The sequence below is a fragment of the Achroia grisella genome, unplaced genomic scaffold (assembly GCF_030625045.1).
Source record: "Achroia grisella isolate CSIRO2021 unplaced genomic scaffold, CSIRO_AGI_Agris_v1 utg1245, whole genome shotgun sequence".
NCBI classification, from domain to species: Eukaryota; Metazoa; Arthropoda; class Insecta; order Lepidoptera; family Pyralidae; genus Achroia; species Achroia grisella.
The window spans coordinates 2,134,939-2,365,637 of NW_026712606.1; the positions used below are offsets into that span (position 1 = coordinate 2,134,939).

Consider the following 230,699-nt stretch of genomic DNA (forward strand, 5'->3'; position numbering starts at 1 on the left):
TTATTTTTTTGTAAATATAAACATAATAAATATTGGACACAATGCTATGTGTTGGTGGTATGATACACTCATTAATAAAAATATATTGTGTGTGCAGGGAACAACGCGCGATCATAGGAAGGTGATAGAGCATTAAACCCCTACATCACCAAGGTCAATTAAATGTACATCCAGATAAGATGATAAGTCACATTTATGATTACAATGCAAAATAAGAAAATGTACATAAATGTACAAAACAGCAAATATTAATTTCAAATGCAATACGTACATTTTTCTATCTTGACATCTTTTATCCAATATCTAATTAATACAATGATTAAAATGTTTACACAGATACATCACATATTTTAAATGGAAGATATTTAATATCGGCTTATGTACAATTGGCACATAATTTTCATTAATTGATTTGATAAAGACACTATGTTTATAGTGGTAAGTACAAAAATACAACAGACATTTGAAAATGGCGTCCCATTATAAGAGTTGCCTCAATAAGTCATATAAGTGCTGACGACTTACAAAGAATAATTTACATAAATGTTTATAAAATGTTAGTAAGTACTCGATATATTTGGTCACAAAAATCACACATTGAGAAGCGCACATCGCAGTATTAATTGATTAATACATCTATACAGATTTTTGGAAGACAAAAACATACATACATTGCTGATAGGTTGGTTACATAAATAATAAATATAGACCAACATTGTGATAAGAAATATGCAAATGTTAAAAAAACTTTAAATTGTTTTATTTAATGTCGTAATAAAACAAAACATATAAGTCTAACATATTACATATAAAAAAATACCGATAATCCTTCAGTTGCATTGATAATTACACATTAAATTTATAGGTACAACATTTTTCATTCCTATTCCTGCTTCTCACATACATATTTCCTATAACACGTTTGAATTATTATATTACTGAATAACCCTTACTAATAAATAATTAAATAATAAGTAGTACATAGACGACATTGTCACTTTCAAACACTATGGAATTGACTGAAAGGACGCAAATATATTACATTTTTTTTTGTATATTTATTAGTAAGGACTTCCTTGCAGGGGCAAGAATATTAATATTTAAGAGAGCAATGGCAGTATAGAAACTCTGAGACCTATTTTGACACATTTTTCAACTCGTCTGAGTCTGAATTAAGTTTCAATTTTGGGCCAGTATAAAGACTTGGTGTATAATGATAGAAATATAGTTTTGGTATATAGGCTTATTAAAAATATTCAATCCTGATCTAGTTATATGTGATGTTTTTACAAAAATGGCAATATCATAAAAGAACACTTTATATTTCATAACTCTATTCGGATATTTAGTATACTTACTATGTTTTCGTTCGTGACACTGTAACGAACGCGTCGTCAACACTCACCCTGAAGTACACTTTCGGCGGCATGCGAAAACATAAAATTTCCATACATAGTTATAAAATATTAGTACAAAATGGACAAGAATATTAAAAAGAATACTTCATAAATATGAGCGCCTGATAGAAGCCCACGTTCAATTATTTTAGTTGCCCAATTTATTTATGTTATTATTTAGTTATAGACATAACATGAATTTAAAATCTATGAACAATAAACTAAAGCTTCAGTTTTTTGTTTGTAGAATTTTTTTGAAACAACATTTCAGCAAATAAATACACGTTTACTAAGATCTATAGCTGTATACTATACACCATGTCTTTATATAGCCTACCAACTTTATAAAATATATATTTAAAGACGCGTTACGTTCTAAATAAAATTTATCTCTGCTTTGACAGATTAAGTATTAGCAAGAACAAATTACACAAAATTACTTTTATGTCAGTTTGAATATTAAATAATACATATTAAAAGAGGCTAACTAATGTTAAAATTGTTATAACTGGTTTAATTTTATAGCTAGTCTAAATATACCATTAATAATTTGTTTTTGAGTTTCCTATATCATTATTTTTAAAGGTAATTCAAATCACGAGCACATGCTTCATCCATTTTACTTCACCGTTATGTTCTCATATATTTCTTAAGAATAATAATATAATTAAATATAATGATAATATTTAGTTTTTTTATTAAGTGAATGAATGTTAATTCAGACATCACACGTAATTTTTCGAAACCAACTGATTTCAGTAGGTTTCATATAGTATAAAGTAATTCAAAACAAAAGATCCAAATAACATGGCATATAGCATAGTTACATTAACAGTACTAAAGTAATTCAAGGCTTCATAATGAGGAAGTCATTAAACGGTAGTAAATTGTGCCGGAAAGAACATATTGTTATACCAAAAGAGAGTCGACATCGTGAATTGAATTATCTATATAAATATTCACCATCCTACATTACCTACTAAATTTCATCACAAAATGACTAACTACATAAAACGTTTCAAAACTACAAACAGCCATCTAAAAATATTATTGTTAAAATCAATGTATCTAAAAGTTACCTACATATTATTTGAATGTCATAAAATTTGAAGATTCATTCAAAATCGTGATTCACTGGATATGGTTAATTTAGAGATACATTAAAATATTGAGAACATTGAGTTCAATAGCATTAAGTCATCTTTTCGTTACTACAATAATAGTACACAACTAACCTGATAGACTGCAACATTTAAAAAAAAATACAAATGAAATAATTCGGAAAAAATACGGATTATTCCGTTCACTGTGACGTCAGTTAGAAGTTACGTCATAATTATATAAATAGACGTGGTCGTTATAATAATATTAAGTCAAAAGTCTGTATAAAACTGTATGAATAGTATAGTTTACTAAAGATGTAAATAATTGTAATCTTGTTACTATATACGACAAACATCAATATGATTAATAATAGGGTCACATAACAATATAAACATTGTGTACCAAATAACACTGGCCAGTAGCCACTTTCCGCATGGTTACTAACCACATATTATTACAACGATTGAGATATGAAAGCGAAAGAGAGAGATAGAGAGAAAGATTCAATTTTTTTAACAGAATTCTGTTAAATGTAAAAATTTCTAAAATATACAAGATTAAGAAAAATAATAATAGCATATACCTACTATACATATTGTCAATCAATCGAAATCTTAGTTAAAGTAATTAACAGCCAACTTGTCCTTAACAATTTTTCTATTCCTCCGTCACAACATCTCAAATAATATTAAAACTAACATAAATTTGATTAATTTAAACATTAATTCCGTATGTCGTATACAGTAACGAGGATTTCGTCATGGTTTTAATAAGTCATGATAGATTTTGTGACTGAATAGTGCAAGTAGAATCCACCAATTTACTATTTTCCATCATAATTATATTATAACCTCCGAGGCATATAAATATTTTAGAAAAATAACATAAATATAATTTATATCTGCACCACTTTGCGGCGACGGGTGAATACTAACGCGTACTCGATCGCCCATACCACAACACACGACATGATCATTGCATTTTGAACTAAAATGCACATTGTAAAACTGTCTGTTGCATCCCTCACGTAACCTGTAAAGAAAAGTATTTTAAAATGAGTATGGTTTATACTAATTTATAACAAAACGAAAAAGTGAATCTGTATACTTAATTAGTAGCCAAGCAGCTTGCTTTGCTATCTGTATTTTCATTGTAGAGTGAGATAAAGTGAAAACGTGAAACTAGTGAATAAGAGGCATGACATATTCATTGTCTGGAAAAAACATGGTGATCACTGACTATATATTTTTTTATTTATTTATATAATTCGGATTATGTCCATATTGTATTAGTAAACAATTTATATACTATATACATATACATGTATAGAACTAAATACATCTCAATACAATCATATTGTGACATCAATGGTACTCACATATTGCCATTCTTAAGGACTATGTCTATACTGTAACTTAACTGCGATATCAACCCTTCAAATTAGAACACAGCTTGAAATGCAAGCCGCCACCAGCAGAAATGTAGTAATGATATGCTTAATATTGGAGCTCACCAATAAGGGGGCCGATGGCGACTACTAACACCCCCTTGCTGACCATATGAAGTCCGAAGGCGGCCGGTAGCTTCTCCAGAGGGCAGTACTCCGATATTGTAAGCGTGAAGTTACTTAAACACATGCCACGGAAAAAACCGCATATTGACAGCCAAATCATAAGAGGCACCCATTCAGATTGATGTGCTAACACTGAAAAAATAAAACTTTCTGTTTATAGATATGAATACATACGGTTTTTATACAGGTAGGTTGATCTCAATTACAAAATATCAAGACTGACATAACTAATATGTCTTTTCTTTTGAGCGTGAATGAACTGTATATATTTAATGTTTGATGTGTAATTTCAAATATTGCTTTCACAACGATACCGACAATTAATAGTGCATGTGTACTATATATGTATGTAGTTCATGCTTCATGATTCTCTATTTTTTTTTTGTTATTTCTGTCTAGCATCCTTAATATCGATTGTAATGGTGGAATATATTCATATAATCCATACATTCAGTCTAATATTCATACGTAAAACAAAATTTTTGTACTCCTTTTTACAAAAACTGCGAGGACGGAGTATAAAATTTCGCACACTTATAGTTTATATAAAGAAGGAAAGTAAAATGCTATATTTGAAAATTATGCATACAAATACATTAAATCCATAAAAAAAAACATACACACACACGCATATATACTCTATTATTTTTTGTTAAAGTCTGCGGTCAAATTGAGAATAGATTAACACTGTTTATCTTTAGTTTATTTGTCTATTGTCTTACTGAAAGTTAAATTAATTAATTAATAAGAATAAATATGAATTACTTACCAGAGCGAGTTACCGCTAAGAAGAAAGAGGATATGAAAAATATCATTTTCTTGGATATTGAAGTCCTGTCAAATATAGGTGGTAGCACCAAACGAACCAATATGTCGGTTATAGCTGTCATCGATAAACAAAACGCCGTGTCGTTCATGTTGTATCCGAGACTTCTAATAAAAAATGGCGTTAACATTCTAAATTGTAATTCCCCGCTCCAAAACAGAGAGAGACCAAGTAAAAGGTTCAAAAAAGACCAGTCTTTCAATAGATCTAGATCCATTAAAGCAATAAACCTTCTAATGAAGCCTTTCTTTTCTGTTTCCACTTCTGGCTCGACTTTCTTAATAGTTTTCATTTGTATGGCTTCATCGTCAGCTGTCTGAAATTAACATGTTATTTATACTCTATTTACAATACAAATAGCATTTAATAAAAAAAATTAAACAAAATGTTCATTAACCCGACCGTCATAGTCCAGTGGTTCCAAAAGTACCAATCAAAAATATATAATTTATTGAATTTTCAATTAATGTCACTATAATTGTTAAAAAATAAATTGTTTTTGGTTTAAATAAATTCTTTAATTCTTAATTTAATTCTAATTATACTTTATTACAAATACAGTATGCCTGACAAATCTTAATCTAAGTTTAATAGATTAAGTAAAATTGAAATAAAATATAATTTAATAAAACTTACTTATTAATGTTTTTCTTAGGATTATTTTTTTAGAATAATATTTTTATAAGAGTAGAGCAGTTGGATAATAATGGAGCAGAAAATATTTCTATTATTTCTATTTTCAAATACACCTTAGCTAAATAATAACTAAATTAGTGGCTTATTACTAGTAAAATATAAAAAAATATGTACCTACATCAAGATACAGTTGCAAGTAACTGCCAGTGAAGTCCATATTGGATATGTTCGATATCACAGACACCTTCCGTCTCCTGGCCGCTTCACTCATGCTGCCACTTGATGTCACCCGCGGCATCACAGCCACCGACGCCGCTGTCGTCAACATACCTAATTTAGAGTTCTTTTCAAAGTCTTGTAATGGTTTATCGCAAGTCTTCGCTCTTGGGAGACCAATGGTTCGAACTGATGGGTGGTTCATATTGCCATGTGACCGTTGTGTTGTGAACTTTGGTATATGATTAACGAGAGGATTTATCTCGAATTTATCCTCGTTTTCTTCGTCACTCTCAAATATGCACTCCATTTCCTGAAATACAATATGAGTTATGAATGTAATTTGTCGATTTTATGAAATTATTATAGTAATGTGTAATAATTTTATTAATTTAGATAACTTTACTAATCAAATAATAAAATATAATGCAAAAGTAGACTTAATACCACTAGTTTATTAGTCACTAGTTATAAAACCTTTGTAAAGTGTACTTCACAAATAATTTGAAGCATTTTGTTACAGTCAAAGTAAAATTTCAGGTATAACTTTACTCATACGACGTTTCAATCGCAGGAAATAATGTCCTCTTCAAATGAAAAATGGCAGATTCTGTACGGTGCGAGAATTATGTTCGCATTTAATCATTTACTACTTAATATTGTTACAAAAAAATGCAATGTAATAACTGAAAATGATTTTGAATTCCTGCAAATTGAATTATGGAGATCTTAAATTTTTAGATCAATTGTTTTCTTATTATCGTTAAACAAATAGGTATATTTATTTTTTCATCATTGAACTGTACAGCAGTTCCTTAATTACACCTCTTTAAATAGATGAGTCACACCATTTTATGTTGACTACATGTAAATACATTACTGAAGTACAGTTACTGTTATACTATGGTAAACTTTGTACAAAGGTATTTATTTATCTTCATTTTTCTAACACTTTTAACAGGTCTTAATCTAATACAATAGTGTAATTTACATATGTCTATTTCTAAGTATTTGTTGATATATATAGCTTTGATGTTCTGTGTTCCCTATTTCTGCTGACAAGCAGTAAACTCTGTTCGGTTGAATAGTCAGATATGGCAGTGAAATTAAAAGGTATGGAGGCATAATAACATTAGGAATGGTAACGCATAGAGATCATACAGGGGTCTCACGACCACGTGATATCTGTCGTGCAATTGACATATATGCGCGACGGTTACCACTAAACCAGGCTGTAGTAGCGTTTCCTCTTCTCTATTCCATTGATACTACATTTAAAAAAAACATTTTCACGAACCTTGACAGCTTGAAGCTCGCAATCAACTGGCTCATCAATTAAATGCCTTTTCACAGGTTGTAACAAACAGGAGCCGAGCACTGCGTGAAATGCCAACGCACCGAGTATGACGACCGTCCACCGGAACCCATACTCTGCTAGTAATAACTTGACTAGTTGAGGCATCACCATCAGTCCGAAACCCGTCCCCGCCATCGACAGCCCAACCGCTTGCCCTCGCTTTTTGGAGAAGTAATGGTTAAGTGAAACGAACGATGATGACGATGCGAGACCGACTCCAAAACCTGGAATACAGATGAAAGAAAACAATAGTACATTGCAAACAAAGAACACAGTGATTTTATCTATCTATTCATCTTAATGTCATTGCATTGCTAAGCCCTGCAAGATAAGCGAATGTCATAAAATATTTAAACTCATAAATGCTCTATGTGTGATAACGTGTTTGTTTTTGTTTGACTACATAAAGTCTAGTAAAATATAGTCTGCGGTCCTCAGTCTCACCTATTTTAACAGCTTGTTTTGCAAGATGTTACGATTGAAGAATGATTAAAATTTAATTACAGGATATAAAGGCACTGTATATTTGCTCATCAGAATAGCAACGCATGAACGGTATCACGGTAGTCACATGAATACGGGATGTTCGTAGTATTGTCCGTGTATACAGGCAACGATTATCTCTTACAAATACATAAATTAGTAAAAAAAACGTTACTGGACATAAAGTAGACAAAAACTTTACATTCGAAATGAGAATCGTCATAAATACGGTGGCAGCGGTATTAGATTTTATCACACATACATTTATTGATATTGTAGACAATAAAAAAATCATAATACTCGGTTATTGAATACATATTATGATTAAAAATCTAGATAAAAACTAATATCATCGAATATTAAACTCATATTCATATTAAGAGTACGTATTTTTTTTTATTTATCATTATATTTTTTACTTTACTTCCATTTTTAAGATTATAGCTTTGGTTTAAAAAGACACGTGTGTTTAAAATAATATATTAATATAGATTCACATTTAATGAAGTTATCGCATACACAAAAAACAATTGAAAAAATACAATACAATTGAGAGCCTCCTAAATAGTTAACAATAATTGTTAAATTGAAATGAAACACCTTTGCCATTTAGAGAACATTATTAATTTTATGTTTTGAAGGCCGCCACAAAATTTTCCGTCAAACTGAGAGCGGTTTTTTAGTCTCAGCAGGTTCGGTTATTGACTCAACTGAGTACTTAAAAATGGATGTAGAGTACATAATAGAATCACAGCATTCTATTTATGTACAGTTTTTTATGTAATGGACAATTAGCTAGCGACTTATAGTATTGGCAATCGACCATAATGTTTTCTCGTGACGCTGACTTTTGACGCGATTGAACCGAAACCATATTTAAAATATATAACATAGTATTCTTCATTACATAGTATAAAACAAAGTCGCTGTCGGTGTCTGTCTCTATGTATGCTTAAATCTTTAAAACTACCCAACGGATTTTGAAGCGGTTTTTTGAAACTCAAATGTTTTGGAAATAAATTAAATGTGTAATAAAAATCAAACTTTAAATGAGAACTAAGAGATGTAGATACAAAACGAACATTTTTTACGACTGCGGTTAATTTATTTATCGTATTAAATATAGCAATTAGTCACTAAACGGAAATTAGTGAATTACATTATTGATCTATATACTGTAAATAAATTTATAATATACCGTCATGGTTAATTCTAGAATAAATTTCAATGGAAAATCATGATTGACGTTGTGCATTATGAAAATTAGCCGTATTTTCTTCCTCTTATTGTGGTTCTTTCAAATTTATGCTACATTCATACAATAAAATAACAACAAGATACTGAAACAGTTTGAAAATACGCTACCAATCTGAAATTTATATAGGTACCAAAAACTTTAGAAAAGAGATGATTCTTAATTCAATTCGCAATATTTTTGATAATGAAGTTTCTACATAAAAAATATAGAGAAAGTTCTTTTAAATACAAATTTGTCTCAATATATTTTTGCAGAAAATAAATGAAATCATACTAATATTAAAAAACACAAAAGCAATGGATGTATGTATGTTTTCCCTTTCTTGCATAAGCCACCATGAAAGGATGGATGGATTTGAATATTCTTTTTTACATAAAGTCATAGATATATCTTATTTTAAATTAATTATTAACACATAGAATACAGCTGTAGGGTAAACTTAGTTTATAACAATGGCAACCGAAAGTCGACTATCTATAGAAAAATATACATGCTGATACTTAGTCGAAGATTAGGACAGGTATAATAGTAGTGTAGTATATATAATAGTATTATACACTTATTACACTTCATTCACATTGCGTCGCACAACATTTTCCCCGCTTTTGTTACATTTTTCATTGTAGCTTCGTTTATATAATAATATAAATATAGTATTATATTATATATATAGCGTAATGTTATATACTATAATTGTATAATAATGGTATATAACATCACGCTACGTGATGTTATATAGCCTATATAAATGGGTTATCTAAAAAAAGAATTTTCAAAATCGGTTCAGTAGTAGGAGGTCTACAAAAATTTTACCTCTTTATAATATTATTAGTATAGATTGTATTGAAAGCCTTACTCACCTCCTATAATACTGTATGTAGCTAATATATGCCCCATGCTGTTCGCTGGTGCTGTTAACAGGAGACCCAATGCGCATATCGCAGACCCCACCACACACACTTTCCGGTACGAGAAAGTCTTGATAACCGGCCCCACAAAGAAGCCAGAGAAGTTGACCACAGAATCTAACGTACTGGCGATGACTGATGCACCAGTGGTATGCACCCCGAGATCATCCAGCAGGTCTTTGAAGAGAAGACCGAATGATGGCTCCAGTGATCGCGTTGAAAACTGAAAATATATTACAATAAGGAATAATATAGGATTAAATGTTATTGTGATTTAGAATAACAATTTCCTTCCCATGTGGTCACATTAATTAACTAATTATTAGCAGTGGTCACCAAGTGCTCGAATTTAGACCATAATTAATTCAAATTATAAATATGAATAATCATTAAAATCAAATACATAGTAGTGGATGTAATGTTTTTTTTACTCTTTATAATACATACCTACATAAATGTATAATTTCAAAAAAATATCAGCGCTCTGCACTTCTTTCCCATATAAACTATAAGTAGTATGTAATTTCATATTCCTCCATACAGCGCGCAATTTTCGTAAAAATTGCGCGCTGGATGGAGTTAAATTTCGTAAAAAGGGGACTAAAGTACGAGTATATTTATATTTATATACTGGTATTATTAGTATTATGAGATACCATTTTTTAATTTGGTTTTAAACTCATTTTTATTTATACATGTATTGTATTTCGACTATTTTGGGCAGTTTCTACTACTAATTTTGTTTCGATTTACAGACGATTAAATGGGCAATTAGCAAGATACGCCATATCATAAACAACAAATATATGTTACATATAAAAATAAAACGAGTCGCAATAATTACAAAAGTAGTATGACCCACCACAGGAGTAAAACCTATTGATTGTAAAAAAATCAGTGAAGTGCGTTCGGAATTAGTCCAAATATCACAGAGTATAGAAATAATACAGTTCCATAAAGCTTGGATCACGAATAAACTGCGTACGTGACGCTATGGCAGGACGCATCAATTAGATATAATAAAGTCACTTTAATTGTCAATATTGATGTGACGCAATACAACCTATTTCCAGAAGAGAGCACTTTCTTTGATATCTTAATGGATATTGTTATTGATAACAAGAGATTTGATAGTACTTGAGATTCATCGGTGTTACTCTCATAAGTGTTTCAAGATATTTATTTGACACTTTTATTATGTGACTTAAAACTAATTCAAAAGGACTGTTATAATATATTTTAAATTATTTATACTATTATAAATTTTATAAATAATAAAATTAATTTAGAGTATATTAGCTAAGATGCAAATACAATAACAGTTTGATAATTGTTTCTAGGATACAATAAAATGATGTTTACGTTATGATGCTAACAACTGTACATAGTAATTTATCACATAGTAATGGTCCTTTGTTGCATTAAATACTTTTCTATTAAGTTCGTCACGTTGGAGTCGAGTTTTAACTCGGTATTTTACATAGAGAAAGAATTACCTGCTACTAAGTATTACAAAATATTTAATGAAACGTGGACAAGTCAAACTTACGTTCATGACTGTGCCAATCTCTGAATTTAATAAAATTATCTGCCTTACATCCTTATGTCAGCTTCCTTGGGAAGCAAACATAGAGATGTAAGTAAATATTCAGTGCCGTTAAACTCTATTCTTTTTTTCACACCTCATTTTGTACAAATAAATATTTCACAGCAAACAAGCAGACAGCCCACTTGAAGGTAAGTGGTAACCGACGCTTATATGCAGATGAACAATACTATCGACATCACGTTGTAATGTAACGCTCATAATACCGTTCATTTCGGATTCCTCTTATTCTGTAATTTCACTGGTTATGGTAATAATAGGCACAGGTAATAGGTATTAATTATTATCGATAAATAAGTAAACTTTAATAACGTTAAAATTCTTTTAATAAAAGTGAAATAGTCACGTCATGCGTGACTATTTCACAATAATCGTCGGGCTGAACGGCACCATGTGCCTTGTAGCACTATGTAATGATGCTCATCATAAACGTTTAGTATCACATTAAGTACATTAAAGTGACCTTTATTGAATGTTAAGCAGAACCCACATATGGCCTCACGTTTTGCTGATCCGGAAAATACCGTTACTATTGACATCTTGGTTGACATTTTATTGCTAAATGCGATTTATTACTATTTTATTGCCTATTAATAACCGTAACAGCATATTACACGCAGTTTAGGGAAAAGGGGATTGTTAGTAATGTAGACGACTAACTCCATTCTAGTACCATATCAATTTAACGTCCACGCGGTTCCACCTGGAAATCATAGAGATAAATTCCTGGTAAATTTGCCGCGATTGGCAGGTCGTTTAGATCTATGCTCATGGTCATCTTATCATCCTTCAGACTGATGTCCCGCCAGCGTAAACCGTTAGTATAGGCGTCTCCACCATTCAGTTATTATCAATTAAAAATATCACACAATCAGAAATTACATGCAGTTTTAAATAATTAAATGCTGCCAAAATATATATAATGCTCTAAAAAATTAAACCATTAAGAACTTAATAACTATACGTAACTATTTAGATCATAGTTATTTTATACTTTAAATTAATTTATAAAAAAATAAGCGAGGCTCCATTTCATATGTACAATCATTTTCAAGTGAAAGATATTGGTAGATTAAATACATACAGTGCATTTTGCAAAACGTTTATTTGACAGTTTACAATAATGCAATTAAAATTACATCCCACAGTGTATGAAATAAGTAAATTTTATTTATTTTCTGGATCCATTCTATTCATCATCGTAACTCTCTGTCATTTTCCTTTTGCGGATATTGGTCTCCTTTTGTTAGAAAGAGCCATTACAAAAATATCACTTCATGTACATTTATCTTGTACATATGTGTCTGCCTGTGTCTGTGAAATGTGTATTATTGACAGACAAAATTCTGTATAATATAATATAATGATGTGATATATATAATTGAAGTAAATGGAAATGTCCGTTAGCAATAGTTAAGGAAATATAATCTGTTTATAATAAGGATATGCTCGGACGTTGTTTTTGCACATTCTTAGAAGTCAAGTCTAACTTGCATATAATTTTGAAGATTGACATATTGTATGTCATTTCCGGTTACTAAATATAACATTGAAACTATAAAACAAAACAACGTCGTACGTTCAATCATGTGCAAACCTATTAATATATGACATTTATTGTGTATAGTTTTCAGAAAAACCTCTAAAATACTTACATTTACAATACTGACTCCTAAACACACCATCCATGCCCAGCCGCCGTCTGGAGCGACCTTTTTTGTGGTTGGCGGCATTTTGGGCAATGTCCCTTTAGTTTTCTCCACCGTCATTTTCAGCCTTTGTCACCTATGCACCTGTAAAATACGAAAACTATAAATTATCGAAAAATATCATACTTCTATCCATATAAAACTAAAACTCGTGTTCATGAAGTTGAAACTTACGCTCATTATAAATTAGCGGACTGTCTGCATTTATACTTAATTAGTAACGTGCACTTCTCGAAATCCTAAATACCGTAATCAAAATACAGTACAGAAAAGAGCCAGTCATAGCTACATGAATCTTATTTAGCGACAAACTGTATATAGGAAACCTTTAGTATAGTGAATCTTTTTTTTTTATTTTACATTTTAAGGCCACTTATTTATTTATTAAGTTTACATTGTTATGTTATTCTACGTAGGCAACACATTATATTGCAGTTTTTAAATTAATTGAAAAGGCAAAAAAGCTAAATACAAATGCCAAATGACTTCTTGACAATTTTCTGAAATATATTTTATAATTTTTGTAGATTTATTTTGAGGGGGCTTTACCCCTGCAATTACCTAATTTTCAAAAAAAGCTTTTTGATAGAGAATATATGAATTTTATTTCTCTTGGTTTGAAATTCGCGCTAAAACACTATGTCACGTGACATTTCCTGTGACGTCATATTTCAATAAACGAAACAAGGCTAATACGGCGCTCTAACTGTTTTGAGTGATAAGTATACAGATTTTATTAGAAGTGTGAAAGTGACAAGCTACAAAACGTATGCGGTGCTTATGTGTCAAATTACGACAATTAAATGTTCCAACAAATTGTTTATATACGTTCCTAAATGCCAAAAACGTCGAAAGCAATGGTTACAATTGGTACGCCGAGACCCACAGTTTATGTCTGATATGTCTGCGATATTCTTATGTGAGGATCACTTTGATGTAAGTATTTAGAAGATATCAATATGTTTTATTTTCCAGAAATAAACGAAATCTTACCTAACTTTTTGAACTATAGAATAAAGAAACCTAATTTCTACCTAATGACACTATGTTTTTCTTTATAACTTTTCTTATACTGTATTGGATGTAATTTTCCGTATCATTATGGTAGGTATGATACGGAAAATTATATCCAATACAGTATAATTGGTTTTATTGGTAAAATAAACATTAAATAATAAACTCGGCAGAACAAAAATCAGAATTACAGGCAAAGAGATTTGCGATCATAAACGAATCTATTCTATTCAGATTTGCATTATCCATTTTAATATCCTAACTCCATTTCGTGAAACTTTAGACAACACAAATTAATGTATTTGAGCGATTTTCTCAGCAATCTATAGAACAAATGACATGAGATTACTTAACAACGTTTTGTTTATTGAATTTTGACGTCATACGAAGATTAATCATGGCCGCTCCATGTCAACCACAGATAAAAAAACTCAGATTTATTTTCCAAAAATAAAATATGAATAATGTTTTGTAAATGCAAAAAACATATTGTATGATTACTGTTTACTAAGAAGCTACCATAAAAAATAGTTTTCATATTTTATTTCTACAACTGTCAAATAGCCAATTGTAATTACTTGAAATTTAGCGCTCTAGGTGAGGTGAGTGACCTCACTACAAGTTTATTCTTTCTTTGTCTATAATACCCGATAGCGATAAAATTAGAGAGGCAGAGTTCCCCCTCATCCCACATATATTCATACAAATGAACAAAAAATAGAAAAAGTAATATTTGCAAACAAATATAAGCAGGACCTCCTCTTTCACAGTAAACACTCATCCATGCCTAGGCATCCCTCATTTGTTGGCACTTTGAGAACCCCCACTCGCAGTGACCGTCATAACTTTGAATAAAGTACTTAAGAACCTACATTTCTTACAACTTCACATGTGAAATATGTTACCAGGCCAGATTAGACAACCTAGCTACAAACCCCAAGGTATTCCTTATGTTAACATTTTGTCAGAGTTACGGGAATGCGCGAGCAACCATCCGCATTAATTAAATGAGCACTGGTTATTACTTGCTGGTAACTAGGAACTTAGTATTTTGTATAATTATTTTTTTGCTGATTTACAATAATTTTCCTTCTATTATAATATTGGTTGACAACCCGCACTAACTCTATCATGACTAAATGAGTACAGATTATTACTCCCTGATTACTGCTGGTACCTAGGGACTTAGAATATTATATATTTATTTTTATGACCAAGACGAGATTTTATGAACAAGAGATGACCGGTTTATTATAATTTTCGTTCTATGATTATAGTGGTTGACAACCCATACCTAACTCTACTACGAGTAAAGTACAGTTTACCTATTACTAGCTGTTAATTAGAGATTCAGAATGTTATATAATTATTTTTTTTAAGCTTTATCATAATTTTAGTTGTATGTATAATGTTGTATAATGCTTGAGATATAAGCCTATGATTGTCGCAAACACCACACGCGTCTACCGTAAATAACTATAAATACAGACCAGGGTACATAAAAAAAAATATCACGCGAGTAGCACGTGCTTGTTCCATGCCCACACAACGTGTCGTCAGCCAGACGTGTTATTCAATATTGCATTCGCAATCAAAAATGCACAGCGACAAAAATGAATGGGCTATAAAAATTTCTATGTTAAAAACTGGAAACAGTGGTATAATTTTTTTAGGTTATATTTTTTGCTGTCGTATAACTTTTTTGTATAAGTAACAAAAAATGTATTACTTATTGTAAAAACATTCTCAGTAACAGTATTTAAACAGATACTAATAAGTGTCACGTTGTGTAAAATATCAATGTAATGTAATCTTACTACATCATACGCTATATTGTGTTAAATCACATTTCAACAGTTCTCCGTCTAAAAGAGCATCTAGTGAATCCATATCTAAGAAAATGACATACAAGTATAGACAAATAATTAATGTACTGAATACCATACAATGACCCTACGTAAATAATATACCTATAGGTTAGTAGTATGCCTGTCAACCAAGCGATTCTCGGTGCGCGGAATATGTTTTTATATTTATAAAGCAATAAATAACACCTACATTCAGAAAAAATATAATTTCATATGAAAATAAACTATTGCCTAACTACCTCAAACCTACATTTAGTCGATTAACTTGATTGTTTGTTTAAAACGATAACATTTTTTTATTGTTATTATAAGATTAAATCTTCGTAAACATAAACAGTAATTGATGTCAGGGTAGTTTTACTTAATAAATACTTTATATTTACATTTAACTATGTATATAATATATGCTAATGATCGATATATTGTTGTTCTTTCAGTGACATTGACATAAAATTTGTACTAAATAAATTCACTTAAAGAAAAACAGAAAATACATCAACCAAAGCTAATCTTCGGTTGCATTTAAAGAAATTTCACGCATAAATATAAATACTAAGCAATTGTATTAAAATAACATTTCCTGTTTCTAGTACGCTTATAATAGACTAAAACAGAGTACAGACCGACATCGCGATCTTATATAATCCGCTAGTGACCTTGTTTGTGTAGTAGATGTCTCCGTAATATTCAGTGCTATGAATATTAAATTGGACTCCCATTGTTTGTCGACTGGAAAAATATCATTGTCTTGTATTTGGAAAGATTCAAAATATTCGTGATACAGTTATTTCTTGAAACAAATCTGATATCAATATGAAATCATAGATTAATGGAAGTGACTTGATTTGAGAGTGCCCGTCGTTTTATGAGATGTCGAGTACTCATAATTAACTTTTTCTCGCCTTATTCCATAACTCTATGACATAAGCGTCAAGCCTAAAGACAGCTCTATTCTTACTCTAATATAATATTAATAGAACACGATAGTAAAATAAAATAATCAAGAAACCTGGCTTAAAAGCAGAATGATTTTAAGCAAACGCTCAACTTCAAACATAAAATAACAATATTTCTTTGTGTTGTATTTGAGGTTTTGTGACGTAGAATCCACTATATTTTTCTCTTTTTATAGACTGCACTTTGCTATGTGTAAGCAATTGCAGCTGCAGTTACTGAAGTTCAATGCAATTTATGAAACAAAATAAAAACTAACCCAATCTTGGAACTAAAGAAAATTATTCAAATAATTTGTAGAGACGATCACAAATAATTCCTTAAATTTTTTTACCAAATTTCTATGATCTGAACCTAATTTTTATTTTCTTCCTGCATGTACTCGCGTTTTACATTTTCATTATTGTATTTTGCTTTTTTGTTTTTCTTTTTTGCTACAAAATATTTATGCTTACAAGGAGATCCCAGCCCCGGCTTAAGGAAATATATAAATAAGAATATGTGATATGTAAAAAAAAAAATTGTAAAACATCTATGTTAATGAAATAAATTTATTATTATTATATGACATCAGATGAAATCTACAGGTTTTGCACTTGTCTACTTTTTATTTGTATACTGCGTTGTTGAGCCTACTTCTGTTTATATTTACAAGTATACCTGATCTTTCCAGATTAGGTATTTTAATATTACATAGGTATACAATTATCAGAAGAACAATTTATTGACAGCTATCACTGACAATCATGATAATTAAGATCTTTAATTAATCAACCTAAAAATATATAGAAATTGTCATAAATGCCACTATCATACTATCTACTTCTTTAAAAATATATCGAACCAAATGTTAGACTTTTATTGCCTTACATACAAGAGAGATGAAGGTCAAAATTTAACGAACAGGCAAGCAGAGGCCAATAACCTCGTTGATGTCAGACATTACAAAAAAAATGCAAGTATGTACTTGTATTTATAGTCTGCTTTATGGTTTACTGTACTTAATTAGAACAGTTTAACAAAATAATGGCTCTAAATAACTAAGTAGTGATGATACTACCAAAGTTAAGTTTAACACCTTTAATAATTATTTTCTTATCATATTCTAGTCTAAAGCATATACTTACGAAACGTCCCTTAGAAACAAGTATGTACATTGAAATCATCTTACGCTTATCATAAATAGGTATCTACAGACTTGCTCTCTAGAAGTAATAAATACTATCTACTTCAGCACTTTACCTACATTTTATAAATGGAACGATGGTTATCATGATATCGCATGATAAATATCATCTTAATGCACAAATAAGTAAACCGCAAGCTAAACGATAACAACAAACAAATGATAAAAAAAATATTTAAAATAAACTATGTTTATACTGATTAAGTTTGAAACAAATGGATTTAAAATGTCGGAATGATAGTGATTGATAATCATGGACATATATAAATAAGATTATACAGCTGATTAATCTGAATGAATCATCCACGTCGGGAAATATTTTTTTTAAATGTAGGAAAATGGAATACTGATTCTGTCTGCACTAACTGGGTCATCAGTGGGGCATGGTAAGATAAGCATGTAGACAGAACATAATTATAATACCATGAAACTCAACTGCTCAAGAGAGAATAACCGATGTTGGACTCATACTAAGATGCTAAGTAATCGATGAGCGCATGATGGGAGTTAGACAATTCTTCAAATATCATCTGCTTCTAAGACCTACCTGGTGAAAAGTACTATAAGATGAAAGATCAGATCTCCTTTCTAACTATATAGAGCATCGTGCTTAAATTCTCATGGGATTGCCCCAAGATAACTATATCCATTGGTGTTATCATATTAATTAACATCGTAAAATTTTATTTTATTGCAATAAAATTTATGGTTTTTGAGAATGGAATAGGGAGAATAAAATTGGATTAGATCGTTACGACGTTACACCCAGAGGCGTGCTCACTTAGCTTGCTTGACACTTGTTTTTACCGATACTAATCGCGAGATATATAATGCTAATCAAATTTGTATTATATTTTAGCCTTCGTGGTTTCAATTCTGTTCTTAAAAGAAAATAATTGAGTAATATGTGGCTACGCTAAGTTACATAGTTAACTGAACACATACATCAGATTACTTGATAACGTTACAAAGAGTACCTACCTAACAAAAGCATAGTATTGGAAGGCGAAACATTGAGATAAGAAAAGAAAGCCATTCATAAATGAAAGCGGGTTGGTAGGACAATTGAACTCAAAAACGAACAAACAAGCCCAGTAACAGTAAAACTGTAGAAATTTGCATAATACAGGAATGAATTGTTAATGATTCGCGTTCCTTAAACTCGGCAAAATTATTCCATAATATAACATTATCTACATGGATTTAAATATAATATAGATTTACTAAAATTAATACTCTTTCCTTTCGAACTGAATAATTACAAGATTCTACAAAAAAAACGCAATTTTTGTAATTTGGATTTAAGGAGTGTTGAAGATCTGTTCAAAATTTGCGAATATATCGTAGTAGTAGTATAATACACAAAACAGATAGTACAAATGAGAATATTTGAAATCAGTTAATAATACACAAATATTATCACTTTTTTACTCCTACCTACATCTTATCTACGTACAAAATACTACGAAAGTTTAATAAAAACATTTGTGAATTATAGGTAGGTATTTTGTAATATTACAATGCACGAATACAGGTATACGATTTCATTTCTTTTTATACGTAGCATTATAAAACACACAATTATATTAGATGTTATATTATTTATTGCACAATATCACGTGAAGTGTTGTTGGTCACTATCGACAGTTGACATACGGTTCGTGGAGATAGCTCAATATACGATACGTTAAGACGAGTATACTTATACACTTACAACACTTTATCACCAATTGCATACTTTTTACGAAACATGTTCGAATCCTAGAAATCTTTATTCAGTACTCAGTCTGTTAGTAACCTCGATAATGACTTGAATATAATCATCAGCATTAAGTTTATCGTACATTCTCTTTTAGCGCAGACTTCATAATCATAAGAATTAAAGGACTGTTAACGAAATTCCATAGTGGTGCTTACTAAAACACGATATGTAACTTATGGACACATATCCCTATAGACTATTGCTGACAAATATTATAAATTAAGATAAGCTCTGACTTACATTATCGCTGAACCAACACCACTGAAGTTACAAAACTTATTGACAACTGAGAATATCTAAAATCAAAATTTTACAACTTTCAAACTTTACGATTAATATGCACTTCTGGTCTAAAATTACGAATTCAGTTTGAGGTTTCATCAATTTATAAGACCCTGCTTCAAATTTTGTTTTTAGTCGCTTGATTATTCACGTGTATTAGCAATGATTTTTCATTGATAAAAAGCTATGCAATCTCAATTGAGAATGAGATCACGCTATCTGCGATAAAAAACTAATCATTACTAGGCACAGAATAGATAAAAAATACCTATCTGGTCCTTTCTAATAAAGAGTAATTTCCCAACAGAGTTAAGTGCGAATATAACAAATAAGTACCAATGATGATCGCAAAACACGTAGTAAACAACACAGAGAACACTAACACTAACACTAAAGCAATAAGGCCGCCTTATTGTAACGATACATGTGTCCTTTATTATGTTGTTTGTGCTTCTTCTTTACTGTATGTTGCAAATAAAGTGTATTCTATCTATCTATCTATCTAACACTTGTTGAGTCGACTCTGTAAACGAACCCAAGTTTGTGAAGATCATAAAGTATCTAATCTAGTCAAACTGCTTGACCAATAAGATCTTGGCTTAACAGTTTTGTTCAAGTACTAAACACTTATGAAAAATGAAATTACCGTCTTTTATCAATGGCTAGCTATATCAAATGAACTGAACCTTACTAGTCTCACGTAGGCACACCGCACACACTAATTTATTTAATGTCGCTCAATGGTTCTAAACTGGGCCCGATATAAAAGATTGATACAAACAAGAGTCCAACGTTCAAGAACTGAATCTAAATAAAAATTAGTATAAAAAACTATACAAACCGCGATGTGGTAAGAATTATCCGTGACAATGTGAACAAAGTAGGTAGTTGTAGTATTTACAGCATTGACTAGACCTTCATACACATAAGGCTGCACTTAATAAATGATGTAGTTAACATGAAACAGAAAACACCCATTGACCGACTAACTACGATTAGAGACACAAAATAAGTACCTAACAGTACTGTACACAATAGGTTTTGAAGTAAAGTGATATTCTATAAAAGAATCTCCACAAAGTAAATACATAATAAGAAGTGTTAACAAGTTCTGAAAGACACAAATTTCCTTTAAAGAACCTTTAAAAAAACAATCTTCTTATTTATAATCACCTGCCTTGCGCACTATGTACCTACCGTATAATATTATCTAGTAAAATGAAGGTTCGAAACATGCCAATAAATATTCAAGAAATACAAATATTAAGAAAACCATTCTTGCTTGAACACACTAAATGAAGATTATATTGCCCAGTATCAAGTCTTCAATTATTTTACTTTTATAACATTGCTCTAATTACCTACTTTCTACTATAATGAGATACATTGGTATTCAAATAATACGTCAATGTTTGTGTAGAAATTCTGTTTAAAATGATTTAATAATATAATACCATCATTCATCTACTAGATAGATAGATACTAGTATTTCAGTGATCTCATCTATCTGAATATCTGAATCTCTCTATCTCATATATCTCATATTCTGAAACACTTCATTATTCCCGAGTTCTATTATCGTGTCATGTCCTTCGTATTTGACAAGTTTTCACTTCCTAGAAAATGCCTAAATTTCACATAAACCGCTCGCTTTCTTTCATTTGAATTATTGTAATATTTTACTGTTCTTTATTACTTGCATTCTCTTGCTGCATTCATTAACTTAAGTACTGTAAATTATGTATCTGTAAATGGTTAATGCCTTAACAGAGCGTGCCGAGGTCGGATTCGGATGCCTTACAGTTGCAAGTTGACGTCACCTTAAATAGTGGAGTACTGGACTTCGTACGACACAGACGATAAACCACCCACGCCACTGTAAGCATTTAGAAACTATAGGGTGATAGAGTTGAGTGTCAAATGAAATAATTTTCCTGATAAACAATACAATCATTAATTATCTGTGCATGTAATTAATTAGGTACCAGTATTTATTCCAAACAAGTTATATGCCTATGGTCAGTTATGTATTTGTCACTTCGCTAAAGTCTAGATTAGCTATCTTGCTAACGCTACAATAGAATTGATAGGTTTCTACCCTAAAGATATGAAAGATGATACGATGCCGATTTTGGAATGAATTAAAAAAATATGAAAAACGGCTACAAGAAAACTTTAAAAACAAAATACGAAATAAGTTTTTATTTCATAAATACTACTTAAACTAACTGTGAAACGATTAGATCCAACTATTTTTTCGATTGCTGATACCACTACGTTCCGAGACCATGTAATATAGGAAGTTCTCATAGAGGATATTTTCGAAAATCTTTACGTAATTTTATATTTGCGCATGTTTTCCTCACTGTAAGGTATAATTACTATGTATTCTGTGATATAGAATAAGTGTTTCAATATATAATTTTTCCTTACAGTAGTACTTAGCAGTACTTAACTAGATAACACATATTGCTATTGGAAAATAATAAAATAACGGATTAAATCGATTTCTATTTCTTCATTACGAAAATCCAGAATTACAAAAATTAAATAAAATTAAACATAATGAAACCAAATCTAATATAATTTAGATTAGATGTGTTTTTTGTTAGGCATTTTTTTCACGTTAATTTATTGTTCATAATTTACAAAAAATATTTATATGAGCTATTGATATTACTCTTTATTTATTTTCGGAGAAACTGGCCAAATGCTTTTCAACTTAATTTATAATACTTTGTTGTTGAACCATAAAATGCTGTTTGATTATTACTTGACACATGCAGACTCCTTAAAGATGTAAATTATAGCTACTGCAAATGAAAGGTAACTAGTACTGTCCGTAATAAAGTAACTTATTGTTACTTTGGATTACTTTAACTTACTAGTTGAAGCCGTTAGGCAGTTAGGTACCCTACAAAAAAGACGTAACAATACTGTAGCAATGAGTTCTACATACTTGATAGGTCACTAATATGTATTGTGAATAATTTGGGAGTACTCCATATGTATATATGTACAGTTCTCATGTAATAATAATAGAAGTTCTAATTATAAACAGCCTAGAGATGAGGTCTTTACCTTTACTCCCACATTGCTTCAATTCTGTGAAATATGGTACATATGTTTAAATATGTAATTAATTTCAGCATTACTTTGTCTGGCCAAATTATCATCCATTAAAATATAGGATTCTGTTTAAAACAATTTAAATAATGATAAGTTAGTACCAACACTTGTAACTCTCACACATATTCTGGCAACAAAAAAAATACTAGTTTGCTATGGATTTTACTAATCATGCCATGGAGTTTGATGATCATCAATATGGTGACAGGATTAATATAATTTATCATGAGTTAAAAACACATTAAACTTAATAATATTAAATGAAAATCATTATTATGAATTGAAAAAAATAAGATGATTATTTTGTTTGAATTATCAAGTTTTAACAATAACAACTTACAGTCAAAAGAATAAAATTATTCTGCCGTCAATATGCTCAATGAGCATTTCCTTGTTAATAGATGCTAAGTGCTAAGCATAAAAATGTACCCATTAAGGTAATTAAAAATGACCAGACCAATAATTGTGACTTGCTGTGCTAATTATAACATTAAGTATATTTATATTACAATTAAATTTCCACAAACACATATTTTATCAAAAGTAGTTGTTATAGGAAAATCTGTCCTTACTAGGTACTTGACTCATCTGAGATTACTTCGGAACATTGTATATTTCAACCTCTACATATACTATCAAGACTTAATAATATTGGTCCAACTGTAATTTTATTATTTACTAGCTGTACCTGCGACTTCGTCTGCATGTAATTTAACTTTATTTTTCTAAAATAGATGTAGCACTAAGATACTCCTTATTACATCAGCTACCTCCCCGTAAAAGTCCCATCAAAATCAGTCCAGCCATTTCAGAGAGTAGCCGGAACAAACAGACAAAAATTGTAAAAAAAAGTTATTTTGGTGTACTTATGTATACAATATTAAATATATTAATACATATTAATATTCATTTATATATATATAAAAACGGTTATTTCAATATTCCAAACAGACATTCCAATTTGATTTATGATGACTATTCAAATACATCAGTAATAGATTGTATATGCAATTCTGTGACAGAATCATGCCATAAATTCACATTATAATTATAGCTCTATGGTTCAGAATTCTGAACATAATATTTGAATTTAGAACGGCCAACTATTTAAGTAGTTGTTAGTGAATATGAAATTGTACATGTGACTACTATTACTACTATTTTACCTTATTAAAATCTTATTTACAATTAAAAGAAATACTAAATTCTAGGCAATTCTATACCAACTTAGAACAAAGAATTTCTCTATATAGCTGTATTATACTTACTGTGCATACTTCATGAAAACTTCAACAATTGTCAATTGATATTAATGACAGTTTAGTTAGTTTAAATGTGTTATTTTTAGGATATATCAGGCTCTTGAAGCAAACACAATATGAGCTCATTTTATTCAATGCCTTGCCAATTTCTCTATAACAGTTAATTTTGAAATTAAATAAGTTATCACACTTATAATTACACTAACTTACAAACGCAAGTTTGTCTGCATTATTTTACACAATTGACATAATAACTTTTTAAATTATAGCTTACATGTTATTCTGATGTATAAGCTATATTATTGTAAAGTTTCATAAAAATCTGTTCAGTAATTTTTACCTGAAAGAGTAACAAACACCCATCCATACTCTTTCGCTTTTATAATATTAGTAAGATATTTAAAAACAAAATTATGTATACAGATAAGGAATTATTAAGGATAAAATAATTTCTCTGCTGAAGAAATATCAAGTCCCCTCCAGCTAGAGACTGTCTTATTTTTCATTTAAGTAAGTAATCTAAACCCAGTCAAGGATTTGTCAGGAGGTTTTCAAATAATATTTTGAAAATAAATAAAGACTGAAAATTCTAAGCAACTGTTTCTTTCACCTAATTTAGTAAAAATTAAACTTTACAAAAATAATCGAGGGCAATACAATACTTTTATATGTTTCCGGGAAAGAGACATGCATAATAATACTCTAGTAGTATGATTAATTCAGTATTATATTATTAATAAATTAAAAAAAAACACTAATATTTTTTCCTACCAAACAATGTGAAAACTTATTTTTTTAATATAATATTTATTTTAACTAGGTCACAAAACGGAAATATAAAATCTTCTAACTACAATGAAATTATCAAGTAAGAAAATATCGGTGACTTACCTTTTCAAATATTATTTCCCGTAAAAATACAATCATAAAAGTTGAAAAATCATAACACTTTCTACTGTAAGTTGTCAAATAAAACAAAGAAAGAAAACAGTTTCACTTGCTGAATAGACACAACAGAGTGTATAATATTGTTTAAGATTACGCTTGGATATTATTTGGGAGAATATAATTACTAATTTCAGTTACAGATTGTAAAAGAATTAAATAACAAGTAGTTAAAATAACCTTATCAATAACTTCTATTTTTTAAATTACCAAAACAAAAGGTAGCGATGTGACCACCACGAGAACTAAACTAATTTTTTTCTAACTTTTATAAAACACAGATTAAAAACAGCACAGTGTTGCCAGTACATTATAGTGTTTCTAACAAATTAAATTAAATTCCTTTAAATATACAGCTACATAGATTTTTCTTTGTTTTTTGATGATGTGAAACTTTTCTTTAATGTGACTTTTATATTTCGTAAATTGAAATTAAAATATAATATTAGGTTACAGTGAAACTTTTTACTTTAAGTAACTTTACTTTTTGGCTTTAAGACAACCTGATGGAGATAACACAGGGTAGAGAGAGTCTATGGTGTAAAACGTAATCTAGTAACCCGGGAATATTCAAATGTAACTAGTGACTTCTTAATTGTTGATCCTAGAATAGTCCGATTTATTTTTTTCAATAAGATTAACTTTTTTGTTTATGTGTAATTGAATTTAATCTTTTTTATGTTGTAACAATACATCATTGAAAACTATTACATTGGTGTTGACGTTGTTGTATATTGTATCGGCGACGCAGGCAACTGCCAGATTAGCAGCCAGCCGTCAATAAATGAAATGGACGTCTTTCCACATATACTTATCAATCTATCCATCCAATCAACCAATCCATCAATCGTGCATCTTCCTACTACGAAGACGCATTGGTCACCTGTTTTTGTTATAACTGCAAAGAGTTGCTGATTTATGACTCTCATTGATTTTGTCTGCGATGTTGATATCGTACAACTAATGTATTTTTTTTAATAAGTTTTAAATTATCCGAACGACTTGTATACAATGTTATTTCATACTAGCTGACCCGCGCGACTTCGTCTGCATTACACTTACTTAACATTTCTCATTATATGCCTAATTTAAATAATATCGTTTCAAATTATAGCCTATATATGATGAAACTTTACAGTAATATAGATTATTCATCAGAAAGTGTTATTCTGTAAAGTTATATCAAAATCGGTTTAGTAGTTTTTGCGTAAAAGAGAAACCATCAGATGAGGTAAGACCAAGCGCAAACCCATTATTAATATAAAAAAAAATCAAACATCCATCCATACTCACAAACTTTCTCGTTTATAATATTAGTAAGATATTAGGATTAAGATATAGGTATACAGGAGATATTATTAATAATTTTATTTCATATTTATATGTGTAAAGTGCAATAATAGAAAAATCACACACCACGATCATTTGCACATGTACCTATACTTCGAATAAGGGTAAGGTTATTTTTCAGTGCCCGTTATTAGTATAGAGTACTTGTAATAAGAAATATAGGTACTTCTTATAATTAAATATTACATTATTTAAAAATCTATTACCTCGTTTTATTTCATATCGAGCGATTTTTCACAATGACTATAAATATAATAATATATAGAATAATAAGTAATATACATAAATTTATAAATAACCCATTAGTTTGAAAGTGAATGAAAATACATTTTATGATTTTTTATTTTTCTTATTCATTATATTTGCACCGCCTTCAATTTTTAGAACAGAATAGAATATAATTTTATAATTATACAGCTACTGATGGGACTTATAACCAATACCTACTATAATGGCCTCGGTAGAAGACAATTTTTAGTAGATAATGGTACGATCTCTTATGCTATTGCAGACTATTGGCTCACTGGCTATCAATATAGGATAATTTTTTAGCAAAGGGGTCTTTAGGGCCAATTATATTAATATGCATGCAGACCTCCTACTAAAAAGGCTTAGGACGTATGGAAATCACGTTATCATGTGACAGCTGTGATGCCATTCACGGGTTACCATCTCAAGGTAAAACATGTATAATAATATAATATACTATAGCAATATTTATTAACTTTTTTACAATCATTTATAGGTCTTAACATCTGTGCTAGGGAGACGCCAAGTGTGCCAAGAGACAGAGTACCAAGATATTATGCCTCGTATCCTGTCATTTCAACAGAAACACAGCTTAAGCAGCAAGCTGCTTAGCGGCTTATATAAAATAGCAGACCCAATACTTTCCCTTATAGTTAGTATTGTTCTATTGAGTTGAAATAGTCATACTGAGTTTTGTAAATCTCCTATAAATAATAACTCCTATGACAGAGCAATAAAATCATGTCATATGTGTATGTTGGTTTTATAATTCACCCGAATACAAAGACTAATCCATCAGCCGTGCCCTTTTATGTATCTGTAATGACAAATAAGCTGTTTGGCCACCTGATGGAAAGACCGGCACAACATTGCGTGATACCTCTCAGGAGTTGCCATCTGCCTGTCTGCCTATCTGTTTGTTTCTTACTTTTTCGCATCTAAACGTCAGCTGTTTAGATTGATCTTAAAAAAAATTTAATATGAATACAGATTGTATTATTAGGACCAATATAGATTAATAATTACAATATTCCTGGACAATACATAAAACGCCATCTAATCCCAAGTTAAGCAATGCTTTTGTTATGGGTACTATACAACTGATGGAATACTTAGATACATTTTTTTTGTAAATACATACATAATATACATAAAACGATCAGAGAGATACAAACAGTCTTACTAATACAAAAGTTTGTGCCATGCGAAGAATCGAACACAAAACCATCGAAAGTAAAGCGGAATGCTATCACTAAACCAACAAGGCTGTGATTATCTTTTATATAAAAAAGGTAAACGAAGAAATAAAAATAAATGCCCTGTTTATATCATAGCCTTATCTTACCCTTCAAAAGTCAGAACACAACTTATAAAGCAAGCCGCTTAACGGCTGAAACAGATGAGACATTCGTCACCACGCAGATGATTTTATACAAACAAAAATTCGGTAAAATGTTATCTAAAAACTGCTAGCCCGACGATTGGCAACTAAATCTCATTATAGGTCGTATATATTGTACAATGTTGAACAATAAAGTGTGATAAAATAATTTCGCATTGGAAGCTCATTAGGCAAACAGACAGCGTGTATATGCGACGTGTCTGCGGAATCACGCTCGGCGGCCGTGTCCTACGACCTTCGTAGTAACAATATTTGTTTTGTACATCAATCAAAAAGGAGATAAGAGTATTTATTTTGTTATAATATACCTACTCCGGTTCTGCTAATTGTCACAACATCGGTTTTCATCTAAGGTGAGTAGTTTACATTTTATTACCTTCCTGTTCTATATATCTATGTTATACCTGCGTATCTTTTATCCATTACGTTTTAGTCGATTTGTTATAATATAAAAATATGTATACTTACATATATTTATGCTGGTTTTGCATTAGTATATATAATGATTGAGAATAATACCTACACAGTAAACTCATTTTTTTTTAAGATTTAATCGGTATGTCAAGAAGTTATCGCTGGGTATTGCATTGATAAAATAAGTACCTAATGAAGTAGTTACAAATTATTAAAATCTCAATAGAGATTAATAATATGTCGACGTGGAAATGGAAAATAGAATAATTATGTAAAGCCATTGGATTAAAGGGTAAAAAGCTACAAGTGAATATGTAGACTATTTTAACAACGGCTAGAAGTTAGCACTATTTTTTATTGTATCATCCATTTTAATCTGTGAAATTAAATCAATTAAGTATTGTTAGCTCTTATTTTACTTAATGAGTAGCAGACTGTGTGTACATGGAAACGGTACTTAAAGTAGTCATTGTAGTTATTGCAAATTTAATTATTCTAGGAAAAAAAAATGTACATTATGGAAGGCAAACAAAACTTTATAAGCTTCTGTGAGGAATGAGTTCAGATAGGTACCTACTAAGAAATCGCATCGCCGTTATTATCAAATTTTATGGTTGTTAGGGTTTCTTTAACAATTTTTTTAGCACATTGTTGACATTAAGATATACTTCCCAACGGTTATTTTAACCTAATAATGGCTGAAACACCACGAGTGCTACGTGTGCTCTACCGACCCTTAAATACCAAAAACATAAGGGTTTTAAATACCAAAAACATAAGGGTTTTTGGTATTTAAGGGTCGGTATATAAGTATAATATAAGTTTATGACTGCCCGATTAATTGATCGCTTATTCGTATATCACAGCATTATAATTGCTTTTTCGTTTTCCTGAAAATTTGCAGCAGTATGGAATTATTAAATATTCAAAATAACTTTACTCATAGATATGTGATTTACGTTATTGTGATACTTATATACTTAATTTAAGTAGACAAGAACTGATAAGAAACGTTGCTTTAACTCTTTCGAATTAGTTTGAGTTAGAGCAAAATTCCAAAACAGTTTATTTTTTGCTTAATGTATTAGAAAGATTAAAATGGATTATTACTTACGAAACCAATACTTACTACAGAAAACGAACAGGTCAATTTAACTTATTTTGATTTAGGTACAAAAAAAAACGAAATAAGATTATTCGAGACTTAATTTGCATATATAAAGTAGAGTTGTAGAGACTCAATCACCTTCTCCTTAATTTAAAATTAGTCCATATTTTGTACAGAACCTTATTCATGCGGGACTCACCGTTAGTAATTTTTTTCCTTATCAATCTTTTGTCATGTCAGGTAGAAGTGATGTGCCATATTTACAGACGTGCATAGTAAAGATAATTTACAAATATTTACTTTATTACATTTTATTACACCTACATAATCCACCGTACATATGTATCTACAATTAATAACTTCAGGTTTTTTATGTTGGAAGTACTACCGTCAATTTTAGTAAACAATTACACTACAATAAATAATATTTATAAAGAACTTAACTATTGCGCGCGGCTTTACATGCGTAGTACAAAAAATATAAATATTATTTCGTAGCAGACGCTTACCTTATAAAATAGTATTATGTGGCAAATATTAGATTTTTAAATTAGTAGTTTTGGCTGTAAGTTGATGATTATCAGTCCGGACAAACTATTTTATAGATATAGAATACTTAAAAATATGCAAAAGAAAATTGAAATAATTATGATACAATACGATATATTTCAACAAAGTTATGGAGTAAAAAGTCGTGTGCGTGGGTATGTCACAAGGTGTCACAGTATTTTAGCCTCCAAGCAGATTTAGAGGAAATAAGAATTAGAAACATAATATTAGAGTACCTACTGTGCAATGGCAATGATACCAACGTTATGATAACGTCATGTCCACTTGCTATCATCTCGTTTGCAATTCTAATTACATAAAAAAGTATGTTTCTCATTAAACCTGTCCCAAAAGCTTGAAAGTTTCATATATTGTAATTAGATTTACTTGCAACATGTTCTACTTAGTAAGATAAGAGCATCTTGTACTGGATCACTCCTCAAATTGTAGTAACCGATAAATAGTTAGTTGAAAATTGTTCCATTTATTTGAATATCGACATACATATAATACAGACGTCAACAAACTTTTGTAGGGAATGCCCTTAATAAACTCTACATAATGCATTGAATAACATAACAAATATAATACTTAAAAATATATTAAGGTTCCATTAACGGTTGTTGATTTTATTTTAATACTTTATACATATATTATACTATTACTTACACAAGGTTTATAAAAGCGAAATTTGTGCAAAGTAATCATGAAAATTGACTGCTTTCACCTAAGCAAGTGAAATATGGAATATAAAATTTTAACTATTCATACAAAAATCGTCAAAGATTCGTCAAAAAAGTCATGTGAGTATCAATTTATATATCTTAAAAAATATTAAGTTTCAAAAATACTGTCACTGGTTTGTTTGTACCTATGCCCTTTAAAAGCACCCCATATAGGTATTAATAGATTTACATGCATTGAATTTGTGATTATTATTAAGTTTAATTAATTTAGATTAAACGATGCTAAAGAATTCATGACGTCATATCTGAAAAAATAAATCTTGCTTATAAAATATATGATCGATATAGTAATTTATGATAAAACAAAACAATTATGACTTTATTGGTAAGCCAATTGTAGATTATATAGTTCTCACATATAAATGTTTATTTGGGCAATAATATTGAATATGGCGTTACTACCGTCGAATAAAGAATTTTATTTTTTCAATCTCTTCTACATTAAAGATACGATATCTTTTTACCCATAACTGTTCTAATATTGCCCATGATTATAAGTACCAACTGTTAGAAATAGGTATTTAAATATAAAAACTACAACGTTAAAATTGTATATACCTAGGTTATAAAAATAAAATGAGTGTCGTATTTTTTAATTATAATAACTTTGCCTTTATTTTATTCATTTGTATTTGAATGTTTTTATGTAAATTAAAATAAAATTTATTTATTGAAAGAGACATTAGGAATCAATCTAACTTATTCATAACGACATCTAACGTTTAATAAACCTTTTTTTACTATTGAACTCATATGGCTTTTTGTTTCAAGCTATATTCTCAAATTGACAATAGATTCAAATGCCTAAAAATATTTTTATGAGTTTTTAGTATTTACAAAAGAGGATAAGATATAAATATGTGTACATGTAAATTATTATGGTATTTATTAGTGTAATTGCTATACCTACGGTGGTACCTATATGCATAGAATATTTACATGTAACCTTCATCTAAGTATTTATCTAAATAGTTACATTACAAATGTACTTAATCACCACTATGTAAATAATTCATATATAGATACTCGTTCTTAATGGTGTAAATGATTATAGATTATATTCGATTACCTTAAAAGATAGCATTACTATAACGTCTTTTTCTACAATAATGTAATATTATACAAATGATTTTTTTTAAATGATACGCCAAAGAAATCCTTAGAACCTCATGAAAATACGTCCAATGGTTATTGAGATCATTAGGTAAAGATAATGAGGCACCATTGCAGGATATAGTGATAGGAATAGGATGTTCATGAAGTCTAAGTAGAAGTGAAGTTAACCCATCGTATTAAATTCACCCGGAATATACATCAGTAGTTTCAAAGCGGAACCAAGTAGTGGTCAACTTTACCTGATGCAAATTTTGATACTTAATCGTATGACATTTTAATCATATATCAATATGAATTAATTGTCACACAGGACATGTGTATTATAATAATAAAAAATGATTTACTAAATTACTTGAGGGTACAGGGTGTCACCCTGTGACCGATAAAATATTTGATTCCTAGGTTATCATGAGAATACGATACGATAACCTATCCCGAGGCAAGTACGATACCTTGAACCCATTCGTTTGTTTTATTTTTCTTATGTGTATTTTTTTAATAGTCATAATTAGAGATGAAGATTCAACGATGAATAGGCAATAGGTAACAAACAAACTGAATCATATGTGTATAATATTAGTACTTTGTAGAAATAAATTGGCTGCGCACCTGTAAATGGTGCGTGATCCATTTCTGTAATATGTTTAGTTATGTGAGTTATTATACTGTTGTTTTAGTATTAGATATACTAAGACAAATACAAACATTTTTTTATCATCATTGTAATGTTTGTACATATAATTAAACTGAGCCCGTAGCGTGTCACAAAATTGTCTAGTCAGTAGTACTTATAAGTATGTTGTTCCATAATTTTATCAGTGCCATTGGCATCGTTGTTAGAGATTGTAGTGGGCTAATTCGTATTGCCGAATTCTAGTGATTAACATAAACAATAATTTCCAGAACATGGCGAAAACTAAAAAGATTAAATCGAAGGTGAAAATGGATGGAGAGTTTGTGCCCCCTGACGGAGGATGGGGTTGGATGATTGTTGTCGCTGCTGGAATTTCTAACGTAAGTTGAATATTAATTATCTGCTACCTACTAATGAAATTTATGTTTAACTATTTTTAGAAGTAGAATATTTCCAATTCAATTTGATAAATTTTTACGAGATTATTATTAAATCCAATTCTTAGTTATATAAATACAACTAATAACTTCATTTAATAATTGTTACTTGTGATCTAAAAATATTAATGAAAAAAAATGGGCCAATTATTTGAAACATTTTAAGTGAATATTTTTTTTTCACTTTAGAACGTGTCATTCTTATATACTTAGTTAATTTTAATATTGTGGCCACAAAACCTGTTTTATCATTCTGGAGTAATTACAAGCAATCTATGTAACATGTTTAGATATGATATATCTGTATAATACAATCTGCTAGCACACTTACGACTAAGTCTGTAGAGTTTGATTGCACATTATTCCACGGAAATAGATTATTACGATAATAAACAAAAGATATTGTACCTTTCCTGTTTATTTTATGATATTAATGTTTGTATACCGAGTTAGAGATGACCCTGAACAATATTGTATTTACAAATAAAGGTAGACATGTCTGAAAATATATAGCTCTTTCCTATACCTACAGTTAGTTGTAAATGTTTAAAGAAAGCCGCTGTTTGCATCTGTCTATTACTTCGCTTCGACAATACTTTTTAACCACGCAATTGATTTTTAAATGTTTTTCTCTGATTTCCTGTGTAAAATTTCTTCGGAATGGTTAAAACCTATATGTATTATATAATACATGCAAATAGTTATACAATCTCTGTCACATGTAAGTCTACTGTACACATGTGTGAAGCCGAGTTAATAGCTCCTTAAAAAATATACAATGAATAAATAGACTAAATGTTTTATTGCTACAAATATCTCGTTTCTTATTTTAATTGATAATAATCAAATACTCGCTTGCGGTAACGGAATACGCTGATACGGAATAATATGATACAGAGCACGAGTGCGGATAAATGAGGATGAAGACAGATCAGTTAGTCCATTGTAATATATTCACCGTAAATTAACCCTAAGGTAGAGACCGCATGGAGAATAGATTGTTAGTAATAGTATGTAATATTATATTATCTGTGGTAATAGGTAAACATTACCAAGAATCCCTTTTCTCCCGATATCACTTTAGTTGCCTTTCGATAAATGCTAATGAAACTTGATTAGTAGATAAATTATAGGTAGGTATTTAATTTATCTATAGAAATTTGTAATGGACAATGAGGTCAATTGCACTTATTGATAATATACCTGCTTATTCCGATAAGATTTATATCATTTTCTACCGTAACTATGTACACTACTTAGCTGTATTATCGTAAATACTGATGTGAGCCCAAAACAGACTGGTTGCGGGTTATTTTAAGGTCGTAGTGTTATTAAAAAACCAATCCAGCTTCCCATCTGATGGTAAACGGTTACCGAAACCTAAGACGCCTGAAATACCAAAGGGGTCACGTACGCTTTGGCAATCCTTAAAAAACCATAATATATTATATATTTTCGATTCTTTTTTTGGATAGTCACCAGGTAATTTCCAAAATTAACTATTTTTATTGATTTGAAAGTTTGAGTTTAGAAATAAAATTCAGTTAGAGAAGTAGGCACTTGTCTGAAATATTATAACGAACATAGATTCGTTATGATATTGACAAGTCACTATTTTTTATTCTGGTGCACAACATTAAACTGATATTTTATTATAATAATAATTGCAATAGCTGAACAATATTACCAAACCTATCTAGGTCCTGAAATTTTGACATGAGTTATATTTTACGGAACTCTAAAATGACTCTGGGTATTTTTGACAACATAATTATGTATTCCCATGTTAACATTATGACATGTGTCCAGATATAATTACAGTCAACTGCGTTAATAGATTACTGAATGACCTTGGGTGCGACAAGTTTGGTATGATACTCATTAAGTCAGTATTATTCAGTACTGATATCATATTATAAGCTTTAGTTTCAATAGGAATTAAAAAAAAAAGACAAAAAGTTAATAATATAATACCTTAAATAATTTAATATTTACCTACCCAAAGTATTTTTAGTATGATGTATTAATTGACGAATGAAATCACGTTTAGTGTAATCTATTTGATCAATCGTGGTTGTTTATTCTATGATTTATTAGCAAACAGTCATTTATATAGGTGGTTTTTGTATAATATCAAAATGGAGAGTTGGAGCGAAAACACCGATTTTATACCAATTAGGAGAATACTTTCAATGCTAGATAATAGGATACAGCATAAACTTACGTGTTAAACTAGGCTTCATTTGTAACCACATCATGCTGTGTAATATGTATGTCATGAATTTGTTTAAAAACAAAGTCTACGTAATACCTACTTAATACATATTATTTGTTAGGTAGATAATAACATTTTGCCAAAAAAAAACTAAATATATATTTCTGAGAACTTGAGGTAAAGGAAATGTTTAGTTTGTTGTTATATGTTGGTTTTCAGCTGTCAGCACTGCCCATCCTCCAGCAGTTTGGCCTACTCTTCAGGGATAAGTTTACGCGACTAGGCATCACCAGTTCAGAGACCACAACAATTATCAACATGAACTCCGCGCTGACCTCTTGCGTCGGTGCGTGACGCGCCTCGCATGGTAACTCTCTAATACCATACTGGCCCATTCAATGAATAAGGCAGCACAACATTATGAAAGAAAAACTTAATTAATAGGACAGATAAAAAATATAAGATATATATGCTATCTTCTGCAATCACTTCATTAAATGAGTTACTAATGTTTAATGTTAATTTCACGCTTATTAAGAGATTACAACTATTGAGCAGTAGGTATTTCACTTTCATTCAGAAACAATATGAACGAAATCTTTAATTTAATATTCTTTACTGAAAATCGGTTACATTTTTGTAAAACACACTGATATAACGCATAATACTTTATGTGGAAGGTTTTAAATAAAAAAATCATTTTACATATTCTAATGAAATGATATTTGTTATCAACATTGCCAGAATCTTGATTGTTTTATTTTACAGGTCTCGCAAATGGTCCAATGTTCAAAACATTCACCTATAGAAAGGTTTCTGTAGCGGGAGCAATAATTGTGTTCATATCACTCATGTTAACAACATTTTCCTATAATTTTATTACGTATCTCATATCTTTCTCGATATTATACGGTAAGCTAAACAAATCCTATGATTACTTGTACCTTAACGTTACGATGATGATGTTAACATATAGTAAAATATATATATTTATATACAATTTCAGGTGCTGGATATGGAATCAGTAGTTCAGCTAATGCACTTGCATTAAATACCTATTGGAAAAATAGAAGAAGATTGGCAACTAGTTTATCATGGACTACAACTGGCCTTGGCCCTATGTTATGGCCACATATAATAACAGCTTTATTTGCTTTGTTTGGAGAAACAGGCACAATTCTTATTTTAGGTGGTATATCATTGCATGCCGTAGCATGTGCACTATTGTTGCAGCCAGTCGAATGGCATTCTGCAAAACCTAAGGAAGAAGAAACGCAGTTTCTGTCTAACTTAGGCGAAGAAAAAGTACAGAAAAATGATAAAACAGATTTAGATGGTAAAAAAATACAAGAAAGTGGTTATTTTAGTTCTAAGATAAAAAATTTAAGTGCATTTTCAAGTCAATATCTTTACAATGAGGACGATCCAGTTACTCCTGGTTATGAAATAATAGACCCTGGAATACCAATGATGGTACGTGCAAATGACGGGTATTATAGTCAAAGACAATCTAGAAGCAGACTTGCCTCTAGAGATGGTTCCACAAAGAATTCTCGTATGAATTCAAAAAAACCTTCCATGACAAATCTAGCCGAAAATCGATCTCGTAAATCGTCAACATTATACTTAAATGAATCAAAAAAAAATTCATCAGCAAATCTCGGAGCTCTTGCATATGAACGCGATAAGCAGCCAAATAAAGTGAAACGCAAGACCTCTATAACGTTAGATACACAGATTCCAGAATCAGAAATAGAAGATTGCCCAACATTAAAAGCGCCCCAAGATTTAAAAGCAGATGAAAAGGCCGCTGTTGAGAAAATCGATCCAGGTCAAGCAAAAGATATAGCAGATAGAGCAGAAAAGCATTTAGTGAGAAATAAAAGTATTAAATCTTTTAAAGTAGATATGCAGTATGAAGAAAAGTATTCGAGAGACAATCATAGTAACATATCATTTAGAAATCAAGATGAAAATGATGAGAAAAAGTATTTAAAAGATAACCATAGCAATCAGTCATATCGAACCAGACACAGAAAGAAATCAAACAATTTTAATTATGAAAGTGAGGTTTTGAAACAGGCATCGATGAAATTAGAGCAATATTTAAAAGATAATGAACATAAAAATAATGTGGATGAAATGAATTTGCTTTTAAATAATCACTGCGATGACGTAGACAATGATGTCTTTGAAGAAAAAGATGAGGCTACTGATGAACGGGAAATGACATTATGTGAGAAAATATATGTATTTTTCGACTTGGATCTACTAAAAGATTTTACATTTATTAATCTAATGTTGGGAATAACATTAGCTAATTTTAACGAATTGAATTTTTCCATATTGACACCATTTATTCTTGGTGACTATGGGCTCTCAAAATCTGAAGTAGCTTTCTTTATGTCACTGCTTGCTGGAGTCGATCTTTGTGTTAGATTTTGTATACCATTTGTTGCTGGTAAAATAGGATGGGATAACAACTTCTTTTTTCTTTTTGGAGTTATGTCTATGGCCATGGGAAGAGTAGGTAAATATTTTGTACATCACATTTTTTTTTTTATTTATTTAAATCATGCCATCGGCTATCACCACCACTGATGAATCAAATGTTACAGTTAATACGACGGTAATATCATTATTACATGGTATAAAACAAAGTCGCTGTCGCTGTCTGTCCCTATGTATGTTTAAATCTTTAAAACTACGCAACGGATTTTTAATAAACAGAGTGATTCAAGTGGTTGGTTTATATGTATAATACAAGTACACCGGTGCGAAGCCGGGGTGGGTAGCTTGTAATAGATAATAATGAAATATTGTGAAAAAATAGTGTATAGTAAAGTGATATTTTAATTCTCGTATATTAAACGTTACAGATTAATATTATTTTACTAATAGCATGACATGCTTGGCTTTAATACATTTCATACAACTCTACAGCTGTAGAGTTATAGGAAATGTATTAAGGTAATATACTTAATAATTTGTCTATCTAGACAATATTATTAAATACCTTTATCTCTTATTTTATTAGTTTTAGCCTACTCTCAGACCTACAGTATCGTACTGCTCGTTGCAGTTATGATTGGATTTGGTAAAGGATTGAGAACAGTGTTCATGGCTCTAGTTATACCAACTCATGTGCCTCTTCATAAGCTACCAGGAGCGACTGGCATCCAGCTATTGACTGCTGGAGTCGTATATCTTTCGTTGGGGCCAGTTGTAGGTAAGTATTGTGAAATATGTTTGAGTTTATTTTTTTCTGAGGTATCTGTATTAAGGGGGTCTTCCTATGTGATGGGTTGAAAAAATCGATTTTTTTTTTTTTCATAAATTGCTCCCTTAACATGTCTAGAATACGGTAGTAAAGCGATTTTAGAAAATTCGAAGTCGTTTTAAAGATACAGCAGGTAAAAGAAAGAGCGGTTCGGAGCGGTGAGTTGGCAGTTAGAGACCGGGCCTATTGTGTACCGTCGGCTTTATACCTGGCCTCCCTTTTATTAATATATTTGTTTATACAAGTTTAGACACGTTTCTACAGACTTAAACAGAAATTTCTATTGTTATAATATTTTACCGAAGTTATTTTAGTCTTGGTTGAACTTCGAAGAGAGCAACAGCTACAAATTATTTTTTTTTCATAATGAGTGGACGGAAAGGAAGTACGAGTGGAAATGTTCATCCTGGTCGTAGTAAAAAAAGAAAGTTTAGTGGAAACCCTCAGCATCAATTTTGTCCAGAAGGCGAAGACAGTTGGTGTAAATGGCGTAAGGCTGAAGCTAATAATGAACTGGACCAATTTCATCACGATAAACCACCTCTAATTCCGCAAGTCCAAGAAGCTATCAAACCGGTTTTCGAAGATTTATCGAAAGACGAATTATTAATTCGTTGTTTAGGAGCAGAGACACAAAACAATAACGAATCTTTGAATTCTTTGATTTGGACTTTCGCTCCTAAACATCTTCATTCTGGTCCCAAAGTTGTTGAAATTGCTAGCTACTTAGCAGTTATTATCTTTAATGAAGGTTTTCAAGGTATTTTAAAAGTTATGTCGATTATGGGATGCCCTGTTGGTCGTGAAGCCCAAGCGTATGTTGAGAAACGGGATGAAAAGCGAATCTTACGCTCTGAGCGGCGCGTAAGTGATGTCGTTAAACAAGCCAGGATTGACTCAAGAGCTGAACAATCTGCTTTAAAAGAGTTTCACGAGGAAGAGGAAGGAATACTCTATGGACCAGGCATCGCCGATTGAGAGTAAGTTGATATTTTAATAGTTTTTAACGGACTTGAAACTTTAAACGCGTTTTTCTCAAAACTGTGATTTTCAAACTTTCCTCCATTGTATCTCAGAAACGGCTGGACCGAATTACTTGAAATTTACAGGGCACACTCAATATATGTAAACGCATGGAATGAACTATTATCAATCGAAAATTTTCAAAACTTCGATTTTTTTATAGCAAAAAACAAAAAAAAAAACGCCTAATTTGCAACTTTTATTTCAAATGTCTATCAAAAATCCAATTTTTTTTATATTCATTTGATTATAGGTCATTCCGTGCTTTTAAGCCTACAAATTAAAACGCCGTTTTTTTTTTTTTTTCAGATAAGGCGATCAGCCGGAATCGTGGAGGAAGTGGGAGCTCTTTTTTTCGAGGCGGGGGTGTTCAGAGCGCTGTAACTCTAGTTTGACTGAATATTTTTAGCTGAAATTTTATATTTATACTGTCCAAATATGTGTTAATAAATGATAAAAAACTTGAAGCTCTAAATATTTACTGGTCGTAAAAAAAAATCCTAAAATATCCCTAAAAAACAGGCCGTCACATAGGAAGACCCCTTAAATGGTACAATGTTGTTTTTTTTATAACAAATACGACATACAATTATGTATTACAGACAGTAATGCATCTAATCGTATTATCGTTTCTGAATGTTTATATGTCATATAGCATATTATTAGGTTACGTACACACTTTGTTGCACTATTATGTCTGACTAGATTTTGTATACTTGAAAAAGAAAAGACACGATTTTAAAACAATAATTGTTACATTTTTTTATTATTAATTTTTAGGCTGGATCAAAGACAACGCGTCCACAGCTGTGACACTGCATTGCCTGAATATATTCACGTGGTTAACCGCTTTATCCTGGGGTTTAGAAAAATACTTCAGGACCAGAAAACAGAAAAAGAAGGATAATCAACAAGAATTAACAAAAGCTTAAATAAATTCAATATAAATACACTAACTGGTACTTGTGTACACTAACTAGAACTTGTTTAGAAATTGTTTTCTATTATCAATAATAAATTGGCAGCGAATAGCTTTAGTTACCGCAGTTCATAGACTGATAGTCATCACGTCTGTTTTTCAATCCCTACGCAGCCACAAATTCATAAAAAAAGATTATTATACGTACATGAGCAATAGTAGAAATTAATGGTGACTGAATAATCACGAATAAACACGAAAATATTCTATAAATAATCGTGTAGGTACCTACTTACATACATAAAGAAAATACAATTAGAAGATATGCTCTTTTAAAAGACAGTTAAAAATCGCCGTCGATAGTCATTATAATAATAAAAAAGTATGAGCAAAAACTCTGAATAAATCAGGATGAATATAATTAAGAACTTTAAGAAGAAATTTAAACTACATATTTGTATTGTAATCATAATGGTCATTTATAATGAGCTTCGCTCATTGTACCGGCGGTGTCTGTCATGACAATATGTATCTAGTCTATATTATTCAGTATACTTACTACAATAATTAATCAGATTCACAAACAAAATCTGAATTGACAAAGATACTTCGCAATATGTAGGTACCAATAATAAAATGTAGTCACAGTTAAACGTTTAATTTAAACAAGAGCCTAATTTAATAGTAACGCTACGTGAAAGGTGTAATTGTATCTAAGAGTATCTGCATTTTTGCATTTCAATTTAGTATGCTAAATGCTGTAATGTAATAAAATTAAACATACATAACAAATACAAATAACATTTATTTCTTCCGCTCTTATTATCCTATTCCTCATACAAAATTATTAAGTCAATAAATCTCTAAGAAAAAACACCAAAACCATACTTCAGAATACAACATGGCACAAATAATTTGCGTTCCCATGGAATTTTATTAATTTCCCATTTTATTATAATGCAAAACCTAACAATATTAGTATTCCTAGTAGAATTGTATATTATAGCAGGTATTGTATTTAGATGTTAGTTATAGCAGAGCTACCTATCTACCATGCCCGCATTGTGAACCCTGAAGAAACGATTTCGATAAAAAACCTACTGATAGTAGGAGTAAAAATTTCAAAATTAAGAATGAGCTTAATGTTGTCACAACTTTTTTCATTAATCATTAATTTATCCTTCAATACAAAAATCTAGAATCTGTGTTTTGTAACAGATTCTATATTGGGAGGTTTCTACGTTTAAATTACAAGAGCAAAGAATATACTACTCAAGAGTACAAGAGTGATGATACAAATACAGATATTTTTACTTGATTGTGTATACAGATAGGGGTAAATATGTTATTCATACCACTTGACCTGCCTGGTATAAATATTAAAATATACAAAAGTGATTACTACTTAATAATTGATAGAAACCTTAAGATATTTTATAAAATGGAAAACTTTCAAAGACCTATCTTGTAATCTCTAAATCATTATTTGTGTATGTAATAAAAATGAGTACCTTAATTAAATACACTTCTTGATTGCACGACCAACATGTAAACCAATATACATACATTCTCTGGTAGATATAACGCTTATTTTGATGTGATTATGAATATTCAACATTTTTAGATTTGGCAACCCTGCTACTAAATCAAAGAAACTCGAAGGAATCTGTGGAATATTGACATTCTGTGTCATACAGTTAGGTGAAGTTTCTCTCTAGTCTAGTTCTCTAGTTATCTATATATTATTATTTATTTTTAATATGAAAAAGTTACAAAAGTTCTTATCAGATTTGGTTACCGTAGTGTTAAATGTTTATTGTGTTGATTTTAATTTTAAGAAATACGCATTTTAGCACTAAAATTTTAAACTTTAATAGTTTACAGACCTCTTTGTGTTATGATTTATAAAATAAATATGAAAAATATTTTGTTTGTGTTTTATTAACTAGGTAGGTACAGGACACGATATTAAATCTATTTATAAAATTTCGTTTTTAAACTAATGGAATAACTATACAACTTTTGAGTAATTATTATTTGCTTCCACCAATAACAATATAGAAAACCTATAAATAAAAGCAAGTGATATTTATCGTATACCTTTGATTTGATTAATCATTGAAGTTAGTATGTAACTACATACATATATATCTATTCATAAGATACTTATCAATTGTCATTTAATATTTGAAATTAGAAAGTGAATGTGCCCCATTCACTTGCTAATTTCAAATATTAAATGCATATTTTTCTTATGGATATAACGGTATTCGCTGGCTGTGCACCAGTGGAAGACGATAAAATGGGCATGAGGTCAGGTCAGTTAGCGCTCGTAGTAAATTTACCATGAATTAATGGCGATGGTTTCCAGGGGAAACCACGTGAGTGTCAACCTGACATAAAACATCGCTAGCAATACAATCGATAGTTATTAATCCACATTACTAACAATCCTCTTCCCCCTTCGGAACATGTTTTCGATCTGTATACTTCAAACCTGGAAACAGTTACGTCATATTTTTAAGGGATTAATATAAATTGGTGCACCTGCACTAACAGTACTTATGATTATACAATGGCTTCCAGGAGAAACGGCTTGAAGATTGTTAGGGTAAATTGTTCGTAATGGGACTACTTTACCGCATTAATAATAATCCAGTCTTTCTCAGACTAGTCAATATGTTTACAAATGAGTTTATTATTATAACTGGCAACTTTGTTTCATATCAACATAACAACCATTTCGAAATTATAATAATATTTTTCTGTACTAATGTAAAGACTAGGTGTACATGTATTATATACATAAACCTTCCTCTAGAATCACTCTATGTATTAAAAAAACCGCTTCAAAATCCGTTGCGTTTTTAAAGATTTAAGCATATCTACTTAGGGACAGACAGCGACAGCGACTTTGTTTTGTACTATGTAATGATGAAGTACGTTGAATAATGTCACATATTCACCCCATTCGGAAGACTCATCACATCTATCCATTAACCAAAGTGGTTCATAGATTAAAAAATCATGTTGTTAAATCGTCTCTTGGTGATGGTAATGCCATAGACAGAACTGACTATATATAAAATAAATATGGCAATAAACTTTTAAAAATATATAATGTGAGAAATAATGTATTAGTGAAATTCGACCATAATTAATTTAAATTACAAGTTTAAACATTATCAAGGTTTCATTATTAAACATCTATGTGTGTATGTGTCAAATACATGGTAATGTGTATATCTAAAGTTTTATTTATTTAATGTATTATTTATGCATAATTTTTAAATATATTAAAATTCTGCACTTCTCTATACAAACTATATATACTATATATATGTCCGCGACTTCGTTCGCGTGGTTATCAAAAATACTATAGCGATTATGTTTTGATCTCTGCGTAATTTTCATAACAAGTGATACAAAGTTCTTGCTTCACGTATTAATATTGTAATTTATTAAAATACGTATTAAATGTACTATATATGTATACAAAGACAGGAGCATCTTAAATTCATTAATTTCTTACGATTCCACGATAATTACAAAATAAGACGGAAAATTACTTCATTAAAATCTATAGCTTTCAGCAGTATATCACTGCAAGAATTGTAAAATATGTCGTAATCGAGTATCATCTACAGTAAATAGTATATTAGGTCTTCCGTGAAATTTATCAGTCTCATTCATACATCGAGTCGTACTAGAACTGTGTTCTTATAAACGTGGGCAAAATCCTTTCGTTTTTATTAATTACAGAATATGATGAAGATGAAAGGAATTAAATCAAAACTGAAGAAGGATGGAGAATTTATCCCTCCAGATGGAGGATGGGGTTGGATAATTATATTTGCTGCCGGTATTTCTAACGTAAGTATTAATTGCTATTGACAGTTAATTAATTATATTGAAAATATATTAATTTTTTTATGTAGTATTTTAGATAAAAAATAGGGCCTAAGTCGGCGTAGTAAATCACTGGACATCGAATCTCTGTAAAATACATAGATATGTAAGTTTTAAATAATAACTGTTATTTTTTATTCCAGCTGTCGACATTACCAATCCTGCAGCAGTTTGGTCTGCTTTGCAGAGATAAGCTCGCCCGACTTGGCATTGCTAGCTCAGAGACAACAACTATTCTGAACATCAATTTCGCAATGGCCTCATGTGCTGGTGGGTGATTCGTTTCACAGTATCTCTGCAGCAGAAGTTCTCAACAAAAATCTAAAGTAGTCATAAGAAGTTCTTTATACTTGTAATATTTCCTTCCACATTTCGGTGTTAATATTACATTTTGTATTCAGTACAGATGTACCGAAAACTGAAATTATCTCAATGTCATTACCTGACGTATTTAGTTTTTTATTTCAGTTAATGATAAGACTCTTGTGTTTACGCAGCCTTATAAATCAGATCGGTACTGTATTTACTCTACACGAATTTTTGACGATTTTCGATTTTTTAGAGTCGTGTATTATACGACTCTAACAGCTCACAGCTCTTAAATGCTTATTTATAATATGTCTTTGTAAATACAACCATCAAGAAATTATTGTAAGATACTAATAAATAATAATTTAACTTCAACACTATCGAAACATTTTTTCAATGAGAAAAAGATTTCGAACTAGACCTACAAAAATTAGAAAATGTAACATCTACCACTATTTTTGGTATGCTATGTGTATATAAATTCTATTATATTTAACTCTTTGATTTTACAGGTCTCGTAAATGGCCCTATGTTTAAAACATTCAGCTATCGACAGGTATCGCTAGCTGGAGCGATAATTGTATTCATTTCGCTAATGTTTACAACATTTTCGTACAATTTTATCACATATCTTATATTTTTTTCTATATTATATGGTAAGTTAATTATATTTATTGGAAGTTAATATTACATATACTGTGATAAGAATAAATTAAATAATATTTTAATATTATATTTACAGGTTTTGGGTATGGCATTAGTAGTTCAGCTAACGCTCTTGCATTAAACACATACTGGAAAAATAGAAGAAGGTTAGCGACTGGACTATCATGGACTATAACTGGTTTAGGACCTGTGATATGGCCACACATAGTAACAGGCCTATTTACCATATACGGAGAAACAGGAACAATTCTCATTATAAGCGGATTATCATTACATGCAATAGCATGTGCTCTTTTTTTGCACCCCGTTGAATGGCATAGTAAAAAACCTGTCCCAAATGAAAAGGAAAATAAAAATTTTGAAATAGATGAAGAAAAATCACAACATAAATGTAAAACGGATTTAGACAGTAAAGATCTAAAAGAAAGTGGATACTATAGTACCTTTTTTAAAAATGAAGAGAATCCCAGTTCTGATGTTATACACTCAAAATCATTATGTGTTAGTAACAATTTGGAATTGAGAAATTCGACGAGTAGCTTATCTTCAATAAATACTTCCATAAAGAAATCAAAAAATTGTTCAATTACAAACATCGTAGAAAAATTGTCTCGCAAATCATCATTACATTTAAATGAATCAAAAAGTAATTCTTCAGTAAGTCTTGAAACTGGTTCTGATGAAAAGGATAAATACTCAAGTAAATTAAAGCGTAATGCATCTCTAAAATTAAAGATTCCAGAATCAGAAATAGAAGACTTAATAAGTCCACAGTATTCAAAAATATATACAGAGGTGATCATAGAAACCAAAGCAGATAAATCAAAAGGTATTGCAAATGGATCAGAGAAATATATAAATTCTTTCAAATTGAATAATCAGCATGAAGAACAGTATTCACAAGATGCTTATGATAAGAACTGTTTAAAAGAAACTCCTAGCAATCAATTATATGATACCGGCCATGGGGAAATCTCTAATACTTTTAATAAAGATAATGAAGTTTTAAATCAAGCCTCTACAAAATTGCAAAGTTTAAAGGATAATAAAAATAATGATGAGGAAGAAAATATCGATGACAGAGAATTCACATTTTGCGAGAAAATTTACGTTTATTTTGATTTGGATCTTTTGAAAGATTTTACTTATATAAATCTTATGTTAGGAATAACTTTGTCGAATTTTAATGAACTAAATTTCTCAGTACTAACGCCTTTCATTCTTGGTGATCATGGGTATTCAAAAGTTGAAGTAGCCTATTATATGTCTCTCCTAGCTGGAATTGACCTTTCTGTTAGATTTTGCATCCCATTTATTGCTGGTAAAATAGAATGGGATAACAATACATTTTACCTTATTGGGATCACATTTATGGCTATAGGAAGAATAGGTAATTATATTTATACATTAATATATTTTATCTAACCATTTTTAATACAAATCATTACAGATGGATCGATCTTACTGACAGTGTAGTGTATTGTATAACACTCGTAATCTACTTCATAAATTAAAGCCAGTAAAATGTAATATCCTAAAAGCGATTTTGCGGCGATTTCTTTCTTTTTCTTGTAGTGAGGATGCTCTCTTTCGGTCGTCATATCAGAACATACTTTTCATTTATTCATTATCATCTTTCACACAATCCATCCATATTTTATTATGTCTTACCCTCCCTTTACATACATCCACATTCATATTATACACTTTCCATAAACATTTGTATTCATGAGTGTTTGTATCGAAGTGTTTTCTATGTATATTATGTATGTATTTAAAAAAAAAAATCGAATATTGAAAATCATATTGTCTAGCTGACCCAAAACGCAAAATCGCTTTAGCTAGATTTTGATTCTAGATGGCGCTGTGTGAATTGTCCTGAGATTATTATTATTATTATTAATTGTAAATTTCGAATCAAATGCACCTTATAGAGGTAGTTAAAAATTTAACAAAATTCTATGAAGAGCTAATCTTATTATTAATCTAATTCTTAAATACCTGGTATCTACTGTTTAGGAAAAAAATAAAAAATACATACATATATTTTCACATAAATATAATAAGTTCACTTTCAGTTCAAATTATACTAATATCCTATTTGTACTATTAGAATTTGACTACATTTTTTTATATTTGCTTGCACCTACAGCGGTCTCAATCGATGTAGAGACGGATTAACTGTACTATTTAATCGTTCAGACAAACGAAATGGGCCATAGTTTTAATTAACTGGGCCATATTTAACGTTTACGTTTACGTATTCGATTCATTACGGGCGACGACGTTACTACTATGACGCAAACTCCATAAATAATTCTGTAGAGCTCTGTATATATGAACTATGTATAGGCTTCAACAAACATCTGCCGAAATTAACATTTGTATGGAACGACTTTAGAATGTTGACTGACTATCGCGTACAGGTTTCTCGATATAACTGGTATAACGAATGTCATATGATTAAGAAAAATAGTATAATCAAATAGGTATAACACAGTGAGTATCACAAGTCTATTTTTGTTTGACATAAACAATAGACTCCATTCGATACAAAATTACTAAGACAACAACACGAGATAAATTGCAGATAAATTATCACTTAAAGGTGGTATTGAATACATTCTCATCAATAATTTAATTCCTAGTAAATTTAATAGTTGACCTATAAATGCTTAACCTTAAAATATTCTGGAATACTATAATATAATTATGATAATATATACCTATTTACATTCAATTGTAAATGTTCTTAATAGATATCGTTGAAACATCTATATTTTTTAAATGTTTGTATGCCTATGTTAAATTTGATTTATTTAAAAACGTACAATTAAACACTACATATAACAGTATAACAGAATAATTTAAGAGAGTTGACCTATAAACTTGATATTCCGGTCCCGTTTTTAAATAATGATGATAATTACAGTCCCGGTGTCCCTATTTGCAAATCTGGGATGGAAAAGTTGTTAAATGTTCTTAAATTAATACAAAATCGTTGCCAAAATATAAACATGATCATATTATCTTCACCCGCTATATTAAAGCAAATTCGTTTCAATATAAATGTAACTAAACAAGTAACAATATTTCAGTTACATTTAAATTTATCGGGTATATTTTTAATCCGTAACTTTAAACCGACTTTTTCTAAACAAATAACTTTAATAAAGTGTTTTTTTTTTATTGACTGTCTGGTAATTGCATTAACGTTTTGAGTTAAATAATATGACATCTAATAATGATTAAAAAAAATATAAATATAAATGGAAAAAATTTTATAATGTCTAATCGAAAATAAATAATAATTATTAGATGGCATATTGCAATTGAATAATTATATAGTTGAAAAAAAACAACTTGATATTGAACAACTTAATTCTAATCGTAATGAATCTTCGTGATGTACAGGGAAACAAAATATTGGAATAGTGGACGGCAAACAGATTTTTAAATTTTTCGATAATATCTAATAATTTACCTTATGCCTATCTATAAAATATGTACCTATAACATCTAAAATCATACAAATCTAATGTATCATTGATATAATATTGAGTACGAATTGATAAGTATAACTGTTAATAAAACCTGAAACATTTTTTATGTCATTGGAATAGGAAACAAGTTGTACCATTGTCTCTATACATATATAGATATTACGACACTTCTTAAACATTGGCATTTATAAGATTGATTATTTCTGTGTAACTGATATAACAAATCTACTGAATATTCCTCCAACTAATTCAAACAATATACTACCTAATTATAACAGCAGTTAAAATTAAACAAAACTAAATGACATAGTGATGCAGTATAAAGTTTCAGATTTCCACATTGGGAGCCTTTGTTTTTAGACGAAATGCGTCTAAAGAGAAATTCACAAATCAAATAGCAATAAAAACTAGTTCTACATTACAGCTAGTTTTAAAAGCTATTTGAATTGAAGTGTACGATGAGATTGTAAAATTATAGGGTTACGATTAATTATACGATACGGATGAATAAGATCTACCAAAGTAGACTTTGTACAAAGTAGTACCACTCATCATTATAATTGTATGACTGTTTTTATTTTTGTTGTTAATATTACAGTGCCTTCTGTGTGTGTACCTTTAACTTGAATAAATATTTATCTATCATAAGATGAGTTGTTGTGGTTGTTCAATCTTATAAAAGCCAGTGTTTAAGAAGTGTCACAGTCGTAATAAATATCATATATATAAAGACAATGGTACGACTTGTTTTCGATTCCAATGACATAAAAAATGTTTCAGGTTTTATTAATTGACGGCCTCGGTGGTCTAGCGGTATAACAGACCGCTTTACTTCCGAAAGTCGCGGGTTGCATTTCTCGCACGGTGCAAACATTTGTATACATGAGTACTATTTGTATCGGTCTCGATGTGGGTGTATAATATTATATATATGTATTTTAGAAAAGTAAATATTTATATCAGTTATCCAGGACCCATAACACAAGCTCTGCTTACCGTGGGACTACTTGGCGCTATGTTAATTGTCCAGGGTTATTTATTTATTTATTAATAATAATTAGGTTCAAATATACGTCTATTGTAATTTTTAACCGGATCTATGAATTAAAGAGCACGTAAATTTTTTCAGTTTTGGCACACTTTGATTCCTACCACGCGGTACTGTTTGTAGCGGTTATAGTAGGATTTGGCAAAGGCATGAGAACAGTATTCATGGCGCTAGTCCTACCCACTCATGTACCCCTTCACAAATTACCAGGAGCGACTGGCCTTCAGCTATTGACCGCTGGAATCGTCTACCTTACATTAGGACCGGTTGTAGGTAATATAACATTTAATTTATTAACTCTCTTTGTTCATAAAAACTACAAACATAAAAACGACCTCTTAATCTGGTAATTCATAATTAAAAAAAAAATATTTAAATAGTTATTCCATGTTATGGACCTACACACATAAACAGAGGTTTAGTTACCTATAGAAAGTGTTGTCGTTATCATCGTCAAACGTCTGTGTAAAAACAACCAACAAATTTGAATAGATGCTGCAAGTAACTAACTCAGTCATAATGACAGATATTCATAATGCTTTTCCTACACACCAAGTAAAAAACTAATTTACACATTCTATTATTTTTAGGTTGGATCAAAGACAATACGTCCACCGCTGTGACTTTGCATTGCCTGAATATATTCACGTGGATGACAATCTTGTCTTGGAGTCTAGAAAAATACTTCCGGAAAAGAAAGCAAAGGGCTGATGCAACAACCGATTCCGGATCTACGTGACCAACGTCTTTTATATTAAACTAAAATCCAAAAAATCGTAATATAGTTACACGTACTTTTAAAAACTTCAAAGTCAGTGGTACCAGATTATCTTATTACTGCAGTTTGGAACACCAATAAAGATATATAATTATGAATATGTTTCAATTTTTCATTATACTGTTATATAGAGACGTGTTGTTCCTATAGATACATTAAGAATAGATAACAAACTTAGTAGTAATCTTTTATTAATTTAAACAAATTTATAACGACAAATATTTAATTTTCTGATTGTAATAAATATACTCTTGTAATATATATATATATATTTTTTTTAATTATACCAATGCTGTGAATTTTACCAACGTATAAACCTATATAGAATATGCATTATATAGTTACTTATGCCATATTTCACAGACGCAAAACCAGAAAATACTAGTGCTAACTGCTAGTGTATAATATAGATAGCATTCCTTTCGAATTATGGTAATCTATGGCACGTAACCCAATTGGCCGGAACAGTTAATCAAGGATCTCTATTAAATTTGAAGTCAAAGAGAGGGCACGGCACCTCTGTGTTATACCTCTGTTGGTACAGTCGCGAGAAATTTAAAATAGTGGTATAATTGTTGTGTTTAGCAATTGACTAAGGATATATAAATTATGTATATGTAGATATCAATGAAATAGTGCTAAATGTAAACACAGTTAAGTAGTTACGTACCTACAATGAATATTGCAGTTATAAAACTACCTATAAATTGCCTTTTCGGAATTTAAAGCGAGTGCAACTACGTGTCAAACGCAGTGAATTATCTATTTAATTAGTATATTGGTAAGTATTATCATGTTTATAATGAAAAATACTTATTTTATTTATTTAAAAAATATTCAAGCTAATGCGATAACGCCTGATATATCAATAATAGCTCACTCGCATCGCCTTAGCTATATTATACAAAAAGAAACAGGCGAAATGGTATGTTGATTATGACAATGTATAAAAATGGCAGTAATTTATGAAGTAAACATATATTTTGAACTGATATTTACATAATAATTATATTTTAAATCATAAAATTCGTGTTTGTTGTTATCGATTAAATTAATGATTTAAGCAACGCTACTTATTTATATTTTGTTAAAAATTATCCTAAGTTATGAATTTAGGCTAGGAAAAGTATATGATCCAGAAGTTTTTAAATGAAATACCAGCAGACATCCATCCACTATTGCTTACAAATTTTCACGTTTGCCTCTTCCCTATTCTCGTCACCAGGTTTCTCCCGGTTGCTCATATTATTATAAGTTTTATTATTAACAATAATAATTAATAGTATTAGTACTGGAGTAATTTAACTTTGACTAAAAAATACTGAAAAAATTCTACGCAGCGGTACAGTAGTTCAGGAGTTTACTTTCATCTTAACATAAAAGTACCAAGTTCTAACTTGATTAATTAATAATAGTGAGAGAGAGAGTAAACAGATTTAGCAATTAAAAAAATATTGCAGTCTTATGTTTTGTTAAGCAGAAGATACATATTCCAGCTTAATCTAATATATTACCTACCTTATTACAATATCGACCACTGCAATAAAAGTGACATATAAAGCACAATTATTATTATCTGTGTATTAAGATATTAGCCACTCTTATCACTACATGGTAATAGTCAAGAACCTAGATTCTAATATATAATTATGATTACACGTAAAATTATTATATTAGTAATATCTGAGTATTGAAATATCTTTACTAATAATAATATTTTAAGGTGCCAAAGTCGTCTATCTCCAGCGTATTACAGTATTCAATCTTACTTTGTAAACTGTTTTTCATTTCAATGGTAATATAAGGTAGTGAAATTATTGCATATGGAAGTATTACATCCCAGGTGTTTTGAATAGCAACGCATGTGTGCTATCACAGGCATGGCATGATAACGTGACGTACGTGGTGCCGTACATGTATAGTATATATATACTGGACGGCTGCCACTTACGTCGAAACGTCAGCTTGTTTGCCTTTACAGTTACTTAAAAAATCGATAATAGTAAATGAACACGATTCGATGTTATCAATAAATACGATTGTTGCTTCCGATATGCTATAATGCGCTGCGTGACCACTTTATCACTGATAGTTCATTTCATATTTTGTAATTAATAATATATTTACCAATTGAGTACTTAATATGATGATACGAATGAACTATAGCAACCTAATTCGTTATCATTATGTTGGCGTCGACTGTCCCGTCTTTGTTCAACGTCATTTTAGTCTAATAAAGGCGATTTTCTTCTCGCCATGACTCACTACAATTGTGACATTTTGTTAAAAATATGTATATTCTAAATAGTACCAAAATATTTCTATAGAGAAGACTTAAAAAGCATAAAAATTATAAATGACATAATTTTTTATTTAATACCAGCGCAACTTCGTCTGCATCACACTAACCTAACATTTATCATTATATTTCGCCCAATTTACATAATATCTTTTAAAATTATAGCCTTCGTATTATTCTATTGTATGAGCTATATTACTGTAAATCTGTCCAGTAGTTTTTACGTGAAAGAGTAACAAACATCTATCCGTATGGATACGTGAGTATTCACAAACTTTCGCATTTATAATATTATTAAGATAAGATTCGTTTTTTTTATTTAGCAACAGTATTAGCTTCTTATCTTAAAACAGAGGTTGCTATTATGTTTGTGGATTTTCTATCAAATAATTAGTTAACATTTACATTTTCACTTACATAACAATATTACACGTATAATATAGATTTAAAAACTAAGTAACTATAAAATTTTTAAATATTTTTAAAAATGTAATCTTAATAAAGTGCTTTCCCTTAATAACAAACTAAACCATATACGTATTACAATGTTCCTAATATTATTATTATATAATAGTTGAATTAAAAAATCTTATATTCAATTACAAATGACAATGTTAAAATGCAATTAAGAATCTATAGAAGATAACATATATTTAATTCTAACAATTGAAAGGTGTGTTTAAATTAAAATTAACCTTAATTACCTAACATATTTCAAAGTCATTGTGCTCCAAATTAGACAGTTCTGTACTGCCCTTATTGCTTTTAACCACATGTTAAACAAACATACCGATGTGTAAATACTCTAAAGTTGATAACAGAATACATTTATAAAAGTCAGGCCGATAAGGTGTCTGTAATTTTATTTGTCACTCATTTATTACTTAATGAGCGTAGAGTATTAACGTGATATTGTGCACAGACACTTTCAAGTAAATATTGTAAAAAAATAACAGTATTGTGATAAAAGTGGTTAACAGTTTCATGAATGTAACAGTGATTGGAATCTAATGATTGCAGATACAATTAATATGAATAATACACAAGACACAAATTTTAAGATGTGATTGTACAAAATTGTCAAAATGTTGAAGAAAGTGAACAAAGTACCACCAGACGGTGGTTACGGATGGGTTGTGACATTTGCATACGCACTTAATAATGTAAGTAACAGTGTTATGTAATGTAACAGATTCTAGTATTTAAATAGACCAATTATTTAAAGTCAATCATATATTAAAACACAAAGAATTTTTGTTCAAACGAATCATTAATTCATATATTTGTGAAACTATTTATTATTATTCTTTATACTTGTAGAAATAATATTTCTATTTTATTTATTATTATTATTATTTTAACAAAATAATAACTATATTATACTTATTTCCTATCAGAAGAGTATACTTCAGTACTTATTACTTAATCCAATCTGTGATTAGTTTTACATTTTATCTTATTTTATTATTATATTAGGCACGTAGTTTGATACTTTCGATTACAATGACTAAGTATAAGTCTATCTAATTTACATATCTACAATTTATATAGAATACAAAATAACTTTCAGCATATTAATGAAATGTAAAATTAATCGGCATTGTTATGATAATTACCCTTAGGACAGAGAATATTTTTCTCAAACAGTATCAATGTACCTAATATTTACAGTATATTTACTACAACTCTGCAAAATAAAACAATTATTATTTAGGTCATTTTCATCTACTTATTGCCTAATGATTTTTTATTTGCTGATGAAAGTAACAAATCCAAACTATTTTGAAAAAAATACGCTATATCTTAGTTCTCGCCATGGTTTCCTATCAGATGAGGTAAGACTAAGCGCAAACCTTTTTAATAATAATAAAAAAGAGCTATTTGTTTTTTTAGTAATCCATATAACATATTAATAAGTTCCAATTTAAGATAAATTTGAGATAAAAATATAAAAACCTGTCTTCAGTTTGCAGATACACATCTGCAATACTAAGTACAGGGTTTTATATTTTTAACCTAAATTTATCTTTTCAGTCCTATTTTTTCACTCCATATACGAGAGAATAATTTGCAACCGTCGTCACTACAATAAATAAAATATACCACGCAGCGGTTTAATCATAATAATCATAGCGGTCAGTAAACATTTATTTATTTAGTTAGGTTAGTAAACTATTATATTTTAAAGATCAATTGTTTTTTCGGCATGTTTAACATATAAGAGCGAACTGGTCACAAATCTATAATACTAAATACTAATACTATGTAATATTATATTATCTGTGCTAATACCTAACTGAAAGAGACATACTTACTGGATGGGAACAGTAATTCGGTAGATTTTTTAATAATAATTTTCCATATTTGCCGAAGTCGACTTCGTACAGACTTTTCTGCATAGCGTATACCTCTCTCCCAATTACCTATGTCATCTATTAAGCAGTTTGCTTTGTAAGTTTCGATTGAAGAGTAAAATAAAGGCTTGAAATTACAGGATACAGAAGCACGACATGGTAACGCATGAAAGGTTTAGGGCGGGCGTTGCCCGAAAACATTAGATATGTTCTTAGTACTGTTATATATAGACGACGATTGAAATTGACCGTCAGCTTATCTGCCATTTTCATTTCATTCATTATGTTACTAGTAATATTAATGAAATGAAAATAGCAATAAAGCTGACGGTTAATTAATACTTATTAAATGAAATTTGAAGCATTATTTGACTTTATTTTAAGGTTGTTGTTCTACCTCTCATTGCCGGTTTTGCATTAGTATTTCAAGAAGCATTTGCTGAAACTAATTTGACGCCTACTCAAGGATCTTTAGTAATAGTTCTAAATCATGGAATGGGTATGCTACTTTCATTTTTCGCTGGCCCTGTGTTACGACGCTTTGGATATAGAAAAGTTGCAGTCACAGGTGCCATTTTAGTATCTGCTGGACTGATGATGACCTCAGTGTCATCTAGTTTCTGGCTATTTGTGTTATCCTACAGTATTATTAATTGTAAGTATTAGCTGTTAAAAATAATACTATATAATTTTATATAATTAAAAAAAATCATCAATTTTTTTATTTTTTACAGCCATGGGTATCGCTGCAGTAATGGCAGCTTTTTCTTTAGCAATTAATTCATTTTTCAAAGAAAAAAGAGGAAGGGCAATAGGCGCCGGTATGTCAATTACAGGACTTGGGAGTATATTTATGCCTTTACTGATGAGCACCCTTGTTTATGCGTATGGATGGAGATACGCTGTACTTATACTGAGTGCAATTTGTTTGCACTCATTGGTAGGAGCGTGTTTACTTAGACCAGCCAAATGGTACCTAAAGGATCCACCTGCACCTGCAGAAGAAATGGTGCCATTGAATAAAGAAATCAGCATAGAACTTGTCAATGGCAGTATTACAACATCTTCGAAACTTACTGGTAAACATATTTTAGTTTTCTACCTTAAATCGGTGTAGTAGTAATGAGTAACTTAATATTCTATTTTATGGATAAAAAGCCATATCGTCCATTTCAATTATTTACTTCTATTCTATTCTATTTTATATTATTATTACTAAACTTCGTGTTTCGTTAATCTTATAATATTTATACATACAACTACTATAAATTATTTATTAGATAACCTCCTCTGTTTATTCTGAGTACATTCACTTCAGTATTGTCTCCAATCAACACCCGCTTGTTGACCATTGTTGTCGATTCATTTAACTTGACTTCTTTAAAATATCTCTATTTACAATTAAATACTAAATATTTATTGTTTATATTTTTCAGGGAGTAATACATTATTACCTCAATTAGAAGAATCCATAGAAAATAGTTTGCCGCCGCCTAAAAGTTTATCAATGAGATCTTTAAAAAGCAATACAAGTCTGGAAACAAGAAATGCTGTATCACATCCAGATATAAGCAAAAATTATACTGAACCACCATTAGCTGACTCTCGATATAAATGGTGGGAATCTCAAGAAATAAATTTAGGCAGTTCTGTAAATATTTTTAATGAAACAAAACCTGATAATAGAGTAAACGAATCTAATCTTAAACCAATAGATGAAGTAGAAGAACCTAAAACGTTATTCGAAAAGTTTGTGCAATTCTTTGATTTAACATTATTAAGAGATCCAGTGTTCGTAAACATTTTAATTGGTCTGTCGGTGGCCGGCTGTGTAGAAACAAACTTTTCTCTATTGCTACCAATAATTCTTAAAGATATGTTAGAGTTCAGCACAGGAGAGATTGCAAAGATTATGGCAGTCATTGGCTTCACTGACACTTTGTTTCGCTTTGTGTCACCGTTCATTGGGGAATGGTGTAATAAACCACCGAGGGTTATGTATATAGTTGGTTTATTACTAATCGTCTTCGTTAGAACGAGTAAGTATGTACGTATTTAGTATCCTTAGCATTAAGTTTTTATGTAACTGTATTATGTAGGTACAGTGTTATTATTTTTTGTGTACATTTTTTTCCTTTTTTATTTTTGCATCACTTTCTTATTAGTCGTCTAATAACCTACACAGAGATTTAAGATAATATAGCTATCTTGAACAATAATTACAATAGAAAGAAAGAAAGAAAGAAAGAAAGAAAGAAAGAAAGAAAGAAAGAAAGAAAGAAAGAAAGAAAGAAAGAAAGAAAGAAAGAAAGAAAGAAAGAAAGAAAGAAAGAAAGAAAGAAAGAAAGAAAGAAAGAAAGAAAGAAAGAAAGAAAGAAAGAAAGAAAGAAAGAAAGAAAGAAAGAAAGAAAGAAAGAAAGAAAGAAAGAAAGAAAGAAAGAAAGAAAGAAAGAAAGAAAGAAAGAAAGAAAGAAAGAAAGAAAGAAAGAAAGAAAGAAAGAAAGAAAGAAAGAAAGAAAGAAAGAAAGAAAGAAAGAAAGAAAGAAAGAAAGAAAGAAAGAAAGAAAGAAAGAAAGAAAGAAAGAAAGAAAGAAAGATAGAAAGAAAGAAAGAAAGAAAGAAAGAAAGAAAGAAAGAAAGTTTGATAAGTTAAGAAAGAAAGAAAGAAAGAAAGAAAGAAAGAAAGATTAGGCAGATAGTAACGACATTTGATAAGTTAATTTATAGGCTCAATTTATATTTACATAGCTACTTAATTATATACATGTTACGCAAATAAATCTAATTTAGAACTCGGCTGACATAGTAATTTCTCGTACATTAACTAACTTACAGCATTAACTAACTTACATTCTTCCGACTTTAATAAATTTGACGGTTGTGTATTAAGTACATACATATTCTATGTAACAGGAATAGCAAACAAGTTGACGGCCCACCTGATGGTAAGAAGTAACCATCGCCTATATACATGAACAGCACTACCGGCATCACGTTCACATGACGACTCCCGTGATACCACTCAATCGTTGCCATTCCAGAGAAGAGGACTAAAATGGCATGCCTTTTATGCCGTAATTTCATTAAAAATATTATGTATTAATAAATATTTAAGTATTTGTATCAGTTCTTTAGTACCCGTGGAACCCACTCTTCATTATTTGCGACTAGATGGCACTGTGTTATGGTTATCATTTAATTTTTTTTTATTATTATTTCCAGTAATGCTGTTCACAACATCCTTCATCGGAATGTTATTTGTGGCTTTAGGCATGGGCATTACTAAAGGCCTTCGCACAGTCTATATGAATATTGTGATACCGAGCTATGTGCCTTTAGAACGACTACCGTTTGCCTCCGGTATACAAATGTTCGTGAATGGGATTATTATCATTCTTCTTGGATCAATTCTAGGTAAAATAATTTATTTATCTAACTGAAATGACGAACAACTCGATGGCACACCTGAATTAGCAATCGTCGCCTGTATATACCACCAAGATATTGGTGGTACTGGTGGTACCTGTACTTGTAACCCTCATGCGTTGCCATTCCGAATAACAAGTCTTCATTCCTCCATACCCTGTAATTTTACTGCCATTCGTTTATCACACTCAATCGGTCATAACATATCTACTTGGCGGCTGAAATAGGTGATACAGAAGTCAATCTAAGCAGGCGATATTGCATAAGGTCCACCAGGGTAATAAATAAAGTCTACTCAGAATCTTACAATGGAAGAGGAGTTAAACAAAATATTTTTATCTTCTAATGATTTCTTTTAATTCGACTACGTGGCATATATTTTTTTTAATAAATTAAAATCTCACAATCTTACCTCTGAACGATGACGTCAATGATACAATTGGCAGCAGTCTATTCATATTTGGTTTAAAAAGATCGAAATCAGGAGTCCCGAAAAATACATGTACATAATTTTCTTTATGATATGCATAAAAGGAGAGTAATCTCAAATATGACTGCGGATAGGGATTAATGGAAAAAGATGAGGTAATCGGATGAAGGCAACCCAATGATGATGAAGTAAGGGCATGCAGCTCCTACTAGTATTTGTAGTCTCATTTACACAGATAGTGTTAAATTTAAGTAAATTTTATTTTATAGCAGTACCTATATAGAATTGTCTAGTAGATTCCACTTTTTCAAAATAAAACTTTAGTCAAGTAATTTTTTTTTTATGTATATTCGTGTAGAGTACACATGTTGTAAATAAGTGTAACCATTCAATGTTTTAGAGATACGTAGGTATTTATTAAAGAGTAATAAGCATATTAGTATCCTTTTTCCAGTACTGAAAACCTACATTGTTATCATTTTCTTATAGAGAATTATTTTCATTTCAGGTAAAGTACGCGAAACATCAGGATCCTACCAAATACCTATAATAGTGCTCAATCTTATCACATTAGTTACAGTATTCCTCTGGGTAGCTGAATTTCTTTACTTTCGAATGAAAAATAATTTAACATCAGAAACACAAATGAACTGAACACCTTTTTGTGGAATTCTATATAGGTAATTATGATAATATCAGTATGTTATCATAATTATTTAAAATCTGAACAAGCGTTCAGAGTTGTAGCTAGTCTTAAATCTTAGTAACTTTGCAATGTTATTTGTATACTGATGTTTTTTTTATTAAATCTTTATAATATAATAGGTAACTAATTAAAAACCAAAGATAAAACTGCACTACTGTTTCATTCTAATTAAAATTAAAACATGCAACCCTATTTCATTATTAGGCTGTTTTGAAACATTCTTATGTAGATAACTAAAATAGCTTATAACATATAAGTGAATAAATAAATAAATTGTTTATTCAACATTTTACTTTTTATGAATACAGGAGTTAAGATATTAATTTATATATATATATCCCGTATGATTATGTAACATAAAAAACTCTATTTTTTATGTAACATAAACTTAACATAAAGTTATATTTGATACAGGTTTTATTTAAAGAAAAAAATCATTACTGTCTCATTTCATTTACTTAAAGTAATAATATTTACAGATTTCAGGCAATAATTTAAAAAAATTACCAATTTTGACCAAGACAACAGGGTCTCAATTATATACCTAGAAATGGTATTTTCTGTCTTACCGTATTTTTTAAAAACAGTTTATTACAATTACGGGAGGCATATATACATAGATAATATTTGTACATATAAAAAAAATATAGGATCTAAGACTAATAAACCGGAAGAGTATAAAGAATGACTTAGTATATAGGTATATAAATTGTTTGAGATTCTCAAAGTATAATATATTACATTTAAATACATTTTATTAACAAATTGTAAGATTTTCACTATTAAAATTTAAGTATTTATCCAATATTAAAATTGAATGATATTTCTGATAATAATATTTGAAATACAATAATACTTAAATTTTGTATTATTATTTTAAAATTATAAAATTATTCTCGGTTCTCTGTTCTATATAAAAAAAAAATTATTCGAAATTTATCACAACAATTACAAACCAGACGAGAATAGACATGTACAAAAATATCAACCGACAATTAAAAAATCAATAACACATGGTATTTTCGTAAATAGGTGGTGATGCTGTTTCGAGCAATATGAAATATTTCTGAAGTAACTTTAAATACCGAAAAATAAGAAATGTATACATGTATTGAAAGAAGACATTTTATACAATAGGATGTGAATGGTATTTAGACAAAAAACACTACTACTACAATAATCAAATAATTCATAATATAAAGTACAAAACTAAAATCAGTTCATGCCTTACATATAGCATCACTTGTATACATATATATTATAATAATAAACAACGTTGTGGGCAACTTAGCATTTCCAGCATAAATATAAACCGTTTAATATTAAATCAATACTATTCTTATTATCAGTATCACCATCGCAAATTTAGTATGATACACTATAATAATATTTACATATCAGATATAACTTAAATTACAAAATTAGCTAGGTATATCTGATGACAATAAAACAAAGAACAATTAATAGAAGCAGCCTTAATCATGGTGTTCTTCCTAATTTGGTAGATAATCTTATTTTAATATAGTCACTTTAATTATTTAATCTACTTAGATACCAACATATATTCACTTCAAATAGTTCTCTATCACTTTCTGTCGATTATAGTTTATTTCTTTCCTAATAAAATTTACACTGTAGTTTTTCAACACATGTATATGAATGTTTTTATTTCTCTCCATTTGGCTATATATGAATGTTATGTATTATAATACATCTCTATTATGTCCTTCGGTCGTAGTACCGGTTGTATCCTGAAAGATTAATAAATTGTACATTAGCAATATAGTAGGTTATAAATATAATATAATATGTATAAATATAATATGTAGTAATACATTCAATCATACATTTACTTAGATTTATAGACAACTATACAGTATAAAGAGGACTATACAATACAGTACATAAACAATTATGTACTGTATTGTATAGTCTTCTAAAATTTATAATATTATTTCAATCTTCATATTTGAAATAGTAGTTTAATTAATTAGTATTTAGAATGGCATCTTTTATTATTGTGTAGGTACACATACACACAAATTTTGATATTTGGTGCTTATTTATAGAATATAGAATTCATATATTCAATATAGACTTCATTTATTTATATTATTATTGAATCTCATAAATATACAAGTAATATTTGTCATCATTAAGTGTGATTTAAAAATAATGAAAATTATGCGCATATAAGCAGGTCACAAGACCATTCTACAAAATTCTCCGTTAAGTAAATAGTAGATTTTTTACTCGAATCGAGCCACATAGCATTAATAATATACCTAGCATTAATCTTGACTTGAGCCCCAGTGTAACTAAATAATAGGTTATTAAGAAAATTAATAAAATCCATCTGAATTTGTAAAGTATAAAATAAAAAATGTCAATTGTTAATTAGAACATTTCATAAAATAACCACGTTCAATAATAATATTAAATAATATTTAGTTAATATCAATAAACCTCTTCGTCGCTAGTGTAATGTTTCTGTTGAAAACTTTCTGGTAACATTGTGTTGTTGCTATGACGTCGATTCCCCAAATCATTTACTGAAACAGTTAATAAAAGTATTATTATACAATAAATTCAATAATTTATTAAATCAATAATATAAGTGCGTTGAACTTACTGCTTTGGTGCCAGCTTTTTGAAAAACCATATAGTGAGTCTGATTTCACTGGATCAGGTTTTATAGGTGAAATGAGGCTAAATAATGGTCGGTTCGCAAATCTAGGTGACTTAAAGGGTAGATTATCTGATCCGGATGACTCATTATCTAAATTTGCCTTTGAGCTTTCAAAGGATTTTGCATTTAACCATCCTTTGGATATATTATATGTCCCCAACCATGGTTTTGAGGTAACAACGTAAATTTTTTCTTTAGTTAATGGAGATATAGATGTTTGGATTTTTTCCCATGGAGCGGGTGTAGTGGTCGTACTTCGAAAAGTCGACGCTGCTGTATATATGTGCAGTTTTTTAATTTCGTCTATTTCCCGATTTTTGCCAATACTGTATCTAGTTTTAGTTCTTTCAATAGTATTGTACTGTTTCCTAGGTTTACTATAAGTATTATTCCTTTCATCAGTCACTAAATGTTGCACACTACTGGAACCTTCGTGATCGTAGAACTCATAATTAACGTTATTTGTAGAAGTAACATAATTAGTAGGAACTGTTGTTGTGAAAAAATCGTCTGGAATCTGTTTAGCATATTTTTCTACACCACGAGTCCGCTGCGATGTTTTGTGACGTTTAGAATACGCTTGTTCTGTCCAATCGTCTATCGTATTTTGCAATTTAATAATATCAAAAGGTGGCTCTTTAACATCATACAGGTCATTTAGTATATCAGCGGTATTTAATTGATGTGAATCAAAATTTTCTGTAATTGGTAATTGTGGATCTTCCGTAGTTGTACTTATACTGTTATAATTTTCTGTTAAAGTACTAATATAAGGATTTTCTGTATTAGTTGGAATTTTTCTAGGTTGATATTCAGTTTCATCTTTGGTCTCCCATCCTTGAGAAATATATTCAAAGTCTGCATTATTTTTGTTTTCACCATTATTAGTGGTATATGGAACAATTATTTGAACTATTTTTGGCTTATTTGCATTTTCTTGTGTATTAGATGACTGGGGGAAACTTTGACTATAGTCTGCTCTACTCTCCTCCCAACCACTTGCATAATTAGATTGAGGAGCTGATGTTGTTTGAACATCATCATATATTTCATAATCGTTTCCATTAATTGGAGTTGAAACAACAAGTGCAAAATTTTCATAATCTTTATGCGGTGCACTTGGTTTTAGATATAATAATGGTGAATCAATATTCTGTAAATTACTTTCTGTTCTATATTTATCAACATCTTCATCTTTTATTCCTCTCAGATCTGCAAACTCTGGTTTGTGGTTATATGGTACATATCGATGTTTTAAATCTGATGGTATACCGGTGTCATATAACTCATTTCCTCCGTCCACACCTGTAGTTTCAAAACTTGAATCAGGAATTGACTTTGTAGCAGATACGTGATCTTCAGATGCTTGAGATGAAATATCCCGATTCCCGTCAATAATGTAACTGTTTGGTATATTCCTGTAACCTTTCGTTAGATTAAAGTTTTTACCTGTATCAATATCAATGACAGGAGACTGAATTATGGAAGCTGGATAATCGATAGAATGAGTAAATTCTACAATTGGAATACTAGGGGCTATATCAACATTGTTTGATGTCTGTTGCATGGAATTTACACCCTGTACAATGGTTGGTGAAAAGTTATTGGATGTTGGTTTAAAAGGTCTTGCATTAAAAATAGGCGGTAAAGGTGATACACTAAGATTGGGCAAAGCAACAGGTTGTAGGGTATGAATATTTCTTCCCCTATTTAAACTAAATGGAGCAGGATTTGAAAGAGCCAGAGAACTATTTTGGATAGGAAGTCTGGTTGCATCATTTGGTAACACTTCCGTTTTTATTTTTGTGGACTCAGCAGCAGTAGCTGATACAGAATACGGTATATTTAGTGCCTGAATGTTAGTAATTATTTCCCCATATGAATTTTTAAAACTCGCTGGATGTGTTACCTTTGGTAATTGTAAGTTATTTTCAGGTTCATTGGTTCTTAAGATCTCTACATCACCAAGTTGTGGCAACTCTCGGTTTAGAAGTTCGGGCTCATAGAGTGGAGTAACATGTGATTTATCTGTATTCGGAATTTCAAATGACAATGCAGATGTAGAAGTAGGTGTGCCATATGTGGAAGTCGGGACTCTGTTTGTTGGGTTGTAAGAATTAGATATGCCTTGCGAAGAACTAGAAAAGCTGTACGATGAATCAGGTTGATTATACGTTGTGCTTGGTACCCCATACGAGGGACTTGATATAGAATAAGATGGACTGGGCGCCGAATAAGTAGAACTTAATGGGCTTTGGGACGCAATAGAAATGGTATGAGTAGGACTAGGTGGTCCATATGTTGAACTAACTAATTGAATAGCATTACTATTATGAAGATGAGTAGTTGTTGGTGGGCCATAAACAGCATGCGGAATACCAGCGGGTGGTTGGGGTAATTTATGTTGTATATTTTGGAACGGTTGCGGTAAGTTAGGTATATTAGCATAAGCTGTGGGACTCGGCGGACCATATGTTGGATTGTGATTTTGATATATATTCTTAGTTCCTAAATTGTATCTAATTACTGGTATCCATGGCACTAAATTGCAAGGATTGCAATCTTTCTTTACTTGGTTTATACTATTGCTAAATACTTGAGAAGTTGTATCATGGTTGGTCTGCTGTGAAGAAAAAAGCCACCCCGAAACTTTTTGAAATAATGAAGGTGGTGGGGATGTGGTAAATGGTTGAGGAGGTGGTACAAAATTAAAATTATATTGCTTATAAAAAGGGGCTGGAAATTTAAATTCATTAGAATGAGACACAGGTAGAGAAGATGCTGGTGGAGGTGGTAAGTACTGGTATCCCGTATTCTGGCGTTGGAATCTCCCTGCTCCTCCATGGAATGGCACTGGTGGCAGTATCGCAGACTGAGGTGGAGGTGGTGGAGGTTTTAGAAGTTCGCCAAATTGAGAAGCACTGTTTGTGTTACCATATCCGTTAGTTGCGTCGCATTTGCACCTTATTACTAAGGCGAATAGTAGTACAGGGAATATCTGAAACAAATAAAGCGGTAATTAGTCATTAATATTAAAAATTTATTATTATAACACAATTTACAATTATCTACTTAGAAATTACAGTGAAACACCCGGTGTGACATATTCATAGTGTTGTAGATTTTTCCCACGAGCTGTCGTAGGTACACTGTACTTTTCTCTTTTCTCATAGTATTCGCTGGTAGCGATTGGAAGACGCCACTTTGTGAAATTAATTGTTCCACTTAGTTCAATTCATGTCAAAGACGCGTGCTTTACACATGGTATATACTGGATTATTATGTTAATAAAATTTATTAATATACATATATAAATCGGTGGGAGAAAATAAAAATGTTTAGTTACGCTATACAAATAAGTTATATGGTAATCTTTTTCTATTGTATAATTGTATCTATTACCTAATAAAGAAATGAAAAAGCTCCAACTAAATCATAGATTTGCTAGTATTAATTATTTACTTTAATAACATTATGGACGTACAGGACAACTTCTTCATAAGTAGTTTCAACCAAAAATTGAACTAAAATCAAAATTGATATCCATTGCAAGGTTCTACCTAAGTAATAACAATCCAAGACAATTCACATATCGCCATCTACTCCCAAACCGTGTAGACTGTTGATACTGAACTACTGATGTATATATTTAAATACATTTTTTCTGCAAATACATATCTACATTATATACATACGAAAACATCAGACTAATACATATAATATTTAAGAATATAAGTGTTCGTGTCGATCCCGTGACCATCGAGGTTAAGGAGATGCGATATATCGCAGACCACAGACGCCTACTTATTGGAAATTCGATCACGAACATTACATGATTCGGTACCAATGTTTCTCAAAAATATCAATGATCAATTCAATGCTCGTCGTGTTCGAATTTCGAAATTTAAGAATAAGCGCCCACTCCACGTTCGAGCATGTCATTTAAATAAATACGTGCATGAAAGTGAAATTGTCTCTTATTTGTTAAATAATTTCTACTATCATGATATGTGAAAGACATTAATTGTTCGTTATTTATTTTTTAATACAATTCCCGATTACGAAACGATTACAATTTTATTTTTGTTTACCCATTCACTTAGAAAATATAACCAACAGCCAATGCAACAGTGGATAGCTAATATTTATATTAATGTTTTTTACTAAAAACTTTAATACGCAAAAGATTCTTTATTCGTTTGGTACATTCTTAAAACTAATGTTGAAAGCAGGAAAAAATAAGCACCACTTACCATAAACCAGTATACATTAGATTTTTTTTTAACTCTATTGAAGATTACTTAACAAGCATATCTAGTAATAAATATTAAATTAAAGTGTTGCGTAAAAAACTATAAACATAATATGACAATAAAAAAATACGCGAGCCCTTAATGATTGTCATTGACCAAAGGTCAGCAAAGATCATCGGCCTTCCCGTTCACACGACTTACTACAAGAACTTTTACTTAATTGCCACGCAAAACGCAATGCTTTCTTGCTATGACATAAGGTTGGTGCTATTTTTTCTCACAACCTAAACAGGCGAAAGTGAAAACTGGGTGAAGAAGTTCATTATTTACTTGCAATAAACCATTATACATAATGGGGTGATAAAATACATTTCGTCGAGCTTCAAGTGTTTTTACCCGACTGACAGAGGGATGTCTTTCATTTCTCAAAATGTATAGTAATACAATATTATGTTATCTGTGGTAATACTATGTAATATTATGTTATTTGTGCATAACAACGGTTTACTTATTCTTTTTAAATAAACTCTGATATAGACATATGTAGTAGACATTCATATAAATAATAATATTATTATGTAAATTACAAAATTATTATATTTTCATATTGGGTCATTTAAATGAGGTCCAACAATAATTCAATAGTCCAATTTAATATCGGTCCGCAATCAGTAACTAACTCTGTCACATGAAAATAAAAGTTCCGATACAAAGTATTTGTATCGGATCGTAATATTATGTTATCTGTGGTTATACTAAAAATTATTTAATATCATTCCTAAAGTTAATTTATTATAAAGCTATAATTTCACTGTTACTGCAACGTGAATAAAATTTCCTATTTCTATATTTTTTTTAGTATCCAAGTAATATTTTTTGTTAAAAATAAGATTGAATCTACTAAAAGACAATGAAATACTTAGTGAATGGTTAGAAATCGGTTCTTGTTATTAATCACGAGAAACAAACTACCACCGAGGAATGATTGGCTTCTCAAAGGTATCCTGAATACGTAACTTTAAACAGAGGACAGTGGAGATCGTGACCTGTCACACAAAAGCTTAAGTTGAAGATATCTTTATACACTTTTTTATTGTTCTATTTTTTGTTTATTCTGACAAAGACTCTCTTTATTCAGATTCTTTTATTGTATTTCCTAAGTAGATATTATTTTGTAATACTTAGGTATACCTAAATTAATACAATTATCTCTACGTCGGTGGTCTATCGGTTTAGTACATCACTGATAACTAAATCGTATTGGTTTGGTTAATTTCTTTATTTATATTACGTTTGGGGCAGTATTTATACTTGGATTGTTGTGTATAAAGATAGTAAATTTAATAAGAAATTAGTTGCAGACATAAGTATGTATATTAATTATGTAGAATAGTGTAAAAGATTTAAGAATGAAGAGCACAAAAAATACATAGTTTTGTCTGCTGAAGATTTTTTATAGTCTTTTTTATTTTCCCGCGCTAAAACGTTATTTGCATCTGTAGTGGACAGATGTACAATGTTACGCGGCGCACAGCCGCAGTAGGATGACGAGCGCGTCATAGCAGTATGCGATGTTAATATGTATATTAACAATTATAATATATCGTATGGAGATAGTAAAAATGGACAAGTCTATTGTTTTTCCTGCCAATAATGAGCACGTGGTGAGAAGGGGCAAAATATAAAAGGTATGAGATATATTGTATTTCATACGGGTGTATAGTATCGTATATTATATACCCACACCAATTCGCGACGGCCACTAGTTTTATAATAAAGCTAATACGTGCTAATACGAATCAACAAATGAAGCCGGCATATGCTAATACAAAACTTTTAACGGCTTTATGACGGCTTAGTGAAAGTGTTTTAAGTTTTACATTGAGAAGTCTGCTACAATCGATTGATCAATCGATGTAACACACTTGAAGTATGGCCCACCTGTTGTACGTTTCCATTTGTTACGAGTTGTAATAATATTGAAGTAGTCATTCATTTTAGTATACTGTAAGAAACGAAAACCGAATGCATTTGCTAGCAAAATGTTTAAAATATTTATACTTTCTGTAATGTCTTTATGCATGACTTAAATATTTAAATTTTAATTGTAATATATTAGTTAAAAAAGGAATACGTGCTATAATTACCTATCATTATCGACGGCGTTGGTGGTCTATCGGTTTAGTACACTGTCTTTAGTTCCGATGCTCGCGGATTCGATTCCACGCACGGCACAGACATTTGTATTCATGAGTATGATTATTTGTCTGGGTGTTTACTCTGTATAATATGTATGTATTTAAGAAAAAAATCTATGTATTTATATCAGTTATCTAGTACCCACAACACAAGCTTTAGCTAGCTTAGCTTGGATCTAGAGGGTGCTGTGTGAATTGTCCTTATATGATTATTATTATTTTTAGACTAAATTTTATTTCTATAAATGAATACTAAATTACGAAGAAGACTTTTTTTACCAAACCAGACGACTTATTACAAAGTCTACCTAGACTTTGAGTGAATACCTTACCTCAACATACTTCACGCGCCGAGTAGCTTGCGTAGTAGTAGTTTCGATAGAAGGGCGAGATAAGACAATTAGCATGAGACCTTAGTCTTCCGGTATGTCATAAGTGTTTTCAAGGGCATCACATGACAACATTACATCAGTTGTTCATTTACATTGTCGACGGTTACCACTTGCCAAAAGGTGGAAAATGAGTTGGTTGTTCATTCCAATTATATTAAAATATATAGATAAATATTTTTCTCTCGATTTATATAAAAGTATTTCGAATTATATTATCAAATTATATATATATATATAAGAAAAGTTATACGACAAATCTTATTCATTATGTAATAACATGCACTAGATTATTTACTGTCTTTATAAATAATTCATTCTTAGGTAGCTAATCGTTTATGTAACAATAGAACTTGGATTGACTACATACCGATAATTACAATATTTCATTATTATATTCTCAATTCTATTATTTTATTCAAGATGCTATTCAACTCATAGTACTTCTATGTACTATGAGTTGAATAGCACTGTCGATAGATGCATTTAGAAAGGCTAAGTTGAGTTCCAGTTGAGTTTGTCCTATGGATCGACCGGTAACCAGTCTGTAGGGCAAAGGTCGATGCATACGATACCAACTACTACAAACATACTGTACTCACACATACACAAGTAAGTACTGAAATAACATTTAAAAGAAAAAGGTCAAATAAATTTATTTGTGTTTATACAGTTATATACTAGTTCTATATAAACGAAAACGATATATAATACTAGCTAAATTACAATGATTGAACAAAGGAGAAACAGTTTATAAAATATACATATATGTAATATAAGAATTTCTACATCGTGCTCAATAGTTAAAAACTAGGTTTTTTGATATTTGAGTTTTCATATAGAAATAAATGTAGATATACTCGTTTCTTCAATATTATATTCATTACTAGCACAAAATCGAATTCTGCTTGCAATATTCCTGCCTTCATGGCTTAGAGTAGGTATAGGGTCTCTATTAGGATCTAGGTTCCGTCGGACACTTATTATTTGAAATACATATTAAAGTAGGCGTAGGCGTTGTATTATATATACATCTTACCTACCAATTATGGTACTATTGTATTACTTATAGATATCTCATAGCACCGTATATATCATAGCAAATCGTACATTGATATTCTTCCGTTTCGTTCCAAACAACATTGACTCTCGTGTCAGTACTTGTATAAACTATACTGCTTACCATCAACTTTTTACTAAGTGTTAGGATTTACTAAGTGTTTTGTTATGATTGTAACTACACCGTTCAGTAGTTGTTAAATGCCATGTGTAATGTTTCCTTACGAATATTCATAAAAAGTTTACCATGTATAAATTATTCAATAGAATTATTTGTAATAACGTTTCATTTTATTCATATAATAATTAATGCTATAAGAATAATATTAAGAAATATATATTTAAATATCATCTAATTTAGAAAAGCAAATTATTTTCGATCACTTTCATCGCATAGTTTGATATGTCACGATTCGTCTTTCCAAAGAAAGACATTTATAAAACAAACAGCTATATGACAGACCATTACGTTCTATTGTCAAATAAACAGACAAAAAGTCAACAATGGCGAATCTTTAGTACAAATGTTTGGAACAAATGGGGTGGGAAATAGAGGAGAAAGCAATGGTCGTGACTAGACGACTATAACATTACTAGAGACTTGTCACACCTCTTCAATCACCAATCATTGTCAAAACACATCGAAAATTTGTCCGATAAAGCATTAAACCATATTAGCATTACAGATAATTATTTAAAAAACACGGTCTCGGTGGTCTAGCGAATGTGGCAGCGCGTCGTTTTACTTTCGATAATCGCTGGCTTGAAGCTCTCGGAAGATACAAACATTTGTATTCATCAATATGATTGTTTGTTTGTCTGGATGTGTTCTGTGTACATTATCTATGAATTTACAAAAAATTGTATTTAAGTATTTCTATTAGTTGTCCCGTAATACAAACTCTGCTTAGCTTGGGACTAGATGGCACCGTGTGAATTATCCTGCATTATTATTATTAATTTTATTTATTATTACCCAATTACCTGAAACCATACTAGGTCTTATTCGTATTCGTGTATTAAAACTCGTCTACTAATGAAACTAATATCAGTTAGTATAAAACGGTCTAGGAAGCGATCCATTACCCTCCTCCTTGATCTCTTAGTATGATTAGATCGGCTGTTGAGTAACGAGATCAGCACAATTTTTTTATAGTGACTCCGATTTACCACCATAACTGCTTGCCCTCGCTTTAGTTTAACAATTAAATTAGAGTTAAATTATATCTGGTGATTGATAATAATTTTCTTTTTGGTTTATAAACGACCAATCAAGCCCACAAACTATTAGATTACATCATATACCACAATTCATATTCGTTTTGTAATTTTGTAGATTGCTACTCAATTCAGTTTTTATGAGTCTCAATAAGAGAAATTTCGAGTTATGCATTTCCGAATAATAAAATTTGACTTCTATATTCTGTGATTCTAAGTACTGAGAATAAGTGTCTACCTGCAAAATTCCTTCATCAAGTAGAGAGTAGTAGACTCCATAGTCTAGTTTCCAGTTTTATCTCAAATATTTGTTAGGTTATGTGTTTATCGTGGGTAGATTAATTTAAAATGTACAATGAAAATATCTAGTAGGTTAGAAGTGATAATCTTACTCACAATTTTCGTTAAGTATATACCTTATTGCTAATAGAACTTGGTCGTATTAAATATTTACAAAGATGCGTAAATATACTACCATGTTCTTGCAAGTCCTAATATATATTGAATACATAATTTTTCACGCCCCTTTTCTCTCGGGGATCTCACTTTTTCTGTATTAGGTAGGTACTAACATTTTTGAAATACATATTTATTATGTATCCACAAAAATACGTAGGTATATTTTTTTTTATGTAACTGGAATGGAAAACAAGCTGACTACCTACCTTATGGTAAGCGGTAACCGTCGCCTTTATGTAAGTATATGAATAGCATGGACATCATGTTATTTGTGAGACCATTCTACTCATGCGTTGTTGTTCCAGAGGACTAAGATGTCATGACCGCTATTGTGATAATATGCTAATTTCTTCTTAATCGCATTCTTTAACCGTAATAATAGCTTACAAAACAAGTTGCTTGGCGAGTAAAATAAACGTAAAAACCTATATAAAAAGGTAATAAAAGAAGCAAAAGGTACAGTAAGTAGGTACCTAGTATACGAAGTATAGTATAGTAAGTAAACTATGTTTATCTCGTAATATTGTATAAAATGTAAATTGAGAAACTTTTGAAACATACCTAAAACAAAATTAATTACAATTCTTTTAAAGTTAAGAAAATATTTTATTTTTTATTCTCTATAACTAAAGATACTCTATTGAGGAAGTAATAATAAATAAACTTTATTGTTGTTTAATTATTGTCAATATTATTAACGCACTAAAGAATTTCAATTAAAACATTTTTCATTGCGTAAATACTATATTGATGGAAATCGAGAGTGAAATGATATAACGTCTATAGTGTACATAATAGGGCTGTCAACTCATTGCAATACAAATAACAGTCTGGTTACCTGTAACGAATCATTACAGTAAGCATATCACAGTTTGAGATCAAGTAAAAAACAAATCTCCACTGCTTTTGTTGAAATAAAATTTTAATTCAATTATATTTTTAATTATAAAATAATAGTTTCTAAATAATCTAACCAAAAGTATTAGTTCTAAGCAAAACTAATACAATAAAGAATATAATTTAGTTAACAAACAAACGAATGATTTTTATAAATAATTTTGTAAATAGTTTACATTATTTCAATAAAGAATTTATATTTTAATTTCTTATCGAAATACATATACAACCCTAATGCTTCGTGGGCGTTCTTTGAATGCAACAAGTCACCGGCACCGTGTAACCTGTTTTGATCAATATGGATAGTCAGCACTTGACTACGTCTCATGTCTGATTACATTTTGTGATTGTCTATACCTAGTATTGATTGGTCTATAAATCACACATATTTTTATTTATGGACAGACAAAATTAATAATTAAATTAAATTAAAATATAATTGTATAAAATTATAATACTCATAATTACAATTTTTACCTTAAATTCAAAGATTAAGAAGGTATCTTGATAACGATCAATATTAAAAAAAAAAGTACTGCAATAGTATTTTGAATAGAGAAGGATATAGGTGGATAAAGTCGCAACGAGACTGTATTCAAAATAGAATTTTCGTAACAATCGCAATATTTTATTATGATCAACATTTATTAATAAACGTGAGTACGGAAGTAATCTTACACTACCAAAATGTACGCACAGTGTGCGTACCAAAGTGTATTGCTGGTACATAAAACTAATGGATTGATGATAGAGTCGTGCTCGAAACATTATGAGAATGCTCTTCAGCTCAGGGTGAAAGGTCCACAATGCGTTTATAAATATAACATTACATTACTATGGCAATATTACACTTTTTACTTCGAAAGCGAAAAGCGCTTTTAGATTATGCAATTTCCTTATGATATTAATGTAAGATCAGTGACATTAGACTTATGAGTTTGTCCATAAAAACGATTTCATGAATGTAATCTAATTATACAGAAAATTAAATATAAACTTTTTATTACGTGTGTGTACGTAAAAGTAAAGTATCTTTTGATATGTATTATTCTTATATGTGCTTTTGTGCACAAAAAGTCAATCCAGGACTAGGAAGCTGATGATCAATTTTTTTCATGCTTAATATACCCATATATTTCTAAATTAATACATATGTCGCTACCTATCTTGATATAAATTGAAACTATATGTTATATTTTTAAAGAAGTAAAAAAGAGTCATTAAAATCTAACTCATTTATAAAAATGTTAAGCCTTCTACGTATCTACAATATTTGCAAGCATCGTCAATTACAATATCTACATTATATTTACATTATTACTAATAACCTATTTTTATTAACATTCAGAGCGATAAATAATCACATAACAAGATAGTCTATTGTCGGTCCATAACATAACACCGCCTATACTTTTGTTAGAAGAACTTCTATTGGTTTCTAAATCGAAAGAAAGATTTATGGTCACTCTGTCTAATCGATTACTAATTACGATGTATTTATTGTAAAACTTTTAATAATGGATATAATCAAATCTCGATTATTGTGTATAGCGTAATAGCTTAGATTTCATTAAAAAAAACAATTATCTGTCCAAATAACGTAGTATATAATAATCCTATTACTTAGAAATGCTTAATTTCTAAGTAAAAGCGTTATTGAAATGCAAAATTAAGATTAATGTACGTTTATTGGGTAGAAAAGAGAATATAAAGTAAAGTACATTCTCGTAGACATGACAAATCAAACAGGAACGGTGTAAGTGAGTCCTAATATTTATTATAAATCATTACCCCTCATATAACGTATACTCGTATTGTCCATATGGGTCTATACTCGTAAAAGAAGCAGAGAAAATCATAAAAATGTTGTTTGTAGTCGATGGATCATGCTGACTTAGGGACGCAATGTTAATATGGGTATGTAATGTTATATTATCTGTGATATGGGTAAGTTTCCATGACGACATGACGTCTCAATCTCTAAAATAACAATCTAATAATGAATATTCTAGTCATATTATTTTTAAATTTTCACTTAATATTATGAATATACATGCACTTTGTTCCAAATAAATATAAGGGATTATCGTTGTGCCTAGCAAAATACATACCAAAAACACGCAGAATTCTTCAAAATATATAGTAAAACTGTAATCTAAAAAACTATTAACTAATTGCACAGAAAAATACAGAATCAAGACATTCAGTATTGATATAGTTATTAATAAGCAAGAAAAAAATATTCTAAACAAACCCTACAAAATGTTATAAAAATGTACGTTTCATTTGTAAGAGATGAAGAACTAATAAAAATCTAGGACCGTATGTAAGTTTTTTACGAAGACTAAGTATATCACTGTCAATTCTACTTATAAATTGTATAATAACGCCAACAAAGACGCTAACGTATAATCAGTATGTAAAACACCATGTGATTGTAAGACATTGTAATATTTTTTCAAATGAACGCTCCAACATTGAGTGTCATATCGTTTACTATGCTCGGTATTATTGTGAGAACGCGCTTTCACGAGGCGCCTAAAGATTCCCAGACAGAACAATCGCGTAAACTACGTTCCGAGAGGTTCAAGAGCACCTGACATTAGATTATCTTTCCAACCTATTTGTCAGTAGCAATACGCAACGTGAGATGAAGCGAGATAATAATGGTCAATACGATTTTCAACGATAATAAAAAGAAGGAAACTTCTTTATAAGTAACGCGATACCTACTTAAATAATGTATTTTTTTTATTAATACTTTTTACAACCGTACTTGTTTGTAGCATTTATACTAACTTTCTGAAGAATACATTCAGATGTTTTCATATAAACAGAAATCGTAAATTATTATTTAATTCCTATTTATAACGTAGGTGACATAATATCTTCCGACGTTATTTTTTTGTATTTCTAAACCCCATCGTAAAAAAAATATTTTTACGATGGGGATTAGAAATGTTACTAATATACCCTTTACCTGTGTATTTAGCTATGGTATTGTAGCTTTAAAGCGGATGGACCGATTCCGTACGGTTTTTTTATTTATTTGATAACTGGTTTTGTTGGCACAGTTTAGTGAAAATCAGACCATCCTTAATAGCCGGTATCGAAGGCATCTGATTGAATATTTTATTCTAGAAAATTAAGTACGCATTAAAATATTCTGACACAAAAGTTTAATATTTAAAATATCGGAACCGATGTTGCAGGTAACATTCTCAAATATAGACACGATAAATATGTTATTAAATGAAATTGTGTTACTTATATTTATATCTGTGAATTCCAAGATAAACTTCATTATCATGTTACGATATCCTCCTGAGAGTTTAGATTTAAAAGTAAAAGGTAACGCTGAATATGAGAACAACAGGTCTTAAGGTCAATGCTGAGTATAATCTAGAAAGTAATGATTGAGATAATCATATAAAATGTAATACTTTTATATAACTAATACCTTTATAATGCTATCTTAATTCGTAAATAAATAATCTTGAACATAATTATTACATAGTGTTTGGCACTATGTAATAATTATGTTCAAGATTATATTATTGTATAAGTAATCTACATATACGCGCCCAACGGGCCAGTAATGATAGTCACCTCCTGTAAAGAAATATGTAGTAATACAATTAGAATGGTATAAACATACATAATTTTGTTTTATAGTTTTTGATTAGAGAAAACTAAAATAAACTTTAAATATACTAATATAAAGAGTCTCTCAACACATCTGTAATACAAAACAACTTACTTTGTAAAGTGAGGCAGTATATTACTCAGCTATATCGCCAAATTCGACAACTAATCATCAATTTAGCAGTACACTGGCTTTCTTCGACGTGGCATTGCTCATAGACGAACAGACAGACGTGACTACTTTTTATCAGATATCCCTCTCTATCTATCGGTGAAACAATATATGAGCAGGTAAAATTTAGTAATTATATTGAACATTTTCTCGCTTGAAAATTCTTTAATACTCATTTGAGAATTAATGGATTTTTGGGCATGTTTGTACCATTCATTAGATTATAGAATATCTGAGTACTATGTTAACTCCTTAGATTTTAAATAAAAAATAACTATACCTACACATAAATAACAATCGAAATGTGGTGTTCGTAATTACATCGTTCTTGATGTAATTTGAGTGCACCACATTTCGATCTCAGTGTTACCCGATACCGTATAAACTAATATAATTCACAGTAATAAGTAGTTCACACTAAAAATAATGCAAACATTTAGAACAAACGACTAAAACATAGAAAACGAAAGTGATCACACGCAAGCCGTTCACGCAGCGCGTACGCTCGTAAAAACTGTTGTGGAGTATATCGGATATGCGCGGGCGCAGTCCGGCACGCACCAACACTAGTTACTACCGACACACTATTGATTTGTTAATAATTACATAATTGCATTAGAAATATGCTATGCTAATATACCATATCAGACAAATAGATATTCATTGTTTGTCTGTTTAATAAAATATTGATTGATAAAATACAGAAACAGGAAAAAATATTTTCGTTCCTGTAAAATTTTCATATATTTTTCTTTATTTCTGTACATGTTATATAATATATCGATATAACAGTGGTATATTTAAAAAATAATAAAAGATTCAATAATAATATTAATGTAAAGATGTTTCAACAATAAAATAGTCTAAGTAGTTTCTATTACACAAATGCCATCACAAAACCACTGAAAATAAATGGTCGAGATAAAAGAATAAAGTTCAAAAACCACACAAACGAGTACGTGAATGTCGCCATCGCCTTTGTTTACTTTGAAAACTCAGTACTGTCAATAACAAAAGTGAATTATATATACATAATAATAATAATATACAATATATACACATTATGAGAACTCTTAAATACACCGTTGGAGTCCATTTTTAAAATATCTATACCATCCAATTTATATGCAAACCTAATTTAATATAAAATACATATAGTTATTTTATACAACCTAGCCAATTTACGAACGTGCACAAGTTACACCTACATATATATAAAAATACATGAAATAAATATTTCAGAATTATATTGCTATGATATACATACATAAAGTCATAAAATATTAGAACACTTTTTTTCATTATAAAGACTGTTGTCATTCTGACTGTACTACCATAAACTATTCCTTTGAACAATATTTGTAGTTCAAACCAAACTTATTCTCAAATTTCTCCCATCTAGCGTGAAAAAATCACATCATCTTATTTTTATTTAAATCTAAACAATGCAATGGTATACTCTCGAATTGCCTGTCAATATTATATGCTTATTTATGTTAAATACGATTACATGTATATATTTTCATTACCTGCATCTTATAAATCTCTAATTAATGTATAACAAAGTCTTTGTTTTCCTGTTATAAGAGAATGTATTGTGTCTATAAAGAAATATAGTTCTACCACATATTACATATGACATAATATTACATAGTTCTACCACAGATAAGTTCGACTAAATCACGCAACAGATTTTGATACGGTTTTCACTATGACTTAAAAATTTTCTTCCGGATAGTATATGTATAAGACATACAACCATATCACATACTAGTATACTCTACACCTATCTAAAATGATTATTGTTTTAATTCATAAACTCATTTATATAGACACCTATTCGAGAATTAGAGTACAACTCTACATAAAGACAAACGAAGTTAAGTATATATCGTATGCTTATAAAATATGTAAAATCCGATTTACTATCCCTTACCTAAAGAATGCTTTAAGTATAAATAGCTCTTCAAATCCCTTCATTTACACAAGCATAAAAACGCAGCCATTAAAAGCAAGACGTAAAATTCTTTCCCTGTTAGCTTTTGTAAAGATAAACTTGACGTTATCAGTTAATTTTCCTTAAAAAGTGTTCACTGTTTGCTGTAGGAAGTCTTTCGTTAGTCATAACGTTTGGTGACATAGTGCTATTTTTAACGAGTCATCAAAAGGCTTTCTAGATACACGAAGTAAAGAGTGAAGTGCCTGATGATGACGCTTACGTCAACTGGTATCGTAAAAAAACATAACAAATCCGAGTCGGACTAGTACTACAATGATTCCGTACAGATATTGTAATAATATTTTTTATTCTGTAAATGTAAATAAGAGACAGAAGTGAATGATATCAGATTATGTATGTGCTACACAGAATATACTTTGTTCACCTGTATTTATTCTCCACAGAAAATGTAATGTGTATAAATAAGATCAACTTAAGAGGATTATCCTAAAATTAATCCCATTTATGTATTTTTTATGGGTAATAGTACTGTATAAACAATACCTTAAACTATTTTAAATAAAATGCATTGTGCTTATGGTTACTGAATATGATATATGACTGCTGTGTGACAGACTGTTACAAAGACAATCGGGCGAAATAAGTTCCTTTTACGGCTTTTATGTACGGAACCCTAATAGAGACACAGCTGGGTAATTTTACGAGCTTTTAAGAAAAGAATTTGTTGACTACTGTAGATAAACACTGTTTATTACGAAAAGGACCATCCACAAACGTTCTACTAATTTCAAAAAGTCATAAGTAAGCATTTCAAATGGAACAGAGGTAAATAACGACGAAATAAAATATTAATCTAGTAGAATACTTATGATAGCATTCATTCATAATATACCGATCTATACATATAATCTAAAACGTAATAATATGATATGTAATAATCAAATACAATAATACCTGAGTATTTACCCTAAATACATGTATACCTATGTATGTAGAGTGAATATTCAAAATTAATAGAGTTCGAAATTTAAAGCTGTCTATCTATATCTCTAGTGCGGCCGTCGCAATCATAAGAAAAAATAATATTCATTCGTAATTTTCTTCAATGAACAGTATCGACATAACGATGGTAGGTAATGTCGTCCTCATCAAGATTGTAGACTTATCTATGAAATCTAATTACAAATGGAAACCATAAAATTTAAAAACACATCTATCTTTGTCATTACATGGCGCAATATAAAATTATAGATGCGTAGGCGCTGTGGTCGCTGACCAAATTCCGGGCATGTATTTTTTATGTAATTGGTTCCGAGATCGATTCTCAGTTGCGGTTATTTATCTTGGTACTACGTCAAATTTTTTATAAGTATAAATTAGTATTAACTTAATAATATTAATTTATCACTAGTACATTAAATATTAGGGTATCCTTTCAAAAATTATATATCCTTTATAAGATATGTGATAGATGTATTAGTACTAAAAATAAGTTATACTTAATTAATCTTACTAATACTACAAACGAGAAAGTGTGAATATAGATGAATGATGTTTACTCTTTCACGCAAATGATACTGAACGAATTTTGATGAAACTTTACAGCTTATACTTCAGAATAACACAAGTTATAAATTTTATGCAGATGAAACCGCGGGCTAACCACAGCTAATAAGCTATACAATCATTTCTAATTCAATTTAAATCGTTTATGTATACACAACAATACATATTTACCTATCTCACATAACATACAACTTATATAGCCATAAATATCCAAGAGCCGGCAGATTGACAGCGAAAGAAGATGATTAAACCGGCTTTTTTAAATGTTAATACTACCTTTATTTATTTATGTGAGTTATATTACCTATAATATTCTAAAATAAGCAACGTTGAAATAACGAACTAGGTATATCCAATCGAATTTATTTTGAATAAAACGGCGATGATATACTTATTAGCTAAACAGCCTCTTATATCAGAGAATGAAATAAAAAGCTTATATTCACTCATTATATTAATTAAAGATATGAATTACTCACCGACGAGACCATGATCTTTGCTTATCTTATACAATTCCTATCGTCTATTTGATCATCACTCAACTTTCACCAGAAAACCTAAGGGTCACTTTACATGCCGATAGTCCAAGATTCTCTTATCACTCGTCCCATAACTGATAACACAAGCTCGCACTTATAATAACATCGCAGCGTGCAATCGGTTCGAAAGATGCAGATCAATAGCTGCTCGAGTAAAGCACGAAAAAGTTAGTTCCCACGTGAGAGAAATGCGCGTGCGCGGACAATGGTGGAGGCTGCGCGCGAGTCGAAAGGTGGGCAAAAAGCGAATGAGCGCAGGCGTGATGCGCACACCACGCAGCCACGAGCGGGAGAGCCTGATAGACTCTATACCTACCTGCTGACCCATTTCAAAATACACAAATTCCGTGACGTCATTATGGAATTTTAAGCCCCTACTTTTGTGGCTCATTCTATTTGGACATTTCTTCATAGATACAAGTTTAAAAAAAATATCCTCATCGTGGGTACTGCATTAAAAAAGCACATAACTTTGTTTTAACTTTGGATTTTGATTATTATGAGCAGTGGGACGTTACTATGTTGCTTTGATTTTTCAGTATGATTCCGAGGAAGTGTGTGGATTGATTGACAATTCAGGAATTCTCAGTTAGATTCCAGCTCTGCAATTTTCATCCGTGTATATAGTATAAAATGCAACAGAAAAATGTAAACAATGTAAAGCTAAAGAATAATATTTTTTTATGGTAAACTCTGATACTATAATACAACCACAATATACCAAACGGGTATAGCCCTTGACTCTATGATTCTTTTGTAGATGCAATTACAATTTTTTTATCCTTTTTCGATGCCCACAAACCTGATCACAAACATGTCGTGACGTCAGATAAGATTTCAAGAATTCATTCTAGATCACTTTCTAATAGTATATTTTAGAATTAATGTTATGTAAGAAAGTAGATAAAATATTCTTCGAAATTATATTTACTTATTTTACATAACCAGCTCCAAACTAATAGATAGAAAAATATAATAAAATAGGTATAAATAGGTATTTTCCCTAGATACCATCTAATAACATTTTCATAATTTAATATACACACTGGACTCCTTAAAACCTGGTGGGCCTCTAACGGGTAAGTTTTTCTCTATTTTTAAACATTGTAATTATATTTTGTTTAAGTCAAGGTTTTCTATATTGCGTATCATCAATACAAATAAAAAAGATTGAAGTCTCTACTTGTAATTTCTAACCAACAGATTTTCGCAGAATGCATATGAAAATATATACATATTTTTGCATGTCTGTCTGTTTGGACGTTCACTTGCAAATAGCCAATGGCATTTATAAAAAAATATCTTTATATATGTGTGTATAATAGCTTTAAAGCAATTTTGGAAACTTCCATACAAAAACTCAAAGATCATAATTAAGATGCACTACAAGTTTGTTGCACGTAGAGGGTAAAATAAGAATAACGAATAATAGAACTGAAATATCCTCTTACTTACTATAAATTCCAGAGGAGTCAAGACACAACCTATAATAACGAGGAGACTGTTTGTTGTCTGATCATCATTTCAGCCCGGAAGACGTCCACTGCTGAAGGCCTCCCCCAAAAAACTCTACGATGATCGGTCCTGCGCTGCTCGCATCCAACGTCTTCCAGCGATCTTGACCAGATAGTCGGTGCACCTTGCTTGGAGGCTTTCTCACGCTGCTCTTTTGGGTGTTGTCGGATAGAGAAGTCATATGACTTCTCTATCTTCAGAATCTTCGATAAGAATGTGAATAAAGGAATCAAGTAGCACTCTGTTATTTCTGTGTAAACATACAGGATAGACAATAATACCAACCTATTAAATAAAACTATTTCTAAACAATACCTGTCATCAATCATTTAACACATACTTAGGTAATCCAATATATCAATGTATAAATCCAATTATGCACTAAATAATAATAATCTTCCGCAATTATTAACGGAAGAAATGATTGCGGCATAAAGTAATCGTGCGTATATTTTCAGTGTAGACATAAATTGTTAGTTTACATGCGATATTTATTTCTGAAATCTAACTAAATAAGTTAGTAAGTGAATAAACAAATAACTTATGGTAAAAGGTATAGATGCAAAATATTATATAACCGTTGATTATTAGATATTACAGTATCAAAAATTTGTAACTAATAAGTGGATAGTTATTATTCGGAATATTAACCATATTATGTCCTTTCTGTCCATCATCTGCGAGATTCTCTTTCTTCCTTTTCTGCCATACCTACAGTTTTGCAGGCAATATTTGTAAAATTTATAGACTAAGTTATTCTTAGTGCGTGTATAATAATATAGATACAATAGAATATTTTATGATGTAATATATAAAAATATCTCAAGAGAATTCACACAGCGCCATCTAGTCTCAAGCTAAGCAGAGCTTATATTATGGGTTAGACAACTGATATAAATACGTGGATAGTTTTTTGTAAATAAATACGCATTATACATAGAAAATACCCAGACTACAAACAATCACACTCATGAAAACAAACATTTGTATCATGCGAGGAATCGAACCCGCAAAAGTAAAGCGGTGTGCTAAATCGGATTGCCATCGTGGTGTGGTGTAATTATGACTATGGGCGATAGTCGATAGTTATTCGCTAGGAATTCAGCCATCCAATTATGTAGTATTCCAGTCACAGAAAATTGTAATTCAATAATTTATGTATAAAATTATAATTTAGTTTACTCTTATTTTCACTGACACCAATTTACTGAAAGTATTACTAATTTGCACCCAAAATACTACCAAGGTGAATCTAGGAAATATAAAATTTTAATCTGTTTCAGCCAAGAAATAAAATTATTTACGCAAAGGAATAATATAAATATATATGTATATATCTACATATATCGGAAGTTACCTAAATAGCAAATTCACCTAATTACCAATACATTACAATTGAGAATCAATAATATCATTGTCACATAATTAGGTCCCAGGTATCTGAAAGATTCTATATATGTACACAGTTACTTTTCTAAATAATACAACATTTGATTATTTTAATAGTTTTAAACAAAAATTACAGTTGCGTTCGAACTGCAACGTATTGCGAAACATTATGGTTTGGTATTCATGGATAATAACAATGTTATTCAGTGAAATTGTTAAATTTCAATGAGCACATACACGTCTTATTTACCAAGTAGATGCATAACAGACTTTCGTAAACTAAATATCATTCAGTACACGTTTATAAATGAAACAGAATCCACTTTAAGGAAAACGTTTGCATAGAGATTCGTGATCTTATTCCGTTATTACTTGTAAATTAATGTAAGTTATATAAACTTGTATTTAGTCTAAAAGGAACACTAACGGAAATCTGGTTTTGTTGCATATCCGTGTATATGATTTGCTGTCAAGGAACTTTATACCTATAGATAAAATTGCATAACGATAAAACGCAATTACTTATATAAATGGTAATAACACAGGTGATAGAGACTTGTCTAATAGCTTATAACAAGGAAAATAATTTTAAAAGAAAAGATCTATATTTTGTGATACTGTTTTATTATGGTAAATGATCCTTTAATCATAACAAATATCGTTTTATGTTCGTATGTTATGTATGTTCATATGTGTATGTAACAGGCAATAAACTACTCTTATTGCCTGTAACATACTCAATTAAAGAGTAGGTAACATCTATATTACGCTATACAACTTAACTTTCTAAAACGAATTTTGACATTTATTTTCACAATCGATAACATTGTTCTCATGGTTCTTATTTTTTGTTAATTAGCAATTCTTCTTATATACCTTATATCTACAAATACTAGTAGCATAAGTAGCTAATTACTGCAACATTAAATTGTTAAAATTACATATGATATGATAAATATGTTTAAAGTTTGTATCAAAATATTTTAGTTAGGTATAACATCGCTTTATTTATATTTGGATATAACTGACGCAAGTGAAACTGCGAACATTTGCTGTTTCATGAGACGTACAGAATATAACGTATTTAAACACCTACTTCCAAATCAAATCACGTAAATTGTGTCTTGTTTCTATTCAAGTTGCGTAAGGTGCACCCAGTTGCATTTACTCCCGTTGAATGCGAGACTAAGACGGTCGTATGTTGAATTGTCTAAAAAAATTTAATTAACTGAGCCTTACAAAATACCTGTTTCATAACATTTTTTTTTTATAAAATAATATTGTATCTGGTAGATTTTCTTCTATTTCATAAGGGAAATATCAATTGCAATTGACGCGAAGACGAGTGAAAGCGATTTTTAATAGATACACAATTACTCACATAAGTCACATGGTAACTAATGTTATGAACGAACAGAGAACTACATAGAGTAGTAACAATGTTATTTTTCTAACAATAGAATTACTGTATTGATATTGCATTAATTAAAGATAAACGTATATCGAGCGAATAATTTCGTATCGTGAGATTTCACAAGTTTGTTACTGAATACTACTATTACATATAAGCATGTACTTATACAAAATATCAAGTATCTACCACCAGCACTTTGTGATACTTATATTAGTATCTGATAGGGAATATAGATTTGCACGCAATTTTACTATGTCATGTAGCACTCCGTTATTAATTAAGTAACGTGAAAATAAGTAAGTTTAGACATTAGAAAATGAGATTAACTTTCAAACATTTTAGCTACATTTAAAAACGATCTACCTGCTTGATGGACCCTAATGAAACGATCTTATTAACATTTCTCAATTATAACTGATAAAAATCTACGATTATGCAGTTGTCGCTACTACTCTCAACTGGTTCGTACAAAACATATTAAATTGGGTGAAATTGACCGAATTTAATACATTACAATGAGAATTAATAGTAACGTCTTTACGTAATTAGGTCCCAGGTATCTAAAAGGTACTAATATATCCAGTTACTAATAATAATAACTAACTTTTTGACTAATACAAGATTTGAGTATTTTAATGATTTTAAAACATAAATACACGTTACTAAAATATTTAGTAATTTTTCAATTCAGTACAAAACTGCAAAAAGGAATATAGAATAGAATATTATTTTTATTCATTGTTTTCTTAATGTGTCAATATCAGAGATGTGGTCTGAGTGGAGACTGATCCCTCATGCTACTGTCTAAATTTAAACATAAAGTATTATTGTAATAATAAGAGATAACTATAAGAGCTATTCCATTCCATTGTTAATTTACGGAAGTAGCAATTAAGAAGCATGGCATTGAAACAATAATAACTCCGGGAACAGTCTCATACTGTTTTCCCTGATATCGGCGTAAGTGCTTTCTCTTAGCACCCATAAAAATACGTCTTTTACCATCTATGAGTAGAGCACAATTTGGTACAGCAAACTGTATTCAGAATCTGTGGGTATTTGGATGATTTGCCAGACAAATTTGACCTTGATTCCCAGCTATGAGATCTGACTCTCGACATCCATTGTCTGATTTCATTCACTTTTTACTAGCAGTTGCGATAACATCACCTTCTTGACGCCTTTGCCTTTGTTATAGTTACAACTTGTGATAGTTGTAATATATAAATGTATGTACTTTTGTTCATTACAATAGGATTTATGGTGTAATTTGTATATTTATGTATACGGAAGATGGGATATTATTGCATTGATAGTCCTAACATAAAGCCAAATCCACAGACAGACAAAATTATCTACTGTTCAGTAGTTAAACAGTAGATAATTTGATTGTGGGCCAACTTGATATATTATATATGTATGTAACTAACATTGCGCCCCAACTTCGCACGGATATTTAAATTAATTTTCACAAAACCTTAACACATTATCTTTCTCGGGAATCACTCTATTAATAGATGAGATGAAAACCTTTTCAATAGATTTTACAATGATCCCGAATATACAGATTCATGCGTCATGGGACTTTGTAAAAAATATAGTATCATGTGACATTTGATAAATAATACTATCGACCGCACAGGTACCACTATCATAGAAACTTTTAGTATGTTTATTCTATAGATATTTTTTTTAATTGCGTAATGTTTTTCGAGTTTATCATTTATAAACAAAATCCAAATAATTCCTCTTTACTACTTCAGTTTACAAAATAATACAGTGTCAAAGTAGCATGTCAACAGAATAAAATTTAATAACTATAAAATTTAATTCATATTCATGTCTGTTTACATTAACACAAATATTATATTTTCGCAATTTATATTTATTAATTATTTCACGTTTTCCTTTAGCGTTGAAACATATCAAGTACGTCGAGTGAACGAATCTTCTTTCTTAGTTACAAGCATTCCAGAATTCAATTATGAGAATTACAAACAACATTTTCTTAACGATCATAAGAGAACCATGAATATAAACAATCAGAAAATCCCTCCTTATGCAAGTATAAATGAAATTTTATACGCTACAGTAAGTACAATTGTTGGCGATAAACGTGAAAGAATAAAGATACCAGCATCATTTATAAATAAAGCTAGAGAAAACTATTTCAAGACATTTTATTCTACTATGAAAAAAACAGTGGCCAATCCGAGCTTAGTACCAGAAAATTTACAAACTTATACCAATATGACGAGAAATAATGTTAATGTTAAATATTCAGAATCCAAATTAAGTGACAATCTACAAAAAGCAAGAAAACTTGTGAGCCTCCTAAGTGCCCAATCACATTGGAATTACTCTACTAATGTTAACACCAGTTTACATAATTACATAGTGAGAAGTGCAAAAAATAAACACGACATAGGACATAAGAGTTCCGTTACATGAGTGTTGCTTTAGAAATTGACAACTTTTTATTAAAATATTATACAAATACCTAATCGCGGAGTTTTAACTTCAGCATTAGTAACGCTATAAATCTTTTTATTTCCTTAAAATAACCACTATTAAGATCTATAAAAAAATATAATAAACAGGAAACTGATTTCAGTTGGATTATATAAGCAAAAGTTACTTCATGAACAAATGCAATTTTTTATAAACCAAGTTAACTAAGTGTACCTATACTAAACTGTAATATTTTAATTTTTGTTTTCTGGTAGTACATATATATTTACACAAAACAGTCTGTGAGATAAAGCTGTGTGTGAAATTAAAAACACGGTTATACTCGCTTCAAATATTTATCTCTGTTTAAACAAATAACATAGATAAATGATCAAATATGGTCGGCTTTATCTTCAAAAGGTCTTGACATTCTTTACTGAGTTTTCTTCTTAATATTATATAGAACAATAATGATAATGAAGAAAATGTCAATATATGTATTTCAGTTTTAATCACTTATTCACAAATTACATTATTTAATCTGTTAAATCACTTGTTACACTATAATGATTCTACACAGTATTATTGTATTAGGTACACGTATATGTAGTACTACAAAATTGCTGTGTAGGACTAAATACTGACGGAGAAGGGCATGTGTAATTATATCCATAATATGTCCCATTGGATGCCTCTATACACAAGTAATATGTCTGACAAGTGGGGTCCGCTGAATCAGGAAATCTTCCAGTTGATGTGCAACTAAAGGGAACAGGACAATTGTAGTCAAATACGCAGAAAGTCGTATTTGGATCAAAATAAGTATTATCCGGGCAAGTTTCATTACTTTCGATAAAACTGTTACCGACTTCTATACATTGTATGTAGCTGGTGCAATTAGTAGAATCAGGATCGGCGATGAACCCGTTTTCTGTACAGAGGGAAGGAATGGCAGTAGTAGTAGGCGTAGTTGTAGGAGTAGTTGTAGGAGTAGTTGTAGGAGTAGTTGTGGGAGTTGTGGTAGGAGTCGTAGAAGGAGTCGTAGTAGGAGTTGTAGTAGGAGTCGTAGTAGGAGTCGTAGTCGGAGTCGTAGTAGGAGTAGGTGTAGTAGTGGGAGTAGTAGTAGTTGTAGGAGGTGGAGTAGTCGTTGTTGTTGTAGTTGTCGTCGTAGTAGTAGTAGTAGTGGTGGTGGTGGTATCAGCAATGGTTACGTTACAGACATAATTATCAGACGCAGTGCATTGAGAAGTTGAAGGGTCGAAAACGGAACTAGTAGGACATACGTAATTGTACGAGAGGTAAGTTCCCGAGGTACTATCGTAGACACAGAGAGTGTAGTTTTGACAGGTAGTATCGTCTGGATCAGGGTGTCGGCCGGCTCCACTTACTGTACAGTCGACTACAGCGTACGCTTGCCATGCTAAACAAAGAATCTATAAAGCAAAAAATAACAAAATTTCTCAATAGTTCTCCAAAGGATGCAAGAAGTCTAATGTTAATATGTGATTGTTTACATGCCTATACTGAAATAGATTAACTTTCTTGATATAATATTCATGATTTCGTCCAATCTCAAGTCACTGTTGAACATAGGAGTCCCTCTTGGACCAACATAAGGAACAGTCTAACGACACCACCCTCGTTATATCGATTCCGATTTAACTATATTTCATTAATATGTAAAGTAAATTATATGATCTTCAGTTAAATGTTTAATGAAGTTCACCTTATTTACCGCTTCAGTAGTTTAGTTGAACAAAAAAAACTAATGCTCACATTCACTGGCCTACACATCAATAATTTCATAGAATTTATATAAGGATCAATATCATAAATAAACGATCACTGAGGTATAAGAAATCACAACTTACAAGATATGCACGAATGACTAGGTTATGTGCCATTTTCTTTTCTACTTATGTAATATTTTGCAGACAATGTCCTTTATATAGCAAGAAAATTTAATATCCCTAATTAGATATTACTTGGATTTTATAGTTTAATTGTACATTATCACTGTTTGTATCAATATAATAATGTAATCATTTTGTGACATACTAAGAAAAGTTGTTTGGTTTGATGTCATAATTTTCTATTCTATTTAGAGGATTATGATATCGCACATCCCGTGTAAAAAGGCCGCAACTACACTTGCGTCAAAAATGTTTTATTACATAAATAAAGCGAGCTTCACGGTTTACACCTTCTGTCAAAATCTCATGAAGCTATCGACAAAAATGAAGAAATAAATGCAAAAATACTAAAATTTTGCGACTTTAGAAAACATAAAATTCCAGCATAAAATAGAGGTATGCGTATTTGCATTTATTCGCTTTACAATTATCCCGCTCATAAAGTCATAATTGTATTTACGTAAATTTTAAAAGAAGATTTACAAAAAAATGTTTAACGCAAATATACTTAAATACTTGTTCCTATATCTTACAATCTAGGACTATTGTGTAATTCTAATTACTTACTTCTTCTACGAAACTTTTAGCTGATAGTTTATGTGTGATTATTGTTACATACTTTTCCCCCAGCAAAACTTCACAATGCGTAAAGTGTAGTTGTAGTTACTTCTTTATTACACGTAGCATTTCATACCTGATGTTGGGTAATTTTAAATACAGCATGTATTTACAAGAAGAAAAAAAATAAGAATATGTTCATGTAATTAAAATTAAGTAAAAAATAAACTATTTTTAGCTAATTGTATAAGCTGACGGGCACCAATGATGGATGATAGGAGGAGCAGGAGATCAGATGCATTTGCCAGGAATAGTAATAATAAATGATAGAAAAATCGATCTGCTTTTAGACATTTACCATAGAAGAGCGAATTGATAGAAGTGTATATAAAAACAATAGATAAAAAGAATACTTCTATTTTAAATATGGATAAACGAATATACAATTGCCAGTGAATCTTATTGTAGGTCTAACAGGAATTAACTAACGATGGTTTCCAGGATGGACCGCGTGGAACTAAATGTACCTTATATTGCTAGCAATAATATTCAATATTAATTCCCACTGGTCATAATAGGTACACATACAATACTAGCTGGTCCCGCAAACGTTACTTTGTTATAAATTACTAGCTGTGTCCGCGTTAAATTTCAATAAAAAATATATCCTGTGTTATTCAGATGCATAAACTATATTAGTGTAAAGTTTCGTAAAAATCTATTCAGTAGTTTTTGCGTGAAAGAGCAACAAAGATCCATACTTACAAACTTTCACGTTTAGAATATTATATTAAGATTAAGATTTCTGAAAACTATTAAAGTACTAATCATCATAATTTCAACTTTTGTCTATCCACAGTTGGATATAGGCCTGTCCCAATTTGGCTTTGGTGGTCTAGCGGTTAAGCACACCGATTTACTTCCAGTGGTCGCGGGTTCGATTCCTCGGACGGTGCAGATATTTGTATTCATGAGTAAGATTGTTTGTGTGGGTCTGGGAGTTTTCTATGTATATTTAAATTTGATATTTTACTTCAAAATTGGATAACTTCTTGCAAGGGAAAAAATTCAAGTCCGATTTATATCCAATCAACCCGTCCTAATGGTTTTTTAGTAAAGGGATCAATAAAACTACCTATCAAATGGCAAAAGTGCATGAAGAGCAATGGACCATATTTTGATTAAATAAATATATTATATTTTGAAAAATCAACTGAAATTGGCGTTTTGTAAGGGAGTAATTAGGTTACTCCCTTACAAATTTCATATGTTAGGACCTAATATATTTACTACACGAGTTGGAGTAAAATTAAAGAGATTTCGGCAGATCCTCAATGTCCGGGGAAATTCCAAATAAAATACGCATTCGCTGATGAGACACCAAATAATAGACAAATAGAAGGGGAAGACTTATGAGAAAAAAAGAGCTGCACACAGCGAGCCTTCTGAAATCAAGCATTAGTATGATGCACCGCTACCGATACCTAAAATATATACAAAGACTTGATGAATCTATATAAAGATAAAAACATACCACCACACTATCAGACGTTTTATAAGAACTTAAGTACTAAATCTAAGACTAAACTAAACTAAACCACAGAGTCCGATTCCAAAGTTGAGGATAATGAACATTAATAAAAATAATAAAAATATCACTATTTTGAACATTTTTTGATTAAGTTGATTATGGAGGCAATAAACATTTCTTTAAAAATAATAATAAATTAATAATAACCCTGTTTGTTTTCATATTCTCTAAATAATTTTCGCCTCTATATTTATTCTTTTGACTTACATGCACGCACATAATAGACTATTTACTGTAAGAAGTAGGTATTACATGATACAAATTAAATATTCAGTTACTTTCCGCATTATAAAAGCTATTTTTATAAATACACTAACTAAACTAAAATAAATGGCTCCCTAGAAATACGTAACTCGATGTACAAAAAATTATATTTCGTTAAATAACAACGTAATTATACTTGCAATTCTGGATTTTAATGAAATATAGGAGAGTATAAAGACGTAAGTAAAGTTAAATTTGTTCATATATTTCAAAATACATAACAATAAAGCAATAATTGTAGTTACCCCTGCAAATGTTCTTTGTGTTTCGTGGAATACAGAAGTAACCGTGTTTTTTTAGATTATCTGGAAGTACATGAAGCTGTTCCTAAATTAAATGACACATGTAGTTGAAGGCAACTGTGACCTACGATTTTCTCTTTGAAACTTATTTCTAGAACTCATACAAAAAATATAGGACAGTTTTTTTAAGCTCCTGAAAAGTTGGTGAAAATCACTTACTTCCTTTTTCCACGAATGGTGCGATATACTGATTATAATGGTTTACTGTAATTCTAACTCGGCTCAAGAATGTTAAGCTTATCTGAGCGATAGGTACAAATCCAGAACCCGAAATGAAATGACAAAGTGTGAGTGAAAATTGTGTCTGAACATTCTGTACAATCTCAAATAATATACAACTTATTTTAACTAAAACAAATAAATTATTCCTAAGGTCATCTAATTTTCATAATACCATAGATAACATAATGTGATAATACAAAAAGGTTTTACTTAGTCCGTGACATGAAGTGGTATTTCCACGCCACGGAAATACGTCGTCCCCTCTATTTTAATTATTATGAAAAAGAATATTTTTGTTAATTAATTAAAAAAATATGTTCTATTGTGTTTATACACACAGTTGAATTCTTTACTTTAAGAAAAATCGTGAAGATTGTCCTTTTGGGGGCGGCATGCCCCTTCAGCACCCCCAACGCTACGTCTCTGCCCCTATCATCTTCTGACTTCTCTCCTGTATATGTTACCTGGAAGGGATTGCTTTAGCGATAAGACCACGTTTTATGCTTCATTTCTCTATACATTTCCTAGTAATCCATTTCTAAAGCAGTAATGATTTAATAAATAATTAAAGACACCAATAAATATTATAAAGTTGTAACAAAAGAAACCAGACAATATCAAATGTTCCTTACCTAAACTGACTTCATCTAAAATAGAGCAAATTATTTACCTAAAACAAGATTTATACATACATTGACATATATATAATCCGCTCTTTTATCATTGATATCGCATGTAAATATTACATAGAGAGGAAATTAAGTGCGAGAAATTAATTATTTCTTAAAATATTTTTCGAATTTTTTTTACGTGACTAGAATAATGAACTCATAATCGTAGTCATGAACGGCATCATAGATATAATAAAATATATAGAAATTCCTAATCTTAGCCAAGCTCAATATACTTCTATATTCATCATTATTCAGATCATAACTTCCTTTATGTGTATTAAAAATATATTGGAGTACATAGTCGCCAAAATATTCAATATCTACTAAAATTGACCCTATAAGATAAACAAAGATGTCATGCCTATGTGGACTGTTATTTTACTGCTAAGTATAAAATGGGCACATAATTCACAAACGCATGTTGCTTGGTGGCATAAATGTGTGACACAGAGAGGTATTTCGTACAAAGTCTCTCTCTGGTACAAAATTATAAAGAATAAGATATCACCTTTTTTTCACAGTATACTAATGCCGTTGCCCGTAGCTCTAGCGTTTACAGCATCACCGGACAAACTTATAACCCTAATTTAATTTTATAGATTTCTATATTATTATAAATATGTCATATGTTTCTGTTATTATATTCTTAACTCGATTTAGAACTATATTGTAGTCATCTATATCTGCAGTCTAGTATTAATTCTCTGACAACTTATAGAATGTCATGTATCTATATTATAATATATATATATATATATATATATATATATATATATATATATAAGTATCTAGGCATTAATCTACATGATATTCTTAAGCCGCAACGTAATGAATAGAGTGTTGTTAAATTTATCTTTATGTGGGATAACATTTTAGACTATAATGACCACCGTAAACAGATCTTAAAAGATATAGTAGGTATAGTTATTACCGTCTTCTTCATAAAAACGTCAAACGGCTTTATTATTGTCTATATAATTATGAATACAAAAGTATTGAAAGTTGTGGCGTCTATTTATAATAATAACAATTCAGAAGTTATGTTACCAATAATAATGAACCTTTACGAATGCTGCCAATTTAAGTTTCTATATAATGAACTAGTGTACTGTAAGTAATCTTAAGAAATATTATTATATATATTTCAGCCAGGAAGAAAAAAGGCCTCCCCAAACATCTCCACGATGATCGGTCCTGCGCTGCTCGCATCCAACGCCTTCCGTCTTCCTGGCGGACGTCATCTTGACTAGATCGTCGGTCACTGCATTTTCCGGTTCGCGGTCAGCACTCGAGGACTTTACTGCCACTTACTTAACTAATACCGGATAGTCTACAAGATATTAAAGCAAATGTAGTATTATAATTTAATATCGACCACATTCCATCTCAATTGACGCCCTCTTCAGAAGTAGAAATATTTATAGGTATTTTCAGTATACGGTACAGCATACGGACCAATGCTCATCGACAACATATGACATAACTTTATGTAATGTCGATGTTTTCTTCTCTGTTATCTCCAGTGCCTACATCTCTAAATAATGTAATATACTCAACGGAAATCCTCTGTTTCTTTACTTTGATAAGAATACGTAGGAAAGGTAAACTACTGTACGAGAAATAAGTAGCATTCATTTATGTATTCACAGTGTAACAGTACAATCGCTAGTAATATAATATCTCCATGTAGATAACAATGACTTTTGAAAAGTTACACCTTTGGATATTAATTCTACTTGCTGTAAGTTAATAATGGTTATTATTATTATATTATTATAGAGTATAGATGACAAAAAAATGTCTTCAGTATCTCCTAGTCTATTCCTGGTTATTCCTTACACCGAAAGGTGAACACATTGAATTGAAAAATATTACAGACAAATGCATACAACCTGATATAAATATATATTAATGTAATACAACTAACGTAATACATACATACATACAATTCAAATTGGAGTATCTGTTTGTAATATTGAAATAACCGTTTTTTACTACATGTGTATGAATATAAATACGGTTACCAAAATAACATTTTTTACAATTTTTGTCTGTCTGTTTGTTCTGGCTAATCTCTGAAATGGCTGGACCGATTTTGACGGGACTTTTATTGTCAGATAGCTGATGTAATAGGAGTAACTTAGGCTATTTTTATTTTAGAAAAATAAAGTAAATTTCACGCCGACCATATCGCGTGTACAACAAATATAAACATAAACTAATCAACCTATCTAAATTTCATTGCAGAGTCTGTGCCTTGCAAATTGTAAACTCTGCAGTACAAATGGAAAGTTTATGAGCAGTCACAACTGCTCAAGTTACCTTGTTTGCAATGGCTTTATCGAATACGAAATTCCGTGTCCATCAGGATTCATTGTCAACTATCAAGATATGATTTGCTCTAATTCCACAAATTTTCATTGTGAACCAAACTATACATGTACGAATACAGGAAATTTCACAAATCCATCTAATAATGCTTCCTACATAACTTGCATCAAAAGTGTGAACGAAATGATCATAGCGGTCTCTACAAATTGCCCTGATGGCCTTTTGTATGACAATGTCGAAGAAAAATGCACGGTTAAGCAATCTAAAACTGATGTTCAAGTGAGTACAAGTGCTACAGAGTTTCAGTGTACTACAAATGGAATATTTATCAACAGTTACAATTGCGACAACTTCATAAATTGCATTAATTGGGTGCCGTACAACATTAGTTGTCCCCCCAATTTTATTGTTGACTTAAAGCATAAGAATTGCTCTAGTACTACACCATACCACTGTGAACCCAATTACAAATGTACCAAAATAGGAAACTTCACAAAATTCGGTAGTGAACATTCTTACATTACGTGCATACAAGGATTAGGCAATCTCATCGTAGGAATATCATCAAAATGTCCAGATAAATTTGTGTTTAATGCCTTGAAAAACCAATGTATACAAAATTATACTATAATCAAACCAGCTAACAGTGCTTCTTGTATGTTTACTTACTTTTGGTTACTTACATTGACATTCCTCTATCCATTAAAAACTATTTATATATTTTAGTTTTAGTGGTATTTTATGAATCATAGTAAAGGTTTTCGTGCTAGTCTATTTTTTGTATACCTATTATTTGTTACCTAATCTATATTATAATTTGTAATTTGAAATGTGGTCATTAAACCAGAGTAGAGTAGTTGTCATAGTTTTTATACAGTATAGATACTGACTAATGATTCAATAATAAATTGAATAGTTTAATATTAAAAAAGATACTTTTATTTTTGCCTTTTGCGGTTGGGAGGAGTATGGTTAGCACTAAGCGGATCACAAGATCAGAGAGAGTCAAGAGAGAGAAAAGATAAGATATATGCTTAAATCTCCAAAGTAAAGTGACTAATCTAACTTCGCGCCCGTGCAATCAATCTCCACTAGTGTCTCTCTCGCTAGCCTATATCATTAGTACAGGCAGGTGCAACGTTCCATTAACAAGGAGAAGGAGAGTGTTAGTATTGAGGACCAATGACCCCATTGCTAGCCATTGCAATGTAGCTAGGTACATTTACCTACCATGTCAAGTTCTTTCCATGCTGTTCACTCTGGATATCATCATGATAAATATGTATTGAATTTGCCACGAAGGGCTGTTAGATCAGTTACTGACATGAGTTTATACTTATTTTGTCATCGTCCGTTAGCGCAGGCGAATCCATCATTACTTTGACTTCCATTAAAAAAATATAAAATTATCATACAAAAAAGTCTATGTTGTTTTATTAAATAGACTGCGTACATACTACCTATCTACCTACTGTCATACGAGTACATAATACTTGCCCTGTTTGATACCTACTTATTATACACTCTTTGCTACTTGTTTACCTATCTAAATGCGAATGAGCGTCTGTATGTTACTTGGATGTTTTGTAATGTTATAATTCCTTCTGTCGTCGTAAAGTAAATACAACAGAGACATATCGATAGAAATTATTTATGTTGCCGTCGTTCGACCTTACATTAGCGCATTTTATAAATCAAAATAATTTTGTATTGCATTACAACTTTAACAGAAACGATTTCATATAGTGTTACATAATTAGCCCAAAGATCGTTGGTATCAATAAGATGGACATAGACTACAATATTTTAATCGCAGGTGGCAGTCAATAATATTTTTTTTTAATTAAGCTCGTTTAGAATTCGACATCTTTGTTTTTTTTTGTTAAATGTTACTATAACAGTAATTTTAATTATTCAATAAATTTTTAATAGAGATAAAACAGTTCAAAATTGAAAATGCCGCCTGTGCTAAGACTTGAAAAAAAGGTTTTCGACTGACAATTGTCATTTTTTAGGTCTGTGTGATAATCTAATCTGTGAATTCTGTCATAACATAAAAGTATAGTTATTGAACATTTTATCAAATTCTTTTTCTTAATTTTTATATAGTACAATAATATGATAAATTAAATATTCTCTATAATTCGTAATATATTAAATCAATTTATTTTTAAATGTATTCCAACATAATTTTACCACGGTATATATTTCATTTTAGGTTATGTTTACCGAGTGTTGAATTTAAAAAATTTGAGCCTCTTTCGTACTTTATCTAAACATGTTTGTTGTTAAATAGGCAATGGTCCAGATTATCTTACATCTATCGGACAACATCAACCTTAGAAGGACAATCACTTCCTCAAACTGCTAAATCAAGTGACGGAATATCACCACCGCCCCGGATACCTAGAGGTCCTACTGATATTCTTCAAGCTTTGGCTGCTACTGTTGGACCTGATCCAACTGCCGCTCATTACAAGTAATATATGAGAACAACTTTTTTGAACACACTCTTATTTACTAAAGAATAATGAGTATTTTTTTATTTATATATCTAATAGGCGACTTGAACCTAATAGACTCTTGTGTTGCATTACACAGTTAATTCTGAACTAAACAATAAGACTATGACAGATGTATCTATAAATAATTACAAAAAATGTATAGGAATCTTAGACAGAAGATATGATTTTAATTTGTATCATAAATTATTAACAGTAATGTGTACTATTATGCAATTGTATAAGTTTCGCATGCATGGTATAAGGTACTAAGATTATATTAGGTATATTTTAATAACAGGTATCATGATGATCCATACTTGATACCATTATCAAACTTTCGCAAACGGTCCTATGCACTCTCTGCTGAAGCTGGCCGCAAGGCAGCGGCTTGGATTCGAGATGAAAATGCTGAATTATTTAACACCCGAGTGTGGGACCCTCCGGGTAGAAAAAAGACCCCATATTTTAATGCAGATCCTCAAATTCTTGCATTTTCACCAAAACCAATATACAATGATGAAAGCAAGGTAAAAAATTTAATTATTTATAAAAACTTACATTGTAATTATTATTATTTTTATTTAATTTTACAATTTGAAAGTGAAATAAGTAAGCCTAACAATTTTATTTTTATTAAAAATTTAGAATACAAATATTTATAGCAACTATACTTAGTTTCTAAATGATAAATGCTATACAGTATTTCTTTAATTTATTTAATATCTAAATAAATACAACATTACATGATGTTATTAAATACAAATATTTTGTTCTGAATATTTGTAATAAAAATCTTTGATCTGTGGTAAAAACTAATTATTGTACATAACCTTAATGATGCAACTGTACTAGTTATTTCATACTCAGCTGGTTATACAAGTAAAACCTATTAGGGTTTGTGTAAATTATATTTTTATGACTGTTTCAAGGTTACAGAAGAAGATTTAAAGTATACAATAAATAATGCATTATTAGAGGATTCACTAAAAATATTCCAACTCCTCGGAGGAACTAGTGGGGTCAGTGAGGAACTGAGAATTGAATTCTTGCAACTTTTATGTTTTTACAATGAGAAAGAACCAGATTCAATGGAATGGCTTGAGGAACGGTGGTTTTCTGCTAATGTTAGAGAGCGACAAGCAGCTACATGGAGGTAGTATCTTAATAATAATTGTAAAAAAAATATTTAAATAATTATATATATGCATGATATTGGCCTTGAATTATATTACATATTTTTTCTTTAAAAGGTTCCAATATAATTATTCTTATATAGGAACCTTTTAATAAAAAAATATGTCATAAATTAACAAAAAATACAATTTATATTAATTTAATAATCTTATTGATTTACATAAAAAGTTCAGTTCAAAAGATTATTTTTAAAATTGGTAAAGCCATAAATTATGTCCTGTCATTTGTTTCAATATATATATATATATATTGAAAGAAATGACAGGATATATAAAATTAAATTAAATCCCTAAATAATAAAAAACATTTAAAAATTGCAAGTTAGTACATCACAACAGTAGTGGATCAGTGTATGTCTAAGTGTCTAAATGATGAAAATACATAGCTATAATAATATAATATTTAATAATTAATGTGCAGTTGGGAACTATCAAAAGAACAATGAATCAATGTAGTGAAGTATATCAAATAACATGACCAATAAAAAAGAATCTTCTACAAATATAAATTTAAAAATAATAAGAATTTCAAAGGATTGGTCGATCGGTCGCCAACAACTACCAGTTTAATGGTTTACTAAAATTTGCTATTATTAATAACATAATGCATAATTTGTAAAAGGTTTTAGTCAAATTGGTAATTAAATACGAGTCAAATTGGTATTGTAATATGATTCAAATTGGTAATTTAGCTTTCAGTTGAAATGTACTGTTGCTGTTGGATTTCTAATAAATGAAGAAAATATGTTATTTTTATAATACTATATTGTATCACTACAGGATAGGTGGTCTAGCTGATAAAATATTTGAATCTCTTGATCCAAAGACACCTGAAGCATACTGTTGTATCATTCAGGGCATGGCAAAGTACTATCAGGTAAGTTTATAAAGAAATATCTCTTTGTGTGTGGAAATAAAGAAAACTAATTTACATTTAAATTTATTCTTCTATACCTACCAATGTGTTCTTCATAATATTTAAAAATAAAATTGTTATATGTTATTATAGATTGTAGAAAGTCTGTGTGATCATAAAAATTGTACATAATTATGTTATGATAAGTTTGTTTTCCTTATAATGACATATTTTTTGTACTTAAAAAACTGTTTTATTAATGCCAACATTCTTAACAGGCTGAAAGAGCATATGTACTAACTCAGGAAGCAAAAGATAATGGGATCAAACTTTCAACTAGTGCATACAATTCACTTCTGGGTTGTATAGGATATTTAAAAGAAGGTACTGCATTAAGAACAGAATCACTGAAAAGTTTATTAGTGGAAATGAATGAACAGGTAATATTACATATTAAGTTACAATTATGTTTAATTTATTATAACTCCTTAATTAAAATGCAACTTATAGTGTGACTAAGCTTTATACAATACATAAAAAAATTGCTTCAATGTACTTTATATGGAATTTAAAAATTTATACTGTTATCCAATTATTTTGTTGTACGAACAGTGACTAAAAATACTTGACGATTTTAAAAAGTTTTACTCTTGCAAAGGCTTCATTCCTTATAAGCAGCCCCAAGTTTTACAGTTGTTTTTTTATATACTGATGGTAATGTAATGATGTTTTAGGGCATATCCCCTAATAAAGAAACGCTGTCCGCATGTCTTCGATCCATATCGGCGTGGGGCGGCGGCAAAAATTTACAACAATTAGCGTTACAAATTGTAGCCGAGTTGAAACAGTTAGGAATCCACCCTGGACTTACCGCGTATTACTATCTCCTGTGCTTATTCTGTAAAGAACGTAAGTATACTAATGTATTGATTATTTAAGTGTCTATGTGAAATGGCAGATGAAGAGTAGTGTCAACTACCTATATTATAGCGTGAGAGGCAAATATGAAATCAAATCATAGTTTTCTAATGTAAGAAAAAAACCTCGAAATTAAACACAATACCAAACCGGATCGGTGATTATGACGGGCAAGCCCATCATAATCACCGACGTTTACACCGTTTTTTTGTGTATAAACACCCGGCATGCGTGAGTGATTCATTAATAAGTCATCTTATGGTAAATATTATTAAAAACAGTTAGAAGTATTGTTTTGCAGTTCCAGAAAACTAACATATAAATTAAAATAAAATTTCACTTTAATAATATTGGATATATATTTTAAATTCAATTATATGGTTAAATAAAATTATATTACAGGTGGGCCGCGCTTCGACATTTTGAGTGGAATTTTAAACGATTTAGAACAAAGAGATGAATTGGAGCCTAAAGAACCAACAGATACAAACTTCTTCATTACAGCCATGGGTGTATGCAGTGATCACTTACAGGTATGCTTTATATTTTATGAAAACAATTATAATACCAACCCATTTCATTCTTTTGATATTATTTAAAGCTATTCTAACTAGATTCAAAAACTGTGATAATATTAATTATTTTAAATGTAAAAAACACGTCATTTAACATTTCTACTCTACACCTATTATAAATGTTTGCATTCATAAATTTAACACTTCTCATAAATTTAAAAAGTAAGTTGTAGGTATATTATATAGTATACTTATAAGAAAGTCATAGGTATTCCTTAGTCTCACTTATTTCAGCCGCTAAACAACTTCTTTGTAGTATGTGTTGGTTGTAGAGTAAGATGATTCCGTTATGCTGTTGGCATCACAAGCATTACATGGTAATGTGATGTCCATAGTGCTATTCATATATATAGGTGACAGTAATCAGTTACCATTAGGTGAAACGTCAGCATGTGTGCAATTCCAATTACAAAATGAAACATTAACCTAGAGGTCTGTTTACAACTACGACAAGCCTACAACCTGCTACGAAAGTTGACGACCTCGGTGGTTTAGCGGTTGAGCACACCACTTCACTTCCGATGGGTTCGATTCCCTTGCACGGTGCAAACATTTGTAATCATTAATATGATTGTACCGGTCGGGGTGTTTTCTATGTATATTATGCACGTATTTACAAAAAAAATATCTAAGTATTTATTGATATAAATGTGCCATGTTGTCTAGTACCTATAACACAAGTTCTACTTACCGTAGAACTAGATGGTGCAGTGTTAATTATCCAGGGTTATTTGTTTATTTATTTATTTTTGATTTTCATTTTATTTTAGGATATCAACTTGGCAGAAAGATTGCATGCATTACTAATGAAAGGCGATAATTACAAATTAGTTGGTGACGCCTACAAAGAAAGCATTTACTACAGACATTTAGTTACAGTCGCCTGCAGGTAACACTTACTATCTACATAAAGTATAATGCAGATGCCGTGTTTTATACGCGCCGATTACCTTAACATCCAAACTATATTCAGTCGAAACAAAAAATAGATTAATCCCTCTCCTCCATCCTCTAGTTTTATCCCTCGACACATCAAATATAGGTCTTGTATCATGGTCATAATTTAATTATTGTAACTTTATTTAAAAAAATACACGTGTTGTGAAAAAATTGTAACTCCAAAATGTCTAGCCTTTTCTCGACTAAATATTATTGACTTAAAATTAATTTAAGAATAATATTACAATTGTTTCAACATAATTATTAATGTATATTTTAATATATTATTCTTATTGTTTATTAATACATAGACACGCGCCCCTTGAAAGGACGACTCAGCTGTTGGATATGTTAGTTCCAAATGTGTATGTCCCAGAGCCGACAGTAATGGAAGAGGTACTGTATATATCACACTACTCTTATAATATACATTTAAAACGAGATTATAAATTTGTAGCTTTAAGTATCCTAGTGGTTACCCTGTAGTCGATATTCGACCATAAAAAAACTATAGACGAGTAATATTAAAGACATACAATATTAATCTATTCTCAATTTGACCACAGACTTTAACAATAAATAAAAGAGTATATGTGGAGGTGAGTATCAAATACATGGTAGTGTTTGTAATGATTTTTATTGCTATATAGAGAGAAGTGGAGAATACTATTTTTTTCTAATTATGCATAAAAAATACTATATATTTTTTATGTATAATTAAAAAAAATAGTTTTCTGCACTTCTACGCTATATAAACTATAAGTGTGCGAAATTTCATACTCTTCCGTCCGCGCAATTCTTGTAAAAAGCGACTCACCTATATATATATATATATATATGTAAGGCTGTTACTGAAAAACGTCATATGTAATGTCAAATCTAAATGATTGCAATATCATAATAATAATTTGTTTGCATTGTTTACTTTTCTTACATATTGTTAATAATTGAAGTGCATACCACTATCTACCCGTTATCATAGATAATGAAACTCATCATATTATATTTAATTTATTATCTACTCATTCACACATTCATTAATCAATTTCCATGCCATATAAGTATGTGGGGAAACCCACAGATTTACTTGTAATTAGACGACGCAAATACTTCAATTTTTATGATAACTGTGTTAGTACTGATTAAGACAATTAAAACGCTTGATATGCTATGATGAACTTATAATTCTTATAATTAAAGGAAAAAGAGATTGAGAGAGGAAAATTAAAATATTGATTAAGAAAACAATTCGAGTCCAGGATACAATTAAACACTGTTTCTATCTCAACATCAAAAGAAATTGTGTTTTATATTATGTATTAAGATAGAAATTATGCTAAATTCGCGCTTAAAAAAACTATAAGCAGTTGGGTAATATAGTAATATTGTATCTGTGGAAAGAGTCGTACCTAACCTAACCTAAATTTCGAACATTAATGTTTTTTTAATAAATGATAATGGAATTAACACTGATCTACGTCAACGGTATACACTGTCGACGCGCTAATTAGCGATGAAAAGATGACCATGCGCTCAGGTCAATTAACCCATTGTAATAAACTCCCCAAGAACAAAGCGCGATGATCTATTGGCGGATAGTCTACGTGGATGTAAACCTGATGGTACATTTCCAGCAATAGGGTTACTACTTCTCATTGCTAACAACCCCATTTTCCCAACATTAATGAATTCTTATATGGTTGTTATCAGATTATTAAGACCCTGGAGGTGGGTGGTGATGGAGACCGACTTGCGCAGGCTTGGTCGCAGCTAGTTGTGTTCGGGATCGCAAAGCGAGCCAAGCTCGTTGAGAGATTGCTGACTGCTATGTGCAGCTGTTACCAATACCAAGGTCAGGGTACCTAGTACCTAGATACTGGCTGTCATCAGTCCTTTTATAAACATGAATTAGTCCATACTAATATTATAGTATACAGAGGTAGAGTTTGTGAGTTTCGATATTTGCGGTAATCTCCGGTCAATAAAACAACTTCTAGATCGGATCGGTAGTACACTACCGATCCGATCTAGAAGTTGTTTTATTGTTAGATAGTACATTTATAAGAGGGACCGGAAGACGCAGCGTGGGTAGGCCTCAAACAAGGTGGACCGACGATCTGGTCAAGATCGCTGGAAAGCGTTGGATGCAAGCGGCGCAGGACCGATTATTGGGGAGGATATAATTCGAATGAACAAATTAACGTCTTCCGGGCTAAAATGGTGATGAATGATGACATATATAAGAAGAAGACAATATTTCTTTTTTATGATAATGCAATAATGCACCCACCTGCACTAGTCTACGCTGGCGCAATTTATAAAATATTTTCCAGGTGCAACCACTTGGAGGTTATATTAATTAACTATTTGTTCACCCTGATATTTATAACTCTTTTTTTTTCATTAAATAATCTGTAATCTATTTTAGATGAGGAAGTAAAAGGTAAAATACGAGCAGCAGCTGCAGACATACTTAAATACAGTCAACTTGGCGAGGACAGAGAAGAAACACAGGACCTCAGATCACCAGTACAAAAGTAAGTTAAGGATATATTAAAAACAAGTAGTTTTCTCTATTTACAAATTCAAAACAAATAAGCAGCGATTTCCTCGTATATACATGAAATGAACAGACAAATATGACGTCATAATTTAATAGTAAAAGTAAAAATAATTAATGTTTTTTAAATCGTTGTCTAAATAGATTAATAAATAATCATAATAGTTTTCTTTTCGAAACTATTATTATGTTTTATTTGGCGGGCATGCTGTGACATTTATCGGTTTCATAATAATACTCGTCGTTTACAAATTCACGAGAGGAAAATGGGAGTGAGGCAGAGGGCACTCGAAGAATTAATGGAATGGCTGAAGACCAACACTTCTAACACACACGAGTTACGCTACTTACCCCATAAATATTTCTAGTCTCTTCCATGTGAATTTTTTTACAAACATTACGTTTAATTCTCAGATTGTCAGCCAACGCACTATCAAATATAATAGAGTTGTGTTCAGACACACAAGACAAATCTGACCCTAATTGGGAGACTGTGTCGGAGGCTTTACAAAAATTACAAAGGTCTGAAGCAGTTGGTGTACCGAACAAACCAGAGGTATTAGCGAGTGTAGCACAGAAGGCAGCCACTGTGGGAAAAGCCGGTATAGCTGCTGTGAGTATAATTTTTTTTGATGGATTATAGTCGAATGGTGTGTGTATAGAATTTTAGTATGTTCTGATTTAAAATCTATGGAATAGGCTATTTATAAATAAACAGATAGTGACTAACTCATAACAGTTTGAATAAATTCTTTAAATGTTGATTATGATATTGTGCTGCGTCTATATTTGCGCAAGTAGACGATAGTATAGACGCTGTCGGAGCAGTAGTGCTAAAGGCCAGGATAAACATGATTCAGATCATTCATCCGGTCGTTTCGAATTCACCTAGAATTAACCGCCAATAGTTAGTAGTTGTTGTAGGTCAGTAGTCAGTAGATAAGACTCAATGTCTGATCACTCCTCTACATCCATGGGTTGCCGGAAAAATCGCTATTTAATAATAATTGTTACCTCTCATTGTTACCTCTGTTGTATTTTTTTTTTATTTGGTATACATTTTAACGTATGTTGTTAACGTACATTGTAACGTATGTTTTTTCTTTCTTTCTGTGTATATTGCTGGTATTATGGCTACCAACAATTTCCTTTCCTCTATACTTCCGCTTACATTACAATGTGTAAAACATTGTAATGTGACAGAGTTTTACGTGAAATTAGTTTTTAACGTCAGCTGCTTCGGCGTGATCATGATAAACCGGAACAAAAAGTAATCTATGTCCTTATATCCCCAATGTAAAAAATATTTGATAATTATAACATAAATTTTAATGATGATTGGTTAAGTCACAAATACACTTGACTTTGGCATAGTATTAATTAAGATGAACACTAATAACACTGTTTAATGATAAAATAAACGAGTCTATTTATATGTATCAAAATTGCAAAGGGGAAAAATAATGTCATTAGAATCTAGATTATATAATTCAATTGATAACAATTCTATTTTTAAATAATAGGAAGTATACAGAGATTAATATATGGATATTTATATTTTAAAAAATTCGGCTACGATTAATGGGACTTGACTATGTAAGGATGTTTCGAACGTCTCTTACTTCAAAGAGATTTAAATAGATAATCGCTGGCCTTGTGCCACTGTGACAATTAAATGTTCTACAAGTAACCAAACATATATACACCGCTAGACCACCGAGGCCATGAACGCCGCTATGGGCTATGGTCTAGCGGTTTAGCATGCCGCTTTACTTCCGATGGTCACGGGTTAGATTTCACGCTCTGTTCAAACATGTATTTATGAGTGTGATTGTTTGTATCCATCTGGCTTTTTCTATGTATATATTTACAAAAAAAACGTATCTAGGTATTAATATCAGTTGTCTAATATTATGTTTGTACCTATACTACAAGCTCTATCTAGTCCCAAGCTAAGCAGTTTGTGACTAGATAGTGCTGTGTGAATCGTCCTGAGATATTATTGTTTTTATTATATATGAAAGTGAAGTTAACTGCACGGTGTCTATGATAGGTATGATACCTTAATTCTCTATATTAGCAACGCATGACCCCTTGGGCATCACACTATTACGTGACAATGCATTTTATACATGTCTATAGCAGACGATTGGCACTTTCACATGAGCCATCATATTGAGATTTAAGATTGTGCAATTTGTTATTCGTATTTGATTTAGTAGTTCTTGACTTTTTTGGCACCACCACCTAAAACAATTGTATAGATAGTGTTGAGTGGGTACTCAACATCACCTATGACTGGAAAAGATCTCTTCTAGGGATAAGTCCACCTTTGTTCACAATGTCTCTAAATTATATGTGCAATAAAAAATATATATTGTTTGCTATTGCAGTTCCATGAATATATATATAATGTAGCTTCTCTTTTTTTGAAGTAATTGAATTGGAATCATCAACTGCATTACATAATCTTGCCGCAATTCAGTCACAACGTATAAATGAATGTGATGTTTGATAAATTCTGACATTAACGTGATTCATACTAATATTATAAATTACTTAATTAATGTTAATGGAACTCAGTCGATTCAGGACCCGTAGGCAGTTGTTTACTCTGCTTAACTCCTTGAACTGACTGTAATAATTATAATAGTTTATTTGTTCAAAAGCACAGTACAAAAAATGATAATTATAAAAAAATAAGATCATGTGTTTTGCCGTAGCAATGGCATACAAAGTATTGTTTAAATATGTGTATGTAATGTATTAAATTTATTCATATTTTGTATGCCAGTGCTTTATGCCCGCTGTTTTGCAGATGGCTGTGACATATCTCTCGGAGTGTGGATTTGAAGAAGCAATGTCGGCCAGTACACAGGTGCTTGGTGTGATGCTGAACAGGTCACAGGAAGAAGTTCAGCAGTTGCTGCAGGAACGGCAAGGACTCGACTCACTACATCCATCTGCTTTGGCAATTGCAGACGCTTATCACCTGTAAGTTTTCTGGATCATCGAAATTAATGTTTAATTATATGAATTGAAATTCTGACAAGATGAATCAAACTTAAAATTTTAAAGAAAACAATGTTCTAGCAATTATAGTTCAAAATTCCAAAGTTTTTAGTAGGTTATGTTATAAGACAAAATAAGAATGATAGGAGGTTACTTTTGGAATATGCTATCATAAAAAAATATTTTTCAAATGAATATATACAATTATACCTACATAATGTAAATGCTGCTACATAATGTTAAGGTATTGTCAACTATACCCTTGATATGTTTATATTTCGCTCAGTATATTTAAATCCAACAAGACGACCAGCCTACTGCTGTTTCTTGGATTAGTTTGGTTTATTATGGGTGTTTCAGTTTTTTAATTATCGGTGAGTCAGTCATAAATATAAATCGACAAAAAGTTAGTTTATGTCGGCCTGATTTGAATTCACAACTTCCTCAAACATTTTTATATATATAAAAATAAAAGTCTTAAAGAATCATATCTAAAATAGAAATATTTATGTACAGAGCTAAAACCGGCGCGCCTGCACAAAGCTTGGATTCATCAACGAGCTCGGAAAGTGATAGTGAATCATCTTCTGAAGACGAGTAAACAAGCCATTCGTAATAAATGTCATCAAAGATAATAAAATAAGATTAGATATATCATTTATAACATGTTTCATTAAACTGACACAATCGTCCGCTGTTATCTTAACTAAGCAAGTAATCACTATATGTTTTAGAATGTTGTTAACACTATTCTATTCAACAATTGGAAAAAATAATTATCTACATATAATAAGTATACTTTCATGAAATATTTATTTAATTCAACCTTTAATAATATTAGGGGAGGGATCTGTTAGTAATGGTGTCTAGAGGCTCCATAGCAATATACTTATCAGGTTGACCTCCACATGATACCGCCTGGAAACAATAGAACGGCTAAAACATAGACAGTGCAAGTATGTTATTATTTACGTTATCCACATCGTTATAGCGCCGTGACCATACACTTGGCTGTAGTCCGTCAAGTTGTTAATGATTACGAAATAATCCTCATATGTTAGGCCACAGGTGGGCTACTCAAAAAATTGGCAGACTATAACAGATAATTAACATTCAGAGAAAGAATGAAATGAAACTATTGTTCCTCTCAAATAAAGTACTATTAAATATCTCGATAACACATCTTTTTACAGATTCAATTAATGCGATTGATTCTTCGTTTATTTTCTATTCATATCTTGCATGTGATCGGACTACCCTGACCGTACTGGACAAAGTACTCCATAAATACAAACAACAGAAGATAGAATAAAATTCGTCGTCCCGATGGGCTAATTGACCCGACCTCATGCTCATCTTATTCTCCACTCTCCCGCTGGTATAACGTTAGCGCAGACAGGAGAACTATCCATTAAAAAAAAGCCCTGTTCGACGATGGTTTATTGATAGCTTATGATTTTTTATAAAGTTGATTCCGTGTGAATTTAAAGAATTATGCGAGTATATAGAAAAATATGGAAATTTGAGAGTCTGTTTGTATGTGGAAATAGTTCCTAACTATTATTAGAAACTGTAGGTAAATACACGAAATGGGATACTTCGGTGACAGGACGTTCAATTTCTCAGTTTTCAATAAAAAGTACCAACCATTTTCCATCAAATATCCCGTTCGTTTGTAAGACATTTTTGGTAATATCCTTATATATGTATGCCTACTTTACATACATAACTGTTTTATCTTACGTGTCCATTCTTCGAAAGCAATATGGATCGTTAGTGTCGAAGTCACAATACAACTGTGACACATTGCGCCAGTGACACGAACTCATTTCTCTAAATATACCTACTCGTGAGGTGTTAAAAATGATAATTGGTCGTGAAGTGAATTTTTAAGAAAGTACTCACGTGCCCGTTAGTTGCTCTCCGGTCGTCTTCGAGTTAACCTTGGCTGAGTTTATAAAGCATGTCCTTCAAAGTGCTTCTAACTTCTTGTCTCGCGGTAAGTAAACAAATAAATTTAATTTTCCAGATTAAATAAATAAATATTGCAGTAATTACATATATTTACGACTATTATCCCAGATAGGGTAGCCAAAGGATTTTCTTCTGTAGACGTGGTGAACGTAATACTAGACATGTCCTGTAATGTCCACATTTCGCTCGGTATATTTGTAACCAACGTGAAAGAAGCGCTCTTACCACCGTCTCCTAAATTACTTGGTTTTGTATCGGTGTTTCAATCATCGGAGTATTTGTTAAAACTATAAATTGAAAACATTTTCTGTTTCTGTCGTGTGTTGACGACTAATCTAGTTGACACAACACTCTATAATTTTTAAAATTACTAAGTCAAAACACCAACTGCGCGTTACAACAGGAAACGAGTCCTCTACTGTTCGAACCGAATACGTTTCCAGTACAACCTGGAATCAAATGTTATTAGATTTCTTTTATTGTTGGCTTGTCTTTTAAAAATATTTCTGTTGAACCTCATATTGTTTAGATTTCGTTAATACACAGAAACTTTATTTCAAGCAGAAATCCATTTATATTACATATAGGCATACCATTGAATAACTGTTCTATTTGATTATTGTCAAAAATTTTACCTGTTTCTACTGCTATTTTCGTACAAAATTAAATGTACATAATTCTATTTTGTACACTTGTTATATCTATTTATTGCCATTTATTTCAGATACTAATAGGACATAGAAACGCAGTGACCGCATTCAAGCTGAAGAATTATGACTGTGGTCCATACGGTTTTATATGTGAAGGAGCAAATAAACTGAGAATCTGCGAAGGCATTAACTTATTAGGTCCTACATTTATCTGTCCACCTAATACACACTGCAATGAGGACTCTAGTGATGTTTGTCAGAACGCTGTTAATTATGTGGATCCTACCATAAGCAAAACCCTGTACTGTCACAAAAATGAGCGAATAATGGATCCCACAGTTCCGGGTTGTAAGGGTTATATTTTATGTATCCCGAATAAAAACAGATTTCAAGGTATTAAATTTAAATGTGGTGGTAATACAATTTTTAATAGTTACACTCGCACCTGCACTGCTCCAGATAAATTTAAGTGTCTTGTGGCTAACACTACAAAATCGTCAGTAGAACTATTTAGCGATGGAACTAAAAGAGTCCAATCTAATGCAGGTACGAGCGTGCGTCCTCAGATATCACCATACCGCTCTATTGAATGTAAAAACTATAAGTTTAGTGTAACAGATGACAATGAACCTGTACGCGCGATGTACTTCTGCCCACGAAGTCCTATTTGGGGAGAGACCTCAGTCCGGTGTACAGTGTTCTCGAGTAAATTCTGCATTACGTTGGAAAGGGACGACGGAGATCAAATCCTCAATAATGTCGGAACAGCGTATCGCAAACCACGAACATTACAAAATAAATAGACCCTATTTCAATGCGACTGAAAATCTACGTGAAATTTAAAGTATAAAATATTTATTACAATTCTAATAAAAGTGATCAAATTAAATTAATTTTGTGTTTATTAGATATTAAAAACACAGTAAAATTATAAGCGCTACTATTAAGACCTATTTTTAAGTAAATAAATATTACATTTAATTTCAGTAGTTTTAATTAAGTAAAATATAAATTATATAACAATAAAGTAAATAACTTAAACTATATAAATATTTATAACAATTTAATTTTCTACAGAAAAGACTGTTTAATTATAACATTTAGTGGTACCTTGACTGTCCACAGTTAGGTAGCATTTAATGTCATTTTATTCCCATATGTAAATGATAAACATAATTTTCCAACAGTAATTAATAATACAAATTACAGTAATGAATAACCCTAAAATTGAAGTGACATTTGTAAGCATTAAAACATTAATTTTATTTTTTATAGGCAATTTGTTTTTACATTATCAAATATCGCTAGCATTCATAACTCTCCTCATCTACACATCTTTTCTTATCCCTATTGAAAACCATGTCTTTTTTACACTGTTTCGATTTTCTACGAAATCGAGACTTCTTTTTTGAACAAATATAATATTTCCTACAATTGTTAGGATCGGCAAATTTGCCTTCTTCTTTGCATTCAAACTCATTACTATAGTTATTATTAGACTTTTTATCTGGAGAATTTATTTCAACTGTACTCTTTTCATTACTATTTTTACTAAAGCTATCCTCAGATTGTGAAACTTCTATATCTTTAATACATTTCACAGATGTCTTGTTCAAATGGAAACCATCTGCACATTGAAATTTATATCTGACAAAATAATTTTCAATATTCTTTATACATATATAATAAAAATTATCTTTAAAAACATCGCTATATCGTCCCACGGATGTACAACGAAAGGTATTATTTCTAACACAATGTGATAAATTATTTGTACATTGTTTTCTAATTTCACTGAACACTGTATTTATTGGACACATTCCATTAGTAGGATTCGGTCTTCCAATACAAATATAAAATTTCCTGCAATCATCGTTATCTCCGTATTTACCATTCTTTTTATTTCGGCAGTTAAAATGTATATCTGCTTTTTTTATAGGACTCTGCCTTGATGTAACTTTAGTTTCTTTATTGCTAGTTATATTAGCTCTGTTGCTTTTGAATTTTGAACGATTTTCTGTGGTTTCATTAACATTTTCAGATTTTTTTTTAAATGCAATGGCCATTTTATCTACTACATTGTTAACTGATGCGAGTACATTGGGTTCTGTAATAACGTCACTAATATTACTTTGTTGTATATTATATTGTGTCTTGGTTATATTCTGCTGCGATATGGAAGGATTGTCTACTGTTGCTGTAACTGTTGACACTGTCTTTGTTTCTACATGTGGCAAAGAACTTGGTAATAGTGAACTTAGATCATTGTTTTTATTAACATGATACTCGTCATACTGCGGAGTAAATGTTCCAAGTCCAATTTTCTTTGTGTCTGGAATTGAAATTTCTTGTTTATTATACGGCAAGGTGCAGTTATTAATATCCGAGCTAGTGTCTTTCATATACTCTGTTTGTAGTTTTGGCAAAAGAATTTTCACGTGTTCATTTTTTTCTTTAATTATTCTTACCTCAGTGGTACTTAAATCAATCTGTACTGTCACTTTTTCAGTAGTTGATGTGCGAAAATTACTGTGCGTCAGTTTTGTAAAGATATCATAAGGACTTTGCGTTGTACGTTCTTTATATGTTAAATCAAATTTATTCATGTTACTATTTGTGTGATTTTTTAAATCAATTGGTGACGCTTTTTTGTCGTAATTTATTTCTTCCTTCTTATTTGTATCTTGGATTGATGTATTTTGTAATAAGTTAGGTGCATTTGTGGTTCTCTCTTTTAACATATCAATCACGTAATTCTGCTCTTGTCCATATTCTTTAGTAAAAGATTTTGTTGTAACATTATTTAGTATCTGTTCTGAGTGCTGAATTGAAACATGTTGTACCGAATTACTTGGATTATCTCTTGAAATTCCGTCAATATCTCCAATTTGTGTTGGCTTCATATCGATGGTTATTGTTTGTATATTTGTTTTATTTATATTATGAAATCCAACATCTTCACTAACGTTTAATACAACTGTATCATGAAACGGTTCAGATATGTACTCATAGTCTGTTACAACATTTAATTTTGAGACAGGTAATGTATTAACTACTGAAGTAGTATTTACAGTATCAGATACATTAGTAAATAATTTAATTTCGTTCAATACTGGTTTTATGGGTAATCCCAAACTATTATTACTATTAATACTTTCTGTCATTTTTGGTTGAAATGGAGCAATTAATGTAGTAAGATATGAAAACGATTCGGTGTCTAAATTGACTGAAACTTTAGGCGTATTTTTGTCATCTGTTGTGGGTTCCGCTATAAAGTAATCAGTCGCTGGTTTTAATGTATTGGCAGTCATATTAATATTGGTAAAGAGATCTGCAAATTCATTCACATGTGTTACTTCATTATCTTTTTTTTCATATACATTTGCTTTTTCTTTTAAAATGTTTTTACTGTTGTGAATTAAACCAGATGTATTTTCAGGAAATTTCCTAACTTGTGCTGTATCTGTTGTATCTCTTATTTTGGAATCTTCTGTAACTTCATTTAATGATGATAGTAATTGAGTATTAAAGGATTCTGCATTTGATAGTGTAGTAAATGAATTGATACTATTTGTATGTTTATCGATAGTCGATGATGTAACAACATTAGCTATTGATTCAGTAGATTCTCGATTAAAAACTATTAATTCTGGTACAATCGTGGATGCCGCCGGATGTTGCATTGTTGTAAAATATTTTCTAATGTTTTGCTTAGTCGTTTCACTTATTATTTTGTCAAATGTGTTGTCCTTCGTAACTTGGTGTTTTAGTGATGGTGAGTGTATTATAGATGTTTGAATTGGCGTTTCTGTGGTTGTAAAATCCATGTATAAGCCAACATTTTCAATAGTCGAAGATAAAATAACGTCATCAGTGGATATTATGGCTAGATCGTGATTAGAGTATGAAGTAGTTTTCGCAGATATTGGCTCATTTTCATCTATACGTGTATCTGAGTATATAGTTAAAATTCCATTATGTACGGATTCTGTAGTTACGTCATGTGGTATATTTAGATCGTTTATTTTAATTTCCCAAGTGTCTTGATTTAAAGAAGTAGATAATGGTAACGATTTTGTAATTTCCTGTATACTCTCAGTCATGTAATCTACCATAGGTGGCAATTGTGTAGTATGAGTTCTAATATTTAGTGGAATTGTCGAATCTATTTCAAATATGTTTTTATCAAAAGTCGAAATTAAAGTAACATCTCGCATAGACTCAGTTGTCACATCATTTTCTGTATTTAATTTAGTAATTTTATTTACAGATCCATCTTCAGTTACAACAGTAGACGTAATCAAATTATTTGTAATTTCTGGTGTATCCCCTGTTGAGTAATCTTCCATGTCTTGGTTTAGTGTTGATGTTATGTATACTGTAGAAGTTTGTGTAGATGATCCTGCGCCTAATAAATCAATTTCCTCTATATTGTTTTCTACAATTGAATTTAAAATAGCGTCATGTCCGGATTTTGTAGTTTGATCATAGGGTATATTTAGATCGCTAATTTTAGTTACCCATGTGTCTGGACTTAGAGAAGTAGATAAAGTTAACGATTGTGTAATTTTCGGTATACTCTCAGTTACGAAATCTGTTGCAGATGGCAAGTATGTAGTACGAGTTTCAGTGTTTAGTGGAATTGTCGAATCTATTTCAAATATGGTTTTATCAAAAGTTGGAATTAAAGTAACATCACGCATGGACTCAGTTGTAACATCATTTTCTGTATTTAGTTTACTAACTTTATTTAAAGATCCATCTTCAGTTACAAAAGTAGACATAACCAAATTATTTATAATTTCCGGTGTAACGCCTGTTGGGTATTCTTTCGTATCCTGGTTTAGTGTTGATGTTATGTATGTTGTAGAAGTTTGTGCAGATGATCCTGCGGCTAATAAATCAGTTTCCTCTATATTGTTTTCTATAATTGAATTTACAATATCGTCATGTCCTGATTCAGTAGTTGCATCATTTAGATCGCTAACTTTATTTCCCCCTCTGTCTGGACTTAGAGAAGTAGATAACGACTGTGTAATTTTCGGTATACTCTCAGTTACGAAATCTGTTGCAGATGGCAAGTATGTAGTACGAGTTTCAGTGTTTAGTGGAATTTTCGAATCTATTTCAAATATGGTTTTATCAAAAGTTGGAATTAAAGTAACATCACGCATGGACTCAGTTGTAACATCATTTTCTGTATTTAGTTTACTAACTTTATTTAAAGATCCATCTTCAGTTACAAAAGTAGACATAACCAAATTATTTATAATTTCCGGTGTAACGCCTGTTGGGTATTCTTTCGTATCCTGGTTTAGTGTTGATGTTATGTATGTTGTAGAAGTTTGTGCAGATGATCCTGCGGCTAATAAATCAGTTTCCTCTATATTGTTTTCTATAATTGAATTTACAATATCGTCATGTCCTGATTCAGTAGTTGCATCATTTAGATCGCTAACTTTATTTCCCCCTCTGTCTGGACTTAGAGAAGTAGATAACGACTGTGTAATTTTCGGTATACTCTCAGTTACGAAATCTGTTGCAGATGGCAAGTATGTAGTACGAGTTTCAGTGTTTAGTGGAATTTTCGAATCTATTTCAAATATGGTTTTATCAAAAGTTGGAATTAAAGTAACATCACGCATGGACTCAGTTGTAACATCATTTTCTGTATTTAGTTTACTAACTTTATTTAAAGATCCATCTTCAGTTACAAAAGTAGACATAACCAAATTATTTATAATTTCCGGTGTAACGCCTGTTGGGTATTCTTTCGTATCCTGGTTTAGTGTTGATGTTATGTATGTTGTAGAAGTTTGTGCAGATGATCCTGCGGCTAATAAATCAGTTTCCTCTATATTGTTTTCTATAATTGAATTTACAATATCGTCATGTCCTGATTCAGTAGTTGCATCATTTAGATCGCTAACTTTATTTCCCCCTCTGTCTGGACTTAGAGAAGTAGATAACGACTGTGTAATTTTCGGTATACTCTCAGTTACGAAATCTGTTGCAGATGGCAAGTATGTAGTACGAGTTTCAGTGTTTAGTGGAATTTTCGAATCTATTTCAAATATGGTTTTATCAAAAGTTGGAATTAAAGTAACATCACGCATGGACTCAGTTGTAACATCATTTTCTGTATTTAGTTTACTAACTTTATTTAAAGATCCATCTTCAGTTACAAAAGTAGACATAACCAAATTATTTATAATTTCCGGTGTAACGCCTGTTGGGTATTCTTTCGTATCCTGGTTTAGTGTTGATGTTATGTATGTTGTAGAAGTTTGTGCAGATGATCCTGCGGCTAATAAATCAGTTTCCTCTATATTGTTTTCTATAATTGAATTTACAATATCGTCATGTCCTGATTCAGTAGTTGCATCATTTAGATCGCTAACTTTATTTCCCCCTCTGTCTGGACTTAGAGAAGTAGATAACGACTGTGTAATTTTCGGTATACTCTCAGTTACGAAATCTGTTGCAGATGGCAAGTATGTAGTACGAGTTTCAGTTTAGTGGAATTTTCGAATCTATTTCAAATATGGTTTTATCAAAAGTTGGAATTAAAGTAACATCACGCATGGACTCAGTTGTAACATCATTTTCTGTATTTAGTTTACTAACTTTATTTAAAGATCCATCTTCAGTTACAAAAGTAGACATAACCAAATTATTTATAATTTCCGGTGTAACGCCTGTTGGGTATTCTTTCGTATCCTGGTTTAGTGTTGATGTTATGTATGTTGTAGAAGTTTGTGCAGATGATCCTGCGGCTAATAAATCAGTTTCCTCTATATTGTTTTCTATAATTGAATTTACAATATCGTCATGTCCTGATTCAGTAGTTGCATCATTTAGATCGCTAACTTTATTTCCCCATGTGTTTGGACTCAAAGAAGTATATAAAGTTAACGATTGTGTAATTTTCGGTATGCTCTCAGTTACGAAATCTGTTGTAGATGGCAAGTGTGTTGTACGAGTTTCGGTATTCAGTGGAATTGTCGAATCTATTTCAAATATGTGTTTATCAAAAGTTGAAATTAATGTATCATCCCACATGGACTCAGTAGTCACGTCATTTCCTATATTTAGTTCGCTAATTTTATTTATAGATCCATCTTCAGTTACAAAAGTAGACAAAATCATATTATGTGTAAAATCCAGTGTAACCCCTGTTGGGTAATCTCCTATTACTTGGTTTTGTTGTGTTGCGAGGGTTTGTGCAGATTCTGTAGTCAATAAATCATTTTGTTCTGTGTTTTGTTCGTTCATTGTAGTTGAAGTAATTCCATTTAATGAATCTACAGTTATGCCATTTAAGATACTTATTTGGTTATACAAAATTCCCGATGTGTCTTGGCTATGAGAAGTGGATGTTGTCAATGATTCTGTAATTTCCGGTATACTGTCAGTTATAAAATCTACCGTAGATGGTAAATGTGTAGTATGAGTTTCAGTAGTTGCTTGAAGTTGAAGTTCTAATACTTGTTTGTCGTAAGATGAAATTAAAGTAACATCCTGCTTGGATTTTGTAGTAAGATCATTTTCTGTATTTATATAAATTATTTCATTAATAGATGGATCTTCAGTTACATAAGTAGACACTATTAAACTGTTTGGAAGTTCTGTTGAGTAAACTTGGTTTTGTTGTGTTGGTGGGGTTTGTACAGATGATTCTGTGGTTAATGAATCAATTTGTACTATATTTTTGTCGGTTGTTGAAGTCATAGTAATATAATTGATTGAATCTGCAGTTACATCATTTATTCCATTAAGTAAAGTACCTAATATATCTTGACTTTCAGAAGTATATGTTATTAACGATTCTGTAATTTTCGGTATAGGCTCTGTTGAGTAATCCTCTATATATTGAGTTAATGTTGAGGGTATACGTGTATAAGATGTTTGTATAGACGGTTCTGTAGTTGAAGTATTTATTTCAAGTATAACTTTATTGATAGTTGAAGTGAAAATAATGTTATTTATAGATTCCGTAGTTACTTCATTTTGAGTATTTACTTCACTTGTTTCTGTTATGCTGATATTTCTATTAGTGACGTTTATATTTTCATCATTTATAGTCGTAGTTTCATAGGTCTTATTAAAAAATACATTTTTTAAAATATCCGGTATAGTGTTAGTGTTATAAGTTTTTTCCTTTAATATGTTTTCTTCATGTATAAATTCTGTTATATTTTGTTTATGATCTTTATATGCAGTTTCATGCTTAACAGGTATACTTGGATTTACTATTGAATTACGTGTGGTTATATAAACATCTTCAGGACTATATTCCATAACTAATCTCACTTCTTTTATCTTTTCCAGTTCTGATAACGTCGTCATAACCACAGTATTGTAAGTTGAATCACCACTTATATCTTTCGAAAAAGTTGTAGTGGCCAGATTTAATGTTCCCGTAGATTTAGCTCCAAATACATCAATAAAATTCTTCACTTCACTAGTCCGTAACACAGGTGTTGTAGATGTTGGAAATTCACATTCATAAAAATTTGTTTTAAAACATACAGTTCCATCTGGGCACGGAATTATCACACTATCAATAGTTCTCAACGATCCTGTTCCTAAGTCTACACACACATTGAAATGAGTCGAATTGATGCAGTGGAAAGACTTGCCACGGCAGTCGACGTCCGCTGATGCCAATAGCAAAAAGCATGCTAGCATCTGAAACATAACATATAACCATATTAGCTAGGTAATGACAAAGAAACAAGTTTTGGTTGAAACTTCCTCCAAAATCTTTCAATCTTATAAGGTATTAACCTAACATACAACAACATAACATTTCGGCAAATTCGTATAACAGAAATTATCATAAAGTTAGTATGAAAGATAAAACCTTTCATATTTTATTATGTCGCAAACATACTAGAAGTGTGGCCAAATTAAAATTAAATAAGGATGTGAAAAAATAAACTTACCAGGAACAATATCCATTGTAGGTCGTTCATTTCGTTTTTTTATAGCGTGTAATAAACTTACATGTCTTACACACTTCGCTGCAGTTCCGTCGTTTATCTTGAACTATTTTCGTTGTAATGAAAATCTAATTTCCTCCGCAGACAATTTGTGGATATAAGCGCGTAATATTTTTGTTTGCTTTAGAGTTAAATACTTTACACGACTCAGTTGTGTGGCATTGAATAAACAACGTTGTCATAATTTATTTCCTCTGCTCTTATTTACTTCTAGTAATCTTATTACCCATATCCTTATATCTTTGTTTCTATAAAATTCGTATTACCAAAGATTAAATTTATATTAAAGTGGATGTAACCCGTGGCGATGTCCAGTGAATTAAAATATGGTGCGTAATCAAAATTGTGCTAATGAATTCAGAACGTCGCCAAGTAAACCGTAATTAAGTTTTTATTAACAAAATTAAAAGAACTTCTTGTGTCGAATACGTAAATTGATTGTTTATTACTTATTGTAGATACTACTACATACTTATAGGTACTAATTTCTAGAACGTTCCAAACAATCAATCCATTCTTTGAAAGACGTTAACCCTATAATACAACCATAGGGAGGTCTGTTGCTACTATGTGAGCCAGTGCTAGCAGGGAGTTGGTTTAATTCCTTGTGATCAGATATGTTGAAGCGTTTAGCAAACATATACATATATGGTAAAGCACGACTTCATCAAAAATCAGTATTGTGTAAAATGTTAAAGTTTTTATATGTTGTACATAAATTTATGATCGCCTACTTTTTGACCTATGAAAATATTTTAGGACTAGGTATTTCGGTAATATCTCTTTTAATAATATAAGATGTGAACAGAAACGAACTAACAAATACAAGTATCTCTACATACTTTCACTTTCATGTTTAGGTACTAGTAGGATAATTATAATCTTTCGCACACGTATCACGTTTCTACAATAGAATTTATTTGAAACCAATTGAAAAGTTTATTTTATTCTTAATGAGAATGGGACTCTCAACCTTATTTTTGAATTGAGTCTATTTACATTAAGCATTTTACTAATGCAACGTTTACAAAATCTTGTATTGATAGCCATGTACGCTAACATAGCAGCAGCGACAGAATCGTTGGTGCTACGGATATCCTACTGTCGAATACTATCACGCAGTGAAATTCTAAATATAGCAGGTAAGATGCGCATTTAAGGTGCTACCGGATCCAAAGTAGACACCTAGTTAAAGTTTGTGTCTATTGTTCGATATTAAGAATATTATCGGTAAAATCAGACAATTAAGAGGGCGTGAAGAGTCCTAACCAATCTACGGCTTTGCAAGTCATAATATACTTTGTTAATGGTATATTTTTATAGCATAGTTCTTCGAAATTCTCTGTAAATAAGTATAGTGTCTGGTGAAACACTAAATTTTAGCGATTATTAAGGACAATTACCATTCTTCGTCGCCGTCGCTTTGTAATTTCCTTTGCAATAATAGAAATAAAAAGCCCACAATTAGACAACAGTTTATTTAAATAAGGCTATTAAAACATACACCGGGTTCCGGGCCATAGAGATCGAACTTTTGTCATATACAGAGACACCGCAGCTAATATTGTCCAAATGACAGTAATTCCAGCCAAAACTACACTTAAAATTAATAAGGCACTCTTTGGTCCATTTTCTTGATCTACTAAAAACAATATGCATAGACAAAATACAAAAAGAAGGATGCCAGAAAGGGTTTCCATCGTACTATGAATTTTCGGCCATTTCCGCAACCCTACGAAGTCTTGAACAGTAGTTTCCCAACATGAAGTAATGGCGCCATATCCAAAACCACCGATGACGCATGCTATTGACAATAAATCGTGGTTGTCCGCTGCTGCTAGTACTGTAAACATTACAATATTCGATAGTTTATAAAAAAAATAACATCTACATAAAATTCAAGTACCTAAGGTGTTGTAATATACTTACAAAAGCATCCTCCGGTTGATATAATTAATCCAATTACTGTAACATATTTGAAATTTCTTTTTGGCGTTTGTGTTAGCCAAGGCGTGCATAACAGAAAACATATCCATGTGAAACCATGCAGAGAAAATAATAAGTTTATGTCTGTCATAGATATTTTTGGGTTTACTTGAGATGCAACCACTGGCATGAGCAGTAAGGCTATTGCTGATAAACTCAATTTGTAAAAACATAGAATAAGAGCTAGATAAAAACGCCAGCATGATAAAGATCTTGTCAATGGTTTAAAGAAAGTATCATTTATACTAGATGTGATATAGGCTAACCTACGTTTTAACCTATATATTCTATATGACGGCATTCGCATTCTTCTACGAAAACTAGTATACGCAGCCTGACATCGGAAATTAAAGGAATTAAATACTTTTTCTGTTTGTATATCTGTTACTGGTGATATATTGTCATATGTCACTTCTATTTCAGTATACTCTCTACTTATACTATCTCTATCAGCTTGTGAATCTCTTTTGGCTTGTTTCATTATATATTCATCAAAGCTATCACCTATAGTGCTCAGTCTTTTTATAACATTGCTAAATCGTTTTTTATTTAAATTGCTTTTATTTTTATCATTTACGTTCCCCTCGTTATCATCACTATCCTCACTTTCTTCTGGTATTTCTGGAAGAATTTCCACACCAAATATATTTCTTCTCTTTTCCTCGGGACTTGGAGGTGGTGTTATGGTGCTATTATTATCCTGATCATATTCAGAAGTATCAGCGCTTAGATCAGATATAGTAGCTTCTCGGTGTAGATTATCGTCAGAAGGACTTTTCCAACATTTTTTTCCTAAATCATGTAGTTGCAATTCATTTGTATAACCATTTACGATTACTTCGTTATTAAAAATAGCATAAGTTTTGTCAATATACGAAGCAGGTCTTTTTCTGATGGTTTCATCAATTTTCAACATCATGATAGCTGGTAATGTTTGAAGTATTATTCCACCCAGCACTATATATGAATATGAATATCCATAGCAGTCTATGAAAAATGTTACTATATGTGGAAATATTGATAGTCCAATCGCCTGTCCAGCGAAACATAGGCCTCGAATTGTTCCTAAGTTAATATCGTATGTATCAAAAATGACTGCGTCCACTTGAGCTGACAACAAGGATGATCCAAAACCTAAAAATTACAATTGCATAAAATTACAGTAGAATAGAATAGAATAGAAAATCATTTATTCAAATAAACTTACATTGAAGCACTTTTGAATAGTCATAACATTTTTTTTTTTTTTATATCTACCGCTCATTCGGAATGCTGTCTCATCACAAGAAGAACAATTCAAGAAAATTGTGTGATCTTTAAATAATTTATTCTTACTTACAATTTAAGTTTAAGTGTGTGAATACAAACCGTCATGAAATTTTTGCATGAATACATAACCAACTGGTTAAACAATTAATAAGAGGTCCAGTCCCTACACGCAGCACCCGTTCACGAGTATGACGGATGAGCCAGCCATCACATGCGCTCGACCATATTTTAGGGAGCCCAATGACCCGGCCCACCACGCCGCCACAAGTCTGGACATTTTAGTGAGCAACTTCAAAACATACCATTTAAATAGTACTCACAATTACACACAAAAGCAGTTTCATTATAAGAACACTTCTAATATTCTAGGTATCTATTCTGTGATCTCTGACGAACAACGTGATTTTTCGTGTGCATGCATACATAGAAAACACCCAGATCAATACAAACAATTATAGGTACTCATGATTTAAAATATTTTACACCGTGTGTGAAATTGAACCAACGAGCATAAAAAGTATGATGTAGTAAACTACTAAACCACCGAATCAAATTAGTCAAACGTTCTCATGATTTGTAGTTTAGCATATATCCAGTATATACGAAATTATAATATCTCAGGACAATTTACACAGTGCCATCTAAGTTAAGCTAAGCTTATGTTATGGGTACAAGGCAACTGTTATATAGGTAAATACATAGATTTTTTTTGTAAATACATATTATATATAATATACATAGAAAACACTCATATCGATAGAAACAATCATAATCATGAATATAATTGTTTGTCTTGTGCGAGTAATCAAACCGGTGACCATCGGAAGGAAGGCGTTGTGCTAAACCGCTAGACTACCGAGACCGTCAATATGTATGTTTAGCATCCAAATATTTGTCATATATCTTTAAATTATCTATGTAAGTAATCAATGTCATATGAAGTAGGATCTTAATGCCTGACAATATGGCGGAATCTTTACTTACCACCACATATTCCGTAGATGTAGGGGTGCAAGTTGTACGGTATGAAGGCACATATTAATAAGCTAAGTACTACCAACATCAACCCTATGGATGCCATGATACGGTACCCCACTGTACCACCCCAAGAGTCTGCGGCATCTCTGCACCAACATTCTGAAAACGAAAATATTAAATAATGTCATTTTATATATTAAAATAATTATTTAGTTACAAACCTACCATGATTCCAGTACGAAACTAATATTTTATATTATTTTAATATCTATTAGTCAATTGTTTATTATATGAGAAACCTACTCTGGCTACTGAGATAATATTAGAATTGAGCTTACTCAATTCAATTAGCTTAACAAATTTAAAGTAATTATAAAAAGCCCTAGGCAGTCCTCTTATACTACCTAGATCTTTTTATACTTACAATACTGAATTAGTTCAGCTGCCTAATAATTATCTGTAGTTATGATAAGTTTAGTATAAATGCATACATTGTTTAAAAAGGTAGTAGGTACTCAATTCTTATTATTATTATGACATGAACATTAAAACAATGTCATATGTATATTGCTATCAGACTAGCGGACCTAGGAGACGTCCAGTCCGGTTTGTCTTTTCACACCATCCAGGAGCTCTAATATACTTACACACAAATTTTTATTCAATTCGTTCCAGCCGTTTAGGACGAGTTAGTGACAAACACATACCTACCAATGAATTATATTCCTCTTGTCATTATTTAAGTTGGACGAAAACTGTGTTCACATTTTTAAGTCACGTAAATTAAGGTACATAAATATAAAAACCTTACGTGTTAAGCTATATGTTAATAATGAGATAGTGGGTGTTGAAAGTCCCATCCATATTGGAACCCCGAAATTTGCTGAGTTTACCAGTAGCACCCCATACGTGTATACAAGACTCGGTAGACAAACCTGAAATGTAAAATATACACACATGAAAATCCATTATTCTTATAGTAGGTATTGCTATACTTATTGGTACATACTTATAGGCTTTTGAAGGCTTGAATGGGCAGCGAACAAACAAACAAACTCACTTACTCATATAATATATATATGAATAAGTGAGTATTAATATTAATATACATGCTAATGGTGTATGATATGATAAACATGAAGACAGGTCAGTTAGAAAGACACCAGTCATTCACTGCGATGGTAGATGAAATGATTTCAAGGGAGACAGTGTGGAAGTCTCTGTCTATAGTCCGTACCTACATTGCCAGAAGTGGTGTCTATACTCCCCGTTACTAACAATCTTCTTCCCCATTTAGTAACTAGTTTTATAGCTGTATTATACCAATTATATTTATTTATATACATCTTTCACTTCATTATATCATTTTTGCCCTTGTCTGCATAGGTAATTAAATGTACGTTTGCATTCCATTATTATAATAAATAATTCGCTTTTTAGATAAGTCATTGCCCTAAACATAAATGATATTAAGATAACACTTTAATATTGAAAGAACGACGCAATAGCATAACAGATAGGTTTGTTTCTTGTCTTCGTAGCGGGCAAATGACGCATAAGTATCTATTAGATATCCTTAATACCAGCTGCAAATTATGCACCTACCTAAACTTAGTCAAAGTTCTTTATACATATAAAACTCTTTCGACTACTTATACAAATGATATTTTAACACTATCCCTGTACAAGTGTCTCTGTGTATAAATGTTGTCAGCTATAGGTACACAAGAAACTAATTAAGTACCAATCAATCATAGCGGCCATGCGGCAACGCGTAAATTTTGGTATTATCAAAATGATAGGTCTCGTGACTAGCATTACAGTTTTCATTTATGTATCTGTCTACGTATTCATATTATCTAATGTTACAGAATATATGAATACACATAATAGATAGTACACATACGGATAAGTACTGCATAATGTTATGCTGCAACATTCAGTAAATTTATGATTAATACTGCTGAGATTTAAGTAGTAGTTCAACAATTTTTCGCTGTAGGAATATTGCTATGTTTAAGTTATAATAAGGTTATATAAAATTATATCCATTTTTTGATATAATTTTATAGTGGTATAATATTATATATTATTAAATAATAAAATTATAATGACGCCACGGAATGTTCCAGAAGTGAAAACATGTACCTACCTAACAAAAGAACATAGATGTTCCATGCGTGACGTTCCAAATTTGAATTTTATTTTTAAATGTATTATATGGCTATTTGCGATCGCAAACAAATATATTAAAACCAAAGAATTTATTATTTAGTACTTAAAATGTATTATTTAATTACCTGTCATACTTTTCATTCAGGTCTTCTGATAACGAAAATAATGAGCTAAACATACTTTGTAGGATGTAGATTTATTTTGTAGGATGGCATAAGGAACGGTTCTAGACCCACTGCGAAGTGGAGAATAATTAACCACTGATGGGTGGGTACCTACCGGGGGAGACCGCGTTGAGGTCATTCTGATTAAACGTTTATTATAAACTATGTAATATTATGTTATCTGTGTTATAAACTAAGTGTAAATGGAACGCTAAAAGAACTAAGGACCAACTTCTAATATAAATCTAATCATACTGTGATCACATCTCTAAAACTACTCAATTAACAGCTACTAATAATATATCTATAAATATTGTAATTAGATTTGTTTCCGTAATCGATACCGGTGTTATAGTACAAAGAAAGTATTATCTACATTTACTTACATTGGATTAAGTATTTTATCGTAATTATGTACCCAATAATAATGTGTCTAGATGATTGGTACTAGTACTACTTATTATTATAATTATTGTTTATATAGTTATTCCTGCGACATATAACCTAACTTATAGAAATTATATATCATTATCCGAAATAATATCTCTCTTTGAGCGTTATACGTGATCTATAAACAATAGAAAAAAACTGGCACGATAGACAATTTTGAACGTTGCAAAGCAGGTCACGTGGTCTGCAGTGCGTGATACAGAAGGATCAAAATATATAGAAAAATATACAAAACCGAAAGCTTAACGCATCTTAGTGAAAATTTAAATGAACGAAGTAGAGCACCTTTTCATATTCATCAATAAAAATAAAATTTTGACTATAAATATTTTTGTTGGTCTGAGTATTTTCTATGTAGGTACATTATAAATGTGTTTACAAAAGAATAAATATTTTTGTAGATATATACCTATCAAATGACTAATACCCAGAACACAAGCTTTGATTAACTTGGAACAATATTGAAATAATAACGAGATACGATATAGTAATTACATCACCATCCCCGTATCCTAACAAAGAAACAAGACACTCTTGCCCTAGTGTAGGTATATGAGGTAATACACTATAGCAAGAATAGGAAAATCTATAATAAACCCTACGCACAAGTGCCAGATCGTCAGGACAGTATTTATACAGTGTCTGTTAAATTGGGAGATATACCGAGTGAAATGACTTAGATTTTAATAGATATTATTAATAAAATAGATATTATTAATCTATCAATATATTTTTTACAATAACAGAATTTATTAGTCAAATACAATTATGTATATGAACCTCTATGTTCATTCAACAGTGTCTACCACGATAATGAACTTTATGACGTCGTCGGAACAAACAAAAATATAGTAGGTAAATAAACTGAGCCTGAATTTTAAAAATATATATTCTTATCGTATATTAAAACATTAAAGACCATTGTATAACAAGTAATCGTATTTGTTTCGATAAAATATATCGTACTAATAAGGATACACTAATAAATTATAACAATTAGAGCTCTTTTTTATCGGCCTAATGCTGTTGGCAGCTGGCCTTTACAGATTGACCGGACGATGGGAGGTGAATCCAGATGGCACTCCTAACCCGCGGAAGGACTTATGGCACGGCTGAAGGCTAGCTCCCGCCTGACAGATAGGTATGAATTTAGTCTGAGGGTAGGAATAAGACTCCAGTAGGGGTTCAAACATCGACTCAGGCCGTCGTAATTTCGATCCCCGTTTGGATTGGACTGGGGATTGATCGTCTTTATCTAGTAACTTGAGCACCCATGCGATATATTCAGATTCAGTATTTATAATAATATAATTGAAATCTTAAACGTCTCAAAAGTTTCAGTATATTTACCTATACAATTGCCATTTCTAACTATAAAACGAATTAAATGTATAATAGAATATAGAATACGTACATTCAAGAAGACAACGGAAACCAAAAGCGGCAAATTCCACGTCGAAACCTCTATTCGTCTTTTAATATCCATTTTAATAATATTTCTGCCCGCATTTTCCTCTATGTATAATTGTCATCATGGAATATCCTTAATTAGAAATGCACTATATTTAACTGCACTTATACAAACACTGTTACAATACGGTCATTTTCACAACACTTTGCAAACAGTATCAGCAACATATGCCTATATATTCTGAACTATATGAACACTTAGGTATAACCGCATAAGAGAGCATGTCGTCCTCAAGTATTGACAGGAGTCAATTACGTCGAACGTGTTATCAGAAGGCCCAGCACATACCTAGTTACTTCGCTTTATCTTATCTTCATGACTAAATAACTCAATATAGCTAATTCAAATTATAGCATTTCAGTAGTATGAAAAATACTAATTGGAAGGACGTCGGTTAACAAGCAACTGTCTATTAATAGTCATCCTGACGAAATCATGAAATAGTTTGATAAACGATGTATTTACGTATTATCTATCTGTAAAACACTATCTCTGCAAAGGTCGTAGCCGTTGCCCATTTAATTACACTTACCAACTTGTTTACTCTTTGGAGTTATATATACCTACCTATCATTATTAACTTGTACTATATCTGTCTATATGTGTAGGAAGTTTGCAAAAGTTACTTACACAATTGATGTAATTTCTAACAGTATCCATCCAGTTCCAATATCTACTTGTACATAGGTACCTGCCTATTCTTATTCAAACATTTGTCAGAAGTTAGGTATTTAAACAGGGCAATCATCTAATTAGTTTTTTCAGCCAAGTCAAGCAACTTGTTTCAATACAATTTGCCGATAGCAGAGATATTGTAGTTAAATTAAGTACGACTTAATCGTCAAGAATTACAGATCACCTAGTAAATAATATTCACGTGTGTCGGGCACTACAATATATATGTGTAAAAAGACACCCGATACGCGACAGTGCCAATCAGAAAGTCGTACAGAAAAATCATAATCACATAACATTTATCATCGAAACAAGCGCAGTGTGATTTTTACATACATACAATTAGAATAGTAAACAATCTGCAAGCGCCCCACCTGGAAATGGTAATCATCGCCTACGTACAGTACGGTCATTACTTCGTAAGAGGTACCCTTTCTTTGACACGTGGAAAAATATTCACAAAAACAGTCTCCCGCCGGAGAGATCGGAGGCAATGCTCGAAGAAGTTTACTAGTAGTAGGTGGGGTCCCTTTGTGTCTACTTTTAGTTTCTTTGTTGTAATTTCTTTAACTATTTATATTAATGTGTTACAAACATTATTACAAACTTTTATATCTATAATATATAATAATTATTATAAATATATAAATAAATTTCGGATCTAGTACAAGTAGCCGAGTATATACTCTGTTACTTGTAGATATATATTTACAATGATGAAAATGCAGACTAGCAAAAATTATATATTTTTTTGTATTTTATTCCACAAACGCTGGTTAGACGGAAAAATATGTAATTGGAATATATTGTGTTTTAAAACCAAAAGATTTTCCAGTCACTTTTTACATTACTAATGACAAGTAATGACAGTTGTCAGAAACTCAGAAATATGACATTTTATATTTGACATATCAATCCAATTCCAGAGCAGAGCCTGTGTTTTTTAGTTTGATTTAAATTTACAATTAAAATTAATTAAATAAAATTTCCCACTCAATGTTATTTTTATAGCAATACAATGGTTAATGAAGAATTATTACAAGATTATTCAAATTCTATTCAAAGCCTAAAGAGACAATGTATAGAAAGAGGCATGTCAGAAGAAGAATTCAAAAACTTATATTATCATAGTCTTAATTCAATTGAAATACAAAACAATTCATTGATACGAAACCGAAGCCGACTGGCTAAAAAACATATACTTTTATTGGCAGTGTTAATTATTATTTGTTTTGTTTATAATTATAAATTTTTATACAGTTGTCTAGTATGTAATTTGCAAGAATATATATATCCTGGATTGAGATTATTGAGGAGAATATCCATTCCGTTTATATCACTCTTCCCTTCCTTAACTGGTAACGATACAAAACTATTATATTATTTTACTGCTATGTACCTAAGCCTTTTTTATTCTATACATTTTAATAGAAAATATATCATTTCAGATTACTACCATGAAACTTGTTTGATACAAAATCCTTTTTTTACGGTTGTGGATATGGATTGTTGGCCTTGCAGTACAATACATAATGTTGGAGAAGTCCAAAATCCAAAGCCAGTAACCCAACAACTGACTGCACCATTTATATATGAGGTCATTATCCCTAGTTTAATTAGTTTTATTGCATTTAGAACATAAGGGCTTATACTAATTCTAAAATTTATTAATATTTTCTATCTCATTGTTATTCTGAAAAATGCTATTATTTTTGTATATATTATTGTAACTGTATCAGTAACAATATTCACATTGTATATGCCAGGTATAAGACATCAGATTCATTAATTATATTAATATAAACCATATAACTTTAAAGCATTTCAAAAGAGAGCAAAAGGTGCTGATAGTTTTCTTCTTGTTTCAAATTGTGGGTCTAAAATTACTGCTTTATATTATGTAATTTTACTTTAATTACAGACTGATCAACAAGTGATAAATATGGAAGCATTAAAAGATATGTATGAGAAGAATAGAAATATTTTTGACAAAGAATCTTCAAAAATATTAGCTAATAACAAACATTACATTAGCCCATCCATAATGTTTTCATATGAAGAAGAAGCAAAAAGTTTATACACATGGTATGTGTGTGCAATCATTTTTATAAATCCACAACATTATTATGTAGGCAGACAGGGTTGTTAGTAATAGGTATTTGTTTGTATTGCTGACAATGTACCATTTCAGGTTGACAAATAAATTCTTCATTCTATTATCATCCATTAACAAAAATATTGCTGTATAAAGTATAATTTGGTGTAAGGTGTGAGAACTGAGGGAAGAGTATTGTTACCAATGGGCTGTTATAAATGACCCTATGCTAGCACCATTAGACTACATGCTCATAGTCCCTTCAAAACTGTAATAGTTAATTCCTAGTAAATTCATTACAATGGCCTGGCTGACCTGACTTCTATAAAATAACCACCTAAGAAAACATTATTTTACTATTTATGCTAGTTTTATTATCTATTTTAGGAAATTAAACACCATGAATGCAGCAAGAATATTAAGGCAAATAATTCCCAGGCCAAAAGTTGTACCCAAGTTTGGACAAAGTACAGAAAGATTTATTATAGTTGATGCAAAACAAGATACCTTTCAAATTCCTGACACAGAGTGTAACTTTTCTTTTTTGTTAATTTTAAGTGGAAGTAGAAAAGTACATTTAGTTCCTGCTGAAGAGTGTAAACATCAATGCAAAACCTTAAAAGTGGATTTAAAGGAAACTTATTTATGTAAGTACTAATTCAAATGTCATTTGTTAAAATCCTTATTCTATTTTAAAAATAATTATATTTTAGAAAAGAATTTAATAAACTATGATTGTGGATATGGTGAAAAAATTTAATGCAATTAAATTAGTTTATTGTGATGAATAATTAAATTAGATGATAGATATAATTATTATAAATAGAAATGTTAATTGTTTTCAGACTATAGTAAAATAGTATTATACCATATACTTAATATAATTTTTATAATTGTTACAGTATGGTATAATTGGTGGTACTGGAGACCTGTGTTACAACCTTCATTTGGAAATGAAACACTTATTGCACATGTTGGGTCTTATTGTTGATATTAATGTAAATAAAAAAATGAAATTGTTGGAATGTACAAAACACCAATTTAATAACATATTATATTAATATGAAATGCCATAAATAAATTTTACTAAAAAACAACATAAAATTTGTTTTAATCAAACTTCTTTCTTAACTTGTCCTTCATAAATACTGGCACCAGTGAGATTAAAGCAAAAATACTAAGAACTGTGACAGATGTCCATGACCATGCATCTCTTGTTGATGTCAAGGTGTGCAAGGTTTGACCAGCTTGTATTGCTACAAATGATGGTGGAGCCACACCTACAAAAATTACAGAAGATTAATAAAGTATTTAGTACAAGGTTCTAGTATTGGTACAAGAGTAATTAAAATATCTCATATATTTCAGTCACTAAGCAGGTTACTTCTTAAGGTGTGTTTGGGTTGAACAGAAAGATAAAGCAATGAAATTACAGGAAATTGAGATATGCCATCTTAATCCTCCGGAATAACTGAAGGCAATATAGGTGATAATTACCATTTATCATCAGGTTAAAAAAAAGACATCTCAACTCACCAATGAATGTTCCTAATGCAAATGGCACTAAAGGCACACCAATCACAGGAGCTGTCATGTTAATGAACCAGTTTGGCAAAAATGGCGTGACTCTCAAAAATATTATATAGTTCAATAGATTATTCTTGTGCTTCTCCACAGTCAATGACCATTGTGCAGCTTTCTCTGGGAAAAATTTCTTAACCAGTTTCTTCCCAAGAAGGTTTGACAAGAAAAAACATAAACTAGCTCCAAGAGCTGAACAACAACAAACCAAAAGTAAAGCTAAATAAAATGGGAATAAAAACCCTGAAAGTATACTTAAAAAAATAGATCCAGGTATTGCAAATGTTTGCAAACTGACATTATATTAAGGACTGACATAATATTACAAGTTATATAATTATTCTACTATATTATACTCTTACATTCATTTCTTCACCACTCTTATATTATTTTTTTCAATTCTACTCTTAATTTAACTGATATAAATACGTGTTTTTTAATCTCTTATCTAATATACATAAAATTCACCCAGAACAATACAATCAATCATAATCATAAATACAAATGTTTGTAGCATATGAGGAATTTAACCCGTGACCATAGGAAGTAGTGTGCTAAAACATTAGACTACCGTTTGACTGTCAAATTAGACTTATATGAAGTAGCTTCAATGGATCCATGTTAGTTGTGATATTTTACTCATTAACTAAGTAAGTGCTTACAGTACACAATCATCATTTCTGCCCGGAAGAAGTAAACAGTACACAATAGTTTCATTTAAATATTGCTCAAATGTAAATGCACTTAATAAAAAAACAACATCATTAATAGGAATTTCCCTTGCTTACAATTAATATATTTTTTATAAATCAATCGTTTCAAATATTATAATATTTGAAGCTTTAAATACTGATATACCAATTTAAGTTAAATAGTAGAAAAGGATACAATATATATACTAAAAATACTCCAAACATTACTTCATAGAAGTATTTGTCTTTATATCTGTCTAATACTAGACCCAACTGTTTTGCATCCTCCAAATCCCATGGCAATTTGATATGTTGCTTTTCATGGCTGAAATATTAAAAAAACATTTTAGAGTACTTTCAAACTCCTCAATAATAAAGCAATGAAATGTATATCATAAACTTACTCTTCTAATTCTGGAAATTGTCTATAAATGAATGCTAATGTACATAGTGAGGAAATAAATATTATTATGACTAGAACCAAGGCTTTAGACGTTGATAAACTATGTGGATGTGTTTTTACAACAGTATTTGACCCTGAAATAAAAATAATTACAGTCAAATTTAAAATTGCAAGTAATTAAAAAAAAGAAATTATACTATATAGACCATTATGTATATTATAGATCTTCTCAGTCCTGTTTCTTTATACTTCTAGTTAATAATGAGTATATAAACCTTATCTTGTTTTCTCTACCTTAAGTTAAATTATATTATATTATAGAAATGAGATAAGAAATATTTGCTTCTTATTAATATATGTAACATATATATTTTTTATTCATTTCAAATTCTAACACAGCCTTTTCTACACTAATATGTATTTATAAATTATACAAATGTGGAAACTCATAATGAAACTTGACAGATAAAAAAGAAGTGTACATGGGCAAAAAGGTTGTTCTGTTATGGAGACGGATAATAGGAGGGATATAGGTATTTTGAGAGGTTTATATTGGGGTTATTAAGAAATTGATGTAATGAATTTGTAATAAAAAGGACACACATTGGGAGTAGGTACTTGGGAGAGGATAGGACAGTCCAACACAGTCATTCCTTATATTATTTATTCTTGGCTTTATGATAGTTTGGTAAGTTTTGCGTGTCGTTGACGAAACAAGGGGGTCTTGAACATCACCTTGACCGTTTTTGTTTCGATTGTTTCCTATTCTTCTTTCAACTGTGTTCATGGTTGTGACCTATATAACAAATAGTAGTTTTCACTTATAAAATTATCACTTTTCCAAACTGAAACTATTTGTTTTATTTAATATATGAAATAAATAGTAAAATAAATATTACATAAAAGTAGTAACTTATCAGGAAACAACATGAGTTTACTTGATTTGATGAAATTGAAACAATGAAATAGAATTGTCATTAAATTCAATACTCATTTTTAGCCTGTAATAAGTGTTCATTCAAGCTGTCAGTGTCATAAGATGTTATGAGTATCACAGAGTAATTTTCATGACGCTGACAACTTGAATTAATAATGACTGACAGTTTAATGTTAGAATTTATGTTTTCTTCTGGTATGGCATGCACTCCGATTGTTGGGTATTTCGCCATGTTTGAGTTTAATAGCTGGCTGAAGTATATTTTACAAAAATATAATAGATGCATGGATTCGAAATGTCTATAATTCTATACGTAATAACGATTATAAAGTATCAAAAACATTCTTTACATACCGTTACCATTATACACCACACCGTATACATACCGCCGATGAATTGAAACCTATTAAATGAATACAAAATCTAAAACTCTTGTATCAATAACTTGACTGGACTAACCTATAGCTGGCTGGCTAATTCGTTATAGCCCTGAACTGACGGGTCAGCTTTAGTCTCCAACGCATATTTATTATATTCCGTGTATGTAATTATGATTTTGATATCAATTGTAAAATTATATAATTTGTTTCTAAAAAGTTACCTACAGCTAAATTTCTTGTGCTTATTCTGCGTTACATTTTTTTATAGAATAATACGAATAAAAAAATATTGAATACGTCAAAATTAGGCGCATGACGATAAATTTATGTGGTGAAGCTCCTCACTTTATCATTTTCAGCTTACAAGTAGGTACTTACATTTATACGTATTCATCATTACTTAGATTACATTATAAATAATAGGTGTGTATTTCAAATACATATAACGCACAAACAACACATGACACCAATCGACAAAAGTATACAAATATCGCCCTGTGTATTTTTATTTTAATAGTATTTATGGCCAGACTATTCTGGCCATAAATACGGTTACAATTAAAAATAAAAAATATGTTACATTTGAATTTCGAATCTATTATTTCTTATGGTTATAAATGTTTTCGCGAAAGGGCGGGAAACACAAAGTTTGGCGGTCGTATTTTTTGAGTAGTAAATTATTAATATTTGAATATTGATCAGATAAGTTGTAAATAGTGTATTTTTCATTACATTCATTTATCTATTATTCATTAGTTTATTACTAGCAGCAATATTAGGTAAGTCTCTGTATTTTATTATATATGGACCCACCGGAGGACCCCGGGGGTACCGCCCCCGAGGTCGCTCTACTCGTAACTATAAGTAATAATGAAGATTCCATGGACACAGACTGTTCATTTAATTTATCTGATCATTCGGGTACAAAACGTAAGCGTAAATCTGCAATAGCGAATATTTGTAAGCATTGCAATAAAAAACGTAGGAGGAATCGAGGTGCTGACACTAGTAAAAATAAATATTCATGTCTATGCGATGATTTTAATGAAAAAAAAGAAACTTCCAATACATATTTAGTAAATAATGAGGATAAACAAGAAACTTCTAACCCTGGTTTAATAAATAATCAGGATAATGATTCAACTCGCCCACAAACTTCTATTAGTAGAGTTTACTACCAGTCCCATGATGCTGCTCCATTCATAGTTCATATTCAAAAGATTCTGTCTTCACCGGATGATAAAACTACGCTTCACCCAATAGACTTTGGCCGTTATCTTAAAAAAAGCTTTTACAAAAATGTTGTTGTTGATGGTAGTCTTAAAAAAATTGGCAGGAACAGATTATCCATATCATTCTCACAATATAAGGATGCAAATTCCTTCATAGATAGTGCAGATTTAAAGAAATATAACTATAATGCTTTCATACCAGCTTTCAACTTAACTAGAATGGGATTAATAAGGGGTGTCCCTGTTAACTGGTCTGATGAGGAAATCATAGAGAATATTTCTGTACCATTAGGATGTGGTAAAATATTAAAAGTTAGACGTCTGAAGAGAAAAACATTTGTTAATGGGATATCTGAATTCATAGAGACAGAAACCATTGTCATAACTTTTGATGGACAGGTACTACCCAAACGAGTTTTTATATGTTATAATTCCATACCTGTTGATTTATATATTTACCCCACTATTCAGTGTTATAATTGCTGTCGATATGGACATGTTAAGAACCAATGTAGATCTGTACCACGTTGCTATAAATGTGGCAAGGGCCATACTGGTGAATCCTGTTCTGTTGAAGAAGATAACTTTTCTTGCTGTATATGCCAAGGTGGACACCAGGCAAATAGCAAACAATGTCCAGAACTGTCTAGACAAAAGGCTATTAAAGAGACAATGGCAAAAAGCTGTGTATCTTATGCTGAAGCCAGTAAATTACACCCTCCTACTATGAAACCATATGCTGATATAGTTCGATCTAATCCAGTAAATAAAAATAATTCTACTAGTTTTAACCAGGATAAAAATCACTATACAATTCCCACACTTATGCATAGATCATATAAAAAAACAGTTATAGAAAAGTCTCGTCAACCACCAAAACCAACATATGGTTTTAATCGTGAGGAATATGCTAATTTAATTAAAGACTACAGTCCACCTGCTCCAGCAGATGGATGTGGTTATAAACAGCAAAATGAATCGAAACAATCCATTTCTGAAATAATAATAGCTCTTTTAAATTTATTAACCCAGTGTAACTTCTTACAACCGTCCAACGTTGCTTCACTTACTAATGCATTTATTAATATCTTAAACAACAACAATAATGGACAAACAAGCCAAAGTTCTTCAGTGGAACTGCCGCAGTATAACTAGCAAAAAATCTGATTTGTTTTATTTAATTAATACTTATAAACCTTTTATCTGTGCTCTTCAAGAGACTTGGCTGAAGCCGGTATCTTTATTTAAGATACCTGGTTATGCCTGCCTCCGAGAAGATAGAGCTGATGGATATGGTGGGGTTGCCATATTAATCAGGCATCCCTCAACATTCACCCATATACCTATTTTAAATCACAGTAATAACTTCTCACTTATTGCTGTTAAAGTTGATAATACATGTTATGTTTCGGTATATATTCCACATCCATCCATATCAATATTCAATGAAATTAATTCTATAATTTCTACACTGCCTAAACCATTTTTAATTTTAGGCGATTTTAATGCGCAACATCAATATTGGGGTAGTTCAAACAATAACTGTTATGGTAATGAGGTTTTAGACATAGTAGACATTCACAATTTATGCATTTTAAACACTGGCACACCTACACGTCGTACAGCACCCAATGAAGGCACTAGTGCTCCAGATCTGTCAATATGCACACCTAATTTAGCATCAACTCTTATTTGGCAAACACTAAGCTTATCCTTTGGCAGTGATCATTTCCCTATATTGATTCATTTTCCATTTAATAGAACAATAACAAATTATTCTCCAAGAATGAAGTATAATTTAAGTAATGCTGATTGGGATATGTTCCTTAATTTTATCACACACAAAATATGTACACTTCCATTAATATCAGTAGGGAATGAAAATGAGTGTTCTGATGCCTTTGCAACACTATTATTAGAGGCAGCAGATGGTTTTTTTCCAAAAAAAGGCAATAGCAGGGGACGGATTCCATCACCACCTTGGTGGGATAATGAATGTACACTGGCAATTAAAAAAAGAAAAGAGGCAGAAAAAGCATACAACTTTTATTCTTCATGGGATAACTTTAACATTTATTCAGAAATTTTAAGAAATACTAAAAAACTGTTAAGAGAGAAAAAGATTGCTGGATGGAAACATTTCTGCTCATCCATTTCCCCCAACACTAATATATCTCAAGTTTGGAGTAACATAAGACGGTTTAGACATGCTTTTAATGTTTCTAGACCTAATTCTCTTATGCCCAGTCTTGTAGAATCATTTTTAGACAGGCTAGCCCCTGCATTTGTTTCAGAAGATCTATCTTTGGTTTACCCTGATCCACCTCAGTTAAGTAATATGACTCTTGAACCACTTGAAATACCCTTTAGCCTTGATGAATTGAAAAGTATACTATCTAAGGTTAGGGATTCCACTCCTGGTAATGATGGGATACCATATTCCTTTATTACACATCTTGATGATAGCTCTCTTAACTATTATCTAAAACTCATCAATACTGTAGTAGATACTGGTAACATTCCAAAGTCATGGAAATTACAGCAAATCATACCCATTCTTAAAACAGGGAAACCTTTATCTGATCCAGCATCTTACCGTCCAATAGCTCTGTCATCTGTCTTATTAAAACTGACAGAACATTTAGTAAAAAACCGATTAGAATGGTTTGTAGAGCATAACGATTTGCTATCTAATAGTCAATATGGTTTTAGAAAAGGAATGAGTACACTTGATAGTTTAAGTATATTTACAACAGATATCCGTTTGTCATTTACTGAAAATAAATCGACAATAGCAGCTTTTTTAGATATTAAAGCTGCCTACGATAATGTCTCTATAACAGTGCTTCAAAATAAACTCAATGCTTTAAATATTCCTCCTAGGTTAACAAAGTTCATTATAAATATGTTATCAGAACGGTCGATTAATCTTGAAAATAGTAATCCTAGTTGTAATTCAAACTTCAGAGTTCTTTGGAAGGGCCTTCCCCAAGGCTCTGTTTTAAGCCCTATTTTATATAACATATATACTTATGACTTAGAAAATTCAGTAACCGACCCAACTAACAAAATAAACATTTTGCAATATGCAGATGACATACTGTTTTATGTCATTGACAACTCTGTTCAGAAATCGTGTACAGTTTTAACTTCAGCATTAGAACGTTTAGGAATTTGGTTACAATTAAATGGTTTGGAGTTATCCGTTACAAAAAGTACTATTGTCCATTTTACAAGAATGCGGACACCGCCACCAATCTCTATTTATTATAAAAACATTTTAATTCCGGTAAAATCTCAAACAGTATTTTTAGGCTTATTATTAGACTCAAAACTTACTGGACTTCCGCATTTTGAACAAGTTTCTTTAAAGTGTGAAAAATCACTGAATATATTAAGATGTTTATCTGGAGTATGGTGGGGTGCCCATCCATATTCTTTGAAACTTGTATATAATGCTATTATTAGAAGCATTTTAGATTACGGTACTTTTCTTTTAGACCCAAGTAATGGAGCTGGATTACGTAAATTAGATGCTATACAATCTAAAGCTTTAAGAATAATTACTGGCGCCATGAAGTCCAGCCCAGTAAATGCCTTACAAGTTGAATGTTGTGATCCTCCTCTAAATCTCAGACGACAATTCCTCGCAGATAAATTTTTATTCCGTATCTCTCAATATTCTAAGCACCCACTTCTCCCTAAACTACAAATACTGGCTCAATATTGTATGAATGCACATTATTGGCGAAATAAATCTAGTCCTTGTTTAGTCGAAAGTTTTAAAAAGTTATCTTCTCTTGACTCACCCACCTGTAATTACAGAAGGTTTCCTCTCTTCTGTGTACCTTATGAAGCATTAACCCTTATACCTGATGTTCATTTAAATATAAATATTACTAAAAATGATCCTAATGCAAATGCGATGTTTAACTATTTTATGAATGTCAATAAAAAAGATTACCACCATGTGTTTTGTGATGCATCTAAGCATAACCCTTCTGGTGGTGTTGGCGTTGGAGTTTATCATAAGCAATTTGATATAGTTCAAAAAATTAAATTGCCCCCAGAATCTTCAATTTTTACAGGAGAATGTTTTGGCATCTTTAAAGCCTTAGATTACATTTTAACTATGAAACTTAAACAATCAGCAATATTTAGTGACTCCATTAGTGCTTTACAGGCTTTACAAAAAGCTCCGTTCAAATCTAATGAAGTGTATCCCGTCATTATTGATGCTAGAAAATTACTACAGATGTGTATTTCGAAAGGATATGTAGTCTCTTTCTTTTGGATACCTGGTCATTCAGGTATTCAAGGCAATGTGACTGCAGATAGATTGGCTAGTGAAGCTATTGGGTGCGGCGATGTTTTTCCTTATAAAAATTATAGTCATGATTTGGCGGCTCTGCCTGTCTCTTATCTCCGGGATGCCTGGAATGAGACTTGGCCTATTAGCTGCCAAACCAAGGCCCGACATTACTTTAATATTCAACCCAAAATTCCGGTCAAACCTTGGTTTTATTGTGTTAAGCTTAGCAAACGCGCAACGACATCTCTTATAAGGATGAGATTAGGCCACATGAGTTCACCTTCACATTTGGCTAAATTAAAAATAGTGGACACCAATGTGTGCGATTGTGGTATAGACGTGGGTGACTTGAATCATATTATTTTAAGTTGTCCTTTATATGATCATTCTATTCTTTTTCAATCCCTCATTTACCTCCAGATTCCTTTACCTACTTCCGTTCCAATATTACTGTTCATGGATAAATTTGAAATATATAATTTTATCTCCATTTTTCTGAGTAGCAACAATATTAAGCTCTAATCATAATATTATTATATTTTAAATATAAGCATTATCTCATTTGGTATCTATTTTCTTATATATAAAACATCATTATATGTATTCAATATTAGCATTAATATTCATTCATAAAACATATAATTTTCAAACATTTATTTCATATCTCTCCTTAACTTCTCTGATCCATATCCCAAAATCCAAAACTATCCTATTCCAAGTCCTATAGTTTCCCAAACTTTGATGTTGGCAAATGCACAATAGTGCCAAGCCATGAAAAGAAAAAAAAAAAAAAAAATGTTTTCGCGCCAATCGGTTGTCAAATATTTTTGTGTGCATTACACAGAAAATAGTGCTGACTTCTTCTATTTTTCTCCGTTTAGAGGACTATTATTGCAGCCTGTGGAGATGATTTCTAATAAGCTTTATATGTGTATATAAACTATAATAGCTACTAGCCCCGGCTTCGCCCGGATGTACATGTGTGTGGATTTTCTTTGTAACAATATTTACAAGCAAGACTAAGTATATGCCATGTTTTAGTCCGTTGAAATGGGAGCGATAGACAAATTACAGTTTTCTGTATAGGGAGCACATATATTTATGATTTGTTTTTAAAAATTTGCAATATTAATGAGTTAGGCGGAGGAATATTATTCAAACTGTTCTATTTCAATGATTACCAAACCTCTGCGGTGCCTTTGTAATTATTATTGATACACGAGCACGAGTCTTTCTGATCTGTGTACACGAGCTGTCAGAAGTCTTGTAAAGTTATTCTGTTGATGTTTGAGAAGCTAACACACGACTTGCCCACTATTTGTTAACGGTGTCTATCATCATCCGAAAGTTGGCCAATGGCTAGCTGTTAATGTCGTCCAAATATGATGTGCTGCTAAATACGACGCATTTGTATTTCTATTCTATGTAATTAATTGTATTTAAATTCTGTACAAATAGATGCTTGCTTTGTTTTCCCCCATATAGAAATACCTAACCTACTAATGACATTCCATTGGTAGGTTAGGCATTTCTAGGAATGAATAGGTACGTCTCTATTTTTAATAACAAGTAAATAAAAAAACTATATTTGTGTATTATATACATATACGTGTTTGCCTTTGACAAAGATTTTAACTGGACATCCTAAATATCTAACTCAGTGCGTACAGTAAGTTTTTCATAGAGTTGATTTTTCAAACTCCATCGGTTGCAATTTAGTAGTTGCAGCTTTAGGAGAGCTACAGGCGCATCCTGCGTGGGAGGAGAGGGATAGGGGCCGGGGGCTTGGCAGTTGAATGAGATGGCACGACGCCCGCGCAACACACCGCATGACCGCAGACTTATTCCACGTCGCATGCGAGACGACGCGCCGCGTCTCTACCCACTTTAAACTACAAACTCTACGGCAAATAACGCTATAATCCCCAACATTTTTTATCGACTTATGGATTTATCATGGATGTCCGGAAGTGAATAAAATACAAAGAATATAATGATAATGTGATTAGTGAAAGTGCACTTTCTAATTGATAATTTATTGAGATGTGGTCCTTCGTAAACACTTAACGATATACATGATTATAAGCAGTAAGGTAAGTCGACATTATTGTTATAAATAACTAAATAGACACAAGTATTATCCAGAATATATAGCGTTAGTTTTACCACCTTGAGTAGATACCAAAATCAACATTTCCAGTTAAGTAAATAAACATGAAGGTATATTAACTGAAAAGATAGTAAATCTACCTACGCAATGACTTGAGCCGTTTGACCAGTATTTCATGTAAAATTCTAAAGGTAGAGTATAAATATTAGATATCATTTTCAACACCTAATTTTCATTAGGCACTGAAATGTTAGCAACTTCCTCAGTCACAGTCGTATTACATAATATAAATAACATGGACATCAAAGAACGTTGAAAACTTTAAATATTCTTATAGGTAAATTAAATATGAAAAGAACACATTTACATGTATCATAACTCTGTGATAATATCTACCTAAATTATTTGCATAGAGGAAGACAATTAATATTTTAATAAATGTATCACCCACTACTACATATACACCCACTACCAATTAATTACTATAATAACATAATGCTGCTAAAGGTGCGTTACAGAACTTATGTATTCACAATATTTTTAATTATACCTTAGAATCACAATTAGTATTTACCTACTACCTGCTTTTATATTTGTCGCCATAACGAATAGCAGCCGAAGTAAAAGCCTACCTAATATATAATGAGAAATTAAATATAGCAGAGGAACGAATAAAATATATGTACGTTGAAAATAAGTAAATGAGTAGTTTTTTTTATTTATGTGGTTGTATATTGGATCTCCTTTCAATACAGCGGTTGCGCTATCGGTGTACGCTCGCTAGTACCTATTAGGAGTGAAACTCAAATTATATACTCATTTACTTGTTATTTTGAACTACTCCCCATAAATCCAATCCGTTATCTCCTATTAATTTTAACGTCTTTCAACAACTTATTAATGAATGTTCAGAAATATTCTAAATTGTATTTTTATCACAGTTCATTTAATCAATCAGTTTGACTGCTCTATTAATTGCGCGCGCAAATTCGTTGTGTGAATACGAGTCTAAAAGTGGATTTAGTAGTTCATTCATTGGGCCAAAGGTGAATATGGAACCTCATTACAGTACATACATTATCAGTGGTAACACTAATCTTCATTTTTTACTCTTGCAATTTTTGACAGGAACAAACACATTGCTAATGCTTGTATGAAAATGATGTAGGTATAGGTATTTATTTATTTATTTTTATTTTAAATTTAAGAGACTAACAAAACTCGATAAAATTACAGGTAATGCGAGGTGACAAACCCAAGCTGTGTTTGCTGGTCGCAACACTAGCATTCGGGTATTCGTGGGCGGGAAGCAGTTGCGAGCGGAGAGTTACCTGGTGGGATCGTGAACGAAGCGCATGCGTGCCCTGCACACGATGTGACAAACACCTCGTGGTCCAACTCCCCTGCGAGCTACACAGAGACACCATCTGCCAGTCATTATACCAAATACATATATGGCCCTTCTTCGCACCCACCAATGACACCACAGACAATAGTGACCCTAGTGATTATGAATACGAATACTCGGACTACGATAGTGAAGTGAGAGACAACCGTGTGACCCAATGGGACTTGCAAACGTTAAGTGTTATACTAGCCGCTTCTGGCTGCATCGTTTTCTTCATAGTTGTATTATATTTATCGCTTTCTCATGCTAGGCAATGGAAAATACTCAAGCAGACCCTTCAGTCAGGTAAGAATGTGTATTAAATATTATTAAGTTACTAGCTGTACCCGCGTGCAGTTCGTACGCGTGGAATTTAACTTTATTATTCTAAATTAACAGAAATTTTCTAAAATAAAAGTAGCCTAAGTTACTCTTTATTACATCAGCTATCTGCCAATAAAAGTCCCGTCAAAATCGGTTCAGCCATTTCAGAGATTAGCCGGAACAAACAAAAAGACAGACAAAAAATGTAAAATTTATATTCATATGCATGTAGTAAAAAAATCAATTCGGTTATTTCAATATTACAAACAGACACTTCAGTTTTATTTATATGTATAGATTTAACGAGGTAGACTTTGAAAAAGTCGTCTGCGTGGATACCTCAGTCTGACCTATTTCAGCCGCCAATCACCATGCTTTCCAAGATGTATTTCGGATGACAGTATTAAAATTACGGATTAACAGACTTCACACCTTAGTCCTCCGGAATAACAATGGATAAGCTGTGAGTTGTTTGTCTACGGACAACGTCACATGATAACGTGATGTCCGTCGTCCTGTTCATGTTAGTGTATAGGCTACATACCACTTACTTACTCAGGTGGGCTCGTCAGCTCAGTTGCCATTCCAATTACAAATTAAGATTCATCTATTTTAGAATTCCATCACAGCTTAAAGAATTCCTTCTTCCTTCAGAACAAATCTACCCCTGATTTTAAATCGCCCTTATTATAACGATACATGTGTCCTTTGTTATATTGTTTGTGCTTCTTTTTTACTGTATGTTGCAAATAAAGTATATATTATATATAATAAGTATATTATATAATAAGTATATATATATTCTATCTATCTATCTATCTATCTATCTAAATCGCTGGACACAGGATTAGCCTACCAGATGGTTTAGTCTACGATTATTACTTATTACCTAAGCCAGCGTACCTAGCATAGGATTTTACTTTGCGTTTTCCTCATTTTTCTTACACTCGTGTATTTGTGCTTTTTGCGATGTACCGGAGTTGGAAATGAGTGGTGACACCATATTATTAATATACCTACTGGTGACAGAATGTATTTTTACTTCGTGACCACGGCTGTATATTTATAGGTACCTAATCAAAAGGGAGCCAACACAATTTGGGTAAAGTCTCTACTTAAATCGTGTTAATGACAAATGTGATACTTATTTATTCTTATTAGATATACGTAAAAAATGTCTGCAATAAAAATATAATGGGTAAAAATATTAGACCAATGGAAGGGAAACCACAGTTTTAAATTCTTGTCTCTGTCTGTTTGTATACATAACCGCGTGAAAAATACATAGGTATATGTATTATTAGTTAGAAAGTCCAAAATTAGAAGTCCATCTTAAAATAGGCCCTACTGTGTCGTAGGAAAACATCTTATTAATTGTACAAAAAACAAGAGCGAGTAGCCAGCAGATAAATATATATATATATATATATAATTTAAATAAATTACAGTATTGTTTATATTTAAATTATTACATTAATTTACAGTCCATACAAAGGTTGATTACCTTTTAATTCAGAAGATCCTTAGTTTAGGACCCTACAATAACCAACAGCAAATAACAGTTGGCGTTAGATATTTTTTCCAACCTAATTAATTCTTTAATAAACTAAAAATAATTAATAACGAGGTGCCCTAGTAACAAGCGAGTATCATTTATTATTTACATGTGCCATTTAAAATTTATAATAATAATATTCAAAGAAATCTGTACTTTTAATAATGAAGAACATCAAAGAACATGAGCCAGACGAGTCAATCAAACTTCTAACGAAAACAAACAAAACGTACATCAACTAGTTGGATGGATGTTTAATTTATTCTACCTCTATTGTGTATTATGATAGAAATGCCACTAATGTCGTAAATATTAAAGTTTGTATGTTATTGTCAATCAATGTTGAAACTTAACAGAATACATACAGATAGCTCAGACAGATATATACCAATTCTATTGTTTCTACAAAATGCCTTGTTATCCATTACGTACTGCTGTTGTCAATAATTTTAATTTTAGAACTTAAAAACTACTATGTAATATGGCCCAATTAAAAGTTAAAACTCTGAACCGCACCTACCAAATAGCTTGTAGCAAACAACAAACTTCAAACAAAAAATTGTTCATACAAAATCTTAAACCTATCAATGTGGAGCTAAATTGAGAATTGTTAGCAATTGCGTTAAATAATAACTAGCTACTCGCCCCAGCTTCGCACGGGTGTACATATATTATATATATAAACCTTCCTCAAGAATCACTCTATTAAAAAAACCGCTACAAAATCCGTTGAGTAGTTTTAAAGATTTAAGCATACCAATGGACGGACAGACAGCGACAGCGACTTTGTTTTATACTATGAAATGATTAGCGAATGGATTATCATATAATATAGTTTCATGGTAGGGTGTAAACAAAACTACATAGTTAATACGCTACATTTGAATTCTCTGCAAATGAAAAGTCATGGACAAGAAGTACATTATAATCAAGTGTCTTATGCTGTCTGAAGTTCAGTACAATTAATAATTTCTAATATACACATAGATATATCATATAATCATATAAATGAGCTCCAATTCTTACTAAATGAACGACTTCCATAGCGACAACATTGTTACGATGGTTGGCCGTGAAGTATAGACATAAAATGCCAATCTTACTCTGGGTCATAATTAGTTTTACCACATCCTAAAAATCTGTAATGACTGGCTATAACTGGATATTATATATAATAATATATATAATAATATCCAGTTATTGGAAACAACAAACATAATTAGATCGAATAGCCTATATTAATATATTCGTTACTCCATAATTTTATAATAGTTATCACAAATTTATACGATATAAAAATTTGTAGCATACATATAGTAGTGTGTATATGTGTAAATCTTGTAAATAAATTAATTACCTATATATAATTATATATATTATATACTTAAACACACTATTGTTATTGCTTAACTGATGTAAAAAATGCAACTAAATTTATTAGTAAAAAAAATATTCAGATAGAAAACTTATACGTTTATATTTTTATCACTAACTCTACCATCTAGTTCCGATAGGTTCTTTAGTTGAGGAACAAGTAAGGATAATAACTAGTACATTTACATTTTTTTATATCATAAAATATCTTTAAAAAAAGTGAATCTTGTGTATGTTGGAATTCAGCTCACTGGCAAAAAGTATGTGTAGGGAAGCACTTTTATGGTGTGATTTTACACATTTAGTGCGAAGAACTGATCACAACAGTAGAAGCTCCTTGATCTTCCTTTGTAGCGGTCAGTCTTAAACTATTATTATCCTACTACCATATTACGAAACGTGTTTCGACTATAAATGAGACGTATGCATACAATTAATTAATCAATAGGAGCTAAGACGCTCCGTGATAACCGTTTGATGAATACTGACGCCAAAAGGACTTAGATTTCTTTGTGAATCGAGGCTGCTCAACCAAGCCAGACGACTTCACTATAACCCGTAGGCAAACTATAAACTGGACCCTATAGAGCAAATTGAAGACATATTACACGAAGCTACTTGTTCATGATTTTAAAAACAACAACTATACTCCATAATATTTTAATGGGACAACTCTACCCGTACGTAAAGTAGTTTTAATATAAATAATAGGTAGTCCTAAACACAAATTTTGCCCTCTTTAATATAGTGTTCCTCTGACAATGCCAGCACCAGGAAACAGTAGTAGCGATGTTATCATACGTTGACAGGCTTGTTATTTATCCAAGTAAGCAATGGTACTGTTGCACGACACAGCCAGTTTGCCACGTATGGAAAAGATTTTTTTATATAATTAGAATAGCAATAAAGCTGACGGATCAGCCGATGGTAAGCGGTCAGCGTCGCCTATATACATGAACAGCACTACGACCATCGCGTTATCATGTGACACCCGAGAAACCACGAATGCATTGCCATTTCAGAGTACAATGATGTTCTATCTTGATATGTTACTACCTCAGCTATACTCTGAGATAAAAATACAGCTTACTGCTTGGCGGCAGATTAGGAAATGTCTATGTCTAATTAGGAAAATATTAAGTATCGATATCCATATCACAACATTTAGGTAAAAAAATATGTTTTATAGTTTTAGAGAACGACTCGTCATATTCGACCCCGTTATTAATGTACTTATGTAAACAATATTACCGGGCCTAATAATCCTACAATAACCACATTTTATACTTACCTCTACAAACTCTACAAGAATAATATTTATCATGTTACATCATTCAGAATATAAACGTTACCTCGATGATTTATTTATTCAGGACCGACGATTATCATCACCTCCACGTAGACGGTACTGCATTTATTACACATTATCCCAAACGACGACACTATAAGAATATTTTTAAATAGATATTTTCGGAAGTTGATAGCGCACAGTTTTCTTTATTCTACCTCGTCACAAAGCATATATTACCTAAATTAAGTATTTATTGCACTGTGTTAAAAAGTAGATTATTATTAATAGGAGTTTTAGAAATTTTCATAATGAAATAATGATTTTATTTCTAAGAACTATTTTGGTTTTCGTCTACAATTCCTAAATATAAAATCTGAAATACTGTTATTCTTTAATCTACAACTCGGTTCATCATAACGTGTAATGATGAGGAATTAATGATTCTCCTTTAGATATATGTAGTTTTAAAAGAATTTTCTTGAAAATAATTCTCGGATCCGATTTAACTTTATTATATACTCATCTTTTAAACAAAACATTGAACGAAAACAAGATTGTTTATAAGAATCACTCATCAGTGAAATTTATATGAAGTGAAAATCGTTATTGACCCAAAAAGGTGGGCGTTAAAGATCATAAACAGTGGAAACATCTTTTGTTATGAGATCTTTCATCATATTCTGTTAGTACGGCAATAAATCTAGGCGGGCATACGATCCAACACACGACGACGACTAGCGCGCGCCGGGCCTCGTGTAAGTAAACAATAAAGTTTGTTTGAACATGTGCGCTACTAATTTTGACCTGGCGTGTAGCGGACCGCCCGCGTAACAATAGCTAACGGTTTTTTCATTGCATTGCCTATTCCTAAATTAGAAGTATCATTAGACACAATTTAGACAGGTTTGTTAGATTCATTTGTAACCAAATATATCAGAGAAATACCAGGAATACAAGCAAGTTTCATATATTGTAGTTACATCGTCTATAGGACTAGCACAGAGCAGAGAAATAACTTACTTCTTTACTCTGCGCGTACTACGTACTGTCAGAAATCAATGAGAAAGAATACCTAATCTCATATTATAAGAACTCAAAGATAGTAGAAGTTATTGCAGTACATAGTTACAGAGTAAAAATATAATTGACAAATGAATCCTCTCGAAAACAATGCACGATGGGTACCATGGGTATCACATAACGTCGTGATATTGGTCAGTCATTATTATTATGCTGCTCACATACGCAACCGTTGCCATTTTTCATCAGACCGACTACGTATCCAATTTCTTATTATTTCTTACAGACATGAAGGACCTAACAGCGAAGATAAAGCTGATGGAAGCGGGCGGCGAACCTCCATGCGAACCACCAACACCCACCGATCATCACATCTATTGCAATATACACGTTGGCAAAGATGCACTCCTTGGTATGTTTATACATTACTAAATAATTTCAGCTAAATATCCTATTTCGCTGTTGGTTTATATATTATTAGTTAAATATTTGAAGCAGATAGATGGAAAAATCTGTAACGTAAAAAATAAAACATTTTACTGACAGTCAATTCACTAAACATGTTTTAATCCAACGTAGCAGTGGGCGAGTCTAGTCTAGTCATATTATCTTTAGCACGCACTATTGGTGAGCAGAGATTCGAAGTCATTAATTACCACGAAGTATTTTAGGGATAGATATTATACCTACTACTATTTAGTATTTTACGACTACAACGCTCATTTCTACGAATCGTGATAGAATTAATAGATCATATTCTCAGAAAATGAACCAGCGTTTGTTAATAAATTCTGTCTACAGCACATAACACTTTAGAGGGAGCTGCATGTATCTATAGCATTGTATAATTTTCACGAACCGTACCGGCACGGTTGCAATGAAACCAAAAGCATTCCTGAACGCCTTCACTGTACTCGTTCGCTTTTCGGATGGAGTGCGTAACCTTCACAAAGCGGTTCCGAAAAAGGAATGTTTACACGGTCATAACTCTCATTAACGTTGCTGAGTCTCGAAGATCTCTCTGGCGTGATGCCAGACAAGTTTAAAATACTGTCTCGCACTGGTAGCCGTTGTCTGGCGCCCGTGCCCGTTTCTTATTTATTTTCGATCGGCATCTCCCAGAGGTCATTTTAGCAATAAACTCTTCATCTGTAACGTCTATTCGATACACAAGTGTTGCCAACTCTGTCTTTTTTTAATCAACATCGTATCTAGTATATTTTAGGATCATTTGTCTTTATTTATCATGTGCAAATCGTATATCATCATCGTCTTGCCTCTATTCTTTTATTTGAAGTTGCGTAGGTGGAGATTCAGCAATTTCTACCTTCTTTTACATATAAATTATATCATTCACATAGTTGATGAATCGTTTATATTAGGATAAAGTAACAGGTTACTTATTCTATCGTGGGGAATTCATATTCACAGAGTACTTTACTAGAAATGAGGCCACTACAACCTACAACCTATTACTTACATCCATCTCCATCCCAATAACATCTTATCATAACTAAGAAGTAGGTACTAGTAATAAAATATTCAGTCCATGATAAATATACGTAGTGGACAAACAATTGCTCTGAGGTGGGTCAGATTCGTCCTCGTCGTAATCGAGGCCGAGGATTCCGTCACGTGTGTAGGATGCCGCTCAAATTTTAATGGACCTATCGTAACCTCGTTATCCTGAAGTACATATTGTTAACATACTATGTTGCAATACGCAATCACTTTCCAGCGCTTTAATAATGTACTGTTGCATAGTATATCAAGGCATCTGAAACTTTCTATAATAAATAACTTGAGAAATCATATAATGTGTACATCTTATTAATTATTAATAATATAAATGCGAAAGTTTGTGAGTATGGATGGATGTTTGTTACTCTATCTATACGCAGAAACTACTGAACGGATTTTGTTGAAACTTTACAGTGATATAGCTTGTACATCAGAATAACACATAGCCTATAAATTTCACGCGGGTGAAACCGTGGACACAGCTAGTATATCATACGGCAATCACATTCTCATTAAAGTATCAATCAAAAATTTAATTTTAATACAATGTGAAAAATTCTGGATAGTTATCAAATATCTTTGGACTACATACAGTACTATGACATAAAAATCAAACTGAGTCCTAAAGAATTTGATGAAGTTTATATGTTACTATTAAGTTATAGGCTACTCTGGAACTACTGGTCAAAAATAGATGAATATAATATGTGAATGTATTATGATATATTTTGTTAATAATCTCTTTTTTTATGAAATAGGTTAAATCATATTTGGAAACTTCATAACCAACTAAATATGAAGTAGACGTTTATTACATGTCTAGTATTATAACTTTTAGTTTTAGTTGGAAATCAGAATTTTTAAATACGATACTTACGATACTTATTTTAAATATAGAACTGTTTTTAAAGTAATCAAAATCTAGCGCAGTTAATAATGTTCACTACAGAAGTTTTGTCAACGCCTTTATACTCGTATGTCTGTGAATTATTGTTATTTCCTTACACTAATGTAATTCCATTAAATAAATAAATTTATATTTTAAAATTAAAATAATTGAAATCAATGGGGTTAAATTTGGTACACATCAACCAATTCGGTTATACTATAAGGTTTTGTGGACGTACAAATAAAATCAACGGCTCAGAATTTATTTGCACATCCACTAAACCTTTGTATAACCGATTACCAAATGATTATTATTAATTTTAAATTACAAAAACGATTTTTTGAAGGTTTTAGAATTGAGAAAGGGTTGTTGTTATGTCTTATTATTCGCCTGAATTATGGAATTTTCGATACTTTTCAAGAATAACAGTAGTAATATGTTGTTAATCAATACGAATAGAAACGCACGGGATAACTGGGAAGAACAGGTAATCGACCCTAGGTGTAGAATGCACGTGCGTTGATTAAGCGGGTTATTTGTAATGCAAGCTTGTCGCCAAGACGTCGACCGCTGCTGCTTCCGCCCCGTAGGGCTTCACTCGTACCGCCGGGAAGGCCAACACTTCCTGCTTACAACGAATTTTGACAATTAATAAACCCATCGATTGAATTGGGCTGTTGAACTTACTTGATTAGAATCACCGCTAAAAATATATTATAACATCTAAAAATATATTATAACATCTAATTTAACTTCGAAAAGCGAACTACATTTTTACTTTCTATTATGTTTACCAATCATCCGGCATTGAACTGGTACAATTACTGGTGATATCTCTTTCTAATTTAATTTTTTTTATGTAATTGTATATAAAAAATCGACCAAGTAGTTTTACCCTCCTCTCCGATTGATCTCCCAATACAAACGGGGATCGAAATTACGACGCCGAGGTTCGAACCCCTAACAGTGCCTTAGACCAAGGTTGTATTCGTCAGGCCAGAGTAGGCCTTCAGCCGTTTCATAAATCCACGATTTGAAGTGCTATCTGCACTCGCCCCCTATCATCTGATGAAGCTGTAAAGACCAACTACGGCCAAAAGCATTAGAGTAGTCCGAGAAAACAAGTATTTTTTTAAATTTTTTACTTACGAAGAAAAATATAAGCCTAGTGTACAGTGTTTAGAATTTTAGAATGTGGTAGAGTCACGGAATAGAGTTCTACATGCGCTCTACATAGAGCAGCTACATGCAATTCTCGTTTATAACAGATTTAAATTGACGGCATGAGTAGTATTTATAAACCATTTACGTATGTAAATGGTTTATAAATACTACTTTTACGCAGTTTTATGCAGTTCTAAACTGCATTTATTACCTTAATGGTCCTTGCTGACAGTTACCTTTCTTCGCTTATGCTATTGGAGAAATTGGGAAAACCATAATTATTATTTGAAATTATAATATTCGGTATCTACATTAAGCACTAGCTGACTTTTTTCTTTGAAATAGAGAGCACAAAATTTTAAGTATAACTAACCACAATACATTTATTTTCCACTTAAATTAATTAGGTAAGTTGTTTCTGAGGTTATCGCGTATAGATAAAAATTCTAGCAATCATTGCTTTTGGTTCAGTTACATTGATCAAAATGAATGAACAGAGTTATTTATTACAATCAAAATAAAGCAATCAATGGATTAATCATTTTAGTATATTGATAGCAATGTGCTATTCTACGCGAAATTTATAACCACATATATATTATCTTTAAAAATATTCAATATTACATAGGTATTGTGTATACCTTACCTATGCATTTGTACTAAGCAAAAGAACTTGGAATTTTCCACGAAAACGCAAAACAACAGTTTTCGTATATTCGGTGTTTTATGCTTCCTTCCAGTTATAAATAGAAAAAGTTGCAAAAATGTAAGCGTTTATGAAAAAGTTATGTATATATATACTGGTGATGCGAGAGATTCACACAATCATAAAAAGTAAGCGTGGGTGTCAGGTCAAAAAATTTCTCAGAACAGTCCGCTAAACTAGCATTCACGTAAACACGCAGAGAACATTAGTCTCATATAGTCACGTAGATGATTACGTATAGGATAGCATGTCGAATGAAACGGTCTAGTCTATATGAAGTGTAAGCTTTGATATAGGAGATAGATCGTAGAATCTTACATAACATTAAAATCTATAAGTTTCATTTAAATATGTGTTTACGGGAAAAAAAATATTAGATATATTAAATGACTTAATTCTGTAGACTACTTGATGTTATACTAGTACAGTATTTTAAATGTGGCGGACATTTGAATAACTTAGATTTTGATGGAATTCTACTTAGAATTCCATCAAAATCTAAGTTATTCAAATGTTCGTTTATAATAAAAAAATACTATTAAAAATAGTTATGTCAAATGTATTTGTTTAAAAATATTTTTATTTTTATTCGCTAGAATATTTCTCATTTACAATATAAAGTGAATTGACACTTCTTTAAACATGACATATAGTTATGTTTAAATAAATTATGGTTGGTTTTATTGTTAAAGAATCCATAGTAAAAGTAGTAACAACAATCAAATGACCGCGCCGTGCTCACGTTCAACGTGACCGGACTAGAGTGCAGCTGTAGTTTACATATCTGACTGGAAAACTTTGTTTCCATTACATTTTTATATAAAAATGCTTTGTAAATAAAAATATTATTTTAATATTTTTACTAACATAATTAAATAAATAACCCGTGTTAAACCTGATAAACTTTCAGCTCTTGGTACAGTTTGGGAATTCATTCGTGTGAACATTTACGATCTATCCTTTGATTAAAGTAGCTACATTGTGTACATATAATTTAAAATAATATATATTGTAAACACTGTAATTTTCATAAAACTACATCGAAGTCTTGAAGACGTCTATTACAAACTTAGCTCTCCGTTCTCGTCCTAGTCCTAGTCCTATACCTACACTTACATGAATATGTACGTTACAAACCGTTTGGTACCTCGGGTTTAAATTTCGTAATTCCATTATTCCTTGTCTAATTTCAAAATAAATGACTAAGTTTGAGGCTTATGTAATTGACATTATATATCTACTATAATAATATGGTATCTATAAAAATCACGAGTAAAAAAACGGATGAGCCGTTTTCGCAATATTTAACACATGATATATTCTATTATCAATCATATATCCAAGATAGATTTATAGGCATACCAAAATATATTTAAACAGTACCTATAAATATATATAGACAAATTTAATGTTGATATCTCCATGTTGAATTCTAACAATGGAAACGCGTCAATACCCCGAAATCAGGTGATCGCACTGGAGACCACCGCCGATCCTTTATTCATATCCCACGACTATTGCACACTATTTACTCTTGACGATGCGCACCTATGTCTTTTATTTACAAACTATACGAATAAATGTGAAAGTGAGCATTTTGTTTGAAAGTTCTACCTACATATTTCAACCAATCTTAATGAAATTGGATTTCGATAAGAAGAAACACCAACCGGCCTTAACTCAAGAGAACGTCACATATCTATTAAATCTATGATGATCATCATCATCATTATAACAAGCTATTATATTCCACTGCCGAGAGAAATATTCATGAGAAGGATTTACTCTACTTTTACCACGATGGATAGAATATATTATTCTGACAGAAAATGGCCCAATGGTTAATATTTTCTTTTCTTAACCGCTGTAAATATGCAGTGTTATAGACGACAAAGCTAAGTATGATAAGAAGTGATAATGTGTTCTTACCCCAACCTCACATAATAAAAACGGTTAAAGCTATAGAAGTATTATAAATGCAATGTGTGTATCTGTTATCGTTTCACGACTAAATGACTGAACAGATATTAATGAAATTTAATATGTAGATTTATATACGAGGACGAACATATTTTATTACAATAAATACTGTAGAAAGGTAAAAATTTGTGCATAAGTAGTCGCGATGAACAGCTAAGTAGTTATCATATATTCGTAAAGATTGTTGACTGAGAAAAAATCTCTTCTCAGAAAATTCTAGAACAGTTAGATGATTACTTTTGAGAACTGTTAAGATCGTATTACGTGATAAGATTCATATAGGTATATATTTATACCTTTCAAGTTAACAATGGTCTCGTATAAACGTTTGACCTAATTTATGCCATAAATACTTTTAAAAGTCGGCAGATATAGGAAAAGGATTTTATACGTAATGTTATATTCATAACACACGTAAGTACCTACACCACTACATTTGACATTTAAGAGTATCCATTTTTTATATAAAATATCTAATAAACCAAACTCTATATCCATCTATATCGTATATATACTTTAAAAAAAATATGTAAATATCTTCTATTCTATTATTCTTGCTATCAACAATAAACTAACAGTAATAATTATCTCGCCGAATTACTAATTACAGATATGTAATCAGATGTACATATAGATACAAGTATCACAAGGTAGAAACAATAAAAGTAAGAAGTCTCACGTATGTATATTGAATGGTAGATGTAGATTTCTCTATCTAAATGTATATTTTTGACGCTTACGATGGTAGGTACTATGTACATCTGAATAATATGCATCTATAAAAAATCTTCATCTTAGGAACGGATGTAGAGGTAAAAACGTGCGTCACGCCCGGCCCCATTTCACTCCGCGCCAGGAAATGGCCCAAAAGCTTCCTTTCACAAGGCGTTTGCGCAGTCAATAATAGATTCCATCAATTATACTTGAATTTAGAGACCGATCGTAAATATGAAATGGATGAACCGATGACGTGCAAATCGATTAACTTAAAGATTGCTTTAGTTTTCTACGAGTAGATAATTAGACGAGGCGTAAAGTTAAATCAAATGCTAGTATTTCTTTTTAGCCAATAATAAATTTTATGTACATAAAATAAATATCTCTATACGTTTCACACAGCAATAAACGCGTGATAATTGCAGGATTATGTTCAGAGTTCCGTTTCGTGATAGAATCAGCAGTATCGACCATATCCGCAAAGCTAGGGTGCCCGATAAATAAAAATAATAACTAAGACTAATTCATATAGTGCCAAAAACTATTTTTAAAAATACTAAACAACTGAAAGAGATACTTTAATACATTTTTTGTATACAGCCGATACAAACAATCGAGGACCGAAACCGATCGAAACCGCGACCGTCGAAGTAAGGCGGTGTCCTAATTAGGTGTTATTTGTAGAGACTAGTCTGCACTGGTAATTATTACTATTTATTTACTACTAGCTGTTCCCGCAACTTCGTCCACGTGGAATTTAACATTATTTTTGTAAAATAAAAGTAGCCTAGGTTACTCCTTATTACATCAGCTACCCATAAATCCCGTCATCAGTCCCGTCAAAATCGGTGCAGCCATTTCAGATATTAGCATGAACAGACAGACAAACAAACAAAAATTGTAAAAAATGTTATGTTGGTGTATGTAATTTATTTATATTTACATATATGCACGTAGTAAAAAACGGTTGTTTCAATATTACAGACACTCCAGTTTTATTTATATGTAGGTATAGATTGTCAATCTTGCTATTTAGCAGTTTGTATTTGCACAAAATGTGAAGTATGATTATCCATTTGTTTAAAAGAGCAACACGCAAGTTTCTTGGTGTTTTCAAGACTATTCAAAAGAAATTATCTTATTAATGAACTTAATATAAGCAATATTAAGTTTACTATTAAGACTATTATATTCTATTCTAAATCGCTAGATCCCTGAGGCGGTCGGAACAGATAGAGGCTAAATGATTTAATGTTGGCACCCCTGCGTCCAGCTACAATGAAATATAACACACACCCCTGTTACCCTAGTACGGTGTTTCCCAATTACAATTACAATTACAATTCGCGTACCCCCAGGGGTACGTGAAGATACATCAAGGGGTACGTGCGTCTATCAGTAAAACAAACATACATACACACTCACAAACTTTCACATTTACGATATTAGAGTGATCGCTATAAGGGGTAGGCAAGGTATGAGGTCTTTTTTGAAGTAGTACATAGCGAAAACTATTTGGGAACCACTACTCTAGTCCATTGATGACTTCATGCAACGCATTTTAATGTAGTAATGCAGGATTATGATAGTTCGGAATAGACCTTACGTTCAGTAGTGCAGATACAATTAATGGTAAAAATCGTATGTGTGGTCTTCCTACAAGTATCCTATATATCATTCCTACAAGTATGTAGGTATCTCAAGTTATTGAATTCTAAGAAACATTAATGCACTTTAGTATACGTGCTGACCAAAATTGGTTCCTTTGATTTGCATTTGATAATAAACAGCATGGGAACAGAGAGGTTGTGAATATCAGGCCCGTGTATTGAATATTGAATTTGCTCGTGTATCTCCTTTCCTTTCGGCGTCCGGAAGTAATCCGTGGCTTTATGGCAAACGTCTTTAAAATTCACGGCGTAAAACTTGATGTCAATATATTTATTGCTGCATGCTTATTCATACCTTAAATGTTTGTAAACGATGGAGAAAAACATTGTAACAAGTAATATAAATTTACATGTATACATATTGTATATAACATTAATTTAAACAAATTAAAACATGTAAGTACCTATGAATACAAAAAAATATTAAATTATCCACTATCATACTACTTTATATTTAAAAAAAAATAAACATACATATAAGATACTAATTCCAATCCAATTGTAAGCAACTATACAATTTAAAAGATGATTTATTATTATAAAGAATGTATACCAAAATACTTATAGGTGTTAGAGAACACGTAGTACCTACAACCTACAAATACTTTTCTTGTAGTACTAAGTAGTTGAGATTAATTATTCCGTTTTTCTTATTTCTCGTTCAGTATATGTAGATAATTTTATTACCTTACCTACCTCTACTGATGTTATTAGTTGCTAAAAAAGTACGCGAGAAAATTAGCAATTGTAATTGACTCTAATCAACATACAGACGAAAACACCTACTGAGCTATTAAAAATACGAAATTCTACGAATCAATGCATAATTATTGAAAATAGAAGATGAAAGTTTGTAAAATACAAAGTATTTTTTCTTATATGTGGTTAATCGGTTATACGGCTAAACTCATTTTGATGATAAATTAGACAAAAATCTATTTCTAGATGTAGTGGTGGTTGTTATTCTTCATTCCCTAAATAAATAAAGTGCGATAATAACATAATAAAATATTGCCTAATAAAATTATACTTAGTATAAACGACCCATAAACTGACAGCGAGTGATTTAATGTGTTTGTATCGCGTCATTAAAAGGCGCAAGCGTCAACTGGCGAAATAATAATACCGAGCCAGACGAAGCGAAGTGTTGCATTTGGCAGGCTAGGTATTGGATATCGAACTTGGAACATTTCAATAATATTTTATACGTGTTACGACGATGTTTCCAGGAAATGAGAACTGAAGTAGACTGTTCTCGCAGCTTCCAGTGAAGCTGCCAACATTGGCTCTGTTTATAAACAGAGCTAACATTTGCTTATAGAATATCTAAACTCACGTAATTACCCCGGAACACTATTAATATATTATAGATATAATACAGATTTGTTTACTTATGGATATGAATATATGAACACAGAATACAGGAATTATCAGCGAATGTTTTGTGTCATTACACACTAAAATTATAAAATTGTACAAATTATTTCCCAATTAGTTTGAATGTATAATAGTGCATTCCCTTGGGTTAATTGAGCTGATTTCATCCTCAGTATATCGTAGTACCATAGTCGCTGGCGGGAACCCACCAAAAGAAAAAATCATCTTTCAATGGTTTCCGGCCAAAATCAATCATTAGATGATTCTTAAAAAATATATTCGTAACAATTATGCTTCGACTCTTTTAACAAATAGAATAAGTAATACACATACATACACCTCTTCAACAGTTGCAAACTGCATGCAAACAAAAAAATTAATTTCCGCACAGTTTTACGATAGGTAGCCACGAATAGTATCGGCAGCTGAAACCCGGCGCGCGTTTAGAATATCTTATGCACACGCTGTCGCCGTAAATTCAAATATGGTCGCTGCAAACCGCAATTAGCATTGACTGCTACACAATAAATAACTTTTACATAGCAATCGTCGAGTTACGTAATAACAATTGCAACGTAGTTTTTTTTTTAAGTTTTTTAACTTGGATGATATAAAATGATGCCCCTGCCTAACTGAGAGCATGCACTGACAGGACACCAGTGTAGGATATTAACAGAGATGAACATGAAGTCAGGTCAGTTAGCTCATCGTGGCGAGTTTACCGGGAATTAACAACGATGGTTTCCAGGAAGGAACGCATGAAACATTGCTAGCAATGAGGCCTACCTTATGAGCGTCTTGTATACTTTAATAATTTTTATTTTCATTGTTTCAGGTCCAGCTTCTTCTAAAAAAGGACTAGGCAACGTATACACGCAAGATAAGCATCCCAATTGATCGTCTTGACCACCGATTTATAAATAAGTAAATAATAGTGCAGTAAAAACGAGTTTGACTTGACAGTACCTGGCGAACCTCAAGAGTAATGACATTATACATGAGGCAATAAATTTCAAATGAAATAAACGACCCAAAATTATATGCAGTTTTATTTAACACTAGCGGTCCGTCCCGACTTCTATAATAATAATTATTTGACTTATTTTTATTTTGACTCTTACAGAATATCAAACATAATAATAAAAAATGTTTAATTAAACTTATTACTAATAATTAAAATTAATTATGATCGAATTTCGACCACTGGCTGGCCACTAATGTATGTAAATAGGGTGGCTATTGAGCGAAATGAGCGACCACTTCGTTCTAGTCATCAAAGTGACGAAGTAGTAGACAGGGCGACTCGATGACCAATGATGCGGGCGACGCTACGTGGGCGCTCCCCAAATAGATTCGTCCGTACATTATGTATGTACGATGTACAGCTACAGTTAGGTGTGGACGTCGGAATATAATAAACTACTTTAACACCACGTATTATTGCAAGAATGCAAATCTCGTTCCAAGTTATTAAATTTAAAAATTTTAAGTGTGGAACCCCAAAAAAGAGTATCCAAGAAGCATAGGTCAATTTGTTATTTTAGGAGCTACGTTGCCGTAGATAACTATCTACATAGACATTATAAAACACCTCTGTTTTTGCGTCGGTGGTTAATAGAGTGAAATGAATCTTTTCATTAAATAATATATTACCACATAGCAAAATATAGTAAATCATGTCAGAATAATGGATGTTTTATATATATAATGTAAACTGAAAAATATTTATACCATATTTTGAAAAGGAATTAAAGTAACCAACTAAAGGCAGGTAAATGAAATCAAATATAATTTTAAAATATCTTTTATTACCAATAAAGGCATTCGTACTTACCTCCATACAGAAAATTGGAGTAAAATATCATCGATTAAATTAAATTAAAAACTACTTACCAATATTAAAACATACCTTACAGTCCCAACGGCACACATCGCGACCGTATCATTCCCGTCATTTTAGTAACGCACAATTTAAGGTCCATGCGGTCCCCCTAGAAACTATCGAGTTTAATTCGGTACGATGTGCTAACCGACCTGACTCCATCCTGTACTGGTGACCCGTCAGCGTGTAGTTAGCGCAGGCGGGTGCACCAGTCATTATCACCCATTAAATATATGTATATTAAATACAATTACTAGTTTTCACCACGTGACTGTCATTGACATGTCCTATTAAAGTCACATATACTCAACTGTTCGGTAAGTACTGTCGCTGATGTGTGCAGATGGATCTTAAATCTCAAAAATAATAATTTACTAACAAACATGAAAAATGCGATTCACTGAAATATAAATCACAATATAGTAGAATACTGAGCTATAAAAATTACAGCTTACGCATCAGAAAAATAAGTTTCTCATTGTGTGTATTTATTGTTCGTTCATATCAAATTTATATTACCAACAACAGGTAAAAATACTATCTATAATCCAACTAACTTATGAATCACATTAAATTTCACTAAAACTTGGTCCCTTTATGTACGATCAAAATATTACCTACTTATTACACTATCAATAGAGATTGTGTTCCAGTGTTAGTGAATTCGTAAGGCACAAAACGAATTTCATTAAGACGAATTGAACACAGCCGGAGTTATATACATATATAAAAATAATGCAGGACAGTAAATTAATAATCTGTACAATATTTACTAAACTAAATCGTTGATAATAAGATAATAATTGAATGTATATGTAAATGTAATTAAAGACTTCTATATTTGTAATTGTACATGCCCTGTGTTCTTTGGAAAGTCCTATATAATAATAGTATTATTGATTGTTAGTATCTGTACATATCAGATTTCGATTAATATTGCATTGTTGTCGTACAAGTTACATGTTAAGGTAAAAATATTGAATACAAATAACTATAAACACAAACAAACAGAGGTCGAAGATTATTTTTATTTCCATTGGAAACTATTAAAAACTAATATAACAACTCACACAATATTCTAGCTTCACAAAACCTACAAGATAATTAATTGTACTTAATTGAATTATTTATATTATTGAAATTATTATAAGTAAATGCAAATTATTTATAACATTAACAATATAATATAATTACTATTGTCTCATAATTTATTTCTATTTAAATTAATTCTCAAATCCGTAGGAATTGTAAAGCATTTGAAGTTTCAAGTATTGTCCCCAGAAAAGGTAGTTTCTTTAAAGCAAATGGAACAAAACTAACACGATAAGCATTCATATCATTCATATATGATAAGACCTAGTAAAAACCCTTCCGCTATGAAATATGAAATTCTGTTAAAATGCAGCAATAAGATGTAAATAATTGCAGCCTCTTATATACCGAAATAATAATAACCTAATCTTTTTTTGTATATAGATATTTCAAGTCTTGTAAACGTTATTAGGCGTCTATGAAAAGATATTAATGTTATAAATGCGGCGAAGGTTCAATAATAGTTGTGTCAAACCATACGGTAGACTACTAGCTGGTGCGTGTTGTTTCCGAAGCAGTGCGTGCAGCGTGGTTGGCAGGTGGCTGGTATTTCGGCACCGGGAACATGGACCGCGGCTCGATGGTAGACACACCGTCATATCTACAAAAAGGAATATTAATTTAAAATTTTGTATCACAACATAAAGTCAAGTATGATTAACCAATATTATTATATTGTAGAAATAACACAATACCATAAAAAATAAACCAACTACAAGAGCAAAAAATCATGTTAACGAAAATATTACGTAACATCCAAATAAGTCATTGAATTGAATTAATTGACATGTGTGTGACGTGTGACGACGTGTCCTTCCTATTGGCAATAGTGTAGGACCAGGGAACATAGGCGTGATCATGTGGCTTTGTTAATATTATTAGTTAATAAGATTATTATTATAAGTAAATAACTAGGAACATGTCACAAACTGTCACTTAGTCCGAAACTAAGAAAACCTTGAATTGTGGGTACTAAACAAGAAAACTAATAATTTTAGTGATTAGATACACAATGTATACAGAAAACACAGTGACAAATACTTTCATACTTGTAAATATACATTTTTGTATTGGGCGGGAAATCTAGCTTGAGAGAAGAAGGCTTGAAGAGTAAGGTGAGATAAAACATGAATGCAAATAAAAACCTAAATTAAAAGCAATAAAAGTGGTAACTAACTTATTGCTCTTGTACTTGTCGGGTATCGCTTGGTATGGCTGCAGCGCTACATGGGCGTGCGTGCGTGCCAACTCACGCATGCAGGGCTCCAAGTCAGCACGGGAGTAGCCGGAGCACGCCGCTAGCGCCACCGGCCATGCTGTGGCCATGCAACTTGCGCGCGCACGACTACCTTCTAGTTCATTATTAACACTACCAACAACTAAAAAAAACAAACATATACATATGTTAGAACACATAACATTGAGTTGATATATTAATTTTGACCAATGGAATGATAATAAATTTGTGAAGAATTTTAAGGAGAAATTAAGAAAAAAACTAAGTTGTCGATTCAATATTATCAAATTTTTGAACAGTGACACCTCTGCTTCATTTTTTTTAACAATAGGATGTCCTGTAATTTTTTATATTTAAAAGAGAAGAATAGGAATGACCATCAAGAGATATTTTTTTCTGAAATGAAGTACATTACCTTAGTAAACTAAAAGCCATAGCTATTAATTTTCATTACACAAATTATTATGTACCTTTACTAATGATTAGACTATTATCGCTAGTGGCAAGTGAGTCAGTTTCATCTGAGGTGCATCTTTCGCATAGGAGGCAATGGCGAGCAGTGGCTAAAGCGCTTGCTGCGATGATAGACGGCTTAAACTGCAAGTATGGGTCTGCCTCCAACAGGCACAGTTCACTCAGGTACTGCGAATAATTAGAGTAAGGTATAATTTCCATAAAATTAAATAATAATGACCATTATTAATATTGATACAATAGTGGAATGTGATTATGTGATGTGATAAAAGGAAACTCCAAGCGAATAGAAGCAAGCTATGGAAACTTACATGATATATTTAAAATATAAAGAGATATTTAAATTTTCAAAACTAGTAAATATAATGTAATAAAAAGGACATCTCATCAAATGTTCACAAAATATAGTCTATTTATATGCATATTATTATTTTCAATTAATAAAAAAAATTTAAAAAATATAATAAAATACTAACAGCGGCCAAATGGAAAGTCTTCTTGGATAGTCCATTAGATATGCAGTAATGTGACAGGAATGCCAGCGAGGTTGGTGTAGAAAGGTCAAATGACAATACTTTCAGAATTAGGTGCTCCATTCTCAAAACTTCACGCTTTGTATATGTATCATCTGTGATGTACACAAATTCAGACACCTCTGGTGGATACACTTCTTCATATTTACTGTACAAATCATTAAAACATTACAAACAAATATAAGAAATACACATTTTTTTGGTGCCCACCAGTGGATGATCACAAAATGAACATGACGTCAACTAACCTAACCTGTCAGAATTTATGATTATGATGTTAATAATAATAATAATATATAATATACAATACAATACCTATATTTATTTTGTGCTAAAAAATATGACTGAACAGACCAAGGTAACAGCAAAATAGTTTGGTATTTAAACAATCTACTCGTTGTCAACTTCTGAGGGACATTCTAAACTAAAGTGAGTGCTCTAGTCCTAGAAATTAGTAACCTCTAATACTAATTCTTATTGTATGTACTAACTCAAGTCAACTTATCATCTGTAAGAGTAATAAAAATATAATTAGTATAAGTATTACTTACGCAGCTATGTAAGTAGCAGCAGTTCCGACTAGTTGCAATTTAGTACGAACAACACTCATATATGAGAGGAAGCGGTCCACATATGAGACAGCAAGGTGTAGTGTCTCACTTTGCTGATTGTACTCATCACAGACTTCTACTAGCCAGTCAATGAGGATTGAACGCATCATTTGAGTAATATCAGGCTGCTTCCGCATGTATCGTGGATTGGCTCTATTTTTTACCTAATTAGAAGTTAAATATTTAGGTACTTGTCATTTTGTCACAAAAGATTTTTATAGTTGTATAAGTAATCATAGCAACTAAAAAAATAAAGAACAAATACTCTTTCTATATTATACAGTTCTAAATTAGAGTTATTAATAAAATTAAATAATAACCTCAAGTTCCCTCATATAGTCATATATATCCTGGCGATAATCCACAACATGGAAGAACATTTCTCTATTGGTCTGAGCAGTTGTGGCGTCATCATCATTGAGTGTCTCACTAAGGCTCTCATTTTTAGAGATAGACATAGACAGCACACTTGTATCAATAACTGACATAGGCGATACAACAACATCTTTCTTTTCTTGTAATGGAAGTCTAGAGATACAGAACAGAAGCATGGTTATGATAACATAAATAATATAAAAATTACAAAAGGAATAGTCTGCAAGCTAAGTCAGCAACAGAGTGTGTATTAAGTTTAGTTTATGGTAGGTATAGTAATAGATTGAATGCTTATATTACTTTAAAATAGTATGTACATCATAGCATTGCAATTTTGAATACTGTGTTCATTATAATGATACAAGAGGGTACCCCCACAACTTTAGTATGCAAATTTTATTGGTAATTTGTGTAGGTAGATTAATTTGTTACGAGCATAAAAATTAAAAGTTAACCTTAGTGAATGTGCTTCTTTAAGGGGATCTTGTTTCTTCTCCACCTGAGCATTCTTCACATTCTCTATAGTGTTCACAAACAAGTTCTCCTTCTTTAAATCTTTAGCGACAAAAGGTTTGAAGGTTGGTTCACGTTTCTTTACCTCCACCTCATTTGGTTTGTCTTCATATACACTAAACGCACGAAACTGTGCCACTGGAAGGATAATATTCTTCTCATTCTTGATTTGGCGCACCATCCTGTTTTCATCTTGAACTTTACAAGGTCCATTTGTCAACCCGGGCTAAAAGAAGTTTCCACGAACAGTACAGATGTGAATTGTTTGTAAAAGTGCAATTCAACAGGTGGCAGAAGTACGTTAACAATAACGATTAACAAATATATGGTTTTAATGTAACGAAATATTAGAATTTCTGGTTCGTTTTAGGTTATAAGAACTAAAATATATACATACAATAAAGCAAATAACTTACGAGTTTTGTATTCCGGTTCTGATTGCAGGCGAAGTGGTTGATATTGCCTAGAGCACGCCGCTGGTTAGTACTTGAAAATACATCTGCATCTGCTTTCCTGAGGCCTAAGGAAGTATTTTCCTGATCTTCGTGAATTCTAAATGCCATTGTTCTCGTTTATTTCCGTAAACAATAGAAAATAGCAATTTGGTTTAAACGCGGCTGCATTAATGGCAACCGAAGCGGAAATACACGTAGTTTCGAGTTACTAACACATTTTATTATAAACTTTTGGAGTAGATTACAAATTATTAAAGCTAAACCACCCTCAAAATAACCAGCTAACTAATATAGCATCAACGGACGAGAAACATTTTGATGATGTTGGTTGATTTCAGCAGTTAAAGTTTACGTTATTCTATAGTCTATGTTATTTTAAATTTGAACCAACCAATTGTTAGAATGATAAACTCTCTAATTTATGGTAGGATGTATTGTTCAATGTGCGTTATAACACGGTGGCGCTATCTCGCCGAGCTTTGCATAAATGTTACGATTTTAGAAACAGCTGTTTTTAACACGCAATTTGACAACAGAAATAAGAATTATTAATTATGAACTGTGGTAGATAGATGTGACAGATTGCACCGTTGCAATGACTGCGTGTTGGCCGTGTTGCAGATAAATTTTATTTACATTTTTCAATATGTTTCTTAAATTTTAATATAGTTATTGTTTTTTTCAATAAATTTAAATGTAATAAATATGAATGCGATAACAATATTATACTTAATTACTTGCTACTTTATAAACCTCAGTACTGGTATCCGAGAATATAAAAAAGAAGATGTATTTCGACTCAGGTATTGTTTACTATTTTGATAGCGAGTTTCATCCTTTTTGGACAGACAAAGGAGATAATTGGAGCTACGGAAATATACTTAGCTTAGTATTATAGCTCATATATAGTATAACAGTCTGTCCAGCAGTTAAGTCCCATTTATAACTCTGCGTGACGATGAGTAGTAAAGAATTTGCAGTCCAAAATTTAGTCACTGCACTGTAACGGCTCCGAAAGATACCAACCTTCAAGTCTTGCTACTAGGTAATGCCAAAACAGGCAACATAAGATAGCAAAACATGATGAATAAAATGGCAGAGCATTGAAAATAGGACAAAATTACACATTAATCACTTTTGCAGTACACTGTAAGAATGGTTCAGGGGCCTTTCCACTAAGAACCTTTTTGTGCTATCCATTCTATGGCTGACTTGCCTCTAAACCCTGTTAAGGCCTGCCTACAAGAAAGATGAGATTGAAAATTTATAGAGAGCAGAACATTTTTTATATTACAGTCATATAGCTTTTGATGTTAAATATATAAAATCTGCACTATGGATTGTATAAATTTTAATATAATTCCTTAATTATATTACAACCGGTTTATATTTTTTGCAAATAATTATAAAAATATTTATATTAAAATTTACAGAGAAGAGGTAAGGGAGATGTTTCAACATGCATATGATGGTTATCTAAAATATGCATATCCATATGATGAGTTAAGACCATTGAGTTGTGATGGTGTGGACACTTGGGGGAGTTACTCGCTGACCCTTATTGATGCCTTAGATACCCTCGCAATTATGGGTAATTATACAGAGTTCAATAGAGTTGTAGATATTGTTCTACAAAAACAAAACTTTGATGCTGATATTAATGTATCTGTGTTTGAAACTAATATAAGGATAATTGGTGGATTGCTTAGTGCACATTTACTGTCACACAAGTAAGTGGTATAAATTATACTTAGTAATTATAAATAATAAATCATATAGAGAGACTGATTCTAATGGCTTCTATTAAAACTATGTAATTTTAAAAGCTATGTTTATTACATAAAGCAGGGATATATAACCTACATTCTTCCTTTAATGACATCACAGACAGACAATGTTATGGATTTAAAGAGAACTCAACTGATTTGCTATCTGGACTAAATAATTTCTAATTATGCATGAGTAAATGAGCGGAATGGTAATTCTCACATTTCTGATTTTGTAAACACTGTTAAACTTAAAGTAGAAATGATACAAATCTAAATAACACTTACATCAAAATCCTTTGAACAGTGTTTTAGATGATTGTATTAGCATATTCATATAGTATACTTTAATGAGATTTTATTTTTAAATGTAGCATTTTTGCATAGTATTAGTTACTACTACAACCATATATTTTTGTTATGAGTGAAATATATTTACAGAACTGGTATGAAACTTGAACCAGGTTGGCCCTGCAATGGACCTCTCCTCCGACTGGCTGAAGATGTAGCACAAAGACTTATTGCTGCTTTTGACACTACTACTGGTATGCCATATGGTACCATCAATTTGAGGTCTGGTGTACCCCCAGGAGAGACTACAGTCACATGCACTGCTGGTGTTGGTACCTTCATAATTGAGTTTGGGACATTGAGTCGTCTCACTGGTGATCCATTATTTGAAGAGGTGAGAATGCTTGTATATATCTGTAAGTATTGATAGTATAAAAAAAATAATGGTACTACTCATTATTACTAATTTAGTGATTTATGTTTTTTAAGAACATACAGTCCTACCTATCCTAAATTAGTTGATGTGAGACTTAGTTTTACTGAAATTGGTAATATAAATCTATATATTGAAATTGATTTCAGGTTGCTTACAATGCATTAAAAGCTCTCTACCATCATAAATCTCCGATTGGTCTCGTTGGCAACCACATTGATGTTATGACTGGGCGATGGACCGCGCAAGATGCTGGCATTGGCGGCGGTGTTGATTCCTACTTTGAATACTTAGTTAAAGGTATTTTGATTCTACATTAAAACTACATCTTAAAGTTCTAGAAAAATATAACATTTTTATTAACAAGAATAAAAGTACAGTGGGATAACAAATCAACACACAAATCATTTCATAAAAAAAACCAGTAAATGTATGTAAATTAGTATATTCTGCTGTAATTTTCTTTCAAATAAAGAATAGAGCATGAGAAACAAAAAATATGTCAGTACTTTCGTCCATTAGATGGATAAGACTTCAATAATAAAATTAACTATAGATTTCATATAACCCTTAATAATATTCTTAATTTTAGGGGCAATTTTACTAGAAAAGCCAGAGCTGATGTCTATGTTCCGTGAGGCACGGCAAGCCATAGACAAATATTTGAAGAAAGACGACTGGTATGTGTGGGCAACTATGCTGCGCGGACACGTCACACTGCCGGTGTTCCAGTCACTGGAGTCCTACTGGCCAGGGTTGTTGAGCCTTATTGGTGATTAAAAATATTGTTTCTATAAAAATATTTATTTCTTAATAATGAATACACTGATCTTCCTGTTTATCTTGTACCAGATAAGGCAACCATATCATTAATACATTGATTTTTGGCTGTGTAGACTGATAAAAGTTAAAACTTCTTGTAAGAACATTAGACAATTGCATAAAAAGTTTATATGTGTTTTTTTGTTTCTCTGACACTAATAATTTTAGTTTGGGCATGGGCTCGTTATTTTTTATAACATTTGTATATGACATTCTTTGGTTATTACAATAAAGTCACTTATTTGGGGTTCTACTGGAAATCAGCGTCGTAGCTTTAGTCATGGCATAATTCTGAGATGGGCTCCTTACACACACATCAGTATACAGTGAAGTGGTGATGATGCTCCACAGTGGTAGATGAGAAATGCATTTAGTATTGGTTTTTTATTTGTTTTTCTATAGTTCTTTTATTTTTATAAGTATAATGATTTCATGTCTTATTTAATACATGGTTTTATTTACGTTTATTTAATATAATAATTTATATGCTGCTGTCAGTATCGTTATTGTTGTGTTGTGATGTGTGATGTAATAAATGTTATTCTATTTTATTAGTAAAGATTTTTTTTTACTGTGATATAAACAATATATATATTTACCAACCAGGTGACACTGACACTGCGATGCGTATAATACACAACTATCACAGCGTTTGGCGACAGTATGGATTTACTCCTGAAGTATACAACCTTGGAACAGGAGAAGCGTCGTCTTCCCGTGAGAGCTACCCACTTCGGCCCGAGCTGATCGAGTCAATCATGTACTTGTACCGTGAGACAAGGGACCCAATATTGCTGCAGATGGGCGAGGATATTCTCAGGAGCATACAACATAGCGCCAGGACGCAATGTGGTTATGCTACGGTATGTATTTAGACTTATTCGCAAAATGTAATGTAATTATATAATATCACTGGAAAGTACGCACAACGCCATCTAGTCCTAAACTAACCAGAGCTTGTGTTATGGGTACTTGACAATTGATAGAATAGTTAGTTACATTTTTTTTTGTAAATACATACATCCTATATATAGAAAACTCTCAGGCCTATTTATTGTTATCTTTAATTTATTTCTTATCTCTAGATCAAGGACGTGCGAGATCACCGTAAAGAGGACCGTATGGAGTCATTCTTCCTTTCAGAAACAACTAAGTATCTATACTTGCTGTTTGACCCTGACAACTTTATACACAATCCTGGTATCAGTGGCACCGTCATCAACACGCCTAACGGCGAGTGTATAGTCGATGTCGGTGGTTATATCTTCAACACTGAAGCACATCCCATTGACCCCACTATGTTATATTGTTGCCATGAAGCGAGGGATGGGTAAGTTTACTTGTTTGCCACCATATAGTATTATAAAGTATATCCAGTCGGGCGTCAGCGCTTGCGCAGACTGTACGCATAAATAATATATTCCTTAGTATTTGTTTATAAAAGTTAGTTACTTTTGTGTGATTTAAATACTTAATAACAATGAGTAAAAATCTTAGAAAAATTGGAACAAAATCAACGAAAAATTTATCAATATGCTCACCAAAAATTAACATCGACCCTCAAAAATCAACTGAAGAGGTTCTTCTGGAAATTAATGAAAAACTAGAAATTCTATACAATATGCAAAAAACTATCAATGATCTGTCGGAATCTGTGGATTTTTATGCAGAAAAATATCAAGAATTAGTAGAAAACAAAGATAAAATGGAGAAAAAAATTATCTCGCTGGAACAAAAAAATGTCCACCTAGAACGATGCAATCAGGCACTGGAGGAACGGGTTATATTAATTGAACAAAAAAGCAAGGAGAAGGATATTGAAATTGTGGGTGTGGAGGAATTGGAGAACGAAAATGTAAAATCAGTAGTGAATAAATTGGCTAATAAGTTAAATCTACCCACAGAAAACATTGTGGAGGCAAGACGAATGGGCGTTAAAAAACCTAACCAGCAAAAACCGCGAGCAATTATTGTAACAATGACATCCAGAATACAGATGATAAGTGGTTGGAAGTAAGAAAGCATAATAATTTACAGAACAGTGATGTATATAACAACCAAAATGAAAAGCGAATTTACATAAATGAACACCTCACAAAATCCAAACGTGAATTATTGTGGAAGGCAAGAAGTGAATTAAGACAAATTTATAAATACATATGGATAATTAATGGGAATATACTCGTCCGCAAATTAGAAGGTCATAAAATATATACTGTACGATCGGATAGTGATATAAATCAGTTAAAAAAGTGTCATGATCAACCAAACATGCCTTGAGATTTTTCAATACATTAAGTGTAAACAAATGTGTTGACATCCTTATATTATACAATTCACACCATCATTTGATTTACCTACAGAAATTGAATGTGTGAAATACTCGGATGTTGCCAAATGGAATACTTATATAAACGGACATAATAAATGTCTTAATGTAATACATTTAAATATACGATCATTAAGAAAAAATTTCAAGCAATTTTTAATATATATCGAAAGATGCCGGCCATGTCTCGATATAATCACACTTTCAGAAATCAACATAACACAGGATGAATTGCCATTGTATACATTGCCTGAATATGATATGTATTGGAACACAAGAGAAACAAGACGAGGAGGAGGAATATTGGTGTATGTGAAAAAGAAATATAATTTCACAACTAATGTCATTAAAGGAAAATATGGAGAATACGTTCAAGGCAAATTAATATTAGAGAACTATTTAAACATATATTTATTAGTTATGTATAGACCACCACACACTAATAGAATGGGATTTACTGGCGAGTTAAATAATTTGATAAAATGTATACCTCGTAGGAGCGACATAATATTAATTGGAGATGCAAACATAAATATTGAAATAAATGATCTTGGTATGTTGGCGAAACGGTATCAAAATATTATGTATGGGCATGGATTGCAATGCACAATAAATGGAATTACTCGTGAGGAGCATCGCTTCGATGGCAGTGTGTCTGCGTCGTGTATCGATCATGTGTGGGTGCGTACGCGGCAAACTGTTCCTGCTTCTCACATACTCACAGCGAACATTTCCGATCACTACTTGGTGGGATTGTCTATTGATATAAGTGATTACATGGCATGCTCTAAGCAGGTCGACGAGAAAGTGATTAAAATAAATAATAAAAAGGTTTGTGATAAATTGGATGCAGTGGACTGGCGGGAGTTCTTATTGTGTGAGTGTCCCTTGTTATTATATCATAGATTAAGTACATTGTTTAGTGAGATATATGCCAGTTGTGAATACCAATCTAATACTCAGAAATCTAGATACAGGCAACCATGGATAAACAGTAAAATATTACATATGATAGATAGGAGAGATCAATTATTTAGAAAGTCAAAGAATAATCCAAAAAATATTACTAGTAAATTAGAATACACAAAATATAGAAATAAAGTAAACAAATGTATAAATAAATGTTTTAATATGTACAGACAGAATGAATTAAAAAAATGTGAAAATGATGTAAGAAAAATTTGGGAAAATATTAATAATTGGCTGGGTAGAAAAAAGGGGAACATAGACAATGTTATTAAGAAATATTTGGGTAAGAAAGAAACAATTCAAAACATAAGTTCAAATTTTTCAAAAACGTTTACTAATGAAATACATAACATAAAACATAACTGTAATGATAAATTTATAGATAGAAATATATATGTAGAGGAGTCTAATATGTCTATGAGGTATAGGAAAGTAACTGCATATGATATAGAAAAAATAATAGATAAAGTAAGCCCTAACAAAGCCCCGGGTGCAGATAAAATTAGAGTGACAGATATAAAATATATTAAAAAACAAATTAGTCCAGTCATAGCTCATTTTATTAACATGAGTGTGGCGCAAAGTTGTTATCCCGATTTATTAAAAACATCAGTAATAAGGCCCCTATATAAACATGGTAGTCACTACGAGTACACAAACTATAGGCCAATTGCTATCCTTTCTATAATTAATAAAATAACAGAAAAAGTAATTGTGACGCAAATTACAAATTTTTTAGAGAGCCATGCTGTATTATCGGATACACAACATGGTTTCAGGCGAGGACGCAGTACTGCGACAGCCCTTAATGAGTTCACCGACCATGTAAACAATTGTCTTGATCAAAAACAGAGTGTAGTAGCCGTTTTTATTGATTTTAAAAAAGCCTTTGATACATTAAATCATGAACAGTTGTTACAGGCTATGGCAGAATGTGGAATAAGAGGTCCCATTAATCAGTGGCTAAAATGTTATATGAACCAAAGAAAACTAAAAACGCATATATGCGGTATCACTGGAGATGAGTCTGATATACTGTATGGTGTCCCTACTGGATCAGTCTATGGACCAATAGGGTATATAATGCATGTCAATAGTTTGTGTAATGTAGTTAAGAAATGTAAAATGATCATGTATGCGGATGATACATGTTTGCTGTATGCTGGAAGAGACCCTGCTGACATACAGAAAAATATCCAAACTGACTTAACAAATGTTATAAAATGGGCACATGATAATGGTATAATTATAAACCTAAATAAAACTAAATGTATGCATTTGCGTTCCCCGTACCTTAAATTAGAAGATTGTACATTTAACATTATAGGACATAGTTACAATTGTTTACATGTTGAAGGTAACGACTGTAGCTGCCCTCAGATAGAATTTGTTTCTCACTATAAGTACCTTGGTCTTATAATTGACGAGAGCATGTCATGGCGATTACATGTAAATAATGTTTGTGCTAAATTAAGATCAATGTTGGCAAAATTCCATCAACTAAGTTTTGCAGTTAACCGAAAAACGTTATATATAATATATCATGCGCTAATAGATTCCGTATTATCTTATGGTTTGGGTAGTTACGGTTGTACCTTTGACACAAATCTTAATCAAATTAAGGACTTACAAATAAGATTTATGAAGCTACTAGTTGATAAAAATAAGAGACATAAATGTAAGCAAAATAGGTACATTGAGTTGTTTAGAATATGCAGATTATTAGATATAAAAAATAAAAATAAATTATTAATATTAATAGAGCATTTTAAAAATAATAAATTTAAAAATCATGTTGTTCATAAAATTACTACACGTAAAGTTAACAATAAAGAATACATTGTACCTAAGGTCTGTAATTATTACGGATCAAGAACTAGAAAATATCTAGTTCCAAAATATTATAATATGTTACCAAAAAATATAAGATCATTAGATAATGTATCCAAAAAATTATTCAAAAAGAAATTATTTAACTTTTTTGTAAACAAACATTGTATGGAATAAGATACCTGGTTCTACAGGATTGTGTTTATGTGAATGTATGTGTGTGTATATATAGATTAGAAATAAGTATTAAGTTAAGCGCTTTTGCTGCAGACAAACTGCTGAGCAGTTTTGCGGCTTATTGTTTTAATATAATTAGTTCCGTTATTTGAATAATAAAGAGAAAAAAAAAAAAAAAAAAAAAATAATAAAGAGAAAAAAAAGAAGATCTAAAAAAAAAAAAAAAAAGTTTACATTGCACTTTATTATTTTTAAATTTTGAAATTATAATAATATAATGGCTAGTATAGAGCAGAATAGACAAATATTGATGCATTTCATGTTTTAATTGCGGAATTTTATTTGTTCATTTAATTAATCCCATGATACACGACCAAATTATTTAACTAAAACAAAAACATAAACATTGATTTATTGTTGTCTATTCCGGTCTATATTAGCCAATTTTGTACAAATATAGTCTACGAAACATTTTTGTTGCATTTATTAATACATTTAACTTCTTTGGTGCAACATTATACGTACTACACACATAACTCTGCATGCGTTCGTGGTATGAAATCACAGAAGAACAGCTATTGATTACAATTAAAGTCATTTCAAAGCGGGATCAACCAAAATTTTAATGAAATTGAGCATTTCATCATACAAGAAAAAGAGAAAATATTTTTTATGGTCCAAATATTACTTATATGAAAAAAATTGTATATAACAGCTTCAAATGAGGAAAATGAACCCTATCGAGTAGCATATTTATTTAAACACCATTTGAAAAAAAGCTATTTCCCTTTATTTTCATTTTCGACCCATTGTGCGACGGTAACTTCTTACAATGAAGTTTGTTTGCCATTCCAATTACATAAAATAAGCCAGTCACATTAAATAAACAGAATAAGGAGTAGCGTATATCCTTATCTGTAATAAATACTAGTATATAGCAAATTTCATAATGATCAATTGAAATTAATTTATTTGCTATGTTCTTAGTCAATAGTTTGTTGGCCAAGTGACATTATTATTATTAATTTATAGACATAGAAATTTTAAATATTTGAAATTGAACCGTTAAGCTCCAAAAGGAATGAATAAACTCATTGATATGGTCACTTCTTGCTTTTCAGAATAAATATCAGCGAGATACATAGAATATATCAAATTTTAGAAGAAGAAGACAACATTCAGTTCCTAACAATGATGGAAGGGACTATAAAAATAAACGCCACTGGAGATGCAGAAAGTAAATCTCAAAGTATACCAAATGAAGTCAATAATACAGTTGACAGTGTCCAAAGTAGTGAAAACAAAATTGATCAAAATCAAGTCTTAATAAAGACCGAAACAAGAACTGGCTATGTCAATATAGATGGCACAGAAAGGGAAAAAAGTAAAAATGAATCTAGCATAAGAGATATTGTTAAAGAGCACATAATTAGTTATTATAATAACACAACTAATATAAATAGCGAGACCAAAGAATTAGATTCTCCTATAGACAATATAACATCCGAAGATGAATTAGATGATGAGACAGATGTAGAAGTTGATGATATAATAATTCCCCAAAAATTACAAGAAACTGTAAGTATACAGCCTCCTAGTGTTACCAAAGCGAAGGAAGTATATAAATTATTGCCAAAAGTGATACAAGATTTTTTAAGTAGTGATTGGAAACAGAAACCGAAATGTGAACCTCAACATATGCTAGAACGGATCCGTAAGGAGAAACGGTATCCCGATCATCCTGATGTTAATGAATACAAATATCTCTTAACTCCTGCACCATCGTTTCTACAAAGAATATCTATTGCAGGTGAATTTTTAAATAAAAAGCAACTAGAAATGTGATTGTATTATATTTATAATAGAACATAATATAGACTATGGTGCTACTTTGGTATTAGAAAAAACATGTACATATTTGGGGGTACCAAATAAATAATATAAGATAACTAAACGGACTATATTTCTCAATATATTTATAACAGTAAGTGTAAATGATTGTGTAGATAATTTATAATTCATTATAGAGAAAAACGATGGGGTCATTATCAAATCAGTAATCATTACACAACATTGAATTTGAAGTTAAATGTGATAATTTATATTGTACATTTAGTAATTGTAAAAATTGTAATAATGTTATTAAAATAATAACGAGTTATTAATATGTATATGTGAGTATTATTTAATAAGTTCTATTATATTTTAAAACAACAAGTGTAACTGTCTATACTAAAAGTTGTTCTGTGAAAACATCAGCCGACGACCTTTTAAGACTGTGCACAATATACTAGAAAGAAAATGCGAGGTAACATTTTATTTTGGTCTGACAGGTAATGCTTAAAGACATGGTACTCGCTCCTCCGAGTACCGTGTCGTTAAGAAAGTATTTAATGTGAATGTGGATGGATGAAAAGGAAAAGGACGAGCGAAAGTATGATGCGCTATATGCGTATGATATAATCTCAGATAGGACGGCCGACAGGGAACAATGGGAAAAAGGTGATACACAGCCCGACCCTAAATAATGGGATAGGACAATAATGACTAAACATTAACGGTAAAGAAGTTCAAAAACTCGTCCCTACCCTTATACACACTTCTTACTTATACTTGTTTCTGTGTCGTGATTAGTAAATAAAAGTAAATACTTCTTGATTATTCTATAGCCAATATTTATATTATTACAATATATTGAATTTCAATTAAACCCTTATACCTTAATGTCTTATTTACATTCGATTGAGCAATAAACAAACAAGTAACATGCAAATGGTGGGCATTTACATCTCATATTCTGAAATAAACTCTTTCACTAGAGGAGATTTTTATAGAATGACATTGTGATTCTTATGTCACCTATCACTTACCACCTGCCATCAATACAAACTAGCCGTATCTCACACTTACAAAATGTAATGCAAAATTTTAGTAATAAAAAGTAACAAAAACATAAAAATGCCTACATTACCTTTATATATGATTGTTCGGAGAAGTGATCCAGGGAGTGCGGTCGGGAGATGCGGTTGTAGGACAGAATGCTCAACGCTTAACCTCGCTTTTGTATCATGACCGAGTTGAAAATTACTGTATCTGAAGAAAATACTTTGTCTTCGAAAGGATATAAGTTACAAAAGTTTCTTGGAGAAGGAGCTTATGCAAAGGTATTTTAATACACATATATATCTGAATTGTATGCACGCATTACATTTCACTTCAGCTTGTGAAATTTTATTAAATTTCTGCAACTGGTGGAAAATCCGTAATCAACATTATAGTTGAAGTCTATTGTGTTATTCTTGTTTGTAGACTAATTCAAACAAGTAGGTAGCTCAGTATCATTATGATATTCTTTATGATGTGCATATAACGTATGACAGTGCCGAGTTTATATCGATATGTTGATATTTAAGACAATATAGGTAATTATATAATTTAAATACTTCTGTAGGTATATTTGACTGAATATACTGGAAAAGACGAATCTCACAAAGCGACACTCGCCTGCAAGATTATCGAAACATCCAAAGCTCCTAAGGACTTCGTTGCCAAATTCTTACCTCGTGAAATAGACGTTCTTATACGCCTTAACCACCCACATTTAATACACATACACAGCATATTTCAAAGAAAAACGAAATATTACATTTTCATGAGATTCAGTGAAAATGGGGACCTTTTGGGATATATTTTGAAAAACGGATGTGTCTCTGAAAACCAGTCCCGAGTGTGGCTGAGGCAATTGGCTCTCGGAATTCAATATCTTCACGAGTTAGAAATAACACACAGAGATATAAAATGTGAAAACGTTCTTTTGACTGCGAATTACAACGTCAAAATATCTGACTTCGGCTTCACGAGGTTCTGTATTAACGAAGATGAGCAACCGATTCTAAGCGAAACATACTGCGGTTCCATGTCATATGCTGCGCCTGAAATTCTCCGAGGCAAGCCATACTTCCCCAAACCGACAGATATCTGGTCTCTTGGCGTCGTACTTTTTGTGATGTTGAACAAGTCTATGCCGTTTGATGACACGCGAATGCGAAAATTGTACGAACAGCAGATAGGAAAAAAGTACAGATTTCGATCCCGCGTTGCAAGCGTTCTCTCTTTGGAATGCAAATCTATTGTGAAGCACATGTTAGAACCGGATTCTGGTTTACGATATACCGCCACTCAAATTATCAATTCTGAGTGGATTGCTATGGACAGTAGGCTAACTAGTAAGTGGGACAGAATGAAAATACATTTTACTAAAATTAATTAAGTACCAATCGTAAAGAAATGTCTTTTATTTTTCGGTAGCCCTAAACGCAGTTGAAGCAGGCGCACTCAAACGGGCAAAAGAAGAACGTCGAAGATTATCTGAATCTCATAGACAACCTCCCAAGAGACAAGGAGATATTTTAGAAGGCCCTCACAGCAATTCCGTATACAGGGTAAATCTTTAAAGTTAAAAGAGCTTCATAATATTTTTAAATACATTTACGGACCTTATAACCTTGTATTTATATCTATTAATGTGTTGTTCAACAGACAAGTGAAATGATGAAATCACTTGCTAACGTAACATCTAAACAAAAGAAAATTGAATAAATGGAGGGAAAGACTAAGGTATAATTATAGAGCATTCCATATTTTTTTTAATAACAGAAAATTTCCAATATTACTCACTTATTTCTACTTCTAGTTTCACATTGAAGATGACTTGAAACTAACCGCGTCTGAACAGTTAACACTTGCTATACGCGGATACAAAATATTAAAGAAAGTTAATGAAGGGTCTTACGCTAAGGTTAAGTATACCTATGGTACAATTATATGCATTCTAATAATCTATTTAGTTCTTATTAAATGTTTTTGTTTACCTAATGATTATTCTAATCAATAAACAGGTATATTTAGCGGAATACAGAAATCCCAATAAAAACGACAAATTATCTATTCTCGCTTGCAAAGTCATCGACACGAATACAGCACCGAAAGATTTTGTTAAGAAATTTCTTCCAAGGGAAATAGATATGTTAATCAAGTTAAACCATCCACATTTGGTACACACGCACAGCATATTCCAAAGAAAGTATAAATACTTTATTTTTATGAGGTATATGGAGCATGGAGACTTGTTAGAATACATATTACAGAAAGGTGCAGTACAAGAAGATCAAGCGAGGATATGGACACGGCAACTAGCTTTAGCAATTCAGTATATGCATGAATTGGAAATAGCGCATAGAGATATTAAATGCGAGAATATACTCCTCACAGCAAACCAAAATGCTAAATTGTCTGACTTTGGTTTCGCCCGAATGTGCGTAGATAAGAAATTAAAAGATATTCATAGCGAAACCTTTTGTGGTTCATTGTCGTACACTGCTCCTGAGATCTTGCAGGGCGCACCATATTTCCCTAAACCTACAGACGTGTGGTCTTTAGGTATAGTCCTATATGTAATGCTAAATAGAGCGATGCCATTTGAAGACAAACATATAAAACAGTTGTATCAAGCACAAATAAGTAGGAATTGGAAATTTCGATCACGATATGTTGACAGCACATCTGACAACTGTAAACGACTCTTAATGCAAATGTTGGAACCTCATCATCAGAACCGAATTAAGATTGATCAGATAATAAACAGCGAATGGATTGCTATGGATTCTAGATTATTAGGTAGGTAATAAGATTTAAATTATTCAAATTGACGGTCGTCTGTGGGTTATCACTATAATAACATCAAATTACTAAAAAAATATTCAAACATTGCAGAGTGGACACAGCAAGAAACGATAGCTTATAAAAAGGCTCGAGATGAAAAGAGACAGTTACAGAATAAGTTAGAAAATCTAGATCAATCTAAAACCGACAAAGATACGCCCTGTCTACCTGATGAGTCAATAGTGAAACCTACATGTGATGTAACAGGAACAGGGTCGACGTCTTCTTGGTAAGTGTACACTGATTAGTATAAATTGCATTGCCTTATCCAATAACAAAAGTATAAAAATAACTTGATTGTAATTTATACAGCTGAAGATACATTTCTATTACTCGCTTTACATAATTGTGTTTGAAGGCTCACTGGATCTTGCATATATTAGTAAAAAGGACCCCGTAACAAAGTTTATTCCTTGTCTCCTATAGATATAAAGTTTCTGCACTATCAAATCTCATATACCTACAAACACTGAGTCCGGAGACTTTATATAATATTATTGTAATAATATAAGATAGGCTGATCATTACAAAACATTCAGACCTTTACACAGAAACATACTCATGAATAGAATAGTATAACATAAAATAATATAGAATAACATAGACTCGAAACCGCTACTATTAGAAGTAGGGCGGGCGGGCGTCGCAAACCGCTAGCCTCTAGACCACCGAAGCAGTCAAAATATTGTCGACGTGATAAGACCTTAGAAGCGAAAGTTTAAAGAATAAATAAAACTGACAAGATGTCTCGAATATTTAATGACAAATAACCTAATTACACATGACACATTTCTTTTAATTTAGAAATATCGCAAACAATGAATTTCCCATAATTTCCAAAACTAATTAGTAATAATTACTTCATCATTATGGTACCCACGAGAGTAAAAATGAAATAATAATGCAAGAAAAAGCTACATAAATGGGTCACGCCACTGATAAGGCAGACCTTAGCACTACACAGTCCGATCTCGTTGTATTACAAGAAAAAGGTTTTATACTGGAGAAAATCATAGGCGAAGGCTCTTATGCTAAGGTAAATACTTCTTAATATACACAAACTAGACTAATCCAGTAGATCTCTAAGAAACCATTATCGACGTAGCCAATGTCAGTAATACATTGTCAAAGGAATAAAAGTCGAATAAAGAGTCTCAACTTTTTTATATATGCAATACCTGTGTTAAAGTATTCATATCTAAAGATATATGTCTACTGTGAATATAATAAAGGTATTATTATTAAATCCTGTAATGTAGATTTACAAGTTTGCGGACAGAATTTTAAACTGACCATTAAGAATTGGAATCCATAAGCACAAAAACATTTACAACTCATTTTCTAGGTTTACAAAGCAACACATATTATTGACGAGACACGTCACACAATTATGGCGTGTAAAGTAATAGACACAGCACAAGCGCCCCGTGACTATCTTACGAAGTTTTTACCTCGCGAGCTGGATGTACTCATTCGGATCAACCATCCACACGTGATCCACGTGTCCAACATATTTCAGCGACGTGCCAAATATTTTATATTCTTACGTTTTGCCGAGAATGGAGATTTGCTAGATTTTCTGACGCAAAACGGACCAGTACCCGAGAATCAGAGTAGACTTTGGATGAGACAGATACTTTCAGGGATTCTCTACATACATACATTGAATATAGCACACAGGGATTTGAAATGTGAAAACATATTAATTACAGCAAATTATAACGTGAAGATAACTGATTTTGGATTCGCACGAAATGTACACCATAGAGATCGAGATGTGCTTAGCGAGACGTACTGCGGGTCTCTATCGTATGCCGCACCGGAAGTACTCAAAGGAGTGCCATATTTACCGAAGCTAGCAGACATGTGGTCTATTGGTATCATTCTGTACACAATGCTAAATAAAGCACTTCCTTTCAACGAAACATCGGTCAAAAGATTATACGAAAAACAGGTTATTATATATTTTTAGATAGAATCTAGGAACGCTTGGAGTACCTATATGTATTGTATATAGTCTTAAAAATTACTGAATTTTCAAAGGTATCTTGGGTATTATTTTTTATATATAGAAAGGATGGTAAATTCGAAAACACATATCCGATCGCCTTACGTGTTGGACGAACGGGTACTGCGAGACCTTTTCGCAACTTACAAACTTTTCTAGTAGTGGCGTAATTATACCATCTGGGGCGCGACTAAAATCCATCAGATGTGGCTCTCCCTTTACACAAACTTATGGTTACAGTTTTTTAAAATAATAAAACAATAGAACTATATAAATTAGACTAATAATGAATGTTAGTTTCTACCTGTACTCACAGCCTCTCGAACCAGGTGAAACTCGGCCAGAAGCTCATAGTATTTTGCCCTCCTATTCTTACGCAACTATATCTTAGCAATGTGCCCTATCTGGCGAATCCCCCCATTGGATTTGTTTTTGATTTTCTTACATTAGATTAACTCGCTAGATTTATCAGACCTACGTTCAGTCTTTGTAAATCTTAAGCGCGGCAATCACGCGCGTGTTTTATTTTTACCTTAGGTAATGCGCAAATGGCGTTTCCGCACAACCGTTGTAAACCAGTTATCAACGGAGTGCAAACAGCAAGTTACACTGTTAATGGAGCCGGAAGCTAAGGCGCGTCCAACCGCGGGAAGTATTTTCAACGGACCCTGGATCGGCATGGATCACAGACTTGCCAGTTTGTATTCATATGTTTTTGCCTTTTGCGCGTTAAAATATTCGAACTCAACATAGTACTAATGCAGAGGTAGTCCTTTTGTATTGTATGTAGGATAATTAAAATTAATTTGGAGAAGATATGTGTATGATGTGAACAACAAAAAAATTAACGATTTAAAAATAAATTGCCATTTTAGAAATCGTGATTTTTTTCATATAATATATCTATATTTAATTTACTGAGTAATCTAATATACAATATTATTGTGTCGCGGTGTCTGTTACCAAACTCCTCCCAAACAGCATTACCGATTTTTATTAAACGTGTCTGAGAATCGGCCAACGACTATTTGTCATACCAATCAATGATACTGAATATTTTTATTTTTTTGACTAAATTTTATTTTATTATAATTTGACATTAATTATTTAAAAATACATACAACCCTAAATTTTCACCCATTTACCACAAATCCCTACTTTTAATAGCAATATACTTAAATTTATATGGCAAAACAATGTTTGCCGGGACAGTTAGTAACTCAATACATTTTTCTATTTCTATGTCCTTTAATACTAAATATATTATTTTTTTTATGGACATGTCAGTGATTATTTTAACTTTCTTTGTATCTATTAACATTTGTTTGGTTATCTACTTTATTATGTCGTTTAGAACTAACTTTTCTGGAAGAGTCACTATTGAAACAAGCACACGAGGACGCACAAAAGAAAGAAAGGGTCTTAGACGAGGAAAGTGAAGTAGAGAGGATTGCAGAACTGCGTCGTAAAGGACGAGGGAAAGGTATTGTAACGTTTATATTAATTTGCTTGTGTGTTCATAGCATATCATCGTTATAAATTATATTAATTTATTGGAAATTTAGATATGCCTATATAAAACAAGCGGAGCAAACGGCTATGTACCCATACAACTTGTTTGTTTGTATTGAATTGAATTTATAAAACACATAATATTCAGTGAAGCTTATCACAAGAATGACTGAATACCGAAATAATTAAACCATTTGTGAGATCAATTTAACGAACAGACAAAAATTATAACAATATTTATTTCGGGGTCACTTTGGTAATTTTCTCATATACATTTTTCCGTCATATACCATTCTTAATTAACATGTAACTGTACAGACGGTGATCAGTTGTTGTGTAGTTTTGATTTTGTAATAATAACTAGATAGAATCTTCGACATTTCGACTTTGGTCTCACTTGTATCCTATTTATATATCGCTTTGTTTTTTTTTTCAGAGGGCCTGAAAGTATTGAAAAATGTAGAGACAAATTACGTCAAATCGCAACAGTTATTTGATAACAAAGATTAAAAATAAAAGCAATTATGTTCATTCAGTATTTATTAACTTTTACATTTTATGACTTTAAGTTATTGTAAAAATTATTTAATATATTATTGTACAAATGATCTTCTTGTTCTAATGATATACACCATTTAATACTTTTCGAGTATACATATTATTAAGAATTACATCACTATGGAAGACAAGGGTCCATTGTTAAAGGGCATTATATGTATATTTGGCACAACGTGTTAGGAACAGGCCTATGGGTAATACTAATTTGTGTTCTATAAAATTTTATAAAATGTAAAAAATTGATACCTATGTGTTAACATTGTGCGACAATTAGATAATAGGTATATCAAAAAATCAGTTCCACTGTTAAATTAGGAAACTACAAAAAACGGCAATAAGATTCAAAAGACCTTGTCAGTATAAATACAAAGAAGCGAGAGTATGTTTGTGTGAATACTGATCGTTACATAATAATACAGCACGACATTGGTTCTTGTGTGAAACACCCTTAAATTAATAAACTTTATTAATACGTCTCAAACACTAACAAGAATATTCATAAACCACACACGTTGTTCTTCACATCGATCAACTCTTAAATCTACAGGAAATTATTTGTAGTAAATAGAAAAGAGACCAGGATTATATTGTCATCTTTCAGTCGTGTTCTACCAAGCTACGTATAAATATAAGATGTTTATAACACAGATAAGTACCTTTTTAAAACCTTTAACGAAGTTCTATACTGTAATCTATTGTGATAATAATATAATATTACAAATCTATGCATTGTATATCATCAAATATATTTTTAATAATGAATATTTGTAACTTTTATATTGATAGAAAACATTGGAATGTCTATTGCTTTATGACAACTTATTTTTTTCATTAATCGTTCATTAATAAATAGAAAGTTATTACGATTTTAACTCTCAGTGATAGACTTATACTTAATATTAAATATATTTTTTATTAAATAAAATCTAATCCTTTAAACTTTATAAATTATCAACTAAACTGATAGAACTCATGATTTGGCAGTTAGATTTTAAATTATACATTGTTAAATACTTAATTCAATAACAATATTATTGTATACTTATCATACCTTGGACATTTGTTCAAACAGCTTGAAAACTATCAAAATACTTCCGTGCCGCCAAATTTAACTGTAGCACCAATATACGTAAATTAAAACTCTATTTCATGAAAGATTTCATACATATTAATTTGATTTTCTTAATGAAAAGATTATTGAAACTTGAATTAGTATGATTATTTTTTTATCACGAACATGAAAAATTAATAACAAGTAATCCAAGGCAAACATTGTGTCGTTAAGACACCATTTGGACATTACCGACGCCAGCTAAGTGCATTCAAGTGACGCTGATAGACTAGTGAGCTAGTACACTATTGCGCTAGAAACCTAGTAAATTAGCGCCCTAGTATGCGAGTGAGCTAGCGCATTGTAGTGCAAGTGAGCTAATGTGCTCGCGCGTCGTCACGCGGGGGAGAGACAGCCGACGCGACGCCCACTGCTGCTGACTTTACTCTCATCGTCTGAAAACACCAAAATGTATTCTATTCAAACTTTCGTCCAATACGGTATTGTTTAGTACAATACTACATTTTAATTATTGTACCATTCTATAATATATACAGTAATTGATGTAATCTTGATAAACTTTATTTTCATCGCTTGCTTTTATAGTTTAATTATTTTTTTAATAGGATCTAAACCTTTCAAAATGCATTCTTTCAAGAACCGGTAGTGGTTTATGGTAAATGGGTAAAGTGATCACCGTCCTACATACAGAAATGGCACAAAGGACAACATAGATTACACTAATACACACAGAATCTCTCATTCCCTATTTGATTCCTGACGTCGCATGCTTAATAATTCTGCAATTTAAAAGAAAAAATTACTTTAAAGGTTTGCCTTTTCCAAACTCTCATTTTTTATTTAATGCAGTTTATTATTAAAAGATGTGACCTCAATGACTACACATCTCTATCATATCTATGTATATTAAGACCTCAATGTACTATTTTAGTTTATCCTACTATTTTTGTTATACAACAACGGTAATAAACAAGCATACAACCTGTCAGGTGGTAAATAGGTATCGAGCTTAACTTTGTCAATCTAATGAATAGTTATCCACAGGAAGCTACCGCTCCCGCCCATAATACATCAGCTGGTCGGTGATGCTATGCTAAATATGATATAAAATCATTTCACTAGTATTATCATTATAAAATTTCCACAATTTTTACAAAAGTTCCACATTTTCACATACAAAAAAACTTCTCTATCACGCAAAAATGACGATAATTATGACACCATAATATAAATCAAAATAGCACAGAACCATCTACAAATGACCTTATAAATATTTGGGTTACCCATAAAAATGATGATATTACTTAATATAAATTAATATATTTACAATGTCACCAAAACCATAAGCTTTAATTTGAAATGTTGGTTAAAAATCCCAAACTCCCTGTTAGATGTGTTAAGAAAAGAGACACACCAAACTAAAACTACCAGTGTGCAAAAGCTGTAATGAAATAATATTTAAAAGCAAAATAAAAAAATATTTAATTACCGAACATCAGTATCACCCGCAGCTAACAGTCAAAACACAACTGTCGGTATCAGAAACTAATAAAGTTCACGACATTAGTTCATTGTATTGTAAATAAATCAATTACTAATTTTTTTACGTACTTCCACATTATATTCCAATTAAACTGTAGTGTCCAGCTGGTGTTAATTTGTACTATATTGATAATAAAAAAATGCACAAGTCTCCATCTTACGTAACATAAATTCTGTATTATATCTTTAAAATAATTGTCAAAAAGTAAATAAGTCAAGATAATGAATCACTTCATAATATTAAAATATGAATTCAGTATTAAAATCATCTTGTACTCGTTCAATAATAGTTAGGGCTGTTTTATTGATGTTAATAAACCGCTTTTTTCTGTAAACGCTATGGGCATACAAACATAGACAGTTAGGTCATCGTGACAAATTCATCAAGCGTAAAATAAACATTTTTTTCTTTAATGGACAAAAACTGCATATCATTTACTCTATTTTTCATAATAGATATGTATATCTTGAGGAATATATAAAGTGATCTATTACGTTGTTGTCAAGACGATTACATTCATAAAGCGCACCAGTAGGCACGTCAGTGACAAATTCGAACCAGTTAGAACCGAGACGAATAAATTAACTATACCACATGGTCATCGTAGTCGTTGGAAATCACAGATGAACACTTCAATTTTTTAATTGTTTCTACAGAAATTACGAGAAATATTTAATCCTCTGAAGCGTTGTTAAGAAATCGACATGTATAAAAATATATATATATATATATATATATATATGTATAAAATAAAAAAAATCTCTATTATATGTTATGTGAAAACAATTATAAATTATTCAGTATTATAAGCAAAATCACGATCTGCTCCTATTTTATTGTAACTAGTGAGTTTTCTTCGTATCGATCGTACACATAATTTTTAGTATGTATTTTGATTGGCAAACAAAATTACTGGATGTAATTAAATGTAATAAGCGGAAACCGTTGCCTATATCATGTGCCAACCGTAGCTACATGTAACGTCCGTATAGCACTCATGCGTTGTCATTTTGCATACGATTTAGGTACACGATATCATGCCTATGTTCCCTTTAATTTGCTTTGTCACACTCTTCAACCTAAAGCACATAACGGTATTGTAAGGAGACATTTTATTTAATTATTTCTTTTAGTATATGCTATATTTATTTTATAGTTTCCAGTAACCTCGTCAAATGTAAATCGAATATACATAATTCCAAATTCAAACAATAAGAATTTAACCATTTAATAAGCGAAATTGTTGGGTGTATGGTACTAGATAAGTTATCCAGTACATTGCAGATTGTAATATTTCTTCAGAGGATTTTATTATTTCCAATACAGCCTGTATAATGTTGGTGCTACTGTGTAATATGAATATTAGTATTGTTAGTATACAACTTACTGGTGAGGTTGGCACGTCACCTGAGCCGTCGTCGTGGAACGGACACACCAGCTCACCCATGTCCATTTCGTCTTTACTCTTTTTCCGTTTCAGCGAAAACTGACTCTTCTTTGGTACCTGAAAATTTTAAAGCATAATAAATGGAATTTGTGTTAATAATCTTAAGTAATATATTTAAAATGCAATAAAGAATATAAAAGACAAACATACTACTAGTAGCTAGTCAGATGGCACCATTCCATTAGCATCCATTAAAAAAACTCTTAAAATACTAGCTGTTTATTCAGTCTAATGACCCCAAAACATATAGGCCAAAATAAACCTGTGACCGCTAGAAATTGGAAAGTAAAGTGTGCTTAATGAGCTAGTCTACTAAGTAACTGTGTTTTCTAGAACATGTGAAAATAACAAGTAACTTTTGCAAGAACATCTAGAAGTTGTGATGTGCTGATGTGCCTTTGAATTTTAAAAGATTAAATTTTCACGCTATGTTCCTTACGGTGTGAATAGTGAATATAAAACCAAGTGTTCTATGCAGTAACACAGAAACACTTAGTTTTATAGAGATAGTACCTTATATTTGGTGGTTGCAGTGAGAGGTTGGTAGCCTAGTGTCTGCTCTGCGTTTCTTTTCTGCTGTATAACATCTCGACCCAGTAACTCGTTAAACCTGAAAATTTTGTAGAAATAAATATCGTCATTAGCATTTATACTACAATACCTAATGATTTCAAGAGTTCTCTCGTTAACGTTTTATAACAATTATAATAACGGCAAGTTAATAAAATATACTTAATCTACTATACTCGTCAGGTTACTTTCGTCTATATAAGACATTATTGCTGAGTAATATTTCTATTTCAAGACTATAGTATATATATCTTGATTAACCGGCTTAAAAATATACTCCATACATACTTATATACCATATTTAATTCCTATTTGTTGATCCATTAAAGCGACAAGAGATAACAAACTTACTTTCATATTTATAATATTAGTAAATGAATGTAGCCTTATATAATCTACAACCAGCTTCATATTTTATTGAAGTTTATTATTACCGTTGTGTGAGATGTCGCCGTAAAAGAGTTTTGCTAGCTGGAATATTTAGCAGTGCCGCTAGAAGTTCGGCCGTAAAGCGTGGTTCTAATAACATTAGACCACCGTGGACACCTGGAATAATAAGAAATTATGAGAATTTCATGGAATGGAATGATTTTACTTTCACTATACTATAGGAAAACAAGAAAGATTCGCAACTTCGTATTAGTATATTTATTTCTTTGTAACTGATTGAAATAAAATGACGTACCTAAGGAATATCGGGAAATAAATATTTATAAAAAAAAGAAGAAGCGTCTAGTGAAAGCGTATTCAAATCGGTTAAGCCGTTTCTGAGATTAGCGCGCAAACACATAAACATAAAAATCGTATTTATTGTTAGTATTTTATTATGTTAATAATGTCTCTCATTGTTTTTCCCATATATCTTTCATGTACAGACAGCGATAACTTACATTTTAATCCCCTATCGAAAAAGAGGGGAGTTATAAGTTTGATGAATTATGAATCTATGTCAATATGTGTGTGTGTCTACGGCATTCCTTTAGGAGCTACGTCCTAAAGGAATGGACCGATTGTGATGCGTTTTTTTTATTTGAATGCTGATGATAGGTAATAGCTCAAATTTAATAAAATATAACTATTATTATATGTAACAGATAATAATAATTATAATAACAATTTTTACAGAGCGTCATCTAGCTAGGAATACTTAAACACTTTTTTCTATAAATACATATATAATATACATACAAAACAGCCAACAACCGATGATGAATAAAAATAATTGCATAGTGAGATGAATCGAATCCGCGACCGTCGGTGCGGTAAACCGCTAGACCACCGCGGCCGTCAGGTCAAATACAAACGGCTACTTACCGGCTCCGCGCAGGTTGGGCGCGTACTCTGCGAGGTCTATCTCCTTGAGCCACTGCATGACGCGGTGCGAGGACCAGCGGGCCAACTCCCCGGGCGCCACGCCCGGCCCGCCGTCGGAGCCCTCGCTGCCGTCGGCGCCCGCGCCCACCGTCTCGCCCTCCGCCCCCCGACGGATCATCGTGTCAGGATTAAACTTGTTGTCTCGCAAGACTTGGATTCCTGTAAGTACAAGTACATTTTCATAGAAAATCACTTTTCAATCCGCTATATATTCTGTACTAAATTTTACTCCTGAATAATCCGGCTATTTAGCTACTGCTACTCCCGTTTTTTTTTCTTTTTAATTCATTTCCATCTGCAGTCAAATATTTTCGTTATTTCCACTTTCCTAGTCCCTTGTCCATCGACAGTGCCCATCAACAATGAAACGTTCTAAGCTACGCACAACCTAAAATTGTGCCTATTCACTCTTGACTCGAAAGACCCAAAGTTGTAAGAGGCAGATAACACTGGCAGCGGTAGATGCTAGGTGGTGAACGGTAGGTGCCCTCAGAATAAACTCATATCCGTCAGGCGGTAGTTGACCTTCAGCCCTGTACTGTACAAGCCTTTCCGCGAGTTTCGAGTGCCATCTCTCTCTCAGCGCGCACTCGGCGGCGGCTGAGTGCGCACTAGACGAGGTGGTATCACCTTGAGCCACTGTAATTACGGCGCGAGGACCGGGCTAACTCTGGCCGCCGTCGAGCCGTCGCATAAGGAAAACAGTATGAGTGGTACCCCTGCGCACGGCGAGCGCGTGGAGCGCGTGCGCGACGCGCAGGTGCGCGTGCAGGTCGTGGTGCGCGAGGCGGTGCAGCAGGCGGCCGTCCAGCGCGCACTCGGCGGCGGCCGCGCGCGCGCCGCACACGCCCACGTCCTCCAGCCAGCGCAGCGCCCACGCGCAGTCCAGCCGCCCCGCCGCCGACAGCCACGGGTCGCTCTCGCCGCCCTACACCGCCCGCCGGGGTCTTACTCGTGGTGGAACCGGTGGCCTTAACTTTTTATGTAATCGGAATAACACTCCCCGACCTCTCCCTCCGGTCGACATTTTTGCAATATACATATAAATATACGATTTGTAAAATTGCGAATTTTCAGAGGAACCTTAAAAATTTGGGTTGTGCCAAGTTCGAATTTACGCCTCGGGGCATATACATATCTCAGTTGTTCACAGTTACAAAAGAGATATTCACATGGATGATTGCCACTTACTATGAAGATTATCGTCATTTTGCCATTTGCCATTCCAATTACATAAAAAATATACAAATGCCTACCACATGATTACCATTACCATAATAGTGTAATTTATATAAACTTCATACTGTCTAAGCGCATATATTTATTTCTAAACACGTACAATCGCATTATGCGTCAAATTACAAGGAATGTAAATATATCTAAAGTTAATGTAGACAATTTTAATAAATATTATCTTATAATTTACTCGTCGGTATCATAAATTATTCAGTAGATACTATTATCATATATACAATATATGCTTTTGAGAAATGTTGTCATACATACCATTAAATCAATAAGGGCGAGGACGATTTTCTTTTTGTGCATGGGATGCTTTATGACTAGCTCCTTCTCAATGGTGTTGTGCGAAGCTGCGGCGAGAACGCCGCGAGCTGACGGCGTGGCACCGAGCCAAGTGCGAGCAGCCGGTATGTACGCCTCCATATCCATGCTCTCCAGCCACCCGCATGTCATTTCACAATCCCACTCACGCACGTCTATGGTTTGCCTAATAACCAACGTTGAAATTAATATTTCTTTAAATTTCGTTATAGATAGATAAAATCTTTATAAATACTATAAACGAAATGCTATAAACAATCATATACGTGTTGTTATATATAAGAAAAAAACACACTCTTACTCTACTCTTAACTTACACGTAAAAAGAAAACATAGTAAAATATTAAGTACTACAAGGATACGAAAGGGTTGAGCTACTGAGTGAACAAATTACTCAACGAGCAAAACACTGATTTTCAGTAGCAGCCCGGGAGTGGTGCCAGTGCGTGCAGTGCTTTATATTATTTGGATTGTACCGAAACTATAACAAGATACTGATAAATAATCATAAAAGAGATTCTTATAAGTAAAAAAGCATTTTTATATTGATAATTAAACTGCTTAATAACGAAAGTATGCGCAGCAATTTTGGTTACTGAATGCGAAACTGATTATGGTGAAATACGAAAATGTAGAATGAAATGGTAACGTCGCCAAGTAATGTACGATGCTAGCTCGTACATATAGGGATTTGCATTAGTAATGTGTGAAGGTATATCCGTTGCACGTTCCACCCTTTCAATTCGGATCCCATAATTTGACCTCAGATCGTTCGCAGGTAGCTCGACATCGATAGGGAATTCATCACAACACGCTGGAACCTAAGGGATCTCCGACAGTGCGGTTTCAGAGAAACCTCCTCCCACACACACTTAGATTATGAAATGAACTCATAGCCAAGGTTTTCTCGAGAGCCTACAGCATGGAGTTTTTCAAGAAGGACATATTAACACCGCTGCTGTTTCAGGCGTCCATAGGCTATGGTAACCGTTTACCATGAAGTTAAATTTAAACAATAGGATCGAGACGAACTGACCATGGCGCGGGGCGGACGTGGACAGTAGGTGCATGCAGTGTAGTGCGGGTACTGCTGCGCTGTTGAGAGCGACGTGCGAGATCATCGCCCTCGAGACGAGCGGATCCGAGTCGCGCACGCACTTCGCGCAGTGACGGCGACGGGCTTCCGCGATCTATCGCCTCATCCTTCTCCGCTGAAACATATATAAATATTAAAGGATTCATTGCACAATATGTCTTGTCTTCTCTAAATAAATATTCCTTAAACGATGAGATCAACTTTTGTACCATTACTCCGTAATTAGTTCTCTTTGTAATATACTATTAATGCAACATAGTGTTAACGTAATTAGTCAAAGTCCATGCCGACTTTTTTTTGTTAATATAGTACTTATTTTTTTCATTTTTTTTTTCATTTTCATATTTCACTAAAAATATATACATTCCAGTGCCCACTAACGATATGGTTAGCGCTGCCGATTGAAGAATACCATAATAATCTATTAAAAATAATACTAGATGTACACTAATAATAATAGGAAACACTATGCACAACAAAGTAAAGCTATGTTTTGCTTGTTAACTGTGTTGTAAATAATTTATAATCAAAATTTATAGATAACAAAAACTTTATTTCTTCTCCAAAATTATATTCTATAACAACAACCATGCATTTTAAACATTATCAATAGTATTAATATATACGGATGTAAACATATAGTTCAGTTCTAAAATCTTATTTGTAAATACACTGGTCACACACAATTATAACGACATTTAATTTTAGTAAATAGTACATGCGGGCTAGCGGACGTTCTATGTTAGACACTTGAATATTTTAATATAATGGCATAAAAGACTAAAATTTAACAACAATCATATTGGCTGAAAAATAATACTTTATTAGTTTATAATAAAGTCCTAAACTTGTATATCAGATCTTGTACCATGAGTACCTGAGAACTGACCTGATAGACAAGATTAATCATTTAATGATTGATTAATCTGGGTGTTTATTGGACATTGCAGACTGCATTTAAATGCATTTTATTTTGGAAATTCAAAAATAGAAAATACCTAGTATATAACAAAATACTTACCTAAACCCTTGAATACACACATTTTTGTGTAAAATCGTTAATAGAAAGAAAGCTCCACTAGAGTAGTCTACTTGACATATGTTTTTGTATTCCTATAAATTATTAATATAACTTATAAATGATTTATAGAACAGAAGGTAAACTCTAAAAGTGTACCTATCACTTAGTCTTTAATTAATTTTATCCAAAATATAAAATAGTATAACTACATTACTGATCAACATATGTAATGTTAACTATTAAGGACACTAAAAGAAATAGAATTACAATTATGCCAGTATATTAAATTAAAGTTTAAAAACTCGTTTCGTTTGGTTGGTATACACAGACACAGTTAGGGTACAAAAGAATACATACCTATACCCAGATTGAAAGCACATCAGGTTATGCTCATTCGAAAAAATTGTAAACTCGAATAGAAAAGCAAGAAAAATTAAATAAAACTTATGACAAACCCAGGACACTTCACCAGATAGTAATGGTCCCATAACAAGATGAATACTAATATAAATAAAACAATTTATGTTATATGTGTATTATGTTTTTTATATATAAAAACATAAACAATGTATATATTTGCAAATTTTAAATGTCTATTTGTATTTTAGACTAATAAAAACCGTTATGAATTAGAATGTTTATATTGCGCAGCGATTAATTGGTCCATCAATATATTATTCTTAATATAATTATTTTATGTAGTGGTGGTATATCTACAATATATAGTAATTTAACTAATACAACTTTCCAGAATGAGCTTTACACAAGCACAGCTTTCCACTCTGTAGGTACACGGTATGTAGTCGTCTGAGTTTGGGGCGACATGGCACATGCTACCGAAGCGCGACAAGCGTATTCTGAGAGACCTAGGTTCGGCACAGAGCGTCCGTATCCGCGCGCCACCACCATGTTGTTCTGTTTACCGAACGCGACGCGCGCCTCTGACGTTACCACCGACGAGCGCGGCAACGACGAATACATGTGAGTGTTGCGCTCGATTTGACGTCCGTAGTTCGCAGGCGGTGTCTGAAATAATATAATAAAGAGTACTATAAAAAAAATAGAAAAAGTAATCATGTTTATTCAAATAAACTCAATACAAGCACTTTTGAATAGTCATATTTTTTTATTCTACCACTCATTCGAAACGCAGACTCATCACAAGAAGAAAGAACAACTTGCGTGTTGCTCTTTTGAATAAGTGTTATTTTAAATAAATAAATACATAGTAACAAGTAGAAGGCATGCGATAATCAACATAGAAACCGCTACGTACTCATTATTTGTCCAATCAGATAATAATGTTAGAAATTTTAATGTTTTTCTACTAAAACATTATTAACATTTACAAACTCTTCAATTTTGTAATAAGTTTTTTTAAAAGCAAATCTAGTACATAGCCAATAATAATTTGTGGAACACTACAAGTGCTTTAAGTAATTTAAACATGAATTCCAAGTTCTCCAGACCTCCAATAATTACTGTTGTTAACATATTTTTTTTATTATTTTCAAACATAAACCAATGTTGGTAGAATTTTTTTAAAAAATTTTTTGAAAACTTAATTAAGAATGGGAGAAGACGTAGTATTCGGGAATAAGCAATAAAACAAAACCTTAAAACTTCAGGCGATACATATTGGCCAGAATACGGTGCTTCATATGTGTCATACGAAAGTGGACACTAAAGAATGTATCCTCGATTTTCAACCAGTGTTCATCACAATACATATTTATGATCAATACTGACGATATCACCGTTTAAAATGGTTGCTGTGATCATTACAATGTTTATAATATCGTCATGTTCTAGCTTGTTATACAACAAATAGCTAGAGCTCTAGTGTTAGCTAATGTTCAAGTTTATAGTAAGAATGTAGTCCTCTATGATAACCCAATCAGCCACAATAGAACGAAGGCTATACGACGCCGTCCGCAAGGAGGATTCGACCTTCTTTATACTACATTTTAAAACAGCGAGTGTGTTTTCATAAGGTTTAATATAAATCCGAATGAAGAAATTACATTATTGATTCAGTCTCATTCGCCTCTATATGCTCGTGTTTACAACTAGGTAGAAAAAACTTAAAACACTTTCTATAAAAAAAAATACACAGTAAAATACAACACATGGACTATACCTTGGAAAATGCTTATTATTTTTTTATTTTAATTATTCAGGTTAATTCATACAGTGGCATCTAGTCCCAAGCTAAGTAGAGCTTGCGTTATGAGTACTAGACAACTGATATAAACATCCAGACGATATTGTTTTACTTCTTCTTCGATTTTTTTTTAATCATACAATTTTATGAAAATATCATTAATTATTTAGATCAAAATAATTAGTATTTAAGGATATTATATATAAACAACATACCCTGGGAGGTGCTGGTCTCACAAGAGGCATGGGTGCAGCATCAGGCGGCGGAGAACGTTCTAGAAGCCCTCGCTCAGCAACGCGTAGACGTACCTCGCTCAATTTTGACAAGAGCTCTAGCTTTTGAGTTTCAAGAGAGGAGCGTTGTAACATTTCCTAAAAATACAGAAAAATAAACAAGACTTTTTCATGTAATTAGAGTGGCAAACAAGCTAACGGCCCGACTAATGGTAAACGATAACCGTCACCTATTTACTTGAACAGCATTAACGACATCATGTTTACATGATCACATGTACATATATACATGATATCCGTGATACCACTCAAGCGTTGCCATTTCATAGGATTCAGATCTTATGCCTCTTATTCTTTCATTTCACTGCCTAATCTGACCCTACTACTTAAACACAGTCTTCAAAGCAAGCTGTTTGGTGGCTATTTCAGTCTGAGGCCGAGATCCCGGACTATTTAGTCTACTCCTGGTAAAATGATTAATTTCTACGATAGTTTGAATACTAAAACATAATAAATATTCCTAATATCAGACTAGACCTAAGGAGTCGAGCAGTACGGTAAACATTTCAAAACAAATGTTAGATAGCTAGCTGAGAAAAAATTGCTATTGCTAAACCTTTTAACTTGTCTAAACAGTACGTACACGACGTGCAAACAACGTAAATAAGCCGACCTATTTTCAATTAAACTTTTATCATTCACATACTTTATAGTAGCCTGCTTCTGCTATGTCTGGCGCTAATAAAAACCGCATCTGTGTTCGCGAGATGTATGGCCGGTACGCAACACATAAATGGACTACAGAATTAGAGCGGTATTTGTTTTGTTCCGTCATTCCTGCGGAGAACACTTGGAATGTACCACGATATAATACTACAATCAAAATGAACGAATGCCTATTTTAGTTCCACCATTTTTTGCATATAGGATAAAAAATGTTTATAGAGAACTAGTAATCTTTGAATTTCTCTGCTTGTTCTATACAGGCATGTATTTTACATATAAACCTTCCTCTTGAATGACTCTATCTGTTGCTGAACACTACTTTAAAATCCGTTGCGTAATCTAAAAGATATAAGCAAACAGACATCGGCAGTGACTTTTGTTTCATACTATGTAAAGTTAAAGATAAACTATCATTTTCCAGTGTATGTCACCCATAAGAATATAAAATCTGTTATAGTGAATAATAATGAACAGTATACGTATTAAAACTTTTGCTTTGCGTAAAATTTTTAACAGTCGTTGCGTAGGTGAACATTTAATTAGATATCCCTGGGCGGAATTTATTAGCTCTCCAGAGCTTTATGAGTCGTAATACTCAAAGTTACTCCATTTTCATAATTATACGCAAATATATTGTACAATGTAAGCCCTAGGGCTTTACAAGAAATAAATATAAGCAAGTAAGTCAACACGAAACAATATCGCATTACTCTAAGTTTATATGAACAAACAGACATTTTTTTTACCTATGTCTATTTTTGTAAAAATATTAGTTGTTGGTAAAAAAATTGTAGTTATATAATTTAACAGTCCGAGACTGTACTTTTACAGGACGGGATGGTTTACTGATTTAATGGCATAACATAGCACATACCGTCTCAGAGCATAATTGAAAAATTAAAAAAGGGCGTTCTAGTAAACGTAAACTGTATGAAAAAAAATCAACCGTCACTCACCCTTCAGCCAACCCAATTTGGTTTCAATCATGTATGTTTTAAAACAGTGTTCAGATTGTATGTTTATTAGGTATATTGTATATTGATATCTATTTCCTTAATTCAGTAAAATCACTATTAATTAATTAGATATGATTGTATTATCCAATCAGATTTAATTAATTATTGCTAATGAAAAATATTTAATCATTATTAATATGCATAATACGACAGACAGAAAATTAAACACTTATGAATGAAATACATAGATACGTACGCTTATATACAAAATTGCAAACATACCAATTGCCCATAGTTCATAATTAATTGCATACCTTGAGCAAAACTAATTTAATAACCACCATACATGGCGTTACCTAATCGTGGATATGTCACATATACTGTATAAACACCTGTATTACTATGTGGCTGTATGTGAGGTGATACATTTGGTGACTATGCTGTTAGTATCGGAAATCATAAAGTTATAAAAACTTTCTTATAGGTTCCTTGTGATGAAGAATATCCACCAAGGAAGTTTTAACAAATACTGTAATAATTATGGCTTTTCAAAAAATTCATAGTGAATGTATGTATTTTGCTATTTCTCAAATGATAATGTCAAGGTTTTTATATTTTTTTTCCTTTCGGTATCTCTAGGCTAGCAGCGGCTAGCTCTGCTTTATCCAGCGAGATAGTTGGTGCTTCCATGGCTACGTTTCGATTGAGATGCCAATGAAATTTGTGTGGAAGACGTGAATAATAAGAGTTGATTGGATCATAATGTATATTTGACAATTTATACTATGTATTTTTTAATATTAACTAAATTTTACCATATAGTGCAGTTCGATAAGTAGTCACTCAGTGATATCCACATTTGCTGCTCATGGTGACGACTAGCACTTTTCATCAGGTAAGGTAATATACCAAAACCACTTCATTTAAAAATTGATCATTCCAGGATAATACAGATTGCACCTACTTTTATAATACTACTAAACGCCGCAGTGACTTCGCACTAGAATTTGCACGGCCCACGCTGATCATGATTATTCAATAGCTCCATTCCAGCGGGATCTAGGCCGTGTTGAATGTTAAAGAGTACCACTATAATATAAAGGCGACGCTATATAATTACTGAATATATATTGTAGTTATGTACATTATTTACGTACAAACGGTAGCATAACTTTAGTCCGGGACGGCTGACACAAATGTCCTCAAACTACGTACAATTAGGAACTCGGCGTAGCGAGAAACCAGCACAAATTTGATATATAACATGCATATGTTGGTACAAGCTACAAATGAAGATAACTGTGTCTCATTCTTCAAGAATAAATCTTCAGGAGCCTACAATAATCTTCTCACCTACAATATACCTCAAATTATATTACAGTATAATATTGTGTATTTGTCGAACTTACGTGATTGTTTATTGTTTATGATACTGGATATCTGCAAATTATTTAGTATAAAATAGATTGTCCTTTGCAGGTAAAGAGTGAAAATATTCCGTTTAAACTATTAATACATTCCTAAAAATTTCAGTTGGCAACCGTAATCTTAAAATAAAAGGCAATTACTATATGAATATAATTTCTCGTATATTATTCTTAACAGCTAAAAAATAGTCGAATTATTTTGCTCGTTGTTCTGGCTACTATTATTTACACTACTTAGTTCTTCCATAAAAATATATATACCTAAATATTATTTACCTTCTGTAGCCTTTGATCAGCGTCATCCAACCTCTGGCGGGCATCGTGCAACGACCTTTCCAGATCTCCCATCTTTTCACTCTGGGCCGCGATCTGTTCAGATAACACCTGAACCTGCAGCTGAAGGTTCTCTTTGTCGGCTTCAAGCCGCCGCACTCGATCCTCTGCATCATTCTGCACAAACAAAACATAGTTGAAATGGCTAACGAGACTATTATTATAAGAGATGCTGAAATATATAGACAAACAAACCGCTTTTTTTAACAAACATGTTTGCGTCTATTTTATAAAGTCAGAAGGGTGATGTTTCATATTGTTATGATTACACCCATCTAAACATAGCAATATGAAGAACCACATTTTGTTACACAAATACAAACCGACCAATCAGATCTAAAATTATACAAGTAACCAAAAACTCTATTGATGTCGAAAAAATTCATCAAAATCAATTTGAGCCATTTTTGCGAAGACTTAAAGTAACATTAACAAAAAAAAACAGTACGAAACAATATCCCTTTAGTAGATCGTTGAAAAATATACAGAAATATATACGACTGTATAGTAGATACTTAAAACATTAGAGACTGTGCAATAAAACGGTTAACAAAGATACAATATAACAAATCAAAAATAGGTACCGTTATTAGGTATTTAGGAATCCTTATATAACGATGTCATGCACGTTTATAAAATTCAAGCACAGCACTCATTGTATATTTTTAAATAAATAACTCTGATATATTAATATATTGAAAAAAAATGTTATATTCATGTAGAGTTCAATTAATAATAAGTATATACTATTATGGTTAGGTATCTTTATAAATTTTATACTTCCTCTGTACCTTAAAAGGTCGTGCAGGTACCGAAGGCAATGAAGGGTGTGAGGGCCAAGATCGATCATGCATACAGCACGGTGGAGGCGCTGGAGGTCCGTGACACCAGCACATGGGCGGCCACCATCCTCCTTCAGGCCATCGAAAATGCTCATATGAGTTCCAACGCCTCTGCAATTCAGGTGGAGTTTCTTCATTTCGAGGTCGACGCGGACGTGGGGAAGCCCGAACACTAGCAGACGGATGCTGTGGCGGCTTTCCTGACAGTGATGAGCGGGATTTACGATCGCGATCACTGCGGTCCGAGTGTGGACGCCTTCGTCTATCTAAACTAGCTGCAGAATATTCTTCAGTTCTAGAGTCCATTTGCTCTACTGTCTCATCTATGAGTTCTCCGGGTTGTAGCCATTTAAAGTTATCATCTCTTCTTGTAGAATTATCTAATCGTCTGCTCGGTGTTAATGTTCGATAGTCAGCATCGCCGCCACGGATTTCATACTCTTTCTCGTCGGTGTCATCCTCACTCGATGAACTCGAGTCGGAGTCGGAAGACTCCGCCCTCGCTGGAACAGCTCCGTCGGTCCAAACTGTACATTTCACGGTCGCTTCATCAGGGCTATCCGAATCTCCGCCTGTCACGAGATAAGGTCGTCAAACGTCACTCTTTTGTCATACAAAAAGAGCCTCATGAACGACGAGAACTCACCCATAGGCGAGTACATATAGGAGCGCACGGCAGGGTGCACGTAGCCCGCCGCCGCACGCTCCTCCTCCTCGTCACAGGGTTCTGTCAGGTATTCACGGTCGGACATGAGGCTCAGTATAAGCGACACTGCGCGACAAGCTCTCTGTACGAGTCACCGACGTGTCTATTTAGAGTTTGGCCGCTTTCCAATACTAAGCTACGTCAATGACTCGTATACTATACATGAATTACGTACTCTCGTGTGGGGGCGGCTCCTCGCTGGACTGAACGGAAGCTGAATCGCGTTCTGAGGCTTCCGACGCGGTGGACAAGGGGCGCTCGCTTCCGCCGGACGCACGCCGTGAAATATCGTCGTGAAACTTTTCTTTGGTCACGGATCGCACAACATTTCTGCTCTCTACGGAGATCGAGCGCGAATTAACTGTTCCAGGCTTTCCGTCGATCGCAGTTCGATTGTGTAACGCCGCAATGGTGGCAGCTACGAGTGAGCCCCCGCGGCCGAGCTCGCGCATGTTTTGGTTTAAAATGAACGGCGTCTACATGTACACAGCCGACGCCTGCGCCCGGAAATAGATCGGGGTGCATGCGCTTGCGCTTAATGCATTCCGGACACCCTTCCTACTTTGATCCATGTTTTAGTACATAGAAAAAGAATTAAACTTTCATCACATAAACGAACGTATGGTTGTTCCGTAAAGTTATTAACAAGCATGTGTTAATTACAGGCTAACAACACAATACGTTATATATTGTTAATTTGCATTCTATACACACAGTGAGTAACACCTAAGCGCAGTTGAGTAGCGTGCTCTATGATGCACACAACTTAGCGCGCACTCACCGACATTGGCAGTGGCGGCATCCAGTTGACGCCTTCATACAGTGAACGACGCCCCCACCCCTCGCAATCATAATAATTCTCCGAATCATCGGCATCATAGGAGTTTCCAAGAGACCGTTCGGTGTCACACAAACCCCATGTATATAAAGAGCCGAAATCTAATGATTCAGCTTGTGCATGGTCATCATGGTCATAGAAACAATCTGGATTGTATGGTGGCTGTGGTGGATAGTAAGGTGGCGCACTCGGCTCTACTCCATCATACTCATGTTGGCCACCGCGTGCTTTCAAGCAGTTCATAGTTGGTCGCCTTTATCTGAAGTAGTAATCGTAAATGTTCATTGAATTCAAACTGACAGTTCACTGCGAAAGTATGTATCGAAAGCAAAGTTGTGAAAACGCGCTGCGAATGTTTATTAGGCGTTGTGTATATTGTGATTGTGAATGACATTTTACTGAAACTCGTTAAAGAAACTCCCCTCGTAACGGAAATAGAACGACAGCTGTTCCGAGAGAATATCCTACAAAAGCGCGATTTTAATGTACAACAGCGAGGGCGCACACGTGTTAGATATCCTAAAAATAGTTCCGTATAATATATTGATTTGGCTGTCTACGAGACTATGAATTTCAGAATAAACTATAAGCTGTAAAATAATTAATATAATATAACTTATATTATAATATTCATCGTTAAAACTATATATATAGGTAGGAATGTCGAGCCATAAATTTGATGAGGAAATAGGGGAAATAATAGTTCTAAAATAATGATCTTATTCTCTTGGAATATCAAATACATATTATTATATGGGTAACTACCCATATAATAATATGTATTTGATATTCCAAGGTGTATTGGGTATAATATTAATATATTATAATCCACACAAACAGTGTTGTGTGGGTGCGGGTGAGTATGATGAGATGATAATCGAATCTACACGCGCTCCGTGATACAATGAGGCTAATTACATTTTGCGATGACTATGCAGTACATAATTAAAATGCTTGCTTCGTCGAAGGAATCTGGTAATCGATAGGAGGCGTATAATTGATGTCGGTACTCTAATAATTAATACTAATAACGTATTCACATCGCACGCCTGAAAAAATATTGAAACTTACTTAATTGTATAGACAAACAATAATTTACATTTAACAAAATTTTATGCAACTCTCACACTCGTATCACGCTATGTATCATTGTATGTCTATATTAATTTTAGTAATATGTACTAGTGGAAATTACATATATATTAATTTTACATTTTCAATACAAATTTAGGTTTGTTATCAAAACCAAAAAAACAGTTTTATACAAATTGAATATTGTCATTTATTTTGTTAAAAATTGTTACTATTCTATATATGTATATATATATATATATGTAATTAATATGTTAGGATATGTAATAATAACTCTGGACAACACACAGCGCCATCAGGTCTCAGACCTACCGTACTAGACATCTTACCGGCGGTTTGTGTTGCCAGTAACTATTTTCAAATCTTCGGTTATATTTATTTTATTTATAAAAACAAAAAAGACGTGAAAACGGAGAGTCTGTTATCACATAAGTATAAAAAAGTTTCCGTAAAAATAATAGTAATATGATTTATTTATTTCTCCTCACAAACATGATGGCAACAATACATGAAGTAGGTATTTGTTTGGTTTAAACGCTTAAATTTATTATTATAACTGATTTGCTGTGAGGAGCTGGTGTCTGAAATAAGTACAACCTTTAATACAGATCACCAGGCCCCCAACCGAAAATGTGATAAAAAGTTAAATGAATTATGATGCTTATACTACACTAAATAAATTATAATCAAACAATGTTTAAAAATACAAAAAAAAAAACGAAAAAAATATACACAAATTAAGATAGAAAATTTTTCTGCACAACCCAAGACTGATCACATATAAGCAATCATAATATAATATTGCATATCACGCAAACCATTCTACAGCGATTCATAGAAGGCCAATAGCGTTGATTAAATCATCGATTATAGCTGTAAATTGAACATCGCCCAATGCTGAAACCAATTTCAGTAATTTCATTTAGCTAAGTTGACCTAATCCAATATTCTGATTTCCGTAGATATATTTATATATAAATATTGTAAATTGTATTGTATTATATGTAACTTATTTATTATAAAAATATACAATTGTAATAGCATTAGTCACTATGTAACAAGTATATTTTGATAAATATGGAAATTCATTTAAATGTAATTATACTAGTATAATAGTATAGATAACATACATAACCGGTTATAATTGTATGTTACAGTACAGGAATATAGTGAAAAATACTGTGACTGCACTTTTAAATTTGCCGTATTATTAAAGTACAAGTAGCAGTGTTGTCTAGACTAAAGAAAATATATTGTCTGGACGACGTCATATGGATTTCCCAAACTAACTTAAACTAGCTACGAGTCCCGGCTACGTTGTAGTTTAAAAATAAACATAATATATAGCAAATTATATTACATGGTACAATGTGGTATGTTTTTCAAATGGTGAAAGAATATTTTAAATAAGTATTGTGATACCAGAGGTTATCCAATACATACACACAAACTCACAAAATACGATTTTTCACTTCATAATATTAATGTCAGATATCAGGTTTGCAAATTCTGTGGCAATAATGGTTTTATAAAACCACCAGACTTTCGTTATTAGATCTTTAGGGTCTATATAATGTAAACACAAATAAAAATAAAAAAATGTTGAAGCTTTAAATGGTTAAGCGATTTCCATTAACAAAATATAAACTTCATTAATGGAACTTAAACGAACCTCAAACATGTTTATTGTTTTAAAACTATATACGATACAAAAGGAAGCACTTAGAAATACTTCAAACTTCTAACATCCTATCTCTTGTGTCGGGGATTAAAAATATACAGTAAAGTGCGAATTTCGGACACTGAGGGTTCCGAACAAATACGGAATTTAAATTACTATTAAAAAGTACTTATTTTAAGTTAAATAAATATTATTTCTATTCTATACTTATATACACATGAAAATAAATGTAAATAACTTTTATTTTATTTGTTCGTGCATGGTTTAGACGATTTCTGAAAAACAGCGTCAGTTAGAAACAGCATTATATTCATTTATTTTCTGTAATATTTGCAATAGGCCTTTATCACTTGTAATATTTTAAAGATTTTTTGACTCAACTATTTTTGTTGATAAAAGAGGTCTCTTCGTTTCCGAATTGCAATTATATATTTTTCATGCATAAAATAAAAACTTGTTTATAATCTTGGTTAAAAACCAAACAGTATACGATACGCACTTGTAGGTTTTTAGTTTTAACTAGATAATCTATACAGATTATAGCGAAATTGTAGTACTATAGAAATAAGATTAATTTATTTGTTTTCATCATAAAACTTTGTAAGTAAACACATGGAATACATCCATAAATAATAATGGTGAAATGTGTAGACAGAAAAATGGAGGGCCAAAGTACTCTAGCAAGAAGACTATTCCATTATAAAGAAAAAAGTTCAGCCTGAAGTTGACAGCAACCGACTGCATTCGTGGAGACGGCAGAGCTTTCCAGACGATACAACATTTGTAATAGTCCTTTTACAATCGTTTGTTTCTACGATCGATTTGACACATTGTATATTTACCTGTTGCAGATAGAAATTGTATTAAATACTCACATATTATTATACATATAAACTTGTAAACAATAGCACAAAAACATATAAGTGGTCTTTTATTATACTATATTTCTCACACAATAAAACCCGATAGCAACGGAAGATAGTAGCTAACTGCTAAAATTCGTCACAACGCAATGTAAGTGACTCAGAGTGGACACAAAGTGGGACAAACTCCCAAAATATTCAGACAAAATTTTTAAGCAACAGCAATCTTCTTTGCTGTATGCATTATTTTAATAACAAAATTAATTCGAAGTAGGTCGCTTTGATATTATCTGAACTTTAACTAGCTACGAAAAGAAAAGAGTCCCTAGATTCGCTGTTATATTCTAATACTAAACATTTTTGACAAATCTGATTGAGGTTTGATTAATTATTTTTATAATCCATGGGAGTTACATTTTACTTGTGTTTGCCTTATACTAAAGTCGATACGATATAAATATATTTTCTTGTAAAAAAATTCATAAAAGATATATATTGCTGTATGCTTTATTTGAATAACTAAACTAAATCCATACCGTTGTACTGACGTTATATTACAATTAGTATTGTGTAATAGTTTCTGAGTTATAATATACTATTGTACAACTTTTTCCAACATGTGGTTTTTCACTAACATTGGGCGCATCGCGGGTCGACACCCTAACAGCTCAGTGGGCGGCAAATGGACTCTTGGGCGGCAGTAGCTATAAATATAACTTGTTAACGTTAATAATATACTGTTCTATTTAATTATTGCCTGTTGAAAGAGGAAACGCATAACGCTTTATAGGAAATGTAGGTTACATATTTTCCATTATTGCTTAACATCGTAAAGAATCGAATTTGTTTTGCTATACCTACTCCAACTATAACGTAATATTACATATACGTACATTTCGTAACCGTTGCTTTTTTATTTTTAACACATATTATGTCATATCATTGTTTTCCTAACGACTGTAAAAATATTTAGCATAGATATTTTCAGACATTTACGTGGTAGATTTAATTAAATAATAACATCAATTTTTACATATTAAAACAAAATCGTATGAATGTTAAAAGTACATACAAACGGGAATATTTCATTCAGTAACATTACGACATTGAACCACAATTTCCATGTATTTGTTCTATCTGTTAGGTATTTTGAAGTGTGCAATTCACTAGGTACTTAGCGATGTAATACAACTGCTATAATAAAGTTTTAAAAATTAATACAATACAATGTCTCTGTAATAAGTTAATCTGTATAAATAATAATGTTTTATTCAACAATTATATGTAGTTATAATAATTAAAGAATATGTATTTATATCCTGACAAGGTCGGTCATGGCGCGTTTAAATATGGTTACGGCAGTACTAAGACTCAAAATGCATGGTACCATTACAACACGAGTTAAAAGTAGTATAGAACAACATGGTAATAATGAGTCCTTGGTCCGCCGCCACTGACGACTGAACGGCCTGAATTTTAAATTACTCTTTGCACAGCGAATTTGCTGAGCGAGCCGCGTCGTTGACTGTTTACGAGATACAGCTACATTATTAACCTTATTGATTTTACGTTACGTACCTCCACATCAAAACTGAATTTCAATTGTGTAAACAAGAAGGAATAAATTGGTTTATTTAAAAAAATATAGAAACGGATCTGGATGAAAATATTTGCTTCAGAAAAGCGATTTATTTGTTAACTGAAATATACTTGGACTACCTTGATTTTAAGTTAAAAAAATATTTTTGTGAACTTTGAAAACAAAATCTAATATAATAGAAGTTATAAGAATAATGTTTTCGTTTTAATACAAAAGTACATTCTTATTCATCAATATATTTCATTGAGGAACACAACAGCAATCAAAATGTAGTAACTGAGGTCATTGACAATAGTTAAAAATCTAGTAGCTAGCTATTTTTTGTGTATTATGAGATAATATATAAATATACAAGACATGCGCTTTGTGAACTGTATTTATTATAAATAGAGAAATCAGTCAAACGAAACACCATTTAAAATATTAAACGATATGTCCAAGAGTTTCGTACACGTAAATAGGATTAACGGCTGTTGCTGCACATAATTCCACAGGCGTTGCATGCAGACTACCTGATTTAGAAGCTCGTACATCGGATAGAGCGGTATCGTAGTTGATGTACTGCCATACCATCACACACCCTTCATATGAACGATATATTCCTGGTTTTCTCATGCGCGATAAGCTCATGTCGTTATTATTGATGAGCCAACAAATTAACCCTTTTTAGAACTACAGGGACATGCTTAAAATAATGTAATGTGCGTAATATAATGGTGCATTGCAGTTACACCCAGCGAGTAAACGTTCATTGCTCTTCGTTGCTTCTAATTTTTGTTTACTGAAAACGTGATACGACTTTTATTTCGTTTTATATCATCACAGTAGCATTCAGGGCTTTCATATTAAAATCTTACTTTAACATACCAATGACGTAGTTGTTTTAATTGCACCCTAGGCTAAAGAACGTATATTGCGAACCAGAAACAATCTCATGCTCGTTCACAATCAGAGTATGCAATAACAATTCACATTCCATTTCCTGGTAACAAATTGCCTCCGTATTGGTTTGGTATAAATTCACTTACAATAACGTATACGGTGAATTTGGCGTAATAAATAGGAACAAAACATATCTAACACAATTCACAGGAAGCCATAAAAATTATTAAATAGATTAAGTAAAAAAAAGAAATTACATACATATCGAAAATGTATGGTTTAACTAGCCGACCATGCGATGTCATAAATAATGTTGATTATTTTATGTTTCAATCTGTTTATGCATACATACACTACTGAAATAACAAAATACAAAATATACACATATTAAAATCATAAAAATAAATAAGGTATTGGCAACAAATATATACACATAGGTATGTACAGATATATACACCAGGGATGTTATGGATATGAAATTTCGGATACGGATAGGTTTCGGATATAGGAATGATTATTATACCGGATACGGATACGGATGCGGATATGAAATTATTTCGGATTATCCGTTAGTTTCGGATAATATTTTTTTAGAGGAATTTCAAAAGTAAAATACAAACAGCTTATAAAATGGTTTCATAACGTGTATCAATAGGCTCCGCCCGTATCCGATATTGTCCGACACTTTTATTTCGGATTCGGTTACGGTTACGGATATTTTTTTATATCGGATATCCGATAGTTTCGATTACGGTTACGGATCTCCTTAACATCCCTGATATACACCGTAAAATTACAATAAACAATTGCAATTTGCAATAAACGTCTTATTACAAATATTTGCTTGCAGAATAATTCATAGAGAGATATAATACACAAATACATTATATTATATTTTGTTGCCTTTAATAATATCAAAGTAAATCGGTCACGTAATCACGTTGATGTGTCAAGAACGTCATGAACGGAAACGGGTGGCAGCCTCCGGAAGAACTGCGGGGCCCAGTTTCACGGTTGTCGCACTGATGAGGCCGAGACAATGTCAAAAGGTCCTTCAATATGAACTTACTTTTAAAATAACTTGTTTATTACTAGTACCTGGGGGACCGCGCTTCTAACGACGCCTTATTTTACCAAGAATTATACAGTTAAATTATAATCGATCACGAACCAGCAAAATCAAATTAAGCCAAACTACGACGGAGTCGCTATTAATTATCGATACACCATTAAAAGTTAGGTACATTCACCATACCGGCGACAACTAACAATAATACAAATCCATTACAGTTTTAATGAAAATCAACATTACCATTTGTCAGCCACAGCCAACAGAGTTTAATGTCGAGAGATGGAGAAAAATTGTAGGCAGTGAATGTCACTGCAACTTGGAAAATATATTTCCTACCAAACCAACTACGGAGTCTAATAAGATTTTCGGAAGTAAATGTCACACGCTGTTACGGCCCGAGACGCCGAATTTAATAATACTCCATACAGATGGGTGTAATTCATATTATGTAGTGTGAACTAGAATTTGGTTAGGTGTGATGTGGCAGGACGACCGCGCGGGCTTGGAGAAATTCTAATTAGCGCTAATGGAACTCGTTCACCAGAAGCTAAACTACCTGCCGGGAGCGCAACCCGCATTATTAACATTAACGTTTTATCTATTAATATTATAAAGTTTGTGAGTTTGAATGTTCGGGATAATCACAGCGTACTACAAATCCAATTTTGAAAATTCTTTTAGTATTGGTTAGCCCATTTATTGAAGAATACCATAGGCTATACAACAACACACTACGACGTATAGGAACGGAGATGTTTGACGCATACGAAGTAGTGAACTAAATAAATAGTAAAGGATTAACGCATCAATTTAAAGATATTTTTAGGCAAATGGCGCACAAGCTGACCGTTCATTTAATGGCAAGTGGTATGAAAAAATGATTTTGTAATGCCCGTGATACACCTAAAGCGTTGCCATTATCGAAGACTGAGGTATCATGTCTCCTTAGCCTATAATTTCAATTCCATATCTCCCTTATCAAATCGAAATACAACATACGGCTCGGCGACTGAAATAGGTAAGACAGAGGTTACTACGGACACTATCAAGTCCCAAGCTAAGCAGAGCTTGTGTTACGGGTACTAGACAGCTGATATAAATACATTGATTATTTTGTAAATACATGTACATATTATACATCGATAACACCCAGAACGATATAATCAATCATACTCATGAATACAAGTACCGTACGAAGAATAGAACCCGCGACCATCGGAAGTAAGGCGGTGTGCTAAACCGCTAGACTACCGATACCGTCAATGTATTCAGTCTGTTCGATATAAACTGTACCGTAAAGATATAAATTTCAGCTAAGAACGTTGCAAACGAATGCAAACATTTGACTTGTGTAATAACAGTAGGTACCAGCGCATAACATTCCAATAATTTAGTATCCTGCAGAACTATTCAGAGAATGGCCGGTGATAGCAATGTTCAGATTCAACGATCGAGGTTAGTCACCCTATCTTAAGAGCATAGGGGGTGGGCTGGCAATGAATTCCTAAGTGATGCATACGAGATCCATTCAACTCAGCTAAATGTTCGCCAGTAAACAGCCCGCTTTCATCACACGTTTACTTGTATTTCAGTACCTAGACACATATTAAGTATACAGTACCAGTCACCTTATTCTGTATTTATCCGTAATAATAATATTATTTTCTGTAAAAATTGCACCAAAATCTACTAAATTTGATAACATTTACTTTTCAAGTTTACCTTAAAAAATAATATGACGTTGGAAATACCTCAGTCGTTCTCAAGAGTTTCCAAGGTAGTAAATTATTCCGCGTTACATCAATCAAAATAATTGTAAATAGATTGACCTTATCCTGTAGGTTTATAAATATATATACTTTCTAATTTAATAAAGAGATTTACTTACATTATTATTTTTTAGCTTATTTTAAAAAATAAATACAACCAAAATTTTTAATACAGAAGTATAATATTATTTAGAAACAATATTCGTTTCGTTTTCCCGTCTTTGAACTTCGGATGAACCGGATTACATATAGATGAATTATACTCACCGCTAATACTTCTAAGTTTTTATGTCAATGAATAAAATCCTGTATTTTTAAATTAAAATATAAGTAGAATTTGAAATACATTCAATCTGTAAATTTAAAAACAAATAACTAGATTTGCTGACTATAGGTAGACAAGATACCAGATTTGTTGAAGCTTAATGGATGTAAAAAAGGATTTAGTGATCGCGGGTTTCGAACCCGCGATCACTAAATCCTTTTTTACATCCAACTTACTAAGTTAAAACCTTGTTTGGGAATCGATTCCCAAACAAGGTTTTAACTTAGTAAGTTTAAATATAAATAACGGTAATAAGGATTTTATTGATATCCTAAACACAGCCTCTATCTGTTAACGAACACACGAACTCAGTACGGGGATCCAGTGAGCTCAGTTATGACAAGTTCAATGGGCCGAAAAGGCACCAGGCCCGGTGTAGTGACAGCCGTCTACAGTCGAGTTGACAAAGACACGTCCGTTTAACGTCCAACTCTAACACACGTTAACTGTTGCGGATCACAAATGTATTTAAAAATCAATATAAAGCTCTGCATCTAAGTATTTATTATATAATCTGTAATAATAAGGCGATATAAATACTTATGTAGACAGGTTTTGAAGTAATAATATTTAATAATGTAATATTAAAATTTATATATATAAAATCACAAACCAAATGAGTGTAAGGTGTGGATATTTGGCAATGTTTGCACTTAAAAAACAAGTTATAAATCCAGAAAATCGAAACAATTAATTCTCCAAATTTAATGAATATTCTGGTACTTATACTATACTACATATATATATATTACTTACTTACTAAGTACATTATTCATCCTTACAATTTTAACATACACCCAAAATCAGATCGCGATATAAAATATTTCATTGTTTCTTAAATGTTTCCACCAAACAAAGCTACTTTATTTATTAGGCTACTGGGGCCATAATGTATCCTAAATCAGTACAAAGTTTGCAGAGTAATTACGAATAATACTTACGCCGATACAATCTTTCAAATGACATTTATTTATAGCTATGGAGGGTGAATACTCAAAGGAGATACCCAGTTTTCGGCCCAAAATATAAATAGGTAGGTACCAAAAATTATATATTATATTCCTTTTGAAAATATAAGTAAGTATAGTTAAATGGAAGTTAAACTTCACTTAATTTGATTTTGTAGGAAAACTTTTGTTAACTGTGTCATATGTTGCCCAATGACCTTTCTGTACTAATACAATAAATGAAAAGTGCGTGTCTATGCATCTGTTACATTTTCACGAACTAAATATATTAATAATACAATTACGAGGACGAACACAGGTTACCTTTTGTCTTGAAAATAATCTACTTTGTTTTTCCAATTATTTTGCGTGTTTTGGATAAAGTATTTATATTATTATATTATATAAATAATATTAATCTATCACCCCTATTTAATGGTCACAGATTGTGAAAACGAAGTAAGCGTTGCGATTTCGAACACTAATGATTTCTTGACGATTAACACTGACTGACATTGTGTGGGATATCAAAAGCTGTATAAAATAAAAGTGTATCAATGTATTGAATGACAGACGCTGTAGATCAAAGCTTCGAAGCTTGTACAGTACTAAGAACGTGTAACAGGATTCGATTAATGTAAATTTTATTGGATTTCTTTTTATTCTTGGTACGGCATTCCATTCCATCATTCACCAGCTTTAACATGAAGGAAGTCTTATTTATATAATAAAGAAGAATGCCATCGAATTCAGAACCCTAAATAATATTCTAATGTTAGGTGCATTCTGAAGTAATTAGTTTCTAAGCTATTATATTAATTGTGCTAAAAATTGAAGCTGTCACTAAACATCTGTTTTACTACTATTCTGACACTAGCTGTACCCGCGTCTTCGTCCACGAAATAGTGACCTTGACCAAATAATGAAAAAAATATTTAAGAACGTAACCCAATAAATACCAAATGATAAAGTTTCATCGTTTCATCTTCAAAAATGACGACACTTCCATACATAACTCTTTCAACCCCTTGTAACCCTTCTATCGCATTCAAAAGTAGCCTATGTCCTTTCTCAAGGTCTAGACTAACTGTGTAGCAAATTTCATTTAAATCGGTTCAGTAGTTATAGCGTGTAAGTGAGACTGACAGACAGACAGATAAAGTTACTTTCACAGTTAGAATATTAGTGGGGTATTTTATAAACTAACCCAAAAAATCCAATGGAAAAAGTTTCATAGATCTGGCTTCAAAAATGACGAATTTACCTAAAATCATTCATCCCCTATTTTATTTTACCCCCTTAATAGTAAAAACTTTGAATATCATATTTATTCACATTCTAAATATAAGTTTCAGCCTAAAATATAAGTTTCAAGCTTCCACCTTTAATAATGATGATTCTTACGTACAACCTTGCACCTACCATTTCAACCCCCTTACAACCATTTTTTCGAATCCAAAAGTATCCTATGTGCTTTCTCAAGATCTAGACTAATTGTGTAACAATGTTCACATAAATCTGTTCAGTAGTTTTGGCGTGTAAGTGAGACTGGCAGACAGACAGAATTACTTTTACAAATATAATATTAGTAAGGTACTTAATAAATTTACTCAAAAAGCCAATGAAAAAATTTTAATAGATCTGGCTTCAAAAATGACGATATTACCTTACTATCTTTCATCTCCTAATTTACTTTACCCCCTTAAGGGTAATTTTTTACAAACTTTGAATTTCATATTCATTTATATTTAATCAACAGCCTCAAGAATAAGTTTCAAGCTTCTAGCTTCAAAAATGACGAATTTACATACAAATATTCATCCCCTATTTTATTTTACCCTCTTAAGGGTAACATTTTTGTAAACCTTGATGACCTATTTATTTATATTTAATCAACAGCCTCAGAAATTAGTTTCAAGCTTCTAGCTTCAAAAATGACGATTTTACATAAAAACATTCATCCCCCATTTTATTTTACCCCCTTAAGGGTAACATTTTTACAAAATTTGATGGCATATTTATTCATATTCAATCAACAGCCTCAGAAATCAGTTTCTAGCTTCAAAAATGACAAATTTACATAAAAACATTCATCCCCCATTTTATTTTACCCCCTTAAGGGTAATATTTTTACAAACTTAGTATGCCATATTTATTTATATTTAATCAACAGCCTCGAAAATAAGTTTCAATCTTCTAGCTTGAATAATATCGAATTTACATAAAAAAATTATCCCCTAATTTATTTAACACCCTTAAGGGTAACATTTTTAAAAACTTTGTAAGTTTTGTTTATTTATTTATATTTAATTAGCAGCCTCAAAAATAAGGTTCAAACTTCTAGCTTCAAAAATGACGATTCTTCCATACAATCTTTCATCCCCAATTTCAACCCCTTACAACCCTTTTTTCGTATTAAAAAGTAGCCCTTTATGAGGGTCTAGACTATCTGTGTACAAAATTTCATTTAAATCGGTTCAATAGTTTTGGCGTGAAAGCGAGACAGATAGACAGACAGACAGACAGAGTTACTTTCGCATTTATAATATTAGTAAGGAAGTAAGGATAAGGATTAATACCTCTATACTATCATTAGCATTTTGTAAATGGAATTATGTATCTCGTACGTTGCTAAATCTACCTAATTGGTTGAAATATAGCAGAAAGATACAACTAAATATATATATCGCAATCGTATTACATATCAAGAATCCACTACTTGAGTGCACCTAACGTGATTAAAAATAGCTAACATTCTACTCATTCTACTACAGATCTAATCTGAATACATGAAAGAGAGTTTTATTTTTATGCAGAGGGATATGAAAAAACAGGGTCAGCAATTCAGCATAGACACAAACAGTAAGGCTGTTATGTAGATACATACGTGCGCTCATTGCGTATGGATTCACGTCAGCGAGCAAAGGTTTCAGAGTGTGTGCAATTAGTTCCCCTGCCATACGCAGCTTTTAAAGGCTTTTGCGGGTGTTAGAGCTCAAAACATAATCCGCAGCGCGCAGCGCCTGTCTCATTTAGATATTTACCTACACAATATTGATAGCCCTCCTACAAGATGAATTATAGGGCATGGATTGATAAATTTTACCTACTGTAAATATAGTTGAAGTTGTTTTAAAAAAAAACTGTTTAATTTGTTTATACGGAGATCATATAAAACTACTGAACTGATTTCCCCACAAATAAGGTTGAAATTGTGAGATATCGTATTATTTTTAAATAATCATCAGTACGTGTTTTTGTCATCTAACTCCTCCCAAACTGCTGAACCCATTTGGAGAAAATGTTGTGGGTATATATGTATACACTTCTGGATAATTTGAAAACACTGTTAGATCCGGTGTGGTGACGCTATTTTTTCGGGCAGTAGGTACGTCTACTTTGGAAGTTGAATATATTATCTACTAACCTAATAATATATATATTACCTAATAACACATGTACCTGATGAACTTTTTATTCCAAAATAGCATCTACCAAGGATTTGGCTCATACTCACTGCATACGGTATAGGTACTGTAATGTTACGTGCCAAACACGACGCCCAAAGAGGATTTTAATCCCCCGCTGGAGCATCTTAGGCTCTAGGCACTAGTTTAATTTTACTAGGAATATGCTTCTCTTGGGCTATTCTTAAAAGACACTTTTAAAGATATGTTTAATTGAAACCTACGTAATTATATACTATAATAATATTGCTAAAAATTGAGTTTACATATTCTACGGCCAATTCCTTTACATAAACTTTCTACAATTCAGTGCAGACTGGTAATGAACAGTATTATTTATTTTTCAGAGACACCTTTCACTCGTCGTTATTAGTCGCACTAGTGGATGATATGGTAAAATTCTGATATTTTGATGTACTATGTCAAAATAGAACGCAGAATTTTACCATATCATGTTAGATCTACGTCTTGTTTGCGTAAGCCCTAAGTCTTATTTATGTCGAAGTTAAACTTCCAGTATGATATAACGTCAGACTCCGACGCTCATTCAGAACTGTAATACCGGTAAATCCGGTAAGCTCCAGTAAAGTAATTCTCAAACACAAGTATTTCCGGATTAAGATGACGAGATGCATTTATGGATATATTTTATTTCTTGCTTCAAAATAAATTTTACTTCGACCCTGAATTGGTCAGTTAAGTAAATTATGTATTTTAATTATAAAAGGCAATAACTATTCACCATAAGAAAGTAAAGTAAACTTAAGAGAATTACTTTACAGGCATCAAAAGTCAATATAATCAAGAAAAATATTATATTTAGTATTCTGAAAAGCATTAGACGTTGTAAATTATGGTAAATATTGTGTAGTCATAGCATTTAACAGAATTAAACCCAATGTTTAAATCAACAATTGTATATAGCATTATTACTTACTGCTTCTTCCGGTAGCAATTACCAATTTGCACTAAGTGCCTTGTGCTGTGTTCGTAACAAATAAATAAATTATATAAATCTATAGCTGCCTGTCAATTACTTTTAACAAAATTAAATGAGTAAAATTGTATATAAAATTTTTTTCGTCGCAACGAAAATAATAAAATAAAATTGTTCATCTCTATAACATATTTTTGTCCATATTAATAGCAAATAAACGTTAATACGTTATATATAATATTTAAAAAATGTATTATGCATTGTATTTTACAATGCACTGAATAAAATATTTTTCTTTCTTTCTTTCTATTTATACAAGATCTACATTATCTGAAAAGTAAGAAATACAAGAACAAGTAGTAGATAATATGAAGTAGGCACTCACCAGCGCAACACTGTTGTTGTTCTGTTGTAGCCACCTCAGGATGGCACTGGCTGTAGTGAAATCTGGGCGCGGAGGTGGCGGAATGGCATGTTGCAGAGAGCTGGCTAGCTGCTGGGCCAGCTCGAGGGCGCGACCGCGGGCCGCTCGACCCGACCCATTATTGGTCGTCCCGCCAACTCCAGTACCACCCGCCTCTGTTCAACAAACAATGACATAACTGTTTTATAACCAAATGTTTCACAAATAAAATGAAATCTATAGTACAAATGTATGTATAATATATAAACCTGAAACATATTACAAAACAAAGAGAAAACTGTTTAAAATAATACATTACATATACTAAAGACTAAAAGAAACAGAGTGTCTATTCAGATTAAATTACATGAAACCAATACGGAATAAAATACACCCTTGCAAAAAGAACCATCGAAAATTTATTCATTTTTAGCGAAGATTATTAATTTAGATTCGAAATGCGTATCGAATTAAATACTTGATTTGAATAAATTTATATGTATATCCACTAACAGTGGACGTGAACATGATTCAAATCAATATCAGAATATTACCAACAACTGTGAACCTGGAAGTTAATTTATGCAAGTTTACAGCGAAATGCTCTAAATGGACGAAGTTAGTCAACAACGAAGCAAAAATCGCAGCTTCCAGCTTCAATGCCTATTTTACAAATGAACATAAACGAGTTTCCCATCCATAACTTTGCCTTGTTAACGAAACTTGTAAGTCAACACTCAAATTCATGTTTAAATTTTCGTTATGCTTATTTTCAGCCTTATTCACTTCCCATTAAATTTGGATAATGATTTAGAGAATAAGTTTCCCTTAGATCTGCGTCTAAGCATATAACTTGATAGACTAGTTATATTGTACTTATATTATACTAGCTTTTGCCCGCGGCTTCGCACGCGTTAATTTATCCCCTTAGGGGTGGAATTTATCAAAATTCTTTCTTAGCGGATGCGTACGTCATAACATCTACCTGCATGCCACATTTCAGTCCGATCCGTCCAGTGGGCTGTGCGTTGATAGATCACTACGTCAGTCACCTTTGAGTTATATATATTTAGATTTTAAGAACAGTATATATATAAACATGAGAATACAATAAAATAAACACATTTTTTTGTACATAGGTATACAGTACGCTACTACTAGAGATTAATATTTAGACGGTCAGAATTCAAATTTTCATGTCGACATAATTTCTAGACCACACTAAACATAAATTATATATTTATATGTAAAAATAATGGCTGCACCGACCATGCAACATGGTTGTGAAAGTTCCAAACATTACATTTCCTGGTGAATCCTACACCGCTACTGACAAAACATCGAATAGACGTTATGATCCTACGAATAATCATTAACACTTCCTTTGTACTGAGACTGCCCAACATCAGGTTTTATTCGCAAGCAAGCACAAAAATAACTTTATTAACCACTAATCTGTTACCGAAAGTGATTGATTAATTATAAATATCATGTACACCGGCTTTAGGGATAAGATGGTGCACTGCGTAACGGTCACGTCTATAATGTCTAACATTTTCCACGATTACTATTTACATTAATATAAATTTATGCATGATCGGAACTGTAAAAGACACATGATATCAATTACATGTATTTATTTACGGAAGTTATCTCTCCTCGTACGCGTACATAGGATAACATCCGTAAATTAATTCGTTACTGTTCAATTTAGTCGTGTAATTCTAGAAACATCATCATGTAATGAAGTTAATATGAAATTAGCAAACAGGAACTTTATTCATAAAAAATAATTCATGTTACCTATTACAGAATTATAAAGAGAGCGTAATTTGTTATGAGGAAGAAAACTCCGGAAACAACCCCATATTAGGAATTTCTTTCACTAATTGAAAGAATAGTATATATTATATATTACGTTAATACGTCAGTCACAAAATTAAGAGCAAACAACCAACATTGGACGGGCCACTATATAGACTCTATATAGTGGCCCGTCCAACGTCTATATTATAGAGATATCTTAAAACCTAAAAGAAAGTCTATGCACGTAAATTTTATATTATATTTTTCAACGAAATTGCAGAAGGCCTTATCCGTTTGCAAGTTTTCTCAATTTAAGTTTTTAGGTTTCCCAACACTTGATTACCCTATTTTGTCTCTATAAGCGCTACATTACAAATTCTTTGTAATAAAAAATCGATTAGTTTTGGATAGTGTAATCAACTTATAAAGTGAAAGAAAAAGATATTATACATATTTCTACACATTTTTTAGACTAACACTGAAACATTTGTAAAGTATTGCAATATGTTGTTATTTTCTACCAAATTAATAAAACAGTTATAAAATACAAGTTTAAACAGTTTATGGGATGAAATCTTCAAACAAATATAATATATAAGTATACATCGATATTTTCTATCAACATTTGATTGATGAAAAACTCACGTGACAGCTTATGCTAAACTGTGCCTTTCTTTCGGCATTGAAATCCGCATCGATTAATACCTATAAATGCGGATATTGACGTTGATGGTGATATTGATAAAGGTATTGATAATCCGTCGATGCTTATGCCGACATTCGTATCAAGATAGGTAGGTATTATTCCCAAAGAAGGATATATGATAACTCTCCGTTAATTTTCAACCAAATCAATTCAGTGTAAATTCTAATACAAATAATAGGATACCTAACTTTTATAATGGTGAATTTCTTTTTTTCCGTGTCTAACAATGACTTGTCTTATAAATATTGTGTGTGGAATCGTAGTAACGTCACATTATAAAACACTTATTTAAGTATATAAAATACTAGACACGTGAGCTGTCTTTGCACATATATGTATTTACATAAAATCGTAACGTAATACACATAAACCTCATTAGAAATCAATTGATTTTCATTCATCATAGATAATGATTGAAATGTAGACATTATTTTATTATACATATATAAATACTTATATAAGTACTACATGTATTAACTATTTCATAAACCACACTACCTTAAATCTCTTCGAAATGACTCCACTCGCGCAAATTGCGCGGGGACCGAGTGAATTGCATCCGTCTAGGAACAATGACGCTTTTGCTTCGGGCACAAAAGAAAAAAATCCTCATCATTTCATCCTTCATTATAATAGTACCTACTGCACAGTACAGTCTTCAAGCAGCATTCATACCAGAATCTTTAGAAAAGTATTACGTGTCTATTTACGTAATAAATTCATTAGTAAATAAAACGGATTATTTAATATTACTGATATTATGACTTAAACCGTAAAATGACGATTTCGAAAATTACTAAAATTTCAATTTTAGTAATTTTAGAAATCGTCATTTTATACATATATTATAGTGATAAAATAGTTTTTAGAAATTTCGAGAATATTTGAAATATTTCGACAATATCAATAGGCTAAATATACAAAAGTCAGACGGGTTGCACCCTTTAAACTCGATTGACAATCTGTACAGATTTGGCAAAGACATTACGGAACGTTTTTTAACCTACACAATGTAAATTAACAATTTCACTAAGTGTATATGAAAGTACATATAATAATAATTTAAAAAGATTTTGTCTGTCCGTCTATTTGTTCTTGCTAAACTCTAAAACGGGATCATTTTTACGGATAGGTAAGGCTACATTTATTTTAGAAAAGAAAGATAATTTCCACGCAAACGAAGCGCGAGTAGCTAATTTATAATAAAAATATAGATTAAAACAGTGTCGTATCAGTAGAATAAACTATGAAAAAAAATCAAATTCTTTTATATATATAAAAGTACTAAATAAGAAAATATAACTTCTAAAATACGTACGCTGCGGTAGTATCGTATCAGTAGAATAAACTATTAAAAAAAAATGAAATTCTTTTATATATATAAAAGTACTACATTAGAAAATATAACGTCTAAAGTACGTACGCTGCGGTATTTGTGAGTTGGTAGGTTCAACGTCATCAAACAAACGTTGGCTGCATATATCCAGTAACCACCAACGGGTGACATGTTCCGGCAAATGCCAGCACCCCGGCATGGTTTTCTACACTTCACATAACAAATCCACAATAACATCCGACACTGTATTTAATATTCTGCTCTAATTAATACAACACTTACAACACAAGAACAATGAATGCCCAGTGTAAATTGTCTTTATGTTTTCATTTCTGAATGCTAATTGAATCACTATATTTAATATTCAATCCCTATTGGATTAAATTCATATTCAATTCATATTGGCATAAAATACAGAACAAATCTGTAATATAGCATTAATCCATATTATAAAAAAAACAACGAATGGTTATCCGAATTAACTGTCGAATATGTAACTCTATATTAATCTTTTTACTTGGTAGATCGTCTCTTCTAATTAGATATATTTTGCACAACTAATATTTTCTACTTTAAGTAGTAAATTTTATTTGAATCAGATATACGAGCAAGTATAAATTATGTAGCATAGGGATGCTATTTGACACCTCAGAACTTAAGGACATATTAAATCAGATACGATTGGTAACTATCGTATAGCAAATCGCAATAATAATTTTATGAAAAATGTAAACAATAAGTATATATGTATATATGGGTGGTATGTTTTATTTTGTAAGTGACATAAAGGAATTTCGAACAATAATGAAAAATATCGCTTACGGCGTTCGGACTACCCAACTCATAGAATAAAAGAGGAGTGTATAAAGCGCAGGGATCAAAAGAAGCGCTGATGAGAATACCAAATAAATACCTACACTAGTACCCGTCGAACAATGCACATACCGATTATATATATACATTTGATATACAGGCTTATTACTCTATACAAGTGGAGCGGTAAATGAAAAACTTTTCACGTTCCTATTTCATAGGAAAATGAACTAAAATTCACAAAGTTCATCACAAGCTCCGCATATTTAAGCAAAGAGAAGTCCTTATTTTTGTTATAAATGTAAAAGTTTTTGTTGTGATTTGTTTGTTGTTTGTCACTTCACGAGTCACTCAGTCGTCATGATTTAGTACTTGATATTCGGGATGACGAGGAATATCAACACGATACTTAATATAAGTGCCAAATTTATGTTTGCAAGTAAAAAAATAAAATAGGAACTCATGTCTGCATAATATGCTAACAATGCTATATGATAACATTTAAATAAAATTTACATTTAAATTTCTACTTAGAACAAAACTTTGTATTTAGAAATGTTTATAAAAATGATAGCATTTCATGCCATTGAAACACTGGAAATTAATCTCCTATTCACAGTAGACTGATTCAGAGAGATACGTTATTACAATTTAAATACGAATATAGGCCATTATAAAAAAGGAATACAAAACAGAGAACCTCTTAGATAATTCAGCAAATATTTAGAGGACGAGACGAGAATGGCGGCGATAAGTTACGCCTCAAAAATTTAATCTTGACGCAACCCAGCTGACATTACATTCCCTGTTCATTTTTACAGAATCACTTAACACAAGAATGGCAAAAATGTGCCGAGAGGTGCTTGAAAATTATACCAACGTACTTTCATGACAAGCTTTATTTAATAATACTTTCAAGAGACTATGTAAGTTACAATTATGATTAGCAGAGCGAGTTCCTTTGTCAATCGATGTACAGCTAAAAATATAAAGTAAAAAGAAATATATTTTTGATACATCAAAGAATCTACAATATGGGATAAATAATACGCAAAATTTAACTCAGATAGCGCGACAATTAATAAAACATAGCATTTTACCAGAATCATGTGCATTTTGACAAACTATTTTCCATATTCAAAATATAAATAAAATTCGTTATCCAAAGCTTCCAAAGTATTTCAGAACCAATTGTCCTTCGACCAATTACAAATTAACATAATAATCTGGCATAAATTTGTGTAGTGTTTTATTTTATTACGTGTTTAGTTAGTGTTTGTGTTTTATTACAGATTCTTAAAAGGGTTAAATATTATTTGGCATCCGAACGATCGGCCCTACTGGTGGATCGAAATCGGGCGTCAGCGACACATACACTAATTTTGAGTGCAACCGCCTACCAAACTTCATCATCAGTTTGCAACAACACTATCCAATAATACCATCAGATGCGTTGGTTACTATTTTTTTATGTAACTGTAGTGGCAAGAAATCTGAAGGGTCACCTAATGTTAGGTAACCGTTCCCTATACTCGTAAATAGCACCTTGAATGTCTTACGATCAGGCGACGCCCATGGTAACCCTTAATGATTTGCTCAAGTCATTTCACTGCCATATCTCACCCTCCAACTGAACAGCTTATAATGCAAGCTGTTTGGCACCTAAATAGATGAGACAGACGTTTAATTGAAAGAGATAGTTCAAATTTTATTGTGTTATCTTTATGTGTGTATAAACAATAACGATTTAATTACCAAAGACGCTAGTTACTTCATTGTTAAATTAGTAGGTAATGTATTACTTTGTAATAGAATGTAACCCATTTTAACAAGTGACCACGTGACATCAGCTAGTATCGAAATATGAGAATCCTACTTCTCTTGTCTTCAAACTCGGGAACTATATTATTACTCTGGAATTCTGGATATGCACGAAAATAAAAATTTTTAATATAAAGAAACGATTACATTTATTTCCGATATGGAAATGAATGTAAGGTCGATTTTTTAAATATATATATATATTATATTATATAAAAGTAACTAACTAAGAAATATTTTTTGTAATGTAAGTGTGAGAATGTCGCGTGAGGATAACAATCGCGAGGTCGAGTTAATGCGTACGCATTTGTCGCAGGGACGTCGTGACGTCCGGACAGGCGGCGTACAGCGGCGGACTGGCGCCACACCACCCACCCCCCGTTCAACAGATTGCACCCTCTCGCGAAAACGATACTTCTTAAAGAACCTTCACGACAGCTGTGTTACTACATATACAATATTATCACTTCAAGTGAAACACTACAAGGGGTAGAAACTATGTTATTAGCTCAATAAACAACAATTCTACATCTACTTTGAAGATGCAACGCGATCATTGAAGTTGCCGTATCGATATATGGTGTAGATGGGTTTGTTACTTTGAAAATACGCTATGTCAAATTTCTAGGATGTGTTTGACCTGCAATATATAAATAAATTAAAATATTGGGTACTGATCGCTGTCTGTATTTAGAAGATATACCTATATATGAGGAACAGTAATTATTTAAGTCCATTGTAACTATTAAGGTTCCCTATTATTATTAACATTTCCCTTCACACATCACATTCAATACAATTAATTATCATTTAGTATAGTATAATTTTTTTTATGGATAACAATGTAATGGTTAGTTAATGCGAAGAGTGGATCAGTAATCATTAAAAGTACAGTGGTATTGTGCTACACCACTAGCCCATCGAGGCTGTCAACTGTCTACTTAAACCTAGGAGTATTAGTATTAAATAAGGGATATTGAAATTTTATAATTTATATCTAAGAACAATATTTGGCACAATTTACAATACACTGCAGCCATGTCAACACATAGCATGTATCACCACCATTATGCGGTATGCAAATTACATTTTAAATATTACCAGTATGCTGAATTGCACTGTCAGGTTACAAGCACAGTATTCATCATTATACCAGTAATTATAGCATATATTTTAAATTCTAATCTATTTATGAGAAAGTTAGTGTTGACTCAAGGTTTTGTGATTTAGCACACTCCGATCTAGCCTCACTTACAATGGTCACTCAAGACTCAAAATATATGTTTTTGTATTTATTTGGGTAACTCCAATAATAATAATAATAATAATAATAATCTCAAGACAATTCACACAGCATCATCTAGACCCAAGTTAAGCTAGCTAAAGCTTGTGTTATGGGCACTAGATAACTGATACATATACATAGATATTTTTTTTTCATAAATATATATACATATTATACATAGACCCAGACCGATACAAACAGCCATACTACAACTCCAATGTATATGATGTATGTTAATAAAAAAATAATATGTATTTCTAACTAATGTTTAATGTTAAACACAGTAGTTATAGCCAAAATGGCAATATGAGAATACTCAAAAACAAGGCAACATAGAATGTAATGAAGATCAAATCAGATAATTTAGACCATTATGGTATCTAAACTGACAGGAAATGTCAATCATCAAATTGTAGTTGAAAATTGGAATCAGAGGCAATTTTAAATTTATGTTTTCCAAGGTCAAGAGTAACCAGATATAATAACTGATGAAGGTGCATTTAGATAAATAAAAAAACTACTACATTTAAATAGTTAGAAAAAGAATATTATATTGTCATTTCTTAGATGCTAGTACAATTAATTGTGAGTCCATAAATATAGAATATACAACAACACCAACTTTTGTATGATATAACTCAGTAGTTAGTGTTAATTATTGTAACTATATTGTTATCACTAATACCAGTATTATAGTATTTTAACTAATCGCCTCACTGTCCAACAGTCATCTCAACTTCCAAAAATTTATAATAGTTGCTTAATACTCATTGCAAAACTTCTATTTAAATTCAAATTTTATTAATTGGGTTAAATGATATGTTTATATTGTTATTATATCTTCTTTTGGACATAGCACAGCATAAATCAAAATTGTAAGAGACTTGAACTTAGTTATTAAGGGGTATCTGTATTTCGAATAGAAATGGATTGCTCCTCAAAATAAAAACTTCAGTTCTGGATGTCTCCAGAACTAAAGTTTTAATTGGAGGAGCAAGAAAAGTCTTGAAAATTACTGTCTCCTCTTTTTGTTCTATTTATTGGGAGGTATACAATGTGTAGTAATGAGTCCATCTAGCCAGCCACTCTACACTGTTAATTGAATATGAACTATTAGTCCTACCAAAAATTGTAAATAAGATACCATATTATTTAAAACAGGAAATGAAAACCTCGATACTCAGTCAAGCTTGGAGCCCTGAAATATATACTAGAAAAGTTTTGCAAGTGTTTGAAAACTATAATTGAAAGTTCTGTATACATTGTACTCGTGTTCTTACCGGCTATAATACCATCCATCTGCAATAGAGCTGCTTCCAATAACTTTGCAGGATCGGTCTCTGGCGAAGTTGGATTGTTGTCGCCATCAACATGCGTCGATTTTCCCATTCCACTGTATAAATATAGGGAATAGGGCCAGTGGGTATGCTTATTAAGTTTCCTTTTATAGTTTAAAAACAAGAAGTATTTAAAAAAGTAAGTAAACTTTTATATATTCTTTTATGTACTTTGAATCACAATTGTAAATTTGATTAAGGCACAGATTATGTCACGTTCTGACATTTCTTAGATCACTTTGACAAGACATAATTTTGCGGCTCGGCGGTGTGACCATTTAAGTTAGGATTAGTACAAACGAAAAGCGTGCTTTTTAATGAAAGCTTATAACTTATATATCATCTTTAAATCTCACATCATTGATGTATCGTGTAGGTAGCGCCATCTATTAATTTTTTAAAACTCACATTGCAGCATTGTTTGCAATGATTTCACCCTTCCCGTCCTAGAGGGATTTCGGATGCTTGTCTAGCCAATCCAATAGTTTCGACTAATGTTCGCAAGAGGCGCGTTGTATCTAAAGCACTTCTCTTTACATGTTTTAGCTACCATATGTATAGAGAAAATTCTACTTGAAAATTCTAATATTTATTATAAGCTACTAAATTCAGAATACTGTGTAGACGTATATATTGCATAACAGAAAAATACAGTGATGTATATTAGAAATATTGGTACAAGTAACTATGGTAAAAATAAAAGTACATTTTAAAACAATTAAAATGGTGTGTTTTTTTAAATATACTATTTGATTTTGAAATTGTATTTTATTCACAAGGTGTCCATACAAATATATTTTGCAATATTTTAAATATACTGAAAGTACAAATCCATAAAATAAGGAATACTTCGAGAGGCTGCATTAGACGCCCAAATAGATGGCGTGCTAAAATTAGGCTAAAAGCAACAAAGTTTTGTACATTTTACTAATTGTCAATAAAATTATAAATATAAGGAAATTAAAATGATACTCTTAAAGTTACGTCTCATACTTTATTAATATTTTATTAGACCCTTTACCAAATTATTATAAAGTAAATAAATAGAACTACACTCGGTAATATATACCATTTCTTGATACTCTAGATCATCATGATCAAACGATAAGAACAATGTATATCAACTGTAAATAAACTTTATCATAAAAACAAGCAAAACAGCCATATTGTAAAATACTTTTTTCTATGGATTTTATATAATAGATTCTGTGTAAAACAAATTTGTTTTAATGCCACATTCTTTTAAACAGTATTAAAGTCAACAGTATCTAAATATCAGATATTTTATTTCACAAATTCCAAAAACCACTTCAACACTGATATTAATCTAAGGCACAATCAATGATTTGATATAGTAATTCACATCACTCATAATTTAAACAAGTTCACTGAAAAATAGTATCCATTCTAGTCATTAGTAAAATATTATTATTCACCTCTAGTAAATATAACATAAAAATTGTAACAGAGAAATTATACTGTCTAAAGATAGAATTAATTGCTTCCAACCTTGTTAATTTATCTACCTTATATATTAAATACACAACAACTTAAAACAAATTATAATGTTGGTAAGCTGTGATTTGGTATTAAGGTGAGGATCACTATACTAAGAAATTTCCCTTGATAGTAGTATTTCAAGTGACATGTTATGAATTCAATTATAATTATCTACAGTATGAATATAATAATAAAATTTTAATAACATCAACAATGTCATTAAGTAGTACTTGATGGAATAGTTGAAATTTTATTATAAATAAATTGACAAAGGTGAATTTAAAATACTGAAACATATCTACATTATTCAAAATGTAATTTTACATTTTATTATCTGGTCAATATTAAAATACTTTCAAGTACCTATATAGTTTAAAATATTACCACACAAAATATTTATTTTAAACTGGAACAATTCAACAATGTTTCGCTGCATCACAAACAAATCAAGCGCCTGGATCTTATTAATCTATAACATATTGCATGTTTGGCTAAATAACATGATACGCTTGATTTCTTAGCAAAACAGGCTACAATTTAATATATGATAAATAAATATAACTATATATCTTTAAACCTCTGCATTCTGTAAACACTTTATACTTAGATCTGTTCTTAATTACAACTAAAATCTATAAAATATATTACTCTATTAAATATTAAAGGCAATATTTATCATTAGATATGGACGGATTAAGTAAAGGCGCCCAGTGGGGTTACCGTTAATTTATATTAATAGCTCTTATAATAACCTACACTTAGAATTACATTGCGGCGGTTGCGGCAGAATTTATTTAGAAGTAAAATATTCTCGTTATATATAACCAACAATGAAACAGCATAATAAAGAATCTCTATAAATAAATGTGTTGCTCGTTTCAGGTAACTCACTTGATCCGTGGTCACGGATGTCTACCGCGTGCGCCGGCTTCTAACCTAATACCATTGTCGTAAAACAAAACAAAATACATAACTTCGTTGGTAAACAATTTCAGTTCCATCTAAGTCAATTCGTAAACTTAACAGGCAAGACCACAACCGATATTAAGTACTTACTATCTACTACAGGAATGTAAATCTCAGGTTACCTACTTTTAAAACAAAAATGCTAAAGGACAACCAATCTAGTAGGTTCAGGGAAATATATTAAAGTTCATGACTATAATATTTAAATTACAACAAGTCTACAACTAATATGAGGTCGCGTCAGTAGACTTTCTCCGATCATGCTAGGAATTTGATTGCAACATAATATATGCATAACATGATATTATTACAATTTATTCATAAAATGTAACAATACATGATTTTTGTACATCAATATAAATTTAACAATCGTTCACCATAAGGTTGAGCACTCCTTTCTCTTTAGTAAAAAGAAAGTAAACCATAAAAAACTAATTAATGTTCCGTATTGTAGAGAGATCTCAAAAATCCAAGTTTTGGTCCTTGATAATTCTGTATATTCAATTAC

At 31.5% G+C, this 230,699-nt stretch overlaps 19 protein-coding genes across 32 annotated transcripts in view; 11 read left to right on the forward strand and 8 right to left on the reverse strand.

Moving 5' to 3' along the window:
* Nucleotides 1–2,051: 2,051 nt before the first annotated feature.
* On the reverse strand, nt 2,052–25,624 carry LOC131854787 (monocarboxylate transporter 9). Of its 2 annotated transcripts, none has more exons than XM_059205945.1 (8): nt 25,422–25,624; nt 13,020–13,157; nt 9,711–9,981; nt 7,050–7,333; nt 5,715–6,065; nt 4,844–5,216; nt 4,015–4,206; nt 2,052–3,533 (listed from the first exon to the last, which is right to left on the reverse strand). In XM_059205945.1, exons 2-8 carry the CDS (start codon nt 13,131–13,133, stop codon nt 3,397–3,399), a joined length of 1,722 nt encoding a protein of 573 aa, XP_059061928.1. In that variant the 5' UTR covers nt 13,134–13,157; nt 25,422–25,624; the 3' UTR covers nt 2,052–3,396. The 2 variants fall into 2 exon arrangements, with proteins under 2 accessions (XP_059061928.1, XP_059061929.1); XM_059205946.1 differs by lacking the exon at nt 25,422–25,624 and adding an exon at nt 16,612–16,668.
* Nucleotides 25,625–28,664: 3,040 nt separating this feature from the next.
* LOC131854801 (uncharacterized) lies at nt 28,665–40,952 on the forward strand. The gene is made up of 7 exons (XM_059205963.1): nt 28,665–28,829; nt 33,313–33,423; nt 35,915–36,041; nt 36,464–36,607; nt 36,702–38,225; nt 38,733–38,924; nt 40,779–40,952. Exons 2-7 carry the CDS (start codon nt 33,316–33,318, stop codon nt 40,928–40,930), a joined length of 2,247 nt encoding a protein of 748 aa, XP_059061946.1. The 5' UTR covers nt 28,665–28,829; nt 33,313–33,315; the 3' UTR covers nt 40,931–40,952.
* A 3,724-nt stretch (nt 40,953–44,676) lies between these two features.
* LOC131854803 (uncharacterized) lies at nt 44,677–51,091 on the forward strand. Its single transcript, XM_059205965.1, has 6 exons — nt 44,677–44,790; nt 44,970–45,096; nt 45,648–45,791; nt 45,878–47,191; nt 50,434–50,625; nt 50,943–51,091. The coding sequence occupies exons 1-6, from the start codon at nt 44,683–44,685 to the stop codon at nt 51,089–51,091; spliced, it is 2,034 nt and encodes a 677-aa protein (XP_059061948.1). The 5' UTR covers nt 44,677–44,682.
* A 3,181-nt stretch (nt 51,092–54,272) lies between these two features.
* On the forward strand, nt 54,273–60,587 carry LOC131854789 (monocarboxylate transporter 9-like). Of its 3 annotated transcripts, none has more exons than XM_059205948.1 (7): nt 54,273–54,361; nt 54,450–54,592; nt 56,168–56,438; nt 56,518–56,862; nt 57,220–57,822; nt 59,006–59,197; nt 60,148–60,587. In XM_059205948.1, the coding sequence occupies exons 2-7, from the start codon at nt 54,515–54,517 to the stop codon at nt 60,291–60,293; spliced, it is 1,635 nt and encodes a 544-aa protein (XP_059061931.1). In that variant the 5' UTR covers nt 54,273–54,361; nt 54,450–54,514; the 3' UTR covers nt 60,294–60,587. The 3 variants fall into 3 exon arrangements, with proteins under 3 accessions (XP_059061931.1, XP_059061930.1, XP_059061932.1); XM_059205949.1 differs by lacking the exon at nt 54,273–54,361 and adding an exon at nt 55,464–55,564 and having other exon boundaries at nt 54,503–54,592; nt 60,148–60,586; XM_059205947.1 differs by having other exon boundaries at nt 54,308–54,592.
* A 1,444-nt stretch (nt 60,588–62,031) lies between these two features.
* On the reverse strand, nt 62,032–81,605 carry LOC131854786 (uncharacterized). Its single transcript, XM_059205944.1, has 4 exons — nt 81,330–81,605; nt 62,978–66,032; nt 62,812–62,897; nt 62,032–62,096 (listed from the first exon to the last, which is right to left on the reverse strand). Exons 1-4 carry the CDS (start codon nt 81,339–81,341, stop codon nt 62,049–62,051), a joined length of 3,201 nt encoding a protein of 1,066 aa, XP_059061927.1. The 5' UTR covers nt 81,342–81,605; the 3' UTR covers nt 62,032–62,048.
* A 7,143-nt stretch (nt 81,606–88,748) lies between these two features.
* LOC131854794 (integumentary mucin C.1-like) lies at nt 88,749–90,062 on the reverse strand. The gene is made up of 2 exons (XM_059205956.1): nt 90,030–90,062; nt 88,749–89,591 (listed from the first exon to the last, which is right to left on the reverse strand). The coding sequence occupies exons 1-2, from the start codon at nt 90,060–90,062 to the stop codon at nt 88,749–88,751; spliced, it is 876 nt and encodes a 291-aa protein (XP_059061939.1).
* Nucleotides 90,063–95,378: 5,316 nt separating this feature from the next.
* LOC131854755 (probable endochitinase) lies at nt 95,379–96,739 on the forward strand. The gene is made up of 3 exons (XM_059205896.1): nt 95,379–95,423; nt 95,930–96,286; nt 96,320–96,739. The coding sequence occupies exons 1-3, from the start codon at nt 95,379–95,381 to the stop codon at nt 96,737–96,739; spliced, it is 822 nt and encodes a 273-aa protein (XP_059061879.1).
* Nucleotides 96,740–98,053: 1,314 nt separating this feature from the next.
* Nucleotides 98,054–109,234, forward strand: LOC131854802 (small ribosomal subunit protein mS39). The gene is made up of 15 exons (XM_059205964.1): nt 98,054–98,213; nt 98,310–98,492; nt 98,816–99,044; nt 99,447–99,670; nt 100,491–100,587; nt 100,845–101,006; nt 101,301–101,475; nt 101,887–102,017; nt 102,830–102,948; nt 103,310–103,394; nt 104,709–104,850; nt 105,427–105,535; nt 105,973–106,171; nt 108,377–108,552; nt 109,087–109,234. The coding sequence occupies exons 1-15, from the start codon at nt 98,188–98,190 to the stop codon at nt 109,169–109,171; spliced, it is 2,142 nt and encodes a 713-aa protein (XP_059061947.1). The 5' UTR covers nt 98,054–98,187; the 3' UTR covers nt 109,172–109,234.
* Nucleotides 109,235–110,533: 1,299 nt separating this feature from the next.
* On the forward strand, nt 110,534–111,997 carry LOC131854756 (uncharacterized). Its single transcript, XM_059205897.1, has 2 exons — nt 110,534–110,569; nt 111,269–111,997. The coding sequence occupies exons 1-2, from the start codon at nt 110,534–110,536 to the stop codon at nt 111,995–111,997; spliced, it is 765 nt and encodes a 254-aa protein (XP_059061880.1).
* A 9,674-nt stretch (nt 111,998–121,671) lies between these two features.
* LOC131854804 (uncharacterized) lies at nt 121,672–129,090 on the reverse strand. Its single transcript, XM_059205966.1, has 5 exons — nt 128,636–129,090; nt 125,244–125,367; nt 124,439–124,591; nt 122,129–123,319; nt 121,672–122,042 (listed from the first exon to the last, which is right to left on the reverse strand). The coding sequence occupies exons 1-5, from the start codon at nt 128,705–128,707 to the stop codon at nt 121,693–121,695; spliced, it is 1,890 nt and encodes a 629-aa protein (XP_059061949.1). The 5' UTR covers nt 128,708–129,090; the 3' UTR covers nt 121,672–121,692.
* Nucleotides 129,091–130,299: 1,209 nt separating this feature from the next.
* On the forward strand, nt 130,300–132,555 carry LOC131854795 (uncharacterized). Its single transcript, XM_059205957.1, has 5 exons — nt 130,300–130,725; nt 130,816–130,964; nt 131,289–131,452; nt 132,021–132,109; nt 132,365–132,555. Exons 1-5 carry the CDS (start codon nt 130,386–130,388, stop codon nt 132,451–132,453), a joined length of 831 nt encoding a protein of 276 aa, XP_059061940.1. The 5' UTR covers nt 130,300–130,385; the 3' UTR covers nt 132,454–132,555.
* LOC131854793 (transmembrane protein 41 homolog) lies at nt 132,468–135,129 on the reverse strand. 2 transcript variants are annotated; one of them, XM_059205955.1, is made up of 6 exons: nt 135,038–135,129; nt 134,874–134,934; nt 134,140–134,272; nt 133,932–134,060; nt 132,999–133,336; nt 132,468–132,742 (listed from the first exon to the last, which is right to left on the reverse strand). In XM_059205955.1, the coding sequence occupies exons 2-6, from the start codon at nt 134,923–134,925 to the stop codon at nt 132,573–132,575; spliced, it is 822 nt and encodes a 273-aa protein (XP_059061938.1). In that variant the 5' UTR covers nt 134,926–134,934; nt 135,038–135,129; the 3' UTR covers nt 132,468–132,572. The 2 variants fall into 2 exon arrangements, with proteins under 2 accessions (XP_059061938.1, XP_059061937.1); XM_059205954.1 differs by having other exon boundaries at nt 134,742–134,934.
* Nucleotides 135,130–136,258: 1,129 nt separating this feature from the next.
* Nucleotides 136,259–142,795, forward strand: LOC131854757 (uncharacterized). Its single transcript, XM_059205898.1, has 4 exons — nt 136,259–136,415; nt 136,533–137,645; nt 138,184–141,342; nt 142,719–142,795. The coding sequence occupies exons 1-4, from the start codon at nt 136,259–136,261 to the stop codon at nt 142,793–142,795; spliced, it is 4,506 nt and encodes a 1,501-aa protein (XP_059061881.1).
* A 19-nt stretch (nt 142,796–142,814) lies between these two features.
* LOC131854798 (tumor necrosis factor receptor superfamily member wengen) lies at nt 142,815–161,111 on the forward strand. The gene is made up of 4 exons (XM_059205959.1): nt 142,815–143,092; nt 144,346–144,802; nt 150,347–150,472; nt 160,920–161,111. The coding sequence occupies exons 1-4, from the start codon at nt 143,075–143,077 to the stop codon at nt 160,979–160,981; spliced, it is 663 nt and encodes a 220-aa protein (XP_059061942.1). The 5' UTR covers nt 142,815–143,074; the 3' UTR covers nt 160,982–161,111.
* Nucleotides 161,112–161,872: 761 nt separating this feature from the next.
* On the reverse strand, nt 161,873–167,639 carry LOC131854790 (cyclin-A2-like). The gene is made up of 8 exons (XM_059205950.1): nt 167,218–167,639; nt 166,744–167,027; nt 166,234–166,441; nt 165,854–166,077; nt 165,246–165,450; nt 164,766–164,937; nt 164,236–164,437; nt 161,873–163,659 (listed from the first exon to the last, which is right to left on the reverse strand). Exons 1-8 carry the CDS (start codon nt 167,362–167,364, stop codon nt 163,548–163,550), a joined length of 1,554 nt encoding a protein of 517 aa, XP_059061933.1. The 5' UTR covers nt 167,365–167,639; the 3' UTR covers nt 161,873–163,547.
* A 234-nt stretch (nt 167,640–167,873) lies between these two features.
* Nucleotides 167,874–177,959, forward strand: LOC131854852 (ER degradation-enhancing alpha-mannosidase-like protein 2). The gene is made up of 8 exons (XM_059206023.1): nt 167,874–168,059; nt 168,690–168,986; nt 169,464–169,707; nt 169,896–170,046; nt 170,339–170,518; nt 171,175–171,431; nt 171,654–171,898; nt 176,995–177,959. The coding sequence occupies exons 1-8, from the start codon at nt 167,962–167,964 to the stop codon at nt 177,716–177,718; spliced, it is 2,196 nt and encodes a 731-aa protein (XP_059062006.1). The 5' UTR covers nt 167,874–167,961; the 3' UTR covers nt 177,719–177,959.
* Nucleotides 177,960–178,141: 182 nt separating this feature from the next.
* LOC131854853 (testis-specific serine/threonine-protein kinase 3-like) lies at nt 178,142–185,645 on the forward strand. 7 transcript variants are annotated; one of them, XM_059206026.1, is made up of 6 exons: nt 180,224–180,315; nt 180,413–180,490; nt 180,567–180,671; nt 180,772–181,549; nt 181,646–181,823; nt 184,140–184,230. In XM_059206026.1, exons 2-6 carry the CDS (start codon nt 180,473–180,475, stop codon nt 184,141–184,143), a joined length of 1,083 nt encoding a protein of 360 aa, XP_059062009.1. In that variant the 5' UTR covers nt 180,224–180,315; nt 180,413–180,472; the 3' UTR covers nt 184,144–184,230. The 7 variants fall into 7 exon arrangements, with proteins under 7 accessions (XP_059062013.1, XP_059062009.1, XP_059062011.1 ...); XM_059206028.1 differs by lacking the exon at nt 184,140–184,230 and adding an exon at nt 182,021–182,518; XM_059206029.1 differs by lacking the exon at nt 184,140–184,230 and adding an exon at nt 182,399–182,518.
* On the reverse strand, nt 185,646–203,467 carry LOC131854851 (liprin-beta-1). Of its 3 annotated transcripts, none has more exons than XM_059206021.1 (13): nt 202,921–203,467; nt 201,989–202,611; nt 201,141–201,314; nt 197,738–197,893; nt 196,282–196,384; nt 194,278–194,452; nt 193,185–193,407; nt 192,396–192,606; nt 191,619–191,837; nt 190,739–190,850; nt 190,248–190,344; nt 189,675–189,791; nt 185,646–187,178 (listed from the first exon to the last, which is right to left on the reverse strand). In XM_059206021.1, the coding sequence occupies exons 1-13, from the start codon at nt 203,195–203,197 to the stop codon at nt 187,101–187,103; spliced, it is 2,565 nt and encodes an 854-aa protein (XP_059062004.1). In that variant the 5' UTR covers nt 203,198–203,467; the 3' UTR covers nt 185,646–187,100. The 3 variants fall into 3 exon arrangements, with proteins under 3 accessions (XP_059062004.1, XP_059062003.1, XP_059062005.1); XM_059206020.1 differs by having other exon boundaries at nt 196,225–196,384; XM_059206022.1 differs by lacking the exon at nt 202,921–203,467 and adding an exon at nt 202,686–202,889 and having other exon boundaries at nt 196,225–196,384.
* A 25,248-nt stretch (nt 203,468–228,715) lies between these two features.
* Nucleotides 228,716–230,699, reverse strand: part of LOC131854764 (zinc finger protein ztf-16) — a 7,998-nt gene continuing 6,014 nt past the window's right edge. For both annotated transcript variants that reach the window (XM_059205906.1, XM_059205905.1), the window contains exon 7: nt 228,716–230,699. This exon is cut by the window's right edge and continues 1,548 nt beyond it. The gene's annotated coding sequence lies outside the window, so the exon portion shown is untranslated.

Bases quoted from the DNA above. Each gene is read 5' to 3' on its own strand.
- LOC131854802 (XM_059205964.1), top strand. From the start codon at position 98,188: ATGTATTCCAACATAATTTTACCACG. The intron at 100,588-100,844 runs GTAAGTTTATAA...CATTCTTAACAG, and splicing joins GCATGGCAAAGTACTATCAG to GCTGAAAGAGCATATGTACT. The intron at 101,476-101,886 runs GTAAGTATACTA...ATTATATTACAG, and splicing joins GTGCTTATTCTGTAAAGAAC to GTGGGCCGCGCTTCGACATT.
- LOC131854851 (XM_059206020.1), bottom strand. From the start codon at position 203,197: ATGCGCGAGCTCGGCCGCGGGGGCTCACTCGTAGCTGCCACCATTGCG. The intron at 202,612-202,920 runs GTACGTAATTCA...ATCTCGTGACAG, and splicing joins GGAGCCGCCCCCACACGAGA to GCGGAGATTCGGATAGCCCT. The intron at 187,179-189,674 runs GTAAGTTGTATA...TGGTGTTTTCAG, and splicing joins GTGACGTGCCAACCTCACCA to ACGATGAGAGTAAAGTCAGC.
- LOC131854793 (XM_059205954.1), bottom strand. From the start codon at position 134,925: ATGAACACAGTTGAAAGAAGAATAGGAAACAATCGAAACAAAAACGGT. The intron at 134,061-134,139 runs GTAAGTTTATGA...TTAATATTTCAG, and splicing joins CAATTTCCAGAATTAGAAGA to CCATGAAAAGCAACATATCA. The intron at 132,743-132,998 runs GTGAGTTGAGAT...TAATTTTTGTAG, and splicing joins TGCATTAGGAACATTCATTG to GTGTGGCTCCACCATCATTT.
- LOC131854790 (XM_059205950.1), bottom strand. From the start codon at position 167,364: ATGGCATTTAGAATTCACGAAGATCAGGAAAATACTTCCTTAGGCCTC. The intron at 165,451-165,853 runs GTAAGTAATACT...TGATTTGTACAG, and splicing joins GCTGCTACTTACATAGCTGC to TAAATATGAAGAAGTGTATC. The intron at 163,660-164,235 runs GTTAGTTACCAC...TCCTTTTTGTAG, and splicing joins GACAAGTACAAGAGCAATAA to ATATGACGGTGTGTCTACCA.
- LOC131854789 (XM_059205948.1), top strand. From the start codon at position 54,515: ATGTTGAAGAAAGTGAACAAAGTACCACCAGACGGTGGTTACGGATGG. The intron at 56,863-57,219 runs GTAAACATATTT...TATATTTTTCAG, and splicing joins AACATCTTCGAAACTTACTG to GGAGTAATACATTATTACCT. The intron at 57,823-59,005 runs GTAAGTATGTAC...TATTATTTCCAG, and splicing joins AATCGTCTTCGTTAGAACGA to TAATGCTGTTCACAACATCC.
- LOC131854852 (XM_059206023.1), top strand. From the start codon at position 167,962: ATGAATGCGATAACAATATTATACTTAATTACTTGCTACTTTATAAAC. The intron at 168,987-169,463 runs GTAAGTGGTATA...ATATATTTACAG, and splicing joins GCACATTTACTGTCACACAA to AACTGGTATGAAACTTGAAC. The intron at 171,899-176,994 runs GTAAGTTTACTT...CTTGCTTTTCAG, and splicing joins TGCCATGAAGCGAGGGATGG to AATAAATATCAGCGAGATAC.
- LOC131854786 (XM_059205944.1), bottom strand. The intron at 62,898-62,977 runs GTAAGTTCAACG...TAACTGTTTCAG, and splicing joins AAAAAGCTGGCACCAAAGCA to TAAATGATTTGGGGAATCGA. The intron at 62,097-62,811 runs GTTTATTGATAT...TTAATCTTTCAG, and splicing joins ATTACACTAGCGACGAAGAG to GATACAACCGGTACTACGAC.
- LOC131854756 (XM_059205897.1), top strand. From the start codon at position 110,534: ATGTCCTTCAAAGTGCTTCTAACTTCTTGTCTCGCG. The intron at 110,570-111,268 runs GTAAGTAAACAA...CATTTATTTCAG, and splicing joins TTCTAACTTCTTGTCTCGCG to ATACTAATAGGACATAGAAA.
- LOC131854801 (XM_059205963.1), top strand. From the start codon at position 33,316: ATGGCGAAAACTAAAAAGATTAAATCGAAGGTGAAAATGGATGGAGAG. The intron at 38,226-38,732 runs GTAAATATTTTG...TTATTTTATTAG, and splicing joins TATGGCCATGGGAAGAGTAG to TTTTAGCCTACTCTCAGACC. The intron at 38,925-40,778 runs GTAAGTATTGTG...ATTAATTTTTAG, and splicing joins TTCGTTGGGGCCAGTTGTAG to GCTGGATCAAAGACAACGCG.
- LOC131854798 (XM_059205959.1), top strand. The intron at 144,803-150,346 runs GTAAGAATGTGT...TATTTCTTACAG, and splicing joins CAAGCAGACCCTTCAGTCAG to ACATGAAGGACCTAACAGCG. The intron at 150,473-160,919 runs GTATGTTTATAC...TCATTGTTTCAG, and splicing joins TGGCAAAGATGCACTCCTTG to GTCCAGCTTCTTCTAAAAAA.
- LOC131854803 (XM_059205965.1), top strand. From the start codon at position 44,683: ATGATGAAGATGAAAGGAATTAAATCAAAACTGAAGAAGGATGGAGAA. The intron at 45,097-45,647 runs GTGGGTGATTCG...TTGATTTTACAG, and splicing joins CGCAATGGCCTCATGTGCTG to GTCTCGTAAATGGCCCTATG. The intron at 45,792-45,877 runs GTAAGTTAATTA...TTATATTTACAG, and splicing joins ATTTTTTTCTATATTATATG to GTTTTGGGTATGGCATTAGT.
- LOC131854794 (XM_059205956.1), bottom strand. From the start codon at position 90,062: ATGGCACATAACCTAGTCATTCGTGCATATCTT. The intron at 89,592-90,029 runs GTAAGTTGTGAT...TTTGCTTTATAG, and splicing joins TAGTCATTCGTGCATATCTT to ATTCTTTGTTTAGCATGGCA.
- LOC131854787 (XM_059205945.1), bottom strand. From the start codon at position 13,133: ATGACGGTGGAGAAAACTAAAGGGACATTGCCCAAAATGCCGCCAACC. The intron at 6,066-7,049 runs GTTCGTGAAAAT...ATTGTATTTCAG, and splicing joins GCGAGCTTCAAGCTGTCAAG to GAAATGGAGTGCATATTTGA. The intron at 5,217-5,714 runs GTAGGTACATAT...TGTTAATTTCAG, and splicing joins ACTTGCAACTGTATCTTGAT to ACAGCTGACGATGAAGCCAT.
- LOC131854804 (XM_059205966.1), bottom strand. From the start codon at position 128,707: ATGGATATTAAAAGACGAATAGAGGTTTCGACGTGGAATTTGCCGCTT. The intron at 124,592-125,243 runs GTAAGGTTTTTA...TTTCGTTTTCAG, and splicing joins ATTAACATATAGCTTAACAC to AATGTTGGTGCAGAGATGCC. The intron at 123,320-124,438 runs GTAAGTAAAGAT...TGTAATTTTTAG, and splicing joins CATCTACGGAATATGTGGTG to GTTTTGGATCATCCTTGTTG.
- LOC131854755 (XM_059205896.1), top strand. From the start codon at position 95,379: ATGACTTTTGAAAAGTTACACCTTTGGATATTAATTCTACTTGCT. The intron at 95,424-95,929 runs GTAAGTTAATAA...ATTTCATTGCAG, and splicing joins GGATATTAATTCTACTTGCT to AGTCTGTGCCTTGCAAATTG. The intron at 96,287-96,319 runs GTTCAAGTGAGT...ACAGAGTTTCAG, and splicing joins TTAAGCAATCTAAAACTGAT to TGTACTACAAATGGAATATT.
- LOC131854853 (XM_059206025.1), top strand. From the start codon at position 182,517: ATGGGTCACGCCACTGATAAGGCAGACCTTAGCACTACACAGTCCGAT. The intron at 182,631-182,939 runs GTAAATACTTCT...CTCATTTTCTAG, and splicing joins GCGAAGGCTCTTATGCTAAG to GTTTACAAAGCAACACATAT. The intron at 183,549-184,139 runs GTTATTATATAT...TTTTTACCTTAG, and splicing joins AAAGATTATACGAAAAACAG to GTAATGCGCAAATGGCGTTT.
- LOC131854757 (XM_059205898.1), top strand. From the start codon at position 136,259: ATGGACCCACCGGAGGACCCCGGGGGTACCGCCCCCGAGGTCGCTCTA. The intron at 136,416-136,532 runs GTAAGCATTGCA...ATACATATTTAG, and splicing joins ATCTGCAATAGCGAATATTT to TAAATAATGAGGATAAACAA. The intron at 141,343-142,718 runs GTGACTTGAATC...GTTGCAATTTAG, and splicing joins CGATTGTGGTATAGACGTGG to TAGTTGCAGCTTTAGGAGAG.
- LOC131854795 (XM_059205957.1), top strand. From the start codon at position 130,386: ATGGTTAATGAAGAATTATTACAAGATTATTCAAATTCTATTCAAAGC. The intron at 130,965-131,288 runs GTCATTATCCCT...CTTTAATTACAG, and splicing joins CTGCACCATTTATATATGAG to ACTGATCAACAAGTGATAAA. The intron at 131,453-132,020 runs GTATGTGTGTGC...GTTAATTTTAAG, and splicing joins GCAAAAAGTTTATACACATG to TGGAAGTAGAAAAGTACATT.